This window comes from Crotalus tigris, unplaced genomic scaffold (assembly GCF_016545835.1).
Source record: "Crotalus tigris isolate CLP2741 ecotype Arizona unplaced genomic scaffold, ASM1654583v1 scf7180000018268.1906537, whole genome shotgun sequence".
Taxonomy (NCBI): Eukaryota; Metazoa; Chordata; class Lepidosauria; order Squamata; family Viperidae; genus Crotalus; species Crotalus tigris.
Genome location: NW_024096914.1, coordinates 1,133,373 through 1,421,730, shown reverse-complemented (window position 1 = coordinate 1,421,730; position 288,358 = coordinate 1,133,373). Strand labels below are relative to the sequence as shown.

Genomic DNA, 288,358 nt, shown 5'->3' with positions numbered 1-288,358 from the left:
ATGACTTGATGGCATGTAATCAATCCTCAGAGAGGAGGAAAGGTGGAAATTGAGGAATGAAATGGATACATTTCTTCAAGATGTTGATAATTGGAATTAATAACACTCCCCCTCCCAGAAAAGAAAAGAAAATGGGATCCTGTACTCTCCATGGGAATTATAGATGGTCAAAAAACTATAAAGTGGATATTGGGACTGCTTTATATGCACGTGGCTGAGAGTTGCCATAGTTCTTCTAGAAGCTGTCTGCAAAGTAATACAAGAGTACCTTTTGCTTTGGCAATATTATTTTACGTGCCTAGAGAACTATACATATGTTCAAGGGGAATAAAAAGAAAAATCTAGTCCCATGGTATAATATTGCTACCATTTCATGGCCAATGAGCAGCTAATATATGGCTGAGAGTTTAGCAGTATAAGAGTTTAATATTATTATTGTTGGTTGCAGAATCTGCCAGATATTTACACTGGATTTGGCATTTTAATCCACCTATCAGATCCTTCCCAGGGCCATGAGCTATCATTTCCATATTTTTTAAAAAACAAGATTAAGAAACAACTACAAATACCAATTTAATAAATTATTAAATAAATGTAATTAAATTAATAAATGTAATAATTATTTAATAACAAATAAATGTTATAATTATTCATTTTGGTGAATATTAGAGGAAAAAGAAATAACATTGTTGTATGTGTATTCTATAGGCTACTCAACCACGTAGTTGCATCAGTCTTTATGCAAAAGGAAAATATAGCCCAGCCTATCAAAAGCACCACCATAAGACACAGAGTGGAAGTCAATATAGGCAAGAAATGAAAGGAAATGAAGGAAATGGACCTTTTGCTAATCAGCCAAATAGGGTTTGCAGAAAACCTACTACTGTAATAGTAGATTCATTACCCTGACATCAACTGGAAGATAAAATCTGCAGCAAGTCAGAGATCAGACAGATTACTGACCTGACTAGCTGACAACACTGTTACCTAAAAGGTGGAGGAAGGAATTAGAGAGTCAGCTATACTGAATGTAATTCTTACTAAGAGGGATGATATGATTAAAGAGATGGAAGTTGTGAAAACTTTGGAGGAAAGTAATCATGTCACACTAGAATTTAACATAATGCAGGTATAGGTAACTGAACATAGGCAAAGTAATGTTTTAGATTTTAAAAATGCTGGCTAAAACAAACTAAGAAAAAATAGGATTCCCTGGATAGAAATCCTAGAAGGAAAAGCAGTTCAGGGTGCTTGGAAAACTCTGAAAAACAAAATAATAAACAAACAAACAAAAACAATACTACAGAGAAAGAAAAACAAGAGACCCCGGATGAAACCGGTATGGTTGCATAAAGAACTTCCTGAGAAACTGAGGGACAAAAAAGTCAAATATAAAAAAAGGAAAGCAGGGCAACAGAATACCAGCAAATCTGCCAGGAGTCAGAAAATATATGGCTCAGAATGAATTAAGATTTGCAACAAACGCCAAAAATAACAAAAAAAAATGACTTCTTTCAGCATGTAAGGAATAAGAAGTAAGTGAAGGAAATGATTGGTCCACTAATGGGAAAAGATGATAAGAAGGTGATGGGCAGCAGGAGAAAATAGAACTGCTTAATTTCTTTGCATCAGTCTTTATTATGCAAAAGGAAAATATAGCCCAGCCTATCAAAAGCACCACCATGAGACAAAGAGTGGAAATCAATACAGGCAAGAAATTGGGAGGAGAACATCCATCAACTCCAGATAAGTTTGGATCACCAGGACCAGATGATCTGCATCCCAGTATCTCCTGTGATCTCAGAATCACTAGTCAAAATCTTTCAGAGCTCTTGGAGCATGGGGGAATTGCCAGAGGATTAGAAAAGAGCTGATGTGGTTCCAATCTTCAAAAAGGGAGAAAAGGTGGATCTAGGAAGCTACAGATCAATAAGTTATAAATTAATACCTCATAAAATTCTGGAAAAGATAGTCAGATAAAAGAACTGTGATCACCAAGAAATGAACAGGGCAATTACTAGAAGCCAGCATGGGTTTGTTAAAAATAATAATAAATCTTTATTGATTAGCCCTTGTTGTTGTTGTTGTTGTTGTTAATTGTGAAGTCGTGTCCAACCCATCGCGACCCCATGGACAACGTTCCTCCAGGTCTTCCTGTCCTCTACCATCTTCTGGAGTCCATTTAAGTTCTCACCTACTGCTTCAGTGACTCCATCTCATTCTCTGTCGTCCCCTTCTTCTATTGCCCTCAATCTTTCCCAGCATTAGGCCCTTCTCCAGTGAGTCCTTCCTTCTCATTAGGTGGCCAAAGTATTTGAGTTTCAACTTCAGGATCTGGCCTTCTAAAGAGCAGTCAGGGTTGATCTCTTCTAGGACTGACCGGTTTGAACGCCTTGCAGTCCAAGGGACTCGCAGGAGTCTTCTCCAGCACCATAGTTCAAAGGCCTCAATTCTTTTGCACTCAGCCTTTCTTATGGTCCAACTTTCACAGCCATACATTGCAACTGGGAAAACCATGGCCTGGACTATACGCACTTTTGTTGGCAGGGTGATGTCTCTGCTTTTTAGTATGCTGTCTAGATTTGCCATAGCTTTCCTCCCCAGGAGCAAGCGTCTTTTAATTTCTTGGCTGCAGTCCCCATCTGAGGTGATCTTTGAGCCCAGAAAAATAAAATCTGTCACTACCTCCATTTCTTCCCCATCTATTTGCCAGGAATTGAGAGGGCCGGATGCCATGATTTTGGTTTTCTTAATGTTGAGTTTCAAGCCAACTTTTGCACTCTCCTTCTTCACCCGCATCAAGAGGCTCTTTAGTTCCTCTTCACTTTCTGCCATTAGAGTGGTATCATCTGCATATCTTAGGTTGTTGATATTTCTCCCGGCAATCTTAATTCCAACTTTTGATTCATCTAGCCCTGCCTTTCTCATGATGTGCTCTGCATATAAGTTAAATAGGCAGGGCGACAGTATACAGCCTTGCCGGACTCCTTTTCCAATTTTGAACCAATCAGTGGTTCTGTGTTCGGTTCTCACTGTTGCTTCTTGACCCGCATATAGGTTTCTCAAGAGACAAATGAGATGGTCTGGTACTCCCATCTCTTTAAGAACTTGCCACAATTTGTTGTGATCCACACAATCAAAGGCTTTTGCATAGTCAATGAAGCAGAAGTAGATGTTTTTCTGAAACTCCCTAGCTTTCTCCATGATCCAGCGTATGTTGGCAATTTGATCTCTAGTTCCTCTGCCTCTTCGAAATCCTGCCTGTACTTCTGGTAGTTCTCGATCCACATACTGCTGGAGTCTAGCTTGTAGGATTTTAAGCATAACTTTACTAGCATGTGAAATGAGTGCAATGGTGCGATAGTTTGAACATTCTTTGGCATTGCCTTTCTTTGGAATTGGAATGTAAACTGACCTTTTCCAATCCTGTGGCCACTGTTGAGTTTTCCAAATTTGCTGGCAAATTGAGTGTAGCACTTTTACTGCATCGTCTTTTAAGATTTTGAATAGCTCAGCTGGAATACTGTCACCTCCACTAGCTTTGTTGTTGCTCAGATTTTCTAAGGCCCATTTCACTTCACATTCTAGGATGTCTGGTTCGAGGTCAGTGACCATCTCATTGTGGTTATCTGGGATGTTAAGCTCATTCTTGTATAGTTCTTCTGTGTAGTTTTGCCATCTCTTCTTAATCTCTTCTGCCTCTGTTAGGTCTCTGCCATTTTGGTCCTTTATCATGCCCATCTTTGCATGAAACGTTCCCTTCATATCTCCAATTTTCTTGAAGAGATCTCTGGTCCTCCCTAGTCTGTTGTTTTCTTCTATTTCTTTGCACTGTTCATTTAAGAAGGCATTCTTATCTCTTCTAGCTACTCTCTGGAATTCTGCATTCAATTGGGTGTATCTTTCTCTTTCTCCTTTGCCTTTCGCTTCCCTTCTTTCCTCAGCTATTTGCAAAGCTTCCTCAGACAGCCATTTTGCTTTCTTGCATTTCTTTTTCTTTGGGATGGTTTTAGTTGCTATCTCTTGTACAATGTTGCGAACTTCCATCCATAGGTCTTCAGGCACTCTGTCTATCAGATCCAGTTCCTTAAATCTATTTGTCACCTCTACTGTATATTCATCAGGAATATGATTTAGTTCATACCTGAGGGGCCTAGTGCTTTTCCCTACTTTTTTCAATTTAAGCCTAAATTTTGCAACGAGAAGCTCATGATCTGAGCCACAGTCAGCTCCTGGTCTTGTTTTTACTGATTGTATACAGCTTCTCCATCTTTGGCTGCAGAGCACATAGTCAATCTGATTTCTATGTTGACAGTCTGGTGATGTCCATGTGTAGAGCCATCTCTTGGGTTGTTGGAAAAGAGTGTTTGTTATGACCATCATATTCTCTTGACAAAATTCTATTAGCCTGTGCCCTGCTTCATTTTGTACTCCAAGGCCAAACTTGCCTGTTATTCCGGTTATCTTTTGGCTTCCTACCTTAGCATTCCAATCCCCCATGATGATAAGGACATCATTTTTGGGTGTTAATTCTATAAGGTGCTGTAGGGCTTCATAAAACTGGTCAATTTCATCCTCTTCAGCACCAGTGGTTGGAGCATAGATTTGGACTATTGTGATATTGAATGGTTTGCCTTGGATTCGAATTGAGATCATTCTGTCATTTTGGGGATTGTATCCCAGTATTGCTTTTCCTATTCTTTTATTGACTATGAAGGCTACTCCATTTCTTCTGAGGGATTCTTGCCCACAGTAGTATACCTGATGGTCATCTGAGTTAAATTCACCCATTCCTGTCCATTTTAGTTTGCTGATTCCTAAGATGTCGATGTTCAGTCTTGTCATCTCTTTTTTGACTACGTCTAGCTTGCCTTGATTCATGGATCTTACATTCCAGGTTCCTATGGAGAAAAAATCTTTACAGCATCGGACTTTCCTTTCACCACCAGATATATCCACAGCTGAGCGTCCTTTCGGCTTTGGCCCAGTCGCTTCATTCTTTCTGGCGCTACTAGTACTAGCCCTCTGCTCTTCCCCAGTAGCATATTGGACACCTTCCGACCTGAGGGGCTCATCTTCCAGCGTCATATCTTTTTGCCTTTTAGTACTGTCCATGGGGTTTTCATGGCAAAGATACTGGAGTGGTTTGCCATTTCCTTCTCCAGTGGATCACATTTTGTCAGAACTCTCTGCTATAACCTGTCCATCTTGGTGGCCCTGCATGGCATAGCTTATAGCTTCATTGAGTTACGCAAGCCCCTTCGCCACGACAAGGCAGTAATCCATAAATATTAGCCCTTGGGCCATATCAAAGTGCAAAGTTACAGCAACAATTTATTACTAAAGTTTGATAAAAGCAATTTAAAATGAAATTTGATAAAATACAGTTTAAAATGGGATTAGAGTAAAATATGACTTAAAATGAAATTGGAATAAAATACAGTCTAAAATGAAATTAAAATAGACTACAGTAATTTAAAATATAGATAAAATATGATAAAATTATATCTTGGAGTAACCCTTGCAATCTACCTCAATCAGTTGCATATATGCAGATCTCAACCGAACCATTTTGTTTAAATACTGTGCTGTGTTAAATGTTATTTTCAAGTTCTGGCTGCACATAAGGTAAGTTGTTTTGATATGGGGATCCCAATGAGTCATTTGTTTGGTATAAAGACCAAGATACCTGTCTCTCACCCTCTTGTACAGGCAACAATCAAATAGTATGTGAGCCAGGTCTTCTACCTCTGCCGCTCTGCAATTGTTAAAAATAGATCATACCAGACAAACTTATTCCCTTCTTTGATAAAGTGACTAAATTAGTGGATCAGAGAAATGTTGTAGATATACTATACTTGGATTTCAGTAAGGTATTTGATAAAGTAGACTACAGCCTACTTCTTTTAAGATAGAAAAATGTGGGATAGACAATACCACTACCATATGGATTCTCATGTGGTTGACCTACTGCAGTCAGCAAGTAGTCCTCAATGGAATTACATATATGTGGATGGAGGAAGGCAGTAAAGTACTTCAAGGTTCTGTACTCTTCAACTTCTTCATACATTATCTAGAGGAAGGAATAGAAGGGAGGGTCATTAGATTTTCAGATGACACCAAGCTGGGAGAATTGCTAACACTTTGGAAGATAAACTCAAGATTTAGAAGGATCTTGACAGACTTGATTATTGGGTCTTACCCAACAAGAAGCAATTCAGTAGTGAAAAAGTAAGGTCATGCACTTAGGCAAGAAAAACAAAATGCATACATAGAGAATATGTGAGAGTTGGTTTAGCAGCAATAACTGTGAGAGGAATCTAGGTGTCCTAGTGGACAACCACTTAGGTATGAGTCAGCAGTGTACTGCAGCTGTCAAAAAAGCCAATGCAGTCCTAGGCTGCATCATAGAGATAGCATCAAAATACAAGAAATTATAATAATACCACTTTACTGTATTAGTGAAGCCACACCTGGAATACTGCATCCAGTTTGTTTCACCAAGATGCTGAGGCCCCAGAAAGAATGAAGAGAATAGCAACAAAGATAATAAGAGATCTGGATGCTAAAACATACCATGAATGGTTAAGGGAACTATGTATATCTAGCCTAACAAAGATCAGGAATAGGCGTGACATGATAGCTGTCTTCTGGTACTTAAAGGCTCTTATAGAGCAGCTGAGACCAGGCAAGAAGGAATGGGTTTGAAGCTCATCAAAGAGAGATCCAGCCTGGTACTAAGAAGAAAATTCCTGACAGTGAGAAGAATTAATCAATGGAACAGTTTACCACCCAGGGTTCTAGGTGTTCCATGACTGGAGATTTTCAAGAAAAACTGAAAAACCATTTGTTTGGGATGGTGTAAAGTTTTCTGCTTTGGATAGGGGGTTGGACTAGAAGGCCTCCAAGGTCCCTTCCAGCCCTATGATTCTATTTTATATTTTTTTACTGACTTGTTTCACTAATAAGCTTTAAATATTCCTAAATAGGGTAACATTTTCTCTGATATTTGCGAATTCTAATGTGATTGGTCTTTTAGTGCATTGGTCTAAGGGACCTGACTTTTAGTATAGCCTACCTCCCTCTCTTCTTTTCTGTTTCTAATGAAAATGTAATGTTTAAATTACATGTAATTAGTACAATTATGCCCAGAATTAATTAATTAAAAGTAATATTTTATGTTTGTTTGCAAAAGGAGTTTTGACAAATTAATATTAATATCTTGATACATTGGGTCTGAAGTGGGGAACAGTATTTTTAAAGACTTTTAACATAATTACACCTTTTTTTTCCTGCATACCAAGAGGGACAAGAATTTTTGTCTACTCAGTTCCTGTACTTGACTTCATTCTTTTGTATATCAGTTAATAAGTTCTATATGGAAGCTAACACTGAGCAAGAAATAGGAGGAGATAGGACCTCATAAATTTTCATGTAGATTTGAGTTAAATTTAGATGAGCTGGATCTTCTACCCTAAAGTTGTGCCTATTTCAAAACTGATTAACCATCAGCACCATCCTTTCAGGTCACTATTCTCCGCTATTAATGGACCTCTATAACTCTGTAGTGCAAATTAAAGATTGCCTCTTCCTTGGAGCATCTCATCCTGTGTAGCATTCCCCAAAGCAACTGCTAAAAGTTCCATAACGCTGATGTTAATGAAAGAAACAAGGAAGGAAATCAATATCATTACAGCATTCCATACAGCATACGAAACAGCTATCTGATAGAAGAAAGTAGCGTATTTTCCAAGATGCCCAAACAACAAATTTCTTTGGTTGGGTCAAATATATTTATTTATGGTTTTCTTAATTTTATTCATAGTCTTATATTAACCAGTGTCTCAAGAGTGTACTTTTAATTAAGTTTGCAGGGTGTGGGGAATGTGGTGGAGGACAGGAACTTGTCTTGGATTTGGCATCAGAAATTCATACAGTCATTAAGGTCAATGACAATTGTTACATGCTTTCAGAATTGTCCTATAAAATATAGCTATGAAATACAGTTGTTATTCTGACAGAGCTAACAAAAATATTTTTGGCTAAAGCAAACTATGTATTTGACTGATAAAATATTGGGATTTAAAATAACCATATGGATTATAGATTTTAGAACTTGGTTTGGAAGAAGAAATAAATCAGGTGCAACTTGCTTGCTTGCCTGAAAGGATTTACATGCTGCACTGAAAAGACACAGTTGATGACAACATGGCAGTCATTCACTTATTTTTTCCCACTTCCAATATGCCATGAAATAATTTTGATCTGCATACATATCAGTTCCAATTTGTCTGTGGAGGCAACTGAACTTTCTTGTTTTTCTTTGAAAAAAAAAGTCCAGTTGCCTCTTGAAAAAGCACCTTTGGGACATCAGTTCCAATTACTATTTTTTCACTATTTAGTCAAGTTATTGCTTCAAAGTAGTATGTTGTTTTACTATACCTTAAATAATTAACTTCCCCTAAAAATGTTTAGAAAAGACAGTCTTGGAGGCAAGAAGTCCAGGCAGTTTTCTTGGCAACATTTTTGGAAATTGTTTGCTATTGCTTCCTTCCTAGAGCTGAAAGAGGGTGCGGAGCACGAAGTCAGCCAGCTGGTTTCATGACTAAGGTAGGACTAGAAGTAATGCATTATTTTTTAAAAAACCCTTCCCCACCCTTATGGATAATCTGTGTCTTCCTCAATCTTCTGTCCTCTTCAATCTTGGGTCCTCTGCCTCACAATATTTTAGCTATTCCTAGTACTGCTCTCTTCTGGACAGAGAGCTTTGATGTTCTTCCTGGGCTCAGTTAGATCCATTCTCCCAGCTTAGGAGTCACAGCCCTGAGAGCTGATAGCAGAACTGGGACCACTTTGGCCTTTACTTTCCACATCCTCTCTTGTTCCTCCTTCAGGCCCTGGTACTTCTCCAGCTACTCATAATCCTTCTTCCTGATGTTGTTGTCACTTGAAACCACTACCTCTATCACCACTGCTGTTTTCTGGTCAGTGTCAACTACCACAATTTCTGCTTGATTTACCAATAACTGCCTGACCTTCTGGATATGGAACTCCCACATAATCTTACCCCATTGTCCTCCATGACCTTCTATGAAATTTCCCTTTTGGACTTGGGAGGGTCTAGCCCATACACTGTGCAGATGTTCCTGTACACAGTAGCTAGAGACTTGGTTGTATGGTTCAGTGTATGCTGCTCCCTCCTGCAACTTATACCCTGCCACTGGATTGTCTCTGAGGCCTCTTTGCATAGTCTGCACCTCAGATTGAAGTATTATGGGGAAGCAGTATTATGCAACATGCAAGAAAGGCACAAACCAAGGAAAGTGAACCCAGGGGAAAGAAAAAAGGACAAAGAGCTCATATAATTTACATGAGCATCATTTATTCTATCTCTCCACATTTTTCTATACTTGAAAATCATCCTTGCTTCCATGACACCCTTCCATTGTCTTTTATTCTTGAAATTTTTCACTTCTCTCTTTCTGACGATGTCATCAACTCCACCAGGTCACCTCTTTCTTAGTTTTCCCTTCCTTTCCACTCCCAAAAAATGGCCCAGGTTTAATTCTTCAGCTTGGCTGTAGTAATCTTTAGGTGTTGTTTTAATCTGGTTTCCAGTCTTAAATATAAGCCCTTTTCATGGTCTTAAGGAGGATCACTCATAGATGAGACCTCCCTCTTTATCAGCTAAGAATTATAGTTGCAAAGAACAGTCAAGGAGCATTGCATTGGGATCTCTGGGGGATGGAAGGCAATGTAGGAGCCTATGATTACAATGTTCATCCAGCAAAGAGAGGTTAAACACATTTTCTTACAACTCATTGGCAATATCTTAATTAAACATGACCGAATAAATGTCATCATCATTTAGAGTGTCAGCCTAAGTCACTTATACTACTTCATGGAAAAGGAAAAGCAGAGCTACGTATGTGTTCTCCATAATATGGCTAACTCTCCATCCTAAATTAATAGGAATTGATAAAATTGTCATCGATCAATTGCAAAACACAGCTTTACTTGGAAGAGTTACATCTTGTGCTGATACTTTTAATACCATCAAACAACAATAGCTGTCTATCCTAGATCCTTAGGAAGGACTCGATAGGTGGATAAAAATGCCAAATCCAATCTAAACATCTGACTGAAGAACTATAATAATGCAATATATTACATGGCAAGTACATAACAAACAACTAGCAGGATAAGCAGATAACAATAAGGTTCGGCAATGGCTAGAATGGAAAGTTGAAGAAAAAGACAGAGGGGCTAATTCTGGCTGCACAAGACCAAGCCTTAAGAACAAATGCATATAAAGTCAGAATTAAGAAGACAGCAACAGATAGCAGCCTCTATAAAGAAGCTGAAGAAATAGTGAACCACATGCTTAGTTGTTGCAAGATGATCGTACAGACTGACTACAAACAATTCCATGACAAAGTAGCAACAATGGTACATTAGAAGATTTGCAAGAATTACCACTTGCCTATTGTGGGACCACAATATAGACAAATTAATAAAAAATGAAGAAATTAAAATGCTCTGGGACTTTAGAATTTAAACAGACAAGTAACCTGCCACCTGCCACAAGTACCTGCCACATAACATTTCAGACTTAAAAACTGTCAATAATAAAGACAAAAAATCTGGATAGTGGGCATGATGGTACCTGGAGCCACCAGAATTGAACAGAATGAATCAAAGAAAATCACAAAATACAAAGCCCTGCAAATAGAAATAGGACAACTGTGGCCAAAGAAAGCAAAGATAGTCCAATAGCAATAGGTTCCTTGAACTCCAAAACATCTGGAGCACCACTTGAACACTATTGGCATTGACAAAATCATCATTAGTCAATTGCAAAAGTCAGTTTATCTTGGAACAGCATATACCCTGCAACAATTCTTTTAATATTATTAAACAATAATATCTGCCTATACCAGGTACTTAGGAAGAACTCAATAGATAGACAAAAATGCTAAATCCAAATCTGGTTGACAGTGCAAATAACCATATCATAGTATCAATTGATATAAGCTTTATTTCTTTAATTCCTGGCCTCATTTAAATCCATTGCTTGTGGTGCAAGAAAATGTAATTCTGGTGGGATGATTTCCTGTTCATAAAGACCCATCAGAAATCACAATATATGGTGTTAGGAAACTAACGTAGTATCTTGTGCATTTATAAAGCACATAGAAAATATAAAGATTTTTGAACTATTATTTATTGTATTATGTGATTGTCCTCTGTTCATAACATCTGTCTTGCTCGTCTCTCCCTGATTTGCCTTTTAATCCTGATTCATACTTTGATCCTGATTTTTTGACTCCTATTTTAGCTTCTTTTAGTACTATAGTTCAGAGAATGGGTTTTTCCCATAAGCTGTACAAGAAATAGCTTTTATCCTGGAAGAAGATAATTTCATTGAACATAGTAAAGCATTCATCTAAATTCTGAAATGATCCTTGATATATGATTCCAAAACTATCTAAAATGTTAAGGGTAAACTTATTTTAAAATGGGTTTAAAATGAACTCAGAGTGGATGTTTCAGAATTGGGGGAAATATGAAAATGTATCAAGTGAGTAGGATACCATGCAAGAACTGGACTTTGTCTTCTTTAGAGACATACATATTTAGAAAATGTTACTAAATAGTCCAGTCTTAAATCATCTTTAAAAATATGAATTTTCATATTAAGATATGAATTCAAATATGATCACTGTTAAACATATTTAAAATAAGCATTGCCTATATAATTTATATCGCAAATATCTACCCAAGAAATTTGTCTTGGTTAGGAACATTATATTGCTGTTCCAGGTTGAAACTCAGTTTTGGGGGTTTGGATTTCTAGGTTTTATGAAGTAAAATTGCAATGTATTCAGGCAATTGAGATTAAGAAAACCCCAGATTTAGTCACATATAGGTTTGCAATCTTATAATGTAAATTAGAAATGTTTTGTAGGAAGAGACCTGCATTAGTCTGTGGTGGCAAAACACCAGCAATCTGTTGGCATCAAGTATTATGCCTATTTATAACATTTGTTAGTTGGAAAAGGTTCTATCAGATTCCTGATTTTGAGGAATATTTTATAATTAAATCTCCGCCTTGGAAATTAGCATCTTTCAAAGACAGATGATAATACCAAATATACTTTGAATACTGACACAATGTAGACTATTCATCTGAAGTATGCTTTTGAGCTAAGTCATCTAATCATTTAATTGATTTGATGTGTCAGACTGAATGGTAAATTGAATGGGATACATGATGGACATTTGTGCATGTAGACTCATGCACTTTGATCAAACTGATACTTCTAACTAAATCAAGATGATGATTCAAACTGATGCTTTGAGTCAGATTAACTCTGACATTACAATTTCAAATCAGGTCCTGGCTGATTCATATAACTTTCACAAAATTATCTAGGGCTCTGTAAGGAAAACATTTCTGTATCTGAATTGCCTGTTCATTTTAATTAGTCTTTGCAGGCTATAGGTGAAGAAGATTGAGACATGAACTGAAACAAGTTTGTGGAAGTAGTTCTCAGAATCTAACTCACTCAGCTTTGCAAATGGTCCATTCCCTGTTTGTCAAAGGTAAAGGTGGTAAGGAACATTGACTTTTTAAGAAAGATAGTATTTGGTGGCCATTATACTTGTGCAAATCCAGAATAACTTCAAATACCACAAAATCAATAACAATCTTAACCACTGCAGATAAAAAATCTCATAAAAAGTTGTTGTTGTTTCCTCAAATAATTGCCACTGAAAAGAACAATTCCAGAGCTGAACATAGAAAATGTTTTTCATAGTAAAAGAAAGTTGAAATGGCCGTAAGTGTAGCTACCAAAGACATTTGGAAGATGGAGTCTGAGCATTGACTTGAGAAAAATAGACTTGTTCAAGGGTTGGAGGTCAAGATGGTGGTTGCAACATCATGATCAAAATCCTGCCTCTTTTTACCTGCATTGACATTGTACACAAATACAAAGGAACAGGGCTTCAATTCAATACCACACCACCACTGTGACTTGAAACTCTCCTTCCCTGCAAAAACTGGTGAGTGGATTTATTTCCATTGCCAGTGAATTTTAATCTTTTTTTCCTGTTACATAACTAGGAACTCTCTATTTTCTTTTTTTCCCTGTCCAGTTACCTCTTCCTTTTTTTTTCAGTGTTGATTCTTATGCTTGATTTTTCTTCTTTTTTTTTGGTTTCTGCTAGAGAAGGGAAGAAAATGTGTGTGTGTGTGTGTTTATATGTGTCATTTTATATGTAAGTGATGATAGGTGTATATATAAAGGGAAGTTCATTGTTATAAATGGGATGCCTTATTGTATAAACAATTAATTTTAATCAGTAGTTAGTAATTCAATTAATATTAATTAATTGTTTGTTTTTGTCCTAGCCCTGCTTTCTCAATGGTTGGGAGAAGAATGTATCTTCTGGAACATATATGAACACACACACAAACACACACACAAACACACATTCAAAGACCTGTATACATATACAAGTATGTTACAAATACATGCTTTTATTCAGTAGTCAGTAAAGCTAGACTAGACAATTGCATTTGGGAGAACTTTTATTTTTGAATGTACACATGCACACACATTATCTATGGGATTGCTATGGAGGACATTTTTAAATCCTGGATCATAATACTTAAATAAAGTAATTTAACCTGAAGCAAAAGACTGATTTAATTCTTAACCAAACAGAGATTCTGACATCCAAGTATTCCAATGTTTCTCCTCTTAATAGTCAAATCAGCATCCCATTTAGTCATGTTTATTTTTAAGACTTTTGACTCCCTAATTCTTTCTTCAAAGGTTATTCCAGTGCATTTATACAAGTCTGAATAGGGGGTAGGTAATAAGCTATCATTTCAAACACCCTACTTCTGAAAAACATATGTAAACATTTCTCTTGTGAATGAAATAAACTAGCTTATTTGTTATTTGAAATGTTATCTATTCAGTTTTATTAGTTCATGGATGCAAGAGAACTTGAGGAAATTTGTGCAATTAGGAAAATCAACAAGAATGGTTATTGCTAAAGCAGGACTTTCGGTCTTCTTTTGCTGGTTTTGTAAACTTATTACATTATCAGTCTTGGATCAGGACTCGGGCCATACTTAATAATATATGAAGGAAAGCCATTCTCCAGCTGTGTACATTCATGAATTTGGTGTAGTGGTTAAAGCACCAGGCTAGAAACTGGAACATTGTGAGTTCTAGTCCCACCTTAGTGCCCCAAAGACAACTGGGTGATCTTGGGCCAGCCACTCTCTGTCAGCCTTAGGAGGGAGGCAATGGGAAACCCATTCTTAAAAGCCTTGTCAAGAAAACTGCAGGGATTAGTCCAAGCAGTCACCAGCAGTAAAAACAACAACTGATTTGGAAGCACCCACACACAAACATATTTTAAAATCATAATTGTGAAAAAGAATTTTTCTGGTTCAGGAATTCTGGGAGTTAAAATCCACTGGTTGTAAAACGGCCATAGTTGTCCATCCCTGCTCTAACTGGAGGTTTTCAAATTGAGTTATTCAGGTATTGAGAAGAATGATAGGACTAAACCAGTAGTGGGATTCAAATATGTGAACAACCAGTTCTCTGTGCGGATGCTGCTCCTGGAAATCCATTCTGGGCCTCAGCAATAAAAAATTAACTATTGGTTCTGCTGAAGTGGTGCGAACCAGCTGAATTCCACCACTAGACTAGACAACATAAAAGTTCCTTCCAATTCGTATATTTTATGATACAATGAGGTGAGTACAATTTTTCATGCAGCCTCCATCAGAAAACCAAAGAAGCTGCATTTTCCACAGGGGAAAAAATGGGAGGGGACAATTAATTCCCCTCTTCTTTGAAGCAGAAGAAAGACTGAATAAGAAAATGGTAAAAGGGGTGTTTTGTGATATTCTGTTTCTCAGTGAAAATAGACCACAGAGGACAATATAAATTTTCAGTTAGATTCAACTCCTATTGCTTGTTGAATATTCATACAATTATGGCCAAGTAAAAATGTTTTTTTTTTAAGATTCTCCACTCAGTTGTGGAAATTGAGTTAATAATCTTGGGATTAATGGAGAGCTGGAAGTCAGAGAGATTATAAGTGTCTGAAGAGATGAATTATACAATGAAATGCTATCTACCTTGTATCTAAATAAGTTCAAAAACCACCACAGCCCTGATATTAGAGGGGTTTTTTATATTTCCTTCTAACTTTGAAATAATTTCTTAAGTCACATTCTCTTTTATCAAAGTTCATGAGAATGGGCAGAAACAATATTTTAACAGTAAGATAAAATATTGTGCACAGCAGAATTGTGTTTGTACATTTTTGTGTTTGTACACATTTAAAATGTGGTAATTTGGAGAGTAATTTCTACACTGTAAATTAATTATTAGAAATCATTTTGTTTTTTAAAATAAAATTTTAAAAAGTTGGTGTTTACCATAGACTCTTCTAAAGTGTTTTAATTCCTGTGATTATATAATTAAACCTTTCTGGAAAGCACATTATTTCTATTCAATATAAAAACAATTTGGCATGACAAGATATTGGAGGAAAGCTATTTGTGATCAATGCCACCATCTTAAAACTGATGTAACAGTTATAGCTTTGGAAAAGCAAAGAGGAAAAAAGGATAATTTGAATCAAAAGAGTCTTTTTTCCCTTGCTAAAATTATTTATTTCCCCAACTTGAAAGTTGTATCTGTTTCTGATAAAATGGATGTAAGCAATTTATAATCATTACTAAGAAGAAAATTGGTCTATAATTTTTCATGGAACTTAAGTCCTGTCTCTCTTTGGGTATCAAAGAAATATAGGCTTTTTTATGAATCAGGTATAGAATTTCCTTGTAGAATAGAATTCATTAATACCTTTATCAGAAAAAGTAGCTGATCTTCAAACGTTTTATAAAATCCACATGATAATTCATTGGGTCAATTGTGTAGATTCACCAGAAGTATTTTTGTTGCTTTTATCCTATAGTAATATTTTTCTAGTGTTCTCCAATTGTTTCTACAGCTAAGCACTGGAATAGAGAGAATGAAATAGATCAGCATTATCTCTAGAAGAAAAGAGGACTGTTAAGATGTTTTCCTTCTGATGGAGTTGTGAATAATGTACAGAGGCCCAAATAATTCTTGTTGCTCAGTGGGTTATGTATTGTTAACAATAAACAAATTTCTGTGTTTGATAAAGCTGCTGTAAGAAATTGTGTCTTATATGAAAATACTTTCAGGTCCTTTCTCATCTTAAAGAATTTCTGGAAATCATTTATTTATTCGAGGTGTTAGTGATATACTCTGCTTTTCAGCCACAAAGTTCAGTTATAACAAGACACACAGACAGACAGACAGACAGACACACACACACACACACCTTTTCATATCTCTCAAATTTATAGTCCCAAAACACACAATAATAAAGGAAAGTTACTGGAAGAGGAAAAGGAGTAATAATGAACTGTTGCATACTTTGGGAGAAGCTTCTGAGTAGATGTGTCAAAGATATGATTCATTCTAAGGTGGCTTTCTATTCCAATTTCTTTCTACAATCACCTTACTATTTTTGAAAAGAATATGATTGTCTAAGTGGGTGAACAGAGAATTATTTCCCTGTTTGGCAAATATCCAAATGTGCATTGTGATTGTTAAGAGAAAGAAAACATTCCTCAGCATTTTAATCCTATCCATAAACCTTTTTTAAAAAAAAACCTGCAAGACAATTCAGAAGTGCTGCTTCCCTGAAAAGGATTGCAGCAGGCAAGCAAGAAATCCCTGTCCCAGCCAGGCTGATGCAGAGAAAGAAGCTCCATTTTGCTGTACATCAAAGGAAGATCCATCTTGATTCTTGTTTGATGTATATAATAAGCCTCCTTTCCTCAATCAGTGTTTCTCAATGTTACTGGCTGGGGAATTCTGGGAGTTGAAGTCCATACCTTTTAAAATTGCTGAGGTTAAGAAACACTTTTCTGTAGTGAAAATAGTTGGAGAATCCACTCCATGCCTGAAGAAAACCTTTTATACACTTCTCGCTTTTCCCAAGTAGACATGTTCTTTCTGCTGCTGGAGTGACAACATGGAATGGGTAGCAGCAGCAACCATGTGACAGATGAAACCAAAATGACAGATGTGGCATCAAGAGTGAACTCCTTTGTATCTCAGACATATATAAAAGGGGCAAGCCTTGATCATGATGTCATCCTTGTCTACTTGCCTATTTTTACTCTTTCCATGCAGGTTTCATTGGTGGATGGGATCTTGGAAAAGAAACACCTTATTTAGATGCCTTGGGCTTCAATATTCCCATCCCAATATTTTTGTGTATTGTGGAATAAATAAATGTGCATTATGGAAGTATTCACCAGAACTTTAATATCTGAATGAATACCAGGATAAAATATAAACAAAACTGTTTGATGAAAAGCAACATGGTGGCTGGATTAATCAATAGTTCAGTAACATACAAAAATCTTTACTACAAATCTCAAACTACAACCTCAAATATTTCCTCTCTTTTTCCCTTAATATCTATTATCTCATATTTAAGCTAATACAGTTCTTATAATATCAACTAAATAAAAACATCATTATTACATTTATCAATAAATTTTTAGCTTATAATATCTTAATTACTTTTACAATCAATCTTTACATTCAATCAATGTCTTGTTATTGGTGTTTCCCAATTTTTAGTTTCCCATCAATATTCATATTTAACATTCAATATTTATAATTTCCAGGTTTTAGGTAACCAAAGTTTCCTTTATCTCAATTCATAACAGAATCTAATATTCAAAATACACATCTTATCTATTTGGATATAATCTTGTTCTATTTCCTAAAAGTTATACATTCCCCCCCATCTTACATCATCTAATTGATAATACAGTATCCCCTTTAATAAATCAAAGCCCATTATATATATTGTCTGAGTTAATTAATAAATCAAACATATTTATAATGTTGGGGGGGGGCTCTAATTTTTAAGTATTAAACAAATAGCATCCTTATTTTCAACTAATTTCCAAATGTTTTAAATTTAATGACCAAATTTTCCCTTAACTCAACTTCTCCCTTTGACCCTCTAATTAGTAATATGAAATCCCCTCTGATAAATCAAAACCCCAATTTTCTTCAGCCTTATTCTGGCTTTCTTTCTTTGCCAGCTAGCCTTCCAACACTTTTAAGTCATCAAATAGATCTCCCTCTATTATTATATATATTGTTTGGAATAAAAGAGACCATTTAGTTGCCACTTTTTGGGAAGGGCTAGCCCATTTGTATTCCTTAAATCATCTCCCTATTATTCCAAATCCCCATAATTGTCCTGGTATGTTTATTTTGCATTCAGTCTGTTCTTCTTCTTGCTCTTTAAATTTCTTCTGATTTACTTATATAGAAAGTCTTTTCTATTTTCAGTGTTGTCAGTCCCTTTTCTGGATATTCCATTGACTGTATTTGTTGGTCAATTGAGTCCTCTGTCTTAGTATTTGATTGTTCCACTTCTTCTGTTACCTTCTGCGTTGTTAATTCTTTAGTTGTAGTTGGAATTTGGGTTTGTATATCTAAACTAACATCTTGTTCTTTTCTGTAACATCTTATTTCATCACAAGCTGAAAAGATGGTTTCATGTATTGCTTTCAACATGGAAAGAATCTTTTCCTGGTCTTCATTCATCTTCTCTTAATGGTGCATTGAGGACTTTGAAATAAGACGATGAAAATAATTTTATAGCTGGGTATGGGACCTCTATTTCACATGTTTGTAGATAGTCTTTATTTGTCAAGTAAGATTTTATAATCCAAGGTATTTCATCATCTCAAATAATGACCAATATTCCTTAGATAAAAAAGTAGGAAGTCAATCCACCACATACAGCTCTAAAAATCAATAAAGGTTTACATTCATAATTCAAGGAGGCCAGCCTGGCCACCCAGAAGTTCTCTTTACAGCTGAACTTCTCACAGGTGGTGTTTATCAAAGTTAAAAGAGTCTTATCTGTAATCTGGGCTTCAAGCCAAGTCTCCTTTAGGCAATAATAAGTTGTAATACCAAGCTTTGCCACAAGATGTCACTGATGCCGCTTAAGGTTTTTTAAGTCCAAAATTTTTATAGTCCTTTTTCCAATTTTATTTCTTTTTTATAGATAAAAACAAAAGTCTTTGGTGAAAATAAGAAAACTTTTGGTTGCCAAGTTTCAGAAATATATAAATCCAGTTAGATTAAAGTTATTCTTTTAGTGCTTTAATCCCCCTGGGTAGTCAGTTACCGCTATTCTTAGAGGGTAGGATAGAAATTCCCTTCCCTCTCTCTTCATATGGGGAAAGATACATTGGGCAGCTTTTACAGAAAGAAAAATACTTAGGATCTTAGAGAGAAGATCGGATCTCACCCAGTTTCATCCGTGTTGCTTTAGAAGTGCCTGGTGGTAAGTCTGACTTCAGCTGTCTGCAGTCTAGTGATGAGCATATTGCTATGGCTGGTTTTTCTTCTGCTGGTTTGGAGGGCTGCCCCAGATCAAGTGGAAGGGCTGATGCCCTCCTACAATCAAATGGCGGTCCCTACAGGGCAACTTTGACCCTTTCCAATGAACAAAACCAAATGCGGAAGATGGAGCTTGCCTTCCAGCGGCCATGGCAGCCACGATGGCAAACCAGAAGCTGGGAATTCTTGGAAATATAACTCAACACATATGGAAGGAACTAAATTGAGGAAGAGTAATTACATCAAACTGGGAAGAGGGATGTGCTACATTTGGGAGGTTCAGATTATGCAAGTTCACATTAACATGAGAGCCGAAAGACTGCCTGTCCATCACCATATACAGTGTTACTAATCAATGTTATTCTGCTTTCCTTCAATTTAGAAGAAAGGATAACATGCCTGTAGCTATGTCTTCCCTTTCAGAGGTATTTCTTTTCTTGATTTCCTACTTGGACCAAATCCAGGAGCAACTTGTATTCTCTAAGCTGTCTGTATACTAGGATTCACACTGGAAAGAAGGCCCTTGAGAAAGCTAGTTTTCTGAAGTTATACTGAAACATCGATCTGCAAGACTTTTCTCATTCAGCTCCAGCTATAACTTTCAGTGATGCCTGGGTCATTTTTATAGATGTATACACACAAATAAGCACCCTTGACTGAAACAGGTTGCCCCAGATCCCCAGCTGGTTTGAGGTCTAAAAGAACTGGGTTTTGTGTTCATCCTCCTCTTATTCCATATGGCACTTACATGATTGTTTTCTCTTTTTTACCTCTGATCCCCCCCTTTTTTTAATCTCCTGGCTTTGCTATTAATGGCTTTTCTACATCTTCCTATGTAGCCAATATGGCAGCACTATATTGAGAGTAAGCATTTATCTGAGTTCAGAACACTTGCAGTGATGCTAATTTCAGGTGTCCCAGTTCGCCACTAACTTTATCTTGAGTATCAGGCAGGATGGGGCCAGATAATACATCAATTAAAAGTAGTTGCTGATATCACTATAAATATCATAACTAAAATCATAAATTCACAAATTGAAAATACTTGAGACAAAAATGAAATTCACAGTTAAAACAATCCCATGTTTACTAAAGACAGTTTTTTTAAAAAATAGTTGAGAAAATATCTACTTGGACAATTATAGGTCTACAGGAAGAAGATTGGCCTGAGTGACTTCTGGAGCAATAACTGGAAGCTGTTATGAAGATTTTTCATTTCTGATGTAGAAAAGACCTTTATACATTGTAATAGGAAAGACGTTATACTTTTTGAGTTGTTTTTAGCTATTTGAGCTAATTTAATACAAAGCAAGGCAGTTCTTGATGGGTTTCACAAAAGAAACATACAGTGAAAATCTTTTCCTTCTTATTTTGCATGACATGAATTCTAATTTTTCTCCCATAATATGTGAGATCGAGAGCTTTGTATGAGTGATAGCAGCCCATAAAAACAGGCAGAGAATATAACTTGTTTTGGAAGATTATTTCATTTTATTTTAGAGGCTTATAACTTATCTAGGAAAGTGAAGTATATTGATTAAATGATAATACTACATTTTAAAATACTTCTATATATCATTTATATTCCTTTCTAGGGATTGTGTGTGTGCGTTTTTTAATGATTTTCATAGCTAAATAGAGACTTATTGTAAAAATGTCAATCAATTAGTTTTTTCTTACCTTAATATTTTTAAATAGAATATTTATGGACAGTATGTCTACAGTAAATACATATTGGAGACAGGAAATATTAACACATAATAAGCTTTTTGTCCAAGATGATTTTTCTTCTTAGGATTCAGATTTCACATGAGATATTTCTCTTTATATATCTTGGTTCTCTAAACCAAGATTTCCAGTCTAATCACCATGAGTAGGTGCAAAAGTTCATCCCACTGGCAGAAGATGCAAAAGATCTTTTTTCAAGAATTGGACCACATCCCAGAATAGAGGTTGGCAAAGAGGGCTTGCAGTGGGTGGCTGAGTGAAAGGCAGCAGTGTGGTATTCTGGCCAGCAGTGCTGTGGGAGAGTGAAAACAACACAGTCAGGTGTAGATCCAGAGTTAGCACATCTTAGCTAGTCTAAAAATGCTTCTTAATAAAATGCTCTGTTTAACAGAGCTAAAAGAGAATTAAAAAATCACAAGGCATTTTTCCTTGGTTTAACTTTAGTAAGTCTTTGTTGTCTAAATTATTTTGAGTCCCTCTGATTTGATGGCCATTTTTTTCATCACTGAATAAATTATTTTTACCCTTTCCCATCATGGCATTTTTTAAAAATGATTTTATTTAAAGTTTTACAAAGAGTATAAAAACTAAAATCTGATCTAATAAAAAGAAAAAGCAGAAAAAAGGCAAAAGTGCAGAAAAAAGAAGAAACAAAAGTGGAAAGAATAACCTTTCAATTTCCTTTATAGCAAATCTAAGTACAATTACAAAATTATCTCTTATTCTATGATTATTTTAAAAAAAGCTTACTCTTTTATATTATACATTTTTAAATCAAAAATAGCAAATCATAAGGGCATTTTTCCATTTATGCAAAAAGTCTATAAGAGATTTCCAATTAGCCATAAATACAGATATTGTTTTCTTACTAAACAAAGAAGTACCACCATTTGCAAAATGCTGAGATTTTGAAGCAATAGCGAAACTTAAGGAAGAAATTGTCTTAAGCTTGTCCATCTTTGTTTTGATTTTTTCCAATACAAATTGTACTTTGGACTACCTTATTCAAATCTGAAACAACTATAGTCAAAATTATACGTAGGCATACTTAGATTTCTGCAAATTTATTGATGCAACTGGGGCTAACAGAGTTAAAGAGAAATGTTCTTCTCTTAATTCAGGAGGAAATAAGATTTCCATAATGGATACTGTATTTAAAGTGGCACTTCTTAATTATTTGTTCTAAATGCCTGAAAATAGTAGAATACTAGTGAAGTGATAATGGGATAAATAGATATTCTACAAACTATAGCTTTCTATATGTACTGGTGTTCATATCTCAGAATCTTCTTCCAGTATTTCAACAGGAGATCTATTTAACCTTTAATATGAACTAAATGTACAATGAAGAATTCCATGATTAGGTTTCCCCATTCTATTTGCTGGGGGTGAATGGAGTAAAATTTCATAGCTGCCATGAAAGTAGTGAATATGTTTAAGACTAATATAGTGCAAAACCTGTCTTTTAGAACTGAAATTTCTGTACCCATAAACATTTGCTTGTCCTGCTAGATGCAATACTAAGTATTTTCAAAATGGTAAATTGCATCTTTGCTGGAGGAAGCATTTTCATTGGGAGCAAAGCTGTCATTTTATCCTCCATGCATATTCAGAACACCACTGAACAAAAAGTGTATTTGATAAATCCACTTTCTGGAACTGCTATGAATTTGAAAGAAGAGCTTGGCAGTACAGTGAAGGATTGCCTAATTCCAGGTCTAACTGAACTCTAACAGCTTGAGCAGATCTTAGTTCAAGCATCTCCAGATCCTTGAACAAATTAGATGACCATGATTTTATACGCTCTATCCAGAAGTCAATAGTACTGCTGCCTTAGGAAAGCTAATATCTCAAATATATAGAGATAATAATACCAACCTTACAATGCTAGATGCTTCATGTGGAATATTCTGCCCTTGAAATACACTATCAAACAGGTGATGAAGACAATGCTGCATTCCAACTCTTGGAAGCGTTCATCTTTTCTTTCTACTTAATCTAATAAAACCATTAAATATATAATAGTATAACTGAGGTAAATATGAATTCAGAATGTCTACCATATTCAGTTATTCCCCAGGCAAATTAACAGTTGGCATACAAATTTACGTAGTCACCAATACAATCAGGAATGTCTTGCGGCAGCTTTACCTATTTCGAGTGACATTTACATCCCTTAGTGCAGGGCAGATGTGTCAGTTATTATGTATGAGATGTTATATCTGTAAAAATATATCCCTACCTCCCCTATTCCTTCACATTCAAATCAGCTGAGGGACTGAACAAAAGGCTACATTAGCATTTAGCTCCAGAGACATCAACTCCAGAAAAATGCAAAGTTGGAGGAGAAAAAAAGGAGGAGAGACCCCTTCAGTAACATAACATTATAAAATAGAAATGAATCATTCTGATTGGGGAATCAGCATTATGTGGTGAATTATTTCACTGAACATTTCACTTTCCATGTTCTGCACTACCATTGTAAGAGTTGACTTGATACAGTAATTGCCATCTGATTCAGGAATGCCTACAGAAACCAACAAAGCTTCTTCTGCCAGCATTCTACTATTACTTTCACTTCCTAGGCACAGTAAAGTCATGGGTTGTTGTTATCATTCAGAATTGTTTTTCTACAGATTCACCTTGATGGTGAACAGGGTTATTATTTATCAAAAGAGAGAACAACTCTGTCCCAGATGGTGACCACTCTATATTTTTGAATGCCATGTCAAGGACTGCACTCAAAAAAGTGGGTAGAGACAAGAAGTGAGAAGAGTCAGGGTAACAATGAAATTGGAATTCAAATGAGTTTGCTTCAAGGGGATTACTATTTCCTGAATTAAATTAATTAATATGAACATTTACCATATAAGTTGTATTTTTCATTTTCTATTAAAAATTAATAGAATGTTTGGAGCTATACTGTGATTTCTGTACACTACATATAATACAATCTTTGGGATATCAGATGATGAATTCCTGATTTATTAATTCATGACCATTGCTTTGCCATTTTGACCTGGATCTGATAATTACTCTATTATAGAGCCAATTGTCCACCAGTGATAGTTATTTCATATAGTCTGTTTCTGAGACCTGTATTTACATATTTATTTATTCATATATAATCTGAACATTGAGATGAGCAATGGGCTGAAATAAAACATTTAGACAGGTTACCAAGGGATATATGCAAATGAGGGAAAATATAAGTAAAGTACGTAAAGTCTTGTATAAGTCTTGATTCTTGATGGCTTAATATCCATTATGTTGTCCTGACAACAGTATAGAAGTTGTTTGCCATTGCTTTATTTTTAAAATTTCCCAGCTATCCATATAAGCAATCACATCAATTCTGCTTAGAATTTTTTCAGATCAGCCAAAGTAGCCAGCCGCTATTACTTACTTTGGCAAATTTGGTGGAATGGATTCTCAAACAGCAAGTATAGTTCAATAAAAAGAAGCCCAAAGTAATGCATGAATGGAGAGAATTATAACTTGATGAAGTGCAAATTGTAGAAATAGATCAAGAAAGAGGTTTTGTGTTTGAAGAAAACAGACTATGATGTTTCTGGTGGGGTAAAACACAAAATACATTTTAGAGATTGTTAGCAATTGTTTTAACTATAATCCTACAATGTTTTTACAAATCTATGATAAAGCTTCAACAGCTGAGTGTCTTTCAAATATAATAATAATAATAGTAGTAGTAGTAGTAGTAGTAGTAGTAGTAGTAGTAGTAGTAGTAGTAGTAGTAGAGTTGGAAGGGACCTTGGAGGTCTTCTAGTCCAACCCCCTGCTCAAGCAGAAAACCCTATACCATTTCAGACAAATGGTTGTCCAGTCTCTTCTTAAAAACTTTCAGTGTTGGAGCATTCACCGCTTCTAAAGGCAGGTTGTTCCACTGATTAATTGTTCTAATTGTCAGGAAATTTCTCCTTAGTTCTAGGATGCTTCTCTCTTTGATTAGTTTTCATCCACTGCTTCTTGTCCTGCCTTCAGGTGCTTTGGAGAATAACTTGACTCCCTCTTCTTTGTGGCAACCCCTGAGATATTGGAACACTGCTATCATGTCACTCCCTGTCCTTCTCTTCATTAAACTAGACATACCCAATTCCAGCAACCATTCCTTATATGTTTTAGTCTCCATATATGTGAATCAAGTTCCAGAATTCTCAGCAGTCGTTAGGCTGATAGAGAAACTTTTAGTATTAGTGTCCTCACATCTGGAAGACTGGTGAAAATACATTTGTAATATCATATATACTTCTAGATATTGCATCTGGAAAATGGATAGTGTAGAGTTAGAAAAAGAAAGAGGCAATCAAAATGATCAAGGAGCCATTTCAAAATGAAGGATAGTGCTTGGAGCTTTTTAGCTTAGGAAAAGCAAGCACAAGGATAGACACCTAATATTCATAAAATAATACAAGATTTCAAGAAAATGGATGGGTAAATGGCTGGCTGGACTAGTGCCATCAAGTCAGTTTTGAGTCACAATAGTATAAATAGACCTTCTTCAGGATGATTCATCTCCAACCTGGTCATTCAGGTCTTCCAGCAGTACACCCATCACACTGTAATTGAGTTCATCCAACTTGCTGCTTATTGTCCTCTTCTTATCTTTTTTCTCCCTTTCCCAGTATTATGAATGTCTCAAGGAAATCTTCACATAATATATCCCAAATATTCAATGACAATTTGAACCTGATCATTTATGCCTTAAATAAGAGCTATGGGTTGATTTGTTCAATGATGCATTTGCTTGTTTTCTTGATTATCTATCATATTATTAGGAGTCTTTTCTAATACCAAACTTCAAAATGATCAATGCTCTTTCTACGCTGCTTCTTCAAAGTTCAATTTTTGCTTCCACACAATATCATAGCACAAACTTTTTCTGCAAGATTCTGATTTTTGAAGATAAAAACACATCACAACATTTGAATATCTTTTCCAAAACTTTTATTGCTACTTGACCAATTGCTAGTTTGTGACATATTTCCTGATTGCTGGGGTTTTTTTTTTACTATTGATGGCCAACAAAGCAGAAATTACCCACCATTTTATGACTGATTGCTATATTGGCTTGGTCTTCTTTATATTAAACCCATTTTTGACTATGATCCCCCACTTCAGCTTCTAGATTATCTGCATTTAGTATAGTACAGGATTTTGATGTTTCTTCCTCAATTTTAAACCATGTTCATCTCCCAATCCAGCTTGTCTCAATATGCTGTATATTCAGAGCATAGGATGAGCAATTAAGGAAAGGGTATATGGTATGTTCTCTACCAATTGTGGCTTCCTTTTCTATGTTTAAAGTTTGCCTGAAGATAAGGAGAAGTTCTGGTGTTCCCAAAAGAAAATTAATAGGAAACATTTTTGTTATCCTCTCTAGCAGCAGGAACCATCAAATGAATCTGAAATCTATTAAATATAAGATGGATCAAAGAAAAAAATTGATAAATATCAAAATGGGAAGTCACTGTCCTAAGATAAATAATAGTCAAAGAGCTGAATAGATCTGAAAGACATTTGACATATGCCTAGAAGATGTGCTACTCAAAGTCTTGTATATTATCCCTAAGAGTAGACGATCTTTACATGCCAGCTGTTAGGAGAGTAGGAAAGTATCCCTGCACTAATGTCTTATTTAGAATTTGAATATATATTGGAAATAAAATTCATTGGAATGAATATAGTGGAAAGAAATTTCTGGAATTGGGTGGGATTCCTTCTAGTAGCATTTTTTGATCATTCACGGAGCATTGTTTTTGGAAAAGTTAAAGAAAAATCATCATTAATTTCAATGTAACAATGTGTAAGTTAGATGAAAAGTCCATTGCCTACTTTTTTTGTAATTTATCTGAATTTCTAAAATGATATTCAGAAGGGATAGGGGTGCTTTTTTAATAGCATTCAATTTTGATTTTACCATCCCAGGTATCTTTCCAGACTTCATTGCTTATATCAGGGCTTTTTTTCTCATAGAACACCCAGAATGAGGTTCTGGTACCTTTTTTGGATGGAACCTTGTAGGGTAGGCAAGGCGGGTTGTATGGCATGTGTGAGTTCCGGCACCTTTTTTTTTTTTTTTTTTACAAAAAAACCACTGACTTAAATAGTGTTGAATGTTTCCTGCCTAGTCAAAATGAAACTCTGGAAAACTGATGCCATTTAAAAAAATCATCCATCTTCTTACATTTATTCCGCATAAATATGAATAATATTCTGTAGGCATATAAGTAATAGATGTGTTATACAATTAGGTATTATGAGTCATTAAATATGCAAACAATACATGGAAAGGACCCAGCTAATGTTTGAAAACAAAATAAGCAAACTCTGTGGAAGGCACTTCCTGCAAAACCTGCAGACTGGATGGTGCAGGATAATTTAAAGGCTGTGGTTGTTTGATAAGTGCCTTATTCTTCACCACAATAGGAAAAAAAAAAAACCCTTGTTGATAGTCTGCAAGGGATTCTCTATGTTGCCTTTATCGATTTAAAGGCAGCCTTTGATTTGATCCCCAAACAGAGATTTTGGGAGAAATTGGCTACTTCTTTTCTTGACTGATATCTTTTTCTGCTGATTAGGAAATTACACAAAAACAATGTTTTGTTTTGTTATTGCCCTTCCAGGAAACCTTTACTTATAATTCATAATTATAAAGGGGTGAAAGAGGTTGGATTTTTATGCCTCTTAATGTTCATATAAATTTGCTGGCTCAGACTCCAACAACATCTGAGTTTCATCACTCTGTGTTAAACAATTGAGCTGTTTCCATTTCTTTATACTCTGACAATGAAGCAATCATCTCCCTAAAGTAAGAGAGCTTGAGATCCACCTTGCTTTTGCCAGTTATTACATTTAGAAGCAGTTTGTCCTTCATTTTAACAAAGCTAAAGTAGTAACATCTCTGCCCTCTCTCCCTCCCCAAAAAATCATTCCTGGAAAATGTTCAGCTTTTGCATTAATCAAATTAAGGTATTCAAAGATTTATGGAGGTGTCCACAGTTATGTCGGGAAATGAGCAAGATGACATTGCAATGCCAGCTCTACCGTTTAGATAAGCATACACAAAATGCACATACAAAGAGACAGACCATGATGCCATGACGTTCACTTCTTCATAGCATCCCCTCTTTTTGACACCACCCGCCATGAATATTTGGACATATCCTCTCAAGCTTTAGCAACATGGAATCCTCAGTAAAAGGATGTCTCTGCTGAGGACCATCAATTTTCCAATGCAATTGTCTCTTTGACAACCGTGATAATAGCAGTGACCTTGTTTTTTGCCACAGTAAAAATAAAAATCAAAGCTAAATTGATTAGCCATCTGCTATATGGCATACAGGTTTTTCACTACTGTGACTTAAGCTGTATAGAAGTAGTCTAATGTAAAGTTTTAAGAGCTCTACTGTGGGTTTCTTAATATGTTCCCTCCTGAAATTATAATCTATCTTAATTTCTGTAGAAATTTCTATTAAGCTTTCTGGCTAGAAAAACTGAATTAAATTCCTTTGGTGGTTGTCGTTGTTGTTGTTGGGTAGCACTCTGACTATATTGTAAGACAATATACTCCCATGGAAGATAGGTATTATCACAGACTATTGGTCAACTATTTCTTGGATTGATAGAAAGAAGAAAAAGTAAATGCTAATTTGCTTCAGAATAAGCAAACTTTGATATTGTATGGCATGGGTTTTTTGGACAGTGTTTTGGGTTTTTTCCAAAACAATAACACATATCTCTTACATTACACTTCTATCCTTGTCCACTACAAAGTTTTCCGATCTATGTTGTGAGAAGAAAGATTCAATAACATCCCCAGGAAAGAAAGATTTTTCCACTCCCCAGTAAAGGAAATGGAAATAGTTTCGTATGTGCTTCACTGCTCTCATTTCTATATAAGGTGATGAGCTGATCAAATAGTGCCTTTCTTATTCATTTTTATGCAAGCTCAGAGTCACAACATTTCTTGCAGTTGTCATCACTTTCAGATGCTTAAGCAGTTAGCAATTTTAGAAACTTTGATATTTTCCATGTATATGGAAAATCTTTCTATAATGTACAGATTATCTACAGTAATTTGGGTCTGATGTGATCTTGACAAAAGTAAAGTATTTCAATCATTTATATTTAAGTAAATACAGAATAGCATTGTCAAAAACCAGATTAAATGTATTACTATCCAATATGCTATAGGGTACATTTCAAAAAAATACCCATCTCTCAAAGATGTTGACCCTATAATGCTATTGATCTTGAAATGGTGGATCATATTTTTATTATGTTAAGAATTTTATAACGCTTCAGCATGATGCTGCCTGGCCTAGTTTAAAATCAAAACCAGGAAGAAATACTTATATTAAAATTTTGCTTGCAGATGAAAATCCTAAAAGTACAGAAGCAATAGATAGCTTTTTAACTATGGCTATAAAAACAAGGTCTTTAGTAACACATTATTACGTTGGGGTTTAAACCTTTTAACGTAATATTTATCAAATATTTTACTTCTTAAATTGTTGTATCTAATATCTATTTTAGATATTTGTAACTTTATATTTAGGCCTTTTGACTATAAATAAATAAATAATCATATAACCTGGTGCTTGCTTACCATATTTATGGACTATTGCTATTATTCTCAAGAATAATAGTGAGACCACACTTCGAATACTGAAACCAATTTTGGTCACCATACTACAAAAAAGATGTTGAGACCTTGGAAAAAGTTCAGAGAAGAGCAACTAAGGTGATCCAAGGCCTGGAGACTAAAACATATGAAGAACGGGTTTGGCTAGTCTAAAGAAAAGAAGAAATAGGGGTGACATAATAGCAGTATTTCAGTATTTGAGAGGCTGCCACAAAGGAGAGGGGGTCAAATTACCTTGCCTTCAGAAATTGTGGGTGCTCTATCACTGGAGATTTTTAAGAAGTGACTGGACAGTCACAGATGGTATAGGTTCTCCTGCTTGAGCGGGGGACTGGACTAGAAGACCTCAAAGGTCCCTTCCAGCTCTATTCTATTCTAATTCAAAGAATGGAATATTTTTTAGTTCATTTGGATAAAATTGTATCCCAAATTGAATAATTTGTCTTAATATAAGCATTAAGAAATATGCAGGGATCTCATCTGCTAACAAATTGCCAACTTACCGTAGGTGAAAAGGTTTGCTAACTTGCAGACCTAGTCCGTTACTTATTATTTAGCTTTCATATTCAGTTCATTTCATTCTACTATTTATGTCCAACATAGCTGTTTTACTTCTCTTTGGTAATAAATTATATTCAGTTGAAAGGAGCTACTTCTAAGCAATCGAGCATATAGCATTGTAATCTGAATCTTACCACAGTATTTATTATTGATAGGAAGTTTATAATAAACTTTATAAAGACTTCTTAAACAATCTCCAAAACATAATGCATTGATTTGCCAAATAAGATGGAACTGTATAAAGTTCATCCTTCTTTTTACAATAGTATCCAATACTAACCATCTAAATCTTTCAGTATATGATTTAAGATTTATTTGTTTTTAAAATCTGGCACAATGAGATAACCTGCCTCTGAACACAAAGTCAAACACTCTTCATAGCTGTCTCCCCATGCATGAAAAATCTAAAGTTCCTTATGCTTCAATAGGTTCTAAATTTTCAGAATATAATTTAGCATCACATCCACATCTTTAATCCATACTTCTTTTCCTAACCCCTTGTTAATATTTTTGGTTATTAATCCTGTTAATGAATCTCTTTGATTCCTCTAGCCTAATAGTAAGAAAAAACCTGATGCACAATTGATTTACCATGTTCCCAGCTGAGACCAGCATGGCTCTCAAGAGGAACATATTAACATTTTTCCACATCAGTCATAAAACCAAAAGGCTGTCAAATATAAACAAGAATCATATATATGTGTTAATGTCTCTTCTGATACATTGTACTTCTAACATACAAAGGATGAATCTCCATTGACTGTGCAATATCAAGATCAGAGAGAACCTTACAAGAAAATGTCAACAAGGGTATAAGGTTGGCCTATCAATTAAGAAAGAAACAGAGACAGAGAATAATAGATAAAATAAATTATAATGGTAAATTAGTGTATCAGAAGGAATTGATTAAGAAATCTTTTTTAGATTATTATCAAAAATTATATAAGACTACTAATGTACAAATTTTAGATATAAATAAATATTTAAGGGAGGCTAACTTTCCTAAATTGACAGAAGATCAGAAGCAAGAAATTAATGGTCCAATTACTAATGAGGAAATTGTGACAGTTATTAAGCAATTAAAATTAGGTAAAGCGCCAGGTACGGATGGTTTGACACCTATTTATTATAAAACTTTAGTAGAAGAGATGATTCAACCTTTAGGTGAGCTTTTTAATAACATATTGCAGGGTTCAGAGATTCCTCCATCATGGCGCAGTGCTTTTATATCCTTGATTCCAAAAGAGGATCAAGATCTTACTTTACCAAAGAATTATAGACCTATATCTCTTTTAAATGTAGATTATAAGATTTTCGCAAAAATTTTAGCTAATAGGCTTATGACGGTTGTGCATCAGCTTATACATAAGGACCAATCGGGTTTTACATGAAAAATAATGTTAAACAAATTATTAATATATTAGAATATTTAGATAAGAACAACCAAGTCCCTGCAGGGCTGATATTTTTAGATGCTGAAAAAGCTTTTGATCAATTGAACTGGCATTTTATGTTAAGAGCAATTGAGGAGATGAATTTTGGAGAAAAAATATTACAAGCTCTTACTGCTATATATCAAAAACAAACGGCACAACTTATTGTTACTGGGGGTTTGTCAGAGGTTTTTACAATAGAAAAAGGTACTAGACAGGGATGTCCTTTGTTACCGTTGCTGTTTGTCTTAACATTGGAAATTTTGTTGATTAAAATCCGAGAGTCGCAGGAAATAAGAGGAATAGAAGTTAACAAAAAAGAATACAAGTTAAGAGCTTTTGCAGATGATTTGGTGGTTACTTTGTCTCAACCTACTTATTCTGTAGTGAAGTTATTACAGTTGATATATCAATATGGATTAGTTTCGGGTTTCAAAATTAATAATAATAAGACTAAAATATTATCTAAAAATATGACTACTTGTGATAAACAGATTTTGGCTAATTTGACTGGTTTTGAAATTGTTGATAAGATAAAATATCTGGGGGTTATTTTATCTGTTTCTAATGTAAAATTGTTTAAGAATAACTATGAAAGGTTGTGGGTCAGGGTACAAAAAGACTTGAAAAATTGGGAGAACTTACAGTTATCTCTCATGGGAAGAATTGCAGTGATTAAAATGAATGTCCTGCCAAAATTTCTCTTTTTATTTCAAATGTTACCTATTTTAAAGAACGAGGTTAATTTAAATGAATGGCAGAAAGGCATTAATAAATTTATTTGGGCAGGGAAAAAACCAAGGGTAAAGTTTAAAATTATGCAGGACTTCCGTGAGAGAGGTGGACTCAAGGTACCGAATTTGAAATTATATTATGATGCTGTGGTTTTAACATTAATTAGTGATTGGGTAAATTTAACAAATTTAGAGATACTCCATTTGGAGGGATGGGATTTACTTTTTGGTTGTCATGCCTATTTAATATTTAATAAAAAAGTGGATTGGGCCTTTAAATCTCATATTATAAGGATTTCTTTACTTAGGGTTTGGAGGAAATATTATAAAAGTGATTTTAAAATACCATTATGGGCTATACCTTGGCATGCGATAGAGGGGATAAAGAGAGGTGTTAAAATGGATACGGTGTCTTATACACAATTACTTAGATGGGATGGTCAAAACTGGCAGTTAAAATCTTTGGAAGATCTAGTACATGAAAATATTACCTATTCTTGGTTTCAATATAGACAATTAGTAGACAGATGGAAGATGGACCGTAACGTGGGCCTGCTTAGAGAAGATGAAAATCTTTTTAAGCAAGTAAAGGATCAAAGACAAACTCACATTAAGAGAATTTATGGGGTGCTAGTGGAACTGGATTCAGAATCAGAATTAAATAAAGATTGTATGATTAAATGGGCGCAGAATTTTGGTGAACCAGTTCTACTGGATACCTGGGAAACTATCTGGGTGAGAAATGTTAAATTTACACAAGCCCAGAATTTAAGTGAGAATTTTTATAAAATGTTTTATAGATGGCACCTTGATCCACAAAAGATGTCTCTCATGTATCCTGACTTACAGCCTAAATGTTGGAGATGTGGCTGCCTGGATGCCACTTATTATCATATTTGGTGGTCGTGTAAAAATATACAAGCTTTTTGGATTAAGATATGGTGGAACATTCAGAGAATTTTTAGAAAGAGGGTAAAATTTACTCCACAATTGTTTTTGCTTGGTATTGTTACTGATTGTGATGCTAAGGAGGTTATATTGATGCTGAATCTGATTACAGCCGCAAGGCTCTTAGTAGGTCAATACTGGAAGAAGGAATCTTTGCCTACTTTGCAAGAGTGGTTTTTTAAAGTATCTTACTTGGCGGAAATGGCAAAGATTTCGGCTTTCTTAAAAGAGCAAACGCAAGAGAAATTTTTTGTTGTATGGGAAAAATGGATAAATTTTATACAATTTAAATTGGATATGAAAAAATATCATTTAGCTTTTTTATAACTTGTATAAAAACTCTACTTTTTCTTTTTCTTTGCTTTGCTTTTCTTTTTTAAATACTTTTTCTTTTTAAGGTTTATAATTCTTTCTTCATATATATTTTATTCTTAATTATCTTATAATTTTGTTAATTTCTTTTAATTAGGCCTATATTCTGCTCTGGGAAGCTCCGGGGGGGGGAGGGAGGGGTGGTTTGGGAGGGGTTGGGGGAGGGTTGTATTGTTTTGTTTTTTTGTTGTTGTTGTTATTGTTTTTTTTCTGTCTTTGTAAAAGTTTTTAAAAATTTTCAATAAAAAAAAACAAGGGTATAAGGAATAGGAAAAGACAGAGAGTAAAATAAAAAACTTTACAAGATTCAAAAGATGAGTTGGTTTTATGCTTTCAAATTTTAAATGGTATCATAAAGCAAACTGTTGTCATAGACAACAAAATGTACAAAATTTCCACATAGTAGAATGTCATTATTCAAAGGAGTTGACCTACCTAATGAACTTCAGATATAATTATGTTATAGAGACACAAAGAAGAATAAAAATTTAAAAGCACACATTTTAGACAAAGTTTGATAAGAGACTGGCATTCTACAAAGGGTGTAAAAAGCCCAGCAATTGTACCTCTAGCTTTTTCATGTCAAAAACAATTACTGCAAGAAAAATGTAATAATGTATGTAGAAATGATTCACTCAGGCTGTATGAATAGATTAAAAACACAACAAGAACTACTCACTGAAGGCCAGAAGATATCATGATTGATGTAGTTACAAACTGCTGGAAGGATAAAAGTGAATTTAAGAAAGAAGGTTGGATGAAGAATAAAGACAAAAATTGAAATGCTCATACAAAGCAGCATTTATTAGGACCCATATAAAATATTTTACTTAGATATGATGCAGAGATAGAACAAACAAAAAATTATATAATAAAATGGATGCAAAACATTACAGAAGCAATTACAGCACAATAATAGGGATAATTATGGAATGATTTATATTTTTTCCCTAAGTTATAACTTAAAGGAAAATTGGAGCAAAATATAGTATAGGCCAGTGGTTCTCAATCTTCAGAGACCGGCAACCCTGGTCATGAGCAGGCGGCGTGCATGTGCGCCTCCCCCCCCTGCGTGGTGCACATGCGCGCTGCTGCCCCCTGCATGGTGTGCATGTGTGCTGCCGCCCCTGCACGGTGCGCGTGTGTGCTGCCGCCCCTGCATGGTGTGCATGTGCACTGCTGCCCCTGCACGGTGCGCATGTGCGTCACCACCCCCTACACAGTGCACATGCGCGTCGCCGCCCCCTGTGCGGTGCGTGTGCGCGGCACCGCCCCTGCACGGTGCGCATGCGTGGCGGCGCCCCCATGCAATGCCCCCTGCATGGCACGCATGCGCGGGGCACCCCCTGCGGCGCCCCCTGCACGGTGCACATGCGCGGCGGCGCACCCTGCGCCGGCTCCCCAAAAATGGCGGATCGCGTTATTTGGCGACCCCAATGAAATGGTCGTTCGACCCCAAATGGGGTCGCGACCCACAGGTTGAGAACCGCTGGTATAGGAGATATACAAGTCTATCAATAATATCTAAAATGGAAAAATAATTAAGTAATAAATGTTGTAAATGCCATGAAACAGAAAACACATTTTATCACATGCAATCTATCATGTAGAATGACAAATATAATCACTAGCAATATGGCTTTTAAGGAGACATAAATGTCGACAACATGGTAAATAAGCAAATGTACAAAAAGGGGGAAATTAGAAAATTAATTCTTTTTTTAAAAAAAAATATTTTAATTATTGTTAAATAGATTTTGCTCATCATATTTTTTTCCTTTTATTAATTTGCAAATGTATGTGTGTATATTTGTTGTGTGGGTATCATCATCATCATCATCATCATTTTAGCCATTTTCTATCCACTACAGGATGAAGGCCTATTCCACATGTTTCCAGCCAATAGGGTACTGAGCTTTCTTTTGCCAGTTTCTCTTTTTTTTCTAATGTTAGATTCAATTTTGTATGAAAAAACAGTAATTTTATGCCTGTATTATCAATATCTTTAATTGCAATTAATATTGGTAGAATATTTCTTCTCATTTCTTTTTTCCAAAACTCTAAATTAGCTAAACCACAGAATGTCAAGGTCACACTTAACCCTAAAAAACAAAACAGAAACACAAGTTAAGATAGGCAAGAAAATGGTTAGGGAGCACCTGTCCAGCCTAGATGAGTTCAAATCGCCAGGACCAGATGGATTACACCCCAGAGTTCTCAAGGAACTGGCAGATGTGATATCGGAGCCACTGAACTATATTTTTCAAAGATCCTGGAACACAGGGGAACTACCAGAGGACTGGAAAAGAGCTGATGTAGTTCCCATCCTCAAAAAAGGAAAAAAAATGGATCCAGGAAATTACAGACCTATCAGCCTGACCTCAATACGTGGGAAGATCCTGGAAAAGATAATCAAACAACGAATCAACGAACACCTAGAGGCAAACAAAGTCATTACTAAAAGCCAACATGGGTTTGTCAAAAATAGATCATGCCAGACAAATCTTATTGCATTCTTTGACCAAGTGACAAAATTAGTGGATCAGAGGAATGCTGTGGACATAATTTACTTGGACTTCAGTAAGGCATTTGATAAAGTAGATCACAACCTACTACTTGACAAGATAGAAAAATGTGGGGTAGACAGAACCACCACCAGATGGATCCGTAGCTGGCTGACCGGCCGTACTCAGCGAGTGGTCCTCAAGGAACTGCATCTATATGGAGGGAAGTGTGTAGTGGGGTGCCCCAGGGCTCTGTTCTGGGCCCAGTACTCTTCAACATCTTCATCAACGATTTGGATGAAGGGATAGATGGGGAACTCATCAAATTTGCAGATGACACCAAGCTGGCAGGAATAGCCAACACTCCAGAAGACAGGCTTCAGATACAGAAGGATCTGGACAGACTTGAACACTGGGCACTAACTAACAACATGAAATTCAATGGTGAAAAAAGCAAGGTTCTACATTTAGGCAAGAAAAACCAAATGCACAAGTACAGCATAAGTGGCACCATGTTCAATAGTAGTAACTGTGAGAGGGACCTCGGAGTCCTAGTAGACAATCACCTAAATATGAGCCAGCAGTGTGCTGCAGCTGCCAAAAAGGCCAACACAGTGCTAGGCTGCATTAACAGAGGGATAGAATCAAGATCACGTGAAGTATTAATACCACTCTTCATGCCTTGGTAAGGCCACACTTGGAATACTGCATCCAGTTTTGGTCACCACGATGCAAAAAAGATGTTGAGACTCTAGAAAGAGTACAGAGAAGAGCAACAAAGATGATTAGGGGACTGGAGGCTAAAACATATAAGGAACGGTTGCGAGAATTGGGTATGTCTAGTTTAACGAAGAGAAGGACAAGGGGGGACATGATAGCAGTATTCCAATATCTCAGGGGCTGCCATAAAGAAGAGGGAATTAAGCTATTTTCCAAAGCACCTGAAGGCAGGACAAGAAGCAACGGGCGGAAACTAATCAAGGAGAGAAGCAACCTAGAACTAAGGAGAAACTTCCTGACAGTGAGAACAATTCATCAGTGGAACAGCTTGCCTCCAGAAGCAGTAAATGCTCCAACACTGGAAGTTTTTAAGAAGAGACTGGACAGCCATTTGTCCGAAATGGTGTAGGGTTTCCTGCCCGAGCAGGGGGTTGGACTAGATGACCTCCAAGGTCCCTTCCAACTTTACTAATATGAACTAAATGTAAAAATTTAAGCAACCTTATACTTATCAATATTATCACTTTAGAAATCACAGTTAATATTAAAACTTTATCTTTAAAGATTAAGTTACCTACATTACCTGGGTTAATAATCTCTAGACAGAACTTTATATATTCCACTGTACCCAAATAATGCAATATATATTTGCATTCTATAAAAATTCAATAAAACAGTATTTTCAAAATTGCACATATTTGTATTATTAAAGCCAAAGTGAAGAAAATTGTAGTCCTATAAGTCTTTGTAAATGTCAGCAATAAACAAAACAAAATGCAATAAATAATCTTACATTAGTTTATAGAATGTATTAATTCCTAAATCTGTCAGATCTAGAGTCTCATTTAATGTTATTGATCCATTATTTCTTGTACAGAAAAAAAATATTAACTTACATGATATTAAGTAAACTTTGGAAGATGTAAACTGTTTAAAAACCTATTAGTGATACCACTAAATTAATATTATAAAGCCAAGCACAGAACTGGAAAAAAAACCTAATTTACCATATCTGTATCATATATGTAATGCACCAAAGAATGATCTAATTAAACATGATAGGAAATAGAAAATTATGCAAATTAATTCTATCTAATAGACCATGTATATTCATCAATTTCTCTTTTATCTTTATTCCTTTCCAGCATCCCATCAAATCTTTTGCTTGTCTGTTACTGGCCAATTTGAGATGATTTATTTCTTTTCTCATGAAGGACACAGTGACTGTGCCTCTGTGATTCTTATCTAAGAAAAACTGTGAAGCAACAGACATTTTAAAGTGAAGTTTGTAATTGCTTTGGATCCTGAAGAGTTTTAATGTTACAAGAGCTTCAGGATTAGACTATGTTTTTGGATCTCTGAATTTTCAGAAAAATCAGCAGTTAATATACCTCTTTGAAGTTCCTCAGAGACAAAAAATGCTGACTCAGCTGGCCTGGCTGTAAGTCCATTTTGATATAATTTACTCAAAGGAGAAGAATAAAGAATGGGAGGTGAATTTCTTTGCTGACAGAGCTTGGAAGACAAAGCTGTAAGTTAAAAAGAAATTATAAATAAAGTTTTATGCTTTCCAATTGTTTCATGAAACATACTTAAGTTATCAGAAAGACTCCAAAACTGAGGTGATGGTGTAGATTAGTCAAACATTATGAGAGAACTGGAATTTTTATTTCTCCTAAAGCTTATTCAGTTCAAGTTATAATATAAAGTGACCATTAAAGATCACTTAATAATGTTTTCAAGCATAGAAATCAGGGAGGCCTAATCCCAAGCCTTCCTTCTCCCTTAAAGGGACATATAAACCATTATTTAATATAAACCTAATTCTTATACTATGTACTAAATGGAAAACTAAGACCAGAACTTCAAATAAAAACTGATCCTGATGCTATTTCGGATTATACATTTCAAAATAGAAATCAGTACAGCGCAAACATGTTCCTAATTTTACCCTAAAGATGATAAAAATATTTACATTAACCAAACACTCTCTCTGAACTGTACCAGTAAAATGAAGAAAATCTATCAATGTGATTGCTAAGAGTTGACAAGAACTTGATGACACGTAAACAATCAATCAACCCAATTGCAAGGTGGGGTTTTTTTTTGATATAAATATCAGACAAATGCACAATATTCACTGTAACATGATCTAGGAATGCCACTCACCCTAGAAACCTAATCCTAACTCCAGAAGCCTAACTCTAATTTCACACTGACATCAGTAGCATTTTCCCCTACCATTTTCTGACCATACAAATTTCACTATAATCTCAAATAAAAAGTCACATTAATCCTTAACTCTCACTCTGAAGCTGTCCTTCATGTTAACCTTAGCCATAAACTTTAAGGAGGCCAAACCTTACCTGATGCTAAAAAGTAGGAGAAGACTTCACACATTTTCAGACTTAAAAGTGGAGCTTTCACAGACTATAACTCACTTCAGCAGAAGCTTGGAGTGAATAAACTGGTGGTTTTTTTTTTATTCCTAGTGTTTTTCCATAAGTGCAAGATCTGCTTTTTTAGATCAACTGAATCCATTGGTTGTGACAGGAATTGTTGCTTGAGCTTGACATCATGGTTAAGAGAGAGTGTCTGGCCCAAAGTCACTCAGCTGGCTTTCATGCCTGGTTTCTACCCTGGTGCCTTAACTACTAAACCAAACTGGCTCTCAGGAATGGCTAAACTGATGCAGTATTTAAATTGGGATAAGGGTAAGTTGGGATAATGGGTAAGTTGGGAAGTTATACAGGTTAGCTGGGAGAAAGATTAGAATTGCATTAATAATTAAAAATTGCAGTATGTTAAAATACTAATTTGTTTAGATCTTCTGTGATAGCCTGAAGCCTTTTGATATATATGAATCTAGCAATCTCTTACTCAATTGTGCCACTAATGTTCCTTTATTCTAAAATGGCTATTCTGAGATTTGCAAAGGAGTGAGATTAAATTTTCTGTTGTTTCTTTTCATTTGTTTTGAATCCTAATGTCAAACTTGAATTCATTAATTCTTTTGTGCAGTTTGTCCTGTTTCTGCTATGCGGAATCCAAAGGGAAATTGCTGGAAGATGATGATACATACATTGTATCATAACTGAGGAAGAACATTTCAAGATGTTTCTAATCTTGTGTGTGAAGTTATTTAGAATCTAGGATAGTGTTGTTAGTGTAAATATACGGAGATCTTCATGTTTTTTGTAGGATTTGGTAACCATGTTGGCATCATTGTTTCTATAGTTTCTCGTTCCTTATGAGAACCTGTACCAGGTTCATTGATTTTCTATACTGATATACTATCCAGCATCTGAGAAAGTGCAGTATCACTGCCCAGTATGGGTTGTAATTTATTAATAATGGTTTTGGGTGGTTTGAGTCAAAGTCCACATTGTTGCAATATGCTGGTATATTTTATCTCACTATCCATGGCACATTGTTAAGATGATTTCTTTGTTAGGATTAAGGTTAATCTATGATGCAATACCACTCTCAACCCCCAACATCAATTCTTTAATAATATCTTTATTACATTTCAACATCATACATTAAAATACTAACTAATATAAAAGAGAAAGGGGATTACAAAAGAAATGAAAGTAGCAAAAAAATACGTCAAACAAATATAACATGATCTAAAAATGCCATTCACACTACAAAAAATTGCAGGAAAATAATATTCTACAGATGTTTAACTATAGATGTCAAAATGTCAAGTTCTAATTAATTTCACCCACATATCAGAAGCACTTTTTCTCAGCACTATTATCTCTTTACATATATCTGGCCACTGCAACAATTAGAGACCACCACTATCCATTAAAAAAAACCTTATGCTGTCGATCACATCACAAAGTCCTCAAGAAAACCTAACTATAGCCCTAATGTCTTTCAATTGTGAACAGAAATATTATTAGAAATATTAGCCGAATCCTGAATTTCTTTCCCACTAGTATGCCTAAAACACATTTTTTACCATTGCATCAACTGAAGACGGTTGCTAAAAATTAAAAATAAAATCACCTTCAGGCTGACCCTCATATTTAATTTAAGAATGGATCTAAGGCAGGCATGTCAAACTTGCGATGTCACGTGATGTTGTGCGATGTATTGTGACTTTTTCCCCATTGCCAGCAATGGGATGGGCACAGTTTTGATGTGACACATCCGGCCCGCAGGCTGGCAGTTTGATATGCCTGATCTAAGGAATCCTAATCTGAACCCTAATTCAGCCAGATGGTCATAGTTATTTTTCACCCAAAATGTTATTCCAGTAACTGGCCTTTGAGACAACTAGTTGCTGATATTGTCATGAAAGAAAGGAAAATCCAAAATGGTAAAGACAGAATTATAGAACATGGAATGTTCAATAGAAATAGTAGCATAGGAAAGATGAACATAATAAAAGATAAAATTAATTGACTTCATTTACATTTTAGGAATCAGTGAATTAAAATGGATTGGACACTCAGTCCAATCATACTTTTCATCTGATCATACTATTTACTACTTATGACATGAAAAACAAAGAGGAGACAGTCTTGATTTAATGGATAGGGAAGATTCAGCAAGAATAGTCAATCAAAATGTATTTATGGTCCAAAACTGAATAAGGGCAGTACTTGGCTACAAAGCAGTCAACAATTGAATAATATCAATTTTTAAGAATCCTTTAATATGACCATTATCCAAATTTATGCTCCAATCACTGATGCCGAAAAGAGATTGATTAAGTATTATGGTCAAATTAAATTTGAAATAAAACAAATATGCAAGCAAGATATGTGTCTTGTGCTTGAACACCAAAATACCAAACCTTTAAATATTGAAGACAATGTAAATAGATGTCATAGGGTAGGAAACTAAAATGAAAAAGGATGAGTTACCAATTTTTGCCAATCCAATGATCATTTCATTGTTAATGCAGTGTTTAAACAGCCAGAATAAAGAAATCAAACTGATTATATGATTGATAGAAAAAAATGGAATAGCTCAATTACAACAACAAAGACAGTCAGGAGCTGACTGTGAAAACAATCATGAATTTCTTATCTGCAAAGTCCAAGTTAAGCTAAAATGACAGATGAAGTCCTATAAGTTTCCATGATATGATGTTGTCCAGTGGTGGGATTCAGCCAGTTTACACCAGTTTGGCAGAACCGGTAATTTTTTGTTGCCCAGACCCAGAATGGACTTCCTGAAGCAGCATCCACACAAAGAACCAGTTGTTCACATATTTGAATCCCACCAGATCTTGTTCTCCATTTTCAAGGAGAACATCAGAATCATTGTGATATTCTAAATCTCACTGATAGGAAGCCAGGAGAACATGGAATGAAATCCAGTAAGTTATTAAGAATGCCTCCTTCCTTGATAATATTTTTTTTTCATTGTTATTCTCTCTCTAAAAGGTAATAATGGCTTTTTGTAACGGGAGTGTGGCAGTCTGATCTCAAGGAAAGTTTTAGGGGCTGCAAATTGGTTACATGCCATATCCCAATTCTAGCAGACAGGATAAAAGTTTGGCATGTTCTAAATATAAGAAATTGGGAATGGATATACAGTATTTCAAGGTATCCAAAAGACTTTTTTTCCTAATTTTTTTTTTTTTTTTGATGGTGGTGGTGGGCAATCCTAGTTCTTCTGCCAATATTCTAGAGATAAAACTAAAAATCTGAAGTGAAACAAAATGAACAGGAGAAAGCAAATTACATTATTAGTGCAGGGATAAAAACATGTACAGTACACATATGATTTTTATTTGGATGTGGGTTTTTTTCAACATGTTCACTTTCCAGATCACCCCAACCAGGTGCATTCTATTCAATTCAATGTGGCCAACATGCAGAACCTTAACCTGGAAAATGTGGTTCTTCCTTATCCTAGAACAGTGGTTCTCAACCTTTTTAATGCCGCGACCCCCAACCGGTCCTAAGTCGAGGACTACTCAACCGGTCGTAAGTCAAGGACTACTCAACTGGTGCAGCACCGTTTCCAGAATGGGACTTTTGGCGGGCTCAGCAGGGCAGAGACAGCCTGGACAATTCCTATTGGCTTTTGAAAGCCAATAGAATGAGACTCTATTCAAGAGAGTCTATTCTATTGGCTTTCAAAAGCCAATAGAATAAGAGGGAGTAGCACAGCTAAGGAAAAGGGGAAAAAATGGCGGACTGCGTTGTTTGGCGACCCCCGTGAAATGGTCGTTTGACCCCAAATGGGGTCCTGACCCACAGGTTGAGAACCACTGTCCTAGAAAGTCCAAGGTAAGCTTAATATATTACTTAGCAAAGAACTGCTCAGACTGAAGAAACATGCAGCCTGGTGGAATTTTATTTTCATGTCATTTAACTGTCTCCGGATTGATGGCTGCTTTGATGTCTTTTGGCCAATAACAACAATTGGGTTCCAAGATAATTTGAGAGAAAGTGCCATGAGTGCAGCTCCTTGATTTTTTTCTAACTTCCCCTCCCCCACTTCAAGAAAATTGTCAGGCTCTCCTATAAGATCAACAAGTGATTACTGTCACTGAAAATAATGATGCAGCCATCCTTCTTTAGCAGTTTTACAATACATTTTCTTTCCCAGTCCTGAGTTTTTAAACTAAGAGTTTATTGGAGTCACAGGGAAAGGAATCTGCCAGCTTGTCATATGCAACCACTGAATTTATCAACATGCAACAAGTATACTGAAATGCAATTTTCTTCCCAGTCATTATTTATATTCCTTTCTTGACTTCCAGGTCATTGCTCTTCCTATTTCTTGTCAAATGGGAATCACTTGCCATGTCCTGTAGAAACAAAGGTAAGGAAGATATATTATTTCTAAAAGGTAACATCTCATCTTTTCTCTCTTTGTAATGAACTCCAAACTGAGCCTGCTAAAATCATCCATCGTAAAAGTGTATATGGTTGCAAGTTATGATAAATACCTATCAATGGCTTCAGTGCAACAGAAATGTATTTAAGGGCCACACCTTAATGGAAGTTCTTTTTTAAAAAAAATAAGTTTTCCTGCCAAATATGATAAATTGCTTCTTTCTGAAAAATAAAAAAATATTGTGCTTTAATAAACAATATTTAAATATTGGACGGTCACTGAAACAAGGTCATATAGTAATTATAGATATGTGGTTCATCAATGTATCCATTTTTGTCTCTAACTCAAAGATGTTTTTATCTTTTTATTTAACTTTGTAATTTATAGTTTCTATAACCATCCCTAATATAGTTTTTCTCTAACACCTTTCCCATATATACACACCATTCATCAATGTATACTGTCATGATATATTTTTTTGCAAATCAGTACTACTTTTGCAAACTGCTTCAGAAAAGTAATAGATGTCAGCAACATGTATTAGCTGCTGGCAGTTGCACTTCTATGACATTTTACAGATACATTTGGTCCTGGATATACCCTTTTTGGGGTGAGGGAACCCCAAAAACATGCTGCTGAAATCCAAATAGCTGAGAATTTGTAGATTTTTTTGCCACTTTCAGGGTGGGAACAACACATTTATATAAGCCCCAGAATAGAATAGCACATCCTTACAGGTACCAACAGAAAATGTGTGCTTTGAGACATATACAGTATATAAGAGATTAAAAGTATCCTATTCTAAAGGTGTTTTCTGTTTCATGCACATTTTATTTTTCTCATCCTGCTCAAGACTGAATGTAGGACTATTATCCTTCTCTAATATTATCCTTCTCCAATATCACACAAAAGAAACATGTATGTTTGGTATTTTATACTGAGTTAAAGTGCAAAATTCCTTTTGCGTGCCTGGAATTTTGAAGTGGTGAGTTGTTCTTATCATTAAAAACCACTTGTTCCATTTTACCATTGAGAAAATGCAGATAATTGTTCAGCAATAAATATGTAAACAAGATGTCATGAAATTTAGAATCACAAAGTAAAGAATTTGAAAGGACCTTTGGGGTCTTCTAGTCCAACTCTGCTCAGGCAGGAGATCCTATAACATTTTGGACAAATGGCTGTCCAATCTCTTCTTAAAAGCCACCAGTGATGGAACACCCAGAACTTCTGAAGGCAAGCAGTTCTACTGATTAATTGTTATGTCAGGAAATTTCTCCTTAATTCTAGATTGGTCCTTTCCTAGATTAGTTTCCATCCATTGCTTTTTGGTGCTTGGGAAAATACGTCCTCTGCTCTTCTTTGTAAAAGTCTCATAGACATTGGAATTAGACTAAATATATTCCTGCAACTGTTTTAGCCTCCAGTCCCCTAATCATCTTTGTTGCTCTTGTCTGCATCTTTCTAGAGCATCAACATCGTTTTTACATCCTGGTGACCAAAACTGGACACAGTATTCTAAATGTGGTTTTACCAAAGTAGTATAAAATGGTACTAGCACTTCACATTACCTTGATTATCCTGATCACATACATTACCCTTCTCCTCTTCCAAGAAATTTACAGGTTTTAAAACACATCATGTTATAGCAGTGTTTCTCAACCTTGTCTATTTTAAGATGGGTGGACTTCAACACCCAGAAAACCCCAGCTAGCCATGTCTAGGTTGAGAAATACTGCATTAGATTCAGGGTTTATTGCTAATATTCTGTCTGCTGCTTGTATTTATGAATACCTTTGCTTGTTTTAATTATTACAATGTAGATGAGCATTTTTACAGCCATCCTTTACATATGCCAATGATCTATAAAACTTTAATTCGTCTAGGTCTCAAAGATGATTCCAGGGTCAATTCACAGGACAAAAAATGGGGGAAAATGTATGTTTTTCAAAACTATCCAATCAATATGTCTATGGACCTGACAGACTGTTATGGAAAGGAAGTTATGCCTTTCCCTCTTGCCTGGTGAGAATTTCAGGTGCTTAGTTTTCTTTGCATTCAAAAAGATGCTGCTCCTGTGAGGGCTTTGAAATGCTTGGCTGCGTTTACAATTATACAGGATAAGCATAGTGGAGAAAGGCTCAACAGATCTTAGTTTCAAGATTACATCATTAGAGAAAAGTAGCTTCCAAATAGTCCTGGTTCATTCAGAGCTGCAGTATTATTTCCTTAGCTAAATATGGAACAGAAAACCATGTCCTTTTCTGGTTCTTCTAAGCCATTTTACCAATAATCACCTTAAGAAATAATAATAAAAAAAATTGACAAGTTTGGAAACTTCCAGAAAACCTCAATGAAATTTCACAGTATAAGTTGAAGAGAAACCTTTGTAGACTCCTGGATTGTTTAGCGGCTTAGTAAGAGATATAGGACATAGTATTGTTAAGAAAAAAGAAAAATGTACTTTGTATTTTGTTTTTTGTAAAGAGAAAAAGAAAAAAATTAAAATTAAAAAAAAGGATTACTTTTATACCATATCAGAATCCTGGAAGAGAGCTTCAGCTTACAACATTTACACATTCATTTGAGGGGGCATCTCTATAACATGCAAAACAATATGTATCTTGAACCCTGAATGTAAAACCTTACAGTGCTTAGTATAATGCTCTATTAAGGCACAGAGTTCATCCAGAACTTGTGGTGGGGAGGATCTTGACCCCAGCTCTGACACCAGGCTGTGGATTAACACTTGATAAATTGTTAAGTTCTCTGCTGAGACAACATTTTCCTAGAGTTAACTTGGTCAGACAGAGTACCAACTTGCATGGCTAATTAGAAGCTGGACACATTTTATGTTTGAAATAAATATCTATATCTTAACTGAACATTGCCTGATCCAATCTTGTCTACCTTGACCAGAATTTATAGCCTTACCTTGATTTCATTGGGTACTGTCATATTCCAAAATGAAACATCAAAAGAATAGGCCAACATATGGAATTATATTTGAAAGAGTTGTGAGAAGATGCTTTGCAAAAAGTCCTATGGTTTTCTTTAGGGCTCTAGACTGAAGACCTTTTATTTTGTTTGATTTTTCTGTAATTAAGATATATTTATCATCAACACAAGACTGCATAGAAAAAAATAACTATATTGAATTTTCAGCTCACCAGAAAATAAACAAATAAATTGAAGACAAAAAAGATAATTCCAATAAATGGAAAATATATTTTTAATTTCTAACCAAACCACATGGAAGCTGCTTTTGAATTTCCCATTGGAGATTCCTTCATGTTTTTATATTCTAAGTGATTTTACTTTATCTGGGATAAAGATGAATACTAAGCCACCATGCAAGCATTAAATCTTTTCTAGACAAATATAGTCAATTGGATTTGGAAAATTCAATATATATATATGTTTTCTGAGGTTTTCACAGGTGTTGTCCCATTCATCATCTTCAGGCTGGTGTTTTCGGCTTCGTGTATCTAGGATTGTAGCTGTTTCTTCCTTTTAACTGCCAGTGGGAGTATGAACTGATTGGGTGGGAGTTTGGCTGTGTTCTGATTGGGTGGAGGTGTGTTCTGATTGGTTAGGGGCTTGGCTGTGGTCTGATTGGATGGGAGGTTGGCTGTGCTCTGATTGGCTGGGGGAGTGTTCTGTTTGGGTGGGGGCTTTGTTGTGCTCAGGTTAGTCTGGTTGCAGGGGGATTTGAGATGGTGAGCTGCGTTGCTGTTGTTTGACTTCGCATTCGTGGTTGTGCCTCATCTTCATGGTGGGTGTCAGTTTGCTTCATGTATGGCTTGGAGGGGTTTAAAGTGGCTAATGATGCAGCTGTGGTGTGGCTTCTGGTTTGTGGTCGAGCCTCAACATTGGTGTGGGTTTGGGTTTTCTTTTTGCGTGGATATGTGGTGGTGACATCCTGTGTGGTTTTTGTGAGTGTGGGTCTGGTGTCATTCTTTGTGTTAGGGACTCATTTGTCAATAAGGGTGGGTTTCCAAATGGCTGGTAAGCGGGAGGTATCATCTCGTTTATTCATGTTGTGTGGGCATTTTTCTATCTCGATGGCTTCTCAAATTATTCTGTTATTAAAGTGTTCAGTTTTGGCGATATATATATATTTGAGCCAAAAAGGAAAAAATGAATTTATTACCATGGGAGAAAAAATAAAAGAAAGCTCAATCCAATCTCATTTAGACAGAAGAAATATACCAAAAAAGGAAAATTAACCAAAAGATAGATGAGGAATGTTCTCAGGCTTGCAAGGCTCCCCTTCACTTCTCATAGATGTTCTTGATTTACTTTGCTCAAAAGACTTTTCTTTTCTTCAGTAATATCAAATGTACCATTTATTTTTATATTCCCTCCTTAGATTTTTACCCTCAAGGTTCAAAATGGGATGTATATAGGATTTGATCTGTTCTGGATAAACATGCATTTCAGTCATTTTCTCTTCATCTTAGATCAGAGTAACATTAGTTTTCCTCAGAAACAGCTGGGACAAAAACCTTACATTAGGCTTTCATTCCTCTTTTCCCAACAGTCCAAATTTCTCTCCTTTAAAATGTTATAGTTTCTTACAAACAAAATAGAAAAAGTTTTAGGCTAATTCAGTGGTACTGCTGATTGGTAGGTTAAACCAATAAGGATTCCAGTAAAGGTTTGGACCTGAAATCTTTCTTGGTAAGAAAAAAAAGTTTCCCCTAACTTTTTTTCTGATAAGTAATTGGCTCTTGACTCAGTTCTACCCCTGGAATATTCTTTGAAACTTAATGTTTTGTTTCAAAAGCTTTAATTTTACTGATTTTGGTGTTGCTAAAATATATCTGGACAGATATAAGGATATTATTTTAAGTTGCATCCCCTGAAATATGTATAGTTCCTTTATTTTGCTGGGGTCTGTGGGATGAGCAAATGTGCACTATTCTATATGCCATGGGTCCCCAACCTTTGGGCTCACTACTGGGCTGTGGTCTATTTGGAATTGGGCCACGCGAGTGGCTGGCATGCACAACTTTTATGAGTGGCATTCCGGTGAGCAGTTGGTGTGTGTGCACCAGCCTACCACTCTTGCTAGTCAGGCTGCACACATGCATGCTGGCCCATCACTTGTTCAAGGGCTGCACGAATGTGCGCATGCATGCCAGCCTGCCACTTGTGTGGCCCAGTTCCCCTCTCCTCTCCCCCCCCCAGCTGGGCTGCCAAACCACAAAGGTTTGGAACCGCTGCTGTATGCCAACTTCCATATCTGCTCCGTCCAGCATGAAAAATTATTCCCCTCCCTCCCTCCCTCTCTCTCTCTCTCTCTCTCTCTCTCTCTCTCTCTCTCAAAAAAGAAATTTGCAAACATGTATGAAAATTTAAAACAGCCAGTTTGATATATTAGTTAAGGCAGGAGACTGTGAATTCTACTTTTTATTTATTTTATTATTCAATATATATACCACCCATCTTGCTGTCTACCTTAGGCACACAACCAACTGTGTGACTTTTTCGCCAATTGCATTCTCTCAGCCCTAAGGAGACAATGGCAAACCATTTCTGAAAAACTTTCTCATGGCAGGGACTTGTCCAGGTAGTCTCCAATATTTAAATACAATTCAATGGGAAAAACTGAAGAATCTAATTGTATTTCAGTAACAAACAAAATCTGAGCTTCATTTGAAATTGGAATGCTGGCACCTGGTTTCTGATAGTTGCTGGCCTTTTTTGAAAAACAGCAGAATCAGAGTATACTGAACAAAAGCTCTTTATTTTCTTTACAGGAACATAAGTAGGAAGGTAATTTTTAGCATTGACATAACCTGAAGCAAGAAATAACTCTTTAATATCCAAAGCTCAAATATTGCAAGGCAAATGTTCTAAGCTTTGCTTCCCTTATGAACATGAAATTTTTAACCACCTGAATTTTAAAACCATTTGTCAATAAAAAAATATATTGGTATAAATTTGGCTGATTTGATAGGATAGAAGGAGGCTTGCTGTGACCTCTTGATACCTTGGAAGATATACATTTGTATTCTTTTGTGCATACATGATGCAGTTCAATACAACTCACTCTCAATTAACTGTCCCCAGTGGGTATGTGTGCCTAGGTTCTCACTTTGTTTTTTAGTTAGTTAGTTCTCAAAATATTTACCTATGCAAAAAACAGAAAGTGTCAAGTCATTAAACCCTTTGAAAAAAAGAGAAATTTCTTATGAGCTTCCCACTTTCCAGAACCAGTTTAATCTGAAGCAAAGTGATAAGATCCTAAGAATTTTATGAGAACATCACATTTGGTCCCAGAAGGAAGGACTTAGAGAATTGTACTTCCCTGGAGATTCAAGTAATTGACTTAACTTTAAACTTGTACATGTGTTTTCAGACAATTATTTTTATACTGATCTGAACACATTTGCCTGGAGCATCACAATTCTTCATGCAGGAGAAAGCAATTTCAATATGATACAGAGTCTTCCATGAGTCAAAAGGCAGCCCAGAATGGGAATAAAATGAAATTAACTATTAAACAAAAATATTGCTGTTGAGGCCAGTGAATATTTAAGCTGCTTATTGCTCAACAAGAACAGCCAGTTTGGCTTGATAGTTAAGGACTAGGCTAGAACCCAGGATACTTGGTGAATTCTTGTCCCACTTTAGGTATGAATCCATCTGGGTGACCTTGAGGCAGTCCTTCTCTCTCATCTCAATCCAGTCATAGAGTGGTTGTGGGGGGAGAGGATTATACTTAAGGTTTCTTTTTTTTCTAGTAGTCCTAGACAAACTGGGTTAGATTGCCGCTGTTGTATTTTATGCTAAAGTTCTGAAAACCAATCTAAATGAAATGTGATACGTACAATAATGACAACTACAGGAAAGCCTCTGTACACACAATTGCTGAGTGTTCAGATTATTTAATTATTTACTTTCTTAACATGATTACTACAGAATCACAGTGACCATTTGCTGTGATGTGACAATGAGAATTTGCAATCAATCCTCACATTTACAACCCTTTGCAAGTTTGTAAAGCAAAAGAAAGCTGAAGGACCTACTAAGACAGCTCACACAAATATTCACACACCTATCAATTAATCAGTTAATCTCAGCTCTAGAAATTAAGAATTAAACCAAAACAAGGAAGGGGCTACCCTATAAAGAGACCATTTTTTTCATTATGAATTATGTCAAGTGGTTAGTATATTTCTGTTATATAAGCAGAAGAAAATTACAATTATGTTTCAAATATTATCGGACTTTATATTTAGCCTACGTGGTAAGTAGCAAAGATTACTGGAAGGGTAACATAGAAGCAGTAGGAAGTCCCTGGTTTCCCTTCCTTGTCTGACTTGCTGAGATTTAGTGTTCAAACTAATAAGGAACAAAAAAAAAAAAAAAATGGGTCATTTGGCGGATTCCTTGCATAAAAGAGGAGAATGAGATGAAAAATAAACATTTGTTCACTCTTTGCACTGTAAGGACGTTTAGTGAGCCCTAAGTGCAACTATTTCTAAAGTACAATTTTATACATATCTGCTCAGATGTAAATTCCAATGAATTTGATTGGTTTGATGGGTATAAAATTGCATCCTCCATCTGCATGCAATTTATAATTTATTACAATTGTCTTCCAATTTAACTGTTTTGTTTAAAAGAAAATTCTAATTTTTCCCATGTTAATTTTTTCCCCTGTATATGTATTGTTAATAGGACAGGATAAAAGGATGGAAATTCAAAATGATGTTTAAAGACTTTCAGTCCAACAAATTCATCAGAAAACTTTGCTGCCATTCTATCTGTATAAATCTAGGCCTCCTATGCCAAAACCAAGGGTCCCAAATGGAGAGAAAGGCCTACAATATACAGATTGTGGATTCATTAGTTCTGTTCTGGTAATCTCAATATGCACAATTCTCTTCTTTTAATTTGATGGCTTTAAATAACATTACTTTAAACAAAGCTCATACAGAATAGAAAAAAAAAAAACTGAAGAAATCAGTTGTGGCCCAGCGACTTGCACATTCTTCTCTGGCAATGATACATACATGTAAGAATAAAATCATACATCGTTTTATTCTTAAGGCTAAACTAATTATGATGTTAAACATCTATTTTCTATCAAATAACAGTTAAAAACTGCATATTTAGCTTTCAGCCTTTCAGCATCCTATGCTCTACGAGAACTTCCTGGTTTCCTTGCTCTCCACTATCAACATGCAAGGAGAAGAGGAGAAATGCAGAAAACATCCTCTCTAAATCTCCTCACATAATCTCAGCAGAAAAGTTATCACATATTCTGTTCCAATTAAAGTAGGCAAATTCTTGTACAGAGAAAGGAGACAAACCTTTAAGCATCACATAACTAAAGATACTGAAGCTACCATATATCCCTGTTTTTCTCAGCTATCTTAAAATAACACGTTATCATGATACTGAATATTTTTGCCATCCAGCCCTGACTTTTATGGAGCTCAAACATCTTTCTCATTTCATCTCAAAATAGTCTGTTATTTCTCATTCTGGATTATACTTAAGGTTTCTTTTTTTTTCTAGTAGTCCTAGACAAACTGGGTTAAATTGCCGCTGTTGTATTTTATGCTAAAGTTCTGAAAACCAATCTAAATGAAATGTGATATGTACAGTAATGACAACTACAGGAAAGCCTCTGTACACACAATTGCTGAGTGTTCAAATTATTTAACTATTTACTTTCTTAACATGATTACCACAGAATCACAGTGACCATTTGCTGTGATGTGACAATGAGAATTTGCAATCAATCCTCACATTTACAACCCTTTGCAAGTTTGTAAAGCAAAAGAAAGCTGAAGGAAAATCATAAGCACAGTCCTGGTCTTGCTTAGTGACCTCTTCACTTAAGAACCAAATTGCCAGTCCCAATTTTGGTCAACAAGCAATACCTGTATAAAGCTCTAAAGGCTTCTTTTCAGTACCCAATATGGTACAATTTTCATGGGTCAAATGAATGCTTGTCCTAATCACATACTGACACACTGAAGTCCAAGTGTCTTTCATCAATTCTGGCTTGATTCTCTATTCTTCATTTTCATTGTACAGTACCACTTTTTTACCTTCTGCCACATAAAAAATTGTGTTTTGAACCATTCTCTTGTTTTTCACTTGGCTTTATAACTGCTGATATTGCTGGATTTTTGGATTCTGTCCTCATAAATACCGAAGAAATAGAAACCTCTACATTTATGTCCATGGCTATATTTCGACTTTCAGGGTACTGAATAGACAGAGCTAAATGATATTCACAATGTTAGTTCAAGACACCGGCATACATCATGGTTCCTTGGACTTTGTAACCTTGGATAAGGGGAAAAAAAGAATATACAATTGTTTCATTTAGTGCCCTTTTGCCTGCTCCACAATCCCATGATTATGACACTGAAAATCAGCAGTAAAATATCAAATGTCCAGCAATGCATCTTTACCGTATATTCCGGCGTATAAGATGATTGGGCGTATAAGACGACCCCCAACTTTTCCAGTTAAAATATAGAGTTTGGGCTATACTCGCCGTATAAGACTACCCCTCTTCCAATGCACACCAAATAAAAATTAAAAAACATCAGATTTGATTTCAATATGGTAATTTTAATTCAAATGCTTATGACATACAGGTACTTAGCAGGACAACTGTCACTTATAAACATAAGGCTGTTTGTCATCAAACATGTAAACATAAAACAGTGCAAGTGGATTAAACTTTTCCTAATTCACTCTAAAGCTGAAAGGAAGGATAAGACAATAAACCCATGGGAGCTACCATGCTGTTTGTTTTCTAACCTGTCAACCAAACTGGAACTGATGATGATAGGAGGAAGATAACAAACAATAGAGAGAGCAAGTGCCGGGCAAGTCCCTGGCGAGTCAGCAACGCCCATCATAACTGCAAGCTATTTTTACATGTTTTGCTGGTATGACACTTTCCCTTTAAAAGCCTTTAAAATCATCCTGTTCATCATCTGATATCATAAAAATATCAATGACATCTTGTGATACATTTGTAAGGCAGTCATCGTATGGATCGAATTCCGTATCAGATGGTGTGGTCTCAGCTTCGGCTTCCTCTTCATCTTGCCAAGTAGTCGTCCTCCATACCATCTAATGAATTTGATATGCCACACTTCTTGAAAGACTTGATTATTGTTTCTGCATCAATATCAATCCAGGCTTTTATGACAAACTTGCACAAAACATCCAACTGTGGAGCACGCATGTTTCCTTCTTTTGTGAATGACTTTTCACCGCTAACCATCCATTCATTCCACTGTTCTCGAATGCAATCTTTAAATGGCTTGTTTAGGCACACATCCAGTGGCTGTACTAACGATGTCAATCCTGCAGGAATAACTGCCACATCTGTGTTTAGTCTTGCAAGCAAGACTAAAGCAAGCTTGGTGCTGGGAGTTAAATGAGCCCTGAACATATCCCACACCAGTAGACTACGTTTTTGAATAAGTCCACCTGGTCGCCTGTTCCATACATTATCAAGCCATAGCTTTACCCCTTCTTCATCCATCCAGCCTTTTTCATTCACATGTACAAAACAACCAACAGGGAACTTGAGTTTCAGCATTGTTTTTCTTTTAAAAATAATCATTGGTCTCAGTTTGGCACCATCAGCTGTGCATGCTAGTACCACATGCTAGTGCTTTCATTATATAAAAAAAACCACCCTACAACTCTTTTCCCCCCTTCCCCATTACATGGGCCATCCCTTTCTAATTCCTTCGAATGAATTAATCATGGGATGGCCACTACCAATCTGCAGTTCTGGAGGGGTGGGCAAGGAATTGGGATGGCAAAAGAGAGGGAAGAAGAGAGGAGATGGTATGCAATGTAGCATTATAAAATGGGGAATAAACCTCCAGGAAATCTTACCGTCACGACAGCCAGATAATGCCTATCGTACTCCCAGTATAGAGGCTGGAAAGAGATATCTTTAGTTGTTTGGCTGGTTTTAATAATAATAACCCTAGGACTCTTTTTGAGCGAGAGGGGGGGGGAGAGAAAACTTGATGAGTAATATTTTTCCGGCGTATAAGACAACTGGGCGTATAAGACGACCCCTGACTTTTGAGAAGATTTTCAGGGTTTAGAAAGTCATCTTATACGCCGGAATATACTGTAATTGTTTTTATGCAGGAGACTCCTGGGAAGCACACTACTCACTGCTGTATCCCAGCTGAAATTTTGTTAACAAAATCCAGTTTTTTGTTGCTAAAAAGATCATTCACAGCAGCAAAAAAGATTGTTTAGAAAAGAATAGAGGTGATTTCTCTCCCATTCCCATTCCTACCCTTAGTGACATCCCAACATATTTACATGGTCTTCAAAAGTTTGATCTACCACCGCACATTGTCATGATGGTCTCTGCGGCACTCTCAAGTTAGTGTAACCTTATATTCTCATTGTGTTTTTATAAGTGTCATTTTATGGTTCACTGTCTTAGATTATTCATTGCTAAGTTTAATTGTAATTTTAAATGAATCTTGTATGTTTCAATTTGTGTACTCTATAATTTTATCTTAATGATTCTATCTTTTCCTTATTTTATTATATAAATATGACTTTTTATTTTTATTTCTATTTTAATGTAATGGTTATGTTTTTAGTTATATGCTGTCTATGATCAAAATAAAACTGACTGATTGACAGTTGGGATACTGGGTATGATTCAGCACATTACCTTCTTCTGAATAATTGTGCATTCAGTTTTCTACTCAAAAGCATAGCCATTTCACTAGGTGTTATAATTTCACTATGAATCATTGCACTTTGATAGTACAATAACTGTGAAACAGCATGTGTGATTCCTTTTTCCTTATTTTAATGTGGATCTCCTGATAATTTTCTCAAACTCATTGCTTTTCCAGGACAATTAACATAAGAGTGTTCATGTAAGAGCTACATGTGGCTTCTCCAGAAAACCCTAGCAGATGCTTTGCATAACCCAATTAAATTCATGTGCATTACATGTGGCTATTAATTATACAATCTGGTGGTATAATATGACACATTCTCAGCTGACAGGGAATTCAATAAATGGGACAAGTGAAAGTTGCAATTGTTTCAGTATATACTGCTCCTCTTTGGATACAGGGAATAATCTAAACCAGGGGTGTCAAACTGCCAGCCCGTGGGCCAGTTGCATCATGTGGAAACCGCACCCACCCCAGCTCTGGCAAGGCAAACAAAGTTGCAATACGTCGCAACACGTCACGTGATGCAGTGAGTTTGATACCCGTGATCTAAATTAAACCATTTTCCTTGAAGTTGCATCACACTTGAACTTCACTGTAGTGTTTTGAAGGAATCAGTGACCAGTCATTGCAGGGTGCAAATATGGTTGACTGCCTTCGCAATGTTTATTCCCTTTTATACAGGTATTCCAAATAGCATACAGTAACATGGCATCAGCAGAGCAAAAGCATTTCTATTGGTGAAACCCTTTGCCAATCCTTAAGAATATACCAGCTAGGAGGCCCCAGCCAGGGAGCAATTTTCTGCCACATCCTGTTGATGTAACCTAGCTGATATCATGTGAACCAGGTGGTATCATATACCAGCCTGGGATATTTCCCTACATTACCATGACAATGTGAACAGATGAGATCATGTAGAGCAGTGGTTCTCAACCTGTGGTCGGGACCCCATTTGGGGTCGAACGACCATTTCACGGGGGTCGCCAAACAAGGCTGTCCGCCATTTTTTCCCCTTTTCTTTGGCCACACCCCTGGCACCTGGTGATGTATAAGTGGTTGGGGGTCACCACAACATGGGGAACTGTATTATGGGGTCACGGTATTAGAAAGGTTGAGAACCACTGATGTAGAGAGAAGAGGCACGCAGGCTTTGGAGGAGCAGTTTGCTGCTCACGACCTCTACCTGACCCCTATCTCTACAGTGTTTAAGAATCCTTTGTTTATTGATTTTCTCCCAATTTTGATCTCTATGTATCTTTGCATGAAATTCAGTGTGTTTCTAAATATTATTTGCTCTGGAATGTAGATGAGAAGATGTTATTTTATTTTATTTTTTATTTTCATTTATATCATTTTATCATAACTTGCTTTTAGAGTTCTTTTCGGCTAGGCATTGTAGAAATAGGGTACTGAATTTAGAAAGCCTTTGGTCTTGTCCAGAAAGATTTTTATTATGTTCTTTTGTTTTTACAAATTTTAACAATTGAGTTAAATATAAATCCATACTCAGAGAATGACATTTGCTATAAGTATATTCAGATATCTTTATATATGTTGGCTATGGATATGAATATTGTAATTCTGTACTATCGCACAGCACTGCCTATAATAGAAACAACTACTTTTCTAACTATCCATTTTTTATTTGAGTGAGAGACCTTATGAAGAATCTCCTGAATTCACCTTTAGTAAAAAGAAATATAACAGTGGTTTCTTTTCAATGTTATTCCTTCTCCTTCTCCTTCAAAAGAAGTTAATTCTTATTTCTTCCGTTCTTTGCACTAAAGAGCCGACAAAAGTGAAGTAGACTATTGCACAGAACAGAATAGACTTATTTTTTTCTTAATGTACTTGCAGGCAAAGTCATCAGCTGATGCCTACCTGAATTGTGAATTGTGCTTTCAAAAGTCAAGTGGGAGCACAGCAGCCTGGAAATAAACTGTCTCAAAAATTGTAATTGTTTGTAGCTTGTGCTATATAATTTCAGGATAAGATTGTAGACCTGTGGGAAAAAATTGTTGTAAAATATGCCTTAAATTTTATGTTGGCATACAAAGTAATATAATAGTTAGGCCAGAAAATTGACTTAAATAGTTTTAATTAGAAGAAAAGATTTAAATTAAAATACAGTTGATGACAGTAGCAATGAAAACAAAGAAAAGGAAAAATGTATGATACCCAGGCTTCTGAAATAGTACATTTTCTCTTGGCTTTACTTTTCTTTTTCTTTCTTAAATAGTTTCCCTTCCACATTTCAATCAAAAGGAAATATTAGCCATCCTCATCATGTCTATCTTCCTTCCATTCCTCATTTTTTTTAAAAAAATTACTTCAATACAACAAAGAAATTAAGAAAAATATGATTCATGTGATAACCATGTGTTATAACATTATTTTTAAACAAGGAAAAATGGGAGTGGAAATTCTGAAATTTATATTATAAACAGAAAAACACCAAACTATGACCAAATTGCTCCTGGCCTTTTTGTCAAAAAAGAGAAAATGAAAAATAAACAAAAATAAACTTAAAATATTGACAAACAGCATAGATCAGTAACTGGCTAAAGTAAAAGATACATTTAAGTTACACTATGGAGTAATATCTGTTTGCACTAACTTTTATGCAAACTGTATATAGCTAATGCACTGCATATATTGCTGATTTAGTCAAGAACCAGTAGCACGGTCTAAAGCAGACATGTCAAACACAAGGCTCAGGGGGCAGATGCGGCCCGTGAAGTGGTTTCATGTGGCCCACAAAGCCATCCTGGAAACAGTGAGGGAATGCCCCCCACTGCCTTGGCCCTGGCCCAGACCGGCTGGGAGCGAATATACAATTTTGTGGTGGCCATCTATGCTGAAACGCATTCAGTCTTAGCTCCACAATGCCACCAAGAAACAGCGAGGAGCCAGCCCCTGCTGTGTAAGCCCCACCTCCTGGGTGCATGCTGGGGAGGTGTAATCCTTTGTGAGGAATGAAGAAATAGACCATGCCTTGGCACTTGCCCCGGTCCCACCCCCTTCTTCCAGAGACCCTCAGATCTGTCCCACTCCTGCTCAGGCCCCCACAGGCACCCTTGACACGAATGATGTAGAGCTGGCCATGCCCACCCAGTAGGCCACACCTACTCCATCCATGCCCACCCAGTAGGCCGCATCCACCTGGCCCCCCGAGGGCAACCGCAATGCTGATGCGGCCCTCAATGAAATTGAGTTCAACACGCCTGGTCTAAAGTCATATTAATAATCCTATGACTTTCAGCCTAACTAAAAATAGTAGGATGTGCCCAAACCAAGAGAATTATATTTCTAATATAGTTGAAGAAATGTTTTCCTCTGTCCTCAGGATGGTAAAATATAGCAACCTCCAGATGCAGTAAAAAAGGTAGCAACAATATAGAGATCTATACAATAATATACATTTTAGCATATTCTTTTCTTAGAAGGAAGAAATAGGTTCTTAAAATAATCTTAAGTTACTCCACAAAGTCAATATCTTTTAGATATGTCCCAGAGTATGATATCCTAATGTACTCTTTCCCCAATAATCCTTTTGACCCGATTCCAAACAATAGTGAGATAGCTCTCTTCCTCATTGTGTAACATCCCATATTTCTGGCAGAAATAGACTCAGAATTAGTGCTTGAATGCTTCACTGTCACTGATAAGACCTAAGAGGAATTCTTACTTAAAATGAAGAAAAAGGGGCGTTGTCTTACCTGAACGCCTTTTCTCAGCATGATGATGTAGAATCCACGGATCGGTTGTCTTAATTTATCTGCTCCAATTAGACTAAGTCTGAATCTTAATACCGCCCCCGCTGTGCCAATTGCACCCCAGTTTTAGGCTAAGGCGATACTCAGACTTTAGTCCGACACATCTGATCAATATGGGAACCAGGCCAACTGACCTTATGGGAGGGAGTGGATTCTCCATCATCATGCTGAGAAAAGGCATTCAGGTAAGACAACGCCCCTTTCTCCAGCATGATTGGATGGAGAACCCACGGATGGAACATACCAAAGCCCTGTGTCCCTAAGGGTGGGAATTAGTTTGGGCCTAGTTCCCGTCCGATGTTAATGCGTGTTCTAGTAGCTTGCGGCCAAATGAAGCCATAAAAGAGGCATATTTGTCCATCTTGTAGTGACGGACAAAGGAAGAGGGTGAGGCCCATGTTGCTGCTCTACAAATCTCCTCTATGGAGGCCTGGGTAGCCCAAGCAGCTGTAGTAGCCGCGCCTCGGGTGGAATGGGCCATGATATGTTTAGGAGCTTGCAGTGACTGAGTCTGGTCTGCCAGAGAAATACAAGCGCTAATCCATCTGCCTATTGTGGATGAAGAAACCTTCTGTCCTAGTGACGAAGGGTGAAAGGACACAAATAGAGCCTCAGTTTTGCGGAAAGATGAGGTTCTCTGTATATAACAATGTAAGGCCCTGCGCACATCCAACTTGTTCCACTGTACTTCTATGTCATTAGATGGGTTAGGACAGAAGTCCGGCAAAACTATTTCCTGTGTCCTATGATACAAGGAATTAACCTTGGGCACGAAGGAGGGGTCTAGCCTAAGGGTTACCCTGTCATTATGGAAAGTACACAGGTCCTTTCTCACTGAAAGAGCAGCCAGCTCCGAAACTCTTCTGGCTGAAGTTACAGCAACAAGAAATTCCACTTTCATCGATAATTGTTTAAACAAAGAAGTGTCAATAGGTTCAAAAGGTGAAGAAACAAGAGCCTGTAAAACCTGATGAAGATCCCATGAGGGGTATCTGTGTACAGTTGGTGGTCTGGTGTTGTTAGCTCCCTTTAGGAAGGACCGTATCATGGGGTGATGTGTCAAAGAGTCATTGCCACAAGTAATTACCGTGGCAAGTGCTGCTACCTGTCTACGGATGGTGCTTGTGGAGAGCCCTTTGTCCAGGCCATCCATCAGGAACTCCAAGATAATTGGCACTGAAACGGCCAAGAGGTCAATTTTGTGATCTGAACACCACTTACAGAAGCTCTTCCATGTGGCATCATATATTCTATCCGTCGAGGGTCGCCTGGATTGCTGAATCATGACTATGACCCTTGATGGATATGAGTCTCAGCCTAAGGCCTGCCTCTCAAGTGCCAGACGGTTAACTGGAGCCACTGAGGGTCTGGATGGTGTAGTTCCCCTTGAATGAGGGAGATGCGACTTGCTGGGATCCTCCAAGGAGGGGAGGCAGAGAGCTCCATCAAGTCAGCGAACCATGAACGTCTCGACCAATGCGGTGCAACCAGGAGGACCTCTGCCCATTCATGAAGAATCTTCCGGATCGTGGCGGGAAGAAGTGGTAAGGGAGGGAAGGCATAAAGCAGTTCCCTGGGCCAAGGACTGCGGAGCGCATCCGTCCCCTCCGCTGATGGAGACGGAAACCTGGAAAGGAATCTGGGAAGTTGTGAGTTGGCTGGGGAGGCAAAAAGGTCTAAGGTTGGGGAACCAAACCTGTCCACGATCTCTCTGAACACCTTTGGGTCCAGTTGCCATTCGGCATGGTCCACGGTGGCTCTGCTCAGTGAGTCCGCCTTTGATTGGTAACTCTGGATATGTGCTCCGCCCTGATGGAAGCAAGATTCAATTCCGCCCAATACCCCAGCAATTTGGCCTCCTGCATGAGAGGCCTGGATCTTGTTCCCCCTTGTCTGTTGACATGGGCCTTGGCTGTAATGTTGTCAGTTAGAACCAGGACATGTTGGCCCTGTACTATGCTGCTGAATCTCTTTAGGGCCATATATGGCTCTGAGCTCCAGCCAGTTTATATTGTTCTTTAGATCCTGATTGGACCACCGACCTTGAGCCCAGTGTGTCTGGAGGTGTTCCCCCCACCCAAACAGGCTTGCATCTGTGGTGATGGTAATCCTGTCTGGTTCTTTGAATTCTGCTCCCCGTGACAGTGCCGGACAGTCCCACCAACGAACGGAGTTCAACACCGACCGTGGAACTCGGACCTTCTGGTGGGATGTGCTGGTGTGAAGTCTCTGAAATGGAAGAAGAAGCCACTGTAATTCTCTGGCATGGAGACATGCCCATGGCACAATTTGCACCATACTCTCAATGCTGAAGAGAGGCCAAATGGTAAGGCTCTGTACTGGTAGTGGCGTTGGGCATAGCTGAATCTGAGGAATTTGCGGTGGTCAGGAAAAATAGGAATGTGCAAATATGCCTCAGTCAGGTCTATTGACGTAAGGAAGTCTCCTTGTCTGATGCTAGCCAGGATTGATTGCAGTGATTGCATCTTAAACTTCCTATACATCAGGTAAAGGTTTAGACCTTTTAAGTCTAAGATTGCTCTCCAGACCCCCAAAGTCTTAGGGATGACGAAGAGGTTTGAGTAGAACCCTTGTCCTTCTTGGTCTTTTGGTACTGGTTCAATTGCTTGTATTTGTAATAGATGAGCTATGGCCTCTGACATAAGATCCGCTCTAGTCCTGTTCCTGGGAATAGGGCAAGAGCGGAACCTGTCAGGTGGTCTGGACCAAAACTCTAGTCTCTGACCCTGAGTGACGGTGTCTAACACCCATGAGTCTGTAGTAGTGGCTGCCCAAGTGTTGGAATAAAGGGTCAGCCGACCTCCTATAGGAGATGAGACTGTGAGATCACTTGCCTCGTTTAAAGAAATGACCCCCTGTGCCTCAAAAGGGCTGCTTGGTCTGGACCTGTGGTCGGCTTTTGTATGCTGAACGATCCTGCTGTCGTTCTTGTCTCTGAAAGGAAGAATGAGATGCCTGGGCCCAGTCTCAGGATGGAGCTGGCCGAAAGGGCTGCCTTCGGTAATTGCCCTGCGATAGACTGTTCCCCGAACACTTATCTCCTTTCCTTGCTGAGTTAACAAGAGTTTTGTGTTTGTCCTTACCTTCTATTAAGTAAGGTTCTAGGGCCTTACCAAAGAGATGTCCACCTGTGTAAGGTTTAGAGGCGAGACGCCATTTGGCCTTGGTGTCTGCTCGCCAATTCCTGAGCCAAAGGAGCCTTTGTGCTGAGATGTCCGCAGCGATGGTCCGGGCAGTGTATCTGGCTGTGTGCAGAGAGGCGTCAGCCAAGTACTGGGATGCAGCAACCAACTTACCCAGATTTTGATGAGCTCTGAGTTGGTCTGGAGGAATCATGTCCTGGAGCTCACGTACCCATAGGACTGAAGCCCTGGCAAAGAAGGCCATGGATGTTGATGCCTTTGTTGCCAAGGCTGATGCCAAATGGGACCTGCATAAGGCAGCCTCAATCTTTTTATCCTCTGCCCTAAGTGCCTCGTTAACATCCCCTGGAATGCTAGCATTGGGGAACAGTGAATTTAGGGGTTCATCAATCTGGGGAATTTCCAATAAGGAGGCCCAGGAAGGAGCCACATTGAATAGTGTCTTTTCTATGGCTCCAGGGTTTGAAAGAGATTCTAAATTCTCCCATTGTTTCTGAACTATGTTAAGAAAAAAGGGAGGGCAGGGAATATGATTCTGAGAGACCGAGGGCTCAGCATATATGGCGTGAGGACCTTTGGATGTTGTAGGTGGGGTCTCCTGTTCCTGAGGAAGGTTTGCAGTTGTGCAAGCCTTGAATAATAAAGAATTAAAGAGTGAATGGTCAAAGAGACTGACAGGAGGAGCCGGGTCAGATGGAGTAATGCCTTCATCATCTGACATAATCAGGCCTGATGGTTCAGCCCCTGTTGATTTTAAGTCCGATGAGGCTTCATCAATGATATATGGAGATTGGGAATGATATATGGACTGTGGAGGTGCTATGGGTGGCTGTGTAGTGGTAGAAGCCATGAACTGAGCCATAGCTTGAGCTATCATGGCCTAAAGTTGCTCAGGATTTAAGGTCTGAGCATCAGGAGAGCGGAGCCCCGCTGCAGTGGGAATGAATGTAGCCTAAGGTCCCAAAGTAATAGTGTCCTGACCAGCTGCACCTTGTGTCCCTGGAACAACCCTTGTGACTGATTCAGATTGAGAACTTCCCCTGGGGGGAGACCAGGCCCCTGGGGCCGAGGCACAATGTGAGGAAAGGGGTTCAAAGATGGACCTTCCTGTTGTGGTGGTGCCTGTCTGACCTGGGGAAACTGCCCTCAACCTGTGGGACTCATCCTCCAACATATACTGACTATTGGTTTCCTTGATTGACTTGGCTCATTTTGAGGCATTTCTCCCCCCTGCCTCTGTAGCATAATTTCCTTTTGGCCGGTTCGGTGGAAGCTCTTTCTGCCATGCTGAGTGATTGTTGAATACACCTTGAGGGCTCAACCTCAGCGAAAACACCCCCCCCTCAGCGCTGTAATATCACTGAGGGAGCCCAGCAGAGACAATCCGGCCCAGGTGAGGGGGGCAGTGGGGGTTAATGATAGGCAGTGCATCCTTCTGGAATGAGCTTGCCCTCCCCAATTCAGTCAGGGTTCGTAAGAATGACAGTAGTCAGTCAAAATGGCGGACGCAGCTTCAAACACATCAAAAAACTGTCCTTTGGAATGTTCCTGCAGGCAGTTAGGCCTCAGTGGTTGTTCAAAATGGTGGCCGCAGCTGCCTCAAAATGACAGCCGCAACCGTCTGCGCGCCAAAATGACCATTGAGGAGGAGGCCTGTGAGGTCTGAAGCCTTAATTGCAATGAGCCCTCGTTCCGAAGAAACGCTTGGGCTCCTAATGCGGCTGAGGGTAATTGAGATGATCAGCTGGGCAGCGGTGCTGAAATAACCGGCAGCTTGCCGTTTGCAGATTCCCCCTTTCTGGTAACGTCTGCTCTGGCTGAGGGACCTTAAAATGATCCCTCCAGGCCTGACGACATGTGTCGCCGCTTGCGGATCCCCCCTGATGATCGGCAAGGCTTACTCTCATCTCCGGAGTCCCGGGAAGTCAGAGAGGCTTGTCTCCGTGAAACGGATCTTCCGACAAACAGCTGACTGTGAGGGAGATCGCCTGGGCGGCAGTTTAAAATTCGGAGGCCCCCGACGAAGAGCTGGCTGGTGGGGATCGTGAAAACGGCTGTTTAAAGCTGTTTAATTCACAAAGTGAAAGTTCTCTGAAATGAGTTGAAAGGGAAGGGCACGCAGGAAGGTGCCAAGCCTGTCAGCCCAGCCAGGCAGCCAGGCTTGAGGAGGAGTGCACTCCAGATAATGGGAAAAAAAGGTTAAATATATAAAATAATCAATAATGAAATAATTAGTCTAAATCAAAGTGAATTAGAAATTACTGCAGTCTTCTGCTCCAGGAGCGAAGAAAAAATGTGTCTTTAGAGCAAAGAGACTAAGTCTAAAACTGGGGTGCAATTGGCACAGCGGGGGCGGTACTAAGATTCAGACTTAGTCTAATTGGAGCAGATAGATTAAGACAACCCATCCGTGGGTTCTCCATCCAATCATGCTGGAGAATGGTCCAGTTGTGATTAATCAATTCACAGGACAACAGAATAAGACGGAGGAGCTGAAACTATGCATATATTTTTCCAAGATCTTCTGAGTCTTTGTGAAGTTAACAATTGCTAGCTCTGCTGTTATGAGAGCTGTCTAGGTTAATATTTCTAGAAGACATCCATAATCTTAAAAGGTCATTGCTTTGTTTACAAGTCTTTGGCTTTTATGAGGAAGTGATGATTAGACTACATTGCAAAAGAGACCCCTGAGAGGTAACTTCTGATTTGCAAGGATCTAGTGGGGAAATGAAGTTGCCTATTCAGGTTCTTTTCCAAGGTCAAGATTATCAGACACCATGATACATCTATTTACACACATAACAAAATGATTTGGCTTTAAAAAAAAGTACAATTTTTCCAGTATATTAAAACTGTATTCGCAAACAGGATGGCAAAAAAAAAAACAAAAAATTTTAGAAAGCCTCTCCTTCTCCTTCCCCTATTATGAGTTTGTTATTGTTACTTTCACTTCTCCAACACTGAAAAATTAAATTTAGAGAATATTTATTATTGTGCCAAAATGAATTGTCTAAAAGTAAATGTTACAGTTTAAACATCATTGCTTTGGGTCTACCCGGCATACTTAGAATTCTCTTCTCTGCTGTGGTCTGAGTAAATTGGAAATAACAGGCATGAAATCATTGGAGCTCAAGTGCTGTGAGATTTGGGTCTGTATTTGAAGCAGGAGTCCTGTACTCCTTCTAACATTAGGGTTGTCCTCTTCCCCCTATATAAACTAATGCCCAAACTGAAGCCTTTGAGCCGTCTGCTTTTTCTAAGAATCAGAGAGTTCATTAATGAGCATGCCTAATTCTGTTCCTGCTCCTATTTTCAAATGAAATGGTAGGGGAATTTAAGAAAATAAATATTCTGCTTACTCCATCAATAGCCCAGCAGACACTTGGGTGCTATATTTCAGTTTAATTTCCTATCAAATAGAGAGTTCAATGGATCAGTTGTCATTAAAAGCAAGCTGAGCAAGCTGCTGCCTTATTATCTTCTTTTTGCTCAGCTAAAACTACGATACAACTTTTGCTGATATGTCTTTTTCATTTACTTATAACTATGTTATTTACAATTAGCTTCCCTTGATCATTACTTCTTATAATATGTCTATATATGCCTATCAGGGATTCTGACCTTTCATATTTCTATCTATCTATCTATCTATCTATCTATCTATCTATCTATCTATCTATCTATCTATCTATCTATCTATCTATCTATCTATCTATCTATCTATCCAGGGCTTTTTTTCTCATAGAACACCCAGAACAGAGTTCTTTTTTGGATGGAACCTTGAAGGGTAGGCAAGGCGGGTTGTAGGATGTGTGTGAGTTCCTGCACTTTTTTTTTTTAAGAAAAAAAAAGCACTGTATCAATCTATCTATCTAATCATATATCCATCCGTATATCATCACAGCCTTACTCATTTCTTTTTCCAAGGTTCTTTTGAAAGCTTGCATTATGGATCTTATGTGATATATTTTCTTCCTTCATGGATTAATAATGTCTAGAAATGTATTGGTCAGTTGAAAAGTTGATTGTAACTATTTCCTAATACACATTGGCTAGGGCTATAGCCCTAGCTATATTTAACCCCTGAGGAAGTAATCATATTGTTTTTAGTGTGATTTTTAGGAGTCAAAGTATTAAAATATATATAAAATATATTTTCAAAAATAATCCTGTTAACTGTAACAAGCTTTGTCTTTGGTACGAATTGCCAATGAGATAATATAATCTCAAAGTTTATATAAGATAGCAAAATCTTCTTTGGAAAGATATTTTTAATCATCATTGGCTTCTTAGCTTTTCTCCCATTGCTGCCATAACTTCTTTACAGGACAATCAAATAGCATCTTTAGAATTAACTGTATTATAATTATACATAATTATACATAATTAAATATAATTATATTTTTAATTCTTATTAATCAGTTGTAGGGCCATTAGTGCCTAATTTTTTCTTGTCTACCTGTGCTCAATGTTAGTCTGCTATATAGGTGACAAAATGTGATGAAGCAAAAATAACAAAATATGTTCTGATTGTTGTCATGACATCCACCCAGGCCTTATGTATGCAAGGAAATAAGTCACATATAGTTTGCATTGTGCAGCTGTAATTCATCTTTAATTATTTGTCTGTTTTGTAGATGTGTATGTCTTGTTATTATTCAGATGTATGTTTTTATACTATAATGACTGAAAAAACATCAAAAGGCAAAAAAAGAGAGGGAACACATTTGAAGAACACATTTGAAGAACACATTTGAAAAATAGCCAACACTCCAGAAGACAGGCTTAAGATACAGAAGGATCTGGACAGACTTGAACACTGGGCACTAACTAACAAAATGAAATTCAGTGGTGAAAAAAGCAAGGTTCTACATTTAGACAAGAAAAACCAAATGCACAAGTACAGCATAGGTGGCACCATGCTCAATAGTAGTAACTGTGAGAGGGACCTCGGAGTCCTAGTAGACAATCACCTAAATATGAGCCAGCAGTGTGCTGCAGCTGCAAAAAGGCCAACACAGTGCTAGGCTGCATTAACAGAGGGATAGAATCAAGATCACGTGAAGTATTAATACTACTTTACAATGCCTTGGTAAGGCCACACTTGGAATACTGCATCCAGTTTTGGTCACCACGATGTACAAAAGATGTTGAGACTCTAGAAGGAGTACAGAGAAGAGCAACAAAGATGATTAGGGGACTGGAGGCTAAAACATATAAGGAACGGTTGCTAGAATTGGGTATGTCTAGTTTAACGCAGAGAAGGACAAGGGGGGACATGATAGCAGTATTCCAATATCTCAGGGGCTGCCATAAAGAAGAGGGAATTAAGCTATTTTCCAAAGCACCTGAAGGCAGGACAAGAAGCAACGGGTGGAAACTAATCCAGGAGAGAAGCAACCTAGAACTAAGGAGAAACTTCCTGACAGTGAGAACAATTAATCAGTGGAATAGCCTGCCTCCAGAAGCAGTAAATGCTCCAACACTGGAAGTTTTTAAGAAGAGACTGGACAGCCATTTGTCCGAAATGGTGTAGTTTTTCCTGCCTGAGCAGGGGATTGGACTAGATGACCTCCAAGGTCCCTTCCAACTTTACTACTATTACTATTACTAACTCTATGAAAGTTTTTTTTTCCTTCCATTCAGTTGGGTCTGATGCTCAGAGACTGCCTGGACAAGTCCCTGCAGTTTTCTTGGCAAGATTATACAGAAGTGATTTTCCTTTTCCTCTTTCCTAGGACTGAGAAAAAGTGACTGGCCCAAGTCATCCAGTTGGCTTCAGGTCTAAGACTGAACTAAAACTGACAGTTTACTGGTTTCTAGTCTAATGCTGAACCACTACATTATACTGGCCCTCAATATGTAAAATAACTATTATAAAATCTAATACATTTGGTAAAAAGAACTGCAGATATCATTACAAATGTTCTCAATAATGACATTTTTATTCCAGAATGTTTTCCTTAAATTTGTGGCAATCTACAATAGAATTTTGTATGTTAAAATATAGTATAAAAGTATTGACTTTATGAATTTTTTACAGAATAGAATAGATTAGACAAGACTAGATAGACTAGAATAGACTAGAATAGAATAGAATAGACTAGAATAATAACTTTATTGTCACTTTGAATGTATACTTATCACATACATTAAAATGAAATTTCGTTGCATACAGCTTCTAAAGGGTCACCACCTCCGATATACACTACAATAAATATGACAAAAATAAATAAATAAATAAATAAATACAGAATTATGCATATACCCACATATCTTATATGACACAGAGAAAAACAGCCTAGTTCGGGTTATGTATACATGTGCATGGCAAGAGAAATGAATCTTGCAAGTTTACCAGAGGAGGAGTTTATCATAGGGAACAAAGCTATTACAGAATCAGGTAGTCCTGCTAGAAATACTTTGAAATCTCCTCCCAGAGGGGAGCAACAGAAACAGACCGTAAAGTGGGTATGTGAGGTCTCTAACAATGTTTTTTTAGGGACATGCTCTAAAGCAAAGAACTTTTGATCAAAAATATATAGGTGGCTAGAGAAGATGATAGGAGCACATGTGGATTATAAACCGGAACGATTTCTTTTAGGTATAATTTCAGAAAACTATGATAAAAATGTGTATACTTAATATTACATGTATTAACAGCAGCAAGAATTACATTTGCTCAATATTGGAAAAATGAAGAAATACCATCTGAAGAAGATATAATTAAGAAAATTTTGGACTGTGCAGAAATGGATAGGCTCACATTGAAAATGAAAGGGAAACAAGACTCAGAATATTTCCAAACATGGGAAATTTTTTTATAAGTGGTTAGAAAAATGGAACAAAGGGTAGGAATATATGAAATTCTGCACTTTCTTACTATAGGCCTGCTTTGCTCATTTTATAGCACACCTCAACTCAGCTCTTGTGATTCTAAGTGCTGCCGCATCACCTGATTTGAAAGCTGTGTTTCTCACCTTCAACGTTGCATGGACCTTCTGTGACATCCAAGGTTTCTCATTTTTTTGCATGATAATAGACTTAAGAACACTGACATCCTCCATACACTTTTGGATATAAGCAGACAAAGTAGAAGCCTACTCATTCACATCAGCATGTAGTCCATTCATTGCAACCTCTTTAAATATGTTCCGATTTGTGCACCCAAAAAAGTCTTCCATAGCACCTGCAGGCTACACTCTCACTTGTTTTGAATTGGTCTCTCTCTAATTAACAAAAGCTTGTATGCTGGCATAAGCATCACAGAGAGATGATCTGAGGAGCCAAAATGAGGGTGAGAGGCAGTCTTAAATGCTTTCTTGATGTTAGAGTAAGCTAACTCCAGAAAATTCACACCTCTGGTAGGAAAATCCATGTATTGATGGAAATTAGGGAGGGCTGATTTCAAGTCAGTCTAATTGAAATCCCCTACCACAATGAAAACCCCCTCTGGATGGATAGTTTGCAAGTCATTGATGGTGTGATAAAGAGCACTCAGGGCTTCATTCTTGTTGGCACTGGGGGAAAATATACAGCTATGATTAGGATGACAGTGAATTCTCTTGGCAAATAAAAGGGTCTACATTTCACAACCAAACACTTGACATCAGGAGATCACTGGCTGGAGACTACCTTAGCATTGGTACACCACCTCTCACTAATATAAATACATATACCCCCACCACAGGATTTTCCACTCAAATTGCTGCTCCTGTCCAGCCAAAATGTTGAAAAGCCCATCATACTGATAGCATTGTCTGGAATAGATGACATTTGCTATAACATAGTTAAATGAATGTAAATAACATCTAAAATAATGGAAATAGTGGTGTACGAACATATTAAAAAGGAGGCTTTTGTTAAAAATGCATTATGTGTATTCAGCTCAGTTCTTTTTTCTATTTCTATCTTTGTTATATTATTTGGAGCTCTCCTCTTCTTTTTTGTATTAGTAATAACAATCTGCAGTTCATGTTCCTAGACTGGGACATATAAAGGTCAATGTGAGAAAGAAGAGAAATATTAGAAAGTCAATGTTGAACTGCGGAGTACTGGATGTCGAGAGTACTTGCAGAAAAGAACAAAATGAGTAGCTAGGAAAATGAGTATTAATTAGAATATTGTGCGGTCTTATTCATGTCTGCTATGAATCAAATAATGAAACTGACTGTGAGTATTTCAGGGTTTTTTTGTAAATTAATGATATGGCTAAGAAATATAAATGACCCAATGTAACTTGAAGTCTTCAGCATTCAAATTGTGTTCTTCGGTGAGCTGAAAATATGATAAATTGCCAAATTTTAAGAAAATTCCCAAGTTTGCTGAGAGGAAATTATTCAACTTTACAGTTCTGCTAGTCCTTGGAAAAGTTATTTTGACTGAACAGCTCAGCTCTATTATGAATTCATATGATTGCCCTAAATAGGGCAACCTTACAGCCTCATTTTTTTCCCTAGTTAACTAGAAATATGTATTGTTTCAATCTGGGCCATGAAAAAAAAAATGGTATGCATCCCAATGATCTCTAAATGTCATTGGACAGTTTAGATTCATATAGGGTTTATGAAATCTGATTCAGCTATCTCCAGAATCCACCTGAATTTATGAAGTGTACTCAACTTACAACCATTTATTTACCACCCACTCAAAGTGACAGTGACACTATAAAAAGTGAATTATGATCATTCCTCATGCTTATGACTGTCACAGCATCCCCACAGTCATTTAATCAAAATTAGCACAGTTGATAACTGACATGTATTTACAATGGTTGCAGCATCCCAAGGTCATGTGATTGCTATTTTCAACCTTCTCAGCTAGTTTCCAACAAGCAAAGTCAATGGGAGAACCCAGATTCACTTAGCGATTGCATGATTCACTTAGCATGATTTGTTAACCATAGCAAAAAATATCATAAAATAGGGCATGACTCACTTAACAACTGCCTTTCTTAGCAATGGAAATTCTGGTCCCAGTTGTGATTATAGCTTAAGGACTACCTGTATATTAATCTGAACCATAATGTTGATTCATATTTGTCCTGTTTAACAAAATCTTTGTATGTACTGTAATATATTTGAAGAATTTTGCTGCCCCCTCAAGAAGGAAATTCAAAAGTGCTAATAGCCCACAAAAACTTGTAGAACAAAGAATAAGAAGATGAATTATAAATGCAACAATTTTCCATTCAAAATAGCAAGTTAATTAACAGTAGAGAATTCATTAATAACTTATTAACAATGAGCAAACTTAATTATGTTAAGTCTATGAACAACAACAATTAAGAGCAAATCAGCACCCATTTTATTATATTCCAGTATTCCACTTAGGTAATGCACAAACAACACATTTTTTTAAAATCCACCATTTCAAAGAGTGCTATTTCTTTCCTTACTTTCTATCTTTATTTAAGCAAGATGTAAAGAAAAAGTCAATGAGTATGAAGCCTATGTGTTACTAAGCAATTTTGTTCTAGTTTTACAATGTATTGCTCTACCTTCTTTTGACATTAGGTTGAAGTTCAAACATAAAATCTGTTATTGTTGCTCAACGCTATTATTCCCGGCATAGAATCTTATTTTTAAATGTTTATTCTTAGTCACAATGCAAATAGTTATTGGATTTAATGGGGGGGGGGAATCTGAAATGGTAAGATGACCTTGGGAAACTCTAAAAAAATATGATCATAAAAGCCCAATCCAGCACAATACCACTGAAAAAGAAAAACAAGAAATCTAAGTGAAAACCAGCATGACTACACAAAGATCTCTCTGATAAACTTAAAGACAAAAACGACAAGCACAAAAAATGGAAAGAGGGACACATAATTAAGGCAGAATATCAGTAGATAGCCAGAATCTGAAAGACTAAGTCAGGAAAGCAAAGGCTCAGAATGAACAAAGACTTACAACAAAAGTCAAAGATAATGAAAAAAGTTTCTTTCAACATATAAATAACAAGAAAAAAATCAAGGAAACAGATGGACCACTAAAGAGAGAAGGAAGCAAGGAAATAACAGACAGCAAAGAGAAAGCAGAGCTGCTTAACTTATTCTTTCCATCGGCCTTCATGCAAAAAGAAATTAAAGCCCAAACTACCAAAAACATAACTGAAAAAGACAGACTAGAAATAAAGGTTAAAATAAACAAAAAAATGGTAAGAGAATACCTGTCTGATCTTGATAAACACAAATCATCAGGATTTGATGAATTACATTCCAGAGTTTTGAAGGAGCTGGCAGATGTTATCTCAGAATTATTGTATCATATCATTAAAAAATCTTGGAGCACTGAGGAACTACCAAAAGATTGGAAAAGAGCTGATGCAGTTCCCATCTTCAAGAAAGGAAAAAAAATAGACCTAGGAAACTACAGACCAAACAGCCTAACATCAATACCTGGGAAGATATTGGAAAAGATAATCACAAAAGAGATCTGTGAATATCTAAAAACAGATAAAGTAATAACTAGAAGCCAGCAGGGTTTATTAAAAACAGATCATGTCAAACCAATCTTATTTCATTATTTGACCAAGTGACTAAATTAGTAGACCAGAGAAATATTGTGGACATAGTACACTTAGACTTCAGCAAGGCATTCAACAAAGTAGACCACAAATTACTTCTTGGAAATCTAGAAAAAAGTGAGATGGATAGCATCACCATCAGATGGATTTGTAATTGGCTGACAAACTGTGCTTGATGAGAAGTCCTTAATGATACTATATCTACAGAAGTAAGCAGTGGGGTACCACAAGGTTCTGTCTTAGGTCCAGTATTCTTCAATATCTTCATAAACGATTTAGATGAGGGAATAGAAGGGGAACTTATCAAATTTGTAGATGATACTAAACTGGCAGGAATAGCCAACACCCTGGATGATAGGCTCAAAATCCAAATGAATCTTGACAGACTTGAACACTGGGCCCTGGCTAACAAAATGAAATTCAATGTAGAGAAAAGTAAAGTCTTACACTTAGGCAAGAAAAACCAAAAGTACACATATAGATTGGGTGAAACAAGGCTTAATAGTAGTAATTGTATCTTGGAGTTAGTGGACAATTAAATATGAGTCAACAGTGTGCAGTGGCAGCCAAAAAAAGCCAATGCAATCCTAAATTGCATTAGCAGAGGGATTCAATCAAGATCATGTGAGGTACTAATATCACTCTATAAAACTTTAGTAAGACCACACCTAGAATACTGCAACCAATTTTGGTCTCCACACTATAAAAAAGATGATGAGACTCTAGAAAAAGTGCAGAGAAGAGCAACAAAGATGATTAGGGGACTGGAAGCTAAAACATATGAAGAACAGTTACAGGAACTGGGCATGGCTAGTCTAGTGAAGAGAAGGACCAGGGGAGACATGATAGCAGTGTTCCAATCAACCTATTTTCCAAAGCACCTAAAGGCCAGACAAGGAATAACAAATGGAAACTGATCAAGGAGAGATTCAACCTAGAAATTATAATTTTTCTGACAGTGAGAACAATCAACCAATGGAACAGTTTGCCTTCAGATGTTGTGGGAGCAATCTGCAATCTGTTAGAAATGGTGTAGGGCTCCTGCTTGGGTGGGGGAGTTGGACTAGATGACCTACAAGGTCCCTTCCAACTGTTATTCTATTCTATTCTATTCTATTCTATTTATTCTGCAGTTGCAGTGCTCTTCTATGGCTGGTTTGCCATTTATGTATTTGCACCATTAGCCATAAATTATAAAGCCCATATGCCCCTTCAGAGTTCATCAGTTTTTCATACAGAATTGAAATGTTTCTCAGAGATAATCCAAGCCAATTCAGTCTGGTCCAATATCTAAAATTACAACTCTATATCTGTAGGAGAAGAGGCAGATTTGTGGGGTGGAATCAAAAGACGAATCAGTCTGGAATCATTATGTTCCCACAAGTGATCCAAGTTGAGCTCTTGAAGTCTGTTAACTTTCATCTAGTGCCAATTTAATGCTGATTACTAGTTGATTAGATCTTTGTAAATAGGCATGAGCAATAAATCTTAAGTAGAACTTAATGTGTGGTCCTGATTCTTCACACCTGACAATATCTGAGTCTAGAGCAGTGTTTCTCAAACTTGCTGGATGGGGAATTCTGGGAATAAAACTCCAGACCTTAAAAGTGCCAAGCTTGATAAACACTGGACTATAGCATTTTGAAATTAGTAATTATAAATGCTTTCTTTATTACTTAGTTGCTTATATGGGAAATGCCAATGTTACAGTTTTCTATGGTGAAAATATAGATGCTGGAATACAGACTCTGTGAATTCCAAAATAAGGACTGGTAAAAAAATTTCTCATTTCTACTCTGCAAAAAGCCAAAGTATTGCATGAATGTTTTTCTTCAGGAAAGTGCCAGAATTATTAGGACACAGAGCCCTAACCACTTGCTGTTTGACAGGGCAAATTAATTTTTCTCATGCTGTCCTACATAAATATCTTGTCCTTGCATGGAAGGTTACTTATTTTATTGTGTCCTTCACTGACACCATATTTTTCCCTTGAGAAATTTAGCACACAGTTGCCCTAACCAAGCTGAAAGTATGGATCCTTAAAAAAAAAAATCTACCGCAATAAATATTTCATGAAAAAGAAAACCAGAGAATTTTACTCAAGGGACAGTTCCATGGAGACATCTTTGAAGAACAGGGATACAAAATTCAATCTGAACAATACTCCTTCTTGTTCTTTAATATAGAACTTTTTAAATGTTAGTGTAAAATTGTATAAAATGAAATGGCTGTCTGTATTCAACAGGTGGATTTCTGTATAATTATGAGAGTCTATACAAAAACAACATTGCTTAGGTTAATGTTTTCTGGTTAAATTCCAGTTGTGTGTTTATAAATTCTAGCATTATCCCACTTGCCTGGCCATTGCTGACAATGCTGAAAATTGAAGTTCAGGTATCTGGAAATTAGTTTACTTGTGAGGCACAGATTTACACAGAATAATAAAATGCCAAAGTTGGAAGGAACCTTGGAAGTCTTCTAGAACAACTCCATACTCAAGCAGGAGATCCTATATTATTTCAAATAAATGGTCATCCAACCTTTCCTTGAAGATCTCCAGTGATGGAGTACCTACAATTTCTGAAGGCAAGGAGTTCCACTGTTTAATTGTTCTACCTGTCAGGAAACTTCTCCTTATTTCTAGGGTAGTTCTCCCCTTGATTAGTTTCCATCCATTTATTAGAAATAACAATTTATTTATTACAATGATGTATAAATATTAATAAATTATAAATTGGAGTTATAAATCACCATCATTGGGGAATGTATTTAGATTTTTTTGCTTTTTTCTCTTATTCATAGAATTGGCAAGGAAAGCTAAACAAAATAGCATCAGCCCATTACTGCACAAAACACATGAGCCATATTTAATTAATTGAACAGAAAGGTGAAGATTGAAATTATGTGAAATGGATCTTCAAATAACCTGCTCATTTTACAGTTTGAACTTCTACACTTGGTTTCCTTTTATTCACCTGTTTGTTGATTTCCTTTCTAATGATTAAAACTGAACCCCCTATCTGCATACTAAGAGTCAGTTTAGAAAGGAAAAAGTAAAGTCTTCCATTGAGTTATGTGGATTATTCTTTCCTGATGTACTGTAAAAGGATTTTATTGTTGTTATGCCCAGAGCACAATATTTATTTCCTAAATTTATATCCAAATTTATATCCAAAGTGATATAAAGTGATCTGCCTTCTTTCAGTCACCAACAAGGTTTTCACCCAGATAATAACAAAAAGAATATTGAGAACATTAAATAATGCACAGTGAAAGGAGCAGGCAGGGTTCAGAAGTGGCTACAGCACAACGGATCACATCCAGGTTGTTCAGCAAGTTGTTGAAAGGCACATCCTCTGTGCATGCCTTTCATTGACTATGAAAAAGCGTTTGACTCAGTATTCCAGCAAACAATAATTAAAGCATTGCTCAGCCAAGGCATAGACACTGCTTATATAAACTTACTACAATCAATATATGAAAAAAACATGATCTTTAATGATTTTAAAGTGGAAATCAGCATAGAATGAGATCTATGACAAGACAATATCATCTATCCTTTTCTCAGCCTGCCTTGAAGAAGTATTTCAGAAACTAGATTGGGCAAAAGATGGAATAAAAACCATTGCTTGGCACCTATTTAAATCACTTAAAAGTTGCACATGATATTGTTCTCTTCTCACAAGACCCAGAAGAGCTACAAAGACACATACAACAACTGAACAAAGCAAGAGAACCATTCAGCTTAAAAATAAACCTAACAAAGAGCCAGGTTTTTCTTTCACCAAAGAAAGAAAAAAATATATATCTGGAGAAGAACTAGATATAGTAGGCCACTACATATATCTTGGCCAATAGATCTCAATGGTAGGTCACATAGTAAAGGAAGTTGAACATCATTTTAAATGTGGTTGGCAGGCATACAGCAAGTTAATCATAATTTTCAAGAACAACCTCCCCCCCATGCCTGAAAAGTTTTCGATCAATGTTAGCTGCTCTAACATATGACAGTGAAACATGCACACTAACGTCACAATTGTTACAAAAGCTACAAGTGGCACAAAGAGCCATGGAAAGATACATGCTGGTCATTACAAAACAAGATAGAATGACCTATGCATGGATTAGAGAATAAATGAAAGTATACAATATCATCAAGAGAGTAAAATAATTGAAATGGCAGGTGGACCAAGGCAGTCATAGAATGGATCCCACTTGATAAAAAGTGTCCATGAAAGAGACTTAAAACAGGATGGATTGATGACATCAGTATTGCAGGCCCAATTGACAAAAGAAAGCTCAGGACCATATTGGTTGGAAACATGCTTCCTGCACTAGATAGACAATAACGAAAATGATGATTATGATTGATATATAGATATAGATACACACACACACACATATGCATTAAAATTAATTACAATTAAATAAAGACTAAAAACCAAGAGCACAAATAGTATGAGGTGGACTACTCCTATCACTCCATCAACCAAGGGATAAGTGCAAAGTTCCATATACAGATACACATATATCTTACAGAATTGTTGAATATCTTTAGATAAAATTATGCTTCATAACCACTAAAATTCATTTCTTGCTGAGCAATTTGTACCTTTCTTTCTTGGAGCTAGGGTTTGTTCAGATCAATATTACGGAACCTATGTCTTTATAGCAAACAGCAAACAATCAGTAATCACCAACAACCAGAAAAGCACAGACATCAAAAACATCATGTGTCAAAATGCTTGAAATAGTAACTCTGTAATTTAGATCGTCATCTGATTGTCAGAAATGTGTACTAATTAACTGTGAAATTGAGTGGCAGAGTACCCAAAATGAAATACTGTACTTCAGACAAGGTGGGCTCTTTGACTTCAGAAGAAGTGAAACTTGAAAGGACCCAACGTTGCTGCAGTCAAAGACAATTCATTATTGAAGATACACCAAAATGGTAGAAGATTATAAACTGCTATGATGAAAAGTTAGTTACCTATATTTTAATATTTAATAGGATAAGAAACTATTAAAAATTGTTTCACAAAATTAAATAGATGATATAAAGATATATAGTTACCACAGTTTATCTTATAATAAGCAGAACATGATTCCTTTTGCAGTTATCATTTAGATAACAATAGCTAAAGATTAGATTTAGATACTGTAAATTCACTTTTATATGAATATTGATATGAGGATATGTTTATTAGCCATCCTCCCACTTAGACAACCCTATTTCTACTGAGCTTATAAAACTCTACTCTAGCCTCTCAAGGACCTCTAACAATAGCTAATACACCTGTAGAGAGTAAGTAGGTGGTATAATACCATGAGAATTCTGTAATACGGACATTTTACTATAAACAAGGGGAAAGAAAAGACCATGGTTAAATGCTTTGCATTTACTTATTGAAGTTCCCAAATCATTGTTCTCACCTTTGAGTAGATGTGAGGAATATGAATGTGAATCCTCTTGGACATCTATTGCTTAATACAACAACACAGATGACCAATGTTCCGACAAAATTTGTATTCTCCTTAATTTCTCAAATAATTTATGTGCTTTTGAAAATGAAGAGATTCTAAGTCAACATGACCTTCAATAGCACTTTCTAACCTTTTTTTCCATCAAAGGTGCAAGTAATGCAACATGCAAAATACTAGGAATATTAATTTGGACAAAACTATTCCATTGTCATTAAGACTAACAAAATGAAACTTTACATCTTGCTTAATTATTATCCTACTTTTGTTTGCTTCTAATTCCTTTCTCTCTGATTTATATTGATTTTTTTAGATTATAAGCTCGCTGTTCTTTCATTCAAGTATCTTCTCCTTTCGCAAGGTTGATGTATCTGTTTTGATTTATGGTAGGCTGTGGGATACAAAGATGTAGTGAAGCCTTATCTCTTTCATATTCTATGCTTTTGATCAAATTAAGTTGGTTTCCCATTTTCAGGTTGACCAAATCAAGTTGATTTTTTTCATCTACAAGGCAAGAGAATGCCCCTGAGACTGCTGAACACAAGACACCACTGAGCATATATTTTGCTTTTCTACCAAGTTATCCATTTCAGAGCATATATATTATGCTAAAGCTTTTATGGAAAGTTCAAAGGTTGGGACAGCCACTTGATTTTCCCCCTGCCTTGTGCTATGATACTCTGTAATATACTATCCACATTGATTGTACTGAAGTAATACTTCTACGTTTGTAATGTGATGTAAAAATTAAAATTCTCAATCCTAACTTTAAGATTAGTGATAGAAACTGCTGTTATGTTAAGGATTTCCTTGAGAAGATTTGATTAACTGGGGAGATGATTCTTGTTGTTTATGAAGCAACATCTGAAGAGAAAATGTTTTCCCCCAATAGTTTGTCATTCATGCTGTATATTCTATCAGTTACTTTATGTTTTTTGGAATTCTGCTTGATTTCCATGAACTATTTTTGTTAAAATAGCCCAGCTTCATACAAGTTTCATCCTTCCCACCTTTCCTTTTTCACATTATTGAAACACTCATCTACTCCACATCTTTCACATGCACAGTATATACACTTATTTAGAAAAATACCTTTACATCTGATGTTGATAGTAGCTGTCTTATATAATTCTGTATTATCTTTCAATAAACTTCAATATTTCAAAATATTGTCAGGGGTTTCTGAATGATTTTATACATGTGTGAGTTTTTATCGCTTTTCCACAGCACTTTATTTCTGTTAGCAGTTCCTTCTGTTAGAAAGGAAAAAAAAATAGTTTACATTTTTATTAAAAGTATGCATTTCTCTGAACATTGAATGGGAGGTGTTTCTGATAAGATGTAAAAGCATAATTCACACAACTCAAGATTCCTACTTAAGTTAGGTTCATTGGTTGTTTAGCAGAATGAAAAACGAATCTCATGTCTTAGTAATCTTAGACAAACTGAATTCTATATGTCTAATATAGGTCTGATTCATAATCTCTTTCATAATGAGGCATATGGGGTCATATATGTATCCAAAAGACATAGAATTTTATGATCAAATGTGAGAGTCAGTGGCTTAAAAGATTAGTGAGTCAACATATGCATCTAGTCTTGAAGGCTTGAATATACATCTTGAAGTTGTTAGTGAAAATATTTTCTGAACAAAGTGGCAGTACTACAATTTTGAGATGATGCACAAATTTTGGAAAAGCAAGACCCTTTAAAGAGGAGGAGGAGCAAGAGGAGGAGGGGGAGGAGGAGCAGGAGGAGAAGGAGGAATTTTTAGTCTATCAGAGTGATTAAGAGTATGATCATTGCTTTACCAAAAATGGAAGTTAGGTTGCTATTGTGATAAAATATGTGGAGAAAGTAGGATTTTGATAAATAAATGAGCATCAGCACAATGGTTAAAGAATATACACAGTTTTAAAACTGAATAATATTAAATATCATATAGCTTTTTCATAAGTTTTATTTTTATATATATTATAGATATCCTTTTTATATATATAAACATAAAGTTTTTAATTTAATTTTTATTTTTTTTTTATTTCTCAAGCCTATATTCTGCTCTGGGAAGCTCAGGGGGGGGGGAAGGGAGGGTTTTTGGGAGGGGTGTGGGGTGGGGTTTTTTTTTTTTTTTATATATGTATTGTTTAACTTTTTTTCTTTTGTATATGTTGTTTTTTGTTCTGTATTGTTCTTGTTTTTCTTGTAAAATTTATAAAACTTTTAATAAAAAAAAAAAATAAAACTGAATAATATTGTTGTTTTATTACATTTAGTTTACCTGCTCAAATACTGAAAGACATTTGACCTCAAAAATAATATGCATTTCCTATTCTGCTCATGTTCTGTTCATATATAAGAGCATACATATGGGATTGTCTACAGTCTGAGATTCTATTTTTAAAGATAAATATGAATGCTCTAGGCTGAACATTAAGATCATATTCCTCTGGAAAAAGAGATCTCTTAGCAAAATGCATTATATGAATGTATGTGCCTATAATTATGCATATGATTGTGTAATCATAGAATACCACTGCATTAATGGATGAAACTGAACTTAGCTAAATGATGTAGTCCCCATTTTGTATTGATTACTGTGTGTAAATCAATATTCTAATACTAAGTTAGATAGTCATCTGCAGGGCAGCAACGTTTTTCTGTAGAAGTTGAGAAGAACCTTATAAAAAGTGTGATCCAGTAAAGTCAGCTGCAACTTCAGAATCTGTCATAGCCTACATACACTGTTATATGTCATTAAGGACAAGTATTAGTGTTACGTCCTTTACAATATTTTTGAATCTTAATGTGACTCAAATTGAATCCTTATCCTAAGATTCAAAGTTCTTTTTTTAAAGACATTTGTAATCCTTAATAAGATTGTTCACAAATAAACCTACTATGTTCTGTAGTATTTGTACTTAAGATAGTACCCATTACAATTACATTTAATTATTGTAGCAATGAATAGTTTTTGTTTTAGTACATTAAGGTCTCTTCTCTGGAAGCATATTCAAATAGATTCTATTATTTACAGCTAAAGCTATTATTATTATGGGTTGCCTACAGAACTTAGCTCAGTTGGTGGAAATTGTTAAAACAGAAAGAACACTCAGAAGGTGTAATTCCCTTCTGTGTATTGAGTGTATGCATGAAAAAAGCATATTTTCACCATTTCCTTTAAATTTGCTCCTTCACTGAAGTTATTAATCACCTCTCTTAAGAGGAAGTGGTTTTAATACATTCTTCATGTAGCAGCTGAGAATGTGAAGTTGGCTTGCATTTTTTAAAATACATTCAGACTGGATGCAGAATCATCCTTAACCTAATTTGTATGACATGGTCAAAGAAGACTATACAAATGGAATACAATGGTTTATGCAGTGTGAAAGTTTGCTTCTTCTTGAAGGAGATGAAAGTCATAATTCTTTCCCTCTCTCTTATTCAAATCAATCAGCTAGAAAAATATATCTCCAAATCCGTTATCAGGCCTGGGAATAGTTGTTGAGCCTGGTGTTCCTCAAAACCTTATTCTTTTATTTACTTGGTTAATATTAATTACTTGGTTAATATTAATATTAATATTTCTATTGTGTCCTTAGTCATAGTTACCAGAGACTTCCAGAAATTGTTTCTAAATTGCAATATTCAATGTGACAGAAGGAGGAAATGATTAAATGTATGACTGTAATCCTATCAAGGATGATGCATTTTAATTAAAATCAAATTTAGTTTATGACTTAGCTCCACCTTGCAGACCCTAGCACATCAGTGAAGGGCTACAGATGACCTTGAGTTTGGAGAATGTTGTACATGTTCTTGACATTTTAGGGATAACTGACTGTATTGAATTCTGTGCCATAAGTTTGCAATAAGGAGGTTGAATGCAGATTAAAAACTGCCATTAATCTACACAGGTTTACCTGGTTAATTAAGGGACTAAACTGCAAGGGCATAAGAGATCAGGCATGGAAGTATGACCACAAAAGACCATGATCTGCATCTTATGGGCACCCTGCATCTTATGGGCAAGTCTATATAAAGAGGTCACTTAGGGCTCCAAGTTTTTAACTGAGCTCTTAAACCAATTGGGAGACCACAAACTATAGAACTGACACCCCTATGTTCATTTTGGTGTAGTTGCTATTTTGCAGTTTCTAGAAAATTCCTTAAAAGCATTCCAATAAAACTTGATCATCCAGTCTGGATAGGTTCAAAGCATAGTCATTTTTTTGATATGCAATATTTCACCTGTTAAACTGACCTAAAAACTAAAAATGATTGAGTTAATGTCATCTTGGAGCTGACACTGAATTCAAAATCATACCTTAATTGCAAATTGAAGTACCATTTAACATAGATTGTACACCAGAATCAATTTTGTTTCCCATCAATAGCACTTCTATTTTATTTTGGTGAAGCTTCAGTTTGTTATTCAGCTCACATTACATTTTCCAGACACTATTTAGAGAGTGATGATCTTACTGTTATATTATCTGTTATATCCCATTCCCTATTTTAGACATGGACAAACTAATATATTTGTATAGTCTATTCTTGGTTTTAACCCACAGAAACTATAACACTGAACATTCTGAAAGCCAGAATCCTTTAAAATCTTAGGCTACTTTACCTGGTCCACATCTCTCTTTACTGAAGACTTTAAAGACTCCTTTTAAAAAGCTGATAGTCTAGAATGGAGGACTAAAATAATAAATATATTAATTCTTTGTACTTTGAGAATCATATCTTTAACTTTTCTTCTTCCATCTTTCCTCTCTAAGATTTTTTAAGGCAAAGCATTGTGAGTTTTGCCACTGCTGTTCTATCAGATTCTATCAACAGGTTGGTAGAAATCCCATTGGAACAAGTTCATCATATATTTTGACATATGCATAGCACCACTGGTTGTCCCAGAGTATGTAACTTAGTCTTGATCAGATTTCAAAGGTATCTACTTTAATATGGATGGCATAGTGGCTTACTGGTTAAGACCCTAGGCTTATCAGCTAGAAAGCCAGCAGCCCAGGTTCAATATCTCAGGGATTGCCACAAAGAAGAGGGAGTCAAGTTATTCTCCAAAACACCTGAAGGCAGGACAAGAAGCAATGGATGGAAACTAAACAAAGAGAGAAGCAACCTAGGAATTCCGGTTTGCCGACGGAGATACTGCAGACGCCTGGAAGGCAACTCTGTCTTCCAGGTCCGATTTTCCTTCACTGGGGGACCCTGGAAAGGGTCAAAAGTCACCCTATAGGGATGATGAGCAAGGAGGGGACCTCCGCTTGATCATGGGAGGGTGGCAGCCCTTCCACTCAATCCAGGGCAGCCCTCCAAAATGGCAGAGAAAAGACCAGCCATAGCAATATGGCTCATCATTAAGCTGCAGACAGCCAAAGTCAAATCTACTATCAAGCACTTTGAAAGCAACACAGATGAAACTGGGTGAAATTTGATCTGCTCTTTACCCTAAGTACCTTGTTTTCCTGTAAAGGCTATTTGAAGTATCTTCCCCCTGTGAGGAGAGAGGGAAGGAAATTTCTATCCCATCCTCTAAGAATAGCAGCGTCTGACTACCCAGGGGAATCAAAGCATTAAAAAGAACAACTTTAATCTAATTAGATTTATATGTTCCTGAAACTTGGGGACCAAAAATTTTCCTATTTCTATTGGAGACATTTGTTTTTATCTACAAAAAAAGAAATAAAATTGGAAAAAGAATTAGAAAAATTTGGGATTTAAAAAAACTCTAAATGTCATCGGTGACATCTTGTGGTGAAGCTTGGTATTGCAATTTGTTATTTCCTAAAAAGAGACTTGGCTGAAAGCCCAGATCTTAGATAAGAACTTCCTGTCCTTGGTACCATCTATGAAAGACTTAGCTATAAGAGAACAGCGAGCAACAAAATTGGCCTACTTGAACTGTGAATGTAAACCTTTATTGACTTTTGCTTAACAAATAACTTTTACTAGAAAGACTATTTATAAATAAGAGATGGATGAAGACCAGGAAAAAATTATTTCTGTGTTGAAAGCAATACATGAAACCATTCTTTATACTTGTGACAAAATAAGACCTAAAATAAAAGATCAAGATGCCAGCTTAGATGCACAAAGCCAAATTTTGACTACAACCAAAGAACCAACAATGCAGAAGATAACAGAAGAAGCGGGACAACCAAATATTAAGACAGAGGACTCAATTGATCAACAAATACAGCTGATGGAAAATCCAGAAAAGGAAGTGACAACATTGAAAATGGAAATGACTTTTTATATAAATCAGAAAAAAATTGAGAAAGAAGTAGAACAGATTGAATTGAGGACAAATATATTAGAGCAAACATGGGGAACTGGAATAACAGGGGGACAATCTAACAAATACAAATGAGCTAGTCCTTCCAGAAAACTGGCAATCAAATGGTCTCCTTTAATTCAAATAACATATATAAGAATAGAGGGAGATCTACTTGATGATTTAAAGGCTCTGATATGGAAGCCTAGTTGGCAAAGGAAGAAAACTAGAATAAGGTTGAAAAAACTGGGATTTTGACTCATTAGAGCGGATTTTATAATGCCAGCTAGAGGGTTAAAGGGAGACGATGAGATAAAAGAAATTTTGGGTATTATATTTAAAATATTTAGAAACCAGTTGAAAATAAGGATATTATCAGTTTAATATTTAAAAATTAGACTTAAAAGGGAAAAGAAAATTAAATATTATTCATATGTTTGATTTATTAATTAACCTAGGCAATATATATAATAGTTTTGATTTATTAAAGGGGATATTGTGTTATTAAGTAGATGATTTAATATGGTAGAAAATAGATAACTCTTAGAAAATAGAACAAGATTATATTCAAATAGATAAAATGTGTATTTTGGATATTATAGTTTGTTATGAGGTTAGATAAGGGAAATTTTGGTTACCCAAAGTCTGAAAATTATAAATATCAAAGGTTAAATTGGAATATTGATAAGAAATTAAAAATTGAGTAAAAATCAATAACAGGATATGGATTGTTTATGAAGACTGAATGTAATTAAGATATGTATAAGCTAAAAAATTATTGATAAATGTAATAATGATGTTCTTACTGAGTTGATATAATTAGAAATGTACTAACCTGAATATGAGACAGTAAATGTTAAGGGGAAAAGAGAAGAAATATTTGATGTTGTAACCTGAGATTTGCACTAAGATTTTGTTATTAAACTATTGATCACCATGTTGCTTTTTAAATATTTAAATGTAAAATTGGAAAATTACTAAAATATTATAAAAAAAATTAAAAAAAGAGAGAGGCCACCTAGAACTAAGGAGAAATTTCCTGACATTTAGAACAATTAACCAGTGGAACAACCTGTCTCCAGAAGTTGTGAATGCTCCAACACTGGAAGTTTTTAAGAAGAAACTGGATAGCCATTTATCTGAAATGGTATAGGGTTTCCTGCCTGAGCAGGGGGTTGGACTAGATGACCTCCAAGGTCCCTTCCAAATCATCATCATATTATTATTATTATTATATTATTATTATTATGGATCATCGCACAGTCAGCCAGATGTTCAGACTGGATTTGGCATTTTGTCTACCTATCGAGTCCTTACCCAGGACCTGGGATAGGCAGATGTGGATGTTTGATGGTATTACAGATATCGTCGCAGGATGGAAGCAGTTCCTAATAAGGCCGCCTTTTGCAATTGACTAATAGCGAATTTGTCAATGCCAATGGTGTTCAAGTGGTGCTCCAGTTGTTTTGGGATTGCACCCAAGGAGCCTATTACTATTGGTACTACCCTTGCTTGCTTTTGCCACAGTCTTTCTATTTCTATTTGTAGGTCTTTGTATTTTGTTATCTTCTCCAGTTCTTTCTCTTCTATTCTGCTATCTCCAGGCACTGCCACGTCCACTATCCAGACTTTTTTGTCTTTCTTATCGACAATTGTTAAGTCTGGGGTGTTATGTTGCAGGTGCTTGTCTGTTTGAATTCTGAAGTCCCAGAGCAGTTTAATTTTATCATTTTCTATGACTTTCTCTATTTTATGATCCCACCAGTTTTTGCTTACAGGCAAATGATATTTTTTGCAGATCTTCCAATGCACCATTGTTGCTACTTTGTCATGCCGCTGCTTGTAATCAGTCTGTGCAATCTTCTTGCAACAGCTTACCAAGTGGTCCACTGTTTCTTCAGCTTCTTTGCATAGGCGGCACTTACTGTCTGTTGCTGTCTTCTCAATTTTGACTTTGTATGCATTTGTCCTTAAGGCTTGGTCTTGTGCAGCCAGAATTAGTCCCTCGGTCTCTTTCTTCAATTTTCCTGCTCTTAGCCATTGCCAGGTTTTATTATTATCTGCTTTCCCAGCTATTTTTTTCATGTATTGGCCATGTAGTGCTTTGTCTTCCCATGCCTCTATTCTGTTCTTCATTTGGTCTTTCTTGTAGGCCAGTTTGGTCTCTCCAGTAGTTAGTAAGCCTTCCTGATATACTAATTTCAGTGCATCTTCATCATTGTTCTTCAGATATTCTTCCAAAGCCATTTTTTCTTCTTCAACCATCTGATGTACTTGTAGCATTCCACGCCCACCTATTTGCCTTGGTAGATAAAGTCTATCAATGTCACTGCGTGGATGAAGGGCATGATTCATTGTCATTATTTTTCTGGTCTGCCTATCCATTGCTTTTAGTTCTGCTTGAGTCCAGTCCACTATTCCAGCTGTGTACCTAATGACTGGGATTGCCCAGGTGTTGATTGCCTTTATGGTATTTCCTCCATTGAGTTTGGATTTTAAGATCTTCTTCACTCTCTTGATGTATTCACCTCTAATCTTTTTCTTGACTTCAGTGTGCTTGATGTTGTCAGCTTGAAGGATACCCAAGTATTTGTAGTACTCTTCCTCATCCAGACTCTTAATGTTATTTTCGTGGGGCATCTTGATTCCTTCAGTTTTCATTATTTTTCCTTGTTTGATAGTAAGTGTGGCACATTTGTCCAAGCCAAACTCCATTACAATATCTTGGCTATATATACGGACAGTGTTGAGCAGCGATTCTATTTCAGATGATGTTTTTCCATACAGCTTCAGATCATCCATGTAAAGGAGGTGGGATAGTCTGGCAGATGTTTTTGATGTTTGATAGCCATGTCCTGAGTTATTCAGTATTGTTGACAGAGGAAACAGTGCAATAACAAATAGTAATGGTGATAATGAATCTCCTTGAAATATTCCTCTCTTGATATTAACCTCTCCCAGCCTCTCACCATTGATCTGCAACTGTGTCTTCCATTGTGCCATCGATCTTTGCACAAATTTTCTGATGTTTCTACTGACTCCTGTTATTTCTAGGCACTTGATTATCCAATCATGTGGCAGAGAGTCAAATGCCTTTTTGTAGTCAATCCATGCCACATTCAGGTTGGTCTTCCTTCTCTTGCAGTTTTCCAAGATCATTTTGTCTATTAGGAGTTGATCTTTTGTTCCTCTGCTATTGGGGCGGTTTCCTTTCTGCTCAGGTGGAAAGAGATTGTTTTCAACTAGATGCTGTTGCACTGCATCAGCTACTACACCAGTTAGTAATTTGAAAGTTGTTGGTAAGCAGGTAATTGGCCTGTAGTTACCTGGTGTTGCCCCTTTTCTGGATTTTTCATTATTAGGTAGGTTTTCCCAGTTGTTAGCCACTTTTCAATTTCTCCTCCTTGTAGTATATTGTTGAACTGCTTGGCAATGAGTGGGTGTATAACAGTTAGATGTTTCAACCAAAACCCATGCAATTCATCTTCACCTGGTGCTGACCAATTTTTGATTTTCTTTGCTCTTTTTTCTACCATTTTTGTTGTTATTACTAGTTCTTTCATTTCAACTTCTGTTTTATTTGCATCCACCTCTTTTAACCAAGCCGCATCCTTGTTGTATTTCTTTGGGTTATCCCATATCTGCTTCCAGAACTGCACTGTTTCTTCCTTGTCAGGTACTGACTGATTCCTTGCAGTTTCTCCATTGATGGATTGGTAGAAACGTTTCTGATTGGATTGAAATTGGAGGTTCTGCCTATAGTTTGCAATTCGAGCTTCATATCTACTGATTTTCCTGGCTATAGCTGTTATTTGTTGCTTTATTATTTCCAGTGCTTCCTGATCTTCCTTGTTTCTAAGTGGTATTTCTTGATTAGGTATTCTTTGGTCTTCTTGTTCTTCAGCTTCTTTTCTTTCATCTGTTCTAGCTTGCTTGCATGTGATCTTAACTTGCTGATCTTATTTTCTAGTCTAACCTTCCATTTTTGTGGTGCACTGTTTGTTTTTCTTTTTTGTTGATTTTGCATCCCAGATATTCTGTTATAACTGCAACTGTGTTGTACATTAGTTGGTTTGTTTCTTGCAGTGAATTGGTGCTTATACTTGATATTGCAGTATTTGCATCTTTTAATGCTTGTGCTAGCTGTTTCTTTGGAACAAGCTTCAATGCAGATAGTCTTATTCTGTTGTTTTTGTGCTGTTCTAGATGCTCAGTTATTCTTTGTTTCAATTCTTTTATTGCTTTAGTTAGAGGGTTTTGTTCTTCCTGAGGAAGAGGTGCCTGGTTTCCAAATTAGAACAGTTGTATATCTCTGCTGGATTCCTTCACTGCCAACTCCCCCTGGTTTGCCTCTACATTCTGAATTACTTCTGGTAAGTCTTTGATTTCTTTGCCCTGGGTAAACCTTTGCAGTTCGTCCAATTCTGTTTCTGTGAATACTTTATTTCGTGTTATAAATCGGCATTGATCTGCTAGTCTCGGTTCTGTTATTTCTGATTCTGGATGTTGTTCTTTCCAGAACTGGTGCATTCGTTTTAGATATCCTCTTCTTGTTGGACTTGATCTGTAGTAACAGATCATTAGTTCTTTGTTTTCAATCACTGTGTATCTGCGACGGGTAAACATCTTTTCTTCCAGTAGTTCTGCAGCTGCTGGCCCTGGTTGCTCAGCCAACAGTCCTGACTCCTGTAACCCATTTTTCACCAGATATCCAGGAACTCCAATATCTAGCGTGGACCTTGTTAACCCAGGCGACGTCCGAGCCGGTATGGCGTTCTGCAATTTACGTCTCACCATATTTTTTATGGGAGAGACACTCTTTGTCTGACTCCTCTGATGAGACCTGTCCAGTATGGTTGAACCTCTGGCATAGCTCTCATCTTCCTCAGAGTACACAAGCCCCACAACCACGTCAAGTTAGTGCCTATTATTATTATTATTATTATTATTATTATTATTATTATTATGGATCATCGCACAGTCAGCCAGATGTTCAGACTGGATTTGGCATTTTGTCTACCTATCGAGTCCTTCCCAAGAACCTGGGATAGGCAGATGTGAATGTTTGATGTTATTACAGATATCGTCGGAGGATGGAAGCAGTTCCTAGTAAGGCCGCCTTTTGCAATTAACTAATAGCGAATTTGTCAATACCAATGGTGTTCAAGTGGTGCTCCAGTTGTTTTGGAATTGCACCCAAGGAGCCTATGGTACTACCCTTGCTTGCTTTTGCCACAGTCTTTCTATTTCTATTTGTAGGTCTTTGTATTTTGTTATCTTCTCCAGTTCTTTCTCTTCTATTCTGCTATCTCCAGGCACTGCCACGTCCACTATCCAGACTTTTTTGTCTTCTTATCGACAATTGTTAAGTCTGTGGTGTTATGTTGCAGGTGCTTGTCTATTTGAATTCTGAAGTCCCAGAGCAGTTTAATTATTATTATTATCTGAACCCCATGCGACAGGGTGAGCATCCATCCTTGCCCCAGTTCCTGCAAACATAGCAGTTTGAAAGCATGCAAATACGAGTAGTTATATATGTACCACTTCAGTGGGAAAGTAACAACACTCCATAATATCATGCTAGCCACATGACCACAGAAATGTCTTTGGCTTAATGGACTTGAAATAGAGATGAGCACCACCTTCTAGATAAGCAACAACTAGTGGAGTAAAATCCACACAGACTCCTTTACCTTTTTTTTAACTTAGTTTAATATTTAAAATAATAATATAAAGGCATATATGATATGCATTCATTATGTCTGTCAATGTGGATAATATTGAGAACTTTAAAATAGTTTTTCAAAAAAAATTCTCAAAATAACTACATTATTTTCTGCATTGAATAGTATAGCATAGAATAAAATTGCCATGCCACTCATTTTTAAACCAAGAAAGAATTTCTACGTGCTTTGTGTAGTAATGCTTTATATCTGTCTCAAACAGTGCTTCATTTACTACCAGGGTTTTCATCATTATTCATTAATTTTATTGTGTATAGTTTTATATATACAACACTATATAAGGATAAATCCACTAATTATTTAAACCCTGAACTCCATAACTCTAGGAGGTATTTTAAAGCTCTATCACCTTCATAATATATTTTGGGTGACTATGTCAGTTTAACCTTACAGTACAAAAAGGAATATAGAGAGAGTGAAAGAAAATGAAGCTGAGATTAAGAGAGAAAGTAAGCAAGATAAAGGTAGCTTAACAGAAGGTTGGTTTAACAAGAACAACAGCACTGATACATATTTATGTCTTCCTTTTTAAAACAAATAGGAAAATATATAATTTATTTAGGACTAAACAAAACCTTCCAGGGTCAGTCATATGTGAACAATAAGATAGATAGAAGTTGTTGCCAGACAAAAACAAAACTTTCATCAACTTTTGAAATATAAATATAATTTGGGATTACAATTCCCAACTTTCATAAATCCCATGAAAGTCATAGGTTCAGTCAGGAATGGTAAACGTAGTACAGCTAGAGGCCTTGGGGTTTGGAAGATCTGTTTACCCACAAGCAATATAATCTAGCATTGTGTTATATATCCAACATGAAATATAGTTTCCAAAGTCTGCCCCTTACTTTCTCCAAAGCATTCGTTCTCTTTGAAAAAGGCTTTTACTTCATTCATTCTCAATGGGCTACGGAACTTCATTTGGTCGTATTTTGTGCCTTACTGTATTGTGCTAATATTATATTATAGAATAATATTATATTGTTCTAATCCTTCTGTAGCCTTCCAGTTTGGATCATTCAGTCTAAAGAGAGGAGCTATTTCGGGAAACTATATCCTGGAATTTAAATGAAGTTTGAACAGGCAGGGAAGCTACAAATTACTCAAGAAAAACACAGAAGTAGAAAGATGTTTCTGTACTGCCCTCAGCCACCTTATAAGAAAAGTAAACATTCAAATTCCACATTTCATTTACTATATGAGATTTACCTAAAAGATAATTCCTGAAGTATAACTTTAAAAAGATAATAGGTATTTTATAATAATAAACAAATGAATTTTTCTCTGACATGTCCTCTAGCCCTTTCTTAGTTTGTCCTCCAGCAGAAGGAATGAAATGAGAATATGGCCAAAGGAAAATGCCACCCTTCTAGGCATAAGTTCCATTTGGGGGGAATGGGTTGAATAGTTTCATACTCAGTGCCTGAAGAGTACACCTAAAATGGGTTTCTGTGGTGGGAAAGCAAAGGAAGGTGGGGCAGAGAATGAATACTAATAGTGGAGAAAAAGCAAAGGTGCTGTAATTCTTCATTCAGACTATAGAGTCCCCAGACTTTTAAAAAGGATTGGCCTGAACAGAGCTTATTTCCTTGGTGAAGACTCAAACCATCCTTTTCAACAGGGTGTCAAGGAAGAAGCAGAGGAGCTGACTGTTCTAAAGGAAGAGGGCTTATTTAGCTGAATAAGAATAATATTGTATATTCTTGCTTTTGACGATATGCAGAATTGTCTAATAGTAGTAGTAGTAGTAGTAGTAGTAGTAGTAGTAGTAGTAGTAGTAAAGTTGGAAGGGAACTTGGAGGTCATCAAGTCCAACCCCCTGCCCAGGCAGGTAACCCTATACCATTTCGGACAAATGGCTGTCCAGCCTCTTCTTAAAAACTTCCAGTGTTAGAGTATTCACCGCTTCTGGAGGCAGGTTGTTCCACTGGTTTATTGTTCCAACTGTCAGGAAGTTTCTCCTTAGTTCTAGGTTGCTTCTCTCCTTGATTAGTTTCCACCCATTGATTCTTGTCCTGCCTTCAGGCGCTTTGGAGAATAGCTTGACTCCTTCTTCTTTGTGGCAGCCCCTGAGATATTGGAATACTGCTATCATGTCCCCCTCATCCTTCTCTTCATTAAATTAGACATACCCAATTCCAGCAGCCGTTCCTTATATGCTTTAGCCTCCAGTCCCCTAATCATCTTTGTTGCTCTTCTCTGTATTCTTTCTAGAGTCTCAACATCTTTTTTACATTGTGGTGACCAAAACTGGATACAGTATTCCAAGTGTGGCCTTACCAAGGCATTGAAGAGTGGTATTAACACTTCATGTCATCTTGATTCTATCCTTCTGTTAATGCAGCCTAGCACTGTGTTGGCCTTTTTGGCAGCTGTAGTACACTGCTGGCTCATATTTAGGTGATTGTCCACTAGGACTCCGAGGTCCCTCTCACAGTTATTACTATTGAGCAAGGTACCCCCTATACTATACCTGTGCATTTGGTTTTTCTTGCCTAAATGTAGAACCTTGCTTTTTTCACCATTGAATTTCATTTTGTTAGATAGTGCCCAGTTTTCAAGTCTGTCCAGATCCTTCTGTATCTTAAGCCTGTCTTCTGGAGTGTTGGCTATTCCTGCCAGCTTGGTGTCGTCTGCAAATTTGATGAGTTCCCCATCTATCCCCTCATCCAAATCGTTGATGAAGATGTTGAAGAGCACTGGGCCTAGAACAGAGCCCTGGGGCACCCCACTACTTACTTCCCTCCATGTAGATGTGGTTCCATTGAGGACCACACGCTGAATACGGCTGGTCAGCCAGCTACGGATCCATCTGGTGGTGATACTGTCTAACCTGCATTTTTCTATCTTATCAAGTAGTAAGTTGTGATCTACTTTGTCAAATGCCTTACTGAAGTCCAAGTAAATTATATCCACAGCATTCCTGTGGTCCACTAATTTTGTCACTTGGTCAAAGAATGCAATAAGATTTGTCTGGCATGATCTGTTTTTGACAAACCCGTGTTGGCTTTTAGTAATGACTTTGTTTGCCTCTAGGTGTTTGCTGATTCGTTGTTTGATTATCTTTTCCAGAATCTTCCCAGGTATTGAGGTCAGGCTGATAGGTCTGTAATTTCCTGGGTCCATTTTTTCCCTTTTTTGAAGATGGAAACTACATCAGCTCTTTTCCAGTCCACTGGTAGTTCCCCTGTGCTCCAGGATCTTTGAAAAATATAGTTCAGTGGTTCTGAGATCACATCTGCCAGTTCCTTGAGAACCTTGGGGTGTAATCCATCTGGTCCTGGCGATCTGAACCCGTCTAGGCTGGACAGGTGCTCACTTACCATTTTCTTGCCTATCTTAACTTATGTTTCTATTCTATTGGCACTATTTTTGATAGGTTGGTCTGTTTTTCTCTTTGTGTAAAGACAGATGCAAAAAAACGAGTTAAATAGTTCTGCTTTCTCCCTGTTGCTTGTCACTTTCTTGCCACTTTCTCCCACTAATGGACCAATCATTTCCTTCACTTTTTTCTTGTTTTTTACATGTTGAAAGAAGCTTTTTTTTTTTTTTACTTTGGTCGCAAGCCTTAGTTCATTTTGAGCCTTGGCTTTCCTTACTTCATCTTTGCAGGCTCAGGCTATTTGCTGATATTCTGATTTAGTTATGTGCCCCTCTTTCCATTTTCTATACTTGTCCTTTTTATCTTTCAATTTGTCAGAGAGTTCTTTATGCAGCCATGCTGGTTTCTTTGAGAGCTGTTATTTTCCTCTTTGTTGGTATTGTGCTAGACTGGGTTTTTATTATCTCATTTTTCAAAATTTCCCAAGCTTCTTGAGTTGTTTTTCCCTTGAGGATTCTCATCCATGGAATCCTTCCCAATCCCTCTCTAAGATTATTGAAATTAGCTCTCTTGAAGTCCAAGACTCTAGTTTGACTGTGTTCTATTGCTTGTGCTTCCATAATGCTGAATTCCAATATTGCATGATCACTTCCTCCCAGGGTTCCTATGGCTTCAACACCTTCTATCATTTCATCTCTGTTAGTGAGAATTAGATCCAAAATGGCTAATCCCCTAGTTCCCTTCTCTACTTTTTTGGAAGACAAAGTTGTCTGCTAGGTTTGCCAGGAACCTGTCTGATCTTCTACTTGGTGCAGAGTTTGTCTCCCAGTTGATGTCAGAGTAGTTAAAGTCCCCCATTACTATTGTGATGTGCTTCTTACATACCTTAGTTAGCTGGCTAGCAAAAAGTTCATCTATTTCCTCTGTTTGGTTGGCTGGTCTGTAGTATACACCTATGGCAACATCATTTTTCTCCCTTTTATTTTGACTCAAATGCATTTCTTCAAATGACTGTTATGATTTAATAGTTCAAAGATTTTAAGAGTGTGTTTGTTGTGAAGGAGTGAACCAATCCTTTGGTGAGTCCAGTGTTCATCTTCTGATACTTGTAGTGGCTTGTCTGCTCTTTCTCTGTACTTAAAAGGCCATAGTCTCAAAGAGACTAAATAAAGAGCCAGGCTACCAAAAGCAGAGAATATATATAGCACTGGGTTCAAATATGGAATCCTTTGAGATGTCCACAGTCTTTTTTTTTTTTAATTTATCCTTTTCATTTTAAAGAATTTTTTTTTGTCCTAATTTGATTTCATCAGGTTTCTGGCAAGATTTCAGATATCCACATAACATAGTACAATCTTCAGAAGTGGGTACACAAGAGAAAGAATTTTTAGTTTTCCCTATATGTTTTGTTGATGAAGGATCTGGGCATAGGAGGTGCTTTTGTAGAAGAATGACAATATCGTTTAGAGCATCTTTTTGCACACTTATTCTTTTTTTTTTCTAGTACTCTTTTGATGCCTGCTGCATCACTTTGTAGAATAGTAATTTTTCTAATAGGAAAATAATTGAATATTATATTGTTCTGTGGCTTACACAATGATAGAAGTATAACTCAATGAAACTTGGTCAAAAACTAATAATAAACATTTACGTCAATATTGATAGTTGGACATGTTATCAAGATCCAGTCTAGAGTACAAGGAAAGGGGTTGATATAGAAATGCTAGACAGTTAGACAGCAAGAATTGCTAAATCTCAGATAGAAATTGAGTTGTCCCAAGTGTCAATGGTTAATTTAAAGGAACAGAAAACTAGTATTACCAAGACTATGCACATTCAATCTTAATTTAAAAAAAAAAAAGTTAACACTAAAATAGAAGTTATGAAATAAAATGTCCATTACCTACTGGGAACATCCAAAACTGAGCAGTCAACTTTAGAACATAGAAAACTGTAGGACATCATTTGGAAACCATGTATGTATGATACATATGTGAAAGGGAAGCCTTGCAAGGGCCAGCATGAGCTATTCTCTGTTGTTCTTGCCCCCATGACTTTAAAGGAGCATGAGAAGTACTGTTTCATATCTATGCACCAGTTACAAAAGAAAAATGACGGTGGGACCTGAGAGTGAATGTGTGTTGGAAAAAGATTCAAGTTGTGTGAGAGAGGAGACAGCAGACAGGAGATATTTGCAGCTGAGGGAGTAAGCAGCCATCAGGACAAGGTGTAGCTTAGCAATGACAGATGGTGAAGTAGGAGTGGGCACACTTTCCAGAAAACCAGTAGCAGAAGTGCTGAAAAGGGAAATGGAGTTAACAAATCTCTCTGCTCCAGGAAAGATACCAACTGCCCACAGCCAGCTGGCCAGTGGTTATGCACCTTTCTGCCCAACACAGTTGAAAGACTGTGCAAAGACAACTCTGTTACTGCAGGTAACAGTAACAAGTTAACTAAATGATGACTAAAATTATTACAGATCAAGCAAGAATTGTTTATAGGACTTTTTAAATTAGATACAGACATAGGCATAGACACATAAGTAGTATAGATTTAATGATAAGCATAATGTGATAGATTTGGAAATATGTTAAGCTTTTAGTGAAGTCAGAATCTTTCTTGTAACACTGGGAAGAGAACAGGAGTCTGTTTATTGGTGATCTATTCTATTCCACTTCTAGATGAACACTCACATACTTTTCCTCTGTATGTTAATCAATAAAATACAAAATCATTGCTATGCTCAAAGATTCAGCTAGAAGAGGGACAAATACTGAATAAAAGTTACTAAACTGTTAGGAGAAATAGCGTACTAGGAAGAGACTTACTTTCAAGGATGCTAATGTTTATTCATTTCTGTGCTTTCTTGAAGGACTCTTGTAGACTCACTAGATGTGTCCTTGTTTCAAAATCCATAATTTGTGGGTGGGGTGCGGTGGGGGAGAAATAAGTCTTGGCAAATCTTCAGATTTTCACCCTGGATCTTCAGGCTTTGATTGCCACAATTTTATTTTCATCACCTCCTGACTGGAATGGGAGTCATTCAAGAATGACAGGACATGCTTACTTAAAATCATATGGCTTTAGAATAGAGGTATTGAATCCTGATTCTTGACTCAATTACCCATTTTCTCAGTCTCAATATCATGACCCCCACAAAAAAGAGACTGTGTTGTTTTATGCAAGTATCTTGGCAGTGACAGTCCCAAACTCAATCCCTGACTCATAAACAAGCAATTACAAAGTATTCCATTGACTTCAGCATTTACCCATATTGCGCCCAGTTTAAGAACTATTGATCTAGACTGCAAAATCAGGTGACCAGTAAATGCCACTTTCTTTTTTATGTCCCTTTGGGACCTTCTAGTAGCTGTCTGCAATTTTACAGCCCAGATGTAGCATCTTCAGAAGATAAATTTTATAGGTCATAATAGCATGGTAGATTTAGACCTGGTAGCCAGATACATTCTACAGGCAGTACAAAGTGGAGTAAAATTTGGACATAATTTATGGGTCACATGTATGCCTTCTTCAGAAGCAACGTGTCACTCTCATTAATTTCTGAGCTTATTTTAATTACAGGGCAAAAGCTGAAACCCCATCTTGTGGGCATCATTTTGAAGTTTTGAGAAGTGAAAATTGGCAATGTCATAATATAGGCAGGCTGCAATTATTTTTTATGATGGGTGAGAGTATTAGCCTGGTGCAAATTGTATGAATGAATGCAGTGGTATTGGCAGAAAGGACTTGTCTTGATGTTCCCCCTTACTTTTATAACAGAGGCTTTTTATAACTAGTAAAATGTGATTATTTTTCATAGGAAAGACTAATAAAATTAAAAAAGAGGAGACAAGAAAATGAGACAATTCCCTCTCAGTGATCTTTGCCATAAATGTGCTTCTTTTGTTCTTCATTGGCCAATTATGTGTTCTTTCCATAGTAACCACAAAATGAAAGCAGCTCAAAAAAGATTATTTAATTACAGAGAGCCTTATTGCTTCTTTATTAAACTCAACCTGTCAGAGTGCTGCAATGTGTATGGCTCCAAAGAGCTTCAAGTTTACATTCTCAGTTTGTCTTTTCTCAATTTTTCCATAGGATCTCCCCCTCATGTTGTTATTCTCCACAACTGGAACTATAATTCTAGCCATTTCCGGTGAGCATTTAGAGGCCACCAATTTGGAAGAAAACTACTTCAGAACAAAGAAATTAAATTTGAGCTTTGACCTTTAAAACTTCCTTTAACAAGCAAAGAAAGGTCTGAAATGTTTAGCCCTGCCAGAAATGGGACAGAGAAGGATTTGATGTAGTGGGAAACTGCGAGTTTTAGTCCCACTTTAGGCCCAAAGCCAGCTAGGTGACCATAGCTCTTAAAAAGAGGCAATGGCAAATTACAGGTGGTTCTCAATTTATGGTCTTAGCAAGCATTTGGAGTTACAATAGACCTCCCCAAAAAGCTACTTATGACATAATTTTGATGATATTCCAAAGGAGGGAGCCACCACAGAGAAGTCCCTTCTTCTGGGTCTCACCAGATACAATATACCTCCTTAGGAGACACAACCCACAACATTCCTTGCCTCCCCGCACAGGTAGATGAAACTGGGAAGAGACAGTCCATCAGATAACCATGTAGGGCTTTAAAGCAAATCAACCTGAAAGCAAATCAACAGCTATTGCATCTCCCACAGGAGAGGTAAAACGTGCACACCTGGATCTGCACATAACCATGTGGGCCACTGAAGTTTGAACCAATCTGAATCAATTTGAACTTCTGGGAGCTTTTGGTCCAGGAAAGGATGTAACTGGTGCACAACCTGCAGTCGTACAAAGGCCCTCCTGGTCCACCTGGCCACAACTGCTACCGGTTCCTCAATTAGGAGTCATGAATCTAGGAGGACCCCCAGATTATGTACTGGGTCTGTTTGGGGAAGTGCCATACTTTCCAAGGTGGCAATTCTCCATGGACTAAAGAAGCCCAAATCCAGAGCCATTCAGTCTTTGTTTTAAAACCTAGATTATCTGCTTTAGTTTATGCACCCTTCTATGTGGAAATGCTCATATCTAGATATAGAGACCAAGAAAAGGAAGCAGTTTTCATTTTGTTTAGTGTTAATGGGAAAACAAGCATTTTAAAATTTTATATATTTAATTTTCTTCCTCTATTTGATTACAGAGGATTCCAAAACAACTCTTTCTCTAATTAAATTGGTCTTACAGGGGTAAATCAGCAGAAGGAACTTTTAGAATGGTGCTTCATGTTGGAATCACCTTTTTCAAAAGAACAGAATTAAAAAATCACAAAACAAAAAAAAAGAGATTTGTATTTCAGTCCTCCATCCCAAGACATGCTATAAGGTGATCCAAATTTATTTTTGCATGACAAACCTTAATAAAATATTTTCTATTTGCTGTAGTTGAATAAATTCTGAAAAGCCTAAGTCAGTTTGTCATTTTGAAAAAAATTTGCTCCCATAGGATTGTTGTTCTATTATTGAATGCAAATCTTTAATTAGTTCTCCTTTTTTCCCCTTTGGCAGTGATTTTTCAAAATATGGAAAATGATGGATTTTTTGAAATAGCTCTATAATCTTTCTTGAAATATCTTGCAATTACTTTATAGTATAGTTATTTAACTATAGTTAATAGTTCATCCTCCTCTATGACCTCCATATTTGTGTATGTGTTTTTGTAAATGTATATTTGTTTGTCAGTACAATTATGGAATAAAACCCAGTGTTGTGGATTTAGTCTTAAACTCAGAATGCAAGGATTATGTCAAATAAAATCAAAAGTTTGTGACAGCTCCCTGAAAATATTTCCTTCTAGCTGGCAATCACAGAATATTTGTATTCACATAACAAATACTGCTAACCTAAGAGGATTCTTTACTATGTGTTTGTCCTCCAAAAGCTGTCCCTACCAAAATAAAAACAAGATTTACTATTCATGTCTAAAATTAGCCAAAGAAAGGACGGAATCTGGATCATGAATTAGAGTTAATGGTTAGCAAAATCTAATGAAGAGACTTGGATATGCCTTTCATTACAATGTCTGAATCAATTATGACTCAAATATTTCTGTGCCATCAAGCTGGCACAATGCTGCGAGAAGCATAGTTGATGGGTGACCATACAAAGAAATGGCTAATTCAAGACTGGAATTAACCTTTAATTGTGAATACATTTCATTGTGAATACATAGTGCCATGAAAAACAGAATAGAAATACAAGTTAAGATAGGCAAGAAAGTGATAAGTGAGCACCTCTCCAGCCTAGACGAGATCAAATCGCCAGGACCAGATGGATTACACCCCAAGATTCTCAAGGAACTGGCAGATGTGATCTCAGAACCACTGAACTATATTTTTCAAAGATCCTGAAGCACTGGGGAACTACAAGAGGACTGGAAAAGAGCTGATATAGTTTCCATCTTCAAAAAAAAGAAAAAAAATGGATCCAGGAAATTACAGACTTATCAGTCTGACCTCAATACCTGGGAAGATTCTGGAAAAGATAATCAAACAACGAATCAGCAAACACCTAGAGGCAAACAAAGTCATTACTAAAAGCCAACACGGGTTTGTCAAAAACAGATCATGCCAGACAAATCTTATTGCATTCTTTGACCAAGTGACAAAATTAGTGGACCAGAGGAATGCTGTGGATATAATTTACTTGGACTTCAGTAAGGCATTTGACAAAGTAGATCAAAACCTACTACTTGATAAGATAGAAAAATGCGGGTTAGATAGCATCACCACCAGGTGGATCCGTAGCTGGCTGACCATCAATTCTCAGTGTGTGGTCCTCAATGGAACCACATCTACATGGAGGGAAGTGTGTAGTGGGTGCCCCAGGGCTCTGTTCTGGGCCCAGTGCTCTTCAACATCTTCATCAATGATTTGGATGAGGGGATAGAGGGGGAACTCATCAAATTTTCAGACGATACCAAGCTGGCAGGAATAGCAAACACTCCAGAAGACAGGCTTAGGATACAGGAGGATACAGGAGACTTGAACACTGGGTGCTATCTAACAAAATGAAATTCAATGGTGAAAAAAGCAAGGTTCTATATTCAAGCAAGAAAAACCAAATGCACAAGTATAGTATATGGGGTACCTTGCTCAATAATAGTAACTGTGAAAGGGACCTCGGAGTCCTAGTGGACAATCACCTAAATATGAGCCAGCAGTGTGCTGCAGCTGCCAAAAAGGCCAACACAATGCTAGGCTGCATTAACAGAGGGATAGAATCAAGATCATGTGAAGTATTAATACCACTTTACAATGCCTTGGTAAGGCCACACTTGCATACTGCATCCAGTTTTGGTCACCACGATGTAAAAAAGATGTTGAGACTCTAGAAAGAGTACAGAGAAGAGCAACAAAGATGATTAGGGGACTGGAGACTAAAACACATAAGGAACGGTTGCTGGAATTGGGTATGTCTAGTTTAATGAGGAGAAGGACGAGGGGGGACATGATAGCAGTGTTCCAATATCTCAGGGGCTGCCACAATGAAGAGGGAGTCAAGCTATTTTCCAAAGCGCCTGAAGGTAGGACAAGAAGCAATGGATGGAAACTAACCAAAGAGAGAAGCAACCTAGAACTAAGGAGAAACTTCCTGACAGTTAGAACAATTAACCAGTGGAACAAGCTGCCTCCAGAAGCGGTGAATGCTCCAACACTGGAAGTTTTTAAAAAGAAACTGGACAGCCATTTGTCCAAAATGGTATAGGGTTACCTGCCTGGGCAGGGAGTTGGACTTGATGACCTCCAAGGTCCCTTCCAACTATTATTATTATTATTATTATTATTATTATTATTATTATTATTATTATTATTATTTCAGAAAAAACATGGCATTTTAGTTTATCAGATTGAACAAAGGGACTTCTTTCTTCATCAATAGTTTTACTAAAACAAATTGTTTCATAATGTTTCAGCACATTTTATTTATTTTTTATTCAATTTCGAAGCTGCCCACTTCAAACAAGAGACTTTGGGTCATGAACAACAATTACAATATACAAAATTAAATACATATGGCAGCTGAGAAAAAAATGTTATCATAGATGTTAATATAAGCAGAAAACAGGACCCTTTACAAACTCAGAGCCCCATGCCTGAGGGCACAAAGCAAGGTCTTTGATGCCTTACACAAGGTCCACAGGGTTGCAGTCATCCTCATCTCCAAAGGGACAATGTTCCAGAAGGCAGGGGTTATGGCAGAGAAGGTAGGCCAACATTCCTTGGCATGCCCAGCCTGCCAGACCAAATTGGACTGGTAGAAACCATTGGGAGAAGACCCTCAGGTGACTCCATCCCAAACTATTTATTGTTTTATGAGTTTCAAGGAACTGAATCCAGTTTATCCATTTCCCTTTCAGATGTGTTATTTTTTCTCATACAATCATTCTGTATCTGTCTGTCTGTGTCTGTTTGTTAGTCACTCTGTCTATTTATCATCTATCTGTCTGTCTGTCTATCTATCTATCTATCTATCTATCTATCTATCTATCTATCTATCTACCTATTATCTGTCTATTTGGTTTGTTTGCTGCCCATCTCACCTTGGACAGCTTCAAACATTAAAAACAACAAAACATTGAACAATCCAACATCAGTCAATTGCAAAAGGCAGATTTACTTGGAACAGCTTACATCCTGTGACAATATCTGTAACACCATCAAACATCCATATCTGCCTATCACAGGTCCTTGGGAAGGACTCAATAGATGGACAAAAATGCCATATCCAGTCTGAATATCTAATTGACTGTGAGACAAACCATAATAATAATTTACAATTAAAAAGATAGAACACAAGGAGCAGGATACGCAAGAGGGCAGATGGGATCTTGTCTTAATCCATTACCCTTATTGTTATGCAGTTTTCATGGTATTATGTACACATCAATATACACATCAATGTGTGTATAAATAGTAAGTGTGCATATGTGTATGTGTGTATGCAGTGATGGGATTCAGCTGGTTTGCACCACTTTGGCAGAACTGGTAGCTATTTTTTTCTTGCCCAGGCCCAGAACGGACTTCCAGAAGTGACATCCACACAGAGAACCAGTTGTTCACATATTTGAATATCACCACTGTGTGTATGCACTCACATGTGTCTGTGTGTATATTTCCTCTACTTTGTGCTATTATTTGAGTAAAAGCATTAATGGGCATGTATGAAGGACTTATAATCCATTGGCCAATAACTAAAACAGTGGAACTTTTTGCTACTTTAATATGATAACCAACCCACCGACATAAACAATCTTAGCTGATCTTGAAAAGTTAAGCAGGATGAAATTTAGCTAACACTGGAAAGAATACAATCAGAACTATAGCTAGAGGGGAAAGTCATGAAACATTCTATAATACAGCATTGCAAACCAGTTAAATATTGTTGCTAAGACAACTACATGGATACGTCTAAGAATTCACCAAAATTCAAGCCCAACTTGGGGGCAAAGTCTTTGCTAATTTGGTAATCATAGGTGTTCAGTGACATGGACTTAGGTTATCTGAGGATTCCAGATAAAAGTCTTGTGGCTGCATATATTTCTGACTGAACATTGTGTATCTTGGGTACACAAAACAGAAGCTAAAAAACAAAATGTAAGACTTTCATTATCTAATGAATTGCAGTTGTTTGGTTCTATCTGGACAATCTTGTCAGTTATTTAATAGCTCATCCATGTGTCAGCCTGAACTAGATAAAGAAGGAATGAATTTGAGTTTAAGAACTGCTGAAGCTTCTAACTGATACCACTAGAAAATTAGCTCTTATCTGGAGTTAGGCAGTAAAATAATAAGATGCGATAACTGACTGTCTAGATATAAAATCAGCTTCATGTCTGCACATCCTGCTCCAGTCAAGAAAAAAACTCATAGTGCCATTTGGTTCATCAGGATTTATGGCACATGAGTTTCTTGCTTGATCGAAATTCTGTTTGTCTCTATACACAAAGGAGACAGATGTGCCACATTAATAAGTGATCTGTGGTGCTGTTAACATCAGTTTGCCTAGAAACAGTTAGCCGCTGCATACTAATCCCACCAAAAGAAAAGATACATATGTTTGGATAGCCTTCCGAAACAGCTGCATTGCCACCTGTCTCAGTTTGATGAGGACGTTTTCTACACTTTATGGCTGTCACCTCAAATCTTGCATCAGATAGCTGTAGGGTTGAAACAATGGCATTTCTCATTTTTATTATCAACAATGCCCATGGAATAAAACCACAAAGACATTGCCCTGAAATGGCTTTTCTTTTGCTTTGTGTATTTCATCTGTGAACATCATAGTTTTTGTTTTTACACTTAATGTTTTGCAATATTCTGGCCAGACAGAAGTATTTCTGAAAACCTATAAAGAGATTCTTTTACCCTGTATGAGCCATAAACCACTTGTGGAAGGCCTAGTTGCTCTTTTTCTGTTACACATTTTCTATTTATCTGAAGTCTTACAACTGCATGTGACTCTTGGCCCCTCTTTGCAGCTCTTCGGTCTGCTTCCAACCACATCACTCAAGTTTAGTAGCACAGGAGCTGAAAACCAAGGATATTTGGGACATACTCACAGGTATATTATAAAATACTAAATATGTTTCACATTACTTAAAAATACCTTAAAGTGGGAGAAGAAAAGCTGAGGTTCACAAAAACAAAAATTGGTCTTTCATATATATGAGAAATAGCCTTGCCTATTTTGCCTTAACAATTGGTCCACCACATGCCTCACTATACCCAAAGTTAAATGTAGATTATGGGCAACAAATTGTTGGCTATATTTGGTTTTAAGATCACCTTCTGTCACTCTAAGGCAGGGGTGTCAAACTCGCAACATCACATGACGTGTCACAACGTATCACGACTTTTTTGCCATTGCCGGCAGTGGGGTGTGCGTGGTTTCCCTATGATGCATCCAGCCCACGGGCCGGCAGTTTGACACCCCTACTCTAAACCCTAGAATTCCCATCAGCTTTGATTATTTCATCAGCCAACAAGGCTGGCTGGAGAATTCTGGGAGTTGAAGTCCACAAATCTTAAAATTGCCTAAGTTGGGGAACCCTGAGCTAGAGCATTTGGTTCATAATGGTTTAACACAATATGCAAATCTAGAAAATGGATTCACATGATATGAGAAGTATCTTATGTAGTATTCTTTTAACGGGCCTGAATACAAACTATACATTTTGAATTTCAAATATTTGTTTGAGCCTGTGCTTCTGTCCTGACTTTCTCAACCTGAGGACTTTCAGATCTGTGAACTGCAAATTCCATTCTAACCTAGCTCAAGAAGAAGTTGATCATTTTGAAGCAGTTTCACTTACATGGAAACAAAGTCCTTTAATCTGCCATTCTGCTAAAAGATCAACAAAAGAAAAAAAAATAACATACAAAATAATCCTACAAAATTTGAAAAATGCTTCAAACAACACTATTAAAATTGTTTGGGGAAGAACAGAGGATGTATGTGAAATTAAAAGCAAAATTCTTTATGTGTCTAAAGTATGCCACTGAGTCATATGAAACCTATTTCCAAGTCCACCCTATTAGTAGGAGACATCACCTCATGGAACAAAGCTGGTAATTTTACTAAATATTGTTTTTAACAGAGGTAATTTTATATTTTTGATACAAACGTTGTTGCTAACAACTATATCCCAAGGTCATTTATTTGTATCTATTATTGTTGACTGTGTGAATATGGCTGGTAGTACCAGAAGGCTATCTTCATGTTAACCTATAGCAGCTTTATTGTCAGCCATGCTGATCGGGAATTATTGAGAACAGCAGCCAAGCACATCTAGAAGATGCAAAGCTGGAGAATACTGATTCAGCATTTGCATAATCTCTTTCAATTATAACACATGTGATATAAACTTTTAAGCTGATCTTTCTATCTGATGCAGGAACAAAGATAACCTTTCCTTCATGCTTCAATGCACGGTCTATAACTCTGTCTGAAAATTGAGAACTGCACAAACAATGCTGCTGATCTTATGTCAGCGAATGGAATGAAATACAGATAATTAGTCTAGCCTTTCCAACTATTATGAATGTAACCATCATCAAAAGAAAAATAAGGCAAGGGAAAAGGGAAAAGGCAGAAAGGAGAAAAGGCAGAAAGGAGACCCAGCAACAGCAAAAGACTAAACTCAGCAATGATTTGATCTTGTATTAGTTCTATTGTTGCATTACTCCACTGGATTGACAATTAGTTTGCTTCTTCTTACCACTGGTCTATCAAACATTACCATCATAGAAATATCCTAGCTCAAATAAGAATGGGTTGACTAGAAATGTAAAAGAAAAACATGGAGCAAATGTGCAAGATCCATAGAAGTGGAGATCAGCATCACTGAACAAACTCAGCTAGGATTGATCATTTTTAGTCAGATACAAACGTATTTTGCTTGAAGACAGATTATGCATCTGACACTGAATCCATTCTAAACTCATATCTGGAGGTTGCTTAACCTATCCCTGTGCCAAGGAATACCACAGTCTAAGCCACATACTGGTCAGCGCATAATACAATTAGGTGCAACTTTTTCCTTCCTTTAGAACAGTGTTTCTCAACCTTGGCAACTTCCAGAATTCCTCAGCTAGCATGGGAAATTAACTTTGGAGAGATGAAATCCACACATTTTAAAGTTGTCAAGGTTGAAAAACACTGCTTTAAAGAATTCAGTGTAAGTAGGGGTGGGATGGGATACAAGCATTTATGGATTGTGAATTATGAGCTGCAACTGATTGCTACAGAGAGAGTGTTTTCATTTTTGTCCGATACTCCATACCTATATAGTTCTTCCACAGTTTTCTCAAAAGTATCTTTATTCCGCTAATGATATTCTAGTTCCTACTGCATCTTGGCTTCATCTCAGATTTTTAGCAGGACAAATCTATGTCTGTCTGTCTGTGTATCTGTCTGTCTGTGTATCTGTCTGTCTGCCTGCCTGCCTGCCTGCCTGCCTGCCTATCTATCTATCTATCTATCTATCTATCTATCTATCTATCTATCTATCTATCTATCTATCTATCTATCTATCTACCTACCTACCTACCTACCTACCTACCTACCTACCTACCTACCTACCTACCTATCAATGTATTTTATGTTGCTTTGTCACTTGAATTCTAAACAGCACCTAGCAGCATTTCTTAGCTGTATTTATAAACTTAATGGTATTGCTATTATGTTTTTTATCTTTGGCCAAGCACTTTAAATTTTTGTTGTTCTTTTAGTATGTAGATTAGACTATTGGTACAGTGGGAAGACTTTAAAGTTAGTACTGAATGTAAATGTTGTTGACCAGTGACAAAAATAAATGAAGATGATGCTCCAGCTAGCAAGTGCAAAATGTTAACATTTCAATGATTATAAAAAACAAACTTATCCAGCAGAGCATCCTAGTAATTCATTCATGATAGAAAACCATATTATAGCCAGAAAACATAACACCATAGATCATTACAATTTACCTTCATATATCCTGGGTAGCACTAATTACTTATGTCTTGTATATATTGAAAAAGCCACATTTTCAGATGTTTTTTGAATATTAGAAATGAAGGTGTGGACATTATTCCTGACATGAAAGCAAATATTCTGGTAAGAGCTAATATCTTGTTGTCTAACTCAATTTTTTAAAAAATCCCTTAAATATGCATATGAAATTTAAACTAGGCTCTGATTTTAATTTTTGAGAAAGGTTCATATTTCATAATGAAGTATGGCCATCATTCATAGTTTAATGAAAACTCTACCTACATACATGACTGAGATATCTATATATAAGCACCTCTATATATTCCCTTCCCTTTCTGATTAATTATTTTTTGTTAATTAATCTCTATTAATTCTCTCTCTCTCTCTCTCTCTCTCTCTCTCTCTCTCTCTCTCTCTCTCTCTCTCTCTCTCTCTCTTTGTGTGGGTGTGTGTATGAATGTCAAAATATAGTAATATACTGGTAGTAGAAAAAATATTTTTTAACCACGAACCTTAAATCTTTGTAATAGAGAATGACAGTCTCCTCATGGAGGTTGGCCTTGCATTTTTTTCTCAAACCAGAGTTTCAAAAGCTTATCTGAAAAATTTCTTTGTACTAGAGTCAAGCTGACATAGTGTGTTCTCCAATAATTGGTGGTAAATGTTTAAAACATTGTTATTTAGCATAGCTTTCTCTGTTGTGCTTGGTATATAGATCTTATAACCTCATTTCTTATTCACTGTTGGACTGGCCCAAAGCTATCATTATTCTGTTTATTTGTTGGCATTCCCAGTGAAATTTCCAGGAATGCAGCAAAGTTTTGCTTGATAGTAATTATTTTAAATACCCTGGGTTTGAGTCTTATCTGGATATAGATATTGAAGTTTTCCTTCCTTCTTTCCTTCCTTGCTCTCTCCCTCCCTTCTGTGAGAAATCACATAACTGCAACTGTGCTTACCAGTTTGCCCTTGCTTCACAGATCTGCAAAGATTGTAAATGATGTCATTGGTTGCAAAGTTATTTTTTCATCACTTTCATAACTGCGAAAGGTCACTGTATGAGACAGTTGTTAAGCAAAGACTATCTTTAAGTATAACTATTGAATTAAATAATAGAGATGTACAATATATTAGCTATCTCTGAAAAATCACTAATAGACATGTGATGATTTGGCTGTTTATTTATTTATTTATTTATTTCTAAAATTTATATGCCGCCCAATCCCAAGGGACTCAGGGCGGCGTACAAAATTAAACAATAATCTGACAATAAAACAGTAAAATAAATACATTCATACAGCGTGTCCGATCATATCCCCCCCCCCGGGGACATCAGCCCCAGGCTTGTTAATAATCACTCTGCATGAATGCAATCTATTCCATATTAATTGCTTCTTTGATTTTTACCCTAGCTATTTTTGGTATTAGAGAAATACATTCTTTTAACCTAAAGATTTTTTTCTCTTGGATATTATGTTGCATCATATTCCAGTAATTTACAGCTTTTTCTTTCAAAATAATAAACTGGCAAGCTCTGCTGAAACTTAATATTCTGTTGCTTTGGTTATTTGTAATATGATATTTGATTTTCCTTTTCTTAATTCAGAACAGAATTGCTTTCTAGTGCATGTATTTTGTTTTTATTTTGTTCACTCGAAGAGCCCATCTATAGTCTTTATCAGGGCTTTTTTTTCTCATAGAACGCCCAGAACGGAGTTCCGGCACCTTTTTTGGATGGAACCTTGTAGGGTAGGCAAGGCGGGTTGTATGACGTGTGTGAGTTCTGGCACTTTTTTTTTTTTTTTTTTAGAAAAAAGCACTGGTCTTTATATTAAATGAAGGCAATTTTTAAAGATCAGATAATTTTATGACTACAGCCTTCAAAATGCCTCTTGAAGAAATAAGGGATAGCCCTTGTGCAAATCGCCAACATCGAGCTGATTCAATACTTCTCTTAATTTGTAAATAGTAGTATGTATGAGTTCTTTAAATAATGGCATCTATACCCTATTTCATGGCAATGATGCATGATTTCCATGTGCAATTAATGCTAGTCTTAGAAGATGACACACTGCCTAGCAGTCTGAACCAGGAACTCTTAGTCCCTCCAAGCTGAATAGAAACTGATATTGTCAATTTTCCTACTAAATTAAATAGAAATGAAAATAGTGTCCAGCCCTCCCGGGCTCGACACACAAAAGAGGGGGGGACAGCCTGGTGACAGAGGAGGATAACCAGCACAGGATCTGAACAGCTCACCGTTTTAGAAGAAAGAGTGAGCCGCAGATCCTCCAGCGGCTGTTCTAAACGCTGGAGCAGCAAAGGGACCATTCCGGACACTATTAGACACTGCGCATGCACAGATACGCTGCCGCACCTGCGCAGAAGAAGGCCGAGCCACCGAACAGCTGACAAGTGGCAAGCCGGTGCACAGCTGATGGGCAGTAGCTGGCAATTAGGCTTAACAGTCAAGGGCATTCCAGAGAAGCCTCAGGGGTGGATGAGGTTTCTCTGATTGCTGCTGAGTGCTAGTTGGGAGATGAGAGGGCGGGGTTGTAGGTTGTTAGGCAGAGGTGTAACGAGTGTGTGGCTTAGGATTAATTGGTGAAAGGTGGGGTAGTAATTGGTGACAGGTGGGGTAGTAATTACAAGAGTGTATTTAAACAGAGCTGGGAGACAGTTGCTCCCAGCACAAACTTTGTAAAGCATAGAACCTGATTGCTAAGGTCTGTGTGAACGTCATCGCTTTACCTCAAGTAAACCGGAGTTTGTTGGACGAAGGTGTTCCTGTGTCTTCCTTTTCCTGCAAGGATCTGGTAGGAAAGCTGACAAATAGACAGTATTGGTCACACAGTTCAGTGATGCCAACTTTATAAGTGCAGATATGCTGTTAGAACAATTTATTTCAGCTGTGAATGAACAGCAGCGGGTGGAGTGGGGTGTGCAAGAAAGCTCCATGTTATAGTTTTGTGAGATTTGCCAGAACAGACTTTGTGGCAGCAGGAATCATAGCACCCACTTAGGCAATGGGATAGCTTTTTGTGATGCCATCAGTTGCTTGAAATATCAGATGCTGCTGCTCATTTAAAGAACACTGAACAAACCTCCTAAAATACTCTGTTTTATATATAAAGCTAGGAGTCCAAACAATTTTACATTTAGATTGGAACCATCAACAGAGAAATTCTTGGCCTCAGAAATATTTGAAAACTCAGATGAAAGTTTTGTTTCCAGCTTTATTGACAAGGAATTCAGTACAATCACTATGTTTCTGATAGCTGCCAAACTGAGTCTTTTTGGTTCAGTGCCTTGATGACAGTTTGCTGCCAAGTAAGAAGAGCTTTCAGGATTGGTGGAAAAAAAGGATGGTGAAATCTGATTTTGCTTTCCATTACTTTGTCAAACATTTGCTCATTTAGGTATGATTTACTTTGATTAATATTCCTATTACAAAACTGGTGCTTAAGTACAAACCCAGATGCAATTTTTCTTCCAAACTATTCTTCATTTCATTTATTTGTCATTCCAGAAGATCTGATATTATGAATCATCCAGAATGAAAAATTATGTCACTTGTAAGTTCATGTTGTTCTCTTACCATGTTCTAAATATGGCTCTGTGGTGCAGGGTTATGAAACACAGAAGTGCTTCAATAGTTAGCAGTCTAAAAGATGATTTAAAGAATGGATTATGATTAAATAGATGTTGAGCAACTGCTACAGCAGTTATAATGCAATAACAGATTGCATTTTTGAAACAATAATGGTTTTTAAACTTTCTACCTCTTATTAATTTAAACTGAATCCTACCATGGGAGATTGATCGGGTAGCACACAGAATTCTTAAATGCCTTCTTATCCAGGCCCTAGCAAGGCTGCTGATATTGGAGGACTTGACAGAAACTGATTAAGTCCTGAAGCAGTATTTGCAGATTTGGTTATATCTGGTGAAATCTAATTTTTAGCTTCTTTAGAAGAGCAATAACCTGAAGTCTGTAGACTTAAGCATGAATTCTTGGAACATTCTAGTCTCAGCAAAGCCAGTTTGCATATTTTAATCTTGAAGCAAAAGCTTTGTATTCCATAGCATTGTTCGGTGGGATACAAGTGGCGATATTCTATAGGCTTCTTTAAGAACATATCTCATCCCCAGACATTAGGGCCATCTTGTTGGAGGTCCAATGGAATGAAATTAACTCTTCAAGACTTCAGGACCTCCTGACCAATAGGAGCATATAAGATGTAGATTGACAGTTAAGCATTTATTCTCTTCCTCTTTCTGGTTATCATTTTGCTTCTTATTTGTCTCTAGGAATTTCAGTCACTTCTTTCTACCTTTCTTCTCAGGCACATACTGTAGGTCTAAGGGCACACAGGTGTCTTTTCTGTATTGTGGGGCCCTATGCTCAGTTATTCATATTCTGGTCATCTTCTGCTTGGATTACTGTCCCATCTTCTACATGGGCTACCCTTGAAAAATATTCAAAAGCTTCAATTGGTCCAGAATGTAGCAGCATGTACAGGAGGCACCTAGTTGGCACATGTAACACCATTTTTATGTGAGTTACACTGGCTACTGATTTGCTTCTGGGTGCAATTCAAGATGTTGGTTACTACCTTTGAAGTCCTTTATGGCATGCATCCAAGATATCTATGGAATCATCTTTCTCCAATGGGATTAGCCCATCCCACTTATTTGTCAGAAGGGGCCTACTGCAGATCCTATCAGCCAAGGAATTTTGACTGGTGGAATCCAGGAGAAGAACCTTTTCTGCCCTGGCTCCTGCCCTTTGGAACATCTTGCTGCAAGAGGCAAGATTCACTCCTTGTTTTTTAGCCTTCAGGAAAAGCCTTAAAATCTGGCTATGCTGGCTAGCTTGGGGTCCTGAAGGAGAAGCTATTGGCTGGAGGTGGCTGGTGCATTAACAGAGAAGGACCCCCCTGGTGCACTAGTACAGAAGTTACCCCCATCTCTTCCTTCAAAACCCTTGTTTACTTTAATTTTTGTAATTTTAATCAGTTTTTATATTTATAACTATAAAGTATTTACATATTTTCTCTTGTAACCCCCTCAGAGATGCTATGAACTGTGATATAGATTGCAAATAAATTTGATAAATAAAATAGAGCACTTTTTGATTGTTTCCTGATTTGTATTTGTGTCAGAAACACCGGGGCACTTCCGGGTTGAAAGGATTGTTTCCTGACAGGACATATCTAACAAAATGAATTTCAATGGTGAAAAAAATAAGGTTCTACATTTAGGCAAGAAAAAACAAATGTACAAGTATAGTATACGGGGTACCTTGCTCAATAGTAGTAACTGTGAGAGGGATCTCGGAGTCCTAGTGGACAGTCACCTAAATATGAGCCAGCAGTGTGCTGCAGCTGCCAAAAAAGCCAACATAGTGCTAGGCTGCATTAACAGAGGGATAGAATCAAGATCATGTGAAGTATTAATACCACTTTACAATGCCTTGGTAAGGCCACACTTGGAATAGTGCATCCAGTTTTGGTCACCATGATATAAAAAAGATGTTGAGACTCTAGAAAGAGAACAGAGAAGAGCAACAAAGATGATTAGGGGGCTGGAGGCTAAAACATATAAGGAACGGTTGCTGGAATTGTCTAGTTTAATAAAGAGAAGGACGAGGGGGGACATGATAGCAGTGTTCCAATATATCAGGGGCTGCCACAAAGAAGAGGGAGTCAAGCTATTCTCCAAAGTGCCTGAAGGCAGGACAAGAAGCAATGGGTGGAAACTAACCAAAGAGAGAAGCAACCTAGAACTAAGAGAAACTTCCTGACGGTTAGAATAATTAACCAGTGGAACAACCTGCCTCCAGAAGCGGTGAATGCTCCAACACTGGAAGTTTTTAAGAAGAAACTGGACAGCCATTTGTCCGAAAGGGTATAGGGTTTCCTGCCTGAGCAGGGGGTTGGACTAGATGACCTCCAAGATCCCTTCCAACTTTATCATTATTATCATTATATTATTATTATCATTCATCGCACAGTCAGCCAGATGTTCAGACTGGATTTGGCATTTTGTCTACATATCGAGTCCTTACCCAGGACCTGGGATAGGCAGATGTGGATGTTTGATGGTATTACAGGTATCGTCGCAGGATGGAAGCAGTTCCTAATAAGGCCGCCTTTTGCAATTGACTAATAGCAAATTTGTCAATGCCAATGGTGTTCAAGTGGTGCTCCAGTTGTTTTGGGATTGCGCCCAAGGAGCCTATGACTATTGGTACTACCCTTGCTTGCTTTTGCCACAGTCTTTCTATTTCTATTTGTAGGTCTTTGTATTTTGTTATCTTCTCCAGTTCTTTCTCTTCTATTCTGCTATCTCCAGGCACTGCCACGTCCACTATCCAGACTTTTTTGTCTTTCTTATCGACAATTGTTAAGTCTGGGGTGTTATGTTGCAGGTGCTTGTCTGTTTGAATTCTGAAGTCCCAGAGCAGTTTAATTTTATCATTTTCTATGACTTTCTCTATTTTATGATCCCACCAGTTTTTGCTTACAGGCAAATGATATTTTTTGCAGATCTTCCAATGCACCATCGTTGCTACTTTGTCGTGCCGCTGCTTGTAATCAGTCTGTGCAATCTTCTTGCAACAGCTTACCAAGTGGTCCACTGTTTCTTCAGCTTCTTTGCATAGGCGGCACTTACTGTCTGAATTTATTATTATTATTATTATTATTATTATTATTATTATTATTATTATTATTATTATTATTATGGATCATCGCACAGTCAGCCAGATGTTCAGACTGGATTTGGCATTTTGTCTACCTATCGAGTCCTTACCCAGGACTTGGGATAGGCAGATGTGATGTTTGATGGTATTACAGGTATCGTCGCAGGATGGAAGCAGTTCCTAGTAAGGCCGCCTTTTGCAATTGACTAATAGCAAATTTGTCAGTGCCAATGGTGTTCAAGTGGTGCTCCAGTTGTTTTGGGATTGCACCCAAGGAGCCTATTACTATTGGTACTACCCTTGCTTGCTTTTGCCACAGTCTTTCTATTTCTATTTGTAGGTCTTTGTATTTTGTTATCTTCTCCAGTTCTTTCTCTTCTATTCTGCTGTCTCCAGGCACTGCCACGTCCACTATCCAGACTTTTTTGTCTTTCTTATCGACAATTGTTAAGTCTGGGGTGTTATGTTGCAGGTGCTTGTCTGTTTGAATTCTGAAGTCCCAGAGCAGTTTAATTTTATCATTTTCTATGACTTTCTCTATTTTATGATCCCACCAGTTTTTGCTTACAGGCAAATGATATTTTTTGCAGATCTTCCAATGCACCATTGTTGCTACTTTGTCATGCCGCTGCTTGTAGTCAGTTTGTGCAATCTTCTTGCAACAGCTTACCAAGTGGTCCACTGTTTCTTCAGCTTCTTTGCATAGGCGGCACTTACTGTCTGTTGCTGTCTTCTCAATTTTGACTTTATATGCATTTGTCCTTAAGGCTTGGTCTTGTGCAGCCAGAATTAGTCCCTCGGTCTCTTTCTTCAATTTTCCTGCTCTTAGCCATTGCCAGGTCTTGTTATTATCTGCTTTCCCAGCTATTTTTTTCATGTATTGGCCATGTAGTGCTTTGTTTTCCCATGCCTCTATTCTGTTCTTCATTTGGTCTTTCTTGTAGGCCAGTTTGGTCTCTCCAGTAGTCAGTAAGCCTTCCTGATATACTAATTTCAGTGCATCTTCATCATTGTTCTTCAGATATTCTTCCAAAGCCATTTTTTCTTCTTCAACCATCTGATGTACTTGTAGCATTCCACGCCCACCTATTTGCCTTGATAGATAAAGTCTGTTAATGTCACTGCGTGGATGAAGGGCATGATTCATTGTCATTATTTTTCTGGTCTTCCTATCCATTGCTTTTAGTTCTGCTTGAGTCTAGTCCACTATTCCAGCTGTGTACCTAATGACTGAAATTGCCCAGGTGTTGATTGCCTTTATGGTATTTCCTCCATTGAGTTTGGACTTTAAGATCTTCTTCACTCTCTTGAGGTATTCACCTCTAATCTTTTTCTTGACTTCAGTGTGCTTGATGTTGTCAGCTTCAAGGATACTCAAGTATTTGTAGTAATCTTCCTCATCCAGACTCTTAATGTTATTTTCGTGGGGCATCTTGATTCCTTCAGTTTTCACTACTTTTCCTTGTTTGATACTAAGTGTGGCACATTTGTCCAAGCCAAACTCCATAATAATATCTTGGCTATATATACGGACAGTGTTGAGCAGCGATTCTATTTCAGATGATGTTTTTCCATACAGCTTCAGATCATCCATGTAAAGGAGATGGGATAGTCTGGTAGATGTTTTTGATGTTTGATAGCCATGTCCTGAGTTATTCAGTATTGTTGACAGAGGAAACAGTGCAATAACAAATAGTAATGGTGACAATGAATCTCCTTGAAATATTCCTCTCTTGATATTAACCTCTCCCAGTCTCTCACCATTGATCTGCAAATGTGTCTTCCATTGTGCCATTGATCTTTGCACAAATTTTCTGATGTTTCTACTGACTCCTGTTATTTCTAGGCACTTGATTATCCAGTCATGTGGCAGAGAGTCAAATGCCTTTTTGTAGTAAATCCATGCCACATTCAGGTTGGTCTTCCTTTTCTTGCAGTTTTCCAAGATCATTTTGTCTATTAGGAGTTGATCTTTTGTTCCTCTGCTATTGGGGCGGTTTGCTTTCTGCTCAGGTGGAAAGAGATTGCTTTCAACTAGATGCTGTTGTACTGCATCAGCTACCACACCAGTTAGTAATTTGAAAGTTGTTGGTAAGCAGGTAATTGGCCTGTAGTTGCCTGGTGTTGCCCCTTTTGCTGGATTTTTCATTATTAGGTAGGTTTTCCCAGTTGTTAGCCACTTTTCAGTTTCTCCTCCTTGTAGTATATTGTTGAACTACTTGGCAATGAATGGGTGTATAACCGTTAGATGTTTCAACCAAAACCCATGCAGATCATCTTCACCTGGTGCTGACCAATTTTTGATTTTCTTTGCTCTTTTTTCTATCATTTTTGTTGTTATTACTAGTTCTTTCATTTCAACTTCTGTTTTATTTGCATCCACCTCTTTTAACCAAGCCACATCCTTGTTGTATTTCTTTGGGTTATCCCATATCTGCTTCCAGAACTGCACTGTTTCTTCCTTGTCAGGTACTGACTGATTCCTTGCAGTTTCTCCATTGATGGATTGGTAGAAACGTTTCTGATTGGATTGAAATTGGAGGTTCTGCCTATAGTTTGCAATTCGAGCTTCATATCTACTGATTTTCCTGGCTATAGCTGTTATTTGTTGCTTTATTATTTCCAGTGCTTCCTTGATCTTCCTTTTTTCTAAGTGGTATTTCTTGATTAAGTATTCTTTGGTCTTCTTGTTCTTCAGCTTCTTTTCTTTCATCTGTTCTAGCTTGCTTACATGTGATCTTAACTTGTTGATCTTATTTTCTAGTCTAACCTTCCATTTTTCTGGTGCACTGTTTGTTTTTCTTCTTTGTTGATTTTGCATCCCAGGTATTCAGTTATAACTGCAGCTGTGCTGTACATTAGTTGGTTTGTTTCTTGCAGTGAATTGGTGCTTATACTTGATATTGCAGTATTTGCATCTTTTAATGCTTGTGCTAGCTGTTTCTTTGGAACAAGCTTCAATGCAGGCAGCCTTATTCTGTTGTTTTTGTGCTGTTCTAGATGCTCAGTTATTCTTTGTTTCAATTCTTTTATTTCTTTAGTTAGAGGGTTTTGTTCTTCCTGAGGAAGAGGTGCCTGGTTTCCAAATGAGAACAGTTGTATATCTCTGCTGGATTCCTTCACTGCCAACTCCCCCTGGTTTGCCTCTACATTCTGAATTACTTCTGGTAAGGCTTTGATTTCTTTGCCCTGGGTAAACCTTTGCAGTTCGTCCAATTCTGTTTCTGTGAATACTTTATTTCGTATTATAAATCTGCGTTGATCTGCTAGTCTCTGTTCTGTTATTTCTGATTCTGGATGTTGTTCTTTCCAGAACTGGTGCATTCGTTTTAGATATCCTCTTCTTGTTGGACTTGATCTGTAGTAACAGATCATTATTTCTTTGTTTTCAATCACTGTGTATCTATTATTATTATTATTATTATTATTATTATTATTATTATTATGGATCATCGCACAGTCAGCCAGATGTTCAAACTGGATTTGGCATTTTGTCTACCTATCGAGTCCTTCCCAAGAACCTGGGATAGGCAGATGTGAATGTTTGATGTTATTACAGATATCGTCGCAGGATGGAAGCAGTTCCTAGTAAGGCCGCCTTTTGCAATTGACTAATAGCGAATTTTTCAATGCCAATGGTGTTCAAGTGGTGCTCCAGTTGTTTTGGGATTGCACCCAAGGAGCCTATGACTATTGGTACTACCCTTGCTTGCTTTTGCCACAGTCTTTCTATTTCTATTTGTAGGTCTTTGTATTTTGTTATCTTCTCCAGTTCTTTCTCTTCTATTCTGCTGTCTCCAGGCACTGCCACGTCCACTATCCAGACTTTTTTGTCTTTCTTATCGACAATTGTTAAGTCTGGGGTGTTATGTTGCAGGTGCTTGTCTGTTTGAATTCTGAAGTCCCAGAGCAGTTTAATTTTATCATTTTCTATGACTTTCTCTATTTTATGATCCCACCAGTTTTTGCTTACAGGCAAATGATATTTTTTGCAGATCTTCCAATGCACCATTGTTGCTACTTTGTCATGCCGCTGCTTGTAGTCAGTCTGTGCAATCTTCTTGCAACAGCTTACCAGGGTCCACTGTTTCTTCAGCTTCTTTGCATAGGCGGCACTTACTGTCTGTTGCTGTCTTCTCAATTTTGACTTTATATGCATTTGTCCTTAAGGCTTGGTCTTGTGCAGCCAGAATTAGTCCCTCGGTCTCTTTCTTCAATTTTCCTGCTCTTAGCCATTGCCAGGTCTTGTTAATATCTGCTTTCCCAGCTATTTTTTTAATGTATTGGCCATGTAGTGCTTTGTCTTCCCATGCCTCTATTCTGTTCTTCATTTGGTCTTTCTTGTAGGCCAGTTTCGTCTCTCCAGTAGTCAGTAAGCCTTCCTGATATACTAATTTCAGTATTATTATTATTATTATTATTATTATTACTATTATTATTATTATTATCTTGGTGAAAGTCCTGGCCTATACATATAATAAATTTCCTTTATCGTTCTATAACCTGCTTTACTAGTCATTTTTAATATTTCTCTCAGAAAGAGAATATGCAGAGAGAATACATTGACTTCCAACACATATTCAGCAGTGTTTTCTCAATGTTTGGATTATTTCAAGTGCTGTGATTGGACTGCTATTTCGTAGACTGTGATTCGCTTCCCTTCCCTGTTCCCCAGCTATTTCTAGCCTTGCTAGCTAGTACAACAGGAGTGACCAGTTCCATTTTTGTTGCATTGCCTAAGGCTGTTTGGGCCTCATTTAAACATTCGCTATTTAAGTACCTATTTTGTGGAAAGTCCTGCTATTGCATGATTTGCCTGGGTAGAGATATGGCTCTGTATGCTCTTATAGGTGATTCTGGATGGTTGATTTCAAACATGATTGTTTTCAATTGCCTAGTAGATTAAGGACAATTCCTTAGAGCAGCTTGAGCTCTTTGTTTCCCGTGTTGCTCCCAGCTGCAACGGGGAGACATTTCAGAATTGAAGGCAGTTGATTGATAATGGGCTAGACCGGGGCAGCATGGCTGGTTCAGGAATTCTGGGTATTAAAGTCCACAAGTCATAAAAGAGCCAAGGTTGCCTACCCCTGGGCTAGACTAATATTCAGCCTAGATCAGGGGTATCAAACTGCCAGCCTACGGGCCGCATGTGTCATGTCAAAACTGTGCCCACCCCATTGCTGGCAATGAAAAAAAACTCACGATACGTCGCGACATGTCACGTGATGTTGCAAGTTTGACACCCCTAGCCTAGATGATAACTTCCTAAAGGCCTTATTGTTACTTTGCTTCTTCTCCTTCCCATCCATGTGGGGAAGACAGGCCTCACTAGTTGGCTCCTGGTTGGATCGGTCTACTGATGCTTCCCTTCTCTTTTTTTGGAACTGTTCTCTCTTCACTAGTCCTTCGGTTTCCTTTGTGTTTGCATGCATGGATGTTTTCACCACCAGTTCCTACATTACTTTCTTTGACAATCATTGCTCTCATGCCAAGTTTTTTTGTTTGTTTGTTTCTTCCTTTCCTGTAAGACCACAAAAACTTTGAACAAGGACAAACTCACAATTCAGCCCCATAAAATAAGTAGGAAGGGGAAAAAAGCCTTTAGAAGTGTGGGCAGGAGGCGGGAAAACAAGAACAACATATTTCATCCAACCTGGACAGAAAATGAAAGGGTGCCTACCTGGTGATATGAGCAACGAATTGAGCACAAGCTTATGGAGTTGAGGATAGCTCACTGACTTAATGGGGCCTTTGGTGGATCAACTGCAAGTTGTTTTTATTTAAAGTAATTCCTGATCAATAGAAAACATAATATCCCAGCAGTCCAGGATGAAATGTAGGCATACAACAACACCAGCTGCTGGAGGGAAGATGCTTTCCAAAACTGGGGCTGCTACTAGAATGGATCGAAGTACTGGAAACCATCTGCTATGAAAGGCTTATGAGAGCTTGGGTTGTAAAACAGTTTTGAATTAAAGATGAATTGAAGATTGAATGGAATGCATTTGCAATGGGCTGGGAATAGGAGGAATTGCTGTCCTCTATTCTGGCCTCAGGAAGTGGTGAATGGCCCCCCTTGGTGATGTACTGAACAGAAAGAGCAGTTATCCCCTAAGTCTTAAAAAAATCCTTTGTTACGTCAAAATTAAACTTGATGGTTATCTTGCATGCTGTACTGTAGCGTGTTTCCTTTTGGAATCATGTAGTCATTTGTCAAATTAGAAAGTGTGCATGTCTTTATTAAATTTCTGTCTTAATGATGCAGTGACTGAGGGCAAATTATACTATAATAAAAAGTTTAAAATGCTAAAAAAAATTAAAATTAGAAAAACTGAATAGTGAAGTTAAAAGTATTTAATTACATCAGCTTTATAGCATGTTTGATCTTTTTTCCTGATACAATTTTTGTCATGGATGTGATCTATAAAACTTCCTTGACAATATTGTTGATGACGCAATCAGAGAGTAGACCAGTTCAGCTTTTCTTGGCTATTGTACCCTACTCAAGGTTCATTCCTCCATTGTGGTCACTAGGCATTTTCCTCCATAGCTATTTTGACTTGAACTGCAGAAAAAAAACTGGACACTTGCTTCCAGAAATGGAACAACCTGCCTCCAGAAATGGAACAGCTTGCCTCCAGAAGGCTAACACAAATGTCTTCAAAATACAAAGATGATTAGGGGATTGGAGGCTAAAACATATAAGGAAAGGCTGCTGGAATTGGGTATGTCTAGTTTAACGAAGAGAAGGATGAGGGGGGACATGATAGCAGTATTCCAATATCTCAGGGGCTGCCACAAAGAAGAGGGAGTCAAGCAATTTTCCAAAGCACCTGAAGGCAGGACAAGAAGCAACGGATGAAAACTAATCAAGGAGAGAAGCAACCTAGAACTAAGGAGAAACTTCCTGACAGAACAATTAACCAGTGGAACAACCTACCTCCAGAAGTGGTGAATGCTCCAACATTGGAAGTTTTTAAGAAGAGACTGGCAGCCATTTGTCTGAAATGATATAGGTTTTCCTGCCTGTGCAGGGGGTTGGACTAGATGACCTCCAAGGTCCCTTCCAATATCATCATCATCGTTGTTGTTGTTGTTATTACCTGGCTTTCAAACATGTACTGTATCTGTCATTGTAGTATCTGGCAAAAGCACTATTCAGGCACTATGTAAATGGATCTTGTATTTGTTTGAAAAAGTACCATACCTGCTTTTTCAATATGGATCTAATACTCTTTTGAAACAATAGGTTTTTTTAAAAAAACAAAGTTGCATAATTTGTATCCTACTTGATCATACTAACTCCAGACAGTTATTCAGATCAGTAAGTTGTATTTAATTTTACAAATAATAACTATGTATCTATTCAGATAGAAGCCCCATTGTCTGGGATTTTCTTTGTGTTGATATGAATAAAGTCCTAAAGGCCCTGGGTCCTAAGCAGACTGGGACCTCTGCCTCCTCATTGTTGTTGTTGTTGTTGTTATTTAAAAGTTGAGGTTTGTTACATTTCAACAGCTCTTTTACCAGCCGTTTCTCCATTTGTATGTATCACATACATTGGCAACATCTTTTTCTTTTGATGTCTCCATGATATCACTTTCATCTCATGAAGGCCCATGGGTCAGCCTTAAGTTGTACTGGTATTCAAGGAGTGTTTTTTTTTTCCCCCCATATGTAGACATTGTCTTAGGATAACCGTAAGTTATGTCAACTCTGTACAGTTTTATTAACTATTATATTGGAGGGAAAGGCAGCAACATGAAACAGGCAGTAAAGACTGGGTCAAGATCAGTCATTGACACAATGTTCATGCTGATGTAGTTTTCAGGCAATTCAAGTTGGGTGGATAGCACATTAACTCAGTAGTGGGAAAGATAAAGAACATTGCAAAAACTAGCGAAAAGCTTTAAAAGGGTCTTCTTTGTTATAGTTTCTAAATTGTGCTACATTTTCTCCAGATAGAAATTGAGTTAATTTCACATCATGATGTTGGGAAATTAAGAGGAATCCTAAAAGTCAATGTACTAAGTACTAGATTTCATCTAATCTAAAACACCACAGGATATGTGCATGAATACTGCAGAATAGTACTAAAATCAATCCCAACCCACCTGATAAAAATATTCAATATATTGATGAAAATAATAATAATAATAATAATAATAATAATAATAATAATAATAATAATAATAATAATAAAGTTGGAAGGGACCTTAGAGGTCATCTAGTCCAACCCCCTGCTCAGGCAGGAAACCCTATACCATTTCAGACAAATGGCTGTCCAATCTCTTCTTAAAATCTTCCAGTGTTGGAGCATTCACCGCTTCTGGAGGCAGGTTGTTCCACTGGTTAATTATTCTAACTGTCAGGAAGTTTCTCCTTAGTTCTAGGTTGCTTCTCTCTTTGGTTAGTTTCCACCCGTTGCTTCTTGTCCTGCCTTCAGGCACTTTGGAGCATAGCTTGACTCCCTCTTCTTTGTGGTAGCCCCTGATATATTGGAACACTACTATCATGTCACCCCTCATCTTTCTCTTCATTAAACTAGACATACCCAATTCTAGCAACCGTTCCTTATATGTTTTAGCCTCCAGTCCCCTAATCATCTTTGTTGCTCTTCTCTGTACTCTTTCTAGGGTCTCAGCATCCTTTTTACATCGTGGTGACCAAAACTGGATGCACTATTCCAAGTGTGACCTTACCAAGGCATTGTAAAGTGGTATTAATACTTCATGTGATCTTGATTCTATCCCTCGGTTAATGCAGCCTAGCACTGTGTTGGCTTTTTGGGCAGCTGCAGCACACTGCTGGCTCATATTTAAATGATTGTCCACTAGGACTCCGAGATCCCTCTCACAGTTACTACTATTGACCAAGGTACCCCCTATACTATACCTGTTCATTTGTTTTTTCTTGCCTAAATGTAGAACCTTACTTTTTTCACCATTGAATTTCATTTTGTTAGATAGCACCCATTGTTCAAGTCTATCCAAGTCCACCTGTATCTTAAGCCTGTCTTCTGGAGTGTTGGATTTCAAATTCCTCAGAACTCTTATTCTGTATTCTGCATTCTTAATTATGTAAGGAATTACCAAAAGCAGAACATGGGAACAAGTAAGTTAGCTCACAATTTTCATATAGGTTAGTAAACTGAAAGGCTTTGTTAGAAAAGTATAATCACCTGCTAGTTTCCCAGAGCATTTGAGACCAAAGAAAATGCCCACTCCAAGGTTTGAAAACAGAAAGACCATGAGTCCCAATCATTAAATAAGTAATTTTGTACAACACTTTTATATGAGTTGAATTCAGTAGGATTGATTTCTGAGCAGGTAGGCTCCATTTTACAGAATAAAAATTCACTTTTAATATGATAAAAATCATACATTTGAGTAAAGATTGGGTGACTTCATATTTGTGTTGTATCTATGTGGGTTTGCTGGTGACAACATATGGAACTTGGCAATATTTCTTAACAGTATTAATCAATATTATTTCCATCATAATATTCAGGAATCAGAGGTCAACAGTGCAGAACCTCTTTCCCTATTTTAAAACCATGGAAACATAAACTTCCCTAATCCTTGTTAAAGTCAACTTATCATCATCTTATTATTATCCCCTTTACTTTTTTTAGCCCAAACCCATGGGCTACAGTCTAATTTATTTAGGTCATACCCTCTGCAAATGCTGTCCAGACCAATCCATTTTCTTCCCGGGAAGAAACAGCTGCATCAAATTTCGGACTGAGAAACGCCTCCATTCCGGACTTAAAACGACTGAATTACTCTCGTAATACAGATAAGTAAATAAGAAGTTCTCCTCTCTTGAAGGAAGAAAGAAGGCGAGCTTGGGGAGAACAAGAGGAAACTACATTTCCCAGAACGCTTTGCTTAGGAGCTTGCTTTTGGATTGGCCACTGCCTGGCCCAATTCGGGCAGGGAAAGTGGCGTGGATAACGGCCGCTAGCAGGTAGACGGGAGGTGTTGAAGGGCGCTGTTGGGAAGCCATGGCATCACTACGGCTCTTAAAGCTGCACCTGTCTGCGGGGAGCTGCCTCCTCTTCCTCCTTTGTTTCCAGTTCGGGGAAAGCCAAAAGAAGAAGGAGGTAGACCCCTTCACCTGCCCCATCTTTCCTTCTTCCCCGGGAGCACTGCTAAGAAAGGGCAATTCTGTCCCCCGCCCTTCCCTCCGCGCTGCTGGCGCCGTTGTTTTATTTTAGTGCATCGCTGCTTTCTTTCTCGTTCCCATTGTGCCATTCTGATCCCTCGCTTTCCTTCCTCTGTGCGCGTTTTGTGTTTCACGAGCGTCCTTCTGTTCAGAATTGGTTCGCAGCCATTTCACACGTAGCTCCTTTTCTTTCAGCAATCTCGGAGATTGCCGTCTCATGGGCAAGAAATTTTCCCTGGGGACGTGCATTGGTAGCCATTCTTCTAGGTGCAGAAGTGCAGCGTGAAAGAAACAATGGGTCCTTCAGGCCTGGCCTTCAAGGTGTAAATCAGGTGGAGTGACAGCCTAGCTGAGGGCTTGAACTAATTATCCATCCATAAACTGGAGCTGAGGGACTCAGCATAGAGTCTTATTTTCCAAAACATTACAATAAATCAATAAACAACGGTTATCTTCTTTGATCCACACTCTGTTCTGTCATAACTTCCAAAGTAAATAAGATAAATTATCCTGGGGCCTGGATTTTTCAGGGAAGGACTCTGTTCCTTTGAGCAAGTATTTGGGAATAAGAGAAATGAATTCGAGGTCGAAGATGGTGAGTTTCATATGGGAGAAAAAGGGATCCTTTTTGGATGTTTTTTTCATATTTCTTTCTTATTGCATGTTGCTGATATTTTGAAATTTTCTGCAATATTTAAATCCATCTGAAGCTGATTTTTTAAAATAGAATTTGCTAGTCATTGTGCTGTGACAGGTCTTGATTAAAATTAAGGTCTTCCTCTAGCAAAGAGGAAAGGACTAGTTGAAAGGGCAAGGAAAAGGAAAGGAGACAAACTTTTTTTTTTTACAAAAAAAAAGCACTGTGTGTGTGTGTGTATACACATATATATTAGAATATATATTAGAATATTTGCAGATGTAACTCAGATCTAACTTCTGAACTAATTCTCTTCTTGCTAACTCATCAAAAACAAAGTAGATGAATCTTAACATGCCTCTACTTAAAAATGGAATAAAGTGAAAAACAGCCTTGCGTTGGGGTTGAATTAATTATTTATCCATAAGTTAGATCACTATAGACTCAACATGCTATCTTACTTTCTAAATCATTTGAGGATTAAAACGTATATAAAAGGTTAACTTCTTTGATCACACTCTGTTCCATCATAACTTCTGAAGTAAAGAAAATAAATTATTCAATAGCCTGAATTTTTCAGGTGTGTGTGTATGTGTGTGTGTGTATGTGTGGGAAGAGTCTGTATGTGATAAAGAACTCCCTGAAAATTAGTCAGAATTATATCTATTCATTTGATTATTTCTTAACAAACTTTTATAAATCATGAATTTTTTCTTGTGTTTGGAAAATATACCTTTCTTCTTTGTTTTAACCTTTAGCTTACAACTGTTTATTTTTATTAGTCTATACTATTTCAGAGATGTGCCATATGTCGGGGAAAATGAAGCAGTCCTAATAGTATAAGGTGGATTATTTGGAGGATTATTTTATACATGGTAAGAAGGAATAGAAATAAAAAAATTGTGAAATAGCAATCAGTAAATTTGAAAAATGTAATAAGATGCATAAATCTTATATATATTCAAACTTTCACCCAACTAAAGTGGAATCATACTAAATAAACAGCAGCCTAGTTACCTGTGACAGTGCAGGTATTCTGCCACCTACTTCTAGTTTGGCTACAAAGAATAAGAAGAAACAGTAACGAAAGTCTTGCTTCTGTCCTTAGGTATTTTTTAAATAGCAAAATATTTGTGTATCAAAGCTGTGACAGCTCCAATATTACCTCTTGAAGGGTTACAATACTTTTGAGAGTGTAAGTCCACAACATATAAATCCTTCTAGACTCTGGCTACTGCTGGGTGGCCAGGTGGAAGCCATGATAATATGAGTTTTTGTTTATCTCCAGTTGATCTGCTAGCTGTTTTTTGGTATTACTAATTTTTAAACTAGAATGAATTATGCTATGAATCACTGCATATCTTTTGATTTGAGCAGGTACAAATCTAGGAAATGAATAATAACAAAGTTATATCAATAAGGCTGATGGGTTTGTGGAATATCCAAAGAATTTTTAAACGGAGGGTAAAATTTACTCCGCAATTATTTTTACTAGGTATTGTTACTGATTGTGATGCTAAGGAGGTTATATTGATGTTAAATTTGATTACAGCCGCTAGGCTGTTAATAGGGCAATATTGGAAGAAGGAATCCTTGCCTACTTTGCAAGAGTGGTTTCACAAAGTTTCGTATCTGGCAGAAATGGCAAAGATTTCGGCTTTTTTAAAGGAGCAATCTCAAGAGAAATTCTTTGCAGTATGGGAAAAATGGATAAATTTCATACAATATAATTTGGATATGGAAAAATACCATTTAGCTTTTTTATAACTTGTAATGATTGTTTTTTCCTTCTTTCTTTCTTCCTTTTTTCTTTACGTATTATTACTTATATATATTTTTTTATATATATGTTCTATTTTTCGTCTACTTTTTTCTTTTTTCTTTCTCTCTCTCTTTTCTTTTCCCTTTTTTTTTCTTTCTTTTTTAGTATATATTATTCATTTTAAAGCTTATGTTATGCATATTATTATTATATATATTATTATATATATTATTATTATGACCTTTATTATTTTTATTAATTATCTTATAAATTGTAAACGTTATTTTTTAAAATTTGTTAAACAATCCTATATTCAGTTCTGGGAAGTCGGGGGGGGGGAGGGTGGGGTGGTTTGGGAGGGGGGGGGATGTTTATTTGTAAAATTTTTGAAAAATTTCAATAAAAAAAAAATAAGGCTGATGGGTTTGAAGGAAACAAATGGTTGGTAAGAGAAGATAGCAGGCAGATTATATGAACACATTTCATTTTAGTGGAAAGAAAAATTTCTGCCCTTCTTTACAATCTAGATACCAAGCACTGGATCCATGTCTGAGCCCCATAAGCCCAATAGTGGGATTTTAGACCTATGATTTCCTGCCTTAATTACAGATTTCCAGTGCAAGGTTGTCACTATAAAGGCATATGAGGAAAAATTTTTGTTACTGGAGCTAGAAAAGTATTTGAAAATCTACCATTGCTCCCCCTTTGGCCATTAGTTATGGAGACTTAATTGGCCTTCAAATGCTTTGGAACTTTTCCTGGTTTTGCAGGTGGCTGGCCCAATTTAGTTCCTTAGAGATCATGGGGCAAATGGCATCTGTTTTTGGAATTCTGACATGCCAAATTCTATTTTTTTTTTATTTGTTGATCTAACCTCCTTTAGTGTCAGGGATGGCACTTGTTTCCAAATTGCAATGGTAATTTCTCATTGCAAGAGAGGACATTGCATTACAAGAAAGTGAGCCCCAACAATTTTTGTTTCTTTCATGTCAAGGAATAGGATAGTTCTGACATTTTATTCTTTGGACTGAAATGCATTAAATGGAAGAGGAAATAGCAAAGACTGATGAGCTCCGGGTGAGATAATAACAGCTGCCATTCTTTGTCATGAACTTTGACATGACTGTTCTTTATGGAACATTTCTAATAAGAACCTGATTGTTGGAATGTTTTGGCATACTTCTTTTTATCGGTGATAGCAGAATTGGAGGTGATGGAGATAATATTTGGTTCTTTGTGACAATTTTTATTAAATAACTTTCTTGAAAAGGTCCACACAATCCCCGATAGAATATGGTCAAAGAGATATTGTCACCAGTAGGTGTGGCTGATAAAGTGAAATGTCTCTATTACCACTTATCAAGCATGTACATTTTGCTTTGAATAATATCTATGAGTTCCAGGTATCATTAGGAAAGAAGATGTGGATCCTACAACTGCACAATAAAGATTAGTATATCTTAAAAATCAGTGGTACATGATACATTTCTATAAGTCTTTGTATATTATATTTTCTTTATTCATATTTTAGATCAATATTCTTCATTTCTTCCAAGCACTAAAAGTAGTGATAGAAATAAAAGAAAAGTCTTCAAAATTTAATATTGAAAGAGAAATTTAAAATTGAATTTGCTGCAGTGGAAATTTACTGAGTGGAGAAGCTATGATGGGAAACAGGAAAGGTTAACATAAAGAAAGGATGTAAAGGAAATATGTAGGCAAAAATAACTGGGTCTTAGAATGGGAAAGGAAGAAGAAAACATCTGTAATAAAAGATATCTAGCAAAACAAGAAAGAACCTATTTTTCTAAGAAGTCATAAAAAAGGGGGGCCAGAACTCAGGCAACTGAGTATGCGCAATTAATTGATTAATATTAATTGACACACCTTGCATAAATTATCTCCTAATTTTAATGTACATGTGATGTATGATTTAGTATGTAGCAGGAAATATGTAGGAGGCGGTCGGAAAGAGTGTAACCTCATAGTACCGCAGCCAATGGGGAAAGAGGAGGGATGTGGCAGCTGGGACAAGGGATGTATAAAGAAGGAAATATTTTGGGTTAAAACTTTGGAGAGAACCAAGCTTTGATAGCTTCTCTCCCAGCGAGCTTGCCTCTGGTGACGAAGGAAAGTAGTCAGGAGCACATAACAGTAGCATATATTACATTGCCTCCTTAGGTTTTATTACTATAAAAATAATCTATTAAGTAGATTTTGCTGAGAGAGTTCAGTCACCAATGAGTGTCCATAGTTTGGGTTATACCTGAACTTGCATTTCTCTGGTCTTACTAGTTAAACTCCACTAACTCTAGATCAGAGTTTCTTAACCTTGGGAACTTTAAGATCTATGGACTGTAACTCCCAGAATTCTCCAACCAGCTTGTTTAAAATTACCACTGGCAACTCTATGAAGTAAGCCAACAAGTCCCAGACTATTGGAATATATTTTGAGTCTGAAGTGTACCTACAAACTGTAAACCACCATATTGGTTGCACCTGGGAGAAAAGAAATTTTGTGCATTCATGCCAGACTGATACTATACTGGAAAAGGAAGAAAGATAACATCGGTTGCACCAACTTCAGCAATTTGATATATTTCAGGAGAATGTCTAAAGCAGAGGTCACCAACCTTTCTTGGTTGGTAGACTGGAGGGAAAGGGAAGGGGATGCATTTTATGTGCACAAACAGGGCGGGGCTAGCGCTTGCATGATACTCGCTAGCTCTGCCCCATTCTTGTGCATAGAGCCCTGTTTCTGTGCCACAAGGCGCACTATTGCCCATTTTTGCGTACTAAAGCATGGCGGCATTGCATTTTCTCACCCTGAGGTGCAGCGGCCCATTTTTGCATGGTGTGTTGTCCTGTTTTTGCACCCCATGGCACGGCAGTGTTTGCACCCGAAGGCATGGTGTCGGCCCGTTTTTGCACTGCACGGTGCAGTGTCCTGTTTTTGTGACCTGCAGCTGCGACACTAGTGTGAGGGAGTGTGTGTACACACACATGTGCATGCACTGGTCAACCTATCCCACAGCCCAATGACCAGAAGCCTACAGGTTGGGGACCCCTGGTCTAAAGCATTGCCACTACATAGAAAGGGATAAATAGAGGGGAGAGGTAAAATTTCAAGAAGATTAGTGTGATTCCATAATGAGATATGTAGTTTTTATTTCTGATGGAGGCATAGGAAATTTTCTTTTTTAAAAAATTCTGCAGATAGCACTAATCTAGAAAAAATGCATTTCAGATATCAGCAGGGACAGTTTTAATTTTTTTCAGTGAGAAGCAAAGCTATCTTCCATCTTGTCTGCATCACTTTTGCTGATATTTGTTTGTTTATTTATATTATGCAATAAAGAAAATAGTGCTCTCCCCATAAAGTTCATGGAACCCATTTCATGGTGTGCAAAATAACTCTAAAACTCCTGGGTCATCAGTTTTCTTTTAAAATGATAGAGTAAAGCAATCTATTAAATACTGTATGTCAAAAACAATGTTATCCTCAAAGTAATATATGTGAATAAGAAAAGTATGCTTGCTTACACTTTATGCTTCTTAAAATGAAAGTCATGTAAAAAGCCATGAAAGACCTTAAATAGTAATTTTGTTAAAAATAAAACTCAAATGATAAATGAATACAAACTAAACAAAAATAAAAAATAGAAGGTGCAGAAAAGAAAAAGAAAATAGAACAAAATAGAAAAGAAAAAAAAAGAAAAGGAATATATACAGAAGTGACTTTCCCCTTTTAATAATTTATCAACCCTTAAAACAGAGGTCCTGTGGCTTCTTGGCCGCTGGACTGCGTGAGTAGTTGGGCAGTGCATGTGCTCACCCCCCCTCATGCCACAGTTGCCGCAAATTGTGCGGGAGGTGGCAGTGCCGCTAGTATCATCGTTGCCATGAATGTTGCATGCGGAGTGGCAGTGCTGTGAGCGGCATGTGGCCGGTGGTGCGCCACACAGGTGGCGGCATTGCCATGAAACTTCTATAGGCAGTGGCACCACTGCAAGCAGCAGGTGGGCCCCAGTGGGATCCTTGTGCCGGGGTGGCAGCGCGATCCTCGTTCGGGGCTGGTGACATGATACTTGCACAGGGGTGGCATTGCTGCGAGCCACAACATGATCCTTGCATGGGGGTGGTAGCAGAAACCTCATGCAGGGGCAGCGGCGTGATCCTCACACTGGGATGGCATTGCTGTGGAGTGGGGCATGAGCCTTGTGCCAGGGCGACATCACTCTAAGTTGCAGCGCGAGCTCCGCGCTGGTGGTAGCATCGCTGCAAGCCTGGCAGTGGCAGTGCCACAAGCCTCACACAGGTGCCACAGCCGTCACTGAAAGCCTCACGTGCATGCTCGCAACCCTGTGTACGTGGTACAAATGCTCACAGCCTGTTTGTTCACTCGTGCACACATGTGGCTACATTCATGTTTGCACATGCGCCATGTAAGGTGCCTGCTCCTCCCCTTTTGATTGATTGGATCACCAATCAAAAAAGGTTGGAGACCCCTGCCTTAAAATATAACTTCTTCCCATATTCAATCTCTTATGTATAACCAAATCCTTAAAAACTTTAACATTTATTTATTTATGAGACTTATATACCACTTTTAAGTGCAAGCACTCTCTAAGCGGTGTACACCAGTAAGCAATGTATATATATATATTTACATTGCCCCCAACAATCTGGGTCCTCATTTTACCTACCTCGGAAGGATGGAAGGCTGAGTCAACCTTGAGCCGGTGAGATTTGAACCGCTGACCTGCTGAACACAGTCAGCTAAAGTGGCCTGCAGTACTGCACTCTAACTGCTGCGCCACCTCGGCTCATTTCAGTCCTGATTAGTAAAAGTTCATTAAGGTTTACCAGAGTAGCAACATATCTATTTTAACTTTGATCCAGTGAACCAACTTTATATTCCTTCCTTCTACTTTTAACAGTCTTTATATTTAGTACCTTCAAATATAATTCTAAAACTTCTTTCATTTTTTCTTTGTCCCTTCTCACAAAATTCTTTAAAGTTTTAAGAAGCTTTTTTGTAAAGGAAGATTATCCAAGTCACTCTTTTGATTTGTTATTTATATTTCCCTTTTAACTATTAAGACATCAGTCAGTTTATGGCAGATTTAAAGCTCTGGGAGATGAGGAAATGGCATCTCACTCAAATCATGATTGGCACCTTCAAAAGAGTTCTGGGTTCACCTATCTTCTTTTCTAATAACTTTCAGAAATTGCTCATTATTTGTGTTTCATCTAGTAGGAACTTTTCGATCAACAAATTTTATAGCACTGGGTGAGTTTCCTTCAATCCTTAATGAAATAGATTTTAAATCTAAGTTTAAGGCTGTTTTTTTCTGGAATAAACAGCAAAACGGTGATTAAAACTTTGATTTTAAAAAGTTACATATGGTCTAAGTTTCCTCATACATTTGAAATAAGAGTTTGGAATTTTATAAGCATCTTTCCATGGGGAAATACTTTTGTTTTGAATTCTGTAACAAAACCCTGAGAGGATGGGATTTTATAAGTTGTACACTTGAAGGAACTAGAAATAACTAAAAATTATAGTTAAATAACAAAAGCACTTAAACTTTACATACAAATAGAATGTAGCAAAATATTTTAACATTCAGCATATTGAAGGATATTTTTGAACAATGTTTCCAAACATTAATTTATAAAGGTGTGCTATGTAAAGAGACTGTTTTTAAAAGATGTTAATAGCAATAGCACTTAGATTTATACACTGCTTCACAGTACTTTACAGCCCTCTCTAAGTGGTTTACAGAGTCAGCATATTGCCCCCAACAGTCTGGGTCCTCATTTTACCAGTCTGGAAGGCTGAGTCAACCTTGAGCAGGTGAGAATCGAACTGCTGGCAGTTGGCTGGCAGTCAGCAGAATTAGCAAGCAGTACTGCATTCTAACCACTATTCCACCTCGGCTCTTGAAAGAGGAACACGTTTTAGTGGATAACATTGAGACTGATCTGAAAGCGGATTAAAAAATTAATTGAGAAGAGTTATGTGGGAAAAGACAGTGGATACAAAAGAAGTTGAACCTAATAGAAGACTGAGAGTGCTTTACATTAGTGACTTAGTGTAGGAAAATAAAGGGAAGGATTTTTTTTTATTTCTCAACCACACATTTAAGCTCCAATTTGTGCTACTTCTATCTTTTAGTATCTAAATGAAATTTGTAAATATTATCTGGCTGACTTTTGTTCGCCTTTCTTTTTGTTTCTAAACTTATTTTATATACAACATTACATTTAAATATACCCAGGGCTCACATGAAAGAGAAAGGCATTTTAATGAAAATTATTAAAAATGTTAAATAAAGCCACATGGGGATATTTTCATGTTTTTATATTATTATTATAATACAGCACATAATATATTGGGGGGTTCATAGTGGTTCAGCGGTTAAAGATGCTAAACTCAGCTGAAAGCTGACAGCCTGGGTTCCAGACTCGAATGCCATGCAACAGGGTGAGCTCCTGCTACAGGCCCCAGCTCCTGCCCATTTAGCAGTTAGAAAGCATGCAAGTGTGAGTAGATAAATAGTTACCATTTTTCTGGGAAGGTAACAGTGTTCCATGCACCTTTGGTGTTTAATCATGCTGGCCACATGACCACAGAAGGGTCTTCAGACAACAATGGCTCGCTCGGCTCCTGAGCACTGCCCTCCTACAGTCGGATACAACTGGACAGGGGAAACCATTACCTTTATAGAATATATTATTTTTTTATTCTGGATTCTTAAAGATTAAGGTAATGTATGTAACACTCCCTTTTCCATGTTTTCTTCACAATAACCAGGTGCTGATTTTACTAAAATAATTCTGTGACCTTTCATGGCTTGGGGGTAAGCTTAAAACTGAGTAGCAGTTGTCTTAGTTCAGCAATTCTACTGGTATATCCCTGCATACAACTATATTTCCAACAGTTTCAGAAGTGGTGTCTTTAAGAAGAGGATGAACATATTCTCCCTTTCAGAATGAGGGAGAAGTTTGCTTTTTCCATTGGTATTCTGACTATCAAGCATATAGAGCATTACATACATATAATCTAATTTTCTAGCACTGTGATGCTCTGTATCCTTGACTGTTATACAAAGTGAAAATTTTTACCATGTGAAAATTCTTTGGAAAAAAGTAATCTTCCTGTCCATTTTAGGTATAAAGTAGTGTCTGTCTGTATAATAGCAGCAGAGGGCAATGTAAATATTTAGCAGATGACACATTCATTTTGAGGACTCCATTAACTATTCCATGTTTGGGAAAATAGTGAGGTTGTTAAAACTTTATGAAATGCCAGCATAGTATTTGGGAGCCATAAGGGGAAGCTACTACTACAGAAAAGGCCCACTTACTAATCCTCCCAGATGACATTCCCTGATAGGACTTTCTGCTGGATCTGGAGAGAGGAAGTTCCATAAATAATAGGAGTCACTTGTTCACAGTTTTAATATAAATGCTGTGCCCGAATAAGAGAATAGAACCTTTAAAAGATACTATAGGATAAAACTAGGTACCAACTTAACTCTGCAGCAATTGTATTATATTTATTATATTCTCAGTACCAGATCTCACTTAATATGAATTCTAAATTTAAATTGTATAGCAACACCTTTTTCTCAAAATGTTCTTTGGCTACTATCCAGCATAGAATTAAGCATATTGAAGATGATGGAAGTATGCCTAACTTTGTATTGTAGCTATGTTTCTATAGTTACATATTATTTTTTAACAGGCATCTTTGATCAATATAAAATTGCAATGCAGTTGGAATCAATATGAATCGCTTTGTGTAAAACATGCTGAGGGTTGCAGTTGAAAACGTCTAAAACCAAAGAAATTTGGCTTCAACAGCTTATTACTGTATATGCCGGCGTATTAGGCGACCCGGCGTATAAGACAAACCCCGAGTTCGACGCCGGGTCGCCAGACGATCAACGCCGAGTCGCATATAAGATGACTTTCTAGGCATGCGACTCGGTGTCGATCATCTTATACGCCGGAAATGACATCATTTCCGGCGTATAAGATGATCGACACCGAGTCGCATGCCTAGAACGTCATCTTATACGCCGGAAATAAACGTAGTTTATAACGTCATTTCGGCGTATAAGATGACTTTCTAGGCATGCGACTCGGTGTCGATCATCTTATACGCCGGAAATGACGTCATTTCCGGCGTATAAGATGATCGACACCGAGTCGCATTCCTAGAACGTCATCTTATACGCCGGAAATAATAAATAAATAAATAAACGTTATGACTCGGCATATAAGACGACCCCCGAGTTTGGAGGCTGTTTCATCGCTCTCAAAAGTCGTCTTATACGCCAGAATATACGGTACTTTGTCTACAATGTTCAAGCAATAATTAAGTTCCAATTTTCAGAAAAACTATTTATTTTTTGTTTTCATTGTAGGGGGATAGCATGGTAATCTATGCTAGCCAAATATCAGGAGAAGTCACATAACATCTTTTCAAAATAATACACAAAGCATATTTTTTTGTGAATTGCAATTCATTTTATCATACGCATGGAACAGCTATATATACATGTATGTATGTATACACACACACACACACACACATATATATATATATATATACACACACAGACAGATAGACAGACAGACAGACACACACACACACACAGAGAGAGAGAGAGAAAGAGCTTTTTTTCTCAGAGAACGCCCAGAACAGAGTTCTGGCACCTTTTTTGGATGGAACCTTGTAGGGTAGGCAAGACAGGTTGTATGACATGTATGAGTTCCAGCACCTTTTTTTTTTTTTTTTAGAAAAAAAGCAATGTGTATATATAAGATTTTAATTGGGATTCATGAGGAGAGGGGATAGTTGGAGAGATGCAGGTTACATATAAATATATACACAATCAATATCAATAAATAATTGTAGTGTGTTAAAATTCCATTGTGTTTGTTAAGACTTTCTGATATAGTTTGAAACTCTGATGTATATGATTTTCACAGTTTTGCTCTACTGTGCTGGTATAGTTACATTATTCTGAAATAGTTACCTTGAGATCTCTATTTAAATGTCCAGAGAGGCTAAAATATTCTGCTATTACTCTTTGAAGTCCTGAGATCAAATTTGTGTCAATTTCTGTTCCTCTGGCTTTTTTTATCCAGTATAAAATCCAGAGCAGCATTGCTGGCAAATGGTGCCATATCTCACATTAGAGCAGCGGTTCTCAACCTTTTTAATGCCGCGACCCCCAACCGGTCGTAAGTCGAGGACTACTCAACCGGTCGTAAGTCAAGGACTACTCAACTGGTGCAGCACCGTTTGCAGAATGGGACTTTTGGCGGGCTCAGCAGGGCAGAGACAGCCTGGACAATTCCTATTGGCTTTTGAAAGCCAATAGAATTAGACTGTATTCAAGAGAGTCTATTCTATTGGCTTTCAAAAACCAATAGAATAAAAGGGAGTAGCACAGCTAAGGAAAAGGGGAAAAAATGGCGGACTGCGTTGTTTGGCGACCCCCGTGAAATAGTCGTTCGACCCCAAATGGGGTCCCGACCCACAGGTTGAGAACCACTGCATTAGAGGAAGAGCATATGAAGGCACCATTAACTTTGTTTGGGCCAATGATTGTGCTATTGGTATAAAATTTTGGGGCAAAGTAGACGACTAGGTTCATTGCAAGATATGGATTCCCATGTCAGCATAATTGTTCTGTTGTTTCATGTTTTTGTGACAATCTGCTTTGGGTAGAGTGGTTGTTTTATGTCAGTGTGGGATGATAGCCAATACCTGAGAAAGTGTGGTGTCATTGTCTAGTATGGTCTGTAGCTTTTTAATGGTGCAATTTAGTGTCTTGAGCTATAAGCTGAAGGTGTTATTCTGTTTTTGTGCTCTGTCTTCGTGTCATAGAAATTTATTTGGCTCTATTGATTTGTGTGTTGATTTTGTTGAGTGGATCATTCAGTCTCTTGAATATCTGATTTAATTCTATTAGGTAAATATATCTGCAAACTGGGTGAGAACAACTTGGTTGTTTTGTAGAACCTGGCAATAGATATTAAATTTTGTGATGTGGTCTGGATGGAAATTGAAGCATGGAAGAATGGAAATCTGTTGTTTTCCTGCATAATATGATGTTTATAGAAATTTTTTATTTAATCGATTATTGTGGCTTCAGCATTTTGGTGAAAGCATTAAAATAAAAACTTAATTCCATCCATCCATCCATCCATCTATCTATCTGGCATTCAGTGTGATCTGTAGCTACATATTCTTGTCTTGAAAGTATTCCTTAAATCTGAAGTATTTCAAGGTCAGCATAGAGTTGCATATTTTGTATTGGTTTAGTGGGATAAAAGGATAAACCTCATGCAACAATGGACTCTTCTTCATATTCAGCATCATGGATCACAGCTGCATTGTGCAAGTACTCTAGCTGGCTATCTAATATATATTGTATTCATACCAAATGGTAAGTTGTAAAGTGGTTTGATTCATTTTAAGTTAGCTGAATTCAGCTATTCTGTTTTTAACTATAATTATGAACTAAACGTATCTAATTATGGTTTATATGAAAAGTTTCAGTAAGGAAAAAAATATTTAGCAAATCTGACAGTTACAAAACTAAGAACAGGTGCAAACAGGTGAGTTCATTCCAAAGAGGAGAACAGGTAATCCATGAAAGAGAATGAAGAAAGAAAAGAAATATTAGAAGGTGAAAATGAAGTACTTTTTAAAAAAACAGAGTTATTTTGAATCAATATAGTTACTGAAAATCTGTGATAGCAGCTTTCTATTTTTTTTTTTTAGTAAACCTTATCCATAGTTCTGGATCTGTTTCTGAAATTGCATCAATTGTTCATTTCTGCTGGAGTGATAAAATCTAGGAGCTTATTCTACAAACTTTAGTTAAGCATGCAATCAGTGACTTCATGGAAGGGGTAAATTTTGGATTTGGACCTGAGACTGAGAATCACTTTAAAAAAAAAAAAAAGATTGGTTGCTATTATTGATAGATGGATAGTCTTATTAGGCAATTCTGTAAATGATATTTTAGATGCCTTGTGGCGATTATCTCCCATAGTCATCTCTCTTCATAATTTGTTGGTTAGTTTGGCGGTCAATTGCCCCCTTATGGCTTTAGCTTTATTACTGTTTTGTCTCCCATAGGATACCTAGGGGCTATGTTTTGTTTTTCTTTTTGTTTTAAGTTCAGCCATAAATAAGACCTTTCTTTTTGCTTTTTCCTCCTGCATCTCCCAAGATAGCTGATGTATCATTTCCACTTATGTTCATGTGTCTTGGGGCAAATAACATCTGCAGCACCTTTGCTTCCATTGGCAAGAATTCCTGATCTCTAAAAAGAAAGTAATGTGGTAATTTTGTTGATGGATCTCTGGGGAAATTGATATAAGAGCAAGGAAGAGATGATATAGCAGACAGTTGATGTAATATGTAAGTCTTAATAAAGAAGAACAGTACTAATAAAGGTCTAATGTAGTGGCAAAAAGTGTGACATTTAAACCTGGATATTCATGGGTTCTACCTCAGCCTTGAGTTTCCTATGTTGATCAAACTATTGCTTCATTTTCCAAAGATTAAAAAAAGTAAGGGTTGAAAAAGGTGATGTTAGAAATTGTGGTTATGATTTTTAAAGTATTGTATGGGAGGTATTGAATAATTCAGGAGCAACATAGATACTGACTACTCTCATTACTATCAATAGCTTACTATTTTTGGAGGTGGGCTAATTATATGATGAACTCCATAGGCCAGATGGAAGATTGAACCTGGATCTCTATATTAGAGCCATTTGGAGGAAAATAAGACTACGTATTGTTTGTTGTGGCTAATTGGAGAAAGCTGCTACATATAGTCCTTCAGGGAAAAGAAGATATCAGCAAAATGGAACAAATACGGAAATAAAAATCAGCAGGATTGTCTCTCTATAGGATCAGAAAGAACAAAAATATAAGAATCCCATTGATCTCCCTATAAAACACTAAACAGAGAATTATCTGTACAGTTTTCCAAAAAGCCAGTAAGAAAGTGCAAAGTGCAAAGTATTCTACAGGGTGCGGCCATTACATAGAACAGTGATGGCGAACTTTTTAGAGACTAAGTGCCCAAACTGCAACCAAACCCCACTTATTTATCATCGGGTGCCAGGTGGGCGTGGCCCACTGGGTGGGCGTGGCCACTGGGTGGGCATGGCTACCTCAATGTTGCTCGTGGGGAGGGATGCCTGTGGGGGCCGAGCAGGGTTGGGGGAGATCCAGGGGTCTCTGGTGAGTGGGACAGTGGGTAGGAGGCTCATCCTGTGGGGTGAGGCAAGGCAGGGCTGAGATGACCAGTGGCAACAAGCTCTCCAACCAAAAGCCATTTCAGTGTTGCTAAGGATGGAAGAAGGTAAGTGCTACAGTACTTCCAACTCATACAGATTACAACAATCCTAAAAATGGAAAGATTAAAATAGGCTCACAATCAAGGGTTCTTCTTTTAAGCTGATCTGTTTAGAGGAATAATAAAAAAAACACTTCCATTGCTCAAATTTTAACAAGGGAGCCACAAGGCGACAACATGAAAGACAATTTGAGTTGTTGGTTAAGCACTAGGCTAGAAACAGGGAGTTTGCGAGTTCTAGTTCCTCTTTAGGTATGAATTTTAGGGCAGTCACTCTGAGCGACTTTAGGTCAGTCACTCCCTCACAATTGAACTCATCTCACAGGGTTGTCATTGCTGTGGGGAAAATAGGTTGAGGAAAGAGTATTGAGTTTGAGTTATTTATAAAGGCAGGATAAACATGAATAAACATGAATAAACATGTACCTCAGCAGAAGTGACGGGGGGGGGAGGAGGAGTGATGGGAGCCAACAACATAAAAATATTAAACAGACCATGATGTTAACAGTGCTCTGAAGGCTACCACCAATGGTTTAATAAAATCACCAAACACCTTCATGGGATTAAAAATGGAGAGAACATGAGTATGAGAAAAGCTATGGTCCAAAGAATTTCACAATTCATTTAAAAGACAGCTCTCGTCCATTCCCAAAGGTCTGGCGAAGGCTTGGCCGCTCACCTTGGGGTGGGGTGAGGGTTGGGCAACTTTCTGATTAAGCGTCGACTTCAGAGGCAGGCAGGTCGTGTTTTTTTGGGGGAAAGGGGGTTTTGTGGGGTTGTCATTTTAAAATGGGGAACACACATCTTAGTTATTATTAGCGGGAAAGGCTTTGCTCTGACATGTGGTAAGATGGTAAGTTCAAGGAGGCCATCATATTCCATTCAGCCATGGGTTGGCTTTTCCATGATATATATAACTCTTGTTGTGTTTTTAAAAATGGTTTAAAGGTCCAGGGGAAAAACGCAGTGAGAAGCGCTCCGCCACCAGCCACTACTTTCCCACCGATGGAGAGCTCCATCACCGCTGCCGCTGACCCAATCCTCACAGAGCGCTGTTCTCCCACCGTCCCGACCCAACCCTCGCAGAGCGCCGTTCTCCAACATGATGAGTGTAGAATCCACCGGATGGGTAATTTCAGCCTTCCTGCTCAGAAGAGACTAGGTCAGAACTTTGGCCACGCCTCCTTCTGGGTGTGTCTTCCCAGTTTTGACTTAGTCTCAGGCTCAGAAGGGTGCAGATTTTTCGGCTCCTTAGCTAGGCTAGGTTAATTGCTTTCTAACTGAATCTAATTGACTTTAATCTTATTTGGCTATATTTAAATTGTGTTGTTTTTCATCGGGACTCAATTGGCAAAACTGAAATTTGACTTAGGCCTTCTGGCCTCGAGCCTAACAGGCTCCTGTGGAGAAGACTGCAGGCTGTTTTCAGGTGGGGGCTTTCAGCTCCCAGTCAGCAGATCAGCGGGGGAGCGGACTCAGGCAATTCAGAGGCTTCCCTCTCGGCTTTGACATTACGAGGCTTCTTTCAGCTTCAGAATTTTCATCGCAGCAGAGGCGGCGCGCCTATAAGCAAGTGCTTTTCAGGGGAAAATTGCTTTGATTATATTGACTGGCTTTAAAGTCTGTTTCTGGCAGGGGTTTTCGATTCCCTCTTACTCCCCTCTTTGGCGTGATCATTTTTCTTGGGAGGCACTAAACGGGTGCAGTCGCCATTTTAACCGCGTGCTTTGGGGGACGGCCGCCATATTGAATGGGTTATCAACAACGGCTGCCATTTTGAGAGTGTCTTTAGGCAGTCACCATTTTGAGTGTGTCACTGAGCACAGAAGCCATTTTGAGGGACCTCGTGTTCCTCGATAAAGTACTGAGGCCTGCCTTTTATCACTACTGATCTGCCTTGTCAGTCCTTTCACCGGGGGGAAGTTTCAATGTGTCATCAGGAGAATTACAGAGCTGATTCCTGATCTCTATTGTGTGTTATTATTCTAACTACTCATTGTGTTCTATCACATATCCTCATTTTCTGGGGTGAGTTGAGTGAAGGGGAATTTATTTTAACTCCACCTGTTACAATTAGTGTGTGGCATTTGTCACAGGCCTAGACAGGCAGTTCTAGGGAGCTGTCTGGCTGTCCGTTGCCATTGCTGTTGTGCAGAGTGAGGATCGTTTTCCATCTCTGTCAACTAGATCTATGTGTTTGGGTTCCCTCCACTTCTGAATATCTCCTACCCGGATTATTTAGACTGCAGTGGCAGACAGTTCCTCGCCCCAGGCATCACAGGCTCTAGTATTCCCCCTGCACAAACAAAACGCAAATCTACTGATTTGGACGCGGGGAAAAGAAAAAGGCCGAGACAAAACACATTTCTACCAAAGAGCCCTCAAAGTCAGCCGAGCGAGAGGCCTCGAGGAGAATTTGGCGCTGGAAAGGGAATTCTACAAAGCCCAAAGGCTCATGTCCAGTGAAGTTGAAGTGGTTCCCCGCTCCATTGGACACTTCTCCATTTGAGCCTCCATTTGCACCTTCTCATGATGTCCCAAGGGCTTGGTCTCCTCAGGGGGAAACTGAGCAGTTTGGTCCCCCTCGCTCCTCATCATCATCTACTCATCAAGGCCCTGAGGCCACATTTATTCCAGCTGAGGCTGGTGCTAGTTCTATGGAACAAAGGGATATGTGGTCAGATCAGTTTCAGACCTTCATGCACAATGCATTTATGCAATTCATGTTTTCTAGGGGACAACGACCCTTTCAACCACCGCCACCTCCTTCTATATCTCCTTCTCAAGCGGGACGTACTATAATCCCCAGTTCAGGTGTTTCTGAGACTTCTTCCCAGCTAGGGGAGGAGGGGTCTGTTGACCTGGAGATAGCTGACATGCCCATGTCAGAGGATGAGGAGGCAGCGCCCGAACAGGCGCCAACTTTGGGGCTTTTTGACCCTTCTCTTTTCAGGTGTCTACTGATAAAGGCCGTTACCACCGTCAACCTCACTTCGGTGCAGGAGGAGAAACCTTCTACCTCTACCAGTCAGGAGTCTAACCCTTTGTTCGCTGAACAGGTTGTGGAGGACAAGCAGATTACTTGTCCACTGGTTTTCCGTACTACAGTGGAGAAACAGTGGTCATCCCTGGCCACTCTGCCTTCTCCTAATAGTACAGAGAAGAAACTGTTCAATGTTTCTTCTTCATTTGCTTCCCTCTTGGAGGTGCCTTCTGTTGATACTCCCCTGACTTCTTTGTTTTCCACATCTGCTATTCCAGGGGATATGGCTGAGGCCCTGAAAACGGAGGACAAGAAGTTTGAACTTTCTCTCCGCCAAGCGCACCATGCTTCGGCATGGGCGATCAAGGCCATGACTTCATCCTCTTTCTTCGCCAGGGCATCAATCATGTGGCTTCGCGAACTGCAGGCAGTTGTTCCACCGGATCAGGTTCGGACACATCAGACACTAGGGAAGCTAGTGGCCACTTCAGAGTACGTGGCAGACACTTCTCTTCATTCGACCAGGTACTCTGCCAGATCCATTGCAGCCATGGTTGCCTCTCGTAGGTTACTATGGCTGAAACAGTGGAGAATGGATTTGAAGTCAAAGTGGCGTCTGTCCACGTCCAAATATAGCGGTACACAGGATGAGGCGGAGCCAGCTGTCAGCGGATGGTGGTGTGGATGGTTTCACCGGCATCGTCGAACGCTTATCCTAGGTCTGCGGGGCTCATCTGAGCAGAAAGAAGCCTTGTGGGGGCTTCAGTACCGAGCGGATCGGAAAGAAGACGGCCTTAATGGCCGCCGAAGTTGCCAGCTGGACAAAAATAAAACAAAGATAATTACTAAAAATATGACTGATATTCAAAAAAGATTCCTCGAGGTTAAATTAGGTATACAAGTAGTTTCTAAATTTAAATACTTAGGGATAATCATTTCTGCACGTTGTTCATCACTTAAAGAAGATAATTATGTTAAATTAATGCAAAAAATTAAAGTTGATCTAGAACGTTGGAAAAATTTACACCTCTCGTTACTTGGGAGAATTGCTGCTGTAAAAATAAATATCCTACCCAAATTGATTTTTTTGTTTCAGAATATTCCAATTTTCTTGGATAAAAATTTCTTTAAGGAGTTAAATAAAATAACTTTAGAATTTGTATGGGCTGGTAAAAAGGCTAGAATAAAATTAAAGGCTTTAAAGGATGCCAAGCAAAGGGGTGGTTTAGGCTTTCCTGATTGGGAATTATATTACCAGGCCGCGGCCCTATCTTGGATTAGTGATTGGATAACCTTAGAGAATCAAAGATGTATTCAGTTAGAGGGTTATGATCTTCAGCAGGGATGGCATGCTCATATGTGGAAAGGGCAAAATAGAAATTATCAATATTTTTTAAAACACAAGGTTCGGCAAGGGTTAATTAAAAGTTGGAATACTGTCAACTCTCAATACTACACAAAGATTCCGACTTGGTTATCGCCATTGGAGGCAGTTATATATCCAAATTTGTTCAGGAAAGATAAGGTTATTAGGTACAAAGACATTTTGACAGAGGAGGGTCTTTTAAAATCTAAGCAAGAGTTAAGACAATATGGAATAGAGATAGAATGGTGGTCCTATCTCCAGATCCAAGCAAGATATCTGAAAGATAAACGTGAATGGGGTATTTATAGACAAGATACGGGTCTAAATAAAATTTTGCTTAGTCCGAAAAAAAAACAAATAAGGAATATTTATAAACACCTATTGGAGTACAGGTTATTTGAAGAACAAATTAAAGAAACAATGGTGACATGGGCGATAGATTTAGGACACAACATCAATTTGGATCAATGGCAGCTGGTGTGGATGCGAAATAATAAAATTACATTGGCGTCATCATACAAAGAAAATTCGTATAAGATGATTTACAGATGGCATCTCCCTCCAGCAAGATTAGCCAAACTGTACAAAGGATACTCATTATTATGTTGGAAATGTAAAAAGGAAAAGGGCACATATTTTCATGTTTGGTGGCTATGTAAGGAAGCACAGAGATATTGGCGTATGGTTTGGGAATGGGTAACAGAAATGAGTATGCAAAACATCCAGTATAAGCCTGAGACGTTGTTAGGAATTCTTGAAAATAATGTTAGTAAAGAAGATATATATTTATTCACTCATGTGGTTACAGCGGCAAGAATTGTATTCACTCAAAATTGGAAAGCTACAGCTATACCTAGTGAGGAAATCTTAATTCATAAAATTATGCACTGTGCAGAATTAGATAGGTTAACTAAGAGACTCAAAAATCAGGATGAAACGGATTTTTACCAAATTTGGGATAAATTTTATAGATGGTGGGGGAAAAAATATGGTAGTCATTGTAATGAGATAAGTTAAGATTGAGATTAGAGTGATGTTATTGCAAAGGTTTTTTTTCTTATATTAGTAGTTAATTGTGAATATGAACTGTGATGTATGTCAAATCTGATTTACCATGTTCAATGTTTTTAATTTTTGTTATTCAATAAAAAATATTTTAAAAAAATAAAAAAAAACAAATATAGCGGTACACAGTTGTTTGGGCCAATCTTTGAACCTCACATTATTGAGGGCAAGGATAAACGCAAGATTCTGGCTCACCCCTCCAAATGGTCAGATAGGCGGCCCCAGCAGGAGTTCTGTAGGCAGGCCTTCCATCCCAGTGGTTCCTGGGAGTGGAGGCAGCACTTTCGGGCAGGGCAGTCCTGGGATTGGTCAAGAGGCTCGCGATCCTTTCCCCCCAGGCAGGATCGTCCACAGGACCGCCAGAGCATGGGAGCCAAGGGCCAATTCCAATCCAAACACCCCTTCCGGGGATTGGGTGGCTGCCCGTACAGGCAGTCCAAGTGACGCCAAGGAGGACTCTCCCATCGGGGGTCGCCTGGCACTGTTCAGTAACCTTTGGGAGGCGACCATCAACGACTCTTGGGTCAGGGAAACCGTCAAGTACGGGCTCACCCCAGAGTTCTACTCTCTTCCCCCAGACCGCTTTATACAGTGTCCGGTATCACGAAACGCAACCAAAGCAAAATTGGTAGCCACGGCCATCTCCCATCTGACAGAAATCAAAGCCATAGAACCAGTACCACGGGATCAAGAAGGAAAGGGATTTTACTCCATTCTGTTTGTGGTCCCCAAAGCCTCAGGAGGATGGAGGGCGATACTGGACTTAAAGGGTCTGAACTACTTCTTGACCTATAGGAGGTTCAAGATGCAGACCCTAAAGTCCATTCTCACCAGTATCAGGAAAGGGGATTTCCTCTCCTCCATAGATCTAACAGAGGTGTACTTACACATCCCGATACTTCCAGAACATCGCCGGTTCCTCCAGTTTTGTTACGCACACCGGAATTACCAATATAGAGCCCTTCCCTTTGGTCTAACTTCAGCTCCAAGGGTCTTCACAAAAATCTTGGCAGTCTTGGCGGCTCACCTGAGGATGATGCCAGTGCATGTGCAATGCTATCTGGACGACATTCTAGTTCAGTCCAATTCCTTCCAGTCAGTCCAGTCAGACCTGGAAGTCATGATACATACCCTTCAGGTTCACGGGTTCTCAGTGAACTTCAAAAAGATCCCCACAAAGCGCCTCCTACATCTTGGGGCGATCATAGATTCAGACCTTTGCAAGGTCTATCTTTCACAGGAATGTTGGGTCAGCATCCGAAAGCTGGTACATCAGATTCAGAGGGACAAAGCAGTGCCCCTGGTACAGCTATCTCAACTCTTGAGAAAGATGGTTTCTTGCATGGGGATCATTCCGTGGGCCAAACTTCACTCAAGAAGCCTTCAATGGTTCCTCCTTCCCTTTCAGAAACAGAATCTCAGTTTCTCCAACAGAAGGGTCAGGGTTCCCCACCGCACTTTGTTATCCCTCCTATGGTGGGCTTAATCCGCAATGACCAAGGAGACCATCTTCAAGGAGCCCCTCAGGCTCACCTTGACTACAGACGCCAGTCTGTTCGGTTGGGGTGCCCATCTTCAGACTCATCTGGCCCAGGGACAGTGGTCCCGGTCGGACCTAGTTCACAATATAAATTGGCTCGAACTCAGGGCCATACACTTAGCACTCCGACAGTTTTCCTCCCTAGTAATGGGACAGCACATCCTGATTCTGACGGACAACGTAGCAGCCAAGGCTCACATCAACAAGCAGGGAGGGACCCAGTCCTGGTCGCTCATGCAGGAGGCCTTGGATCTAGGTCTGTGGACAGAGTCCAACCTGGGGTCCATCAGGGCGGAACACATTTTGGGGGAGGTGTATCGACAAGCAGATTCCCTGAGCAGGGTCACAGTGGACCATTGGAGTGGCAACTGGACCCGGCACTGTTCAGGGACATCTCGATAAGGTTCGGTCATCCACATCTGGACCTCTTTGCCTCCCCATCAAACACTCAACTTCCCAGGTTCTTCTCCAGGTTCCCGTCACAGGGAGCGGAGGGAACGGACGACCTCCGGTGCCATTGGCCAGGGGCCTGCTTTATGCCTTTCTTCCCATTCCGTTGTTACAGGCAACCATCTGCAAGCTGATTCAGGAAAGGGCGGAGATAATCTTGATTGCTCCACATTGGCCAGGGCATCCGTGGTTTGCCGACCTTGTGGATCTATCGCTCTCACCACCGTGGAGGATTCCCCCGGACCGAGTGGCTCTCAGCCAAGGGAATCTTCAACATCCAGATCCACAGTGGCTCCATTTGGGCGCCTGGCACTTGAGCGGGAAAGTTTAGCTAGGCAATCCTATACGTTCGGGGTGATCTCGATGATTCAAGCCTCAAGGCGCCCCTCAACTAATAGGATTTATGATGCCACATGGAGGAACTTCTGCACGTCATGCACTAAACAAAATCTCAGGCCGCTCTTGGTCACAATTCCCAATATTTTGGACTATCTGCTGGAAGGTATGAACAAGGGTTTATCACCTAGTACCATCCGCAGGCAGGTTGCAGTCCTGTCAACGGTCCTTACCTGTGACAACTTGGTTTCTTTGTCGCAACATCCGGCAGTTAGTGCTTTCCTAAAAGGGGCGGTTAACGCTAAACTGCCCACAGTACATCGCTATCTGTCTGGGGACCTACCTAGGGTGTTGCAGGCTCTGATCTGTACAAGAACTGAACCTCTCAGTTCTTGTTCTCTTCATTTTTTGTCTTTGAAAGTGGCATTGCTAGTAGCCATAACATCGGCTAGAAGGATTTCGGAATTAGCCTCACTTTCAGTTAGGAGTGGTTTGTGCACCTTTTTTGAGGATAGGGTGGTCCTCAGATTGGACCCTTCCTTCATTCCAAAGGTTAATACCTTGTTTCACAGGTCTTAGTTCTTCCAAATTTCTGTCCGAATCCTTCACATAGTCTAGAACAGCAGTGGCATACATTGGATGTGTGCAGGGCTCTGCATCATTACGTCAAGCGAACCTCGGCCTTTCGCAAGTCGGAGGCCTTGTTCATGTCCTTTCAACCCTCTGCCATGGGTCAGAAGGTTTCATCTTTGACCATTGGTAGGTGGATAAGGGCATGCATTGCTCGGGCCTATCTTTCTCAGTCACTTCCAGTTCCTGCACATATCATGGCTCACTCGACGCGCAGCGCAGCTGCATCTGCGGCTTGGTCCACACAAGCTTCAGTCAAGGAGATTTGTAGGGCAGCGACGTGGTCCTCCCCTTCCTCATTTGTCAGGCATTACAGGATGGATAGGTTTGCAGCGGCGGACACCGCATTTGGCAGACAGGTCCTATAACAGGTTGTTTCTTCTCAGGGGACACAAGCGTAGACTTTTCTCCCCCGTAGGGACATGAGCAGCTTTGGTATGTCCCATCCGGTGAATTCTACACTCATCATGCTGGAGAAGGGGCGTTGTTTTACCTGAACGCCTTTTCTCAGCATGATGATATAGAATCCACACCCTCCTGTTAGGGTAGTCTAGGCAGGTGTCATGATTGGAGCCATTGTGACAGACTTCGTCAGGGATGCTTCGCCTTGTCAAAACTGGGAAGACACACCCAGAGGAAGGCGTGGCCAAAATTCTGACCTAGTCTCTTCCTAGCAGGAAGGCTGAAATTACCCATCCGGTGGATTCTACATCATCATGCTGAGAAAAGATGTTCAGGTAAGACAACGCCCCTTCTCCCGCTGCCCTGACCCAACCCTCATAGAGTGCCACTCTCCCATTGCCCTGACCCAACCCTCGCAGAGCACCCTACTCCCGCTAGCTTGACCCAACTCTTGTAGAGCACCCTTCTCCCCCCACCACTTCTCCTTTGTGATCCGCCGTCGCTGCCATGTGCAAAGAAACAAAGGAAGATTTTTTTGGGGGGGAAAGGTTAATCAATTCCAACTTCACGATCTTTCACAAGAAGTTGGAATTGATTGATTGACCTTTCCCCCCCCCCAAAAAAAAACTTCCTTCAGAGTTGTTGTATTGCTACCATGAGTTCCAGCCAAACAGAAGGTAATGGGAGTTGTAGTGCATCAAATCTGAAAGGTGCCAGAAGGTTGATGCAGATTGAAAAGGGAGGTTTTTTTGGGGGGGGGGTTGTATTTAGATGAAAGGAAACTACAGATTACTAATCTTGTGTATAGCAGCCTTAAACTCTTTGTCTCCAAAGCATTTCTGCCTGGATTTGAATTTTTCTTCATCTTTGGCATTACAGTAGTTTCTATAGCTTTCAGCTGAGCAGCATTTAGATAGCCTTGAAGAAATTCAAGGACGACTACATAAAATGTGAGGAAAGGGTGAGAAGGAAACTCAGAATTATCTGCCTTGATTTCTATGATATAAGGTGGGGAGAATTTCTACTGTGCTTTTAGGATTATGTTGTTATACCAGGGGTTCACAATCAGGGGTGCTTGCACCCTCTAGGGGTGCGAGATGATATTCTAGGGCAGGGATGGTGAACCTTTTAGAGATCGAGTGCCCAAACTGAAATCCAAAACCCACTTATGTATCGTCGGGTGTCGAGTGGGTGTGGCCCATTGACTGGGTGTGGCCAATTGGGTGGGTGTGGCTGCAGTGGTAATAGCAGACTGGGTGGGTCTAAAAATTTCAATCAATCAATTCCAACTTTGCAATATTTTTTTTTCCCACGAGAAGCTGAAATTGATTTTTGTTTTCCACATGGCAGCGGAGGATAAAGCGAAAAGGTTTTATAAAATCCAGCTGAAGGCCTAGGACTGGGGTGATGGCGCAACATGCCCACAGAGAGGGCTCTACGTGCCACCTGTGGCATCCGTGCCATAGGTTCACCACCACAGTTCTAGGGGGTGCAAAATCTTGGGTTTTCAAAATTCTAGTATATATGCATAATTCGTTGCTGTTGTTTTGAATTTTTGTAGGGGGTACGAGAATATATCAGAAGCATTCTAGGGATGCAAGGTATAGAAAAGGTTGGGAGCCGCTGTGTTATATCCTTTAACAATAAAAAGGGATTATTGGGTTGTCTGACTCCTTTTGAAGAAATGTCACACTGTCTTTTTTTTACTAGTTCACAGGGGAAACTTCATAGCAAAACAGTTATGAAAAGTTTGATAGATCTTTTTAAAAACTAGGTGAAATTAACAAAGCTGCCATAAACAGCTATGATCGTCTGTCTCTCTTGAAATGAGATTTTCTAGTCTGAATTTCATCATTATTAGTCTCACTTAGGCTAGAAGAAGAAAAATCTTAGAAAGAAGATTTCCCTAGCTAAAAAAAGAAGTTTTACATGCAAACTAGTTTTTTAAAAAATGGAATTGTGAGCCCAACCGTTAATGGGTCTACCATTAAGGGTCTCTTTAGAAGGCGTCAAGACAAATGACCAAGGAGAGCAAAAACTTATGAGCGGAGAAGAGGGGGAATTCCCACCAGAATGCACAGGAACTTATTGGAGCAGAGCAGCCAGAGAATATAAATACACTATTTCTTTAAAAAAAAAATTACAACAGTTGTAAACCAAGGTAGGAGTTATATATACAGAAACCATGAGAACATTATGGGGAAGAAAAGATAGTAATTAATCACATATGGTAAAGGTCAAGTGGGGGGGGGATAACAGCTGATAGGCTGTAAGGGAGCTGTGATATCATCTGCCCTTATCATAAGGTTACAGTAATAGAATCTTGCAGGTCTGAAAGCATGTCTTCCCTCCCTTCTTTTATGTCTAAGAGGCTGGAGAGGGTCTTTTCTGAGATGCTTTCTCCACATTCTTTCTGTAGGCTGAGATCCCTTTTGACTGACTGTTGTCTAGGCTGTGACTCTTCCTCCTGTCTCCCAAGGTTATCTCACAGCCCATTTCACAACTCGACTAACGGGCCATATCTGCACTTCTTTTTTCATTCAAACAATTTACTGAGGTTCCCAAACTGGATTTTTTTTATTTAACTCAGATGTCTATGAACATCTTTCTGGATTTCCTACCCTCTCATTGATTATTATTCCATTTTTCCATTTATGAAACGACCTTGTCCTCATTTCCTAAACATAATGTCTATTTCTTGTATCAGTTTCTTATTTGTGATTAGCTGTCAGCCATTTCTTTTACTGTTTGGTATCAGCCTAGATGCAAATTCTGAAAAGGCATGAAAATAGGTCAGTTCGGGGTGGGGAATCCTTATTTTGCTGAGGCAAAACAACGTTTTGTGTTTTGACATAGTTCTTATGGTTAAGTGGAGCTTCAAATCACAAGACACCCTAACTTTTATACTAAAGAATTGAAGAGGTTTATAGTGAGGTTTTATTGTGAAATTTTCCTACTAGAAATAGGAATGGGATTGAAATAACTAAAACTGTAAGCAGTAACACTTAGAAAATGTAGATGCACTTCAGACCAACTGTTGTTTGGAAATATGAAAAGTACTTAAGATATGTATAAGCTAAAAATTTATTGATAAATGTAATAAACATGTTTTTATTTAGTTGATATAATAAGAACTGTATTAGCTTAAATATGAGATAGTACATATTAAGAGAAAAAGAGGAAATATTTGATGTTGAAATAGGGGAAATTTTGGTCATTAAATTTAAGACATTTGGAAATTAGTTGAAAATAAGGATGTTATATTGTATTATTAACTAGATCAGACATGTCAAGCGGATGTGGCCCGCGAAGCCATCCTGGAAACAGTGAGGGAATGGCCCCTGCTACCTTGGCCTTGGCCCAGGCCAGCTGGGAGCCAATGTACAATTTTGTGGTGGCCATCTTGGCACTTGCCCCAGTGGACCATGCCTTGGCACTTGCCCCAGTCCCACTCCCTTCTACCAGAGACCCTCAGATCTGTCCCACTCTTGCCCAGGTCCCCACAGGCACCCTTGATGCAAATGATGTAGAACTGGCCATGCCCACCCAGTAGGCCACATCCACTCCATCCACGCCCACTCAGTAGGCTGCACCCACTCTGGCCACACCCACCCAGCCCCCCAAGGGCAACCGCAGTGCTGATGCGGCCCTCAATGAAATTGAGTTTGACACTCCTGAACTAGATGGTGGGAAATAGAATATATTCAAATAGATATGTATCTTGAATATTAGACTTTGTTATGAATTGTGATAAAGAAAACTGGTTACCTAAAACTTGGAAATTATAAACATCAAATGCTAAATTTAAATATTGATGGGAAACTAAAAATTGGGAAAAACTAACAACAGGACATTGATTGTCTATAAAGATTGAATGTTAAAGTAACTAGGATATGTATAAGCTAAAAATTTATTGATAAATGCAATAATGCTATTTTTACTTAACTGATATAATAAGAACTGTATTAGTTCAAATATGAGACAGTAGATATTAAGGGAAAAAAAGAGGAAATATTTGATGTGGTAGTTTAAGATTTGTACTAAAGATTTTTGTATGTTATTGAATTATCAATTAACCCAGGCACCATGTTGCTTTTTAAATACTTAAATGTAAAATTAGAAAATTAATAAAATATTACAAAAAAAGGAAATATGAAAAGGCTGAAAAATAAGTACAGATAGGAAAAACTCGCCTTACGCTCTTTAGGTGGCTGGCTTTCTAGCTTAATGTATTAGCTCTCTACTGCTTGACTGGTTTAAATGTTACAAATCCTGGGGACTTCTTTTGAAGTTACACAGTATTCAATCTCATTTCATGTACAGTGTCTGTGGTTGATATAAACAGTAGCATTTTGGCTAGATAAGGGGTCCCAACTGGTCCATAGACCGGCACCAGTCTGCAGCATGCCAGCAAGCGGGCCGCACAAACAAGCAAAGCTCCGTCCTTGGGATACAGGCAGTATTCACAATCACACCCCATCTGGTCTGCGGAAAAACCTTTCTCCATGGCACCAAAAGGTTGGGGACCTCTGGGCTAGATAACTCATTGGGTTGTTTACTTGAACTAGAATATCCAATGAATTTTATCCAGTCCTACTGATAAGATCCTCAACATTCTCTCCTAAAATCCGTTACTCAACTCTGGGACTCTCTGTTTCCTTTCTTTGAAAGAAGGGCAGAACCGAGCTATCATAAGATACAGGTAGTTCTCAACTTATGACCACAATTGAGCCCAATTTTTTTGTTGTTAAGTGAGTTTGCCTCATTTTACAACCTTTTTTGCCACAGTTGTTAAGTGAACCACTGTAGTTGTTAAATTAGTCAAACTGTTGCTAAGTGAATCTGCTTTCACTATTGACTTTGCTTGTCAGAAGGTTGTAAAAGGGGATCATGTGACTCCAGGACATTACAACCATCATAAATATGAGTCAATTTCTAAGTGTCTGAATTTTGATCACATGACCATGGGGATGCTACAATGGTCATAAGTGTGAAAACTGGTTATAAATCAGTGTCATTGTAACTTTGAATGGTCACTAAACAAACTGTTGTACATTGAGGACTATCTGTAATGGAAGAGCTGAATTCTGAGTTACTGAAAAATATTTAAATATTTCATGTGCTTCACTGGATGTCTGGTTTTTTTTAATAGTGGTGCAAAGACTTTCCAATCAAAACTTGAAGAATACATGAGCAGACTATTCCATTTTTGGTCAGAAATATTGAAAGATTGATCTTCCACAAACATACAGTATATCATTGTTCAGTTCTGATTGACAGGTAATATTCCAAACAAAGTATTTAAGCTTTAACAGTTTATCTTATTGCAGGCTTCTTGTAGTGCTCCATAACAGTCTAAGTTTGGCATCCTGAAGCATTTTCATCTATGTGGTGTATTATTCAAAATTCATTTCAATGAGCCATCCAGTTTTTAGTTTTCAAACTTGGCTAGGATTATTTGCAAGGAGGAAAGGAGGATCAATTAAGTGTCTAAGAGAAAAATGTGACCACATACTGTTTAATGTAATTGGAGTGTTCCTTCCTCCCTTCGGCCACCTATAAAAAGGTTCTCAAGCACACATATAAACAATGGGTGGAAACAGCATTGCTTTGTATAGTTGTTACAAAAGCCTTAAGAAAAACCCTGCTGAAACAGATAAACAACCTTCCCATCCAGCACTCATGGTCATGCAGTGACCAGCTGGTGCATTTAGGAAGGTTATAAACATGGGCAGAAGGTTGACAGCCTTCCTTCACTGTTGCTCTCTATCAGCAAATATTTTAGGCATGGCACCATATTTTGGAGGTAGCAAACAGCCATCAACCCTAATAGCCATTGTTTGTTCTCCTTCAATAGCTATCTAAATTAGTGACTATCTCCACATTCAGGTTTTGTTTTCGGTGGTGCCTGGGATATAGTAAAACATACTGGGTTGAATGAAAATGTGACTTTGTAGATTGTTCAGTTTCTACCTCTTTCTCATTTACTGGAAACTTTTTTGCCTTATCATGTTTTAATCAAAACATATTTCTAGTGCTTAGAAGCAGCTTTTCTTTATGTGCAGTGCTTTAGAGCACAGATAAGCAAATGTTTTGGTCAGTAAGTACATTTGGATTTTTGAAAGTTAATTATGGGCAGAATAGAAAATGGCTGGTTTGGGCAAGTATGTATCTGTCACCCAGTGCTAGGACAACTGAAATTAGCAATAAAGCAGTTACTTAACTTCTGATAAGGTTGCTGTCTTTGAGCTCCCAGCTGGGCTTATTTTCTTCCATCCCAGTTTATTGTTATCTTATTCTCTGTAAAAGGAAGCACTATCCCAAAGCATTGGATTGAAGCTACATTATTTTTAAATTTTTGAAAATATTTGTGGGTCTTATGTGAGATCCAAGGGCATTATTATGATGGAGAGACATAGCTATATGTACTGGATGACCATGGGCCAGTCAATCTTTCTCAGCATTAGGAAAGAGGCAGTGTCAATGATTTCCAAAATCTTATTCAGGCAATTGACAAGAATCAACACTGACTTAAAATCATAGAGACACAGAAGAAAGACAGACACTATAGTTAAACATCACAATGTCAGGGTTCATGTAACACAGGGGTGTCAAACTACTGGCCCATGGGCTGTTTGCATCACATGGAGGCTGTGCCCATCCCAGCTCCGGCAATGTGAAAAAAGTCGTGATATGTCATGACACGTCACTTGACGCGGGGAATTTGACACCTGTGATGTAACACATTAAACCAAAATGAACCAAATCATTTTGACTGACTACTATAAATAAAGTTTAGGTATTCCAGATAAGGTAGATCCTTCATCAATAAATATTCTCAGAACCGTGTTTAAGATAAGAAATTGATATAGAAAAGTATAATAATTGGTGACCACGGTATATCATGCTGTTAAAGTTAGTAAGCTGCCCAATATTGATGCAGGTAGGATACTAGATAATGCATGATGCACATTGAATAACTGAAATGTATTATATAAAGCCTTCTGGAGACTATGGACAATCCTTAAGAATTTAAGCTTATAACTTTTGGTTTAAAGGTTCAGTTGGATTTTATTTCATGTGCAAAATGTAGAGTTTGTCTTTCTCTCAGATCAAATCTGCATGGAAAGCAAAAACATTTGGTTTAAAAGGAACTTGATACAGGGTTCTTTCAAGCAGAGCACATGCTTACTCTGCTGATGGAGAATAAATTATAACTTTGTTAGCTGAAACAGCATCTTTTAGCAATTAAAGCGCAATATGAAGTTTTTTCATCCCTTTGAAATTAAATGAGCAACTTTCATATGCAAAATTGTCTTGGGAAACTATTACTTTCCAAAACTGTGTGGTGCTAAACCCCTTCTGTGATGTGCACTGATTTATTTTGTAACTGCTATACATAAATTCTGAAACTATGGAGTGTTGACAAAGAATGGTTTACAACTAAAATGTGGATTTCTAAACAACATAAATATGGAAAAAAAATCATTTCATCCTACAAATCCATAATTGTTTTTAAAAAGTTTGGCATTTTTTCTCTCTGAAACTTTATTAATTTATTCCACATTTGCCGGCTTACCTGAAATAAGTCGCAATTGAACTGAAGTGAGCCGCATATGTATAAAATACCGATTTTGTGTTTGTAGGGAATATGTTTTCTGTTGCAATTTAAATCCTACATTAATCTATTCTCTATGTGCATCTCATGTAACCTGCATCTCATTAAATCTTATGACTTTTTAAGCAGTTGGAAAAGGTTCTACCAGATTCCTTCTCATTTTTTGTATCCATAGACTAACATAGTTCTTCCTTTACAACATCTACAGTTCTTGTAGGTATATCAAAAAATTAAGGTTTACAGTTTGTAGTTCTTTTCCTCTTTCACCTTACCCAGATTAGACAGTTCGGAAACTGTCAATATTCTTGTTAAAATATAAAACAGTTCCTTTTCACAAAGGGCTTTTTTTTTTGCTATAATCCTCTTAAATTTTGTTTATGAGCAAGCCTAATTATGTAGGACAGAGGTCTCCAACCTTTTCCAGCTCAAGGACCGGAGGGAAGGAGAGCAGCTTCAAAATTGGTGCGTGTGTGTGTATGTGTGCTCACGAGGCCACGTACACTGGCACGGCATGCACTGGTGCTGTATGCGTGAACAGCCGCACACACCCCACAGCGGCTAGCGCCCCATTTGCGCATGTGCAAACGGGCTGTGCAAACCACCTGGGCTAGTGGCACATGTGCAAATGAGCTGCGGACACCCACCCATGCTCCGTTCAAGCATCTCTGTTCAAGCCCACGCGCATGCGCAAAGGGGGCCGTGGGTGTTAGTGGGGTGTGTGCGCACATGTGAGTGCGCACCAGCCAACCATTTCCATGGCCTGCCTGCCAAGAGACCATAGGTTGGGAACCCCTGCTGTAGGAAATAACAGTTTAGTTTGTTTCCAGATTGGCCACAAGGCCTGTAGTAAAACCCAAAAGGATTGTGGAAGTGAAGAATATAAAAAATGTCTGGATAACAGTTTGTTCAAATTCTTTTTTGTGGGGGCTTGGCATTTTCAGTGCATTATGCTCTTTTAACACAGCTTTAGCAGAAAGAAAAATGCGTTGTGTGCATACCATTTTACAGTTGATGTTGTCTTGGACAAGATGAATAACTAGGACATAGGATTGTGTTTATTTTAAACATTTTTTTTCTAAATAGAGATTTTTGAATGAACAAATAGAAAAAGGATAAGGATCTGAGCCCACAGACTGCCCTTCATATTTTCAAATAATTGTTCATGCAAAATAAAGATTCTCTTCTGAAATGAAGAATTTCTGCAGGATTATCTATGCAAACATATAAACCTTCCAGTTTATTATGTCGGTCCACTGACTAGTAGCAATTATAAGATTGCATCCCAAAAGTAATAATTGGGTATTGTAAGTCTGCTGATCATTACAGTTAAATATAACCATATTAGAACCAGCTGTTGAAAATAAAACCAAACTTCTTAATTTATAAAGAAATTGTCCTAATAAGAATGTAGCAGCAGACAGATGTTATTTTAAAAGCTTAATTCTTTATTCTAAAACATAATTGATTTTTTAAAATTATGAATAGAATGAGAGCTGAATCCTTCATTATAGTTATTGCAACACAGTCTCTATGGTATTACAGAAAATTGATATGCAGAAATCAAAAATCTTGTCAGCAGTTCTTGAAAATGCAGAGAAAAGTTAAAATGTTCCTTGATGGGTGCTATCTTCATTTAATCAGCTGGACTTTCATATAAAGGTTTTGCATCCCATCAAGATCCAATCTATCAAAGACTTGAGCCATTCTCTTTATTTTGAAGTTGGCTTTCTTCTCATGAGTAGTTTTCATGACCTAGCTACAGAATATCAGCAAGATAGCAATAACACTTAGACTTATATACCGCTCCATAGTGCTTTACAGCACTCTTTGAGCAGTTTACAAATATCAGCATATTGCCCCCAACAATCTGGGACCTCATTTTACTGACCTCAGAAAGATGGAAGGCTGAGTCAACCTTGAGCCAGTCAAGATTGAAGTTCTGACCAGGGCCAGAGTTAGCTTGCAATACTGCATTGTAACCACTGCGCCACCAGGGCTCATAACTAGATGTTTCAAGTGTCTCAGAAAAAGTTCACACTTATACCTAGTGTTATTCTATAATTGATGTTCAGCAATTGTCCATTTCAGGTTAGTAGATTGTTTGGGGATGCCTAAGATTTCTGAAAGATGAATATCATTAAAACAGTAATAACAGAAAAGCTGTATGCTTTAAAGAAAAGAAAAACAATGGACTGCTATAAAGTAAGTCATTTACACATATTAAATATTTCATTTTTGGCTCAAGAGAGATGTGATAATGAGACCAGAATAGTATCAGAATACTAGCTGAAATGACAGAAGCAGCTAGCAACTTAATTAACTATTAACCAACATCTGTTCCGGTTAATTGATTGAAGGAAAAAGAGATAATGCCTTCTGTTGCATTATTGGACTACCATCCATCAGTACAGACAGTACCCAAGTTAAGAACATCAACTGAAAAGCAATCTCTACCTGTTACAAAATGGCAGACTGCTAACCCGTTCTAGTACTCTTTCCTCAAGTAAAGAAATCATTGAAACTGCAATGCTTTCATGAGCGTCACAACATAGTGCATGTATTTTCAATACATAGATAGCCTATTTTCAGCCATTTGTAAAAGCATGGCGTGGCTTCAGCAGTTTGTCAGCTTGAGGAAGCAGTTTGTCGGCCTTTTTAGTCAGATCACTTTCCCTTCAAGAAACCTAACTGTAACCCTTCAGGACCATGAGAGATTGAATTCCAGTACATTTTCCTTGAATTGGGTTCTCTTTGTTGGACATTTGTGGCCTCTTAATTCAGTTTTAAAGTTATAACAAGTTTGTTTTTGTTGTTTTTCATTCTTGTAGACAGAAATAGAGGTCCAGTAGCCTCATTGAGACTTAAATACAAATTTGGGTTAAAGACAGAGTTAGGCAATGGAACTCATTCTTAAACCGGTGATTGCCTATACTCTTGTTTATGTATGTGGGAAGGAATATATTAATGTTAGATTTCATTTTGGGCTTTAGAATGGTCTGTAGGTAGGTATTTAATGAAAGAGGATAGATTAATGCAGACGCCAATATCTCTTGTCAAACTGTGTTAATATCACATTGAACCCAATGATTTGGAACTTTAGCAGTTTAGTTCTGAATGCATTTTATGTTAGCTGTAGCTAAAGGAAATGATTGTGCTTTTTATGCTTTTATATGATGAAGTGTGTCTGTTTCTTAATGTTGTCATTTTTGCATGCACATCTCATAAGCAAGTTACAAATGCTTCTATACTTAGAACAAATTTGCTCTTGGATTCCTATATGTATCTGCCTCTGACATTTATAGAGCAAGGAGAGAAAAACAAGTAACTTTTTTTTTGATTCAGCAGATATTTTAAATCATCAATAGGTTGCACATTCACGTTATGTCAATTTTTGCCATTGCCTGTTTCCTAGAGCCAGGAGCTGGCCAAAGTTCACCCAGCTGGCCTTCATATCGGACTAGAACTCACACACCTAATTCCCTTAACCACTACAAACTGGCTCTTTTTAGAAATATACAAATCGCAGTTCTAACATGTAGAGAGATTCACTGTAGGAAAAACTGGCTTGTATATTTCAATTCCATGACATCTGAATGTGGATTTGAACATTTCCTTTTAACTTTCTTTCATGTGCATGTTGTTCAGATAGACCTTGACTTACAGCCCTGAATGGCTGTTCTGTTACAGAAGTGCTGAAAAAAAAAATAACTTATGACCAATCCTTGTAGTTACAACCATCGCAACACCCTACAGTCACATGATCAAAGTTCAGGTGTAACTGGCAACTGGCCTATATTTGCAACAGTTGCAGCATTCCCCAGACTCATGTGATCACTATTTGTGAGCTTCCCAGCTGGCTTTCGACTAGCAAAATCAGTGGGGGAAGCCAGATTTGTTTAACAACCATGTGATTCACTTAATAGTAGTAATGATTCACTTAACAATGGCAAAAAGGTTATAAAATCGGGCATGACTCACTTAGCAACAGCCTTGTTTAGCAATTAAATTTCTTGTCCCAAATGTGGGAATAAATCGAGGACTATCTATATATGTGTTAAATGATAAATAAATCTTAAAAAAAGAACTTTAGATTTTAAATTAACAAATGTGAAAGCTGTGTTTAAAACTGTTTAAAAGTTTGTTTTACAATAGTTGTATAAATATTCCAATTTTTCAAAAATTCCAAACTGGAATTTGCCAGTATGGAACTTAGTGTTTTAAAGGTATAAGCATCAGCATTTGTTTGTGGAAAGGATGCATATTGGCATAGGGATTGTTTGGAGCTGTGGCATGTGCCTGACTTGTCCAAGCTAGAGGAATGTTTGTACAATAGAGAAATCTTTTTAGCTAACCCTTAGCTTCTTTCTTGAAAGTCTCCTTTTGTTTTATATTTGATTCTCTCAAGTAGAATCAAGCAGAACAAAATCTGTTTCCTTCCCTGATATTTCATAAGCAAAGTATGAAAGACTTGGCATTCCTGTATTTGGAGAGCATGGTGGTGGCAGCCAATGGTCTCTCCCTCTCCCTCCCTCCCTCCCTCCCTCCCTCCCTCCCTCCCTCTCTCTCTGAGAGATCTTCCCTATAAGCTGTATCTTATCAAAGCCATGCATCCATCAGTTCACTTTTATGTAATACTATGGTGTATTTTTCTACTAATGTCCCATGATTTGAAGCAGTTTAATTTTCTCATCTTCAAAGCAGCAAAGATATATTATCTTCTCTTCTCTTCTTTGAGTACTGAGCAGCATACTTTGCCTTTACTACATTAGTGTTATACTCAGCTGAATATCCTGTTGCCTCCATTTTATTTTGCTTCCCAATATTGACTAGTATGTCTCATAAAAAGGGTATTAATGCACACAAAAATGGATTCATGAATTCAGGTTCTTCATGGAATAGGCTGCTAAGATTGGGTAGCCAATAAAAAGTGCATGTTGACCTTCCTTAAGCGAGCTGTGGTTAATTACTTATCAAAGCAATTTCAAGAGTAGGTTTTTGAGAACAGTTGATTAAAAACCAATAAAGAATATGCTGCCCTTCATTTCTAGGAATAGAAAAATGTGCATACTGGTTCAGTATATGTTGTTATAAATAAATCCTTTCCTTTTAGTAATAGTTTTGTGTAGAGAGTCATAGTAGGCCTGCTGATAAACAAGAAAATGATTAATCATTTTGATCTTGGGAAATATATACATAAATTTATAGCAATGAAAGGAAAAAAGGAGAAAGTAGAAAATTCTTCAAACAGCCTAAAGAGAAATATATACAGAAGTAGAAAATTTAGGAGAAGAAAACCGAAGTTGGAAGGAATGCCTAGTTTATTTAAAGAAAAAGAAATGTCTTGCAACCTATAGGCATTACTAATGTACAGTTTGCTTAATAGATATTTCATTGCAAAGTTGTTTGTAGAAAAATGTGAATCACTGCCTGTTTCTTACTTTTGAGCTTGCTATTGAATGGTTTATAATTAATTCACAGATCTTTTCCAAACCCATTGAACTTTCTTTTGTTTCAAAAATCAGGTGGCTTGTATTTCTTTTTTTATAATTTTATTAAAAGTTTTAATTACATTAGTGAAAGATAATATAAAAAGAAGTAAAAAATAGAGTGAATAACAACTACAAGAAAACACATAAGAAAACATAGAAGAAGAAAAAAACCAAGAAAGCAATTTCATTAGTTCAAGTATAAATAATTTTGCTATCATTTCACTTCATCTTAATTAACAGATATAAAACTCTTTGTGCTATAACTCAATGCTTAAGTACAGGCAAATCCAATAAGTAACATTGTCTCGGACCCAGGATTTAGTAAGATGTCCAAACAGCTCTAAAATAACAACATGAATTTAAAAATGTTAAAGTCATCTTGGCATATCTTAACTCATAACTGTAAACAAATCCATATTTAAAAGTCATAAAGTAGTCCCAATATCATAGTATAAACAAAAGGCTGAGTTTAAAATGACAAAAAGAAACGATACTTCCTTTAAAGAGAATACGTTTATAAACATCCCTTGCTTTTAAGAAAAAGACAATTAGATATTAAGCCTATTTAAACTCTGTCAGATTAGGAGACATAAAGTGACTGTAGGGAAAAAGGCTTAAACTCTATGCCAGCTATAAGCAAATCCAAAACACAATATCTTTCTAGTCTAGATGTCAGCAGGTCCAAAAAGAACCAACCAAAATAACATGTTCCATTTTAACCATGATCAAGTAAAACAACTTTATGTTCCTTCCTTTTGCATAAAAACAGTGTTGCTCCGTAATCCATTCAAATAATTGTTGATCCTTGTTTCAAATTTCTTCAAAACTTTAAAAAAAAAAACCCTCTTTTTTAAGTCCAGCAAGAAAAAAAAATCAGTTACTCTCTGGGACTAACATTCTTATTTGGTTCTTAAGTTTTAAGGGTCATCCAGTTTTTTGTATGTCTAATGGCAAATTCTTATTCACATTCTCAGATTTTATTACAGATCATTTTATATAACATTTTATATGGATAAAATTAACTGATGTGTTATATATAGTTTTATATTTTGAAATTATATTTGATTATATACCCTCAAATATGTCGCAACTCTTAGCGACTACAAAGATAGATTTTCTCCATGATGATCTGCCCCTAACTTGGTCCTAAGGGTCTTCAAACTATGCACTCATTAGCACTCATGGCCATCCCTTCTTCCCTTTCCTTCCACCTTTCCTATTATTAGAGCTTCTCCAGAGAACTAGGCCTGTGCATCCCAAGTAAGATAATTTTAGCCTGGTAATTTATACTTTGAGTGAGAACTTTGGGTTCATTGTTCATTGATCTATTTGTTTCTTTTCTTTGATATTCATGGTATTTTTTCAAATAATTTTATTAAGAATTATAAGTGAAGAGAATAAAAGTCAATACAAAGAGAAAAAAAGTAATTTATTGCTTCAGCACAACAATTTTAGTAGCTTACCACCATCTCTAAACAAAACATAATCTCTCTTCTCCCCATAGCTCATCTCTTAGAGATAAGGAAAACAAGGTGCAAATGCTGTGTCAATCAATTATTGTGAACAAAAATCTAGAAAGGCAACCAGATACAACTATTTTCTTCTTTTAATTCTGGTCAAGCAAGCCAGTCATATAAATCTTCTCTGATTTTTTTTTAATTCAGCAACAACTCCTCCAAAAAAATCTCAGGGGTGGTTTGCTGCTCTGGGTTTCAAAGTGAAAATCCTTCAGAACTTTAATAGATAGCTTTTCTATCAATAAGTAAAATTTATGCTTTTGTTTGTCACTTCTAAAAAAGTTTTGCAAGTCTTAGCAGAGCTTTTTGTCTATCCAAAAGAAAAAATTACCCAGATCAGTTTCTTGGTTTAATGACTGCTCACATCCTTTAGGGAACAGGTCATCTTTATCAGATTCAGTTGTACTACATTTAAATCCCTCTTTAAATTAATGTCATAGACTTTCATTGCAGCTGTTTTATAAATTCATTAGAACATGCACTGTCAGTTTTATCAAGCATTTGATACATTCTGTCCAAAAATGTGGTTGAAAGATATTCAAAAATTTCTGCTCCATTTTCTTTATTCTCTGGCTCTAATATCCAGCCTTCAAAGTCTCCTTATCAGAATAAAACAAAAGAAAACAAAACAAAAAGAAATCTTCTTTTTCTCATGAGAAAATATCTTCTAAATAATTCAAAACTATAATTCCAAATCCCTCTGGTCCCTTAATCCGTTGTTAACATTTCAAAATCTATATACTAAACACCCGTTTGCTGCATTGTTTAAAAAAATCATGTATTTTTGAAACCTTTACAATAAAATTTACCCCATTGTCTTTTAAGGAGGTAGAAACTCACCCAATGAATAAATAAAACCTTGCCAATCCAAGGGTCTTGATTTATCCAATATGCAACAAATAAAATGAAATAAAAATCCAAAAAGGTGATTAAGATGTAAAGTTCAGTCAGGCTTTATGTCCACACTCGCTGGTGTGCGAGTGTGATGCAGTCTTGACTCTCAGCCTCTCCATGCATAAACGAACCGTAACTGTTTCTGCAATCTACTCATGAGGAGCAGCTGTCCTGGGTCACATAGATGATTTCAACCTCTCCTTTGTTCCAGAGAGATTATGCCAGCAATTCTCTTCATAAAAACTGCTTTGCTAGCCAGTGAAAGCCAGCAAGGTGACAGCTTACCATGGCACATTCAGGAAGTGTCACTATCCATGGTATTCTCTGCAATCTTTTTCACAGCACAGTTCAAAAGCATCAAAACTTTTTCTGTCCTGTTTCTTCAAAGTCTATCTTCCAATTCCATAGAGTGTCATTGGGAATATCCTTTTCTGATCTATTATTATCTTTGTAGGTATAGACATATCAAAGCTTTTGAATTTCTTTTCCAAGGTCTTCAGTGCTGCTCCCCTATTATTATATTTCTTGCTTGCTTGTTCCTTTATTATTGATAATTTAGTTTAAAAAAGAGGAAGGTATCTGCCAGTTTACTATCTTCCTTGTCAATTCTAAGAGTGGTTATTCTTTCTATTGTCATTACTTCAGTCTTTTTTATATTTAATTTTTACTGTGCTCCTTGACTTTTGTTACAAGAGCTTTGCAGATCCTTTGAAGTTTGTGCTATTAGGGTGTGTCATCAGTATAGCACGTTATTGATATTTCTTCTTCCGGTTGCAAATATTGCTCATCTTTCAAACCATTTTTCCTTAGTATATGCTCAGCATTGAGAGCAGGATGAATTTATTCATTAGATTTATATCCCACATCTATGTTCTTCATTAGTAACTCAAAGGTGCAAACATATCTAACACTCTTCCCTTCCTTGATTTTCTTCACAACAACTCTGAGAGTGAATGCACGACAAAGAATATATGTTACAAAACACCGTATTTCTGCCACACTACCTTCAGATCCTAATTGTCAGTATAAGGTTTGATGCATACAAATAATTAACCTGGTCTAAGAGATTTCTTTATCATGATATGGTATAAAAATGCTTGACCCCCCAGCCTTTTATTGATTTTCAAGACCATATGTCGATGTATTTCTGACAAACTAAGATTTTGAATTGAACTCAATTAAATTGAATAACTTATTTGGCCAAGCGTGATTAGACACCAAGGAATTTGGCTCCAATACCGAAGCTATCAGTGTACATGGAGAAGCAGCGTAACAATAACAATAATACCAATAAGAGGGGGAAGTAAAGAAAATAATGATAAATAATAATACTACAGCCATACTATATGGGTAAACACAAATAGACATTAGATAGCACTGTGAGAATTAGGTGGCATGAGGGGAAAAACTGTCCTTGTGTTTAGTTGCCATCCCGAGGGAGGAGGTGAAACAGTTTTAATAATGGTTCTAATGCTAAGTATTTTAAATGTACCTTTCACCCTGTTCTATAACTGAGCTTTGATCAGTTGCCAGTATATAACTGGCATACTCTACAATGCATTGTTCAGATTGTATACATTGTCCTGAGTTATTGGTCACAAAGACAATAGGCTGCTAGCCACTTAAGATGTTTTTCATTGGCTCTTCCAGTCTGCCATTTATTGTATTCAGCTTTCTTTACATGGTATTATGCATGTATATTTATTGAATGGCATTTTATTTACATGTTCATTAACTGATTTTATTTTTTGTGAGTTTCCATCAATAGAATTTCTCGTTAATATCATTCAGCATTGTTTTTATCATTATTATTCAGTGAATAGAACTGAGAGGTCCAGGAGAACTAACGGGGATTTTGTACATTTTGTCATGTACTTCCCAGCATAAATTATTTGTCAAGTTGATCATGTGTACCTGTATTATTATTATTTTCTTATTTATTTAAATTTATTGGTTGCTGTAGCCACCAAAAGAACCAATGCAATGCTAGGCTGCATTAACAGAGGGATAGAATCAAGGTCATATGAAGTGTTAGTACCATGCTTAGTAAGACCACACTTGGAATACTGCATCTAGTTTTGGTCACCACAATATAAAAAAGATTTTGAGACTCTGGAAAGAGTGCAGAGAAGAGCAACAAAGATGATTAGTGCTTCGAGATTAAACATGAAGAACGATTGCAGGAATTGGGTATGTCTAATCTAGTGAAAAGAAGGACTAGGGGTGAGATGATAGCAGTGTTCCAATATTTGAGGGGCTGCTAGAAAGAAGAGAGGGGTCAATTTATTTTCCAAAGGACCAGAAGGCAAGGCAAGAAGCAATGGATGGAAAATGATCAAGGAGAGAAGCAAGCTAGAACTAAGGAGAAATTTACTGACAGAACAATTAATCAGTGGAACGGTTTGCCTTCAGAAGTTGTGGGTGCTCTGCCACTGGAGGCTTTTAAGAAGAGACTGGACAGCATTTTGTCTGAAATAGTATAGGGTCTCCTGCTTGAGCAGGGGGTTAAATTTGAAGACCTCCAAGGTCCCTTCAAACTCTGTTATTCTGTATTGTTCTGGACTGCAATGTTGGAGATGACATTGACAGAAATATACAACTGTTACCAAGGCAAAGAGGAATGAGACATACTGTAGTTTAATTTCTGAGAAGCTAGATAATGTTTGAAGTGGCCAGGCAAACATCTCCCAGATTCACTAAGGTATAAGAAAGAGAAGAGGGATAGCACAAACTGTCCCTAGGCTCTGTTATTAAAGCCTATCTCAATAAAATATAATTCTTCTTGTGGAATTGATTCTGTGTTCTAGTCTATTTGTGTGGCTGCCAGTAACCTGTATCCAGGCTTCAAACATTATCAAATGGATCAAGCTAATAGCTGGGCTATGGTGAAAAGACACCCTCTGGAGGACTCCACTAGGCAGAGTGATGATGTCAATATAGGGGGTTGATATTTTTGCCCTCCTGGATTAAAAAAAAGTGTTGATGCCAGCATTTTGTTTTGAAGCTATTTTAAAACTATGTTAGAACTTTCAATACAGTAAAACTTTCTCAAAATATTAGAAACACACCACCATCCAAATAGTCATTGCCATCTGAGGATGATATTGAGATGTCACAATGTGCTCAAACATTTTGATAAAAAATGAAATATTGAAGGTTTTTGAGAAATGTTTATATGATGGAATTCAGGTTTTCTACTACCAGCCCTTTAGTTAGATTTTATGTCTTGACTGCTTTTATCAAGCCTCATCTCTTCAAGGTCCTTGTCTACATGCAAATGTTTAAAATTTAAAAAGCATACAACATACAGTAACTGGACAAGCAGAGGCCACAGTTATATTTGTGAAAATTATGTAAATTTTAGTATCCTGTGTCAACAGAGATACCAGAGATTTTATTCAGAACAGGATGCATTATCCATTCAGCCTTGATAACATGACAAGCTATTCTGAATCATATTGGTAGGAACTCACCAACTCTCTAATCCTGTGATAATCCTCTCATCTTAATCCTAAATTTACCATCTATAAGTGTGTTGGCAACTCAGAGGCTGCCATTTTGGCCAACCAATGGGTGTTTACTATGTACTCTGAAAAAGTATAACAGGAAACTGTTGTATTATTTTCTGTAAATTCATAGTGGCTTTTGCCCCATGAAGGTTTGGGTAATGAAACATCTGCAACTAAGCTTAGAGAGCACCAAGGACCCCTTCAAGTTTATAATTCCCTGTTGAGAGAACCAACATGTGTAATTTCTGAATACACGCTTTTTTTTTTCATTCACTCATTCATTTTGCAAATTTATATGGCTACCCATCTTAATCAAATTAGGGAGGCTATTGTTATGTTAGATGGCTGGAAAACAGTTTTGAAAGATCATTATTCATAACTGTAGATCTACAGAGTGACATTCAGAAATACTGTACTTAATTTAATTGGGGGCAAATAGGTTTTGTGATTTGCTTTCATAGTTATATATGCTAAGTTTGTCCAGGTGAGTGGCATGGAGGCCAATAAAAAAATCCAGAAGCTAAGGAGTAAAAGACTGGAAGAATCAGGCAAATGGTAGAATATCTGGTCTGATCCCAGCTGGTGAACTAGACAAAAGAGAACTTATTTCAGAATGGTCAGATTTATAGAACCAAATCTTCACATCATCTATATCCTGCTAATATATAGGCTTTTGTATTGTTATCTTGTGTAATTTCTTTATTATGGATTGACAGCTGCTATTAATACATGTTGTATCAGCCCATTAATCAGTGAAATATGCATTTCTGTTGCTGTTGGGGGAGAAAGAGGAATTCTGGCACTTTGTTATGGTACTTAACTATATTATACTTTTGTATTTCCAAAGTACATAATTGGCACTACATATGCCTAGTTAAATAACAGCTTTTCAAGAAGCTTTGATGTGAATGAAAAGTACTGTTCCAGTTTTTAATAATCTTTTTTCAGTTCTGGGTGCAGAGTGACCTCCATGTCCCTTCTAAATAAGTTCAAATGGTTGAAATTTTCAAATATTTTACTGATTACATGTGGGATTTTAATTAACCTATGGGATATAGTAATTTTATAATTTATTAGATTCTGTTTTTGAAAGGAGGCATCTGCAGTTGCTTACATTACTCAGTCCTGTTTCTTCAGACATCATTATTTCAGAAAAATTCATGAACTTATACTACTATAATGTCTCCTTAAACCAACCAGGGAAATGGCAATATGAAATTATTCTAGCAGAAGCATCTATTTTAAGCTTGTAACTCCAGAAGTATGGTACACAAATTTTGCCAATTTATATTTATGGCAGCATCCTGGCATATAAAACTTTTTTAATATCTTTATCTTTGTGCTTGATTTCAGAATCTTTTAGCAGAGAAGGTAGAACAGCTTATTGAATGGAGTTCAAGGCGCTCTGTCATCCGTATGAATGGAGATAAATTCAGAAGGTTTGTGAAGGCGCCACCTCGCAACTATTCCGTGATCGTGATGTTTACAGCTTTGCAGCCACAGAGACAATGCTCAGTTTGCAGGTAAGTCCTCTCCTCTCCTCTCCTCTCTTAAAAGTTTCTTAGCTACTTAATTAGCACATCTAGCTGTTCTCCCTAGCAGGTTGGATAGCGTGTCACACAACAGTCCAAGAAGTCACTTGTTTTATCAGATGGACAGCCATATAGACTTGAAAAATAAATAAATAAAGTCTGATAAGTGAATTTATTGTATAAAAGCTAAGAAGTCATTATGAAAGTTTATAAAAGTTATAATAGTGTTCAAATTTCTTGGTTCTCCTCATCTTACCAGTTCCATGTAAAGATATTCTTTGTTTAGAGGAGATACAATATAGTTTCCATCTGCTCCTTGTTCTGCTAATGGCCTGATCTACTGTCAGGTTTGGACCATGTGAGAATTTATACAATCCACATAGCATCTGGACCTAATAATGCGGAATTTCCTCCTCTATGTCTCTGCAAGAAATGAGTTAAGCATGAATTATTTTCTATTTTTAAAGTAAATTATTACCAAATCCAGCAACTTCTAATTTTGAACATTTTTCGTAGTATATTTTTAAAAGCATAATTGACCTTTCATAGGTTTCTGCTTGGATCTTTGTTCCTGTTTCTATTTACTCTAGATATTTTTGTAATGTTTTGGAGCCTCTTTTTTATGACTTGCGGTCATTGCTGTGGAGAGTACGGTATGTATGAAAGAGTGGAGGGGGGGAGGAAGAGTATGCTTAAAATTGTATGAAAATATGCTACCTAAAAAAGAAGCAGTGATTTCCTTCTTTGGCAGTTGTGTAGATGGGATCTTACTATTCTGCACTGAACTTGATGCAGTTTATTTATTTAATTTATTTGTCACTAAATCTTACAACATAATAATGATTTATAACAGTAAACCAATACATAACAAATTCTAGAATAGATAAAAAATATAGCAGTCAGTAAAAATTTCATAAAAGCAATATCCATTATACAGTTCAATCTCTGTACTACTGAAATTCTTGTGTCTATTGATACCTTGTAACTTTCAATTGGATGAAATAGTGCATCATAAAGTAACAATTTTTGGAGCAACATAATACAAACTATTTACAGAATACATGGATCCATGACTGCCATTGGATTGAAATGTGGCAAAGTTGTGCCTATGATAACACCATCACATCTTCTGATTATATTTCCTGGAAACTTGTAGGTTGTAGGGCATAAGGGAAGTTGGCAAGGGTGTATCCCCACTTCTTCCTCTCCTTTGGTCTCTGCACCCAATCAGCTAGTGACAAGTCCTGGCAAGTGACTGACCATTGGCTGCTTAGGAACTGAACCCAAAATTTGAAATATCTTAATAGCAATTACCAGTGAGGGAAGAATGAAAGAGTGACACTGCTGCCTGCTGCCAAGGTAGGGCTGACTGAGTAGTGCCATGGGTAAGCCCTCTTCCTTTCTGGAGGGATGGGTCCTTTGGACACATGCTAGAATGGAGAGTGAGGGTGCAGTTTATCCAGTAGTCCATGGCTTCCTTTGTTCCACCTCCCTCTAGCAAAGTGGCAGGCAGTTCTGTGGGTTAGCTGAGGAAGAGGAGGAGGAAGAGGCTTCAGTAGGGCTTTTCGGAGGATCATGAAAGAATAGAAAATGGTGCAATCTTATATCTGGAAAGAGGATGGACAAGGGAGTAACTCGGGTGCCTGCTAGCAACGTATGGCTGGCTGGGGAAGGAGGCTGTTGCTGCTGCTGCTTCATTGGATCTCTCCTGAACGTTATGAGACAAAAGGAAATAAGTGCCCCAGATGGGATGATTCTATTGGAAATAGTGATCCTGGAAGGGAAACATGATTAAGATATATCACCAAATTTATTTGTGTATTTTAATTATTTTAATTACCTAGTTAAGTTTCTGAATCTCATAGTTTGAATTAGATTTGAGTGTTCTTGTTGCTGGGCTGGAAAGGTGAAATTCATTGTTGGGGGGGAAAGGTTTTAGTCTGTGCAACTGCAGAAGCACTTGATGCATCCTGCGTTCTCTGCAGCATGCTGAAGAGAGCAGACATATTCATGAGTTGTTGCACACTATGGGAATTGCTAAAGGTACATATAAGCTCACACGTGGAGTTTTGGCAGTACCCAGGCCTGCTTTAAGACATGTTTGGGCAGGAAATGATTGCCAGAATTTGTTACATGCTGAGCTCTGTTGGGCTTTTCTGGGCATTTATATGTCCATATAGTTCCTCATTGTGTTCACCTTCCGTTTTCTTTTTCCAGGAAATAATCTCTGAACAGGCTCCTGTAGTGCCTTTTTTGAGTGACAGGTTGGCATGACAGAATTGGTTTGGCAAACAGTAAAGGGGCTTATTGTTTGTTGCCAAGAAACTGCTTTATCCTCAGGAGGGTGAAGTTCAGGAATGATCAGAGCAGCTTTAAATGCTTACTAGCCTGATTATTACATGAAAGAGCTAGTAACACATTCCATTATGCTAATCTTAGTGTAAATCTTTTTGTTCATGGGATTTTATACTGCATAAATATTGTCATTTCCTAAAAGGATCCCATTTACTGCAGGGGTGGGGAAGAAGAGGGCTTAAGATTCATCTTTCACATGACATAGGTTGTGAATATATCCCATTAATTTAACTTAAATCCATCTCTAAATAAATATTAGGACTGCAAGCTCATCATTTCACAAGAATGTGGCTGGACATCTAAAAAAAGAAACAATTAACTCATTGCTTCTAGTTCAAAACATTTAAAATGCTGCAGGAAAAAATATGAATTAAATGAAGTTGGCATTGCTCTACCTGAAAATAATAACAGAAAGTTAATATTTAAGCAATTAAGCAATTAAAAGTTGGGAATTTCAAATATGTATAGATAGAAGATAAATTCTGGTCATGTATGAAGTTTGCTGAAAAACTTAAAAAGTATTGCCTATTTACTGTTTTACAGTAATTAAATTAGGAACACAGACATTTTAATGACTTATGTTTTTTGTTAGAATTGCTTTGAAGTGGTTAGATATACTCAGAGATTTAAAATCTGTGATTTTTTTGTAGAATATCATTGTTTCACTATATTGTATATTCATGCTTTGAATTTGAAGTATTAAAAGTGTGAAGAATATTTTCAGTTTTTAAAATGATGTTCATGTTTTAGTATTAATTGCTGGTATAAAAAAAACCTATTGTCTAGAGAATCTCTGCTGGAGAATACACTGATACCTGTTGGAATGAAAAGCATAACAGTATATGTTTGTTTTAGGAAAGGAGAATGATGCTGAAAAATCAGAGGGAACATTGGTTTTGACTATTTCCTTTCTATCTTCTATAATCATGCCATTATGTATACACTGCAGAATCCAATGAATTGAGAGCCTTCTCTTGAGTGGTTTTTTTTTTTTTTTTTTTTTTTGTCTTTAAGATTTTGCAAATCTTATGATTTGGAAGACAAATATTGTGTGTTGCCAATCTCTGAAAACAGAATGATAGTGAATAGAAGGCCAAGGCACCAATGCTTGCTAATAATCTTTGCTTCTCCAGAGGCCAGCATGAGAAAAATAAATTATGCAAAGTAAATACCATTGCTTAATTGCTGTAATTAGTCAGGTTCTATGATTCCCATTTCTTCATATTGGGTTTTTTAAAATGTGGATTTGAGCTATAGCTGACCTTGAGAGCCTGGGGTATCATTTAAATATGGTTATCACCACCACCACCCTCCATATCCAGGTTATTGAAAAAAATTAAGGAGGGTGATCTTTTGATCACCTAAAGTAATCCCACTGATCACTAATGAAATAAGTCAGTGCATCACTTAGGTCTGCCTCATAAGTCTTACTTGATTATTTGGAAGCTAATGATGATTAGCCCCTGGAAATTAAGGATTTTCCTCTCCTATTCTGGAAGATAGCTAAGTGAAACTATCAATTTTGCTCAGCAAATGTAGTGGAAAAGCAATCTCCTCCATCAAAAAGCTGCTATTCAAGCTGTAGCTACAACTAGTGAAAGTTGGATTGTATCTGTATCAAGTAAATGAGTAAAATTAGAAACTGTCACTGTGAGATATCTGAAAGTATATTACTAGTTTAACTGTAATAGAGTCTAATGTCAACTCTCCCAGCAGTTCATAGCATGCTTCCTGCCTTTTCATTGTCCTCTAATCTTTCCTCTTTTTTCTTTTATTTAGTTTATATTGCTTTTCAGAGAAATTATTATTTCTTATAAAAGTTCACATCAATAATCATGAAAGGCAAGGGCTTACGATTAGAGTTTACAAACTAAAGGAGACAATACACAAAAAGTGGAGAAAAAGTAGAGGAGCAAGATTCAAGGTCATTACTAAAAGACATTGATATCCAGATCTTTATAGCCAAGTTGATCTTCCCTGTTGATGGTTATCATTGAAGAGAATGTAATCATTCTTAATCCCACAGGTAATAAACCAAGATTTGCTGCCCACTGCCTGTCCAGTCTTGGAACAACTGCCAGTAAGAAGGGAAATGTTTTATTTATCAGGAAGAAACAAACCACACTTTCTAGTAGCTGTCCCTTTGCATGTGTTTTTTTTTTTTTCCAGAATTTATGGGATCAGGCCTTTTGAGGCTTATATTTACTGATTTTAATCTATGTGAAGGAGGGAATGCTCTTGCCCTTCTAATGCTACTGACCTACAATTTCCATTCCTACCATTATCCATGTTGGGTGTTACAGTTCTGCAATATCTTGAGACCATAGATTCAGCATAAGGTCTGGAATTTCCCTATCTCTTCTCCTGAGCTCCGTAAAACATAGAGAAGACATTCCACTTTGTGTTCACTGCAAATTTCCCGTGGAGCTGTTTATTTCTCATTACTTTAGCAAAGATGCAAAATCTTAGGGATAAGCTCTTAACCATGTTTATGATCCCCTGAACATAGGCCAGCATCAGATTTACCACATGCAGCTACTGATTTAGGCAATTGCTTGTAAAAGTTAATGTGGATGATAAGTAATGAGCTTTTAGTATACATGCATAGATAATATCCTTTCTGCAAGCTAAGACCTGATGGCCTCAGTAAGACTTGATGGCATTGCACAGTATAATGTGTAAGGGTATTGGCACTACTTTGGAGGTCTCTGGGACCATTCAGATCTACCAAGCAGAATATGAGACCCTTCGGACAGTGCATTTATGCAAGATGCAGATTGCAACATGCAAGCAATATTGAGCAGCCTTTCTATTTTTAAGGCCATGTTGGTAATGTTACTAGTAGCCACTTGTCTATGAGTATAGGTAGTCCTTGACTTACGACTACAATTGATTCCAAAATTTCCTTTGCTAAGCAAGATAGTTGCTAAGTAAATTTTGTCCCATTTTACAACCTTCCTTGCAACAGTTGTTAAGTACATCACTGTACTTGTTAAGTGAATCAGGCTTCCCCGTTGGCTCTGCTTATCAGAAAGTTGCAGGAGGTAATCACATGACCCAGGAACATGGCAGCCATCATAAATACATGCCAGTTTCCAAGCACCCTAATTTTGATCATGTGATCACGGGGATGTTGCAGTGGTCATATGTGTGAAAAACATGGCACTTTTTTCAGTGCCTGTGTAACCTTGAAAGGTCACTAAACAAATGGTTGTATGCTGCGAACTACTGTATAACATGCCTATCTGCAGTAGCAAGGTCTGCATATGTGAAAAGCTTTTCTGTGAACTGCAATGCAGCAATGGTTTCCTTAAGGCAGGGGTCTTCAAACTTGGCCCTTTTATGACTTGTGGACTTCAACTCCTAGAATACCTCAGCAAGCCAGGTTTGAAGATCTCTGCCTTAAGCAGTGTGATTTGGTGCTTAAGGTGTTGGATTGGCATAAGAGAACCAGGTTTAAGCAATTATTCTCTCTCTTAGCCAAAGATACCCTAAAAGGTCATGATTGGGGGGAAAGGGAAAAATGGACTCGTTGGTACTCTGTATTGAGCTCCTGAAGGAAAGTAGGATATAAATCTAACAAATAAATGTTAGCAAATAAATGTGGAAGTAGTTGCATATCTGGAAAGCCCCCCGTCAGCAGACAACTGTGCTGAATATACATAGATCAGCTGTTCAGTTATATCCTCAGTACTACTTAGGGGATTCAATGCAAAAATTCGGCAGCACTTTGGCTTCTGTTTTTCCATGATGTTTACAATATTGGAGAGCTGAATTTATTTATTTCTGGTGTAGCTGCATTGCAGTAGAGATCAGTCTGAGCCTCATGTTTGTATAGGTATACATTCATACAGATACTGTGGGCCCATTTCTCTTTTGGTGTAGATCTTATTTTACCCTTGCTCCTGGCTGTTGACCTTCAGGCCCTATAAGTGAGTTGTTTACTTAATGGCTTTGCAGCTCTTCCTCCATATCCCAGATAACATGTGCCAAGCGCTTGACTACTGTTCTGTTTTCTCTTGCCCTTTTGTATTGAGTAGATGTGATGCAGTTGTTACCACTGCTGAATCTACAGTGGTTTGGGTGCAGGACGTTTATTGTGGCTATTTTTCCTAAGTCTTTCATTTGTAAACTGATCATGGATCTTTTTCAAACTGTTTCTGTGAGATTGGGATATGAAAGTGGCAGGGTAGAAGTGCTCTTCTCAGTGTTCCTTTATATTAAGATTTATATGTGGATGTTTCTCCTGAGCAGAGAATGAATAATTGTTAAAGGTTTGTGTATCATCATCTAATAGCCTTGATGTTACATTTATAATCTGTAATAAAGATTGTGTTAATATTGATTCTTACTTAGTTATAGTGTAGCCATTGCCCAAAGGAAATATAGTATTGGTTAAATATCTAAAAATGTAACGAAATAAAATGTAAAAAGAATAAAAATTACTGCCTTCTACAGTTAAAACACCTTTTCATGAGAGATACTAATATCCCATTTTTCCAGTTTAGAGCATTTAAGAGGAAGTGCAAAAAACCAAGCCATTAGACTGCTCCCATCTGCTTGATGCTTTCATTAGTCTCTGATTTCATTCATCTCCAAGTGTCCTTATAAGTGTGTCCCTTAGCACAGAAACAAGTGGGTGAAGAACTTGTTTGCAGAGGGAACCAAATAATTGAGTATTCTATGAGGGCCATCAACATGTGACCTACAGCCACTAGAAGAGTATATGAAAATTAGTTCTTTTGCATTTTATAAATTTTTAAGATCCGTTGCTTTGGAATCAATATCATAATGTCTGTCATTTGCACCTCTATAACTGTTTGGTTTGGCACTGCAACCAAACAAGACAGACACAGACTTTAACCGATAGTTAGTTAGAACTGCAGAAAAAACAATTGCTACCAGCCTTCCTTCCTTCCTTTGAGGATCTGTATACTGCACTAGCCGAAAGAGGGCTGTGGAAATATCTACAGACTTCTCGCCTCCTGGACACAAACTGTTTCAACTTCTTCCCTAAAATGATGTTATAGAGCATTGCACGCCAAAACAACTAGACACAAGGACAGTTTTTCCCCCATGCCATCACTCAGCTAAACAACTAATTACCACAATACTCAAACTACCTAATAGGGCTGTATTACTATTATCCTTCTCATCCTTCCTATTACCTATTCCTTATCTTCTTATGACTATAACTTTGTTGCTTGTATATTAGAATTTATGTTAATTGTTGTATTTATCCTAGTATGACTTATTTCGATTGCTTATTTAGTATTCTATGATCATCACTGAGTGTTGTACTTTATGATATATGATGAATGTATTTTATGATTATAATCATGATTTATCACTTGTTGCTTATGTACACTGAAAGCTTATAAATTCCTTGTGTGTCCAATCACCAGTTGGCCAATAAAGAATTCTATTTCTATTTTCTTAAAAGAAACTGCATTAAAACTATAATTAACCTTAACATGGTCTTTTTTCTCTTAGAATGGAATAAATTGGTTAGGGATAGACATCTACATATAGCTTCTCTATCTATGTATTCACACATATGCTTAGGTGTGTTGATAGGCTTAATAAACATGCTGTCTCTGGAGGTATATGTACATAAGATTTAGGGAATCAGTTCATCTTATTGCCCCTCCTGCCACTGTAGTGATTTTTGCTATTTTTGATAATTTGATTTATCCATTGATCAAACTTAGGTTCTAATGAATCTGATCTTCTCCAAGTTGATACTTTCCAGTTATGTTGAAATTGCAATTCTCAAAATCTCAGCGGCTGTGCTAGGTGGAAATTGTAATCCATCTTGGAGGCTTCAGTTTAGGGGAAAGTCTACTAGGAATGAGTGCAAAATTCCATTGTTATGTTTACATGTGTCTATTAAGGCACTGAACATTACACAAAATATTATTTATAAGGTGACTTTAAGACTTCTTTTGGTCTGTCTTTCTCTTCCATTTTGGGTTAATATCCTTAATATGCTAGAAGAACAGGTTTCCTTTGAGCCCATTTCTTCTCTTGTACTTGAACAGGAGGTGTAGACAGTGATGCTCTGGAAAGTTCTCCCCAGCAGTTTAGTAAACTTGCTGCTGCTCTGTTGAAAGTATATTTTCAACAGATATATTCAAAACATTTAAACACAGTAAGCTCACCTAAGAGAAAAGTCCTTTTACAGGAAGAGTGCTGCCAGATTATTTTGCAGTTTTGTTAGGCTGAAGCTATTTTAGCTAGCCCAGTTTTGAAAAGAACATCAAGTGTATTAAATGGAATAAAAATATGGGGGCAACATTTTTTCACTCTGCAAGTATGTATGAGCAGTTTATCATCTTTAGTAATGATTTTTACTCCATCTTGATGGACACTTCAAGCTTTACAGAGCTAGAAAAAGTCATTGGGATCTGCTCATTGGCTGCAGGATGCTGTGGGGAGGGGGTGGTGAAGAAAAGCAGAAATGGAATAGTGTAAGCTGGCTGGGTAATTCTAGGTATTGAAATCCAGGCATATTAAAGTTGCCAAGTTTGAGATATACTGCTCTATTGGAGCTCTTAGCGGAATAACTTGCACTGCTGTATTTCCTCTTCTGCAATGCCTCTGATTAAGGATATAAAGCAAGTGGGTTTTTAAAAAACAAAACAAAACAAAACAAAAAACCTGTTTCTTACCCTTGATTCTCCACTCCTAAAGATGACATCCATAGATATGAGATTGAGATTAGCATCTACTTTTAGAGAAAGGGATATAGTTTTGGTTTTTTTTAAGCCACTGAAAGTTTATTTTTAGAACACCTGCTAGGTTTCAATTGAGGATACAAATACATATGACAGAGGTCTTATAAGGCAAAGTAAAACCTCACCTCTTACTCTAAATTAATGGAATGAGCTTTAATATAAAGATATGATACATTTTACTTGTCTATCTGTGGTCTTGCAGTAATGTAACCCAACATGTTTAATATAAGTGATTGAGTTGGAGAGAATGGATTTTATTGTCTTGTTTTTGTATTCAAATTTCAGAATTTTTCTGTTACACTGTTTAACACAACTAAGCATTGCAGTTAATGACTTAAAGCTTGGCATGTATCATTCAGTGCAGGTTGACTGCCCTCTACAGGTTGTTAATGAAGATGCTACTGTATAATACTGTTTATTAATTAATGACAGTTCAGCACCACAGCTAGATGCTTTGCTGTCCAATTTTGCCCCTTAAATAGGATTTTAAAAGACAGGAATAACTCTAGGCTCACCAACTAATAGCAAAAAAATATGGGGAGTTTTCCCTCTTTGTTTCTTCTACTAATGAATGTTCCCTCTTGGAAGTGAGTCCTTATTTTTCCCCTTATAACCATGGTGTAAAAATGCTGGTTTTCTTTCATGAAGAGATCAGTGCACTGAGCTAATGGGGAAATGCACCCTTTTCCCCAAGTGACATTTTGTTTGCTTAGCAGTGACTGCACTCATCAATTTGAATGCCAGTTATTCTTCTATGCCAAAATTTTATAGTTACGCTGCAGTACACAGAAGACAGATCTCCCCAAGCAAAACTTGCAGCAAGAAAATATTTGGCATGCCCTGGAAACTGCATTAACCATTTTAGAAGTTTTCTTCACTGCCACAATCTAAAAAGCTTGGATTTCGAAAAAAGATATTTTCCAATCTTATGCCTTTGAGATATGTATCCTAGTTATGTGTGGGTAGATGGATGGGCTGAAATGATGATGATGATGATAGTAATAATAAATAACAATTTATTAAATTTATATGCTGGATGATTTACAATTGTTAAAACATTTTAGAGACAGAGAATAAAACTACAAAAACAGCACAAAACAAAGGAATAATGATGGCAAAGAAAATAAGCAAAGGGAAACAGAGAAGACAAAAAGGGCATCAATTGTCATCTTCAAAATAAATGAAAAGTCAAATTTTTAAGATTCTTTGAAATAGCAGTAGGGTAGGGTCCAGTTGAATTTGGGGGGACCTCATTCCAGAGGATGGATGCTGCTATAGAGATGGTCCTTTTCCAGGGTCCTAATAAATGGCATTTTTAATTGACAGAACCTGGAGTGCACCAGCCTTGACAGCTCAAGCTGGTCAGGCAGATATTAAAGGTAACAGGTGGTTCCTCAAATTAAAAAAAAAAAAAACCTGTGCTTTTTGAGGCTTTATAGATGTTGACCAAGTCTAGTTATTTGAACTATATTAATAATCATCTCATGAAACTGATTATTTAACAAGCCCTTACATACTTTTTTGGTTGGTTGGTTTTGCTTTTGTCAGTAATTATCATGAGATAGGTAAGATTTAAGCTTTATTTATTTTAATAAATTTATATGCCGCTCATCTTATGGTTTGCATGTGCACATGCGTGCACACACGCACATAAATCTATATTCCTATCAAAACTGTATTAAATTCCTTTTGTAGGGAAGTCTGGTGATGATTTAACCTTATAGTTAAATAAACTCTTCTGTTTTAACCACCTTCCTAAAAGTCCTCATATGTTATTCCATGTGTTTTCCCCCAACTTTCCAGTCTAGCATTTGGCCCTGGTATTTCCTAATGATCTCTTTTTCCCTGATAATCAACCTGATTAGGTTTTTGCAATCATCCAGCTTTACTGCTGTCACTAAGTTGTGCAGAATAGTAATGTCCAGACTTAACACTTTTAGGATGTAGCAAAAGATTAAAAGAAGAGTAAAAACTGAAGTCAAATAGTTTCCTATGAATCTAGTTGGTAGAAGCTAGATGTTTCTCTGAAGCAATTGAATTCTGCAATTTAAATAGGACCACAAATGCATTTTTCACAAATAAATTGAACCTTTGAAAATATTCAGTACAGATGACAAGAATCTTAAGGAAGAGCATATAATATTCTTGCAATGACAATCTCATTTTGATTGGACTTTTTGTTCATAACATGGTAGTATTTTTTAAATAAAATCTTTTGAGTTTTTATGATTATAAATAACATCATTGGGAATTTGGTTTTGGATTTAGAAGATTAAGAAAAGCACAAATAATTGAAAAAAGAAAAAAATATTATCAATTGAGTGCAACTTCCAAGAAGTAATCCTAAATTTTCTACCTTAACAAGCAATTAAAAAATTGGGTGGGGGTTTTTTAAATAAGATTTACTCATTATTTATTTAAATCCATTGGTGAAGGCTCCAATCTCATAAATGCAACTGTGCACAGTTAAGAGAATTAAAATATCAAAACAAAAACAATAAGAAAAAGTAACTAATAATAACCATAGCAAAATGGCATAACATGGCAACTTAAGGATACCAGTCAATCAACACATGATAGCCTCCTGATTCCCTTGCCTAGGAAAACACTCTAGAAATCCAGCAGCATCATGGTCTTATCTAGCAGAGTGCTCCAAAGGGCAGATGTTGCATCTTATGCAAAATTTATCTGAAAGTAAATCCTTTACAACGTCATCGTTCCGACAGACAGAGATGAATAAAGCAGAACTCAGAGGCTTGCAAATTCTTCAAAGAACATGATTATTAGTTACAAAGTATCAGATGGTCAAGAGTGAAACCAACTCTGGACACACAAGTAACAATTCCCCAATACAAAGTAAATGTCCCACCCATAAAAGCTATGCAAGCAACTACATTCCCCAAAATGATTAATTGGTGGGCTTTTTATACAATGCCCAGTCCCTAGTCTCAGGAGCAGCTGATGACTTTGGTTCCCATGGGACAAAAGATTATTTTTAGTAGCAAAGCACCTGGGCAACCCCCTTCCTCTGTTCTATATGGCCATCTAGAATGAGAAGGAAAATGGCTGCAGCCATGCTCATTTGTAGAGTTGGCAGTCAGCCCCTCTCAAAAAGAGTCTCCTGTAGGGGAAAGAAAAAACAGGTTAAGCATTTCCTTGAGGCTTATAAGGATGTTTATCGTAGAACTTTTTAATTAATCTATCTGCTTTCACATTGGTACATTTTACTCATGTAGCGTCTGAAATGAGGTAGTCCTTCCACTGAACGAGGTACTGTAACCTTCCCTTGTACAATCTAGAATCAAGAATTCATTTTATTTGATAATGTGTCTCCCCCTCTACCACTACTGGACCCAGTGGCTTCTTTGGGACAGGTCTTAAACAGGATTCTGATACAGGTTTCAATAGACCGCAGTGAAACACAGGGTGAATCTTTCCCATCAATTGCAGAAGTTTCAGTTCTACTGTGACAGGGTTTATGATCTTCATAATGGGAAAACCTTGTAAACATTGGTGGCCTCGGTCAATGCTTTCTTTACATTTACCCAAACCCCCTAGAAGGATGTCACCCATTGATCCAAAGTCTGGGAAATAGGAGGCTCCTGGGGGTACTCAGCATGGGCACAAAATCTTGACCTGTTACTATTTTAAATGGGGTGAGTCCAGTGTTATTGTGCACAGTGTTGTAGGTTACCTCTGCGAAAGGCAGGAGATCAGTCCAATTAGTCTGTTGTCAATTTACATAGCATCTGAGGTACTGTTCCACCATTGTGTTAGCCTTTTCAGCAGATCCATTAGTACTCAGAAGAAAAGCCGATGAAAGCCCCTGGGTGAACCTAATCAGTTTAACGAACTCCCTCCAGAACTTTGCAGTGCACTGGACCCTTCTGTCAGAAATAATCTGCTTTGGGGCACCATGGAGTCGATATACCGGTATGTGTTTCAAAAACAGCTTGGCTAGCTTCTGGGCAAGGGAAGTCCTGAGCAAGTGATGAAATGTGCTTGTTTGGAAAATAGATCAATCATAGTCCATATTACAGTGTTTCCTTGCTCTCAGGAAACTCCACTATAAAATCCATGGTTATTTCCTCCCAAAGCTGGGAAGGATCAGCAACTTGTTGCAGCAATCCTGGGGGTTTTCAAGGACATCTCTTCATGGCAGCACAGGTGTCTCAATGTCTTTTTTTCATTCCTGGCCACCAGAATGCAATGTCTTCTGCACCAGATGCAATGTCTTCAAAAATCCAAAGTGACCCACCTGCTTAGCGTCATGATTCCACTGAAGTGCTTGGAGTCTGAAGCCATCTGGGAGATATAATTTAGAGCCCATCTAGGCTAGTTCCCCCCTTAGGGTTAAAATATATTTGTTGTCTTTGAACCAGGCATCATTCTCTAATTTCTCCTTTATTCTTTCAGTAAGTGATCATCAGGATCGGCAGGGGGTCTCTGTGTTTGCGATCTGGTTGTTATTTAAGAAGTAGATTGTGGCAGAGGAATAATGAAGTTAATTACTTCCTCTCGATGGCTCTCAAGCTGGGGCATTCTAGATAAGGCATCAGGAAAAAAATTCTTACCCCCAGGAAAATATTTTAAAGTGAAATTAAAACAATTGAAGTGCTGAGCCCACCAAACTTGTTTCAGAGATAATTTGTGGGGGAACTGATTTTTGTGATCAGTCACATCTCAAAAGGTATTCCCCCCCCCTTCCAAGAAATTACACCATGTTAGCAATACCCAATGAACTGCAAAAGCCTCTTTCTCCCAAACAGACCACCTCCTCTCAGTGTCAGGTAATTTGGGGGAAGTGTAAGCACAGGATTGTAATTCCCCCCCTGTGGTTTTTTTTTTGGGGTTTTTTTTTTTTTTTTTTGGTAAGAGAATGGCTCCTACAGCCATGTCATTTGCATCAGCTTGAGTGATGAATCATTCATTGTCAGGGTCAGGGTGCTTAAGAACTGTTCAGCTGCAAAAAGTTTCTTTAGTTTTTCAAGCTGCTTACGGGTGCGTGGGGGTTGCCATTCTAGCACTGCTTTTACTTTGGCAGTGTCCATCTCTATCCCCACATTTGAAATCCAATACCCCAGATAATCAAGCCATGTCTGGTCGGACTAGGACTCTGGTGAGAGAGGGAAGAGATGGATAGCTGGGGCCCAGAATCCCGAGAAAATGAAGTTTTAGGAGAGTTTAATGTCATGGTTCCAACAGACAGAGATGAATAAAGACTTGCAAATTCCTCAAAGAACATATTTATTAATTACAAAACATCGGCACAGTCAAGAGTGAAACCAACTCTGGACACACAAGTAACAATTCCCCATACAAAGGTAAATGCAAGCAACTACATTCCCCAATATGATTATTTGGTGTGCTTTTTATGCAGTGCCCAGTCCCTAGTCTAGGGAGCAGCTGATGACTTTGGTTCCCATGGGACAAAAGATTATTTTGACTAGCGAAGCACCTGGGCAACCCCCTCCCTCCGTTCTATGTGGCAAACTAGAAAGAGAAGGAAAATGACTGCAGCCATGCTCATTTGTAGAATTGACATACTGCTCAGTAGGCCTGATGTGCACAACCCAGCAAACTTTGCAACCTTTTCCTCTTTAGGTGACATATTTCAGATGTCTCTTTTAAGTTTTTAGGAGAGAATATCTCAGTGTTTAACTAGCCAAATGATGGATCCCATGATAAGCCCTTTCACTCTTGCATGGTACATTTTGAATCTAAGTACAAAATGTATATTTTTAGAATTAAATAATGTCACAGCCTTTGGGGCTTGGCTTGGCTAAGCTTCAAAACTGTCTTCAAAGTCCTTCTGCCCCAAAATCTACTCTGTATGGATTTTGGTTTGGTTTGTTTATCATTTCAGCAGTATCATTTTGGGAAAGGGTGAGGGAAATACTATTTTTTTAATATTTTGGAACTGTTTATCTTTGCTGTGATTCAGCTGCCCAGATCAAAATTCAAAAAACAGTACAGAAGCATTTATCCATGTTTTTTGTAGAAATGCAAAAATTCAGGTTCTGGGCCAGTTGTTCAGATGTGTACAGCAAAAATTGACTGAGTACTGAGCTAACTTGTGCAGTGATCTGTCTCTATAGAAGCAGCTGATTCTTAATCAGCTCTCGTCTCCTGGGAGCAATGTGTTATATTTGCCCTAGATGAATGATAATTTTGCAAAGTCAGTTTATCTAAGTATGCCACAGAGTTCACCTACCTCAACACTCCATTTCTCATGTAGGAACTCAGTGTGTCTTGGATGCCCCATGATCTCCACTCCTAGAGGCTCTGATTGAATCTTATTTCTGTATGTAACTCTGTAAGATAAAGCATGGCTTTGGTATGTAAAGAAATGATAAAAGCCAAAACTCACCGCTTTAGAACCCTAAAGGAAAGTTCTTTTCTCTCTTTCTGATGTCCTTTTCTTAGAGAGGTAGAGTTCATGATAATGTTTTGGAACCCTAGATCCAATAATGCTTCTCTTTTAAGCAAACATGATTAAAAACGCATAAATTTAATATTAGAAAAACTGTAACTTTAAAAAAACACATCCACTAATGGCTATAATTTTGTTAATGGTATGGAGTAAAATTTCCCAGTTCTCCCCTTTCCATTTATTTCATCAGCATTTGATATGGATCAATTGTTCTTGGTTTTTTTTATAAAAAAAAAACACCTAAAATTTAGACCAGTATTCTAAAAAAAAAAAAAAGGATGAAGGTTTTCTTTACAGTAGACTGTCTTTTCTCCCCTTCTCATCCTCCCGCAAATATACAATTTCATTCAAGGCATACCTTTACAGGTAGTCCTGAGCTTAGGACCTTTTGCTTAGTGATTATTTGAATTAACCTGGGAATTTGCCTCAGGAAAACTTCAATGTAATCCAAATTCAAAGTTACAACTGTCACACCGTCCCCACAGTCACATGATTACAATTTGGGCACTAAGCAGTCAGCTCACATTTAAGATTGCTTGCACCCTCCCAACGTATCTGTGAGCATGATTTGTGTTATTTTTGCAGGTTTCCAGCAAAAATTAAAAAAAAAAAACACCTGCCATTGGGGAAGCTAGACTCAGACTGGTGAATACATAATTTGACTTACAACTGTGGTGACGTGACTTACAGCCATGGCAAAAATGGTTGTAAAATTGGATCCAGTCATGTGATGATTTGATTCATGACCACAACAACTTATAATACAAATACCCATCCTAATTGTGGTCATAAGTTGAGAGCTACCTGTTCTCAACTTATGGGCATGCATACAGTTATGAACAATATGAGAAATACAGCTCTCAATGTCTCTTTGGACAGGGGAAGAAGATTTCATAATGCAGGAAGCATAGCAAAAAATACCTCTGTCTAGAGCAGTTTTTCTCAACCTTGACAATTTTAAGGCACGTGGACTTCAACTCCCAGAATTCCACAGCCAGCAATGCTGGCTGTGGAATTCTGGGAGTTGAAGTCCACATGCCTTAAAATTGTCACGGTTGAGAAACACTGGTCTAGAGCATATTAAAGGGAGCTTCTTAAGTGATAGAACCCGTAACATACGCTCCCTGCACAATATAGGATTGCAACTTTAGAGGACAATTTAAGATAATCTTATTTTACAGGTGGAAACTGCTGAGGCTGATAAATGGACAGTCCATGTTAATAAAAGACTTTAAGTCATTGAATTATGAGTGACCCACTTCTTTCCCTTGTCTTCTTTTTCATTCCCTCTCACTATCACTGACATATTTGCAGAAGGGGAGAGGAAAGAGATATAAGGGGAAATGGACAACATAATTTTGCATGTATACACACAATTACTGCTTTTCCTCCTTTGTATTTCAACAACTTCATCCATATGTTTATATTTTATATTATAAAATGTATTTTTGCTTCTATTATTACTATTATATGCATAAAAATATGAAATCACAACTGTTAGTAGCTGGAGTTGACTTTCATATTCATTGAACTCTTCCCAAGAACCTAGGATATCATAATGCATTACCATATTATATATGCAGGTCCAGGCAGTGTTGTCTTTTGTAATTGATTGATGGAAATTTTGTCAATATACAAATTTTCTAAAAGTTTTGTTGATAACCACTGGGACCACCAATGCCAGTTTATGCCATAATCTTTCAACTTTGATTTTCAGATTTCAGATTTTTCTACTTTGTAATGTTCTCAATTCTTATTATTGTGATTAGTTGCACAATCAATCAGATAATTAGCCTGGATTTATCACCTTTGTCCACCTGCTGAGTCCTTCCCAAGAACCTTCCCAAGGATAGCAATATGTGGTTTGATGGAATTAGATCAGGGGTCTTCAAACTCGGTCCTTTTATGACTCAGTGTGCCTGGCTGGGGAATTCTGAGAGTTGAAGTCCATGAGTCATAAAAGGGCCGAGTTTGAAGACCCCTGGGTTAGATGAACCATTGTAAGTTATAAATTGTTCCAAGTAAGCTGCCTTTTTCAATTGACAGTTGGTGATTTTGTCAATGCTGATGTTGTTCAAGTGGTGTTCCAGATGTTTTGGGATTGCATCTAGGGCACCTATTACTATTGGAACTTTAGAAACAAAAAGTATCTTTGCTTTCATTATTTCTTTGTTTTCAATCTTTGTATATTTACAATGGGTAAACAACTAATTATTGTTTCTTATTTATTCTTTCATCTTTTGATTTGGCTAATACAGTTTAGCAGGATTTTGCAGGAAATTACTGTATATCAATAACTTTTTTGCAGGGAAAAGGGTAGTTCAAGCTGGTATATTTGCTAAGAAGTTGAACATGTTATGTTTATGTTTTACTTTCAGGCAAGCTAATGAAGAATATCAAGTATTGGCTAACTCATGGCGCTACTCTTCAGCATTCTCAAACAAGCTTTTCTTCACTCTAGTTGATTATGATGAAGGTGCGGATGTTTTCCAGCAGGTGAGGGTGCGCCTTAGAGATTGCTAAAACTACATTTAAAGGAAAGCCTTTCTTTGAGAACACTTTGCGTTTCTTGTTCTATGTATGGTAGTGTAGTATTGATACCTAGCTGGTAACTTGTGTTTGGAAGCTAAATTGCATTAGGGCACAGTTTTGTTGTAGCTGGATGGAAGATATCTCAGGAATATCAGGCCTATAGACAACACTAAGACCCTAAAAGTAAACCGTTTGCCAGGTATACATTTGCCAAGAAAACTGCATGAATGTATTTATAACATCATTACAATTCAAACTCAGCTTGAATGAGAATTAATTAAGGCCCCTTATTTTCTAACATTTGAAAAATATTTTGCTTATTTATATATTTTTAAAACTCTAAGATGATTGAGATTATTGGGGTGCAACCCCACTATAAAACATTAATTGGTAACAGAGAACAGCATCACATACCATTTGGTTCCCCTGTTTATAAAAATGCTAATGTACTTGATCCTTTCTGACCCAGCTCCAACATTTATCTAATCCAGGCCTTATATTCCCCAGAGCAAGTCATTGTGAATCTTTGACTAGTTTTCTCCTTTTCTGTCCAAAGTTGAATTTAATTTGAATTGAACATTCATATTTGTCCACCAAGTCATACATAATATGGAATTCTTTTTCCCCCCTAAAGGCAAGATGCAAAAAAAAAAAGAGAGAGAGGACTTCATATGACTGCAAAAACTGCATTCTCCAGCAGGATGCCTGTAGAATCCACCGGATGGGTTATTACAGCCTTCCCGCTTGCAGACTAGGTCAGAACTTTGGCCACGCCCATCCTTTGGGTGTGACTCCCAGTTTTGACTTAGTCTTGAGCTCGGCAGCACATAGTTTTTCTAGGCTCCGTAGACAGATTAAGTTAAAAAAGAGTGAAATTCTTGAATTTAGACTTCAATTCGATTTTATTTGGCTGAATTGTCATTGGCAACACTCAAATCGTTGAGAAACTGAGCAAATTTATCGAAATTGTCAGGCAGACGGCCCCGACCTCCGGCTCGGAGCTCCGGACCTCCGATCGCCTTCTGATCACACCAGGAGCATTCCTTCATTGCATTCAGTGATATCGAGCCCAGAGCTTCGGCTCTCTTTAAAAATGGATCATTTTCCTTCCCCTTTGATCGGAGAGACTCGGAGCGCATTAGGCAGCAGCAGCGGCTGCCACTCGCTCAGCTGAGGCGCACAGACCACTTTCGGTGGCCGGAGCAGATCAGAGGAACCGCGGATCACCTTCTCTAACCTCATGAGGAAGGCGCGAAGCCGCAAGTCATTCACAGAGTTTTTCCCTGGCTCCTGACTGTCTTAATTTACCCCCTAAATTACACCCTCTGGGGAAGAAACCGTTAGGGAGCGCGGCCGCCATTTTGGCCTCATGCTCCAACTGTCTGCAGCCGTTGAGGGCATGTCTTTCAGCCCGGGCACCATCTTGGGTGTGTCTATGAGCAGGGAGATTTCAGATCCTTCCATTGAGTGAAGGGAATATCTACAGTACCTAAAAAAAAAAAAAAAAGTGAACTATCCAGACACCCTTGGGTCTGACTCATCGCCCATAATAGGGCGGGGAGTACAAATCCATTCAGTCCACAAATTACTGAGCTACCTAATTTCTGTCAGCATATCTGTGTGGTTGCCATCCTAGCACCCAGATGAAGGAAGGGGAAAGACCTCCTTATTCCCAACTGTTCTACTAAGGTAGCATTTGTCACTGGCCTGACTGGCGTTTTCTCAATGAAGTGCCTGACTGTCCGGCCATTGCGTTGTACAGAGCGAGGATTGTGATCTTTACATCTCTGTCATTGGTCTGCATACTTGTTTTCCCCACCTCCAGGTATTTCCTACTTGGTATATCTGGTCCGCAATGGCAGACGATGTCTCGCATTCAGCTACACAGGGCTCCAGAATGCCCCCCCCCCCACAACAACAAAAGCGCAGATCCACTGAAATTGAATTGGGGGGGAAGAACAAAGCCAAAACAAAACATCTCTCAAAAGGAGCCCTCTAAAACAGCTGAGCGAGAGGCCTCGAGGAGACATTTGGCATTGGAAAAACAATTCTCCAGGCCCCAAAAACTTAGATTCAATGAGGCTGAGATGGTTTCCCCTGCCCCATTGGGGTCCCTATGCCCGAGCCTACCTTTGTTCCTTCTCAGGAAATTCTAAGGTCTTGGTCTCCTCAGGGGGAAACTGGGCAGATTGGTTCCCCTCACTCCTCATCACCTGCATCTTCACCAGATCATGTTCCGACTGTGGGGGGCCCTAGTGCCAGATCCCAGGAGGACATATGGTCTGCTCAATTTCAGGCCTTTTTGCAAAATGCATTCACTCAGCTTATGTCCTCCAAGGGTCAACTGACCTTCCAACCTCCATCCCAAAAAGAGAAAGCCACTACTTCCGCCACAGATGTTTCAGAGACCTCCTCACAGCTGGGAGAGGCGGAGTTGGTGGACATAGCTAGACATAGCTGACAGCTAGACATAGCTGACATGCCCTTGTCGGAAGATGAAGAGGCTGCTCCTGAGCAGTCCGTAAATTCAGGTCTCTTTGACCCCTCTCTCCTTAAATCTCTCCTAATCAAAGCAATTACCACTGTCAATCTAACTTCTGTACAGGAGGAAAAACCTTCCACCAGTCAGGAGTCCAATCTGCTGTTCGCGAGGAAGGTAGCGGAGGACAAGTACATTCCTTGCCCAGAAGTTTTCCGCACCTCTGTGGAAGATCAGTGGTCCTCGCTGGCAGCCCCACCTAACTCCTAACAGTGTAGAAAAGAAGCTGTTTAACGTTTCTCCTTCATTTGCCTCACTGTTGGAGGTACCCACGGTTGATAGTCCTCTGATCTCACTGTTTTCTACATCTGCTATTCCAGGGGACATGGCAGAGGCCCTGAAGGTGGAAGACAAGAAATTTGAGCTCTCTCTCCATCGGGCACACCTGGCCTCGGCCTGGGCTGCCAAGGTGGCAACTTCCTCCTCCTTCTTCGCCAGGGCTTGTATCATGTGGCTTCGTGAACTATAGGCCAGAGTCCCTCCAGAGCAGGATAGAACACATCAAACTTTGGCCAAAATAATGGCCACTTCACAATACATGGCAGACGCTTCCTTACACGCAACTAAATAGTCTGCAAGATCTAAAGCAGCCACGGTCGCCTCTCGTAGGCTCCTATGGCTGAAACATTGGAAAACAGACCTGAAGGCTAAATGGCGCCTGTCAACATCTAAATACAGCGGGACACTCTTGTTTGGATCTATTTTGGATCCACATGTTAGCAAGGGCAAGGACAAACGCAAGATCTTAGTCCACCCTTCAAAAAAACTGGACAGGAGACCTCCACAGGAATTCTGTAAACCAAGCTTCCATCCTAGCGGCTCCTGGCAGTGGAGACAGCCCTTTTGGCCAGGACAATCCTGGGACTGGTCAAGAGGCTCGCGATCCTTCTACTCCAGGATTGTTTTCAGGATCGCCAAAATACTGGAGCCAGAGGCCAATTCCAATCTAAGCGTTGCTTCAGAGGATCTGGAGGCTGTCCTTTCAGGTGGTCCAAGTGATGCCAGGGAGGACTCTCCCATCGGGGGTCGGCTGGAAAGGTTCAGCGACGTCTGGGAACTGACCACCTCCGATGCCTGGTTATTAGAAACCATCAGGTACGGCCTTACCCTAGAGTTCTATTCTCCCCCACCAGACCGCTTCATCAAGTGCCCTTTCTCCCGAAACACTACCAAGGCAAACTTGGTAGCCTCGGCCATTTCGCATCTAATATCAATTCAGGCCATAGAACCAGTACCAAGGGACCAGGAGGGAAAAGGGTTCTACTCCATTGTCTTCATGGTCCCAAAGACCTCAGGAGGATGGAGGGCGATATTGGATCTAAAGGGACTGAATTATTTCTTAACCTACAGAAGGTTCAAGATGCAGTCCATAAGGTCCATATTGGCCAGCATCAGGAAGGGAGACTTCCTCTCTTCAATAGACCTCATGGAGGCGTATCTACATATTCCCATTCACCCCAATATCGCAAGTTCCTTGGGTTTTGCTATACGCACTGGCATTACCAATACAGGGTCTTACCCTTCGGTCTATCCTCAGCCCCAAGGGTCTTCACAAAGATATTAGCAGTCATTGCGGCCCACCTCAGGATGATGCCAGCGCGCATACAATGTTATCTGGACGATATCCTAGTCCAGTCCAGTTCTCTCCAAACAGCACAGTCAGACGAACACAATACTCACCCTTCAGAATCACGGATTCTCTGTGAATTTCAAGAAGAGCCACATCACTCCCACAAGGAGACTTCAATACCTGGGGGCAATAATAGACTCATCACTTTGCAAGGTATATCTTTCTCAGGAGCGTCGAATCAGCTTCAGGCAACTGGTCCATTAGGTTCAGAAGGACAGGAGGGTGCCTCTGGCACAGCTGTCAAAACTCCTGGGAAAGATGATATCTTGCATGGGCATCGTTCCATGGGCCAGGCTCCACTCTAGACTCCTGCAGTGGTTCCTCCTTCCTTATCAAAGACAGAACCTCAGTGCTTCCACCAGGAAGGTCACAGTTCCACATCACACACTACGGTCTCTAACTTGGTGGACATCATCCGCGATGACCAGGGGAGCCATATTCAGAGAGCCGACCCGGGTCACCCTCACAACAGATGCGAGTCTGTTCGGTTGGGGAGCTCGCCTGGGGACCCATCTGGCTCAGGAACAGTGGACCCGATTGGATTTCATGCACAATATCAGTTGGCTCGAACTTCGGGGCCATACACCTAGCTCTCCTTCAGTTCTCTCCTCTAGTAAAAGGGAAACATGTCCTCGTCCTGACCGACAACGTAGCAGCAAAGGCTCATGTCAACAAAGAAGGAGGGACCCGGTCCTGGGAACTGATGCGAGAAGCATCGGCTCTGGGTCTTTGGGCAGAGTCAAATTTGGGTTCCATCAGGGCGGAACATATTTCAGGGAAGGTAAATCGTCAAGCAGACTCTCTGAGCAGAGCCAAGGTGGACCATGCGGAATGGCGATGGATCCGGCTCTGTTTGAGGAGATCTCACGAAGGTTCGGGCGACCGCACCTGGACCTATTTGCTACCCCAATGAACACACAGCTTCCCAGGTTCTTTTCCAGATTTCCGACACGGGGAATGGAAGGAACGGATGCCCTTCGATGTCGGTGACTGGCGCAGCTTTTGTACACCTTCCCACACTTTCTCTGATACCGGTGACCATACGCAAGCTGATCCTGGAAGGAGCGGAGGTAATCTTGATTGCTCCACATTGGCCATGGCGTCCGTGGTTTGCCGACCTTCTGGATCTCTCGATATCACCTCCGTGGAGGATCCCTCCAGACCGAGTGGTCCTCAGCCAGGGAAACCTTCTACATCCCGACCCGCAGTGGCTACAACTAGCTGCTTAGCTCTTGAGCGGGAAAGTTTAGCCAAACAGTCTTATTCATCCGGAGTGATCTCGATGATACAGGCATTGAGGCGCCATTCGACGAACAGGATCTACGACGCCACATGGAGAGGATTCTGCAAGTGGTATTCTATACATGTTAAACCACTCTCGGTTACTATTCCTAATATCCTAGATTATTTGTTGGAAGGCTTGAATAAGGGTTTGTCATCCAGTACTATCCGCAGGCAACTAGCGGCCCTCTCAACGGTCCTTTCCTGCGACAATTCCAGTCCCTTGTCGCAACATCCGGCAATCAGTGCCTTTCTAAAGGGAGCAGTCAATACCAGACCCCCTGCAGCACATTGCTATCCTTCTTGGGATTTAACCAAGGTGCTGCAGGCCTTGACATCGTCTCCATTTGAGCCTCTCAGTTCATGTTCTCTCCACTTTTTGTCTTTAAAAGTAGCTTTTCTAGTGGCTATTACCTCAGCTAGAAGGATCTCAGAACTAGCCGTGTTGTCAGTCAGAGAGGATTTATGCACCTTCTTCGAGGACAGGGTGGTCCTTAGACTGGACCCCTCATTCATCCCAAAGGTTAATACTATCTTTCACAGATCTCAGGAGTTAATCCTCCCCAATTTCTGTCCCAACCCCACGCACAGGTTGGAACGTCAGTGGCATAAGTTAGACGTACGCAGGGCTCTGCGTTACTATGTGAAACATACTTCATCCTTCCGTAAGTCGGAGGCCCTATTTGTATCTTTCCAACCTTCGGCCATGGGGAAGAAAGTTTCTTCTTCAACCATAGGTAGGTGGATTAGGGCTTATATAACTCGAGCCCATTCCTCTCAGTCAATCCCCGCCCCTTCGCACGTTACAGCTCACTTAACACGCGGCGCTGCCGTGTCGGCCTCATGGTCCACGCAGGCTTCAGTGGAGGAGATTTGCAGAGCTGCAACGTGGTCTTTTCCTTCGGCTTTTGTCAAGCATTACCGTGTAGATGCCTTTGCAGCGGCTGATGCTGCGTTTGGCAGGCGTGTACTCCAACAGGTTGTTTCTTCTCAAGGTTTACGAGCCTAGACTCTCCCTCCCAAGGGGACATAAGGGCTTTGGTATGTCCCATCCGGTGGATTCTACAGCCATCCTGCTGGAGAATGGGCGTTGTCTTACCTGAACGCCTTTTCTCAGCAGGATGATGTAGAATCCACACCCTCCCATACAGATAGTCTAGACTGGTGTTTAACAAATGGAGCCACTACTTTGAATTCGTCAGAGCTGTTTCACCTCGTCAAAACTGGGAGTCACACCCAAAGGAGAGGCGTGGCCAAAGTTCTGACCTAGTCTGCTGAGCGGGAAAGCTGTAATAACCCATCCGGTGGATTCTACATCATCCTGCTGAGAAAAAGCGTTCAGGTAAGACAACGCCTCTTTTAAGGTTCCCAGAATGGACGGGCCAACAATTATTCCCTTGCCCTTTTGGAGGAGGGGGATTTCTGGAATGGGAATATTAAAGAGAATTGTATGTAGCTCTTAAAATCCCTGCCCTCCCTGCTGTTCTTTCCCACACAATGAATCTTAGCTGGACTTTTTATAGATGCCATCAAATGTTACTCATGGTATCTTTTTTGCGTAAGAAAAAGAGGCAAAAAAAAAAAAAGATTTGAAGGTATCAGGTAGTCTGCCATTAAGTTATTTCCCAGCCATCTAAACTATGATAGGAATGATCAGAAGTATTTGAGCATTGTTTTGTTCCAGTATAACCTAAAAAATAAAAAAGACCCTTAGGAGATAGATTTAGCTTTCTGAAATTTGTGATGTCATTATGCTGCTGCTAAAGAAAAGTGCATCTTACGGAAAAAAGAGCTATGCAGGAAATAGGTGATCTATTTCATCCTGTATCGGAGAAAGCTGCACCCCCAGCAACTGCTTCCCACCATTTGGCATAATTGAGTTTGTGCAAGTACTTACTTGAAGAAATTTAAAAATAAGAAAACTTTCAATTGTCTTAGATTTATAAAACAGTTTCTTGTTTCAGTCAGCAAATCCACACATCATTATGTGAGATATCACATTTGACAAAAAAAAATGTTTCATAGTATCTCATATTGCTATTTTATAACACATTGAGCTGTCAACAGATATTCAACAAAGGAACAGAATATGTTGTACTAGGAATAAATCCAATTATTTAGTATCTCGCTTGATTATAATAGATAATTTGAATTTGCAGTATTTAAATAATATATTTATGTAGCATAATTCAGTTGTGTAGTAAACATACAATCCTGCTGAATGAAAGCAGCTAGGCATATATACATCATTAGAGAAAATGTTGTTCCAAACTTGTAATTGTTACAGGGTCCTAGCTCTATGAAATTGCAATATGACTTTTCTTATGCAAATAAATATGATACGTTACTTTAGTAGTGGAGAACAATCACATCGAATGAATGTTGCTCCAGAGCAAATGCTGAGGTTATGGGGGGGGGGGGAATGACCTCTTTTTCACTTATAGAACTGCTTCTCTCACTAAAAATTCCCTGTCAGATTTTACCCACTTATTTAGGTTGTAGGAAGATTGGTAGCTTTTGAAACACTACCTAGTTAGAATTTCTGTATCATATTACGACTTATGGTAATGGCTTTCAAAGAGACTGATAAAGTCAAAGAACTGGTATGTTTATTTAGTATTTAAGGACATCTTTGTTGTCTGTTTCAGCTCAATATGAACTCTGCTCCAACCTTCATGCATTTCCCTCCAAAAGGTAAGCCTAAGAGAGCAGACACATTTGACCTACAGAGAATTGGATTTGCTGCAGAACAGTTAGCTAAATGGATTGCTGACAGAATGGATGTTCACGTAAGTCATTTAACAAAAGAAAAAGACTGACCCACTTTAATCTTCTAGGTTCTGCAACAAATTGACCTAGGAATTGGGATTCACCCTTCAATGATTTTCTCTCCCCCCACAATATTCTTCTACAAAAAAGGACTAAAATAATAACAGTACCAACAGTGCCCTTTCATCACTCTATAGTAATGTAAAAGATGAAAAAAATAATGATGTATTTCAGACTTGCTTGGCATAGCTAAAAAATTAATCTTGCTGTCTTCTAACAGAACATGAGGAATGATAGTATATCAATTAGGTGATTAATGTAAGCATCCACTTGAAATATTACTTATTGCAAGTAATAATTCCAGAAGTCTGACTTTTTAAGAGCACAGTTACATAAACACACTGAAAAACATTATTTAACTGTATACAGATGTAGTAGCAAGAGTGCTGCACAAACTTATTGAAATCACTTTTCCACCATTTGAAGCCTGCCAGTTATGCTTGTTTCTCATAATTTCCAATGAACAGCAGATTTGGAATTCCTATACTGTTAATAATATTAATAATCAAATAAAAAGGGATTTGTTTTACATCTTTTGTGAGGAGATAGGATGGAAGCAGATCCTGAGTTCATTTATCAAATGATTCCTATTTGTATTCCTGAAAGAGTTGCAGAATAGCTCTTGTTCTGTTTTGTATCCCTTTCTATTTTACAGGGAGGTTAAAAAAAAAAATCCTTTCCAATTTAAATTTATTCATCTTGTTTTCTTTCCATGGCTGTTTTGTTATCAGTTTGATAATTGCCTCACTCATAGAACCCACAATAGATGCTTCACTCATTATCTTGAGCATATTCTCTCAAATATAGTTTTGTCCTTGATTGCTGTTATGATGGACACAACCATGTGTTTCAGTGTCTGTTTTACTTGGGATCAGACTTTGAACCATCTGGCTGGGACTTACATTTAGTGACATTGAGAGAATACATTCATTTTCCAATCTTGTGTTAGAAGACACACTGGTCAGAGAAATGGACAAAAACTTCTTGTATAAAAAGTTACAGGAGTTATTGTTGCCATCTAAATACAGTGATATTGCCATGAATGATTACCTTATATAGTGTAGTAGTTAATCTATTCCTGGTGCATTGTATATTGAACTTCTTTTCCCTAGTCAGTTACAATATTAATGTCCATGAAGACTTCATGCTATTTTTATTAGCATTTTACTATTATGCCTAAAGATAGGCTAGGGCTCCTGCTCTAGTTGTGTCTAATGCACTATGAATGAGATACGTTTTACTATTCTGCATAGTGAAAATGGGTGACATATAAATTTAATAAATACATTTTTATGTATTAAAGTTAGTTCATTGCAGACCGACTCATTATGTCCTTCCTTCCTTCCTTCCTTCCTTCCTTCCTTCCTTCCTTCCTTCCTTCCCTCCCTCCCTCCCCCCCTCCCTCCCTCCCTCCCTCCCTCCCTCTCAGATTATAGAACTCCAGACTTTGGGAGATTTTCTGCAACTTTATAAAATTCTTCTTTAAAGGAAGATATTAAGATTGATTTTATTTAATGAACAAAGTGCAAATTATGTATTTATATTGTTTTATTTCCTGGAGCATAACGATTTCTATTTGGAATTTAACTGGGTGTTCATGTTCATAGAAACACCTCTCTTCATATTGGCTTTATGTTTTGAAGATTTTTTTTCATAACAGCAAATAAAGTTGTACTAGATGGCTTGATTGATTTTCATGCATATGAGTTTCATCATGAGCTGCCAATTTTGTTTAAAAGTTGTACTTTCTTGTAGTGTCAGAAAGTAGAATTATACTAATCAAATCCTGCCTCCCATTTTACAGATCAGAGTGTTCAGGCCACCAAATTATTCAGGTACTATTGCATTGGCTCTCCTGGTATCACTGGTTGGTGGTTTGCTCTACTTGCGTCGAAACAACCTGGAATTCATCTACAACAAGACCGGTTGGGCAATGGTTGCATTGGTATGCCAACTTAAAAACAATTTAAATAATTTGAATTTAAATAATTCATTTCTCTATATTCCAGAGTTTCAAGTCTCATTTGGACTGTTAACGAGAGAGTGCTGCATCAATGAATAGCTTAGAGGAAGACAGCATTGATTACAAAATCATAACAGAAACAGCTGGACCTAATCTCAAGGGCAGTGAACAGTATTGCTTGAGTAAGGGCCTGCAGTCAGGAGAGTACTGGTATTTTAACCAAATTTTAATTGGTTCCAGCATTGGTGAGTGTTTATTAAAGTATCAGTAGTTCTAAAGGTTAAAATGTCAAAAGGAAAAGAAAGTCAGAAATTTATAGAAGGTATCACCATCTGAAAATCATATTCATTTCTTTTTCAATCTCATATTACCGTTTGGTTGGTTCCATGCACATTTACAAAATAATTCTAGCCTTTTGCTTAGTGTAGTATACCCATGTCTCCTTTTTTATGTTACAGTTTTTAAGTAGTGCAAAATTGGTTACTCTGAAATAGAATTTAAAATGTCCTGCCTGATACTTCTGAGCTTCTCAGTAAAATTTTGCTTAAGGATTATAATTACGGTTTTAAAGCTTGACAGACCTGCGATGCAAAATACAAATTTGCTATGCTGCAGACCTATTCAAGAAGATCAGCTTTGGGTCAGATTCCACCTTGGTAATTATTAGGGCTGTGCAGAGCATTCATAAGCATTGCAAAGTGTGTTTGTGTAAACAAAGTATCCTCCTTTGATTTGTTAAAGAACTAGCATTCTTTGCCAAGCTTAGCAGTTGCTTAGAGAGTTGTCTCCAGCTGTCCCTATGTGCATGCAGAGGTGATTCTCTTGACTGGTGTCCTAGTGGAAGGGCTGTGCATGCAGGTTGTTTTTGAAGAAGCTTTACCAGCTCCTCAATAGCTATATTAACACTTCAAGGAGACACTTGGTCCACATTGTCATCTTTTAAACAGTTCTCTGTCTGTCTCAGGCCAAAACTGATTGCAAAATAATGAGCAAATTTCCACATTTCCTTGATTTCAGCCACTCTAATGCTGAAGGTGTTGCTTTTGCTGGTCAACAAGCAAGACCAGCATCAGCAATTGGTCCCAGAGCTGTTTTTGTGTGATATTCAAGGAATGGCCACTTGATTATTATTGTGCTTTTTATTATACATTAACATTGTAACACTACAATTATTATTATTTCCAGCAAAGACAGATTAAAATAAATCACTTTCTGATAATATTATAATTACTCAACAATGTGAAATCAAATTTGGATACTGTCCTATCTGGAAACAAATTACTAGTCTACATGGACAGATTACTTATCTAGAGTCTGTAATCTATGCTGTTCAGGCAGAAATTGGGTGTCCAACTCAGCCCTTCTGCTCTATTGAGCTGCCCCATTATCAGCCCCCTCTACCACAAAGATCCTTCAGGAGAAAGGCAGTATGGACAACCGTGGGTGAGAACTGTGAACCACAAACACAAAGCTTTCACCATATCCCTGCATAACAGATACAGTGTCCTTGCTGATCTTAATAGGGATACTAAAGAGACAGGTCAGGGTTGTTGTGATTATTATAACTCAAATAAGCAAGGAATCATGGTCTGAGATGAAGAACTTGTTTTGATAGGAGAAAGTGTGAATCAGATATTACACATCAATCATGCAAGAAGAGCAAGACATCCAAAAAGAGAAGCCACTTCTGGTTGGTGATTCAATTATAAGGAATGTAAATTTAGGAAAGGATACAGAGGTTTCAAAAGAGGTCAGGTGTCTTCCAGGTGCTACTGCCAGCAGGGACAAGAAGTGTAATTTTAAGATAGTCAAGAATGCCATCAAGGACTGTGATGTGGATACTTTTGTACATCTTGGCACTAATGATCTGTCCCAAAAAGATGTACTCTCTGTGCAGAATGATTTCCAGAGCTTGGGGCAGGAACTTAGCAGGATAGGCTGTAGGCTTACTTTTTCAGAGGTTTTACCAGTGTATAAGGAACAAAATGGAAAAGGCCAGCATATAGCAGAATTCAATATGTGGCTAAAGGAGAAGTGTAAAGGGGAAGGCTTTGGGTATATTAGACATGATGTTTGCAGCTGATCCAATGAAAAAGTGTATAGAAGAAATGGTTTGCATCCTTCAAAGAAAGGACAGAATTACTTGGCATTTAATTCACAGATTTTTCTGGAGAAATATTTTAATTGAACAACAGGGACAGTGAGTTAATTGATATAGAACATTTCTGTCCCCAGCAATCTATAACTAATGGTGTTATCAGTGCATGTAATGTAGATGTGTGTGCGGATAAAAATATCAACCTTGATGTCAAGCAAAATCAAGCTTTTAATAGTGAGTGCCACACCAAGTGCACTAATCAAACAGGTGGTAAGGAAATAGGGGAACTCAGGCACCACACAGGTTATATAGAAAGTAAATAGAGGGTCAGTCATAAAGGATCAAATGTCTATACACCAACGCACAGAGTATGAGCAATAAACAAGGTGAACTAGAAATTCAGATTAATGAGGGCAGATATGATATTGTTGCCATTATGGAAACATGGTGGGATGAAACCCACAAATGGAACACACAGCTAGAGGGATTTAAATTATTTAAAAGAAACAGACCAAATAAAAGAGGAGGTGGAGTTGCTCTCTATATAAGAAATAACTACATCTCTACAGAAATAGAGCACAACAATGATGGAAACTGTCTTGAATGCATTTGGCTCAATATAAAAGAGGGGGGAATGACATTGCCATAGGTATATACTATAGGCCACCCAACCAAACAGAGGAAATAGATGAACCTTTTGATAGTCACTTAACTAAGGTATGTAGGAAGTACATCACAATAGTAATGGGGGACTTTAATTACCCTGACATCAGATGGCACACAAACTCTGCACCAAGTGAAGATCAAACAGATTCCGGACAAACCTAGCAGACAACTTTGTCTCCAAAAAAGTAGAGAAGGGAACTAAGGGATCAGCCATATTGAACTTAATTCTCACTAACAGAGTTGAAATGATAGAAGGTGTTGTGGGGGGGGGGTGACCATGCAATATTGGAATTCAATGTTATGCAAGAACAAACAATAGAACATAGTCATACTAGAGTCTTGAACATTAAGAAAACTAATTTCAATAAACTTAGAGCTTGGGAAAGATTCCCTGGATAAGAATCCTCAAGGGGAAAACAACTCAAGAAGCTTGGGAAATTTTGAAAAGCGAGATTATGAAAGCCCAGTCTAGCACACTACCAATGAAGAAGAAAAATAACAGCTCTGAAAAGAAACCAGCATGGCTGCATAAAGAACTCTCTGATAAATTGAAAGACAAAAAGGACAAGTATTTAAAAAAATGGAAAGGGGGCGCATAACTAAGGCAGAATATCAGCAAATAGCCTGAGCGTCCAAAGATGAAGTGAGGAAAGCTAAGGCTCAAAATGAACTAAGGCTTGCAGCAAAAGTAAAACAAAAAAACAAAAAAAGTTCTTTCAACCTGTAAAAAACAAGAAAAAAGTTAAGGAAATGATTGGTCCATTAGTGGGAGAAAGTGCAAGAAGATGACAAGCAACAGGGAGAAAGCAAAACTACTTAACTTGTTTTTTGCATCTGTCTTTATAAGGGAAAAAACAGTCCAACCTATCAAAAACAATACAGTAAAAAACATTAGAAACACAAGTTAAAATAGGCAAGAAAATGTCTATTTTAGTGAGCACCTGTCCACCCTAGACAAGTTCAAATCAGGATTACACCCCAAGGTTATGAAGCAAGTGGTAGATGTTCTCTCAAAGTCACTGAACTATATCTTTCAAAGATCATGGAGGACTGGGGAACTATCAGAGAACTGGAAAAGAGCTAATGTGTAGTTCCTATCTTCAAAAAGGAGAAAAAATGAATCTATAAGCCTGATCTCAATACCTGGGAAGATTCTGGAAAAGATAATCAAGCAACGAATCAGTGAACACCTAGAGGCAAACAAAGTCACAACCAAAAGCCAACATGGGTTTGTCAAAAACAGATCATGCCAGACAAATCTTATTGCATTCTTTGACCAGGTGACAAAATTAGTGGACCAGAGGAATGCTGTTATAATTTACTTGGACTTCAGTAAGGCATTTGATAAAATAGACCACAACCTATTACTTGATAAGATAGAAAAATGTGGGTTAGACAGCATCACCACCAGATGGATTCATAGTTGGCTGACTGGCCATACTCAGCATGTGGTCCTCAATTGAACTGCTTCTATATGGAGAAAAGTGTGTCATGGGGCTCTGTTCTTGGCCCAATGCTTTTCAACATCTTCATCAATGATTTGGATGAAAGGATAGATGGGAAATTCATCAAATTTGCAGACAACACCAAGCTGGCAGGAATAGCCAACACTCCAGAAGACAGGCTTAGGATACAGGAGGATTTTGACAGATTGAACACTGGACGCTATCTAACAAAATGAAATTCAGTGGTGAAAAAAGTAAGGTTCTACATTTAAGGAAGAAAAACCAAATGCATAGGTACAGTATAGGTGCTACCTTGCTCAATAGTAGTAACTGCGAGAGGTTTTACTTTGGGGAAAACATGGTATAAATGTGGACCCAAGCAGTGTAGCCTTTTGCAATTGACAAATGAAAATTTTATCAGTGCAGATTTTCTAAGTGCTGTCCAAGATGCTTTTGTATGATGTGCCAATAACCACTGGGATCATCATGGAGGGTTTATGCCATAATCATTCAATTTCAATTTTTGACATTTTCATATTTTGTTTTATAATTACTATAAAATTATAAATATTTATGTATAAATTATATTTTTCTAATTTTATATATAAATATTATGTATATATAAATATTATATGTATAATATTATAATTCTTAATGATTATTTCCAAAAGAAGACAGATTAAAATTCTTTTGGCCTTCCAGAAGGGTATCAAAACTTGGTTTAGCCAGCTGACCTGCAGCTTGGAGAGAAATGCTCACTGTTGGAGATGGTTGATGGTGTAAGATTTTATGTCCATGCTGCCCATCTCTTGATTTTAGTTTTTAGATATAGCTTTAAAATAAAGTTAAAATACAAAGCTCAAAAATATCCAAGAAGACAAAAAATTTTTAAAAAAATCAACGCATGTTTTATGTTGATTTTTGGTGGTGGATTGTTATTTTTATTGTTTTCTATGCTGCCAAGCTATATAAATCTTTCAAAATAAAATAAGTACCCTCATATAACAAGAAGTCTGTATATTGGCTATACAGGTGAGAACATAGGTCTGACCCATTGATCAGTTATATAATCAGTATTGTTAGCAATCAATTTCTGTCTGGTTTAGAATTAAATGAAGTGAATTCATACATTATAATTTGTTCTTGAAGAAAGCGTGGGATAAGACTTTTTCAGATGGGAAAAGTTAGCATATTTCTTTGGAAAATAAATTGGATAATAATGGTTCAGTAATTTGAATATAAATTGTTGAAGGGGTAAAAAATTGAACAATTGCATTACAGTATTATGACTTAGTAATTAAAATTTTACTAATATAGAAAGTTGATATGTTCCGCAAATAGGAAGAAGTTATTTAGCATGTTTCATGAGGGAATTGCAATTTTGTAACCATAAAATATGCAAATTTTAGATACCTCCAATATGCAATAACAGGAACGAGGAAATGGAACTGAATATTATAAAACGTGAAACAATAAGAAAATGAAAATAAAATGAGCTATATTTCCTGGCCTTCTAAAAAGAAAAGCAGCCCAGAGGAACCCACAATGAAGACCAGTGTTCTCTATAAACTCAATTTCCCAAGCATTGTGTAATCATCCAGTTCTAGATGTAGAGGACTTATATAATGATGTGAGTTTATGTTGCCTCCAGGTTGCAAGTGAGTTAGATGGTTCATTAACATCTGCTAGTGTTCATGCTAGTTTGTTTCTTATTAATAGATAATGCATTAAAATAGCAAGAAGGCCCAGATGCTGACATTTTTCAAATGGGCTATCACACAATAGGCACATAGTTGTTGAAGCTGCTATTTCTTCAGTTCTGTCAATAGTTGAATGTAGATGTTTTCTGCCACTTCCGAAAGCTTTAAACTCAAGCTACACAAGCTGGTCAGACTGGAATTATTCTGTATATGTACAATATTTTAACTTTGCTAAAATGGAGATTAAAGACACTTTTAAATTTGGGTCTGATAAATATTTAAGAAATGTAACTCCATTCCCATTCTATAGCACTTGGAATTAGACTGCAGGGGTTCTCAACCTTGGCAACTTTAAGACTTGTGGACTTCAACTCCCAGAATTCCTCAGCCAGCAAAGCTGGCTGAGGAATTCTGGGAGTTGAAGTCCACAAGTCTTAAAGTTGCCAAGGTTGAGAACCCCTGAATTAGAGGGAATTTGGGGATATAAGTCCTAGACTTATTTATTTAAGAAAATTCATAAGGCCACTCAGTTCACTCTGAGTGAATCTGGGTGACTTGCAAAGATAAAAATAATAATAAAAAGCGATAATTCCCACCGTTCAGAATATTTATTTTATCCTGCCTTTACTAGTTTTTATTAATAACTTAAGGTGGTGAACATACAGTATCTAATATTCCTTCATTCTCACAACAGCTGTGAGCTGAGTTGAGCTGAGAGAAAATGACTGGCCCAAAGTCACCCAGCCAGCTTTCATGAATAGAAAATGGATTGATTTGTAGATTTCCAGCATCAGACGAAGACCCATTTATTCAAACAAATTTTTGATTGAAGCTGCCCTGTTGCATTTCCTGCCCTTTTCTGTTCTTCTTGTCTACTTGTGTTAATGTTCATGGTTTTATAGTGTATTGTTTATATTGCACTCTGACTGGAGATTATTTAATGATAATTATTTAGTGACCACAGATCTCACTAGGAATAAGAGCAAACTGCTCCATCTCTCAGCATCACTAGACCACCTGGTTGAGGCCCAGAAGCAAGTACTATTTTGAGAGTGACCATAATGAATTTTGGGCACTTCAAAACGGTGCTTGCTTCCAGAATGGAGGAATGCAGTCTAAGAAACACTCAGCTTGTTCTTCTTTCAAATGCCTGTTGTTCACTCATATGCCCACTGCTGTCTGTCTGTCTTATGAGAAAGAAACATTGGCTTAGAAAAAAGCTGGGCATGCCTGCCTTTGCTGGTTCCACCGATGATTCTTCTACAAACAGCAGTGACAGAAACAGCAAAGATAAGCTTGTCCATCTCTATTCTCCGCCTCGCTTGCACACACACTATATAGTTGACTGACTGTTTTGTGAGTGAGAATTATTGGAGAAGGGCAATGTTGGGTGTGCCTGCCGTTGCCAGTTCTGCCGCTGCCTTTTCTTCTGCGAATGATAGCATTGGAGGGAGAGGGCAGCTTCTTTCAGGGATGCAGACATACACACTCATTTCAAACATAGTGAGAAAGGTGAAGCCTCCTTGCAGTATTTCAGAGGTGTGTGGGTATGGGTGTACACCCTTCTCTCAAAGAAGCCTTGCTCCTATCCTTCCAGTGCTTTAAAGAAGTGGAGAAGGGAATGTGGCAAGCGTATAATCCAGAAGCCTTGGGAAAGGAAAACACTTGGGAGTATATGCCTTTGCTTTTCCACCATTACCATTTGCAGGTGGTTTAAAGCAGTGGTTCTTAACCTTTTTGAACGAATCGCCCCCTTGAGCCAATGAGGAAGTTGTCATCGCCCCCCCTCCCCCAACATAACCTCTCAATCACAACATAGGAAATAATTCTTCAATTTATGCAAACACTTGTTTTGTTTTCTTTAAAATTGTCATCAGGACATATCAATGCAAATAATTTATTTCCAGTCTTTTTCCCATATCTCAACTGTGTGAAAAATTTTGGTGCCACCTGTCACTTTATTCCCAAACTTTGTGATACATGTATTTCATTATTATCTTATTTATTCAAGACACTTAAATGTAATGACCACTGAAAACAAAATTCAATTGCAAGAAAGTGAAATGCCCAAAAAGAAAAACAGTAATATTTAATGATTGAATTACAAGTGAAATTTAAGACCCAGAAAGAAATATAAAAAGGGCAAGGGCTGCTGCGCAACGTGCATGAAGATAAGCAATGCGTATTTACATATGTATGGCATTCTGTACTGAAGCTAGCTGGAGGAACATTTGAAAACACAATTCAATCCACGAATAGCGAGCGATCTGATGTTTTTGTACGACAGATATACAGCGATTCACTGTATGAAAAAGTCTCAAAAGTGTCCCCAAAACTTCCTGCTCCATTGCACCCATATCACCCCCTTTTTGTTCCTTCGCCCCCACATTGCACCTTTTTGTTCCATTGCCCCCTGAAAAATGAAATCACCCCCTGGGGGGCGATATCGCCCAGGTTAAGAACCACTGGTTTAAAGCACTGGAAGGAAAGGAGCGAGACTTTTTCTGGGAAATGGTGGCACACCCATATATCTCTCAAACATTGCAAGGAGGCTGAGTTCCCAATATTGTCCTCAAATTTTTTTGCTTGCAAGACAACTGTTTAGCGGATGTTCAAGCAAGTGGGAAGCATTAGAGAAGAAGAACAAGCTGCTTTTTCCCCAGTCATCGTTCCTCCATTCCAGGAGTGAGCACCATTTTGAAGTGCCCTCATTACAGTCATTGTAAAAATAGTACTTGCTTCCAGGCTGCATTCATGTGGTTAAGGGGTGCCAAGAAATGGCTCTCATTCCCAATGCAATCTGCAGAGCTTCCAGAAGGAGGTCTATAATAAAAGATAAGTGAGCAATCAGTGACGGAGGTGTGGAGAAATGTGTGGAACCCTGAGGAGTGTTAAAGTAGGCTCAGTGTCTATAGGGACCTGCAGAGCAGGATGGTGGGAAATAGAGTGGGTGTACTGCAGTATCTATCCAGTCAGTCATAAGGATTAATGGCTGCAGGGGTGCTATAGCAGCTGAAACTTTTAAGCTGGATCATAAATTACTTTTGGGGTATCTTTTGTAATTTCAAATGGTTGCTAAGTGACACTTCGTAAGTCCAGGATTACTTGTATGAGATTCCAGATGTTAACCTGCTTCAGTAGTACTGTTAAAAATTACTCATCTTTTTTGTAGGCATTAGGAAGAGGACAAGGTTGCTTATTACAGAGTATATTTGTTGCTTAATGGCATATGAATTCTGAGCGTAATTTAACATTAGGCTTAATTTACGGTCAAATTTGCATGTCTTCAGGAATCTACTCCTACATTCTATTTGAGATTGTAATTGATGCAGACATGGTTTGAATAGCATTTCCTGTTATATGGCTGTTGCTTTTTATAGTGACTAGCATTTAGGTATTCTGATTTTTTTGAGTTGCATATAAATAAAATACAAATAATGTAAATGTAATCCTTGCTTTTTAGCTAATATTCTGCTTTAATGTGGTGTGTAATTAGCAACCCCGTCTTCTACCCTGTTTTCCCCAAAATAAGACCCACCCCGAAAATAAGCCCTAGCCTGTTTTTTGGGGGGGAAGGTCCTAATATAAGCCCTACCCCAAAAATAAGCCGGGATGGGTGTGACCAGCACAAGCAGCAATGAGTGAGCGTGTGGAGACTGACGGTGTCCAGCAGCAGCTTCAGCCCACCAGTCCCAGAGCGGAAGCAGAGGCGGGAAGTTAGGTAGGCGATCCAGATGGCCACACACTTTTCACCCAGAGGGAGATAGGAACCTTCATCTGTTTGCAAATGGTGCTGTTGGAAACTGAGTCATTCGCTCAGTTTCCAACCACCCCATTTGCAAGCATATGAAGCTTCCAGTCTCCGTCATTTCTCTGTCTGAGTGAAAAGTGTTTGGGCACCTATGGGGCATTTGAAAATGGAGCGAATCATGAATCGCTTGGTTTCCAAGTGCCCCAGATTTTCACCCAGATAGAGAAATGACAAAGACTTTTATTAATAGTGAATCACTACAATCACCAGGCAGATTGTAAAAACTATTTCCACAAATTAGGATTTCCTCTCCAAAGCTAGATTACATCAGTCTTCTTTTCTTCCTCTGTAAATAATGAAGATATAGCAATATTTTTTTAAAAAAAGAAATATTTCCTGGTCATGAAATAAATTAATATTTTATTTCTGCTTGTTTCTCAGTGTGTTGTTTTTGCAATGACGTCTGGCCAAATGTGGAATCATATCCGAGGACCCCCATACGCTCATAAAAATCCCCAAAATGGGCAAGTGGTAAGTTCTTGTAAACAACTAACAACTTACAACTCTGTGTGTAAAATTAACAGTTTCATTCTCAAAACTTCTACATGAAGTAGTAGAGTGTGAAAGTAAATATGAAAATTTGTGGTGGCTGTTTATCTCTGGGGCAATTTTTTTTTTTCAAAACTATCACATATGCTTAGTGGAATGTTATTGTAGAGACTGGCAGTGAACTTAAGTAAACTGTTAGTCTGTTACAAAAAGTTGATATATAATTGTTCTTCAGTTAAATGTATACCAATTATCTTTAAGTCTGTAGCAGATAATGGGTAAACTGCACCCTCAGGTTTCTTCATTCTATGTTTTTCATGAAGCTTTAAATGCTGTTTTATAGTCCCGTTTCCCTGTTTGTCTGAGATGGCAATTTTATCCAATAGAGCCATTGTAGATTGCTAACTCTTAGCAGAGAATACAGATCAGTTAGTTGCATTCTGATTAGCTAGGGTTGAATGTCCATCATAGCTTACTTCGCATTAAATATATAAACAATACAGCTTTGTTGTAATAAGTAAAAGTTGCATATTGTTTTATAGTTATAAAAGATGCCTTTTATGTAACAAGTCTTTTTAAATCTATGATAGTCTTTTTATAATGTATGTTTGATCATTTTTGTGGAGACTGAACTCTTCCCAAAATACATAGAATATTTGACAGCATGGCAAACTGGTGGTAATTTTTAAAAATACATTGATAAATCTCCTAATATGTTAAATGTATCTTAGAACTCAAAGATGTTAGTTAGCTGTTACATTAGACAAAGTATTAAAATGAACTAATAATTAGTACATAGGCCTCCTGTTTCTTACCTTGGCAATAATCTGCAATGAATGATTTGTCACCAAGTATATGCTGTATCAAAAAAGGGCAAGTCCCAATTAAATTAGGGCAAGTAATGGATGGATTTTTAGCTTCAAGTATAGGAGGGATGTACTAAATTGGAGTATACAATTGATTCCACACTTGTGGCATACTTGAATTAATAATCCAATTGTTTACAATGCTTAAATATGTTGAATATGAGTCAAGAATGTAGCGTATTAATATTTTTAGCATATTTTCATCTTTTTGCCCTTTGAACATCTAGGTTTTTTATATTTAATTTCAGTATCTAATAATTTTTGGTATAATGGTCTTCAGCCTTCCTGCTTGGATAAAAAGGAAGCACACATACAGGTGTTTGATAACAAATAGTCAAAGAAATTATCACCAGAATGTCAGTAATCAGAGCTTTGATGTTAAGGCATCCATGTGGTCTGTTTTCATTCTGTCTTAGAAGGACTGAATTGACCCTATTACTGGATATACTTTGAAGTAAGATGAAGAAAATGGAGTTACTCGAGGATTTTGTTTTTTGTTATTTAAAACAAAAGAACTATAAAGAACTAACTTTTGCAAGAATATTTTTATTGGAAGGCTACATGAAATTATTTTTTTCTTCCTTCTCTCCCCACTTTATATTGAAATGAACTTCCTAAAGTTTTTAAACTTTCTCATTATTGGTTAATGGAAAATAATTTGCCTAACCTTTCAAGAGGAAATCCATTTTTGGTTTTCTTTGATATTTCACAACATAATTAAAGTAAGAAGAAAGTGGCAACTTGAATTTAATGACTGATTGATTTGGTGATAGAAGGTGGGAGCTGACTGATGACATAATATGACATATTTGGTCTGACAGATGTGCTACACTGAACTTTGACCAAATAAGTATAAAATAAGTAAATCACTAAAACTGTGTTTAAAATAGCTCAGATTTTTAATTATTCCATTTCATGAATGTATTATGTATTATTATACAGTGACAAAAAGGTAAGAGATTACAGGAGCAGACATTGATTCTAACAAATTATAATGTTTTGAAAAAGTTTAAAAAGTTTATCTATTTCTATAAATTTATTTGGATGAATTTTTGTATGTTAGGGAGGTCTCCCACTAGCTCTTGAGATTAAAAGTCTTTTTCTGACTTCTTCAAGTGTATTGTCAATCTTCATATAGTATCTAACTTTATCCTCTTTTTGAATTGCTTCCTCATAGAGATAAAAATACCATAGAACAGGACAAGTGAATCAGTACATATTATATTTATTTCAATCACAAGTAATGACACAATTCTCTTTTTAAAGTCTTATTTAGAGAGTTTACCACTTCCCCTTATATTAAGAATTGTCAGCAGAAAATTGTGATGGATAAATAACTGTCAAGTGGAGGATGTGTTCGGGGCAGCTTTAGACTGAACAAATTAAAACATTTTTTTTTGCCTTTTTATCAAATTTTATTTTATTGGAACTGTTTGATTTATCCAGAATTATATGAAAAGGATTGAAGTATTTTACAGTACTTTAGTAACATATTTTTCTACAAACAAACAAAACTCCTTGAAATAATTTTAAATAATGTATTTCCTTTTTGCAGACTGAAAAAGCTAATGCTTTGCATTGCATTGCTTTCCACTAACAGAGCAAGTGTTGAAAGCATGCAGATTGCTGTCCAGGCTCAGTGAATTTGAAATGTTTGGCAATTCAGATGAACAGTAAATCACATAGGAAAAGATCCATAAATTTGGCTTTCAAGGCTCAGAATGATTTCTTTATTTTCACTTGTCTTCTAAAGGTGCTCTGGAGAGCAATAGAGATGGAGTCAAGCAGCAGCTTAGCACTGTGAATAATGCAGAGTATAATGTATGCAGTGGAGAAAAACAGCTGCTTATTTATTTATATGTATTTGTGGTACTTTCCATCTTTTTCTCTAAAAGCTTACAGCAATATACCTAGCATTTTCTCCTCCAAGTTTGTTTGTCCACAGTTGAGATCTCTATTATACCGTGGCCTGATAATGTTACCTAACCTAGAAATGTATTGTCTGCAGGAAAACAGCCAAGCTCAGATATCAACAAGAACCCAACAATATAATTCGAAGCTCTATATATTCCCTACTGTTTTTGCAAAAACTGAGTGGGTAGGTTTGTTCAGAAGATGACTCATCACCATGTACAAATTTGCCTTTTCTTGAGAAATTGGTGTAATTTAATCTGAGACCAATTTAGCCCAACTAACTAGTCAAGTTACCTTCAGCAATAGCAAACACGTTACACCTCTTAGCTAACTCTGGCATGGCTAGTAATATATAGTATCAGTGAATCCAATGCATCCCTAATTGCTACATCAGTAATGCCAAAGAAAGATAATATGTTCACAGACCCCAGTGAGGAAAGTATGAATAGATCAATGGCAGTTTGTGAGCCAGATCTAAGGCATCATAAGTGATGATAGATTAAGGCCTATTGTTGAGGCAAGATGAATGATCAATCAAAAACTATCTTGAAGTACAATATTTTGGGAAGCTATATAGAGAGGTAATAAAATTGGTTCTAACCACTTTAAATCCTTCTTCCTAAGAACAGAAAAGGCACATAACCAGAGAACGTGTGTGTTTTCCTATTTGGCCAAAGACCATTCATTTTTTGAACAGATAGCAAAGAGCCAATTCTGTCTCTCACTCTTCCAAACTAAAGTATTAACACCAAGCAGAGAAGACAAGAACCAAGATGATGATGATAATAATAATAATGGAAGGGCCTTGGAGGTCATCTAGTCCAGTCCCCTGCTCAGGCAGGAAACACTATATCATTTCAGTCTGTTCTTAAAAACTTCCAGAGTTGGAACATTGACAGCTTCTGGAGGCAGGTTGTTCCACTGATTAATTGTTCTAACTGTCAGGAAATTTCTCCTTAGTTCTAGGTTGCTTCTCTCTTTGGTTAGTTTCCATCCGTTGCTTCTTGTCCTGACTTCAGGTGCTTTGGAGAATAGCTTGACTCTCCCTTCTTTGTGGCAATCCCTGAGATATTGGAACAATGCTATCATGTCACCCCTCATCTTTCTCTTCATTAGACTAGACGTACCCAATTCCAGCAACCATTCCTTATATGTTTTAGCCTCCAATCCCCTGATTGTCTTTGTTGCTCTTCTCTGTACTCTTTCTAGTGTCTCGACATCTTTTTTACATCATGGTGATCAAAACTGGATGCAGTATTCCAAGTATGGCCTTACCAAGGCATTATAAAGTGATATTAACACTTCACGTGATCTTGATTCCATCCCTCTGTTAATGCAGCCTAGTACTGTGTTGGCTTTTTTGGCTGCTGCAGCACACTGCTGGCTCATATTTAAGTGATCGTCCACTACGACTCCAAGATCCCTCTCACAGTTGCTACTATTGAGCAAGGTACCACTATATTATACCTGTGCATTTGGTATTTCTTGACTAAATGTAGAAGGTTACTTTTTTCACCATTGAATTTCATTTTGTTAGATAGCGTCCAATGTTCAAGTCTGTCAAGATCCTTCTGTATCTTAAGCCTGTCTTCTGGTGTGTTGGCTATTCTTGCCAGCTTGGTGTTGTCTGCAAATTTGATGAGTTCCCCATCTATCCTCTCATCCAAATCACTGATGAAGATGTTGAAGAGCACTGGGCCCAGAACAGAGCCCTGGGACACCCACTCCACACTTCCCTCCATGTAGATGCAGTTCCATTGAGGACCACACACTGAGTACGGCTGGTCAACCAGCTATGAATCCATCTGGTGGTGATGCTATCTAACCCACATTTTTCTATCTTGTCAAGTAGTAGGCTGTGGTCTACTTTATCAAATGCTTTACTGAAGTCCAAGTAAATTATATCCACAGCATTCCTCTGGTCCACTAATTTTGTCACTGGTCAAAGAATGCAATAAGATTTGTCTGGCATGATCTGTTTTTGACAGACTTATGTGGCTTTTGGTAGTGACTTTGTTTGTCTCTAGGTGTTCACTGATTTGTTGCTTGATTATCTTTTCCAAGATCTTCCCAGGTATTGAGGTCAGGTTAATAGTCTGTAGTTTCCTGGATCCATTTTTTCCCCTTTTTTGAAGATGGGAACTACTTCAGCTCTTTTCCAGTCCTCTGGTAGTTCCCCAGTGTTCCAGGATTTTTGAAATATATAGTTCAGTGGTTCTGAAATCACATCTGCCAGGTTCTTCAGAACCTTGGGATGTAATCCATCTGGTTCTGGTGATTTGAACTCATCTAGGATGGACAGGTGCTCACTTACGTTTTCTTGCCTATCTTAACTTGTGTTTCTAATCTGTTTTTCATGGTACTGTTTTTGATAGGTTAAACACTTACAGCATGTACCACTTAGGAATTTAGGTGCACTGGAAGATACTCTTCCAGAGATAGACAAATGCTAGAGACAATAGTTGGAGATATGCATTAGAGCTCATAAGAAACTGAAAAGACATCTACCTTTTCTATCCCCAAGAACAAAGTGAAGCATTTTAGGATGAAGATTAGCAATGTATTTTCAAGAAAAATGGAAATTGGATAGATATCCAAACCTTAAGAATGGAGGCATTAAAAGTAAAGGTGTACATAGTCTTACCTGTCCACTTTCTAGTCTCAGTAGATTTGTTAAAGGCCAACTTGTACCACCTAATCATAGTCTCATGAGAAAAATTCCTAGTTTTACATGTAGTGTTAAGTTTTAGTTAAGAAATTAAATTTCACATCAACATCAGCACAAAGTATTTACAGAAATTATGGGCTATCTGAAAAAAAAGGATGTCCATGTTTATGCCTATCTACTCATCAGTATGATCTTTATAAAAAAAAGCAGTGAAGAAAACGTAACACATGCTGTTTTCAGGAACAAAATGTTGTGATGAATCTAGCAAAAAACCTGCTAGTGCCACTCAACCAGATTCTATACCTGGAAATCAATACTAACACAAAGGAAAGGAAGCTTATTCATGTCTTTGGAATAGTCTCATAACCTTTAAGTAAAAAGAAATATTAGCATCTAGAAGGCTAACCCTTGGGATGTTTGCAAAACCATAGAATATGGGAATTTTAGCATGGACTCAGTCCCATGGACTCCAAACCATTATGTTGCTTGAATCTTCCACTTTAGGAATAGTGCTCAGTGGGGTAATCCAATCTTGCACTAATATCTGGTCCCATGAGGAATATTACCACAGAAGGACCATAAAATTACAAATACAAGCTTAACAGAATGAGTCAGGATGCAGAATATGGTATCATGAGTCCACACTTCTGTTCAACCAACTGAAACTGAGGATTCTGTGATTGGTCTCAAAAGGCTATCAGACCAGGTGTTACCTATGTGAACAGGTAACATTATAACAAATAGTCATTTAAATCATAAGGTTATGGGACTTCTGGTTTTGTGTCACGGCGAGATGGATGCAGGAAGGCAGGGCTCTACCTTCTGCACCCAATTTTGCCCTGCTGGGGGCCCTAAAGGTCTAAAGTCACCCCAAAGAGGTGATGAAGAAGGAGGGGTGCCTCATCAATCATGGAGACATGGCGGACTTTCCATTTGATCCGAGAAAAGCCCTCCAAACCGGCAGGGGAAAGTCTGGCTACATTCCTGTGGCCAGCCATTAGCTGCTGACAATCGAAGAAGAAAAGCACCAATTAACACATCGTAAACAGTATGTTTGGAACTGGGTGAGAATATTGATCTTTTCTTTACTATTTTACAACTGAATTTCCTGGGAAAGGCTCCCAAGAAGCTAAAACCTCCAAATGGGAATGGAAGCAGCGTTTTAATTTCTATGGGGGACAGAAATACACAATATTGAAGTGGAAATAACATAAAGCTACAATTCTGATAAATTTCAGAACTGAGATAATTGTTAAGATTTTCTCTTTGGGATAAAAAACAAACATTGAGGTGAAATATAAGAAATTAATACTTTGTCTTAAGAGTGGAAAATGGATTTTGAATGACATCTAGTTGTGGAATTGAGTATAGCACTATAACTAGCTTCCTGGCTGCTTGGTGACTCCTAGCTTAAGGGAGAACAACTGGCAATAAAGGAAAATATTTTGGCATACTTTTCATCCTGACCTTTTTGGATTATAAACACCTACTGAGCTTGGACTTTTAATCTCAAGAGCTAGTGGGAGAGAAAGAAAAATTTGGCCTTTGAATATGTCTGGCTGGGAGAGATTTTTGAGCTGTTTTCAGGGAGGTTGAACATTTTGAACACTTTTAACATTATGGATTATAACCTTGCCTGACTGATAATTTCTGAATGCAAAGGATACAAAGGATCACTATAAAATATTGCTTTTGGGACTGCACCTGTATTCTGGAACCTATTGTATTATAAAGGCTACATATAAAGACTAGAAAACTAGAGGAAACTTTGTTCTACTCTTATTGAGACTGGTGATATTAGAGGACCTAGTAGATCCTAGTAGATTAGAATGATGGCTCAAGAAAAAGCAAATACCTTTCAGAAGGAAATATACTCTATGCTACAACTAATTCACCAAACAATTGTTGCACACAAAGACATAAAAAGAAAACATAATGAGACTAAAAATAATTTAGACAATATAAATGAGCAAATCTCCAAATTAAATCTACAACTTGAAAGTTCCCAGACAACAACTACAAAGTATGAACAAATAAACCAGAAATCAAAAGATGAGCAGAAGAAATGGACCTAGAGACAGAAGAGATAAAAGAAGGAAAATATAAACTACCATATACAAATAAAATACTGCAAGACTTACCCATAACAATGAAAATGCAAAAGACCCTTTACCCCTTAAGTCTGCAAAATACACCTGATGACAAGGAAGAAGATTTTAAAAAAATGGAATATAGAGCTATCAGGGGAAATGTTACAACTTGGGAGACAAAAAAATGAAAAGAAAAATTGAGGGAGAAGGAAAGTGGGCATTGCTTAAGGAATATAAATGGGCGGAATTCCCTCCCAAAAATACCCTACCTAAATTGTCTTCCTCATGCCAAGCAACTTTCACAAAAATAGAAAGAAAATTCCTGGGAGATTCAATTGCCTTGTCTTGAAAAGCTACTTGGCAAAGAAAGAAAGCAAGAGTTAGATTTAAAAATTAGAAGATTTGACTTATTAGAGGGGGCATTATATGTTTAGATACTTGTTTGAATATGGTTAAAAGAACGGGTGACCCCTAGAATAATTAGACTTTTATAATGAAATATATGGTTTCCATATGAGAGATTGAAATATTTTTTTCTTTTTTTGATATGGGAAATATGAAAATAAGGAGGATTGGAATGAATAAATTTTTAGCAATATAAATGTAATTAATATTGAGAAAATCATAACTGACAAAGATACTTCGAATATTGATGGGAAATCAAACTTTAACAAGCACGAAAAACAGGATATTGATTTATGAATTGATATTATTGTTATTTGTACAATATTAGTAAAATATTATGCAAATGTTTATATCTAACTTTGTATACATCAACAGTACCAAGAACTATAATGAGGGGGAAATGGAAAAAATATGAGGAAGAAAGGAAGTTCAGGGAAAAAAATACTGGATTGTATTTATAGATTCATTATAGAAATGAATAGATTTATACTGAAGAAGTTAATGTTAAATATGTGAACCAAGATAACATGTTTACTAAGCACTAAAGATTGTCATTTTAAAAAAATAATAAAACATTTTAAAAAATCATCGTTATTTCCTGATCAAAGAGCCTTTAAGTGCGGGGGGTTTTTTTGCCCTTTTCGTTTCTTTTAATTGGTTCTGTTACTTACCTTGTTTTCGTTGTTATGGACTGCCCAGAGTCATTGGGAGTCAGGTGATATGCAAGTTTAATAAATAAATATCCAATTAACATAGATGAAGAAACACTGAATCAGTAGTGTGTGTGTGTGTGTGTGTAGATAAAGATATAAATATAGATAAAAATATGGATGTGGGTTCACTAAACATCATAGCAGGCTGGCTGAGTGCTAGTGGGCCTGACATCTGAATAGTTTTTTTATGAGATGTCAATAAGATGTAACACTCTAGTAGTCAACTTGTTTGTGTCAAGGTTTTGTCAGGTTTCCTTCATTCGGGTATGATTGTAATTCTTGATTCTCCAGAATACATTTCTATGAATGTGTTGGTTTTCTCAGAATCAACATCGATGTTGCATATGGTGGTGAAAATTGACAGATGCAGCCCCCAAAAAATGCAGTGATCCAAGTAATGATTCTTCAAATATACTTAACATCATCTCAAATAATGAAATATTTCAGGATGTCTTCAACTAATACAAAGCTTGGACATTCTATTCTTTATGTTGGATGAAAAAAAATTCTCAAATATTGTTGTGTGGCAAAGGTCACAAGGCTTAATGAAATGAGAACAAACTTGAGGATGGCTTTCTAGGAGGAAAATCATGGGAGTTTTTTCTTCATTTATAAAATGAACATATATCTCACACTTTTGAAAACTTCAGACTCCATTTATTTTTATTTCTGGCCTTTCCATTTCTTTGTTGGAATTATTCAAGATTTAAATAATTTGGACTTCAGGATAATCCTAGCTGTACTTACTCCGAAATATCATTTAGTGTATTCAATGGGCCTTATTTGTGGATAAATAGGTCTGGCTTTGTAATATTACTATTTGAATTTAATATATTTTGGGGAATTTTTGAGAAGAATACCAAAAGTACTTGGATAACTATCCTTACAGTCTAGGATGTTTTAGAAATGGGTAAATAAACTGCTCAACAATTGGTCCAGGAAAAGAAATACAGGAATGTCTTCTCTGTGATTTCTCACATTTTTTTTAAAAAAAGATCTCTCATCATCTATAATTTACTAAGTACTGGTTTATAAGCTTTGCTTGATAATTTAGCTAACAGGACTGAATTCAGATATATTAATCTGATAAATTAGGGAACAGTTTAAAGTGAAAATTGTTAAATTAGTTGCACTATTACAGATAATGAGAGTTACCTTGGCAAGAGAGTATACTGAGCAGTTGTTACTGTCATGGTTCCGATAGATGAAACCCATCAAAAGAACTTCAAGGCAAAATTCTTCTTTAAAGAACATTTTATTCAGGAAATGAAGTATCAGCACTACATAGTTGAACCCAAAAACTAAATTCCCTTCCCCCAGATACAAAGTAACAAAGTTCAATTCCCACCTCCAATAAGCTGTCATAAATCACATTCTCCAATTAGCCTAAAACGCAGGCTTTCTCCCTAGTTTCTCAGCCCCCCAAAACGTTATCAACTCGTCCTTGAGTTCCCACAAAGCAGCGTTATTGTTATGGCTAACTGAGCTCAAGCCTTCATCCCAACCCCCCCCCCCCTTTGCACCTAATTTCTAAATACCAGAAAAAGCATGTTAAAAACAAAGAGAAAATGGCTGCAATTTTCATCAGTTGTCAGAGCGGGAACATCTAACGTTTACAGCATTGACAGTTACATTATAAATGTGTGCATTTTATGAATGAGGATTGTTAAATTAGTTTACTCGTTAGTTTCACTTTGTTAAAATAATGTAATAATATTTGGTAGATTGATAAAGGGGACTTTTACTAAAAAAAATAGTAGAAATATTTGCACTTGCTTTCAGTGGAAAATGTCCTCTAACTTTTAGGGGAAAAGTGTGATCTATAAAAGCTTGATCTAGTTTTTTTTTTTAAATCATAATTATTGGGAACTTGGTTGGGAGAGGCAAAGAATTTTTCTTAAAAGAAGAAAACGTGCAATTATGTATGAACGTTCATCAATATGAATTCTAAAGTACCATACATTATATTCTAATTTCCAAAGAATGTAGGCCTCTTGATCATTTTGTATTATAATAGATCCCCTAATGAAAAATATGCATGTAGCACAGTCTTCTTCCTTCTTAATTTTCTCTCTTGCCCACGCATATCTGTTGGGCTTTAACAACCTGCAAAGTAACAAAATATGATTTTTAGGATGAGATCTTTAGCACCCAACAATATAAGTCAGTTAAATAGTAGCTTCTCCTTAAGAATTATATAAAGGTTATTGACCTGCTCCATTTTTATCCTTTTATCAAATATATGTGTGATTTTTTTGATTACATAAGTACACAATTATCAGCGCCATAGTAGTTAATACCATGAGAGTTGAAGATGAAAAGATGTTTTGAAATGTATGAAAATATCCCTGTCCTCTGTTTCATGTTCTTCCCTTAAAAATATACTCTCTCCTTCCATATTTTATTTTTTTATTTTATGTTTTACATAGATGAGAACTAGCAACAGCTTTTCTTTTTTAAAAAGTGTTAGAAAAGCACTCAACTTCTAGACTATTTTCTATGCTCATAAAATAAGGGGACATTGGTCAGGATTTAGCATTACTCTCTTTGCAGGAATCCTTTTGAAGACAACTCTTTGCATCTTACCGGACACCTTTAAAGCTACAGTATGTTTGGCTTAGCCAGGGGAAGTGAAAGACTCCAACAGCCTGTTCAAGTATTTTTTAAAAAAAACCATACTGCTTTTCAAGTGAGCACTTTTGTTAAGTCTCACCCTCTGCAAATATCACTTATTTGACATCAGCCTCCTTTAGATGTTCTCATGCTGAGCACACATGTCTGCAGAAGAAAAAGACATTCACATAGTGAGCTACACTGGCTTCTTGGGTTCTAGCTCATGTGAAAGACAGCACGGGTCTTATTTGCAAATATTTGAGTGTCTGCAAGAGACCTGTGTTATGCAAGTGTCCTGTCTTATAGTGCTGCAATCTCTATTTGCTTCTCTCTTAAAATGTAAGAACAAATCAAAACATCTAGACAGGGATATCAGTAAATCAGCTTCTAGAGGTTTGAAGGGTTGATAGATAGAAACGTTTATAAGAAACATTTTGAAGTCTAGCGCTTTTACCATCTTTGCTCTTTTTTTTGCTTTGCTTTGTTTTATTGCTTTAAATCAGTGTTTCTCAACCTTGACAATTTTAAGGCATGTGGACTTCAACTCCCAGAATTCCACAGCCAGCAATGCTGGCTGTGGAATTCTGGGAGTTGAAGTCCACATGCCTTAAAATTGTCAAGGTTGAGAAACACTGATTTAAATATTCTTAGCATTTTGTAAACCACTGAGAGACACTGGGAGTTAGGCAACCTATAAATTTCATAATTGGAGATGGTGGTGATGATGATAGGGGTAGGATTGGAAACACTGAAAGATAGCTACATGCCATCTTAAATAAAGCAGGGGGAGTACTTCCTTTAAGGTTATGTTATTTGCAGAAGAATTTTAATCCTACAAGATTTCTGTCTTAACTTTCAATCTCCCGGACTGTCAAGTAGCAGAATTCTCCAGGACACCCAGAAAAAGGCAGGCAGTATCCAGTGTGTCTTCTGATTATCTCTGTCAATTTGAGGATCACTCCCAGGTGCAGCTTCAGCTAGCTCTGTAAGCTGCTTGTTGGCTGATTCTATAACAAATTTTCTTCCTTAGAATAAATATATTTTATAGAAGGGCAATGAAATGTTTCCTTGACCCACCTACCCCTTCATTTTCACTTACAATATATATATTGTGCAATTGTTTATCAGTTGATGTATATAATATTTTTATTCACCTTGCTAAGCTTTTTGCGAAAAATAATAAAGAATTCTCCAACTTGTTTTTCATGTTTAAGCAAAAATAGAACTTTTGTAAATGTAAACAACTGTCCTCAGTGATGAATATTCCTGATATAACTGAATTCTTAATATTGCTATGATACAAAAAAATCCTCTGTAGTTAACAGAATGTTATTGGTTTTGACAGCATATACTGTGTTTTCCCGAAAATAAACTCCACCCCGAAAAAAAAGACCTATCCTGATTCGTGGGGGTGGGCCTAATATAAGCCCTACTCCAAAAATAAGCTCTAATTAGGACCTCGCCCACCTGGCTGCCACAATGGGGCAGGAGGCCACGTGGCCCATTATGCCGCTGCTGCCACAACGAGGCAAGGCAGGTGGGGGAGAGGATGGAGCTGCCCCACACACTCCATATCTGCTTCCTTCAGAGCCCCCCCCCCCAGCCAGGCCATTCCTTGCTCACTTTCACTCCCCTCCAAAGCTGGACTGCCATGCTACCATATGGAAGATGGGTGGGGTAGACCTGGTTCACCTCTGCCATTTTGGAGCCAGGGGGAAGTGACAGCAAAAGGCTCCACTGCTGCTATGCGGCACTGGAAGGGCTTTCTTACACTCCACCCTACAGATCACCTGCCTTGTGGCAGCCGCCGCCTCCCTCCACCAGACCTCCATTGCTGCCACTGGAGACAACAGGGAGGAGAACAGCTTTGTGCAGTGATGCAGAGCAGAAGTGATGCCGCCCTGCATCACCCCACATCTCTCTTCTCCATTCTCAAAATGGCAGCCCCATTTCCTACTGCTCCCAGTGCTACCATAGAGCTTGGCACACCATCACCCAGCTCCTCCCTCTTCCCAAAAGCAAAAAAATTCTTCACTAACCTGCTTTCCAGCTCTGGCACGTTTCCCTCCTGCTGCAGGGAAACAGAGTTCATGTGACTAAAAAAAGTTCAGTCAGACCTTCCAACTTCGTGAGATTTTTTTTTTTTTTTTGGAAAGAAGTTGGAAGGTCTGACTAAACTTTTTTTAGTCTCAAAAAACTCCGTTTCCCTGCAGCAGGAGGGAAACACACCAGAGCTGGAAGCAGGTTAGTAAATTCTTTTGCTTTCGGGAAGAGGGTGGAGCTAGGTGATGATATGCCAAGCTCTATAGCAGGGCCAGGAGGAGAAGCAGCAGGAAACAGGACTGCCATTTTGAGAATGGGGAAGGGAGATGCGGGGCGATGTAGGATGGCAAGCAAGTGCTCTTCTCTGCTCTGCATCTCTGCAGAGAGCTGTTCCCCTCCCCGTTCTCTCCAGTGGCGATGACAGAGGACTGGTGGAAGGAGTCAGACATTACGACGCAAGCCACGGGAGAGTTGGCAGAGGAGAAGCAGGTGGTGGCTACCGCCAGACAAGTGATCTGGGGCGGAACATGAAGAAAGCCCCTCTAGTGGCGCACAGCGGCAGCTGAGCCTTTCGCCATCATTCCCCCTTGGCTCCGAGTGGGACCAGGTCTATCCAGCTCATCCTCCATATGGTAGCATAGCAGTCCAGTTTAGGAGGGGAGTGAAAGGGAGCAAGGAATGGCCTGGCTGGGGGGGCCTGAAGGAAGTGGGTGCAGGGTGTGTGGGGCAGGTCCATCCCCTTCCCCACCTGCCTTGCCTCATTGTGACAGCAGCGTGATGTGCCACGTGACCTGCCATGAGCAGCCGCAGCAGAATTGGGCCAGCAGCCATGCGGGCTCCTCCTGGATGGGGCTGTTGATGCCACCGGGAGGTGAGGCAGGTGTCACGGAAATTATAAGGTACCACCCAAAAGTAAGACCTAATGGCTCTTTTGGAGGCAAAAATAATATAAGACCGGGTCTTACTTTTAGGGAAACACGGTAGTTGTTGTCGTTGGTTATGATTTTTTTTTATGTTTTAGTTTGGCATGATACCTCAATTGAATTTTGATAGGCTAGTTATTATTTTGCCTGTAGTGATGTTCCTTATTGCAAAATCAGGTAAATGTAAATATAAGGAAAATACTACCATTGATTAGGTATGTTTGATGCTGAGGCAGTTTCCATCAGCAGACTAGAGAAAGAAGGAATTTCTTCTTTCTGCCTTGGGGCAGAAATCCTTTAGAATTTCACAGGATTCATGATAGGAAGATTTTTAGAAGGCAAAGGGCACTGCTGAATTTTTTTCTGTGGTGTTCTCAGAAGCCTCATCTGGATCAAAGAAGAGGAGGTTTGATTTTTGTTTTGTTTCTTTGTTTTTTCATTAGAAGGCAGAAACCACTGGACATAAACTTTTAAAACTATTGTAGAAAAGTATGGGCTAATTTTTCACAAAAGTCTATGTTGTCTAAATATACTTCAGCCTAAATTATGGCCTTGAATTTAATCATGGTACAATGTTTCAAAGCCTCAGTACTATCAGGTAGCTAAAAAGTAGTTATAGAATAACTGGGGAAGAGTACAGACTTTAAATAATTTCCATATGAGTTTAAAAATTTTAAAACTGTAATTACAGATTATTGCCTCCAAGAATTTTAAATGTGTTATTCTAAATATGGCCATAGTTTTATATAAGAATTGCCATGTTATTTTGTATGCTGAATACCAAAGTTATATATCAAGGCAGAACTGAATTCAGTCATGTTGCATGTCATGGCCAAAACCTAAAGCAACCAAATCACTTTGAAGATACAACATAATTTTATTTGCATACAATCAATAAATCAGCCCTAGTGTGCTGCCAGCAACTCCCTGATCAAAAGCAGAATCAGAGCTTTGGCATACTACATTGTAAAGACAAGTCACAGAAAAAGGTGAACACAGTGGAAATTACAGTGTGACATTGGAATATTTTAGATAAACCCATCTATATGACCTTATTAGTTATCCCTTCTTACTAGATCAGCATACTAGCCATATTATATTTAAGATATGGTCAATGAATAAAAACAATTTGGTTTACTGGACCACAGGTTCCTGCTTGATGTTTCTCCCTGTCACCATTCAAGGTCAATTCAGCTTGCTATAAATCATGGGTGTCCAATCTTTAGCCTTGCCTGGGCTGGACTGAGTGAAGAAGAATTGTTAATGTATACAAATAACAAACTCCCTTCTTTTAAATTTTTTTATTGCAATCTTGTGGGGCCACATTACTAACTGTCCAGGGCCACATGTGGCTCACAGGCCACGGGTTGAATATGTCTGCTGTAAATGTTTTCTGACAGTGATGCTTTAAGCAGTTCATCTTATGAACCTATAAACCAACAGCCCATGACAGTGTATGCAGCTTACATGTATATGGAGGGGATGTTATTTTACCACACCTACCATAATAAAAAAATTGAATGTTAAGCCATTTCTATCAAATGTTTTCAATACAACTGTAAATGAAATTTTTAATTTCTTCTTTGACCTTTTGATCAGGCTACAATTCTGGGCACATTTATATAAATACCAATCTTACTAAATTTAGTAAAGCTTAGAAAGCATTGTTAATCTTGCCCATTCCGTGCGGTTTTTCAATCTTTTTAAATGAATTAGTGTACCGTAAATGCCGGCGTACAAGGCGACCCGGCGTATAAGACGACCCCCGCCTTTATAGCTGGGCCGCATTCCTAGAACGTCGTCTTATACGCCAGAAACTACCAGTATTTCCGGCGTATAAGACGACCCCCGTCTTTGGCGCCAATTTCAGCGCTCGCGGAAGTCGCCTTATATGCCGGCATTTGCGGTAATCATATTTTAAAAGGAGTTGGCAGAGGGTTCGTTTTAAAAATTGAAATCTTTCCAAGCAATGAGTATAGTAACTCTTACCTGCTTTTCAAGTTATTTTTTATTTTAACTGGTAGAGGTTTATGAAACAGGATTAATGTCCAAATTCCTTTAACTAACAGCTTTTTGCATCCCACATCTAGTGCAGCCTGAATCAAAACAGTGAAGGAAAAATTTGTGTACATACCCATATACAAACTTTTATGTTTTTCATATTGACATAACAAGAGATAAAGCACACATTTTACCTATTTTAAATTATTGTGTGTCATCCCATCAGTGTCAACTTAGTAATCATGTAAAAATATTTTTTCCATGATAATCCATTCCTAACTTGATCCTCCCAAGAATTTACCCCTTGCTATTGTAACTGAGCCCATCTATTTTTCTTCATATTGTCATTGTCTTCTCTTTCCTTCTACCTTTCTCAGCATTAATAGTTGTACTTTATAATATTGTTCTTCAATAAGTTATAGGATGCTGAATAGGGATCATCCAGCATACAGGTAGTCTTAGATTTATGACCACAGTGGAGTCCAAAATGTCTGTTACTAAGCGAAACATTTGTTAAATGAATTTTTGCCCCTTTTTACAATATTTTTTGCTACAATTGTTAAGTGAATCACTGCAATTGTTAAATTAGTAATATGGCTGATAATGGCTTTCCCGTTAACTTTGCTTGTAAGAAGGTGGCAAAAGGTGATCACATGACCCTGGGACATTGAACTGTTATAAATATGAGTCAATTGCTAAGTGTCCAAATGTTGATCAAGTGATCATAGGGATGTTGCAATGGTCATACATGTGAAAAATGGTCACAAGTCACTTTTTTTAGTGCTGTTCTAACTTTAGACAGTCACTAAATGAACTGTTGTAAGTCGAGGGTTACCTGTAATAAAATGTGACTCTCAGAATTAGCAGTTCTAAAATATTCCACTTGATCTCAAATTTATTGAACCACTTGTTATTTTTTCAGTATCTAAATATTAACTTTTCAGTATTAGACTGCTTTCCATAACAGATAAAAGAATGGTATGCAGATATCATGTGTGATAAGGCAACTCTTCATCCGCTGCCTTGCTCCAGCTTAAGTCTTTCTTGCAGACATCTGCTTGGCCACTATGAATGTTGACTGAACTAACTCATGAACTGATTTGGTATACTTCAGTATAGCTCTTTTTATATTCTTTTGGTCCACTCATTAATGCCTTATTCAATGCCTCAGCTAATAGACAAATAACTTTTTGACCTAGTGGACACATTTGGAATTTTGAGGCTACATCTTGGATATTATCGTAAAATCACAGTCACAGTAGATGTGTTTAATCCCAAAATCTAAATGCATATTATCCTGAGTCCCATAAGGTATGTTCCTTCCTACCCACAACTTACATCTATCTATTTCCAGGGGCACCTTTCCAAACAACCCTCTGAGCTTTAGCCCCCCACCATTTTTGTTTTCTAACAGTGTGTGTGGATATTGATAGTTATTGTTGCAACTTCTGATTTAATTATTTTTAAAAATATATAAAACAATTGAAACAAATTAATAAAGTTAAAAAAACTAACAGCCATAGAGGGAGATGCCTATTGATCGAATTTGTATGCATGGATACCACATTACAGATCCCTTCTTGAATGGTTTATTATAAAAAAAATGCTTTTCATGTATTTGCCTATTTTTTTTTCCATTGTTTCCTGTCGTTTCTATGAAGTAGGATGGAAAGTGGTATCGCAATTGGGATGTTTTTTCAAGAGAGACTTGTCTGAATTTATTTGAATATATTTCTATTATTTCCCAGCATGAAAATGCTGGGTCTTGTTATGAGGAGCCTTGATGTGTAAATTAAGCTATGCAGATTAATTTGCAAATAAGATTTCTACATATGAGGAGAATGACATGAAGAAAATAAATATTTTCTTTTGTGAGATTCAGGACTGAAATGGGGCAAACTATTTCTTGACTAGGCACTTTCAGTCATTGATAGTTGTGGCAAATTTCTGGTAATTTATGATTTGGAATCCATTTTCCATTATGGTACAATTAACAGGAAGGAGTTATAGGACACCCAGTATCCTGCATGGATTTTGAACCTCAATTCCTAAACAGCGTAACAGTAATATGAGATGTTATAGCCTTAGAGCAGTGTTTCTCAATCTTAGCATTTTTGAGATTCCCTATGCTAGCTGGGGAATTCTGGGATTTGAAGTCTATATATCTTAAAGTCACAGAGGTTGAGAAATACTGGTACAGAATAACAGGAAGAATAAAGATTTACTGTCCTGGGTAGGAACCTCTGAACTTAGTATTTTTTTGTTTATTTGTTTGGTCATTTGAAGAGGAAATGAGACTGCTTTAATCTAGAATGGCATTATTCACAGTTTCTTTTCCTTAAAATATCTAACAGTTCATATAAGTTTTCTTTTTAAAAAACGTAACATAGCTTTAGATGCGTAATATACCACAGAACAAAGTTTGGTTATACTCAAATATTCCCATTGTACAACAGGCTAAGATACATTTTCATGTTGTGGTATTTTCTATTCATTGTTTTTTTTATTGGTTTGGGTTTGTCAAAAGAGATAGGAACACATTCACATAAACAGAAGTTGCATTTTAGTTTAATAAAAAAGTTTCACTATGAGAACATTTCGATCAAATAAGGCTACATCACATAGTACTCTACTAGTTTTAAGCAAGACAATTAAAAGAATAACCTTCAAACTTTCTTTTCTTATCACTCATAGAAATATTGAAATAATAATATGTGTTTATTCATGAAGGTTCATGAACTATGAATAGAGAAAGTTCTGAAGTTAAATTTGCTGAAATTAGAAAAGATAACAGCATTATCAGTGTGTTTTATAGTGTAACCAATTTCTTATTTCATTTGCTGGGATGAACTTGCTGTGGTTCAAATATTAGTTGAGTGATAAATATTTTGGACTTGTGAAATAAATTTAGAATTAGACCTAACTTGTGAAATAAATTTAGAATTTAGAGCAAAATTACCTTGTAGTTCTTTGTTATAAGAGCCCATACTGCAAGTTGTTCAACTGTAAAACTGATAATCTGATAAGAAATATGTCCAAAAATAAAAGGTTGATTTTTAGCAGAAGATTGGAACACTTTCAATGTAAAAAATTAAAGTAAATTTTACACCAGTAACCTTATTATTCTAATAAATCTCAAGGGTTGCTACAAAGAAGAGGGAGTCAAGCTATTCTCCAAAGCATCATCATCATCATCATCATCATATTATTATTATTATTATTATTATTATTATTATTATTATTATTATTATTTATTAAGCTTCCAGAGGAATTCCTACGCTTGCAAGGAATTGAAAGGGCTTCAGCAAAAATATGCAATACTTTTCAACAAATTTTAAACAATCAGTATCAAAAAATGTTACTAAAGGTGATGCAATAACATTTGTTTCTTTGGACTTGAGTAAATGCATAAGACATAAAGATTCAAGATTCATAAGAAATGTGAGTATTCACAGGAAAGAAGCAGCAAAACAATACAGTTTAAGTAAGGAGAAGCAATATAGTCCTGAAGAGCTATGAGAACAAAATGTTTCAAAGAACTTCACTTTAATGAACTCACTATAACTGACTAGAAATTTACTCTTACAGTTTTAAAGATTAGGTTTTTACCTCAGACTAGCATTAAAGATACCTTTTAGAAAACTGCATTTTTTTTTTGTATCTTTAGTTGCCCTGACAATTGGTAACTGCCTAAAAACAGGAAATGAAGAATAAGAATAAAAGATGAAGCAGTGTAATGGAGGATGTAACTATAAAGCCATTAAAGAGACTTATTTGAAAGAAAGAGAATTGTCTGAAAAACAGAGGTGAGCAGCGAAATGGCTAGCATTTGTTAACCCTACCCAATTATTTAGAAATGTTAAGACAAAAGAAGGATAGTAAATAATCTCTTCAAAATGTGTTAAATGAGGGAGTGGAGTGTATATTATAATGATAAACATTAAATTCAGTGTAAGCATGCATAACATCTCATTTGGGGCAAAAAAAAAGAGAAAGAAAAATAAATTTGGATAAGATGGAATTTCATTTCTGTGAGGGAACGGCTTTCTCGTGGGCCTTAATCCCTTTTTGCTGTCTCTCAGAGGGGTAGTGATGCTGTCAACTCTTTTGTACATTAGTGATACTATCTTATTTTATTAGCGCTCCTGGGTTTTGTAATAATGTATTCTTTTTGATTTTTTTTTTTGTAATTTTAATTATTTAGTTACCCTGATGTTCAATTGAATGTGTTGTGATTGGAGATACAATATCAATATATACTGAGTAAATAAAATTTAGAACAACTTTTGGTAAATGCTTAAGTAAATAAAATTACTAATATCATGGCCTGTTCATATAAAGAATGAAATTGGTGTGGGGTAGCAAGCTGATAATAGAAATATATAGACAACAGAATGATCTAAGAGTTGGTATTTTTGAGAAGTTGATTCATTTTGCTTTTTTAATGACCAATATTTCCTGATACCTTAGTATTTTGAGTTTTGTTTAGTTTGGGGCACGGAGGTTATTTGTTTCGTGCAGGAAAATAGATTACTTTGAAATATACACTACTTACAGAAAAGTGATATACACATTCAGAAGCATATTATCTCTGTGAGGATAAATAGATAGATATAAAAAATAGATATACAAAATATGCTCAGCCGAAACAATGTGGTGAATGAAGTTTTTTCCACTATATATGCCATCATTTTACTTACAGGAATAGTGAGAAGGGAAGCTTCTGATGGCGATAACATGTTTTCAGTATTTAGGATGTTTTATAATTCTTTGCTCAACCTATAAAAAATGAAAAATATGAGAGGTTAAATTAGCATGTGGTTGAGCTCTCATTGTATCAGAGCCTAAGGATTTAATCCACAGTCTAGATTAATTTTCCAAATGCCTAGATGATATTATAGAAATTATACCTGTTCTTTATTGAGTGAGGGTATGGAACAACTTTTAAAAAACAATTACTTAATTATTGTCATATTGAATACTGTGATGTTTATTCATAGGCTGATGTGAGTTTCAATAGCCTTCCAAGTACGTGTAATATATCTGCATTTTATTCTCATTGTGAGCGATGCTTGGAAATTCATTAATGATATTTTTAGGAGGAAAAGGGAAAGAAAATTGAAGAAAAATTGTAATATGAAATTAAGCATTTCCTTCTTACTAAACATAGTGTATATGTGTACTATGATATCTATCTATCTGTCTATGTAGCTATACACATGCATGCACGCACACACACACACACACACACAACACACATCAAACCAACCAATCCAGGTTTTTTTTTTTTTTTTGAGAAAATGTTACTTTGGGTATATTATACATAGTTACACATTTATAACTATTCTAAATGATAGTGAACCCTTGATATCAATATTTAGATGTATGGAGATTTAAATTCTAAAAACAGAGTATTGTTGCAATAAAATGACATACAATGACCAGAGCATAAATCTGAATAGTTGAAATCCAGTTGTAGTAGCAGAATATCAGCCTCTTTTAAATTTCAGTAAGTTCAGTGTTTATGTAGTTGTATGCCTAAAGTAAATGATACACTTAAAATGTTTTCCTGTGAAGCTTTTGTTCTCATAAACCTTATTCATACTAGTAATTCCATTAACTCCAATAAATGTGTGTGCAGACAGGCACAGCAGTAGTACAACTCAGATTATACTTAACACTACTTCGGATGTCTATTTTGAAATGCTTATAATCAGACTTGAAAGTTCAGATAGAAATAATCTGTGTCACAAGCCTTCTGCACACTCAAATTGGGGGGAATATTTTAATAGCAATAACTGGGATGCTACTGAGAATCAGGCAGAGATTAAATGCTGCTTCTGTATTAGAAATAAATAAAGGTTATTAGTTGCTGAAAAGTGCAATTCTAACAATTTGCCCACTTGTTGGAAAGTTTATTTATTCCATTTGTGTGTTTATTTACAGTCCAAATCCAAGTCACAGAATTTAAAAATACAGTATATCATTAATACATACTGAACATAACAATATATACATGACATATATAAAAGAAAGAAACCCTATCAAATTAACAGTTCATTAAAAGCACTAAATGGTTTCTGTAAGTTAAGTCTGCCTTCAAAATACCTGACTTTTGATCATTTAGTAGGTTACCTCAATATCCTCATTATGAGTGGAATTTATCAGATTCAGCTTTGTTGTAAAGTTGCTGAATACAACTTTTTGGCAAAAGATAGCTATGCATCTCCAACTCCTGTCCAAGGTACTGTTTTATCTTTCCATTTAATTGTACATGTCAAGTAAGAACTGAATATATAAATAGCATTTGACTAATAATTTCCAGATGAGGTATAGAAATAGCCAGGTCATGAAATTAAAAAAAAAAAAAATCCTGAGAATTGAGAAAGTACCATATACATGGTAGGAACATGCTTCTTAAAACAAAACAGGATGATGATTTTATTTTGTTTTCTCCAGTTATTTTGTGTATATTTATCCCAAAAACTAATGCTATGTATACTGTGGGGGTGTGTGTGGTGTTTGTGTATATTCCAGGAACACCCTATGGGAATCTCATCAGATGGGTTTGACTCTTTCTATATGAATGCCAAACTAGAAGAAAATATCTAAATGAAAAAAAGCAAGAGTTCTTCCTCTTTTCCTAAATATTTTAGAGATGAAACTAAATTTCTCATTTAATAAATATTTCCAAATCTGTCTGAGAAGGACAGGACTTTCAGATCTAAGGTGCAATATAAAATGAATGTTTAACAAAGGCTTTGGGCAGTCTAATGTAAGACAAGATTCACCCAGCATGCATACATTTATTTATTTAAAGCTTTTATATATTGCCATATTCCAAATAGGACTCCTGGAGTTTATCCATAAACAATAAAACAGCACGAACTAATTGATAAAAACAATTAAATGACAAATTAAATAAAACCCACTGGCACCCAATCTCAGTGGCAGCAATTAGATATTAAATGCTCCATGGAGCAAAACAGTTTTTACTATCTTCCTAAATTATATCAAGGTGGGCATCACTCAATCCCCTAGCAGGAGGGTTTGACAAGGGCAGACATTGCAATGGAGAAATACTTCCTCCAAACATCATCAACTAATCAAGCTGGGTTGGGATGGAGGCAGGTAGCTTAAATATCCCTCTTTTTATAATCTCTTGGCTTTACTGGTTCAGATCCGCCCAACATCAACAGACCATTCTGTATCCAAGCACATGCATTAAAAACGGCACACATCTATAACACATATATACAGTAACAAAGATAAAAGTGATGGAATTTACTCCTTTGGAATCAGGATATTGTCATTGAGAATTAATTGTATGTTTCAATATGAAACAGCCACATCCAATGGATATTTTCTCAGCCCATCTGGCAATGGAATAAAGAGTGACTTCATATTCCTCTAGTTTTTAAATAATCTTTTTTTAAAAAAACCACGTAACACTTGTCTCATAGTGTGAAAGTAATTCAAGAGAACCTCCTTTCCTATTTACTTTGCAGATGAGTGCCACTAAATCGCTGCATCTTCATGGGGACCTCTTAGTCAGATCTTAATTTCTGGACTGCTTCCTAGTACTTAAAAGAAACTGGATTAATTTGTGATAATCATAAACTTCTTTATCATGCACAATCCTGGAAACTGAAAGACTGTCAGATTGGATATAGTTATGTTTTCACTGGCAAAAAAGTCTATTTGAGATTTGCGACAGCAAAATGATTTTGGCTGCTGCAGTAAAAGAATATTTATCGGTGCTTGTTCAAACCTTTGCACTCTTAGCAGCTGTTTCATTTCTCCATGCCAAAAATAGCCACTTGAAAAGATATGAATCACTTCTATCTCTTTTCTTAAAAGAGAAAAATATTTCAAAATTGGTCAAAAATGCTGTTGTCTGATGCATGTTTATTAATTTAAACAGATTTTAATTAATGGTGAGTTTTGAACATGTCCTTTTTTTAAAAAAAATCACCTATACCAACACTGAAACACAGATCCCATATTGCTTCATTCTGATAAGAGCATTTACTTACTATGGCATTTAAAGCATGCAATCATGCTTAAATTTTAATGTGAACTATTTTAGAAGTTAATTGAGTTGCCTTGAGGAGTAAAATCTAACTCAAATAGGTCTCCTTTACAATTACCATTTCCTATTTTATTTATACAAGTTAACAGGGAAGAAAGGAAAGAGTGAAATCAACATTTAATCTAAGTGTTTCACTGAGCCATGACAGATACCACTCTGAAGATCATCAACAAATGATTTAGACAATTTTAAAATACAATTCCTTATGAATATCATTGGTTACTTCAGAGAATACATACAAAATATACACCTTTACTTCAGTAGTGCTCACTATTTTTGTAGAATACTAAATACTTAATTTTGCTCTCTAGAAGTAAATATAAAAGATTCTACTGATTATGATATCTTGAAAAATGACTGCACTCTTATTACATTTATTGGGATCAAGAGCCAAAACTAAAGGAAATTATATGCTAAAGAGAGGTATGGTTCACAAGCTTAGAGCTTTCTATATTCATAGATTTTTATGAGTCTTTCCTATTCTGCAACATGGACAGTGATTAGAACAATCGTTTTTTTCCCCTGCAAATTGTAAACATTCCTCTGCAAAGTATGGTATGTCTCTTTGATCTTGAACTTTCAGCTTTCAAAATTTACTGTAAAGAAGAATCAGATGCAAATTGAAAGGCCAGTAGCAATTTCAGGCAACTGCCCAACCCTGTTGTTGTAATTATTGAAACAATCTTTGGAGGTTATATAACTATATAACCATATACTATAAGTAATGTCTTTCTACAACTATCAACATACACTTACTTTTAAGATCTGTAAAATGGGGTTTAGTAGGGTTTATCTTTCAGTGGATTCAAGTATCAAAATACAGAAGTACAAAGAAAAAGGAAAATAAGGGAGGAAAACCCAGAGGTGCTTTTTCAACAGGCAACTTTGTTTTTTTTTGTTGTTGTTTTTGGGTTTTTTTGTTTTTTGTTTTTTTAAGACATTTCACTTCTCCAAGAAGTTTCTTCAGTTGTCTACCATTTCTGCTTCTTCCTTTTTATTTCTTTCTCTAGTTTGTTGTCCCTCCAGTTCTTGTTTCTTCTGGCTCCTCTGGTAAGACTTGTCCTGTATAGTTGAACTTCTAACATGCCTCTCATTCTTCTCAGACCATGCAAGCAAAGATAGAAACACAGTCAATCAGATGTTCAGACTGGATTTGGCATTTTTGTCTACCTAGCAACTCCTTTCCAAAGGCCTGGGAATATGCATATATTGGTGTTTGATGGTGTTATATCGTCGCAGGATGTAACCTATTCTGAGTAAAGCCACCTTTTGCAATTGACTGGTGAGGAGTTTGTCAGTGCCGATGGTATTCAAGTGATGCTCCAGTTGTTTGGGGATTGTATCCAAGGTGCCTATTACTATTGGCATTACCGTGGCTTGTTTTTCCCACAGCCGTTCTATTTCTATTTGCAGTCATTGTATTGTGTTATCTTCTTCAGTTCTTTCTCTTCTCTTCTGCTGTCTCCAAGTTCTGCCACATTCACTAATCAGACTTTTTTGCCTTTCTTATCAACAGTTGTTAAGTCTGGAGTGTTATGTGACATGTGCCTTGTGTTTGAATTCTAAAATTCCAGAGCAATTTAGCTTCTTTATTTTCTATTACTTTCTCTGTGTTATGGTCCCACCAGTTCTTGCTTGCAGGCAAATGATATTTCTTGCAAATGTCCCAATGCACTATTGTTGCTACTTTGTCATGACATTGCTTGTATTATCTTGCAACAGCTTACCATGTGGTCCAATGTTTCTTCAGCTTCTTTTCCTAAACGGTACTTATTGTCTGTTGCTATTTTCTCAATTCTGGCTTTGTATGCATTTGTTCTTAATGCTTGGTCTTGTGCTGCCAGAATTAGTTCTCGGTCTTTTTCTTCAACTTTCTTGTTCTTAGTTATTGCCAGTTCTTGTTATTATCTGCTTTCACTGCTACTGTACTGGCTCTGTAGTAGTGCTTTGTCTTCCCATGCCTCCATTCTGTTTTTCATTTGGTCTTTCTTGTAGGCCAGTTTGGTCTCCAGTAATCAGTGAGTCTTCCTGATATACTAACTGTTATGTCCTGAGCCTTGCAAGCGGGCTCGGGGCGTTGCAGGCGGTTCCGGGCAGGTGCAAGCTGCCCAGGACCAGACAGGCTGTCGCCAGTGCTTGTGTGCATGCGCAAGTGCTGGCGCGCAAAAAGTAACACATTGACCCGGGAAAGTCCTATAAAAGGAGGCTGCGAGGTGTGGGCTTTTGCCGCCATATTCCAATGTAAGCCGAACTGAAGAATAAAGGTTTCCTGAGAACTACAACTGCTTCTCGTGTCTTACCATTTCGCGATGGACTCAACCCTGGCGACGAGGATGGGATTGCCTTACATCGAAGAAGAGAAGATGTAAGCTTACCCGAGTGAGTCCGGAGCGGCAGGAACGGCGTTGACTCAGCAGCTACCCGCCAATCCAGTGTGCATTCGGGGGTAGGCTGGCTGATAGACCCTTCCTGATACGAAATGGCAAAGATTGGAAGGCTTTCGGAATTCGACGTCTCACATCCAGAGAGGTGGGAGTCCTACGTAGCCAGGGTGGAAAACTACCTCAAGGTGAACCAGGTGAGGGAAGAGAGCTTGAAGGCTGCCACCCTGTTGTGCGTTTGCGGTCAAGACGCATTCGAAATCGCCGAGAACCTCGCAGCACCTGTTCCTTTAGAGTCTGTCAGCTACGCAAATCTAAAGAAGTTACTGAAGGAGCACTTCCAACCCAAGATGTCCGTCATCGCATGGCGCCACACCTTCGAGCAGAGGGATCAACGACCCGGAGAATCGGCCAAGGAGTACATCGCCGCACTAAGGAAAGCCGCCAAACATTGCGAGTTCAAGGACCTCGATGAACGACTGAGGGACCGATTTGTGTGTGGGCTAAGGCATCGAGAGTTGCAACAGAGACTTTTCGCCAAGGAGGACTTGTCTTTCCACGATGCCTTGAGAGAGGTCACCGCAGAAGAAGCAGCGGGCGGCGCCATCAAGAACATGCGGCCAATCAGAAACAGTCCAGATGCTGCATCCGTGCACCAGGAAGAAGTCCAAAGGAACTCCAAGGAGGATCCGGACGAGGAAGTGGACCGTCTCCACCCCACAAAGGAAGGAAAACCAAGAGGAAGCTCTTGGCTCTCGCCAAGTGCATCGGTTGTGGAGGTCGCCACAAGAGAGCCGACTGCAAGTTCCGCTCTGCTATCTGCCGGGCGTGCGGAAAACAAGGACACATTGCAGCTGTGTGCCTGGGCCGTCAGAAGGTACAACCTCAGGAAGAATTGCACCTGAAAGGTACCAGGGTCCCCAGCCAGAATAGGGTGGGGATTTGCACTTCGCGAAGAAGCATCTACAGGACAGGCACACACAAGCCCATTAAGAAAAAGCTGTCACTTAAGGTGAAGCTACAAGGGGTTCCATTAACTATGGAACTGGACACGGGGTCTGCACTTTCGATCATTTCTATGCACACATTTAGGAAGATTTGTTCCGGCAGTGGAACCCAGGCCAAGTTGAGGCCTTCTGACATTGTGCTAACGGATTTTCAAAACTCCAGAGTGTGTGTTAAGGGGGAGGCCACCCTTAACGTACAGTATAAGGATTTTGAGGGTCCACTAGACCTACTAGTAGTAGAGGGTGAACGAACGAGTCTCATAGGACTCGAGTGGTTTGAGGCCTTGGGGATACACGTCACAGGGCTCAACAGCCTACAAACACTCGACCTACAGGAAGTCTGCAAAGAATTTGCAGACGTTTTCAGCCCCCAGCTGGGCACATTCCAAGGACCCCCTGTGTCATTAAAGTTAGACCCCACGGTCACTCCCATTAGAATTAAAGCAAGAAGGGTCCCTTTTGCTTTAAAGAGTAAAATTGACACTGAGTTGGACAAACTGATCCAACAAGGAATTCTAGAACCTGTTGACTCCAGTCCATGGGAGACCCACATTGTCACTCCTCTTAAGGCAAATGGGGACATTCGCATCTGTGCTGATTACAAATGCACTCTAAATAAGGCATTGCAGCAACACGCCTATCCTGTTCCTGTGGTCAGTCATATCCTGGCCTCCCTCAAGGGGGGGCGCGTTTTTGCAAAGCTTGACCTAGCTCAAGCATATCAACAGCTGCCTGTTGATGATGACGCTGCTATAGCTCAGACTATTGTGACCCACAGAGGGGCTTTCAAGGTAAAGAGACTTCAATTTGGAGTAAATGTCGCTCCTGGGATTTTCCAAAGCGTAATGGAAAACACATTATGGGGTATACCAGGGGTTTGCCCCTATTTTAATGATGTCTTAATTGCAGGAGACTCCACACACATTCTAGCTGAAAGGCTAAGGGCTGTCCTGTTAAGGTTCAGGAAAACGGGACTCAAATTCAAGAAGGACAAATGTAAAATTGGGGTACCTTCTACTGAGTTTCTGGGGTTCAAAATTGATGCTGCTGGGATTCATCCTGCTGAATCCAAACTAAAAGCCCCTAGGCCAAAGTCTAAGGCCGAACTACAGGCTTTTATGGGCCTTCTGAATTTCTACAATTCCTTTCTTCCACATAAGGCTAGTGTAGCTGAGCCTCTTCACAGGCTATTAGACAAACAGGCAGTATGGCAGTGGTCTCAAACACATGAGGCTAGTTTCAATGAGGTCAAGGCCTTGCTCACTTCTAACAGTGTACTTGCTCACTTCAATGAGTCCCTTCCTGTGTGCATCGCTTGTGATGCTTCCCCTTATGGGGTGGGTGCTGTACTGAGCCACCTCAGGGCTGATGGAACTCAGGTTCCTGTTGCATATTACTCCAGGACATTGTCTTCAGCTGAGCGCAACTATGCTCAAATAGACAGGGAGGCCTTAGCTGTTGTTGCTGGAATTAAAAAATTCCATGATTTTTGTATGGAAGGCATTTCACGGTCTTCACTGACCATAAGCTTTTGTTGGGACTGTTTACCACACGTAAACAAACTCCCCAAATCATCTCCCCCAGGATGCTCAGGTGGTCTATCTTTTTGTCCGCATATGATTTTTCCCTACTTCAGAAGCCTGGAAAGGAAATGGGCCATGCTGATGGCCTCAGTAGATTACCCCTGCTGGTAATAGAGGCTGACCCCGCGCCAGCCATCAATATTCTCTCCATTCAAGCTTTGCCCAAGTCCCCCCTGAATGCCAGGGATGTAGCCGCTGAATCAGGCACAGATCACACACTCTCACAGGTCCTTTCTTGGGTTTTGTCTGGATGGCCTGAGCACTGTCCTAGTCCTGAGTTTCAGAGTTTCTGGTCTAAAAGGAATGAGTTGTCCACCTCTCAGGGTTGTCTGCTTTGGGGAAGCAGAGTTGTCATTCCCACCTCAATGAGGACTAGGGTCTTAGCTTCCCTCCACAAGGGTCATCCTGGCATTGTACGAATGAAGGCTCTTGCACGCAGCCACTTGTGGTGGCGAGGTGTAGACAAAGACATAGAAGCTAAGGTGCATGCTTGCCACCTTTGTCAATGCTCACGCCCTGAAATGCCCCAAGCTCCTGTGCATAGATGGGAGGAAACACAGTCTCCATGGTCTAGGGTGCACATTGACTACGCTGGGCCCTTTCAGGGTCAATTCTTCTTGGTCCTCGTTGACAGCCATTCAAAATGGCTTGAGGTTGTACCTGTCTCTTCCACCACCACTGCAAAGACTACTCAGGTACTGAGGGGGATTTTTGCTGCACACGGGCTTCCAGATGTCATTGTGTCTGACAATGGTCCTCAATTCACTTCCTCCGAATTCCAAGCTTTCTTGCAGGCTAACATGATTCATCATGCCACTTCTGCACCTTTCCACCCGTCCACCAACGGTATGGCTGAACGCATGGTTCGCATCACCAAGGATGCCTTGAAGAGGCTCACCTACGGGGACTGGCATCACAGGTTGGCTGACTTCCTCCTTTCTTATCGCACCACACCGTCCACTTCTACAGGGAGGAGCCCAGCTGAACTTCGTTGGGGGCGCAAACTGACTACCAAGCTTGACCGGTTGCATCCGGACAGACTGCCTCCTTCTGTCTCACACCCCAGGGCACCTAGGCAACTACTTGTGGGTGCCCCGGTTTGGACTCGTAATTATGGGCCTGGTCATACATGGGTCCCCACTTCTATATCCAGGGTCACAGGTCCTCTATCCTACGAGGTATCCCTGGACAATGGTCATGTCCTGCGTCAGCACATTGACCAACTTCGCCTTAGATGGGACCTTCCTGCTGAGACTCCTGGGTCTTTTCCAGGGGGGAGGGGGAGCCCTTTGGGCAAAGGGAGGGGCATGGAATGCTGCCCCTTACCAATGAGGGAGCCACAAACGGTCCATCCCAAAATTCCGCGAGTGCTCCAAACAGGAATTCTAGGAGCTTAACCAGTTATCAGGCATTCACGCCTACTCCAGCCAGGGAGTCACCCCAAGGGCATGATCACTTTTCACCCGTATCACCCAGTACTCCAGTCAGAGAGAACACCCGGGAGCATCCCAACAATCCATTCCCTGCAAGAGAGCTGGCACACACTCCTCCTAGTTGGCCTGACTTTAATCCTGTCCCTAGAAGGGGGCAAACACACAGGGAGGTGGTCAAGGAACCAAATCCCGACTACAACACCTCTGACTACACTCAGGGGACAACTGAGTTTTGGGACAGTAGTGAAACCCACACAAGCCCAGACACAGAACGGGATTCAGGGGATAGACAGCATCCTGACAGGTCTTGGACGGACCTAGGAGGTTCTACAGAAACACCCAACAGTGACAGTCACTTAGAAGGGCCAGAGAGCCTACAGCTAGGCGGGACAACCAGGTCATACACTGGAAGAAGCCCTGGCCTGACGAGCCCGGTGGGCAAGCAAGCAGGCCAGGCATTGGAGCACAGTCCTTGGGGATCACCAAGGCATAATGGAGGGAACAGACACACGTCACCCCTCAGTCAGGGAGTACCTAGCAAGCACCCAGAGCTTAGGAGGTCACAGAGAGGAAGGAAATCTCCTAAGTACTTAGAGGATTACATAACACTATTGGCTAAACAGAGCCAGTAGAAGGGTAGAAACACTGAGGCAATGGAAACGGGGGAACTCCGAACATGGAGGGGAGCAGAGCATTGTACTAAGAGTGGGTTGTGTATTATTTGGCATTGGTCGTAGTTTTAGCCCGGGGGAAAGGGGTGTTGTGTCCTGAGCCTTGCAAGCGGGCTCGGGGCATTGCAGGCGGTCCCGGGCAGGTGCAAGCTGCCCAGGACCAGACAGGCTGTCGCCAGTGCTTGTGCGCATGTGCAAGTGCTGGCGCGCGAAAAGTAACACATTGACCTGGGAAAGTCCTATAAAAGGAGGCTGCGAGGTGTGGGCTTTCGCCGCCATATTCCAATGTAAGCCGAACTGAAAAATAAAGGTTTCCTGAGAACTACAACTGCTTCTCGTGTCTTACCATTTCGCGACGGACTCAACACTAACTTCAGTGCATCTTCTTCACTATCCTTCAGGTATTCTTCCAATATCCTTTTTTCTTCTTCAACCATCTGATTTATTTGCAACATTCCACACCGACCTATTTTCTTTGGTAGGCAGAGTCTGTCAATGTCACTGCATGGTCATGATTCATTATCATTATTTTCCTACCCATGGTTTTTAATTCTGCTTGAGTCCACTCTATTGTTCCACTTATGTATCTAATGTCTGGAACTGCCCAGCTATTGATTGCCTTGATGGTATTTCCTCCACTGAGTGGTATTGCCTTGATAGTATTTCCTCCACCACTGACTTTAAGATCTCTTTCACTCTCTTTATGTACTTACTTCTAACCTTTTTCTTGACTTCAGTGTGCTTTATATTGTCAGCTTGAATGACAACTAGGTATTGATAGTGATCATCTTCATCCAGATTCTTGATATTATTTTTTATAGGGCATCTTATTTCCTTCAGTTTTCACTATTTTTCCCTGTTTGATGGAGAGCGTGGCACATTTATCCAGTCTAAACTCCATTATAGTATCTTGGCTATATATATGGACAGTGTTAGCAGCAATTTTATTTCAGATGATGTTTTTCCAAACAGCTTCAAATCATCTATGTAAAGGAGGTAGGATAGTCTGGCAGATTTTTTTGATGTTTGATAGCCATGGTCTGAGTTATTAAATATTGTTGACAGAGAAATCAGTGCAATGAGAAATAGTAGTAGTGATAGTGAATCTCTGTGAAATATTCCTCTGTTGATATTAACCTCTCCCAGTCTCACCATTGACCTGAAACCATGTTTTTCATTGTGCCTTCGATCTTCACACAAAGCTTCTGATGTTTCTACTGCATCTTGTTATTTCTAGGCACTTGATTATTCAGTCATGTGGCAGAAAGTCAAATGCCTTTTTGTAGTCAATCCATGCCACATTCAGATTGGTCTTCCTTTTCTTGCAGTTTTCCAAGATCATTTTATCTATTAGGAGTTGATATTTTGTTCCTCTGCTGTTGGGTAGGTTTCCTTTCTGCTCAGGTGGAAATAGATTATTTTCAACTAGATTTTGTTGGACTGCATCAGCTACCACACCAGTTGTTGGTAAGCAGGTAATTGGCCTGTAATTGCCGGGTGCTGTCCCTTTTGCTAGATATTTCATTATCAGGTAACTTTTGTCAGATGCTAGCACTCTTCAATTTCACCTTCTTGTTGCATCTTGTTAAACTGCTTGGCAACGAATGGGTGTAGACTAGTCAGATGTTTTAATAAATAAACATGCAGTTCATCTTCACCGGTGGTGGCCAGTTCTTGATCTTCCTAGGTTTTTTCTCTACCATTTCTGCTGTTATTACTAGTTCTTTCATTTCAGCTTCTTTTTTATTCTTATACACCTCCTTTAACAAGCAGCATTCTTGTTATATTTCTTTGGGTTATTCCATATCTGCCCAGAACTGCACTGTTTATTCCTTGCCAGGTAGTGACTGATTCACTGCAGTCTCTTCATTGATGGATTGGTAGAAACATATCTGATTGGATTGAAATTGTGAGTTCTGCTTATAATTTACAATTTGAGCTTCCTATCTGCTGATTTTCTCAGCTATAGCTGTTATTTGTTGCTTTATTATTTCCAGTGCTTCCTTGATCTTTTTCTAAGTGATATTTCTTGATTAGGTATTTGTTGGTCTTCTTGTTATTTAGCTTCTTTTTTTATCCGTTCTAGTTTTATTGCATTTGATTTCAACTTGCTGATCTCATTTTCCAGTTTGATCTTGCATTTGGTGGCACCCTGTTTAGATTTTTTTCTTCTTTCTTGATTTTGCATCCCAGATATTTAGTTATAACTGCAGCTGTGCTGTACATTAGTTGGTTTCTTTCTTGCAGTGAATTGGTGCTTACATTTGATATTGCAGTATTGACATCTTTTAATGCTTGTGCTAGCTGTTTCTTTGAAACAATCATCACTGCAGGCAGCCTTATTCTGTCCTTTTTCTGCTCAGTTATTCTTTGTTTCAAATCTTCTACTTCTTTAGTTAGAGGGCTTTATTCTTTTTGAGGCAGAGGAGAGGGTGCCTGGTTTCCAAATGAAAACAATTCTATATCTTTGCTGGATTCCTCTACTGCCAACTCTGCCTCGTTTGCCTCTTCAGACTGATTAACATCTGGCAAGACTTTGATTTATTTATTTAATTTTGCTCTGGGTAGACCTTTGTGGTTCTTCCAAGTTTGCTTCTGTGAATAAATCTGTGTTGATCTGCTAGCCTCTGTTCTGTTATTTCTTATTCAGGATGTTCTTCTTTCCATAACTGGTGCATTCATTTCAAATATCCTCTTCTTGTTGGACTTGATTTGTAATAACAGATCACTATTTCTTTGTTTTCAATCACTTTATATTTATGACAGGTAAACACCTTCCCTGGTTACTCAGCCAACAGTCCTGAGTCCTATAGCCCATTTTTCACCAGATGTTCAGGAACTCCAATGTCTAGCTTGGTCCTTATTAACCGGGCAATAACTAAGCCAGTATGGATTCCTGTACTTTACATCTCACCATGTTTTTTATGGGACAGACATTCTTTGTCTAATGAGACCTGTCCTTTATGTTGAACCTCTGGCATAGCTCTCATCTTCTACAGAGCACATAATCCCCACAACTATGTCAAGGTAGTGCCTCACTAAGAGTGGTTGTTGTTGTTGTCATTGTTGTTGTTATTTAAAGATTTAATCTTCAATTTGATTCAGTCTGGGACTGATAAAAAACTAATATTTCAAGTTCTAACCAAGGACCTAAGAGCTATATAGGCAGTTCCAAGTAGGTTGGTTTTTTGCAAAGTCAGGATATTCAGGTCTAATAAGTTAAAAATTTCCATGTATCTAGGTAGCCGTTTGGATATGGCTCCAAGAACTCCTATTTCTATTGGTACAACTTTTCTTCCTCCATAATTGCTTAACTTCAATTTCAATGATGATATTTTGTAATTTTTTTCTAGCTGTTTCTCTTCAATTTGTGCATAATCTGCTATTATTACTATTAGTATTATTATTATTTAGATTCATTGCACACTCAGCCAGAGATTTAGACTGAATTTGCATTTTTATTTATCCAAGAATATGGGATAGGCAGATGTTATTGTTTGATGTTGTTAAAGTTATGCAGGATATTCTCTAGGGCAGAACTGTAATATCTGATTTTTCTTGCAAATCATCAGGATCAGAGTATCCCTCCCAACAGCTAAGTTTCCCGTGGTCTTTTGTTTTTCCTTCTAAAGAGCCATAGGAACTAGTGACTAATTGCTAGGAAGACATGCTCACGATTGAATTGAAACCAGCATTTTCTGGTTTATCCAATGGGAACAGCTTATGGTTTCCATGCACCATTGTCTTCTCAAGAAGATTTTATTTAATGTCCCTGTAAGAGCAAATAATTTCTCTTAATCTAACACAGACCTTTATTTTATTTTCCTGCTTTTTCTCTCACCCCAAAGCAACTCAGATAGACTTAGGAGAGCTTTTGATGGCTTCCACATCTCTACTCAGAATAACTTTAAAAAAAGTACTGATGTTGTGATGTGTCCTAATTTGGTTCTGCTTTTGCTTGGAGAGAGAGATGGAAAATAGATTTTACATTTACAATTTTAAAAGCTATCATTTCTGCTTTGCCCCCATCTCAGTAAGCTGGTTATTTATATGTAACTTTTACCCGTAATATAACCCTTAGGTGCTACAGTAAAGGCTATATGGATATAGACTAATCAGCTTTCCATAGGGAACTTAATTTCATTTAAGCTTCATTAAATTCTATCCCTTCGGTGACTTTCAGAGTATCTTAAAGTATCTTGATAGGATTGTAATGAGCCTGGTATTTATAGGGAGGTGGGGATTCTCCATAAAGAAAGGCAATATGTATGCTGACATCCAGTGTGGAGGAGGTAATGTTTAAAGGAAATTGCCAGAACTGCTACTAGATAAGGAAACTGCTATAAATTATGACTTTCGGGGCTGTACAGTATGATTTGCTATCACCAGCAATTTCTAGGCTCCTAAATCATTCTTGTAAATAATAATTGAAGAGCTGGTTTCCCAGACTTTCATCAATTTATCTGTGCTATTTCCCCATCTATTTTCTTCCTGCTCTCTACTGTTAGGCAATCCAGGGAGCCTGCTGATGGTCAACTAGAATAACTGCATTTTCCATAAAGGAGGAACATCATGTCAGTGAAAGGCTTTTTTTAGAGGGGAGGGGATATAAACAAATAATGTTGCATATTTTCCATTTTTCTATGCACAAACATAGAAAGAAAGGCTTGATAATGGAAAATGACTTCCAGTAAATTGTCTGTAATAGTAGTACCTGAAATCAGAATGCAGTCACAGGAAAATGAATTTTGTGTATCAACATCTGGGGTATTTTAGTAATCTTTCTCAATTGATTTGTCACACACACCCCAGCCCCATAGTTGGATAAATGGAGTAAAAAAAGGCCTTACATTCTTTTATTTAATTCATAAATTATAAAGAAATAAAAAGAAACCATGGGCCTGCTCTTCCTTGTTCTTCAAAACAATCCACTGAAAGTAACTAGTCTTGAAAGAGCTTTTTCACCTGTGGTCCCAGTTTCCTGTCTCTTAACCCCTTCCAGAAAGTGGCTGTTCCTATTCTGACAGCTGGAACTGGAGAACCCCCTGCACTGCTTGCCTGTGCAAAGATGTTTGAACTAGAAGATCATATCCTGAGGTCTTTTCTTCTCAAGCTATTGTGCTGCACTTCTCTGCCTTCTAACTTGCTAGGTGCAAGTGTTCAGATTATTTTCTGGCAGCAGGGCTGTTTGGAAGCAGTACGATATGGCCCATGATCAGCATTTTGTCCTCTATTTTCTCTCTCTTCATAAACATACACATATAGAGAGATGAATGACTTGAATTAAGAGATGGAAAGAATGGTTATAATTTTTGAAGGTAGTGCACAATTAGATAGGATAGTTAATACCATAGAAAAGAGAAATCAAATTCAAAACAGTTTTATAATTATAAGAGTGGGCTGAAAGCAATAAGAGCAAATGTAAGTGCAGAGTTCTTCATTTAGACAACTGAAATACAAAGTACAGGTATCGATTGGGGAATATCTACCTTGGAAATAATATTTGTAATAAATATTATGGAATAATAAGCAATTGATTCAAAATTAATGTGAGCCAGTGGTGTGATATATCTGCAAAAAAAGGCAAGTGATGAAGTATAATTTCTAAAATAGGGGAAGTGATCAATGTCTTTGATCAGACATCATCTCAAGTGCTGTGTTTGTTCTGGGCATCATACTCTAAGAAATATTGAGGGAATATGAGCTATATTCAGGGGGGGAAACAATTCTCTGGGGATTAGAAAGTAAATTGTATGAAAAAATCTGAAGGAGCTGGTATATTTAGCCATGAAAAAAAAACAAGTGAGTTTGGACACAATCCTATTCTTAAAATATATGAAAGCTGCTCAATAAAAAATCAAGATTTGTTCTTTCTAATGCCAGAGTATGCAATATAAAGTGAACAATTAGAACTACAGAAAGGCAAAATCCAATACTTTATTTAATTCATTCATTCATTTTTATCCTGGCCCTTTTTATAAATGAGTCAAGTCAGTCAACATACCCAGTATGCCAGTGATGGCAAACCTTTTAGAGATCAAGTGCCCAAACTGCAACCCAAAACCCACTTATGCATCGTCGGGTGCCAGGTGGGTGTGGCCCATTGGCTGGGTGTGGCCAATTGGTGTGGCCCATTGGATGGCCGTGGCTGCGGTAGTAACGGCAGACTGCGTGGGACTAAAAAGTTCAATCAATCAATTCCAACTTTGTGAGATTTTTTTTTCCTGCGAGAAGTTGAAATTGACTGATTGATTGAACCTTTTTTTTTTTTTTTTTTTTGCATATGGCAGCAGAGGCCTAAACCGAAAAGGTTTTATAAAACCCAGCTAAAGGCCTAGGACTGGGGCGATGGTGTGCGTGCCCACAGAGAGGGCTCTGAGTGCCGCCTCTGGCACCCGTGCCATAGGTTTGCCACACTGCAGTATGCCTTTCTCCTATTTTCTTCAACACAGCAATGATCCCTGAGGTGGGTTGGGCTGAGAGCTCATTGACTAGCAGCTGCATTTGCTCATCATTTATTCTAAGTACTGTTTGCATATTAGACTGCAAATTCTTGTTGTTCCTTCAAGTCATGGTTGACTCCTGACAATTTACCTGGATTAATTGCTGCAGTTTTCTTGGCAACATTTCAGAATTTCAGGCACAGTATCAAGATCACTTGAAGTGTTATATTGCTTTGATAAGACCACATGTGGAATACTCTATCCAATTTTAGTTGCCATGATATAATGTTAAGACTCTAGAAAGAGCGCAAAGAAGAGTAACAAGGATGTTTGGGGGGCTAGATGCTAAAACATATAATGAATGGTACAGGAAATGAGTATGTCTAGTCTAACAAAGAGAAAGAGCTAGGGATGACATTATAGAAGTTTTCCAATATTTGAGGGGCTGTCATAGAGAAGAGGTCATCAACATATTCTCTAAAGCATCTGAGGGTAAGACAAGAAGTAACAAATGGAAACTTATCAAAGATGATTATTTTTTAGGAATATTGGAAAAAATATATACCAAATTGTCACTTATTAAAACAAGAATTATATTAACATAATGTTTGCAAAAAAATGATGTTTCAGGGAAAGAGGGAAGTAAACAAAATTAATATATGAAATACAGACTATAGAAATTAATTGTTAAGGATTGTTTTTACAAATGTAACTCAGACATCACACTGTTTACCAACTATTGTGACTTATGTTTGTGCAAACAAAAATTAATAAAAAATATAGAAACTGGGAAACTTATGAAAGAAAGATCAAACTTGGAACTAAGGAGAAATTACTTGTCAGTGAGAACAATTAATCAGTGAAACAGCTTGCCTCCAGAAATTGTGGGTGCTCCATCACTTGAGGTTTTAAAAAGAGAATAGACAGCCATTTATTTAGAATGCTATGGTGTCTCCTGCTTGAACAGAGAATTGGGCTATAGAAGACCTCCAGGGTCCCTTCCAATTCGGTTATTCTGTTAATCATGATCATTATAATTTGAAAGTTTCTGGGCAGTGAATTCTATCCACCTGTTTTCTTCTTCAGCACAGATAGAAACGTAAAGGCACATGTGGATACCAAGTGAGAAAAGCTAAGCATTTTGGCCTGTTGAATGCTACCTGTTATTTAAAGGCTATTTAATGTATGTATTTTGTTCTATTTAGTACTATTATTGTAATTAAATTATGGGCAAAACATTGATAAAACATTAATAAAGTAATTAGTAATTAGTTTCATGGATCAGAGCAAATTTTCATTCTGCACAGTGTTCTGCTACCAACAGTAGCCTGTGAGAATGCACTAACAAACTTGCAAATGTGGGGAAAGGATTGCTTTTCTCCTTGCGTTTAGAGTCCTGGGTTTTAAACAGAAAGGTTCAGAACACAACTTTGCAGCTGGTGTTTATCTTCTTTATATACTTCCGTGTTCTTTTGTAATACGTTTTTCTAGGCTATACAAATAGATTCTTTAAATAACTAAATGAATATGCAAATTCATACATGTGTACATACACACTGACTGTTCCATTAGAATGATTGATCTATTCATTCTTCCTTTGATTTTTTTTCAGAGTTATATACATGGAAGTAGTCAGGCACAGTTCGTTGCAGAGTCCCATATTATTCTCCTTCTGAGTATCCTTCACATGTTGATGGCAGAAGCATGGCAAGACTCAGTCACAATCCACAGTTACAGTAAATGGAATTACAATGACAGTATCTGCCATTGAAGTATTTAACAGGTATGGAATTCCCTACCTACTAGCTTGGTGCCCTTTATTTTTGCTGCTTTGTTCCTAGAGAAAGTCAAGTTTGGGTTAGTTTACTGTTATTACATAAGTTTTCCTTTTTCTCAGTTCTAACGCTGTGCTGGGGACTTCAGCCCTTACAACTCTGAGAATTAGCTCATAATGGCAGAGGTCTTCAACTAAGTCAGGCATGTGAAATTGCTGGCCCGCGGGCTGGATGCGTCACGCCGAAACCGCACCCACCCCATTGCCGACTAAGGAGAAAAAGTCACGATATGTCGCACGATGTCATGTGACATTGCGAGTTTGACATGCCTGAACTAAGTGATATGATCAATTGGTAAAAGTTGTCTGTCCCATCTAAAAACTGATTCACATCCATGTTGAAATGTGGAAGTAGATCTCAGACACATGTCTTACACACACACACACACACACACACACACACACACACACACAAGAATGATCTTGCAGTCAGGCGCCTAACTCCATGTATCTAGAAATACATACATTGTACTTTATTTTCTCCTGGTTTGTGATCTTGTTCATATTCAACATTAATATAAACTTAGGAAATTAAAAGTTGTTATAATTTTGTATATGTGTCTTTTTACATATGTCCACATGAATGTTGGGTTTATTTTTTATTTTTATTTTAATGAATTAATGTTTTTCTACCCTGAGAAGGTCGATTTAAATATACCCATAATGAAGAGAGGGCCTATTACTGAAATGAACCTGATCCTCCTAAACAGTTTTCTCTGACAGAAGCTGATTCATTTGCTATAGCAAGGCTGGCTAGCCTTTTTTTTTTTTTTTAACCAAAGGCCACAACTGATCTTCAGGAAATATGCTGAAGATTGCACTTCAGAAACGGTGCTGGGAAAAAATTAAAGTATTTAATTGTAAAAATATAAGTAAGTATATTAAATTATTATACATGAATTGATTGATCCATGTTTTGTCCCTTTTAAACAATAAATTTAGCCCACAACTTTAGAGCAGCTCTGGCAGGCCATACTTTGTTTACTAGGGACCACAATTTATTTTTAATGTTATGATTGTATGCTGAGGATTGTATTCCAGACAAAGGACAATCAGAAAAATGGCATCAGATTTAAAATTTCATATATCCAGAAATCAAATTACTGAGGCTCTTTTCTTTCTGGACTAGGCACTTCATTCCCATAACTGTCTAGCTTATGCTTATTAATAATTTTGAATAAGTATGCTTATTCAAAGTATTTTTTCTAATCAAATTCTTGATAGAATAAATAATATTACATAGCACCTTAATCCATCTTTCAGCAACAATCCTTGAAGGTCTTTTCAATAGTCAATAGGGCTGCTTTATTAAAATTTGGAATGCATTGGGGTTTCCCAGACAGTTTTCATACAAAGTTTGAATAAAATGATTTCTATTAACCTTTTTATACCAGCAATAATATTAACTGCCCTATTAATACTTTCTGATATTTTTTAAAAAAATCCTAAAACACATATACCAAGCAGTATAACCAAACATTTATCTTCTCTGTGGAGTTTACAAAAAAATTATCCAAAATAACTCAAATTTAATAATAAGACAGCTCACTGATGAACATACTAAAGACTGGTTATTTGAAAAACATAGGATTGCATTTAATTTGATTAAAAACATATGGACTAAAAGTGCTTACATTTTGCTGAATTTTGCTGTAAAGTGAACAGCAAGACTCTTTGTCACTAATGCAATGCATATTGCATATGTTGCTTATTGAATATTCCAAGTATGCCTTTGTTAAATCTTATACAGCATTCAGGAAGTGTCAACCTCCCGCTTGAATATCCAAATAAAAGTCCAGGATCATTTCAATTCCTGAAAAGCTTACTGGTTTATTGAATACATGGCCTGGTATAGGCAAAGGAAAACTAACTCTAAAATCCCAAGGCATCAAATGAAATTCCTAGGCAAACCCCCCAGATGTCCACGTAGCTCATGTAAACAAATTCTCTTTGTTATGGAAACCGTCTGCTATCTGCTTCACACCTGCGAGAATGTCCTTGAAAGGTGTTCAGACAGCCATCTAGACAGCAAACGTCGGAAGAACTGGAGAGGTTTTGTTTTTCTAACTAACTCAGTTGAAAGCATCATCTCTTCTCCCCACTCTAATTGCAAGATAAAAACAAAGAGGCACATAGCTGCCAAATTTTCACTCTTGACAGGAAGTCAATTCACTGCATTTGGATGCATTGTCCAAAGAAATAATTTCTACTGTTGTCTCTACGACATCAGTGCTTGAAGAACAGAAGGGTTTCTGTTTCTGTTAAGTTTATTATAATAAGAAAAGCTTTGCTAGTCCAAGTTAAATTTATATCTAATCTAGTCTCCATATTATAAGTCTGGTAAGAAGGTTATTTGTTCTCTAAGCCAGAGGTCCCCAACCTTTTGGGCACTAGGGACCAGTTCCATGGAGAAAGGTTTTCCACAGACCAGAGAGTGTGTGGTTTTGTATGCTGCCTGCATCCCAAGGATGGGGCTTTGCTTGTTTGTGTAGATCAGTTTGCTGGCATGCTACGGCCCAGTACCGGTCCATGGACCGGGGGTTGGGGACCCCTGTTCTAAGCAACCAGCAGTCAGAAACATACTGAGCCTTTAGTAATTATCATTGCATAAAAGATAGTAGATAAATAATTGCTTTAAATGGTTTTTTTCATTTGGAAAGGTTGGTTCTCTAGAACAAGTAATTTCTGTAGCACTTCAAAGATAATTGGTTTACAACTTTGTAAAAACCAGAGCCAAAATATTTGGCTTGATAGCTTTATCCAATAGTCTTTACACAGTCCTAGTTATACTCAGACAGATAACAAGTAGCCTTTCTTTAGGTAAGACAACTTTGAAAATCATTTTCATAAAAGCTGAATTATTATTATAATTTTATTAACAGCCTTGGTAACTTTGGGTGACGTAATATAAGAATCAGAGACTTTATTTGTTACCTAGCAGAGAGTGGCCAGGCAGTAGATACTGGAAGAAGCTTGGCCTTCTTAGGGTACCAGCAAACAAGTTTCAGTTCTACCCATAGACAAATTTTTATTAATGAATTGATTTAAGCTTAAAACTCAATTTAACCTTTTGTTTATTACAGCTTGAAATAAATGATAATTGCGTTTACATGGAAAAGGAATATGTATTTGGATATGTTTATGAATGTGCATATACATACACATTCATACACATAAACACATACAAATGCGTGCGCGCATACACACAAACAAAAATACACCCAATTTTTTTTGAGGAGAGGGATAGCTTTCCATAATGAGAAGAAATATTATAAGAAAATAACTTTTCCTCTGTGCAACTTCATACCCTTCCTAAGTGGAACAAAATATTGGAAAAGCTGACTTTGAAGTAAGTTTTTAAGGAAAATGTTGTCTGTTATAAATGCAGTCTACTTCTGACACTTGTTTATGTTATAGTCCTGTTACAATATAGCAGAATGGATACCCACACAACTATATCCAAAAGTAGCTGGCCACTCAACCGCTATAGCACCACCAACACAAGTTGTGAAAATCAAAAAACATCTTAGAAACAACCAATAGACTATTGCAATCACACGGCATCATCAGAGCACACAACCCAACTAAACCCCTCCAAATGAAATGTTTGTAAGCAAACAACCAAGCTCAAAAAAACCAAGGACTCCAAGGATTCAACCCTGAGTTGCATATATTGTCTTCTATTAGAGCAGGGGTATCAAACTGCCAGCCCACGGGCTGGATGTGTCATGGCGAAACCGCGCCCACCCCATTGCTGGCAATGGAAAAAAAGTTGCGATACATCGCGACATGTCACGTGACGTTGTGAGTTGACACCCCTGTATTAGAGTCTTTTAGATTGTAAGCCTGAAAAGATAAATGATAATTGTAATGATGCTGTAATACATTCTAGAAATCTTTTCAGTTGTAAAGCAAAATAAAAATAAATAATATCATATTATTACGTACTTCAGCAGGGCTTTTTTGCCAAACAGTCTGAAATGTTATAGTATTTCAGTTTCAGGGTATAATGATGAAATACACCAGCCCAATTTTGAGAAGATCTGAGCTCTTTTGGAGCAGTTGAAATCCACAGAGAAAAAACAAGGAAGCTATTGTTACTCGTACATAAATGCTGGGCAAGGATTTTTCAATGGCAGCCACAAATAGGTGTGCATGTTTAAGCCAACTGTGCAACAGCTTGTAAAGGTAGCAGGTGAATCACTTAACTTCACTTTCCTCAGAGTTCCTTTTGTTTTCTTAGCAACATGCCCTAGGCAATTCTGGATATTGCTAGTATTCAAAAAGATAGTTTCAAAGCATGTTGTTGTAAACTCTGTCCCTCTTCTGTCCCTCCTGCTATTTCCAATCAGCATCTTTTTGCAGTATTAAGTTGCCTTGCATGTCCTCTTGATTTCAAAGGAAATCCAAAGTAACTTTATCAAATAATATTCATTTAATGGTTTAAAGCTGGCTTAAGGCTCAAGAAACCAGTTTTCAGTTACACACTGGCATTTTGAAAGACAAACTTTCCAAAATGTTAAGTTCTGCTTCCACCAGTGTTAATATCCCACCTATTTTCCCTGCACATGGAGCATCTAAGGACATATGTTTTCAAAGCAGAGGTAAGAAACTCATACTGGATGCACTTTGGGAATTGTCTTTAGATTTGGATTACTTTTAATCTGTCACTTTCAACAGCGTCTTGCCGTTTTTCCTCAACATCTGTTCTCATTTATCTTCAACAAGTAAAGCTTTGGGGTTTTTTTCCTAGAAGCAACAATCACTTGTTATCAAGTGCAATGGAGAATGAAGCTTTATGTACTGTAAACATATTTGTCACCAGCTCAGTTGAATGATCATTGCCTGAAGGTGCTGTATATAATTTCCCACAAATAATAGTTTGTAGATTTAGGCAGACTTAATATCAATATTTTGGGTGCCCTGCATAGGGTTTGGTGTTTCTTTTTAAGAAAGCCATTAATAAATCATCCATGAAGTGAGATGCGCATGAAAAAAGTTTAATGACTAAATACAAGAAAACTGACTGACTCAATAGAAATCAGCATTAAATAGCCTTACATAAATTAAACAGAATTTTCTTTTCTGATGAAATAATTTTATTTCTTTGGTATTCACATGCTTTTGAGACTTTTAGGAGAGGTGGATGAATGGGTGAATTTATACAATCCACAGGCAGGAATTCTGTGGCTGGTCATCTTTGCAAAGATTTATTGGTGGTATGCTTGCAGGATTTAGATTGTCATCAGTTACCACTGTCTTGATATATTTCATATCTTCAGTATTAGCTTTACAGGACAGAATTTCTTTGCTTTAAATCTCTGTGGGAAATGAGGCAGAATCTATTTTAACTCTTTGGGGCACTGCATTTAGTTACAGAAGTCAACATCCGACCATAAAGAATATTTTGGATTTTAAGGGAGGAAATAGCATGAGAGATAATTCAGAATTTAAACAAGAAAATCTCATGTTGGAATTTATGGCCTGGAGAAATAATACTTTATATAGAAAACTAAGAGATAAGTAATTGGATTTCACTATGGCTAACAAAAAATGTCCAGTAAACCCCAATTTTAGGTTTTTTTTAATAGGATAGAAAATTCCCATAGCAGTATTCCATCATGGAGTTTGTAATGAACTTAAAAGTACTGTATGTTGCTTAGTTCAAATGCCAGGTTTTTGGTTTTAATGTGGCAGCTTATAAGTATTTATATATGTATATGTTCATAGCATTATAAAGGTGATGTTAAAAATGGGAAAATCCAGTTTTCAAACAGTAATAATAAGCTAAATTCCAAAATAGAATTCAGGTTGACAACATCATTCCTTGGTTTTAATTTGTCAGCCTTTTAAGCATTAGAAAATAAATTTTTATCTTGGTTATCTGTTATTTGTATAGTGTTTTAACTGTTGTTAGCTACCCAGAGCTTCTATGATTAGACACATGGCCATATAAATCTGAATAAGCAAATATTTAGTTAGCATATGACAATAAGTAAATAAGTTTGCATGTATTACTCCATATCCCATAGTATATGCCTAAATAGCACTAAAAGTAAGATAAAATTTTATTTTACTACAAACATGTATCATTTTGCTACACATTTCAGCCTAAGACTTTCACAGTCCTCACTTTGGTTTTTTAGAATCAGAATACTTTTCCTTTAGGCTTTCTCAACATATTTACCACCATATAAAAGTTTTCAACCTTTTCTTCTTTTGCACTCTTTGCAACCCCACCCCTAAAAAAGAAATCCCAGACACTATGAATTATTTGTAATTTAGAATGTAATTTGGATAAAAATTTAATAAGACCAGCTTACGATCTATAGTTATACACTAGCCTGAGTGTTGATTTGTCTTTTTTAATGAAATGTTAAACAGAAAAGCAACTTTCACAAGACCACCACATATGCACTCATTTATTTTATTACTTTCTGCAGCACATGGGACATAATCTAGAAGCCATCATTTTAAACTTCTTTAGCATGAAATACTTTCTATTAAATATTTCAGTTTGGCCGGAATTAAACGTAGTGCTTTGCTGTGTCAAGTGGATAAACATAATGTCATAGATGAAATGTTTATTTTTAAATCCCATATTTCTTTCTAATCCATTCAAGAAAGGTGTTTTCATTTCTAATAGAATGTTGTAGGTTTTTTTTAACTTTTCTCACCATTAGATGATGAATTTAAGTAGGAAAGATGACCTTGACAGAAATGTACCCTGTAGGTAAAAGGAATGAAACTTTTTTTTTTTCCAAGACAGAGCAACAACACTGAAGCAGCTCAGGCAGGCACCATCTTGATTCATTGGAGTATAAGAACAGGACTGAAGTTCAGCACTTTCAAACTTACAACTTTATGTTATTATAGCCAATCTCAATAAAAAAGTACTTTTAGATTTCCTGTAGAGTTGATTTCATATCTAGTGGGGTGACATTTAGCCTAATTTCATATTTAGTCATGGCTCTAATTGCTGAGCCTGAAGTAAAGTGCAGATTGTGAGGTCTGTGAAATCATAAAAGAGCCAAATTTTTTAAGTTTATTTCTAATTGTTCTCCATTTAGGAATACCCCCTTCATATATAAAACAAATATTAATGTCATTTCACTTCCCAATGAAGAAACTATTCAGTTTTATTTAAAATGTTAAAAGTTGAAGAGGTATTTGCTGTGTCACGTACTTTGACCTGAATCTCTGAGTGTGCATTGGTGGGTTAATCCTATTATGTCTCCTGTCCTTAGAATTTGGGTAGAGGTTACTAGATTTTCGTTGTCTTTGTCTTCCTTATTTCTAGCTTCCAGGCTCCAACCTTCTGAATGGATTATTACATCTGCATTTCTAAAAGCTGGTTTCTGCTGAGTTGTCTGGCTTGGGGTGGTGGTGGAGAAGTTTTTGCCTTTTTAAAGATCTTCTCCATTATTCCTTTGGGGAAATATATCTGCCTTTTTTTTTTAATTGAATTTTTGAAATTTTACAAAAACAAAACAACCCATCCCCAACCCTCCCCAACCCTCCCATTCCCTCCCCCGGCCTTCCCAGAGCTGAACATAGGCTTAATTAAAATTTCTTCAAAAAATCTTAAAAAAAGATATAAACCATGAATAAATCTAAATATTAAATACATTAATTAAACAAATTATAAAATAATTAACAATAATATATAAATAAAAAAACATAGATACCAAAAGAATAATACTTAAGAGGAAAAAGAATAAAGAAAAGGAAAAAAGAAAAAGATAAAAGAAAATATAATAAAAATAAAAATAAAAAAAGAATAAAATCTATAAGTTATTTTAAATTTTAAATATAAGTTATTGAAAAACTAAATAATATTTTTTAATATCCAACTTACATTGTATAAAATCTATCCATTTTTTCCATACCGCAAAATACTTCTCTTGCGATTGATCCTTCAAGAAAGCCGAAATCTTTGCCATTTCCACCAGATAAGAAACTTTAAAAAACCACTCTTGCAAAGTAGGCAAAGATTCCTTCTTCCAACATTGCCCTACTAGCAACCTTGCAGCTGTAATTAAATTTAACATCAATGTGGTCTCTTTATTATCACAATCAGTAACAATACCTAACAAAAACAATTGTGGAGTAAATTTTACCCTCCTTCTAAAAATTCTTTGAATGTTCCACCATATCTTAATCCAAAAGACTTTTATATTTTTACACGACCACCAAATATGATAGTAAGTAGCATCCAAACAACCACATCTCCAACATTTAGGCTGTAAGTCAGGATACATACGAGACATTTTTTGTGGATCAAGGTGCCATCTGTAAAACATTTTATAAAAATTCTCCCTTAAGTTCTGGGCTTGTGTAAATTTGACACTCCTCACCCAAATAATTTCCCAGGTATCTAGTAGAACTGATTCACCAAAATTTTGTGCCCATTTAATCATGCATTCTTTAATTAATTCTGCCTCTGAATCCAATTCTACTAGCACCCCATAAATTCTCTTAATATGAGTTCGTCTTTGATCTTTTACTTGTTTAACAAAATTTTCATCTTCTCTAAGTAAACCCACATTACGATCTAACTTCCATCTATCCACTATTTGTCTATACTGAAACCATGAGTATATAATATTTTCTTGTGCTAGATCTTCCAAAGATTTTAACTGCCAGTTTTTACCATCCCATCTAAGTAATTGTGCGTAAGAAACACCATCCATCTTAACTCCTCTCCTTATCCCCTCTATCGCATGCCAAGGTATAGCCCATAATGGGATTTTAAAATCACTTCTATAATATTTCCTCCAAACCCAAAATAAAGAAATCCTTATAATATGAGATTTAAAAACCCTATCTACTTTTTTATTAAAAATTAAATAGGCATGCCATCCAAAAAGTAAATCCCAACCCTCCAAGAGGAGTATTTCTACATTTGTTAAGTTAACCCAGTCACTAATTAATGTTAAGACCACCGCATCATAATACAATTTCAAATTCGGTACCTTGAGTCCACCTCTCTCATGAATGTCTTGTGTTATTTTAAGCTTTACTCTTGGTTTTTTCCCCGCACAAATAAATTTATTGATACCTTTCTGCCATTCATTTAAATTAATCTCATTCTTTAAGATGGGTATCATTTGAAATAAAAAAAGGAATTTTGGCAGAACATTCATTTTGATCACCGCAATTCTTCCCAAAAGAGATAATTGCAATTTCTCCCAATTTTTCAAGTCTCTTTGTATCCTGACCCACAACCTTTCATAATTATTTTTATACAATTTTACATTAGAAACAGATAAAGTAACCCCCAAATATTTTACCTTATCAACAACCTCAAAATCTGTCAACTTAACCAAAGTCTGCTTATCCAAGTTGTTCATATTTTTGGGTAATATTTTAGTCTTGTTATTATTAATTTTAATTATTAATTTTAAAACCCGAAACCCTTCCGTATTGATATATCAATTTTAATAACTCTACTACAGAATAAGTAGGTTGGGACAGGGTAACCACCAAGTCATCTGCAAAAGCTCTTAATTTATATTCTTTTTTATTAACTTCTATTCCTTTTATTTCCTGTGATTCTCGAATTTTAATCAGCAATATTTCCAAAGTTAAAACAAACAGCAATGGTGACAATGGACATCCCTGTCTAGTCCCCTTTTCTATTGTAAAAACCTCTGATAAACCCCCATTAACAATAAGTTGTGCCGTTTGTTTTTGATAAATAACACCAAGAGCTTGTAAGATTTTTTTCTCCAAAATTCATTTTCTCAATTAATCTTAATATGAATTGCCAATTCAGTTGGTCAAAAGCTTTTTCAGCATCTAAAAATATCAATCCTGCAGGAACTTGATTATTTTTTATCTAAATAAGGTATAAAAGCCCACCACTTTTGGGGGGAGGTCAGTTTTTTTTTCCAGAGCCATCTTTCTGTCTGACTGTTCTCTTCAATAAACTACAACCTTTTTTCTAAAAAAAAAAAAAAAAAAAAAGTTGAAGAGGTATGAGGTAACCAGTTAATTCCAAAATTTGAACTTACTGAGGAATTTCTAATATTCTTCACTTCTTTAGAAATGTTTGGGGCAAAAAGTAGTGGATTTTGTTTAATGATATATTTATACATTCCATATTTAATCAGGGTGTTAATTCTTATTATCTTATCAAGCCCAAACTATTATTAATATGGTTATTGTATGATTTAATATTTGAAATTGCATAGCTTTCTTTGCTATTTTTTAATAGCAAATCTTTCTAAAAATTCCTGATTTTTGGGCTCTGTGAATAATGCATTAATTCTCAGTTGTGGTGAAGATAATTGACAATGTTCTACTTTAGAATACATGAATTTTGGAGATTAGTTTTTAGAATTCCAAAATTGTATCAAAATACAAGGACCTGTGTTAGAGCTAGTGATATAGATCAGTGGTTCTCAACCTATGGGTCGGGACCCCATTTGGGGTCGAGCGACCATTTCACGGGGGTCGCCAAACAACGCAGTCCGCCATTTTTCCCCCTTTTCCTTAGCTGTGCTACTCCCTTTTATTCTATTGGCTTTTGAAAGCCAATAGAATAGACTCTCTTGAATAGAGTCTAATTCTATTGGCTTTCAAAAGCCAATAGGAATTGTCCAGGCTGTCTCTGCCCTGCTGAGCCCGCCAAAAGTCCCATTCTGCAAACGGTGCTGCAAGTTGTCTGCAGCGAAGGCAAGCTGTCTGGAAGCTTCCACCCCTCCCTGCTGAGCAACTACTAAAAATGTAAGTAAAAGAGGGCCAAGAGTGGGAGGCCGACAGGCACAGGGAGGGTTGCTGGTGCGCGTGGGGCCCGGCGGTGCCTTACCTCCCTTGGGCTGGGCCAGCTGGTGGTCCAGCCTGCTTCGTCTCTGCCGCTTGCCAGTTATGCCTCGGCCGGCGCAGGGGGTGGCACCACACATGTGCGGCACTCCCGGGCAGGGAACATCCTCGACATACAACCGGTTGGGTAGTCCTCGACTTACGACCGGTTGGGTAGTCCTCGACTTATGACCGGTTGGGGGTCACAGCATTAAAAAGGTTGAGAACTACTGATATAGATTTTACATTGTAATTTAAAAAAGGTATTAAATAAGGTTTCCCACTTTCCCCAATATTATTTGCCATTTCATTGGAGCCTCTAGCAAAAGAAATAATAAAATGTTGACATACAAGGATTAGAAATTAAAATAAAATAAATATTTTTTTAAAATTTATAAATAAAGTATTTTGTTGCTAATATTGCAGATATTGAATTTAACTTTAAACTAATTCTCTTGAATTAAGAACAATTTTAACAAGTTTTAACAAATTAATATAACCGAATAACAAAGTTGGAAGGAACTTTGGAGGTCTTCAAGGGTATATGCAGGAGACCCCATACCATTTCAAACAAATGGTTGTCCAATCTCTTCTTAAAAACTGCCAATTTTTAGCATTATAAGTGTCTATTGGAGATTCTCAGTCATCCAGGTCATGGTTGTCCCAAAGGTGCTTGTTTTTCTTTGAAGACATTTCGCTTCTCATCCAAGAAGTTTCTTCAGCTTTGACTAGATCCTTCCATTCCACAACTTGTAGTCAGAGCTGAAGAAGCTTCTTGGATGAGAAGCGAAACATCTTCAAAGAAAAACAAAGCCCAGTTGCCTTCTTAAAAAAGCACCTTTGGGGCATTATAAAGTGGTACTAACACTTCACATGATCTTGAATCTGTTAATGCAGCCTTGGACTGTTAACTTTTTTGGTGGCTGCAGCACACTGCTGGCTCATTTTTAAGTAGTTGTCTACTAGAACTTCTAGATTCCTCTGACAATTAGTATTGTTCAACCAGGTGGCATCTATTCTATATCTGTGTGTTTGCTTTTTCTTGCCCAAGTATAAAACCTTACTTTTCTCACCACTGAATTTCATTTTGTTAGACAGCTCTATGTTCAAGTCTGTTGAAAACTTTCTGCATCTTGAGCATCTCTTTTGGAGTGTCGACTATTCCTGCTAGCTTTGTATCATCTGCAAATTTGTTGAGTTCCCCTTCTAACCCTTCATTTAAATAGTTTATGAAGATAGTGAATTCTACGCCTAAGACAGAACCTTAAGGTACAGCAGTACATACTTCCATGTAGATGCAGTTCCATTACTTTTTTAATTAGCTAACTAATTACGTTTGCAGATTCATTATTTGATTATTTATTACTAATTAATTTTTATAACAATTTCTCTATATAAATATTTCTATGACAATGCAAAATATGATCAAAAATTCAAATCTGGAAACACTGTTTCAAATATCCAGGGATTCAGATTCCTAAAAATTTGGACTGATTATTTTATTTGAATGTTAAACAATTATTAAGACAGATAAATGAAAAGAGTGGTCAGAAATAAAATTTCATAGCTTGGTAAAATAGTAGCAGTAAAAATGTCTACATCCTCACCTTTTTTATCTTTTCTAAACAGTGTGTTTGTGCATGTGGCTCAATAAACAGCAGAAAATGAATAAATATACCTTGAATATTTCTACTTATGTTAGCCTAGATCTGATCTTAAAGAAAACCCTCAAACTTCCCTCCCTAAACCTAAAAATAACCAGAAAATCCTATTTTCCAAAGAAATAGCTTGTCAGTTATTCTCCAAAGAAGAAAACCAGGCAAGATACCTATAAATTGGCCATCTAGAAAAATATTGTAGTTCTGAAGCATTCCCACCACTAACATAGCACAGTTCCTCGGAGAGTAACTGAGCACTCTACAAAGATACATTGATGTTTTATGTACTTCCTTGCCTGTCGTAGTGTGACTATTGATTGGATTAAATCAATCAGGCAGCCAAGAGGCTCTCTGAGGTTTTCTTTTATTCAACTGAATTGTACAATTAATCTTCTGCCGTATCCCTCTCAGACGCCATCCTCAAAGCCATTCCATCCTTCATTATCTTTGCATAAACTAAAACACTTGAAAGTATATTCATTACTTCAAGCTATTAGTTTATGTAAGACAAAAGGAAACAAAGTCAAAAGGAAAGTATTATGGCAGATAAAGGGAGGGGTAATAAGATAAGCATGAGGAAACACAGAGAAAGGTATAACTGCTGAAGTTTGAGCCAATGACTCCCCAAAGTGAAAGTTCCCGGTTTCATATGCAACTAAAAGCACATTCAATTGAATGTCTTTCCCGTCATCTTTAAAAAAAGGTAAAAGTTTTCTCTTGGCTACTTGTGTCCAGCTCTAGGGGAGCAATGCTCATGTCTGTTTCTTAAACAAGGAAGCCAACATTGTATAAAGATGCAGTTATCTTCCCACCAAACTGGTACCTATTTATCTATTTGCATTTGCATGCTTTTGAACTGCTTGCAGATCTTCAAACTAATCATATGAGGATGTTAAATGAAAATTGTGCATTTATGTCCTTCACACAATACTCTATATTCCATAAGAGACTATTTGTAATAGTGCTATGTCATCATGTAAATATTTTGAAACGGCCTTTCAATCATAATAAACAAATTTGGGCAGTCATCTGACAAAACAGTTAACAAAGCAGGAAATAAAGCAAAGTGGTTAAACCAGTTAATAAAATAATAAGAATAGAAAAAATGCTTTTATATAAATCCATTTATATGACTGTGTTTTTGTTTGGACTTCTGCAGGCTGTCAGTCACAGTATATATTTTGTTTTCAGAGTACAAATCAATGTTTTATCATCTCTGGTCATCAGACCTACACAGCTGGGCAGGTGATGTTTGTGTTTGTTTGTGTTTAAAGTGTAATTGTGTATCTGTGTCTCAATTTTTATTATGGTTTCTCATTTTCAAGCTTTTCAAAACCTATTTTCTCCAACCAGTTTGATTGGCACCTTTCTAAGCATCCCAGGTATTATCTGGCTGAAAAGGAAAGATCTGAAAATCAGTGGTCTGTCATGCAGTCAGCTGTAGTTCCATATTATGCTTGTTGTGACTGAGGTGGATTGAAATGGGTTTTAAAATCTTTACCTTCACGGATATGATGGTTTTAGTGAGAGTGTTCATTCTGTGCAGCAGAGATCATTTGAAGTAGTCCAGTGTTGTAAGAACTTTCTTTGAGGAGTTTCTCTAAAAACAATATGATTATTTTTTTAAGATAAGAACCATGGTGGTCAAAATTCACACTGGAATTAGGCACTCCAATTACTTTTAAAGGCAGCCTGATTATAACTGAAATTATGTATTCAAGGCTCCAATCCATACTGCTTTAATTCCTCTAAATAATGCATTCTCTTTTTGCACAAGATGTAGTTTTCACCTTCAATAGTTTTTCAAAATAATTCAGAACTTGCAAATATTAAAATGTTTCTTTTCTGTTTGATGATGAAAATATAATTTTAACAAATATATGATTGGCTAAAATACCATCTCAAAGAGACAATGAAGAAAGTGTAACAGATTCTACAGAATAAGTTTAGGACTTTCAAATGTAATGTATATATGTGAAGGCTAACTATATAGTAATAGCAATAGCACTTAGTTTTACAAATGTCACTATATTGCCCACAACAATCTAGATCCTCATTTTACTGATCTCAGAAGAATGGAAGGCTGAGTCAACCTTGAGCTGGCCAGGATCAAACTCCTGGCTGTGGACAGAGTTAGCCCAGAATACTGCATTCTAACCACTGCACTATCATGGCTCATATATATGTTGGAGTGAAGATTGGGGAAAGAACCATAAATTCAGGTACGCAGATGATATAACACTCTTGGCTGAAAATAAGGAAGATCTGGAAAAAATGATTTGGAAAATCAAGAACAAAAATGAAAATGTAGAATTGAGTCTTAACATCAGTAAAACAAAGATAATGACAACAGCTGCAGATGGACATGAGATGTTTAAAATCAACAAGGAGAAAATTGAATTAGTTCAAAAATTTATCTTCCTTGGATCAAAACTTGTTCATGATGGCAGTTCCACTCCTGAAATCAAATGCAGGATAACCCTTAGGCCGCACTGCAATGGTTAACATGAATATGATCTGGAAAAGCAAAGATATTGATATAAATATAAAAAGCAAGCAAGTTAGAGCAGTAGTCTTCCCTATAATGATGTATGGGTGTGAGAATTGGACACTAAGAATGGCTGATTGAAGAAGAATTGACGCCTTTAAACTGTGGTGTTGGCGTAAATTATTGCATATACCCTGAACCAGAGTAACTAACAAATGCTAAATCGTATAAAACCAAACTCATTACTAGAAGCTACAAACATAAAACTACATCTGATTTAGCCCATGTCATGTGTGCCAATTCATTGAAGTCAATGATGGCAAGTGGAATAAGAAGAAGGGGCAAGCAAAGAACACGCTTGATAACATCAAATCTGATACAAAGATTGAACAATTGAAAGAAGCTATGCTTGACAGGGTAGCATGCAAAGCACATGCATATAAAGTCACCAAGAGTCAGACTTGACTGAATGGTTAAAACAATAATTTTATATAATGTTTTCCTGTTATATGCAAACTATGGAAACTTCTTGCAAGATTTATATTTACTGCCATAGAGACAAACATAAGAAAAGGGTGTGTCATTTTTAGATGAAGACAAATTACTAAAGTTACAAATTACCATTTATTTACCTGATTAGGATTATATACAAAGAAAAAAGATTCTATACGGTAGCAAACTCAGTCTTGCAGTTGGTAATGCCAGCCATTCAGCTAATACCACCAGTTGGCAGAAGTGCTGGGAGCTGTAATTTAATAGTGTAGAAAGTATGTTTCCTGTTTCTAGCTCTGTCCAATACCCCACTGATGCAGCAAATTCACTGTTATTTCAGATGGCTATCCATTCTCTGCTTCAAATCTCTTAGCAGGTAGTCATTTATCATACCCCAGGAAGTTCTTCCTGGTGCCTAATCAAGTATTTTTTTCTTAGATTCAAAATTTACTGAAGAAAAAAAAAGGCAAGATTGCTAGCCCATCCAACTGGTACCCTTCAACTATTTGAAAATGGCATGTTATTATCTTATCCCTTTATCCTCATCTGAATATACCTTTTCTTTATGTGCCTGTGTATTTATAGAATAAAGCTTAGAGGCATATTCTTTTAAATATATGACTGTTTCTCTCATTTATTTAACATTGTGTGGTGCCCAAGAAACATGCACAAAGTAGTAAATAATTCCTCAGCCAACTCCTAAGGAGTATGTAACCCAAAGGTCATTGAAGTCACAGTAATTGAAGTACTTGAGTCAAATATAGTGGGTTAATATATTTGGTTGTAAATATCCGGTCCATCTACCCAAGGAGAATAGTGTGATGGGTAATTTCAAAAGCAGGTTGTACTCTGTCATTCAGATCTACTACAATTGCTGCAGTATTCATCCTCTGAATCCCTTTTCCCTTCTCTAACTTAACCCCAAAATTAAGATGGATGAATTGAGTAGCTGCACAGGAACAGCACATCATTCAGACTATATACTTGATAAAGGGCATTTTGGAATTTTCATAAATATTTCTGAAGTAAAGCAAACAGCATTCAGAAATAAGTCCTAAGGCACAGCAATCTATGTTCAGCACATGACAGGAAGGTAATCAAAAGTGCCATGATTGGAAATTAAATTGTTCCTAGTATTGAAGTGTACCTATTTTTTAATCTTAGCTAAGTAATGAGATGTCTGTTGTGTGGTGCTATTTGATGGTTTTTGTAGAGAATGGAGTCTGCTTGTTAGCCTGCATTAGATCAGAAAATTCAAATCTTTTTCAGGCTTGGATAAGCAACCTCCGGTGTCAATGATCTGTAGCTCTAAGCATTCCTTATTCCTGGAAGGAGTTGTGCAGCAACATCTGAAGGGCCATGGGTTCCCATGATAGTTCTCAATATTGTTTCAAAATTTATTTGAATGTTGCCCAATAAGCAGCTTGCTTGAGTTGTAATTAGAACTAAGCCATTTGTCTACATTTTAATGAACATCATTTGGGATGCAAAGCACTTGTAATGCTGTATACTGAAACAATCAGATTCCAGATACTTCATCTGAATCTCAAAACATCTTTTTCTATAAGGAACGGTGGGGCTTTTCTACTATTAACACATAATATAATACATAAACAAATCTTTTACAGCATTGTTTTGGAACCAGTGGTTTTATATTTTGCACTGTAAGATGCCATTTACTCTCACATGGTTTGCTTAGAAAGTATGAAAAACAATGGGCAAGGGCTGTTTTTGCTAATTTTGGCAAGAACTATATGGTGCTGAGCATGTGAGTAGAAGGACTAAGAGAAGGGCAGACATCCCATTGGGAACTGATCGAAAACTTGCTGTTACTCCTTGCTGCTTGAGTCTCCTTGAATAAAATAGAACTTTGAAGTAGTTCATCCTGGAAATTGCTACAGGTTCTGAAATGTTGACATTCTGTCCTGATGTTCATCCCAAAGGATGCTGTCTGTTGTCAGCTGCTGGCAGACAATGTTGAAAGGAAAGATCCATTGGGAAACTTCAGTTGTAGGGAATTGGCAGCATTCCTGGCCTCATTGTTCCATTTGCAATCATTAACCTCTTCCATGATGTCAGGATTTAATAAACATGGGTAATTATTACTCTATGAATAAATAAATCTAATAAATGATAAGTTGGGTTCAGTCTGGACTTATCAACACAGCATAGATTTAACCAAACATTCATCTTTTTAAAATTAAAATGAGTACTTGAGTGGCTAACTCATAGTAAGCCAATGTCCTTTAATTTTTTTGTGCACTGCAACTTATTTGCTCAGGATATCTTGGTTCCGATGTAGCATCTGTTTTTTCAGCAAGATTTTATTTTTTCAATTTTCCAGTTGAGTTGCCTGAAGGACAAGAAGGACAAGTTCTGCCTGTTCACATACAATGAATAAGAAACTTATTTTTCTATTTTTTTTAGCTATATAGGTAGAAATATCAGAGTCTCTGACATTGATAAAATTAATTTATTTCTGCCTTTTTTTTAAAAAAAAAAGCTCTTATAGCTAATATAAGAAGCGTGAACTAGAAAAAGACAGCAACTTAGCAGCGTTCTGGAGTACACAGCTTATTTCTAAGTTCTAAGTGTTCCAAACTTTTTATTATCCAAGCTTTGATTTAGTTAACTGGAATTTTAAACTATCTGATGGTCCCTCCAAAGTGGAAGTGATTGTTCACAGGAAACTATTGATCATCTTCAGTTTAGATATTTTCAAATCACTTGTATTTCCACAATATGTCATGAAATTGCATTTGTTTCTTGATAAGTCGCTAGATAGAAAAACATTCTTGATGGATTTTGTCCTTAAAACTTTATATCAAAAAAATGCTCCCTTAAAATCTTGAAGCAACTGTACATACCTCAGTCTTTTTGACTTAGAATCCTCTTACCAACCAAGTCATAATATAAGGAATAATTAAAATACCTGAAAGAAATTTTATATGCCCAAATTATATGTGTACTCCATATTTCTGAAGTAAATATAAAACTCTGTTGAACTAACCAAAATTCAAAAGTGGTAGAATCTATTAAGGAGAAGGAAAAGATTGGAAGACTTTGAGATCTCCTTCTTATACATCCCACTCTTGATTTTTCAGTGCATCATCATACTTGTGGAGGCACCCGCTGGATTTTCTGCCTTAGGCATCTTTACTGTGACTTTTTTTTAAAATTTATTAATTGAGAAAACTGTGAGGAAAAAAGAAGCATATCAGGGCATGGTGCAATGTGGGTCTGTTAAAGGCTTATTAAGCATTGAAATTTATTTTACTTGTACATTCTATAAGAAAACCACAGCAACTACAATGTTCTTAAGGCATATGACCAACTAAACTTTAGAATTTACAAACTTCTTTTCTTAAATAAAACATGCAGGGACCTGCTAATTCTCAAACAATTTTTGACTCTGTTTTTTACAGTATGATTACTTTTTAAAATTATATATTTCACCTGCACCAAGTTTGAAAGGGATTAGCAGACATGTCACACAACGTATCGGGACAGTTTTGCCATTGCCAGCAATGGGGTGAGCGCGGCTTCCGCATGATGTGTCTGGCCTGTGGGCCGGCAGTTTGACACCCCTGGATTAAGGAAATCAGTTTTATTAGAGTGGCCCTGGAGATGTGACTGTTAGAAAAGGTATTTTTAAAGTGAGCAGCAATGAACCAGCCAAGTTTTTAAAACTAAAAATACCACCATTAGTACTAGTGGACATGTGGGACTGCAGGACAAAATATTTTTCAATAGAAGGTTGGCCAGTTTCTTAGACAATGCATATTCATGGAATATTTGAAATGTTTAATCAGGTGTTGCTTCCTTGTAAATTTTAAATTTGATTTATTATGAATTTCAGATTTCATTCCTTTTTTTTATTGTCCAAGCAACTGGGGGGGGGGAGTGAATGTGTAACCTCTCCCTGACTTTATTTTCACAAAGAAGCGAAAGTAAAGTGTAATACTAACAATAAGCACAGTTGAAATTGTGATATGCATGGACAGGTTCAGTTTATGCTATGAATTAGGAAAGTAAACATTTCTCCTCAATATTACCTACCTAAAATCAAACAATTTGGTAAGTTACATTAAGCTTTTTACAAGAATTGCAGTTTTGATTTACTGTTGGCAAATACCATACATAAATGATCAATTTTAAAACCAGAAGGATTTTGTTTACTATTTTTTATTTTTTAAAAAAAAGCTGTGGATAGCATCTTTCACAAAGCACCAATCCCATTTAGTTGTAGACTGAGTAACTGAAACAAATGTTAATTAGAGTTATATGAGTTGCCTTTTTTTGTTGATACACTTTCAAATAAGTTTAGGAACAGCTTAGGATATTTACAAATTGGTTAAATTATTTCATTCTTGTTTACATTTGTAAAAGCTAGCAATTAAGAGCTAAAAGGCTACCTTAGTCACTAAAAACATCTGCTGATGCAGTGATGTTATTCCATTCTTGTAGCATAGTGGGTGGATCCTAACCATCTTGAAGACGTTAAGAAATTGCATTTTGTGTACTATTTACATGATTTAATAGACAATAAATTATTTTATACATCCTGTATATATGCTGGTGACATTCATTTTGCACTACCCGAAATACCAGTACATGACCTTTTAAGCATCTCACTTTATATACTTACTAATTCAATGAAATATCATTAGCATACTTGGATAATTAAACATATTTCTATTCTATTTGATACTTTATGAAATAATCTAAATGTAGCTTTGAGGGAATAATCATTAACATGTATATTATAGATAGGAATTAATAATGTGTTATCCTTTCCTTAGAGCTCTGCATATACTTAATATTGATAAACACCTTTAATATTTTTAAAACCAGTAAATTAATACCTTTTAAGGTTAAAGATGTACTGCTTGCTTTGTGAAACTTCAACATTTCTATAGTTTCCTTGACAACAGTATCGATGCTGCTATCACTATGGGAATGGTTCTTTTGAATGAAGCTGCTACCTCCAAGGGAGATGTTGGGAAAAGGAGAAGTAAGTTGTTTGATGGAAAATGAATAATTTCTTTTCTTGCCATTAAAATATGAGTGCAACTACAGCAATCTGCCATGGAAACCCACAGTTTATTAAAAGCTGTGCCCATGTTTATTACAGTAAATACATTGGCAATATAAGAGCAGAGATCTACAAGTTATTTGAAATGCATTCTGCCTTCTATTACATACGCTACTTAATACAGAACAAAGAACTGATCTTGTGGACCATTTAGAACTAGCTATGATTTGTTATACAGTACACATCCTTTATTCTTTCTTAGCAGTGGCCAAGTTTCCAAAATGGTAGGTGGGAGGAAGTGAATAGTTGACATTCTACTATAATATGCTATATTGAAAATTAGCCTTTCACTATAGACCTCTGTCTGCCTTGACTTTTTTCCCAATTACCAACTGTTTTAGCTTCTACATATAAATATGGCATCATTTCTCCATATTTATGCATCAGCTGTCTGTCTGTCTTTCTCCTCTAATTAAAAAAACAGATACAGCAAACATCTAAGGAAAAAGTCACCATTCTTTTATGCAAAGAGGATGCTTTAAACTGAATTCACACCTGAAGTGACATTTTTCATATCGCATTAAGTAAAAAGGAGAACTTGAAAGAGAGCAAGTTCTTTGAAATGTGCTGTATTCCAAGTTGATAAGTTAAACTTTCAGTCATTTTATAAACTCCTTTTGTAACTAGGATGGGCCAAGGAGATTAAAAAAAATGTTAAAAAGAATAATCAGAAAGTTGATACTGCTTTGATGCATACCAGAGAGCCGGTTGAAAAATTAAGAAGGGAGTTGGCAGAGTTTCTCTTTGAAAGAGGAAAGAAATTAGTTATAGCAGGTATTTCTGAATTGATAGAATAGTGAAAGTCTAGTAATAAGATGAATGCTAATATAACAATGACTGTAGAAATCATCAAAGCCTTATTTAGAAAATTAAATTCTATTAATGAAGTGATGTGATCACTGACTTTAAAAATAAAGTAATGATATGTCAGTACAATGTCTTGAATGCAATTAACAGCAGATTGAATTGTGCTTTTAAAATGAAATGTGGGACATGTGTAGATAATGGTAGTGATAGAGAGGGAGCTGGGTTGAGAATTGGAAATTTTTGCTATGGAAAATAGGAGATTTTAACATGTTGGTGGTCCAAACCACATCCATATCCCACTCTTGCGAATGGCATTAAACATATTTTTTTAAAAAAAACACCTATTAGATTTTTTCACAACAAAAATAGTATATAAAGAAAATGTAGTTTTCATACAGAAAATACCATAGTTGTGATTAAGAAAATATGCATGGGATTGTCTAGCTTACTGCTTAATAAGACCTGGACAACTCTTCTTCTTTTTTTAATGTATGCCATAGTCTGTATGCTGAAGGTTTGAGAACTGTTAACAATGGGCAAATAAAATGCTGTAGTTGTTTTTATTTTCCATTCTTCCCAATACTCTAAAATAATGAACATTTCAGAATTATTGAATGCTTTTTGAACTGCTGCCTTTTGTCCTCTTTTTCTTATAATTAGTCATTTTCTCATTTATATTGTCAAGGAAAGCTAATCTGCTGAAAATCTATTTTTCTTAAAAGACTATAGTGTTGCCACTGGTGACATAAGGGCAGCAAGAGATGACCCAATTAACCTTATGTATTTCAAAATATGCCTGTATGTTATTTTACCTAAAATGGAATATAATGATACAGATTTTTTTTTCTTCCAGTAATATGCCTAGTAGGATTGGGTCTAGTAGTTTTCTTCTTCAGCTTCCTGTTGTCAATATTCCGCTCCAAATACCATGGCTATCCATACAGGTAAGCCACAAATCCATTTAGCCAATCTATTCAAGTAACCTCATTCTGCCAGCAATCTGCTTCCAACTTTTTGCGCTGAGACTCATGAATTTATGAACAAATAAGTTGGACCGGCATCTGAAGGTTTTATTTGGTTGAGCACATAATAATGTATGACATTCTGCATTTTAGGAGGATAATTCCAAGCAAAGTATAACTGTATGAAGACATTCTTGTCTATCAATAGAAACAGATAGCCTTTCTGAATGGTGATTCATTCTATAATATGAAACAGGTTGATGTTTGGGGGAGGACCTCAGCTAGAATTAAAGTAGATTGTGAAGGAAACCAGTTTATGAGTCATTCCAATTCAAGAAGATTTTGAAATTGAGTACTAGTAAGAAAAGGATATTTCCTGGAATAAATTTCCAGTCTGCAAACTGACTCCAGAGTTGCAATATGGCAGAGACAACATTTTGCTTGTCAGCAGAACTGCTTGTCAACAGAAAGCACATAGGCGTTGTCCAATGAATATCAATGAAGCTTATGCAATTGTATTTCAGCTTTCAAATCCCACTATCTCTGATGATTTGGGAAATTATCACATATTGTTTCCAAAATTATTACATTCTGAGTATTAAGAAGAGGACTTATTCTCAATTTCGTCCTCCAGAGGTTCCCACTCATATGTTACAGTGTTACCAATAGGAATCAACTCTATCCTGTGACCCTCAATCTGAAATTGGATCTAAAACATTTGTTAATATTACAGAATGCAAGAGATTCCAATGTTACCAAATCAGTGGCTCTGAGAAAACCAGTGCCAGTTTTCCCACTTTCCCTTCTCTCTTTAACTCAACCTCTAAAGGCGCAGGTCAAGTAGCATTTTTCCCATTTTCTCTGAGTTTTCCTAGTTATTACTTCTAATAGGCATCAAAAGTAAAGCTGGGAATAAATTGAGTTTTCAAATATTTCTTTTCCTTCAGTAACAAGTTTTACATAATATTTTATGTAAATATCATCAGGTAACATCAAGTAATTACTGGAGTTTTAGTGGGAAGAGAGATGTGTTTTGGTAATTTTCCAGCTTCTAAGTATTTGGAGAGTGCCACATAGTATAAATTTAAACACACACACACACACAGAGAGAGAGAGAGAGAGAGAGAGAGAGATACTTGAAGGGGAAAATTTGATAAACTGTTGTTGAATGATCATTATGTTTTACATCCCATTTCTGTTGTTCACTGGAAACTTTTTTCTCTTCTGTTAAAAAACAGATTTGTACAAAAATCACCCCTTTATGTGGATACCCCCTTGTCGCAGGGGAAAGGTTGTGTGTTCTGTTGTAGTTGAGGGCTGTGCTAGAGATAAACCATCAAAAAGTATACCAGAAGGGTCACCCAAGCCAGACAGGTCTCATAAGAAAAGCCATACCAAAAGTATTCAGAGACCCATTAAATATGAGACAACAGAAAAAAATCCCATGCCAGATCGATTGTCATCTGGGTTTACAAGGAATGCAGCAGTTGCTGTCCCTGGGAAACAGTCAAAAAGTGAGTTACAGAGTTGGAGAAAAAAACTACTCCACAAAAACTCACCAAGAAGATTATGTGAATAGAATCTCAAACATGTCAGGGTACTCAACAATAGGACAACAGGAATCCCACTTTCTGAGGCAGCCAGTGGCATAAGCAAATGTCTGTGTTGTACAGATATACATTGGATAGCCACATGGAATGTCAGAAGAACGAGTCAGAATAAATTAGATATTGTCAAATGAGAGATGATCAGGTTGGAAATTGATCTCTTTAGTGTCATCGAACTATACTGGGCAGACAATGGCTTTTTCTAGTCTGAGGACTTCACTGTCTGTTATTCAGACACGATACCAGGAAAACAAATGGAGTGGTGTGTTTATTGTAAGTAAGAAACTTTCTAGACCAGTGGAAAACTACTCAACTGTCAGTGATTGAATTAGGACCATCAGAGTCAAGTGCCAAGCCCTTCAACCTTACAGTTATCCAAGTCTATGGCCCAACAATTTTGTTTCAAGAAACTCTGCAACGTGTCTAAAAAAGACATCATTTACATTTTGGGCAACTTCAATGCAAAGGTTGGCAAACAAGAGGAGACAGGCATTTGGTACAATTTTGCCAAGAAAACAGATTTAGGATCATGAATATATGTTTCAAAAAGCACAAGAGCCACTTATGTACTTGAACCTCACCAAGTGCTGATTGCGGTTCAGATCATGAAGTTCGCCACCCCTGGTATATGCTTTTGAATAGAAAACATAAATGGGAGAATGGTGGTCTATTTATAACTAATAGATTTTTCATAGCAGCTGCAACAAAATAATGTAAATAGGCGTAGGATCATAAGGACCTTCAGAGACAGTGGGCAAGCTTCAATATTACTGTAATCCTTTCCATTAATCAATTATAAAGCTCCTTTGTTTTCAAGCTAACACATATGCACAAAATAATTATAAGAAATAAGCAGATCAGAATAGTTGTCTAAGTGATAATTTTTGTAACATTATCACTTAGTAAATACTGTCCTAGTAAATAATAACTTGTGAATGATTGTGGCCATCATAGCAACTACTATGGAAGTAGAAGCCGCCCAATGGAAGCCACTTTGTGGGAACATCTATACCTACTGTGACAAAATATGTAATTCTTTTTTGTTAGATAAGATCCCACTGATAAGCTTGTGCTAGAGTGAATTCTACTGAATTTATTTTTTGGGCCATCATTCCAAATAATTACATTGAAATAATTAAAAGTGTTAAAAGTGATAGGCAACTATAGTCATTGGAACTGCTTTTTCTTTTAAATTAAACCTGTGAAGGCCTAATGTATTTATCTTGCCAGAGGCTGAAACATTTTAAAGTTTATAATAGAAACATTAGCATATCTTTGAGGCAAGACCTTTTTAAAAAATAAATGTTGCTGCTATATTTCAGTAGTTTTATATGGGTACCCATATACAGCCTACATCCACAGATTACATACTTGTACTTTTTACCACTATTTAATTGCAGTTCAGTTTTTTAAAACCTGATATTTGTCACAAACGTTTAAGGCATCCCCTGATATTGCAAAATATATAATTTGTTAAATGTCCACCTTTTTTCTCTTTCAGCTCTTCAGACAATTAGAACATCATTAAAAGTTTACATTTTGCACAGATTCATTATATCATTGGACTGTGATTCTAATGTGCTAATATTTATTAGTTTTTCCCAGCCTCCAAAGTTACAAATCTTAATTTTACTAACAAGAGTAATGTGAGAGCTACATATGTGCCCATTATTTTTGCATTTACTCATTTTCTCTTTCTTTTCAGCTTCTTAATTAAGTGAATTCAAGTGAGATTTGCATAAGGCTAATGTTTACTGCAAAGACAAGCATCTACTGATAGTACTTGTATACAAACATTTCATGTTTTTCAAGAGTCTATTTCAAGCATCTGCTTCCTGTGATTATTTGCAACGCTTGTGTGAAGAGGACAATTTTGTTTTTGTATCTTATTACTAAATGCTTCATAAAATTTATAATACAGAGTAAACATTGGATATCTAAATAGGAAATGTGATAAACAGAAATGAAAACGTACAGCACTTGTGTTCTTCATTTTCAATAAAGTTAATTTTACCAGAAAAGATTTTGTTTTTGTTGCTTTGTTGTGGTTGGACAGACTTCAGGTGGAAGTTTGAAAATAGTCACAGCTTTAATTATTTAGTAACAGCAAACCAGATTTGTCTAATAAGTAACACATAAATGAAATATAGTAACATTGAAGTTTATGTCTTTTAATTTCCATTGTCCTTTATAAAATTACTAATTTTAGAATTACTATTTTAAGATCAAATTAGTTGATATTTTTTAAAGCTACATTGTAACGTGCATATGCAGCCAAGAGATATGTTGATAAAGTTTCCAAACTTTCCATTCACACCCAATTATATATGTTGCCCCTTTACTCCAGAAACCTTTGTGTCATTGATTTACAAGGGAGGAATTAAGTGGTACCTCCCTTCCTTTGCTAGCCTGATCTGTTGGAATGGCTAGATGTCTTTCCCATGTTTAGCCACATTGGTAAATTAAGCATTCTAAATATTATTATTATGGATCACAACCTAAGAAAGAGGTTCACAGTTTGCAATGGATTATAATTAAGGAACATCTGGATAGTCCTTTATCAAGAAAAAAGAGAGCTATCTTCCAGGCTTCAGTAAGTGGTTAGAAAAACAACTGAGGCATCCTTGCCCTAAAGAATCTTAAGATAAATTGGGAGCTTGAGCATCATGTTAACATTCATCTTAGTATTCACCTATTAAGTGGCAGCAAGTTTACTCAGTGACTTGATGGAATTGACATTTTAGATTCAGTAACTTGTTAAAGCTGACATTTCATACTCGGAAGTTAAGTCTGCCCATGTAAGCCATTTTGCACGAGAACAAGAGTAATTGGGTGAATTACTACAGCTTGTTTCATCGGTTCATCTTCCTATTGAATATTGAAGATGGAAATGATAGTGCTGAAAAGAAGGCAGACATACCAAAGTGAAAAATTGTAAATTTTGTGATAAACTAGTGGTAATCAAATAATTTAGGTTTATTGTTGGTTTAATCCATTTTTAACAAAAAATGTTTAACAGAAAAATGTTATATCTAACCAATGGTTACTTATTAATACAATATATAATCTATAGAAGTTAAACAATTCTCTCTCCCTCTCCCTCTGTCATATTTTGTCAGAACACTGTGAACAGAATTCATAATACCTGTTTTGGTTTTATGGAAAGTTATAAAACATGTTCATTCATCCAATTCTAGACAAGAAAAAGATTCTAGATAAAAGTTTATTTTAAAAAATATTGCATTACGTGCAATAGCTATCCCAGCCACAAGTGTACTATCTAACTTATTTCAGGCTCATCAAAAAATACTGGCATGCTATAAGAGTATCAATCTACCAAAGACTCAGTTTGTCCCTAATAACATCAGAAAGTATCAAGATCTATTAGATTCCAGTTAAGGATTTCTATTATCTTCTAATATTTGTGTCCTTTGTGAGGGTTGGCAGAAGCAGAATACCTTTGACAGTATAAAGACAGTATATAATTGGAATGATGAACTTCAGGTCTATAGGCCTTTCCACATACCAGTCTGATCCATTGGGTTTCAATGGAGACTCAGTTCCTGACAGATATCACATCTTCACTACTGATTTCTCTTCCTGGTGATGAATTTCAAGTTTATGCATATTTATTCGCAGCAAGAATCAAGCCCAACATCATAGATTGCTCACATTATTTATTTTGAATTGATGTCTGCATAGGAATGTGGGAAAGTTGCAATCATATTAAACAAGTTATGTTCAATTTTATTATTTCTTGGTAAACATGTTTGGTGTGCATATTATGTTCAGACACAGTTTTTAGGAAAGATTTGAGTAGATCCTTCATCTCTGAAATCAAATGAATGAGCCATGGATAAAAGAATGTTTTACAGTTCCATACATCATCAAAGCAGCACCCCACCATACAGTATTTTCAGATTGACATAAATCACAAGATTTTCAAATCTCACAAGTTCACTTAATATCTTGAGTGGATATTGTAAAGTTTCACCATGGCAAAAATTTATAAAATTTGGCAATTTTGCAAGGTTTTGCAAAATTGCAAACTATTTTATTAAATATTCAATAAGATACACATTTTCACTATAAGATATAAAATTAATGTTGAGAGTTTTGCATATCAATCCAAAAAAGCATAATTCAGTAGAATATCTCATCCAAAAACATATTTGAAGCATATAGCATTAAAAATCAAAATAATATTTTGATCCTAAATTTTTAATTAAGTTACAGTAATTAAACATTACATTTTGTTACCACAACATTCAAAATCATTTTCAAAGACTCTGAATATAGAATCATAGAGCTATATAATTGCTTTGGAGTGGAAAACTCTAAAATGAATAAATATAATTTTTTTTATTCAGTTTGAATAAAATGTTTTGCTTATTAGGTCATTGAATTTGCATCTCACTTGTAATAGAGGTTTGAGTTTTTAAAAAGTAGCAATCAAATTTAATCATTTTGTTAAAATTAATCTATGATGGATAATGCACCTGGAAAATTTGTGGACAAAAGTTTTGGCAACACAGAGTTTTTCCAAAGATAGATGTAGATTAAGTCCTGAGACAGATGGGTAAGGGGGAAGATGTTTTAGAGTAGACACCTTGTAGAATCTTTCTGCATCTATGTAGGTTAGAAGAGTATAGTTTAAGTTTGGCAAGATTCTATCGTTAGATGTAAGCAAATAAAGGGTTGGGTTCAAGGATCTCATTGTGTTTTTCTTTGGGCTTGGGCATGACAATGTCTCTATAATACTGTATATCTTGGGCTCAACTTGACTGTTTAGTTGACAGCTTCTGCAATGTGGACAAATATTTCCTTTTCTGGATATGTAAACTGATCTAATAGCCAGCCCACCTCCCAGCCACTCACCGATCAACTGCCAAATCCTTCATGAAATATTAATTTAGCTGGAGAGGAAGAACTCACCCAATAGTTAAAAAAAATACTTTATCAAGCTCTCAGAAGAAATCTTGGTAAATCCCTGATTCCTAAGATCCCAAGAAAACACTATTTCCAACTCTTACTATAAAAGTGCTGTTCAAAATGTGTAGAACATGGACATCAATGGATGCCTTTTACAATTTGATGGAAAAGAAAAACTATAGATTATCTCTGTCTCTCTGGACTCTCTTTATGGATTCAGTGTTTCAATAGATTGACAGCCTTTTATATTAAGGTTTATCTGGAGCCAGTAATACAAAGTCTCTAAAGATTAAGTTGAAGAAAGCTAAATATGTAATAAAAGATGAAAACAGCTGGAGAGGCCAGTATTTTTGCAGAAAATTGATAGTACTCACATTAAATGTAATCTTTGGTTTTTTAGTTTTGAAGATCTAAGCTTTATCAATCCTTAAAACTACTATGTTGACCTAACAGACTCTCGCTATAACAAATGTTCAAGATGAACCAAATCATACGCAACTGGATTTGTTAATAATAGCAATTCTATCAAAATTGTTTGCCTTTCAATTTGGGTGACATTTCTACCAAAGATTTTCAAACCAAAGTTCAGAGATCCATAAATGAGGGCGTTTTCTTAGAGTTAAATATGCCTGAGGCTCAAAGTATTCAATATGTCCTGTTCCTAAGTAGGTAAAAAAGGAAAAAGGGCAGAAGTGGATACAAGGACAATATGCAAAAAGTCCTGTATATAAGCATTCTGGGAATAGTACTCCCCACACATCTGGAAAGAGCCAGATGAATGAAGCAAAATACAATAATAATGCCAAGAACTGTCAGCACAATCTGCTTAGTTACTGGAGCTGAACTGCCATTGGCAAAGTAAAAGTAATTTTTAACAAATAAATCTGATTAATGGGTTTTAATAGTAACCAATGACGAAAATAGCCAAATGGAAGTGATTAAGAAAATATTTTCCTATACTCTTATTCATGATAAGTAGAGTTCACTCATTAGTGTTATAAGATGGGAAGATTCTGGATGTCCACAGCACATGCTTTTGATCCAGAAGATCACAGAGTCAATCTTTCACCCAACTGGCAACTATAGGTGAAGTAAAAGTGAGCTGGAATGAATGAGCTGCTGGTCTAACCCAATAGGAATGTCTTCTGACATTCAAGGAATCCTGAATTCTGGTCCTACCATTCTTGAGAAAGTGGTATAATTTTGTCTTCTTTGTATTTATTTATTAAATTTCTATGCCATCTATCTCACTGATACAGCGACTCTGTGAAGAATAGACATATTTCCATAAATGTTCTGAAGAAGGAAGAGCAAGAAAGACTTTAACCTTGTAAAAAGCTGCTAGTTTGGAAGTCTGTCACTTCAAAGATGTCTTGGTTCCTCCCAGTGACTTAGCATGAATTCTTTTTCTACAATAGCTTTAGGTCACTTTCTTTCATTTAAAAAATAACAGAGCCACCTGCTAGAGGAGACAGCCATCAAGATACACCTGAACAATTCTAGTATGTACGTGAACAGGTAGGGAATGATTTTGAAGCAAAAAATCCAAGCTTTTTCAAATGCATCTGCATTTCACAAATAATACAGCTTCTTTCATCACCCATTAAAACAATTTGCAAACTTCACTCATTTAAGGTAAGTTTAAGGTAAGGATTGTTCATAGGGAGGAGATCAAAGAAGTCAAGATGGGCAACAACTTCAACCTTAGTTCTAATGTAAAGCTTATTTTATGTGTATCCCTTTCCCTTTTCTTCATTCTTTGTCTTGTTCGTTTTACCAAATTAATACAGAATACAACTAGGGAGGGAAAAGGTGGCCACATCTGTGAGTTCAAAATCCTGCCACTTTCTAATGTGTGTTGTAATGCTTTCATTGTGTGGTTGTGGCTACCATCTTGACTTTTCTGATCACCTCCCTTTGGATACCAGCTAAGGTGCTGGATTGGAAAGTAGAAAGACTGATTCTGTCTTAGGCATGGAAATTGACTAGACAAATTTGGATCAATAACTGTTTTCAACCCACCTCATAGGTGATTGTTGTGGGGAAAAAATAAGAGGAGGAAGTAATATGTATACCATCTTGAGTTTCACAAAATAAAGGTGAGGTATAAATCTAATAAGAAAAGAAATAAATGTTTAGTTAACTTTGTCTAGAACTTTGTCTCAGTCATGGACAGTTGACCCTCTAATAAGTAGTTCATGAGACAGGGGAAATACCCTAAGTAGAGAAAGTTAACTTAACTCAGTTTGGTATCCACACATGCTTATTTTCCTCATGTCCCAATTAGGTATGTTGCTTGATTGGTACATGTGTTCTGTGATACATTGCTATGTTTAATTAAATCTCTGCTTGCAGGGTTCATGCATTACCATGAAGCCCTTGACTACAGCTGAATTATCCAAAAGACTATATTGAATTCATGGTTTAGTTTGATATGATACTCAGGTACTGCACAGATACTCAGATATGGGTACGTAGAGATAAATCCTTTCACTGCTTCTTATTAAATTTGAAATTATGTGCACCATGTGAGTCTTACTTTTCAGTAAGCATGCAAAGGGTTTTTTTATGAATAACAATCTCTAAGGCACACTAAGAATTTATTTTCGCACTGCAACAAATCAACATTCTTAGTGTAAGATAAATCAATCAACAACATTGTTTTCCCAGGTGTCATTCACACTGCCTATGCTTGTTCTCTCTAATCATAATAAGAATTTCCATTGCCAAAAAAAGATGGAGAAGAAGTAGACACACCATTATCAGAGAAAGCAAAGAAAGAAACAGCTTGGTAGTGATGTATTTGGAGTTCTCTCCAGCAAAGAAGGTTAAAAAAAAAAAAACCAATGAAAGTATTAATTTACACATTTGTGGTTCATTTTATAAACGTTTTTATACAGGAACCTGCTTGCTCTCCTAGTCTTTTTGAAGAAACTGGCTTTACATGGAAGAGACATATTAATCATCTGATGAAGAAACATTATTTTCAAGATATGAATATAATTTTTCTCTGCTTATTGTTAAAAAGATACACTGTTAGATTCTGCCCCAGGTTACTACATAAAAGTGCTATATAGATAGTCCTGCTGCAATGCGACATTTGCATTGGAAATCTCTTGAATGGGTTTGATACATTGGTATTTTTCTTATTTTAAATTAACAATCAGGCCTCTGATGTAAATGAATACCTAGACTTGAAAATGTAAAAGTACACTCTGTCAGAACCTCTGATTCAGCTACTGTCTGTCTCAGATATGTCTGTCCCATCCATATTTAAAATCCACATCAATTGTTCCGTTACTCCCTTCATTTCTTTCTTCTAGAATACAGCTAATATAAAACATTAGATTCTATAAAAGGGGGAAGCTTTTAGCCAAACTTGATGGAAACACATTGTCCTCAAAAACTAAACTGGGTCACCAGGAAAGTCCATGTCTGTAAGCTGAATGGGGAAGTGAAAAGAAGAAGGCAGCAACCACTTAACCATTTCCATATTATTGCCAAAAAGAATGTATAGATTCTCATGTCCCTGAAGTGACAGCCTTTTGAGGTAGACCAGACTGGAAACCAGGGTTATGAATGCTAATGCTATTTTTATTATAAGTCTTGCAAATCTGAGTGTGCTTCCTCTCCCTTTATCTTCAAAAGAACAATGGAAGTTTAAGCCTGAGATTATATTTCTGCATTGGACTCAGATTTCCTTTTCTAGCCATTGTCTTTGTTGTCTCAAAGATGCTTTTACAAAAGGCCACTGAACTTTGTTTTTTCTTTGAGGAAAGGACATTTTGCTTCTCATTCAAAAAGCTTCTTCAGTTCTGACTGAATGGTGTGTTTGTGGGGGAGGGGAAATGGAAGGATTTATATTCCTCATCCCTCCCCCACATTCAATCAGAATTCAAAGAAGCATCTTGGGTGAGAAGCAAAATGTCTTCCTCAAGGGGAAAGAAAAAGTCTTGTGGCCTTTTGAGAAAGCACCTTTGAGACAACCATGATCTGGATGACTGAGAATCTTCATAGACATAGTCTTTATTGCAGCTCTTCTTCAGCTTCTCAAGGTCATTCCTAGATTAAAGTTAAACTCATCTTTGGGGAGTCTTTATATATAGACAGAGTTTATGTACAGATCGAGGTTTGGGGAAAAAAGAGATGGGATTGCAAATTCTCTATTGCCTACTGTTAATTTTCCCTTGGTATTTTTTCTTTTAATGAAAAGAAGAGTAATTGTTTCTAGGGGAAGAATGACGTCTCAGGAGTATCTTTCCCGCAATTTATTTTCTTTTTATTACAGTAGGACTTTGTAATAATCTCTTATTGCCTCTTCTGATTTAATTCTTGCTTAAATCAATCAATAAAAAAAATAGTTAGATGCTATGAACATTTTGTTCCATATGTTGTTCTCACTACAGATTGGGCAATAATACTGAGGAGAAAAATTGCAGGTTACAGGCAAAAAAAGGAAGCTTACACAGTCTCTGCTGATCTTTTTTTTAACTCCTCATTTCAATGCTGAGCAATTGATTTTAAATTATTGGTCACACAGTCAGCCACATGTATACACTGGATTTGTCATTTTTGTCATTATTATTAGTTTTTTTATCCTAACTTTATATATAACTCAAGCTGGTGAACATACCTAATCTCTTTATCTATTGTTCTGTTGACAAAATGTTGGTTTTTGAGTGGATAGTCCATGTTTGTGGTGAGAAACTAATTTAGTAGTTTTTTTGTTTAGTTCCAAAATTTATGTTGTTCTTCTATGTCTTTTTTGCCAGATAGCATATTATAAAGCTAAGATTTTGGTTTTCAGCTCTTCCCCATCTTATATTTATTGTTTGGTCCAAACTACAGTATGTGCAGGAACTGCTTTTATAGAGCTTAAGTCTGCTGCACATTTGAATTTGGCTTTTTTGAAAACTCCTAATTTTTATTGTATACATGACAGGCTCAAATCTTATAACTTTTAAGATTAGACAGTTGCTGAATTCTAAACAGTGTACAATTTTACTCTAGATCAAGTCCAAAATCAGAATTTTAGGGGAAATAAGATCACAACATGTCTGCATTTTAGTAACAAATAATATAGTAATAGTTTAAATCAGTCTATCAAATTCTGACCATCTCCACATTTATGGATATGCCAGGTGCTTAGCACCCCCTTGGTTTTGCATTTTCAGGTGTTTTATTATCTGTTCCCTGGTGAACTACCGTAATTCTTTCAAAATATGCATTCAGCCTTAATTAGTACAATCCATAAAAGATTTAAATTTCTTTAGATATTGCTGAGTGTTTGAATCACAGCTCATATTTTTGTCCAGAAATTATAAAGTTAAAACTTATTTTACTTCTTATAATACAAATTCTCCAAAACCTTTGGGAGATAACTCAGTGTTAATATTAATAATGTCTACTAATTTATGCAGTGTTCTTAAAAACAAGGAGAGACAAAGCAAGGATCGGGCACTCAAAGACTAACAGATAAAAATGCCTTTGAAGAATGAGCATTGAAATGCTTATCCTGTGATTCCTTGGTGCCCCAATTTACATTTCCTTTTTTTTTTCTACAATGATATAGGGAACAGGATTGAGGACTACCTTTTGTTTCTTTGTCAGGTTCCCTGGCATATGCAAAGCATATAAGAAATGTAATTGCATTGTCAGTATTCATTAAACTGAGCTGCAGTTCTCTTTCCATCAGGAATGGAAGTACAGAGAATCATCCTGGTTTCTCTAGGAAAAATTGCTTGAGTTTTTCTAATCTACAAGGATGGGAGTTAGTTTTTTACATATTTATTTTTCTTTCATATATTTTTCCTTTTTATTTTTCCTTTTTCCTTGAAGTATTTACTCTTTTTTCTATTCTCTTTTCTTTAAGATTAGTTTGTATGGAATGTTACTATTATAATCCAAATTCTTAATCAAAATTAAATAGATATAGATACAAGAAAGTCTATTAATTTGTATCTTGTAAGATTTTTACCTACGCAAATAAATAATGTCTATTTTTAGGACTATTTAGTAACAGAGATAACTTGGATCTAGATAACAGAGCTGTGAAGCGAGCATGAGAAATGTAGTGGCTTTTTTATTTTTTTTATCCTGTCTCAAAACGTCATCTTATTCTGCTACCACTGTCTTTTTGAACATCCATGCAGTTGAATTTTCATGGTTTGCTGCATCTGTGAGAGTTAAGCCAAACACCTGTAGTTCTCAGCACAGAGATGTCGTTTATGCCAACAACCAACAACTACTCAGCTTCAAGACCATGAAGCAAAGAATCTATTGAAAGTTAGAAAAATAAGATGGACATAAGAAGAAATTGCACCTTTACACTGACAATGGGCAAACATCTCTTTCATATGGCTTCATATTGGTTGTAATATTGTAAAGAATTTTATCTAGCCATGCCAAGCTGAGCATTTGTGAGACATCTCCCAAGTCATAGCCTTGACAAACCTTTAAAGATGAAAACATTAATTCGGCTCCTATAAAGGTTATAACTTCAGAGCAAAAATTGAAAACAAGACTAACAATTTTTTTCACCTTCAGGGATACCCTTCTACTGAGAAGTTAATGACCACTTGCTTAGCCATTGTTTGAAAATACAACAGCACTGAACAAATGGTGATTATGACTATTTCTTGGCATTTCCACTGTCCCACTATCCCCACAGTCATGTGATTATAATCTGGGCATTTGGCCACTGGCCTCCACTTATGACAGTTGCAGCATCCTGCAGTCATGTGATTGTGATTTGAGACCATCCTTGCCATCTTTCTCGTAAACAATTTCTCAATTTTTGAATAGGAAAGCTGGGCAGGAAAGTTTGCAAGTTGCTTTGGTAAATGTTTCCCACCCATGCATCTTCCCCAAGTCTTGCTGCACTCATGTCATACCTTCCATACCATTCACGTACCCTCTCCCACCTAACAGCAACCATCCCAACCTCTGCTGTACCTGTTCCATAGCTTCTCCGTCATCCATGTACATTGTCCTATCCAATAGCAGCCATTTACCTCCCTGCCAGCTTGCTTACAAGGCCCCTAGGAATTGCCATTTCCTGTTAACGTCCCCACTGACTGTGGTTGTTGGAAGCCTGCAGGAAGTTGTGAGGAGGTGGTGCCCATTTAACAACTCACAACTCTTGCCTATTTAGAGCAACAGGGCTAGCTGTTACTAAGCAATGCAATTAGAAAAATTACAAAATTACAAAAATGACTCAGGTAGACTTTCCCCCAGTTAACATGAATGTAAAAAATGTAAAAAAGAGACTTTTTCAGACTTTCAGGATTCTGCTATTATAGCCAATTTAAATAAAAGTAGCTTTTAATCTTCTTATTCCTTAATCAGCTCTTACCTGCTTATAAGAAATTTGAAAGTGAACAATTTTTTAATTCAGGGAAGGTTACTTGTCTTTTCTGACTTATGTGCATTGAATAAACATTTGAAGTATCACAAGTTTCTCCATGTCAGTAACCTGAGCTACCGGTTAATTATGTTTTTGACTGATGATCCTATGTAAGGATCACATCCATGAACTGACTATATGGACCCTTTCATGCAAAGTGAGATTCAATTGCTGAACTTGTAATACACAATAATTCACAGTCATAAGTCTTTTTTTTTTTAGTGCCATTGTAACTTTGAACAGTCACTAAATAATTGGTTGTAAGTTGAGGAGTACTCATATTATTATGAGTATTATGCCAATGCTATGTAAGTATTTTGGAATAAATATGTAAATGTGGATCTGTAGATGAGCTCATTATGATGCTAATACCAGTAGCAATACAGTGGCTCATTGACCTCATAGGTAAACCAATTTTCCTAATGATTATTTTTGAAACTTATCAAACTTTTTTGTCATCTGGTTTAATTGTCATTGTAAGGTGGTGGTGGGGGGAATGGAACAGCTACTGAAAAAGCTATTTGACAGTGAAATGACCACATTTTACGTGAGAAGGATATATGCTTATGTACAAGTTATTTATCATCCATCTCGTTTGATAGCCTTTAATTTTATTTTTATGTGTAGCAATATCATATATATCAGCAAAACCCATTTACAAATGTCAAAATGTATATTCCTAGCAGGCATCTGAACCCCAATATAAAATTTCCATTACTTAATTTTTTTTAAGTAATAGAGAAAAATTTTTAAAAAATTTCTCAAGAAATTAGGAAGAATGAAATATATATACCCTTTATATTTAATGCCCCTCATTTTGTTACTCTATAAAATATATTATGTTCCCTGTATCCTTCAATTCCAATTATTCTTAAAGCTGACATTTTGGACAAGTTCTTCATTCTTCTCTACTAAATGGCTTTAACCACCCTTGTCTGTCACATTTTTAGGTTGCAGGAAAATGGGAGCAGATCCATCATCCTCTAGATCAAAAGTTGACAAGAAGTAACAGATCCTCCTTTTTGTGTAAAAAATGTCAGTGCATCCTGCAGGAAAAAAAAAGTATTTGTTGCCATTGCATTTGAGAGTTGTTCTCTGAACCTTAAATACAAGAATGTGTTCAAGTGTTTTTTTGTACAGTATACAGTAGGAAGAATATTTGAACTGGACAATTGAGTGAAGGTTAAGTCAACTGATTCAATTATTTGACTTTAATTTCAGAATAAAATATTTAAAGCTACTTACAGTATTAACACATTGGTTAATGCTCTTAAATGATTTCTTTCAAAAAAAATCAGACTTGATTCTATGATTTTAAAGTTTGCAAATCTGAACAAATATATTTGGGGGGAAAATGTTTGAAAGTTTGAATAAAATTACTTCCACTGAGTTGTAAGTCTAAATCAGATTGAATCATTTTTTGGAGATGATTAGGAAATTTGTATTGGATGAATGCTTGTTTATACATATCTACCAAACAACATTATATACATAGCTTTAAATTGTAAATTTTCAGGATTAACTACCAGTATCTCAACTCTTTACAAGACCAATTTATTTATTATTTAAAATATTAGGATTTTTATAATAATATCATCTATGCTTAGGCGCATTTACCAAAACATGGTATATTGCAAGGAAAGACAATGATTACAAAACTCTCTCCCAAAAATTATTTATTTATCCCATCTATTATTTTACAAATAACTCAAGACAAGGAACATACCCTTCTTCTTCCCATTTCTTCACCACAACAACCCTGTGAGGTGAACTGGAGTGAGAGAGAATGACTGGCCCAAAACCCATCATCTGGCTTTCATGGCTAAGGCAGGACCTGGATTCACAGTCTCCTGATTTCTAGCCTGGGGTCTTCACCACTAGACTAAACTGTCTCACACTTAACTGCTAAACCAATAAAACAGACATGGACAACTAAATCCAAGCAATTTTAACAATCTTTCAAATCAAGAACTACAACTTACAAAATGATGCACCTACATTTTAATGAATACAAAACAGGTACCATATATGCCGGCGTATTAGGCGACCCGGCGTATAAGATGACCCCCGTCTTTATCGCCGAGCCGCATTCCTAGAACGTCGTCTTATACGCCGGAAACTACCAGTATTTCCGGCGTATAAGATGACTTGGTGTATAAGACGACCCCCGTCTTTGGCGCTGAGTTTAGCGATTCCAGAAGTCGTCTTATACGCCGGCATATATGGTATTTAAAAAGTGCCAAGAGGAATAATGAACTCCTATACAGGTAATCTTACCGCAGTTTGTTTAATGACTGTTCAAACTTACAGTGGCACTGAAAAAAGTGACTTAAGACCGTTTCTCACACTTATCACTGTTGCAGCATCCTCATGGTCAAAATTCATAGGCTTCACAATTGACTCATATTTAGGATGGATACAATGTCCTGGGATCATGTGATCACCCTTTGTGACCTGACTAGCAAAGTCAATGGGGAAACCAAATTCCCTTAGCAACTTTGTTATTAACTTAATAACTGCAATGATTCACTTAACATCTGTGACCAGAAAGGTTGTAAAATGCAGCAAAAGTCACTTAACAACTGTCTCACTTAGCAACATAAATTTTGGACTAAATTGTGGTCATAAGTTAAGGACTACCTATACTGACATACTCAGTGCTTTTTTTCTTAAAAAAAAAAAGGTGCCGGAACTCACATACGTTATACAACCCGCCTTGCCTACCCTACAAGGTTCCATCCAAAAAAGGTGCCGGAACTCTGTTCTGGGCGTTCTATGAGGAAAAAAAGCCCTGAACATACTGATAAAATAAATTTCTACCTTTTTAAAGACTTTCAATATTACTCAGGCAAATGACAGGAGAAAGCTAATTCCCGAGTAGCAGTGCCAGGTCTTTTACCATTTATAACAATTTGGCTCTAGAGTGGGGAACAGAAGAAGACCAGCAGAGAAGGGTGTGAACAGCCAACAAGATTGTAGGAAGAGTTAAAGGGAGTAGGTACAGATCAAAGATTCAGGATATCTTTTGATATACCTAAATAGCAAAAGTTGTTGTGAAAAAATAGGGGAAAAAATCATTGCACAGAAAAAAAATTCTTGTTTCTGAAAGTTACTTCAATGTTTCTGACCAAAATTTGGCAGCTAAAATGTAAACAGCTTGAATGCCACATTTCTGCTTCTGCTAAGCTGCATTATTCATTCTCCCATGCATTTTGTGTCTACTATCTTCAAGGTCACAGATTTAAATTTAAAACCTTGAAGGCTGAATTCAATAGCTTTGCAGCCTACTCTAGTAGCTCCCCTCTAGCCTTATACTGTAGATGTTATGTTTGAATTGAATTTTTTTTAATGTAGTAGGAAGCTGCTAGTTCTTGTTCCGGATTCCTGAGGCTGAGATTTTATTTCTCAGTGGTAAGCAATGAAGTAGCCTCCAAGTGTGTTTAAGGCCAACTTCCACAAGCCCTTGTCATTTGAGATGTAGGATGGAGTTTAGATCTAAAATATCCAGAGGGCAAAAAGCTGCTTTCCCTTACTATTCCCACTTATCTAGAAATAAGACCCATTCAGCTCCATAGGGAGTATTTCTAAGCAGATACACTGAAGTTTGCATGGTGAATACTGTATATAAAATCATATATAGAGAAAGTGAATTTAGGACGAAAATTTGATATTTTGCCATATTCATCTTGCTGGAAAAACTGTAGAGATATGCAGATATAGTGCTCGCAATCATCCCAGACCTCTGACAATATTAGATAAATTAAATGAGACTGATAAAATATTCTGAAACACTAATCAGTAGACATGGTTATCATCTTAATGAACATGTGGTGTTATAGCTGGAATAAAAACATCTGGAAAAGGTAAAAAAATACCGTAAGCTCTTTGATATCCTAGATTACAAAATACTTCAATATTTTTTCTCCTGAAAGTTCACACCTCAAATTCCAGTTTTGCTCTCTTTTCTTTTGTATTTTTTTAATTGAATGACAGCTTTGCATAAGTTCACTTCCTTGAATCTCTAGAACTGGTCTGGCTTCAGGTTTTTTGTTACTAGCAGCTAATCCTCCAAATGAAATAAAATTTGTGCAAGCTATATTTTTATCTTTTCAGGTCATTATTCTAGTTATTTTCTTGTTTCTTCATTTGTGTTATTTCTTCCCAGGAGCTACCATCTAATTCATATGTTTTCATACTGCAAATTAATTCATGTGTTCATATCAACCAGAAATCAAGTTGAAGGACAATGACAACTACATTTTCAAACATATTTTAAATTCCACATTTGTAAGAGTTTTGTTAGCATTAAAGTGACATTGAGAATGTATGAGTTTTCAGCCAGTGTTTATGGCTATGACTTTTATAGATTTCTTTTCAACATATCAAAAAATAATAATTTGTATGCCTAATTTAAAAAGAGAAGATAGAATACAGATAATCTTCCTCTGGAGGCAAAATGCCTTTGGCAAATGATGATAATCCTACATGTCCACAAAAGAGATGGTTGTAAAAACTTTAATACAATTTGAGATGTCATTCTACAAAATGCTTCTAGGAAATCGCCATTTTGTGGTTTCTTGTCAAGAGAATTCTTTAAATTCTGTTTAATAAAAAATATGCATTTACATATTAAAACAGATTCTTGTAATGAGAAAGGACATAGAAATTCTCATTTTTTCTTCCAACTTCTCACATATATGCTTCTATCTCTGGAACTCTCTTCTAGTCAATTGTGTTCTTTTCCTTTGGCAAAAGAAAGCATCCTAATTACTACTGATGTGACTTACATGTCCTAACTTTGATGCCTTCTTGTTAACTCTGGTGGCAGAGTTGTCTCTGGTTTCTTGTCCTTGTAAATAAATGATCAAGAAAATACTGTTTTGATTTAGAGAAGTAAGTCTGGCTAAATTCAGTAAAATCTTACATATGCAGTTGTAGAATTAATTCTTTATATGCATTTTGTCACTTTATTAATCTTTCTTACAGAAATATTGGTGCAGCCCATTGCCTATTTTATTTTTGAAATAAGTAAGTTACTCTGTAAGACCTCAGGTTAACTTCATGCTTGATCAGAGATCTGAATCACTGAGTTTCGAAGGATATGTTTTCCATCCCAGTAATAAATGCAGGAAATTTATGGATATAATATCTACAACTTCTGCTTAAAGACCTCCAGAATGTAAGATGATTTCTGTTTTTCTTCTGCTTTTCCAAGATGTATGTAAACAATTTTTGCTTGATTGGGAATTAAATTATCATGCTTTGTTTATTCACTGTCCACATAATGTAATTGTCATTGTATATTTTTACAATATTTCCCTGTCTGTTTCAAACTTACTACTCTCTAAGGCAGCAGAAAGTCTACAATGTTCCAGAAGACTGA

General features: G+C 37.2%; 1 protein-coding gene across 1 annotated transcript; it reads left to right on the top strand.

The window, feature by feature from the left end:
- Positions 1 to 124,161: 124,161 nt before the first annotated feature.
- TUSC3 (tumor suppressor candidate 3) lies at positions 124,162 to 272,659 on the top strand. The gene is made up of 10 exons (XM_039349415.1): positions 124,162 to 124,340; positions 168,357 to 168,526; positions 186,439 to 186,556; positions 194,691 to 194,831; positions 196,676 to 196,816; positions 206,936 to 207,025; positions 246,502 to 246,565; positions 267,107 to 267,181; positions 268,923 to 269,013; positions 272,344 to 272,659. Exons 1-10 carry the CDS (start codon positions 124,242 to 124,244, stop codon positions 272,357 to 272,359), a joined length of 1,005 nt encoding a protein of 334 aa, XP_039205349.1. The 5' UTR covers positions 124,162 to 124,241; the 3' UTR covers positions 272,360 to 272,659.
- Positions 272,660 to 288,358: the final 15,699 nt, after the last annotated feature.

Excerpts from the sequence above, each read along its gene's own strand:
- TUSC3 (XM_039349415.1), top strand. The coding sequence starts at position 124,242 with ATGGCATCACTACGGCTCTTAAAGCTGCACCTGTCTGCGGGGAGCTGC. Across the intron at positions 207,026-246,501 it reads ATCCCCAAAATGGGCAAGTG|AGTTATATACATGGAAGTAG; the intron begins GTAAGTTCTTGT and ends ATTTTTTTTCAG. Across the intron at positions 246,566-267,106 it reads CCATATTATTCTCCTTCTGA|ATGCTGCTATCACTATGGGA; the intron begins GTATCCTTCACA and ends ACAACAGTATCG.